Source organism: Dermacentor albipictus, chromosome 10 (assembly GCF_038994185.2).
Source record: "Dermacentor albipictus isolate Rhodes 1998 colony chromosome 10, USDA_Dalb.pri_finalv2, whole genome shotgun sequence".
Classification (NCBI taxonomy): domain Eukaryota; kingdom Metazoa; phylum Arthropoda; class Arachnida; order Ixodida; family Ixodidae; genus Dermacentor; species Dermacentor albipictus.
The window spans coordinates 97,419,664-97,708,021 of record NC_091830.1 but is presented as its reverse complement, the minus strand read 5'-3'; the positions used below and the strand labels follow the sequence as shown (position 1 = coordinate 97,708,021).

The window sequence follows — 288,358 nt, the reverse complement described above, 5'->3', positions numbered from 1 at the left end:
CCGCGGCACCTCTTCTTGTCAGGATTAGGACAGACGTCGACTCTGTGACCCAAGTCACCGCACCCGTAGCACACGTCGTTCTGCCGCTTGTAGAGCGTGCAGCCTATTAGGCTTACGCCACACATGACGTAGTTCGGCACTTTCATGCCGTTGAAGAGCACTACCACCGTCGAGGTGTTTTTGATCCGCTTGGCTTCCAAGGCCATGGGATTTCTTTGGTTCACGATCATGGCCTGAAGCTGGGCCGCGTTGATTTCGGGGTCCACTCCTCTGATGACCCCCTTGCACGTGTTGTCCGGCGCCGCGATGTATGCGGCCACATTGTATGCGCCTTCTCTTAGGTGAAGCTTTTGAACTCCGGCGTATGCGTTCGCGTTCTTCTCGGTTGGCGTGGACACGACGAGAATGTTTTGGGTTGCGTTCGGACAAACGATGTCTTCCTCGGTCTCGTTCGGCGGGAGTGAGGCCGCCATTGCTAGCGCTTGCGCCAGGCGAATCTGACTCACTTTTTTTACGTCGAGGCCGTCTCTCGGCCTCACTATGATGCGAATGTGGTCCCTCGGTAGCCGGGGGAGCCTCGATGCGGCGACGAGGCGCTTGACCGCGCTCTGCGGGCCGGCCGTGCGGCGGCCGCCCTTCGTCTCTGCTCGTCCCTCGTTGCCTCGGTCCGGAACGGTCGGTCCCGGTGTGGCCTTCTTTTTTCTGCCCATGGCCGTCGTCCAGCCAGGGCAATTCGCTTCTTCTTGGGAGATGTCCTCTCCCGGCACGACGGTCTCCATAGCGTGCATACTGCCGCGCACACGTACGAGCGAGGCCTGGGCCTGCTCGCTCCTCGCCCCCGACGATAGGCCTAGTCGGGTAAGGCTAGCTGAGCCGCGGCGTGGTCCGAACTAAAAAGCCTCGGAAATGGAAAAGAGTTCACTGACGGGAAGAAAAATCGGACATCGGCGTGTTCCTTAGAAGAAACTGCGTCGAATAGTGCACATTTCGTTGCTAGGAATCACAGAAATCAGTCCGAAAACGAGCACAGAAGCGGGAGCCGAACATTCCACATACGCACTGGTCGGCTTCTTCTTCTTCCTTCCAACAGTCGCTAGATTTTAATTTTTCTTTGAAATGCAACAAACCCTCATCAAATTTGGTGAAGTGGTTGCCGACAAAAACGAATTCCCCTTTTACATGTATTTAGATAGGAGTACCCAAGCTAAAGCTTCCTTATATGAAGGCTTGTTGGAGAGCAGTACACACCCATTGACGCAAATCGGTACACAAAAGATTCATTGAAGCGCAGCATGGACCGAGTGGCACACACCCAGTTGTACGATTCCGTGTTAAAGAATTTGAAGAGCGGCACGGAGCGAAGGTCACACATACAGTGCCGCATCCCCAGTGATCCAATTCGGCATCAAAGAGGTTCATCGAATAGTGGGCACGTAGGTACGCAATGCTACCTGCTCAGTGACTCAAGTCGGTCGAACAGTTGGTTTCGAACCATGTTCCCTTAGCACGGCATCTGTATGGGCTACCTATTCGATCATGGACTACCCTTGAGCCAGCTTGGTAAAAAAGCCGTAAGAGATGTAGATATTCAGTCCCCCGAAAACTGCGTGAAATTCCCGATGGTTCTTTATCAAATTTAAAACACAAGAAGTTCGCACAATATCTCATTGACACCTACGGCGTTTCGTCATCAGTAATCTTCTGCCACAGGGACACTTCCTGAGCATTAATTATCCGCCCAATACAGAGTAAAGAAACAAGTTTCTATTTTTTTATTTCAGGGTTTAAAATCGGGAAGAATGTTCTATGTCACGATCATCATAACTAGCCTATTTCTATGCCTACTGCCGTTCAAAAACATCAAGAAGCGATCGCCCATTACCCCTACCATGTGCTAGCTTGTTTCATGTTATGCCTCAAATTTCTTATTTTAATCACACGAGCGAATTTCTCTAGCGTAGTCGACGGCGCTTTGGTTGCTCTGTGGCACTCACTCTGTAACTTAAATGGGCCAACCGGTTATCTGTCCCTGCGCATTCTATGGCGTGCCCAGCTACTTTTTCTCTTGCTATTTATTGGCTTGCTATTTCTTGCTATAAAATTGCTGCAGAAGACATCTCACCATGACTGTCGACGATAATGCAATAGCATTAAAGCAGTGTATTGATAGACCATACTCATGAAGTCATGTTTGTATAATCCATGCAGTGGTAATCTTGAGACTTTGTTCCTTCGCTTATATATTTGCTTAGCAGCACTACAATTTAGAGAATTTAGACAATGAACAGCAAAGGTATTTCTTTCTCTTTTCTGTCCATTCGTTTCCTTCACACGTTGATCGTCACGCTTCTAAGATGCAACATTATAAACCTGTCCGTTTGTCCACCCTTGCTATTTACATTTTGGCGATGTCGTCCCACCACAATCCGTTACTCGCTTTCTAAGGTCGGCCATGCGCCTGGTGGCATGACGACGACTGTATGACGCTGACACAGTAACAATGGAACGATAAAAGTGATGTAAGGACGGCGTAATGACGACATTCCTGTACCCATTTTTATACGACCATGGGATAATGACGACAGCCTGACGACCACCCTGTGATGACGATGGCGAGAGGGCGACCATATGGCGACCGCTGGAAGAAGTTCAATGACGACTATAGCACGACCACAACGCAATGAAGACGACGGTATGAGAACAGATGCGGTAAAGCGTCTGGCTGACGACGGCGCAGTGACAACGAATACATAATGGTGGCTTAATCACCAATGAATGGCGACATTATGATTACTATATATGTCATAGAAGAGCGTCAGTGGATCGACGAATGTGGACAGTGACAGCGACAATGAGAAGACGTTACCGAAGTGAAGGCAATAGTGAAAAACTACTATGTGACAACGACGGCGTAACAACGATTGCTCACGACGACGATAAGACGAGTCGAATGTCGAAGATACAAAGAAGACGATGGAACTACTGCTAAGGCATCCCGACGAGAGTATGGCAACGAACGCATGGCGAAGACTGTAGGACGACGACGAAATCAATGACGGCCATGGCATGACAACGGCACGAAAACAATGGGACGAGGACGGGGGTACCATGAGAATAACGTGACGTTGACTGTATCATGAAACTTGCATGACCACAATCACATGACAATAGCATGACCGTGGTTAGATGACAAAGCTCAAGACCAAGATGGCATGACAAAAATAGTGTGACGACCACGGTCTCAGGAAGGGTGCATGATAGTGACTCTCTCCAATGAAGGTTTGACAAGGATGGTTTGCTCTCGATTGAATTACGACAGTATGATTACAATACGGCAACGAAGAAAATACAACCTCGATGGAAGGACGAAGGCACCAAGATGGCGATGCGATGACGTTAATGAATTGATAATAATGATGAAGCGACAGCGTAGCCATGACGACCTAATGACAACTATTTGATGACTATACCGGGATGGCGACAGCATTATTAGAGCTGGATCAGAAAGCTAGAATGAAGGCCACTATCTCCTGGGTGAGCTGGCACTTAGTTAAAGGTTAAGAACGCACGACACAAAATACACCGACATGAAGCGACGGGATGAGAATGAAGACAATGCAACGACCGCGACGCCATCAACACTCGGACACCTACCTAGTGGCCCAAGCTATTAGACAGCTTGCACCACTCTGTTAGAGTGGAATGCATTACCGCTGCATGACAACAGTCAGATCACGAAGTTGGATGACAACGACTGAACGACCACTACGGCACCACCACGGTAGCATGATAACGAATGCGTGACGGCTGTGTGATGACAATTGTGGGATGGCGACGGCATGACGATAGCCGCATAGCAGAATTGGAATGACGACGACGATGTAAGAACCAGGACGGAATTCACGATCACGCACCCACACCTAGTGACCCAAGTTATTACACAACTTCGGCAACTTGGTCGTGTTAGATGGCGTGGCAACGACGGCATGACGAAAGTGAGATGTCAAATCTGGAATGAAGGCGATGGAAAGGAACACGACGGCATCATGATCAGGAACGCGCGCCTATTCGCCCAACAGAGGGCCAATGTAGGTCAATTGGTGGGCGTGAGAGGACAGACAGACAGACAGACAGACAGACAGACAGACAGACAGACAGACAGACAGACAGACAGACAGACAGACAGACAGACAGACAGACAGACAGACAGACAGACAGACAGACAGACAGACAGACAGACAGACAGACAGACAGACAGACAGACAGACAGACAGACAGACAGACAGACAGACAGACAGACAGACAGACAGACAGACAGACAGACAGACAGACAGACAGACAGACAGACAGACAGACAGACAGACAGACAGACAGACAGACAGACAGACAGACAGACAGACAGACAGACAGACAGACAGACAGACAGACAGACAGACAGACAGACAGACAGACAGACAGACAGACAGACAGACAGACAGACAGACAGACAGACAGACAGACAGACAGACAGACAGACAGACAGACAGACAGACAGACAGACAGACAGACAGACAGACTGATTGATACACTGATTGATTCATAGATAGATAGATAGATAGATAGATAGATAGATAGATAGATAGATAGATAGATAGATAGATAGATAGATAGATAGATAGATAGATAGATAGATAGATAGATAGATAGATAGATAGATAGGCTCAAGGCGCCTGAAGATGGCAAAGAATAATATTCGCATTAATATTGCCTACACGCATTTGCTGTCTAATCCGCATTGCTGCCTTATTGTTTGTTAATGTTACGCCGAAGATTTTTGTCCGATTTCTGGTTATGCAGTCCCTAACCACTTTTCATGCTGCTCTGATAACCTCGGAGCTCTTCCCCATATGTTAGTACCGGATGAATGCAATCATTTAACGCTTATTTAGAACAATAGCGGTAATTAACAGGTCATCTCTGTGCAGTGCCGTATGCACTCCGATCTATTTTACTGCTCCAAACTGGCTTTCCTTGACTCTCCGCTCACTCCGTTAGTTCATTCTGTCAGGCTGACAACGACCACTGTGATCTTCACCGACACGTACATATCATTTTTTTTTGTAGTCGTCAATGCACATCGTCATCCTAAGCTTTCCATGACCGATTCGTAATTAAAAATAAAGCTCCTCACTGTCCCGCCACTAATATCTGGACCAATCCCCATGAATCAGTGCGCGTTTAGAAGTCGAATGCGTTAACAATTGAGCCATCGTGCAACAACAGTGATGGTCAATTAGTAGAAAAATTGTCGCTCCAGAAATACTCTGACGCTAGTAGCATCTGTGCGTGTATGTTGTGGACCGGAAAGAGCAATACTGTCGTTTCTACATCGCATAGAAATTTTTTTCCCATTTCTTTTTAACTTGGCTCTGGCACGACTACCTGACTACATCCCCAAGATGACAGCCCACGAAGTCCGCATGGCGATCTACGCCGATGACATTGCACTGTTCGCGTGCGGGCCCACGGCCCTCGGCTTTCAAGCGCGAGAATCCCTGCAGTCGGCGATCAACGCCGTCGATGAATATCTCGCCAGCATAGGGCTACAGCTCTCGGCGTCAAAAACTGAGGCGTTGTTAGTACACCCCCGTGCTCGTGCGCGCTTCGAAATGCCTTGTCTCACGCTGCGCGGAAGCCCACTCCCGTGGCAGAGAAAAGTGCGCTATCTCGGACTTGACATCGACTGCCGGGTCAACTTTAACGCCGCCGTCTCCCAGCTCTGCAATAATTTTAAGAAGGTGGCTGGCGCCGCACGCTCCCTGCTCGCCCGTGGTCGCGGTTGTACGCCACAGCTTGCGCTTCGAGTTTACAACTCTGTCGCAACAACGCGAGCACTCTATGCGCTTCCCCTCACGAACGCCAGAGCCACCAACTGGAACGCCATCGACATGGAGCACCGCACCGTAATTCGCCAACTTTACGGGCTTCCTCGCAACTCGCAAGTAGGAGCAACTCTCGCCGAAGCGGGAGACTGGCCGCCCTCACTTCGCGCACGGAAGCAAGCGATGAACCACATCGAGCGCCTTCAACGTTCGCCACAGGGACAACGCCTCGTTTGTAGCCTCCACACCCTCGAGGGCTCGGGCATGGGCCAGCGTGCCACCGAGTTCAGCGCACTCGTCGCGTCGACGCCGCAACTCCTACCTCTGCCGGTATCGCCGCACGCCTCCGCGCTACTCGATGTAAACACCACGTTGCCAGGCGTCAAGTCCAAGCGTCGAACAGCTGTTTGTGCTATGCAGCAGGAAACGGTCGCACTGCTGCACGAGCTGCCTAGGGGGCCGGCTGCTCGTTTACACCGACGGCTTCGTGGCGAGTGATGGTTCTGGTGCTGCAGCGTGCACGGCGCCGGATATTTGCGCTACACGGCAGTGCCGCCTTCGTGTTGTGTGGTTGTCGACGGTGGCTGAGCTTGCTGCGATCGACCTAGCAGCTGATCTCCTGCTTCAACAGCGCAGTGTTGTTTCTGCCGCGATCCTTTCGGACTCGCGCGCGGCACTGTGTTTGCTGGTAAAGGATTACCTTGGACCTCCGTTGGTGCAGCGCGTCGGCTCAAAGCTCCGCCATCTCGTCAGCCAGGGCTGCGATCTGGCGTTGCAATGGGTTCCAGCGCACATCGGCCTGCTAGGGAACGAAGCCGCGGACGCTCTCGCAAAGCAGGCTCACTCCCTGCGCTTCCCCCTCACTACTTCAGTCAGCGGCTTCGACGTGGCCAAAGCAAGCATTCTGCGAACGCTCCGTGCGCAGCACCCGGACCAGCGCGTCGCCGCGGGTACGTCACTTCGACTCCTCCCCCGTGTGGGCTTCTCCCGGGCGGACCGCTCTTTCCTGCTTCGCCTGCGCGTCGGCTGCTACAGGATGGCTGCTAGAACGCACAGGCTGCAGGGACTTGGCGACCCCGCCTGCAGCAACTGCGCCGATTTGGAGACGCTTGAGCACTTGCTACTTCGCTGCCCTGCCTTCGATGTGGAGCGCACGGACTTGTGTACAGTCTATCGGCGACTGGGACTGACTTACGATACGGCGACCGCGCTGCTATTCCCTGCAGCCCACTCGTCCATCGTGAAGCACGCTCTTTCGGCACTGCTAGACTACTGCAATGCGACGCACTTGAGAGCGGGGCTCTGAGCCCCGCACTCACATTTTTTCCTCCTTGCCACATTCGTCTCGTCTTTCTCTCCTTCATCCTTTTCTTCCCATTCCCCCTTCCCCGTGCAGTGCTGTTGAGGTGTCCTCCTGTGAGAGACAGTTACGGCGCTGCACTCATCTCTTCCTTTTCCTTTCCTAAAATCACTTCACACACACACACAAGCTAGAATAAAGCTTTTCGTGAAAACAACGTCGAAATTTGCGACGGCAATGCCAACAGCGACATCAGAATGACAATGCTGCGTACTTTTGACAGTAGTTCACATTGTTCACAGGCGTTGCTTGCGGTACATATTTATGCTACAAATGTACTTAGAAAAATGGCTGTGGCTTAGCTAAGGTTAAGCCCAGGATGCGAAGCATACTAGCCTTTATTTTAGTTGTTGAACCACTGTTTAGCCTGGTGAACTGCTGTTGCTTGGCTATATTTGGTTCGGCTAGACGAAGAAACAACTCATGCGTTACTCTGCTTCGCCTTCAAGAGTGGAACGCGACAGCGTTCCCGTCGACCCGCCAAGGGGTGTAAGACAATGGGCTACGGCGCAGCGACTACGCGCCCCGCATTGGACGCGGTGAGCGTCGAGCAACGCAGCGTTCGGCGCGGCAACGAAATGTGCGCCTGAGCAAGCGACGCACGCCTGAGGCAACACCGCATTCACTAGAGGCGCTTTTGTACCGCTTTAAAGCGTCGTACTCGTGGCTCAGTGGTAGCGTCTCCGTCTCACACTCCGAAGACCCTGGTTCGATTCCCACCCAGCCCATCTTGCAAGAGTTGAGCCAAAGCCACCTAGAAACAAGCGCAGCTGCTTGTATACCGCCGCGACGCCGTGAGCGACGGCGCGAGTTGGAGCCCCGTTTCTCCTATGTTGTGACGTCACGGTGTCACGTGGTATGGCAAGGGCTCAAAGGTCATTGAAGGCGACACCGCCGCGCCTGAGGAGCTGGGTTGAGCTCTCGTAACATGCTTCGCATAAAAATGAAATCGTTGAAATCTCGTACGCGGCACCGTATCATTTCGTTCATGGAATCAGTTGTAGTAAGCGTTTTAGCCTCGCAGTCTATCTGAAAGTGCCAGGCGAGATCTCGAAATTGAGTTATCTAGCTTTAAACTCAAGAAGCCTGTAACACAGCAGCTGCCTCCTCACGGAGGGCCTAAGTATTGAACACCCAAAAACAGAATTTTTATACTACGGCAGGGAGAGCGGAAATTTTGAATTTATCTCAACTGTCATGCGTCAGTCATGCGGGGCAGAAGTGCTGAATGTTATCATAATGAAGGACAGAAACAAGTAATTGTGTTTTACACAAAACGAAGAAATATAAACTTAACACTTCAATTTTATCTGAATCAATATATCTAAATAGTAAAATTTTGAGGGACCGAGAAAAACAATGACAGATCTGCAATTACACAGGCCGAACAGCGGCGAACAATAAGTTCCTTACAGTTCAGAAATTGAACTCTATAAAAACCGCCTACCTAAAGAGGAGGAATTTGAGAGTGCTAAGCCTATGGATGTAGTTTGACTTCCACCATATGCACTACTACGCCATACAAGAAGCAGTTGTCAACAGAAAAAAAAGGTCAGAATTTATCTAATTCCCACTGCGGGTTCAGTACTATCACACAATTGTATTTGTTTATGAAATTGTATATTAAATGAATTGAAATAGTATATTAAATGAAATAGTATTAAGCTATGAATTATGAATTTTCCTATGATGCCACGCTTTTCCCCTACCGAAGGCCTCTAGAACGGCTTGGTTCTTGTCCATTCGGGCGTAGTGCGGGAAGGCTGCTATTTCAGGAATAAGCAGGGAAGCATAAATGACTAAGCCTACAACCATCTATCCCACATTGTGTTTACATGCCATGTTTCCAAGGAGCCTCACCATCAACATTATAAGATAGTCTTCACTGTGCGAGTTATTGAGTTCAGAGCCGAAGTAATTGCAGAAGTCTGCTGTATTTTATACGTTAACAGCTTTGCTAACGTTAACAGGGTCCCGTTGAATTTGTCTATACCAAGTATCACAAAAGTCATGTGGGAGTTGCTCGATTTCGGATATTGAAAAAGCATTCCTACTTACGATATGTGGCTCTATGCAGTTGCAAGTTTGCATATAACGTAGGCAAAGTAGCAAAATAACAAGAAAGTAAATTGGTAAATACCAATTTATTCAAGTCCATCCAAAGGACAGTATTGCCTTTCGTGCAAAAGCGACGGCATCGTCGACGACTTGCATGTCAATAGAAGGGCCCCGATTTGTCCACATGCAAATCTGAAAAACCCAGGCGTAAAATACTGATTGGCACAGTGCAACAAAAGCAGGCAAAATCCTATCTCAGATATTACTTTCCTATTAAATATATTGAGCCTCGTTTGCCACAGGTGCTTATTTCGATTGCTAGGTTATTTGACCGATGTGCATATAATAATGTTGTTTTCATGGCTGACAGGGGAACTGGATAAGCAAGATTAATTGGGAGACATGGGAAGTGTCGCAGAGATTTTTCATACGACGCATGCCGCGTGCTCCAATTGGTGCGTCACTGAAGCGAAAGTTGCAGAATTGCGAAGGCACTAGTTTTTCTGAATGCATAAGCATAAAGTTCAATGTCTTCTCACCACAGCGTCTTCGTAAGCTTTCTTAAAATCAATGGACACATTGAACTTCACGAAGGTTGTTGCGCTCTGAAAGAAAGGTAATCCAAGAAATGCACTTTTGTGTGGTCTCCAAAGGTTAACAGCCCAGTACAAAAGCTATAATGCATGCATGAACTAATTTCTGCGTGTAGGGACTAATCAACCAAATGCACTAATGCATTCATGCCCAGCACAGATTTTCGTATTATCTGCAAACTTGCATCTGGCCTACGACATATATAAACATACGAAGGTCTGAAACGGTATTTTCACGCGAAAGTGTTTAAGGGAGGCCACCAACAAGAATACTCTCGTGTACGTAAGTAACAGAAAGAACGTGACGAAGAAAACATGCTTGTTTTTTGCATTCCCCGGGCAAGAGATCATTCCATTTAGCGTTGCTCTGAGATTTGTTGTCAGCGGGTCTCCGGTAGCGACGCAGTTTCACTGTATGGGCTGTTTTCAGCGTCGGATTAGCGTACGGCGCCAGTTGCCTTCCCTAACGCAAATTTTTAATGTCTCTCTTTCTAGAAATTCATTTGAATTTATTCTATACAACTCTATCGCGTTTATTTTGATTGCCTATTGAATTTTCCTACAGAGTTCCAAAAGTTACTTGCCCGCCGCTTCCTTAGAGGAACTCTAAAGACGCATTTCTATAGAATCGCTTGAAGGACTTGATTTTAGATGCTACAGACAAATTTCTATAGAACATTTCTATCCAGTTGCTTTAGAGATGCTGAAGACAAATTTCTATAGAATATTTCTATCGAGTTGTTTTAGAGATGCAAAAGAGAAATTTCTATACAATATTTCTATGCAGTTGCTTTCCAGTCCCTACAGGCAATTGCCCGTAGAAGCTGGGACGATGTGTATAAAGGGCGATGTGTATAAAGTTCTGAAAACTGTACTGTAGGCAATAAAGACTACAGCAGGTGCAGTGGCAAAAATGGTACTATAACCACATATTAATCAGTTTAAACTGTTTATTGCACTTCAGACTAGATACATGCTTCATATATGTCACATACACGCTTCAGACTAAAACTTGCGACACAAACTGTGCCTGCCAACATGTTTCTCGGGTCAAGCTGGTGGTGCTAACCCGCGAAACATGATGTTACAAAATCGGTGGCAGACATGCTTACAGATGATACCTGGCAATAACCGGCTTGACTAGGACAAGAAACCTTGCCATTAAAACTGCAAAAGGAGCGCCTGTTCCAGCAGTGCAGAATAAATGGTTGGATGCTGAAGCCTGCAAATACACTGATATGAATGTGCACTGCAATGTTGTGGCAGCCAGACGAAACCACAGAGTATTTTAGTCTACGTTTAAGCGCAAAAATAACACTGGCAGTCCATGCAAAAATGCGGCAAATAGCGGTCTTTATAGATAAGTGCACCATAAGTCGTACAAAGGTTAAAACCTTGAATTTCGTTGTAAGTAAAACAATTTTAAGATCATAGCCAATATTCTAAACTTAGGGTGACAGATACAAACCGGACCGACACACACAATGCCTCCCCCTCTTCAAAAAAAAAAAAAAAAACATTTACCTCGGGAGCTCCTATGTAATGCACATGAACCGTAATATCATTTTTCTCGGCAACGATGGGACCAAACTTGATGAGGTTGGATACATGAAAAATTTTAAAATCATATTTTTTTCATTAACGCCTTCAATTCCTACTAAAATTGCTGAAAGTAGGAAAACTTGAAGGGAAGAAACTTACTCACTTTGAAACCGCATACAGTAAAAGCTCGTTAATTCGAACCGCAAGGGGAAGCCGCTTCAGTTCGAATTAACGAAAGTTCGAACTAACGAAAGTGAAGGAGGGCAACAGTACACTGCGATTTGGAAGCAGTAGGGCATGTCAGAAATTTGGCGTGTCAGAAAGTGATGGCGTGTGCCGTGGGCACATGCCACTTTCAAGTCGAAGCTTTGGGTCCGACTGTGCCACACCGCCGATGTCCACCGAAACGAACGTTAGCCGAGGCTTAACACCATCACAATGAATCGCGACGGCCGATACCTCCTAAGCTGAAAACAGAGGTGCACAACCGATGAAGACTGCCGAGACAAAGACGCTGAACATGTCAAGGTGGCGAAGGCCCTGATTCGTTGGCTCTTGATTGCAAGCGCAGCTGCGACGTACTTGATTCGCTGTGTTTTGCAGCTTGCCGTGCCATCTCCGCACAACATTAGCAGCTGTACAAGATTTGCAAAGCCTCTGAGATTCGCAACGGGCAAGAAGTCTCGGAGGCCACGTAGAACGGAGAGGCGGCAGCCGCCGCTGCCTTCTGGCTGACCCCGCGTCGGTTAGATTTTTTTCCGATTTTGCCTTCTCTCGCCGTTCTCTCCGTTTCGGAGGCAATACAACCTTGTGTGTAGGCAGTAGACGCGTTTCTCTGGCTATGTGCCAGGCGAGCGTAGTTCGAATTATACGTGAGGGAACCTTCTCGCGTTCGAATTAACGGACTTTTTTATACATAGACTTCTGTGGAGCTTGGCCGGACCAAATCGTACAGTTCGAATTATCCATAAATTCGAATTATTGAAGTTCGAATTAACGAGCTTTCACTGTATTACAAAATAAAGAACTAGTACAATTCCGTTAATTCTGTCAATTTTCATACTCAAATATATCCAACATACAGAAATACTTCTGTGGCAACCACTGACTACTTTCAATGAAGTTTGCGGCATTTGATAAAGTGAAATTCTACTCGTGCAGGAAGAACTGTTTGATTTACAGCCTACAGATAAAAATTATTGAAAATTGGCAGATTTAAGAAAAATAACCCCACGAAGCTTAATAATCCACGTCTGTGTGCCGAAAACAGACATCGTAGTTCTGCAGACTCCATCTGCTATCTCGAAAGTCAACAAATTTGATATATGAATTTACAGCTCATATGTTAAATTGTTGCAAAGTTTGAGAGTGTTGCGCATCAACTCACAAATTAGTTATTCTATATTAGAGGAGCATACGATATCTCAAATTTGCCAGAATAAGTGATGGTATTAGGTTCAAAAGAAATGTGATCTCGTTTTTCTACTTGTGAATGGGGCTTGGTAACCTTACTGCTTTCTTTCTTCAAATTTTGCAGTTTTCATGAACTTGTGTCAAAAGCCGACTAGTTGCCTAAAAACGTTTAATCATGGTATTGTGCTACGTGAATTATGCTTTCCCGAATAACATGCTTACATTGATGTAACGATATTTCTTTATTTTACCGTATACCTTGCTGGCAACCCCTAAAGCATTCATGAGATACAAATAAATAAATATTGTTACGGGGATGTTGCGAGTATAGAAAGACTATATTTACAATATATACAGAGGATGAGTCATAGAAGTTAACATGGCTGACCACCAACAACGCGCAGCAGTCAGCGTCTTCAATCTTCTTCTTCCTCTCTCATATTTCCTCCTTCCGTAACAGGACCCCCGGGTGGCGAAGCGAAGTATGGCTTCAGCCGCGAAACATGCACGACGTCAACAGTCGTCGGACATGAGGATGCATCAAAGTTTAGCGGCGAAATCTCGTTATTTACGTTCTTAACTTGGTGTAGGACTTCATAAGGCGCTGTGTAGCGAGAGAGAAGCTTATGGGAGAGGCCAACTCGACGACATGGTGGCCAGAGGAGCACCCAAGCATCTGGCGCGAACTTAACATCGCGACAGCAATGGTCGTAACGCTCTTTTTCTATATGATGCGAGGCTAATCAACGAGATTGCGCGACTTGATGTGCCACGTTCGCGCGATCGATGGCTTTACGAGCGCACTCAGTTGCAACACGTGGCACAGAAGGGAGGATAGTGCCAAACGGCAACGTGGGGCCGCGACCATACAAAAGAAGTACGGGTGAATATCCTGTGGTGTAATGCTGGGACGAGTTATACGCGAGCGTCACTTCAGCCAGCGTCACGTCCCAGTCGCGGTAATCGTTGGAGACGTCCATCGACAGCATCTTTGTGATTGTTCGGTTGAGACGTTCCATAAGACCGTTCGTTTGAGGGTGGTAGGCGGTGGACAGCTTGTGCGCAGTGGCACAAGAGCGGAGGGATTGTCGAGAACTCGAGACAAGAACGAGCGGCCGTGGTCTGCCAGTAACTGTCGAAGTGCACCGTGGTGCATAATGACGTCGTGGAGGAGAAATTCGGCGACGTCTGTTGCGCAACTACTCGGCAACGCCTTTGTTATCGCGTAGCGTGCCACGTAGTCAGTAGCGACGGCGATCCACTTTTTCCCTGTAGTCGTCCTCGCGAAAGGGACGAACACATGGAGGCCCACGCGAAAGAACGGTTCAGAGGGAACTTCGATTGGTTGAAGTCGTCCGACCGGTGCCACGGGAGGTTTCTTCCGGCGCTGACCCAATTCATAACGGCGCACAGATTGGTAGAGATCCGGCCAGAAGAGCCGGCGTCGTACCCGGTCGTATGCACGCAAAACTCTAAGGTGTCCCGCCATCGCTGCATCGTGAAGTTGTTCGAGAACGACGCATCGCTGTTGACGAGGAAGGACAAGGAGGAACACAGGGCCGTCAGGATTGATATTGCGGCGGTAGAGGATGCTGTCATGCAGCACGAATATTCGGCATGTGCCGTCGGGGCGGCCAGATTGGACACAGGCGATGATGGACTGTAAGGATGCGTCGCGTTGCTGTTCAGCGCGCATGTCGGCCATGTCAGTCAAAGCCATCACGCAGGTCGCCAGATCATGCGCAACCGGATCGAATGGATCCGCGGGGTGACGCGAGAGGCAGTCAGCGTCCTTGTGGAGGCGTCCAGACTTCATCATCATCATCATCAGCCTAGTTACGCCCACTGCAGTGCGAAGGCCTCTCCCATACTTCTCCAACTACCCCGGTCCTGTACTAATTGTGGCCATGTTGTCCCTGCAAACGTCTTAATGTCATCCACCCACCTAACTTTCTGCCGCCCCCTGCTACGCTTCCCTTCCCTTGAAATCCAGTCCATAACCCTTAATGACCATCGGTTATCTTCCCTCCTCATTACATGTCCAGCCCACGCCCATTTCTTTTTCTTGATTTCAACTAAGACGTCATTTACCCGCGTTTGTTGCCTCGCACAATCTGCTCTTTTCTTATCCCTTAACGTTACACCCATCATTCTTCTTTCCATAGCTCGTTGCGTCGTCCTCAACTTAAGCAGAACCCTTTTCGTAAGCCTCCAGGTTTCTGCCCCGTACGTGAGTACTGGTAAGACACAGCTGTTACACCTTTCTCTTGACGGATAATGGCAACCTGCTGTTCATGATCTGAGAATGCCTGCCAAACGCAACCCAGCCCATTCTTATTCTTCTGGTTATTTCAGTATCATGATCCGGATCCGTGGTCACTACGTGCCCTAAGTAGATGTATTCCCTTACGTCTTCCAGTGCCTCGCTACCTATCGTAAACTGCTGTTCTCTTCCGAGACTGTTAAACATTACTTTAGTTTTCTGCAGAATAATTTTCAGACCCACCCTTCTGCTTTGCCTCTCCAGGTCAGTGAGCATGCATTGCAATTGGTCTCTTGAGTTACTAAGCAAGGCAATATCATCAGCGAATCGCAAGTTGCTAAGGTATTCTCCATCAACTTTTATCCCCAATTCTTCCCACTCCAGGTCTCTGAATACCTCCTGTAAACATGCTGTGAATAGCATTGGGAAGATCGTATGTCCCTGTCTGACGCCTTTCTTTATTGGGATTTGGTTGCTTTCTTTGTGGAGGACTATGGTGGCTGTGGAGCCGCTATAGATATCTTCCAGTATTTTTACATATTGCTCATCTACACCCTGGTTCCGTAATGCCTCCATGACTGCTGAGGTTTCGACTGAATCAAACGCTTTCTCGTAATCAATGAAAGCTATATATAAGGGTTGGTTATATTCTGCACATTTCTCTGTCACTTGATTGATAGTGTGAATAAAGTCTATTGTTGAGTAGCCTTTACGGAATCCTGCCTGGTCCTTTGGTTGACAGAAGTCTAAGGTGTTCCTGATTCTATTTGCGATTACCTTAGTAAATACTTTGTAGGCAACGGACAGTAAGCTGTTTGGTCTATAATTTTTCAAGTCTTTGGCGTCCCATTTCTTATGGATTAGGATTATGTTAGCGTTCTTCCAAGATTCCGGTACGCTCCAGGTTATGAGGCGTTGCGTATACAGGGTGGCCAGTTTCTCTAGAACAATCTGGCCACCATCCTTCAACAAATCTGCTGTTACCTGATCCTCCCGAACTGCCTTCCCCTTTTGCATAGCTCTTAAGGCTTTCTTTACTTCTCCTGGCGTTACCTGTGGGATTTGGAATTCCTGTAGGGAATTCCTCTCTTCCACTATCGTCATGGGTGCCACTGGTACTGTAAAAATCTGTATAGAACTCCTCAGCCACTTGAACTATCTCATCCATGTTAGTAACGATTTTGCCGGCTTTGTCTCTTAACGCGCACATCTGATTCTTGCCTATTCCTAGTTTCTTCTTCACTGTTTTTAGGCTTCCTCCGTTCCTGAGAGCCTGTTCAATACTATCCATATTATAGTTCCTGATGTCCGCTGTCTTACGCTTGTTGATTAACTTAGAAAGTTCTGCCAGTTCTATTCTAGCTGTAGGGTTAGAGGCTTTCATGCAATCGCGTTTCTTCATCAGATCTTTCGTCTCCTGCGATAGCTTACTAGTTTCCTGTCTAACGGCGTTACCACCGACTTCTATTGCACACTCCTTAATGATGCCCATGAGATTGTCGTTCATTGCTTCAACACTAAGGTCCTCTTCCTGAGTTAAAGCCGAATACCTGTTCTGTAGCTTGATCCGGAATTCCTCTAGTTTCCCTCTTACCGCTAACTCATTGATTGGCTTCTTGTGTACCAGTTTCTTCCGTTCCCTCCTCAAGTCTAGGCTAATTCGACTTCTTACCATCGCATGGTCACTGCAACGTACCTTGCCGAGCACGTCTGCATCTTGTATGATGCCAGGGTTCGCGCAGAGTACGAAGTCGATTTCATTTCTAGTCTCACCATTCGGGCTCCTCCACGTCCACTTTCGGCTAACCCGCTTGCGGAAAAAAGGCTTTTATTATCCGCATATTATTCTGTTCTTGCAAACTCTACTAATAACTCTCCCCTGCTATTCCTAGAGCCTATGCCATATTCCCCCACTGACTTGTCTCCAGCCTGCGTCTTGCCTACCCTGGCATTGAAGTCGCCCATCAGTATAGTGTATTTTGTTTTGACTTTACCTATCGCCGATTCCATGTCTTCATAAAAGCTTTTGACTTCCTGGTCATCATGACCGCATATAGGGGCATAGACTTGTACCACCTTCAATTTGTACCCCTTATTAAGTTTCACAACAAGACCTGCCACCCTCTCGTTAATGCTATAGAATTCCTGTATGTTACCAGCTATTTCCTTATTAATCAGGAATCCGACTCCTAGTTCTCGTCTCTCCGCTAATCCCCGGTAGCACAGGACGTGCCCGCTTTTTAGCACTGTATGTGCTTCTTTTGTCCTCCTAACCTCACTGAGCCCTATTATATCCCATTGACTACCCTCTAATTCCTCCAATAACACTGCTACACTCGCCTCACTAGATAACGGTTTGATTGTTGTATTCATATAGGAAGTTGTGGCCAAGTACTGCACCAGGGTGGCCAATCCTGCTCTGGTGAGAGAGTGTGTTACCGGTTCTTGTCACCGGGATCAGGCCGCACTCCAGGCCGGTTTGTGCAATTTTCTCGACACACGGTTTTTTTTTTATTTTCAGGTGGAGAATTGCTCGGCACCGGGATTTGAACCACGGTCCTCTCGCACGGTAGGCGGATACTCTACCGTCCCCGCAGGAGTTAAATTAAAAAAAATTGGAGGACGCTTAAGCTTCGCCTTCAAGAGTGGGACGCGACAGCGTTCCCGTCGACCCGCCAAGGGGTATAAGACAATGCGCTACGGCACAGCAATCACTTACGATGCGCCCCGCATCGGACTTAGCGCCCACCTATCACGCGGTGAGCGTCGAGCAACGCAGCGTTGGGCGCGGCAACGAAACGTGCGCCTGAGCGAACGAAACGAACCAAAGAACTCGGTGTCTCGGAGGGGAAACGATCTACGCTTCCAAACGTCGTGATCGGCACGGGCAGAGAGATAGATAGTAATCTAAACCGGAAGCACGGCGAAGCGTCGTCAGGGGAGAGGGAGTCCCGCGACGCGCCTGGCAGCGGTCCCAATGCGCGCGCGGCGCGCCTCCTGTCGGGGCAGCGCCGTACATTGAGAGGAGGGGGTCTTCTGTGTTTGCCGCAAGATGGCTCTGCGTGTGCGGAAAGCGCAGAAGAAATGCAGCGGAAACGCACTTCGCAACTCGTGTAATTGTGACTTCTGTACGTTACATGTTCATAATTACCGATATACACCGCAGTATAACTTTCCACGGCTCGTTTCGAAGGCAACACCGCATTCACTAGAGGCGCGTTTGCACCGCTTGGAAGCATCGAACTCGTGGCTGAGTGGTAGCGTCTCCGTCTCACACTCCGGAGACCTGGGTTCGATTCCCACCGGGCCAATCTTGGAAGTTGCTTTTTATTTATGAAGCGCCTGCCGTGATTTATCGCTCACGGTCAACGCCGCCGACGCCGACACCCGACGCCGACGACACCGGCTTTTCTGCGACACGAGCTCCTTAACGCTATCGCGTTAAAAATAAATTATGGGGTTTACGTGACAAAACCACTTTCAGAATATGAGGCACGCCGTAGTGGAGGACTCCGGAAATTTCGACCACCTGGGGTTCTTTAACCTGCACCTAATTCTAAGTACACGGGTGTTTTCGCATTTCGCCCCCATCAAAATGCGGCCGCCGTGGCCGTATTTCTAATGGGCACTAAATAAAAATCCTTGAGCCGCAAAGCCCAGCGATCAAGCCGTCTAGTCGGGACCCGAAGGGAAGACAGCCAGCAGTGTGAGTGGTTATCTGTGATGATCGAAAACGTGCGGCCGTACAAGTATGGCCGGAACTTGGTGACAGCCCAAACCAAGCCAAGCAGCCAAGCACGCCCGCTCGGTGATGGAGTAATTTATTTCGGCAGCTGACAGCACCTTCTCCTTGTGGGCACACTCAGAGAATTTGCTGCAGTAGTCAGCAATGCAGCAGCACCTCGCAGGGCTACATTTCCTAGTTTTCCGACAGGGTGCGGCCAAAATCAACAGCGGACGAAAAGTGACATGGCTGCGGCGAACGTGAAGATGGGCGACGTGTTTACGGTGAACGAGACTGGTGTACGCGCGGCGATGGTGAAGGACTATACCTCGTGTTCCTAGCAGAAATGTTGGCACTGTTGGACTCGGTGGTGGGCGAAACATTGCAGGCATTTCCGTCAAAACAGCTTAGGTTGGTCGCCGCGCGAGGTGATGACGGCCACGAGTTGCGACAGCATCGGGCGACATGAGTTGAAACATATCGGCTGGTCGTCCACCGTTCTCCACTCAGTCTGGTTGCGATAACGCGGAAGAGAAGCGTCTGGGTGGAGCGAAAGTAGTGGAAGGGCGTTCGTTAGCTTTGGGAATGGTGACAGCACATACAGAATTTAAACCAATGTTTTCAGGTTCCTGGCGAACGATGGCTCGTACGAGAGCAACGGAAAAAGTAGTAGCATCAGAGCTACGCGAACAGAAAGCTGCAGGAGCCATCGCATCCAGTTCACGTCAAATGATTCGCACCACGTCCTCTGATGGCGATGCATGCTGCTGTGGGTGTTGACCTTCACATGTCGATGTTGCGGCAGTATTGGAAAGTCTGGCAAATGGGTCCAAGAGGCGTTGACCTTTGGCCTGCTGGAACTGTCGGCACTCTTTAACGATATCATCAACTGTAGAGCAACTTTTGCACATGAGCAGATTGAAGGCGTCGTCGGCAATGCTCTTAAGCGCGTGCCTTAACTTCACTGCTTTTGTCATATCGTGATCAGCTTTGCGACAAAGTGCCAGCACGTACTAGATGCACGAGACATAGGACTCCGTGGGTGATTGGGCACGGGAGGTCAGTTCCTGCTTTGCGGCAATTTTACGGCCGGCTGGTTTGCCAAACAACTCTGTCAACTTCTCTTTGCATTGGTCCCAGCTGGTTAGCTCCTGTTCATGGGTTTCTTACAACACCTTTGCCGTACCGCTTAGGTAGAACAACAGGTTAGCTGGCATTAGCGTAGGGTCCCATCTATTGATTCCACTCACACGTTACTACATAGCCACCCACTCTTCTATGTCGGTGCCACCGGTCCCGCAGAAACTTCCAGGATCCTTGGGTTGCACATCCACAACCGAAGGTGACATCGACGTAGCTGGCGACGGTGACGTTGGAGCCGGCAGCGACGTCGACCCCGCGTGATCACCGTTAGTCATGGTGTGGGCGGTGATTGCGACGTCTACTCCGGAGCTCCGTTTCCAGCCGTGGTACCACGCACCTTCAACGAATATGTTACCTGGATGTTGCGAGTGCAGAAAGACTATAATTACGATACTGACACAATGATGTGAGGCTCCCGTACCGCGGGACTTCGCGCGCAAAGACCGGCGTCATGAAAGACGATGAAGCGCGTAAGCTGCACGCTCTTCTTCTGGCCTGTCATTAAAGAGAAGCGTCTATTTTGTGAGACTCCGTCTTCAATCTACATACATTTTTCTGATGGAGGTGCTGGATGCATGCTACCATTCCCACATCGAACACCGTCTACAAGCCCAGTACGAAGTCCGGTCGAGCAGACTCCTGTTCACGTACGGACAAGCCGTCGACTTCAAGGACTGCCACCTGAGCACGCGCCTGTACCCAATAGAGTCAGATGGATGAGTACTTCAGTTCTGTCTTCTTCCTCAAGGGTGCCGACTGAGGTCGTCCTTAACCAGCCGCGAATCCCGACATCCTTCCATGGGGACACCTTCGAGGATGTTGAGGACTGGCTCAATCATTTTGGGGGTGTCGCAGAATTCAACGGCTGGACTCCAGAGAGCAAGATAAGCAATGCTCACTTTGCCCTCGGGGACTATGCGTGGACATGGTTTGAGAACCGTGAGGCTCCCCTTTCGACATGGGCCGAATTCCGACGGCAGCTAATCAGCGCATATGCCAGCCTCGATCGCAAGGACCGAGGCGAATCTGCAATTCAGGCGAGAGTACAGCGGCTGAACGAAGGTGTCGCACTGTTTGTCGATGATATGTGCCGACTTTTCCGACGCGCGGATTCATCATTGCCGGAAGAAAAGAAGCTCAGGAATTTGTTGCGCGGTGACAAGGAAGATTTATTCGGTGGCCTAATATGCAATCCAGCAAAGACCGTGGCTGAGTTTCTCGCGGAAGACATATCAATCGAAAAAGGCACGGCAGCAGCGAACAAGACAGTACAACCACGACATGTCGACCATATCGCTGACCCTCTCGCTATACGCATGGACATAGCCAGCGCCTTGTGGGAGCTCATTAGGCTTGTTGTTCGAGAAGAGCTCCAAAAGCTTCAGGTGGCTCCGGTATCGTTACCGCTACTCGATCTGGCTGAGGTCGTCCGGGAGGAAATCAGGCAGGCGGTACAAGTCCCGGAGCGAAGCGATACATCACAGCACGAGGTACGGCAGCCAGAGCCTCGCATGTCGTATGCGGAAGCTGCACCAAGTTCATTGTCCCCGACTTTTCACGATGTGCGCGACGTCCCGGACTTTCATGGTGTGCGCGCCCTTGAACAAGCAACTGGCGACTTCAGGACTCGCCGCACGCCATTCATGACTGGAACACGACCAGGCCGCAAGAGCGACGTATGGCGCACTGCAGACCGGAGGCCCTTGTATTTTCATTGCGGTGAAGCCGATCACTTCTGGGCGCATCCTTACCGACGAGCTGGGCTGAGAAACGTCGGAGAAAAGCGTGCCCAGATGTCTCAAGGGTTACCTACCGCCGCAACAGGAACTTTAACGACGTGGTAGTGCAGGCACATGTCAGCCAACATCATTCCACCGTAATAAAAGCACGTCACCCCAGGTGAAAATCTGTGGGTGCCTTCAAAGTGACGTTATAATAAAAACACTCCGAACTGTTATGTACACGAAGTCAAATCCAGCTTTAATTGTACAAGTTTGAATTTGACTTATATGCTTGCATGTTCCTTCTGTAAGGAACAATATATCCGTGAAACGGGAGAATCTATGAACATCAAATTAAACGGACATCGCGCGGACACAGCTAACAAGCTTCACAAAGCCGTCACCGAACATTTCACCCAACCAGGTCATAATTTTGAAGAACTTAAACTCTACATCTTGCAGTCAGATTCCCGTTCCGAATGAGAAAGAAAATACAGAGAATCATACCTTATGCATAAGTTCAAGACATTGCAACCAATAGGCAGAAACGCTTCAAAGGGAGCTTTAGAATCAATTCGCCACGCTAGATTTCAAGCTATAGGTAACATCACTTAGTTTGGTTGCTTAGTGGTTTTTTTGTTTGCATTTTTATTCTTTTAAATATTTATTTCTTTATTTTAAATATTTTATTTTATATTTTTCATTCATTTTTTACGAGCACCTGTTTCTGCCGCTCCTTCTATTATCTCGTTCAGACACACGGCAGCCCACGTCCACCAGACAGGCCGGCTGAAACACGGCCCTTGACACGTTATTGAAAGACGGCCGTATCCCTGGCCTTGTGCACAGCAGTCCTTTATGCTCAATTCGGCACCTTCGCCGCTTACACACTTTCGCTCGTGTCCGCACCCACCCGCCTAACTCCCTCTCCGCTTTAGATGAACCCCACCTATATATACTGTGGCTAGGAAACCACATGTCGCCTTGAATAAGGCAAGTCCACTTGTCCAAACGTCAGTTCCTGCTTTCATCTTGTTTTCGTTTTGCTCATCGTCTTGACTTTCTATCTCCCGCCTTCACCCTGTCTTTTATCAAACAAAGGTGTAACTTACCTCGTTACGCAGTCTGTAAAGACCACATTCCAATAACTGAAAAAAAATGCATTAAGAAAAATTACTATAAATAATTATTTTTATGCAGTTCTGCTTCCACAAACATCTTAGCAAGGCCCAAATTCTGCTCGCCGTATTACCGGGCCGACGTCGTCGTGGCAAATTTATGGTATTCGTTCTGCAGACAAAATGTTCAAGCATTTATCCACACTATTCATAGGCGTTTAATGGAGTTAATATTTCTATATGACAGAAACATGCATCATATTTCCGTACACATAAGCAGGCACACGCACACACGGATAAACGACTACCTTTACATTATATATATATATATATATATATATATATATATATATATAGCGACGGTAGGGAAGCAATCAAGTCGTAGAGCAAATAAAATTTTCTTATTCTTGGAAATCCTACCCGCTTCCTCTGCACCTCCTGAGTATGACGGAAAAAGCAACATTCATACTCATTAAAACAGTAGTTTGGGCTTGTTCTAAGTAGAGTGAGCATTACTTAAACGCAAAACATTCCTGGAATTTCTGTCCAGTTATTGCACGTCCGTTATTAGGTGCATGATCTGCAAACCGTTTCGGGGTGGTTGGCACTACCTCGGATGGTTCTTCGCACTGTGTACTCTCGAAGGTAATTGTGCAAGATAGAACTCCGCAGACACCCATGATAACAATGGCATGACAACGACAGCGCGAGAATGACAGCGTGATAATGACGGTCTGACGAGGACCCGATGACGACACTCGTACGAAGGCGACGTCATGGTAATAATTAGATGATTATGCTTGAATGTCGACTACAAAATGACGAAGTCGGCGTCTCACCAATACTGTGACGACCACACACGGGCAGCCTCACGAGGGCCTTCCTCATCCTCACGTGGTTATGCCGGTGAGGATCGCCTTCGGGAAGATTGGTAACAATGACGTAAGGGAGGGCGCACCTTGTGAGGTGAGCGTGAGGGAGGGTACGGTGGCATTGCGAGGTTGAATGAGGAAAATGTGATTCATAATGAAGTATAGTAAGTAAGGTCACTCAGATCACACGTGTGGCGGGTAGAAAGTCTGATGATCTGAAGTGCACTGGTAGGAAGTCTCACTATGGCAGATGCACGTCGAAGCTGACTTAAATATGGCCAAAGTCATAAATGACTGAACCGAAACCAAAGCACAAAATCTAAACAAACATATACACAAATAAAAACACAGCTAAATTCGTGGCGGAGATGGCGGTATGTTAGAAGGTACATCATACGAGTGCACAAAAAATGATCAAGCACAGGAATACGCCGCTATGCGCTGGAACTCCAATTGCCCCCTCTCCTTGCCGAACGTGCGCCTCCACTTTCTCGCGCGTCTTTCGCGGAGCACCGGTAGCGAAAGTTGTCGCCGTTGCGTCCGGACTACCGGCGCCGACCTTCCGCCCCCTCCATGTTTTCATCTCCTTGGTATAAAGCAGGCTTGGAAGGGAACTGGCGAAGGCATCGCTGCAAAGCGCGAACTATTCATGTACCCGAGAGCATAGTGCGTGTGGTCTAAGCACCTCATTTCTCTCTTGCGGCCAAGGTGAAACGAGACGCGCAGTCGGCTGCGTTGTTGCGGAAAACGATAAAGTTCGACGCTGACACAGGTGCTCCAGTTCAGCATGTTTCGTCATCCCACTTACGATTGCCGTTCATCGTTCATTCCATGTTTTTGCTTGTTCCTGTTTTGCATGTCCCTGTTTTTGCTTGGCCACACGAGCCTTAGAGCGAAAGAAGCGGTGGCTGCCGTTCAGCGTGCCTTGACATCATGGCGCTGCGCATGCGCTGGTTGTGCTGCTAATTTGCGCTTGCGGCATTGCCTACGACGAGTGGTGCTACCATTGCCTCTGTGGTGCGACCGGTCATTCCAAATGCTCAGTTTCCAGCACAATCTTCGAGAACAACGAGGTGAGGCGAACTTTAGGCACCGCCTTCCTGAATAGTGGTTACGTTCAACGTCGCCCACCTTGCTTTCGCGCGCACGCTTGGTGCCTTGAGGGTCAAAAATGCAAATAATACGCAGGATGACGCCGAGTAGCTAGCGTCTGCAAGACAGTCTGCCTTGCTGTTATGTCCGACGGCTCAAATAGCATTACAGCGGGCTTATTCGACCGGTGAATGATCTTGAGTTCACAAGTAGGTGACTGAACTTGGAAGTTCACGGAATCCCTGTTGTGGAGGGTGAGAACTTCATGACATCTCTGAATGATGTTGCTCATAAGCGTAGAGTATCTTAGCTTACAAAGGCTGAAATCGCATCCGTGCATCGGCTGCTCGCTAAGCAAGGCAAAGTACCAGGAATTATTATGCGCTTCACAAAGCAAGAGATCAGATACGCCTGGCTCAAGGAAAAGTACACCATTACTGGCTACAACCCTCGAAAGTTTCTTTCAAGAAAATCTGATTCGGCACAGCAGTGATCTACGAATGGAGGAACTACGAAGGAAGGATACGAAGGAAGCGGCAAGGCAAGACGGTTATAAATTTCTTTGGCACGTCAACGGCAAGGTCCTTGTACGGAAGACCGTGGGAGCTCATGCAGTTCGCAATAAGGTTCAGGAGAAACTTGAGGAGCTCTATACAGTGCAGTGGGTTGCAATACCTGAGGGATGTGTGACGAAGTGGAGTTTTACTTACCAAATGATGTAAATAAAATTGTAGCGACATTTACTACAGCCTCCATAAAATGTATGCACCCTATTACGCGATCTGTGAGAAACAAAATGTCAGCTTGGAGGAGCTGCTTACCGCATTTTCCTTTCAATTTTCTGTTATCATGCGAACTGAAAATTGAGCACTTCTGAAAGTTATATATTTACGTGGCCTAATGATAATACTTACTATTTAAACAGGTCACATTCACGAGGGGGTGGATTAGCGTTGCTGGTTGCAGATGGCGTTGAATGTTAAATCCTTGATTTTTATACTGTGCTTTCACGTCACTATGGCATATTCTGGCTATGCACTGGTAAGCCTGTGTTTCCTGTGTGCTATAGACCACCGACTGGTGATATACCGGCGTTAATAAAGTTCTACGATCAATTTCTTGCATATGTGGTTCAAAATCATTAATCCAAAACTTTAATAGCTGGTGAAGATTTCAACGTTGACATGTGTTCGAATAGTCAGTCATCGAATTCTTTAAATACGGTTATATTACCGAATGGTTTTGCCAACCTCATCACCACGCCTTCTAGGGTTAGGCCTCAAGGCCAGTCAGCTGTGGATTTATTTATCACTAATTCCTTAGAGTCAAACATTAAATCTGGAGTCTCAGGTTGTTCTATCAGTGACCTTTTGCCGGTGTTTCTGTGTGCTGAAATAAGCGGATTAAGAGGAAAAAAGTAGCTACCACTGTCATACCAATTGTTTACAGACACAACTCAGAAATCTTTTTTCTGAAACCCTTTTGACTGTAGAGTGGGATGTGATAACTAACCTAACAGATGCCAATGAGGCTTACAATATGTTCATCGATATATTGCCCCGCCTATACCACCACAGCTTTCCTTCCCAGACACGTAGGAAAAGTAGAAAAAGCCGGAAACCATGCATTATACCTGATTTACGCGATGAAATGAAAATGAGGGACAAACTATACGAAGATTTCTTCCACACGTGATCAACAGATGACCTTGCCATATATAAAAAGTATCAAAACAAGTTGACTAAGAAGGTACGGTATGCAAGCACAGCATACTACTCATCTTTCCTGTACATCGAAAGCAGTAAACACAGTCTACTATGGTCGAGGTTGAACCGACTTTTAGATCGAGTGATTGCCACAAGCCTTTATCGCAGTTACAAATTAATGGCAAAGAATTATCAGGTAATGAACTATCTGATGCATTTAATAATTTTTTTTCACAGACATGCCTAATACTCACGCTACGACCTGCTATGCTAGTAAATACATTTGCACTAACAATGAGAACACAATATACCTTCAGTCCGTCATATCGGATGAAGTTGTGTCAGTTATAAAAACCTTAAACAATACCAGTAGTTGTGACATTGGCGGTTTTCAAGTGTGGCCAATTAAACATTTTAAATCATTGCCCCAATATTCACGCATATTTTTAACATGTGTTTGGAATCGGCAATTTTTCCAGTGAAAACGCAGTCTGCCAAAGTAACCGTTCTATACAAAAAAGGAGACTTTAATGATTTGGGAAACTACAGGCCGGTATCAATTCTACCGATCTTTTCAAAGGTGTTTCAAAAATTTTGCATTCGAGGACGACAAACTTTATTGAAAAGCATAACCTGTTAACACCACACGAACTTGGTTTTCGTAAGAAAAAATCAGTTGGGTTAGCATTAGTAGAGTAGAAAGAATATATATTAAGAACCCGCCGTGGTTGCTCTGTGGCTATGGTGTTGGGCAGCTGAGCACGAGGTCACGGCATCAAATTGCGGCCCCGGCGGCCACATTTCGATGGGGGCGAAATGCAAAAACATCCGTGTACTTTGATTTAGGTGCACGTTAAAGAACCCCCATGTGGTCGAAATTTCCGGAGTCCTCCACTACGGCGTGCCTCATAATCAGAAAGCGGTTTTGGCACGTAAAACCCCATAATTGAAATATATATTAACAAAGTTTGAAAATAAAGCTATAGTTGGTATTTTCATGGACATTTCTAAGGCCTTTGATTTAGTTGATCAGAACATTTTATTGGAGAAATTAATCTAATATGGAACATGAGGACATGCGTTATCTCTTGTCGAATATTACTTATCTAACAGAACACAAATTGTGAAAGTGAACACCTTTACTTATAAGGCTAGAGCTGTCCATTGTGAAGTACCACAGGGAACTATTTTAGGGTCTTTGCTGTTTAATATCTATCTGAATGATATCTTCAATATTGCTACGGAAGAGTGTTTACAATGACGAAGAGGCGAGCAGTGAGAAGGCGACGACGACGATTAGAGGCTAGCGCTGGCTGTTGCCTCTAGGCCAAACACGGCGTATTACCTTGTAAATATACTTGTATTTAGCTTTTGGTCTGCGTCTTCCTACGTAACATATAGGGTGGAGGTGGACGTTCCCTATACCTCGTCACGGAGCTTCGCAGTGGACGGTACGTCGAGCTTTTCTTCATGGCTTCGGGCGACGACAACTCGACTCCGCCGGCTCCGACACCTGCTGCCACTTCGACGACCTACATCACCCTCCCCGCTCCCCGTGATCCCGTCGTTTTATCGGGCAAAGTTGGGGAAGACATCGATGAATGGATCAGCCTGTACGAACACGTCAGCCGCAATAACCGGTGGGACCCTACTATCAAGCTCGCCAACGTAGCATTTTACCTTGACGGCACACCTCGAATTTGGTTTCGGACGCACGAAGATGAGCTAACCAGTTAGAATTTGCTTAAGCAAAAGCTCCGAAACTTGTTCGCCAACCCTCACGGTCACCAACTTGCCGCGCAGAAGGAGTTATCCGGCCGCGCGCAGACGTCAACGGAACCCTACGTCACGCACATTCAGGACGTCTTGGCACTGTGCCGCAAGGTGGACGCACACATGACTGAGTCCGACAAGGTCTCCCACATCCTCAAAGGCATTGCCGATGACGACTTCAAATTCCACGTTTTCAACAACGTGGCGACGGTGGATGCAGTTATAAAAATTGGAGGACGCTTAAGCTTCGCCTTCAAGAGTGGGACGCGACAGCGTTCCCGTCGACCCGCCAAGGGGTATAAGACAATGCGCTACGCACAGCAATCACTTACGATGCGCCCCGCATCGGACTTAGCGCCCACCTATCACGCGGTGAACGTCGAGCAACGCAGCGTTCGGCGCGACAAGGAAACGTGCGCCTGAGCGAACGAAACGAACCAAAGAACTCGGTGTCTCGGAGGGAAAACGATCTACGCGAACGATCACGCCAAACGTCGTGATCGGCACGGGCAGAGAGATAGTAATCTAAACCGGAAGCACGGCGAAGCGTCGTCAGGGGAGAGGGAGTCCCGCGACGCGCCTGGCAGCGGTCCCAATGCGCGAGCGGCGCGCCTCCTGTCGGGGCAGCGCCGTACATTGAGAGGAGGGGGTCTTCTGTGTTTGCCGCAAGATGGCTCTGCGTGTGCGGAAAGCGCAAAAGAAATGCAGCGGAAACGCACTTCGCAACTCGTGTAATTGTGACTTCTGTACGTTACATGTTCATAATTACCGATATACACCGCAGTATAACTTTCCACGGCTGGTTTCGAAGGCAACACCGCATTCACTAGAGGCGCGTTTGCACCGCTTGGAAGCATCGAACTCGTGGCTGAGTGGTAGCGTCTCTGTCTCACACTCCGGAGACCTGGGTTCGATTCCCACCGGGCCAATCTTGGAAGTTGCTTTTTATTTATGAAGAGCCTGCCGTGATTTATCGCTCACGGTCAACGCCGCCGACGCCGACACCCGACGCCGACGACACCGGCTTTTCTGCGACACGAGCTCCTTAACGCTATCGCGTTAAAAGAGTGCCGCCGCCTGGAACTCGCTAAACGCCGACTTATTGACCAGCAGTTTGCCCGTCTGCCCAACACTCCAGCCACATTTTCCTGTTTACCCACCACGTTTCCGCAACCCATCTGAATGGCGCACTGCTGGCGACAAGCCCATTTGTTTTCACTGCCGTCGAATCGGGCACATATCTCGGCACTGTCGTAGTCGCTGGAGTTCCCACACCAGGGCACTGGTGTGGGAACCCTGGGTGTGGAAACTGGTGTGGGACGAGAAGGTGGTCCTTCTCGTCCCTATGTCGCACGGTCCAATAATGCCGCCACTGATTCTCCTGCATCGAACCGCCCCTATCCTCGTTCGCCGTCGCCCCAAGGACAACAATCTCGCTCTCCCCAGCCCCGTCGGTCTTTTTCACCGACTCCATTCGGACGCCGCTCCCAGCGGGAAAACTAGACAATGCAGCACCTCGTGGTTGGTGACGCTTCATTGCTCCCTACGCCGCCAAATCCTCTACTGACGTTGCCCACTCATCTGTACGTTCTTGACGTGTAAGTCGACGGCATTTCTGTTTCTGCTATTATAGAAACTAGGGCGCATTTGTCGGTAATGAGTGCTCACCTTCGCAACCGCCTGAACAAAATATTCACGCCCGCCACGACGCCTGTTGTCCGTGTTGCCGATGGTGGAACAGCTCCTGTAATTGGTATGTGTGTCGCCCGCGTCTCCTTCACCGATCGCTCCACTATCGTGCTATTTACCGTCATCGCCCACTGTCCCCCCGACATCATCCTCGGATTAGAATTCCTCTCCGCACATTCTGCTCTCATTGATTGTTCCGCCTGTACTCTTCGCATTGACCTGCCCTTTCTGGATCCCGCTGAACCACACCCCAGTCGCCGCAGTTCCGTCAACTTCGTTCGCTTGCAACCTTCGGCACTGACTTACGTTCACTTAGTGTCATCCACACCAGTGCCCGATGGTCCCTACATCGCGGCTTCTATGCAAGACGTCCTACTTACACACGGGATCACTGTACCTCATAAAGTTCTATCTATCACGACGAGTTGCGTCTGCCCGCCAGTGGTCAATTTTGGCTTGACGATACAAGTGCTGCCACGCGGGATGTCTCTGGCCCAGCTTTGCTCATTCGAAGATCACTCAGTAGCTTCTATAACAGTAGATGACAATTCAGCTGATCCTCCTCTACCATCGCAGTCGGCAACTTCTACCATCGCCGACTTACACAAAATGATTGCGCCCGACATGCCGTCCGAGCGCGTGCTGGTGGCTGAGGTATACATGATTATAAAGAAGGCGCCAAATAAAACAACAGACGAAGGAAGGAGACACGAGACAACCACGCTCATGATCTCTACCCCATTCTGTTTTTCTACCACGGTATTTTTTGCTTTACCGATCGTTCTTTGGTCCAAACTACACCTGTTAAACATCGCATTAATACCGGCGATGCCCCTCCTATTCATCGCCGCCCGTATAGAGTGTCACCGGCTGAGCGCCAAGTTATTCACGCAGAAGTTCGCAAAGTGCTTGCCAAGAACATTATTGAACCGTCATGTAGTCCATGGGCGTCACCTGTTGTACTGGTAAAAAGAAGGATGGCTCATGGTGCTTCTGCGTGGATTATCGCCACCTTAACAGGGCTACCAAAAAGAACGTGTATCCTCTACCTCGCATTGATGACGCCCTTGACAGCTACCATGGTGCTCGCTACTTCTGCTCTATCGACCTTCTCTCCGGCTACTGGCAGATTTCCGTGGATGAACTCTACCGCGAGAAGACTGCTTTTGTAACACCAGACAGTCTTTATCAATTCAAAGTGATGCCGTTTCGTCTATGTAACGCACCTGCCACTTTTAACGCATGATGGACTCCATTCTTCACGGTTTCAAATGGTCCACGTGCCTGTGCTACTGGGATGAAGTTATAGTATTGGCCGCAACGTTCGCTACGCACCTTAGCAGTCCTGGACGTTTTTCGTCTAGCCGTTGGGCAACTCAACGCATCGGAGTGCCAATTCGGCCGTCGCAAGATTACCGTCCTTGGACATCTCCTTGACCCGAACGGAGTGCAACCGGACCCAGGCAAGATCCATGCTGCTAGCACTTCCCTATTCCGAAGTGTGTCAAGGATGTGCGCAGCTTCATAGGCATTTGTTCGTACTTCCGCCGTTTCGTGAAAAATTTTGCTGCCATAGCACGACCACTAACCGAGCTTTAGAAAAAAGACACCCCTTTCCAGTGGGGGAATAACGAGGCCTCTGTATTCTCGCATCTAATCGACCTTCTCACAACGCCTCCCGTCCTGGCCCAATTCCATCCTTCTGCGCCTACCGAAGTCCGTACTGATGCCAGCGGTCATGAAATTGGCGCAGTACTGGTCGAACGCCAGCGTGGTAACGACCGTGTTATCGCTTACGCCAGCAGGCTCCTCTCACCCTCGGAGCGGAACTATGCCATCACTGAGCGTGAGTGTCTGGCCCTAGTGCGGGCGACTGCGAAGTTCCGCCCATACTTATATGGCCGACTCTTTTCCGTTGTCACAGACCATCACGCGGTTTGCTGGTTATGCTCACTGAAAGATCCTGCAGGAAGACTTGGTCGCTGGGCCTTACGCCTCCATGAATATTCGTATACTGTCACCTACAAATCTGGCCGACTACGCAAGGACGCTCTCTGCCTGTCTCGCTACCCGGTAGACGAGCCTGACGACGCCAATAGTAATACTGCCAACGGCAGTTTCTCTGTGTCTGCTTTCGCTAACGTCGCCGATGAGCAGTACCGAGACCTATCGCTGCGAGCACTCATCGAGCGTCTGTGCTCTACACCTACCGACGCATCCCTTCGCCGATATGTTCTTTAGGGCGGCATTCTGTACCGAAGGAACTTCCTCCCTGGCGGATCTGATCCTCTTCATGTCATGCCAAAACATCTACGACAGACTATGCTGTTTGAGACGCATGAAGCACCCCCTGCATCACATCTTAGGGTAACCCGCACGTGCGACCGCGTCCGCCGCCGCTTCTATTGGCCTGGTCTCCCTCGCTCCGTCCGACGCTATGTTGCTTCCTGTGATCCCTGCCAGCGTGGGAAAGCACCTCAGGCGCTAGCTGCCGGTCATCTCCAGCCGATTACCGTCCTTGTGGAGCCCTTCTTTCAAGTTGGGTTAGACCTCCTCGGTCCCTTTCCCACGTCATCCTCTCGGAACAAATGGATAGCCGTCGCAACTGATTAGGCCACCTGATATGCTATCATGCGGGCTCTCCCTATCAGTTGCGCCACTGACGTTGCGGACTTTCTCTTGCGCGACATTATCTTACTTCATGGCGCCCCACGACAGCTGCTTGCTGACCGTGGTCGTAACTTCCTTTCGAAAGTAATCGGCGACATTGTGCGTTCCTGCTCCGCTCAAGAGAAGCTGACCACCTCATACCATCCTCAAACCAATGGCTTCATAGTGCCGTTAGACCGTACTCTTACTTATATGCTCTCGAAATACGTTTCCAAGGACCACCACGACTGGTAGATTGCCCTTCCTTAGTAACATTTGCGTACAATTCTTCCCGGCACGACACCGCCGGATTTTCTCCATTTTACCTAATGTATGGTCGCGAACCGACCTTGCCCCTTGACACGGCACTTCGTCCTGCTGCGATCTCAACAAGCGAGTATGCGCACGACGCCATCATCTTCGCCGACCATGCACGCCAGCTTGCCGGTGCTCGACTGACGGCCTTGCAAACCACCCAGCAGCGTCAGTACAACGCCCGCCACCGTGACGTACAGTTTTCGCCTGGTGCGCTCGTGCTCCTGTGGTCGCCCTCGCGTCACGTCGAACTTCCAGAAAAGCTCCTTTCGCGATACACTGGGCCGTATCGCGTCCTTCGCCAGGTGACGCCTGTGACGTACTAAATTGCTCCTGTGTGTTCAACCTCGTCCTCTACTCTGGCATCTTGGGATGTCGTGCACGTCAGTAGGCTCAAGGCCTACTACACTGCTTCTGAGTTCGGCCTTTAGTCGCTCCAGGATGGCGCTTTTGCCGCCGGGGGTGGTGCTACGGAACAGTATTTACGATGACAAAGGGGCTAGCAGGGTGAAGACGACGACGGCGATTAGACGCTAGCGCGGGCTGTTGCCTCTTGGCCAAGCGCGCCGTATTACTTTGTAAATATACTTGCATATAGGTTTTCGTCTGCGTCTTCCTACGTACCAATATTAACACTCAGGCAAGGTTTATTATATAAGTGGACGGCACGAATATTTTTTTCACTGGCAATAATATTCATGTTCCTATAATACAATGTAACACTGCAATGAATTCCTTAGAGGAATGGTCCAGAGGGAAATTTAATGAAGATAAATTAAAACATAACAAATGCAGTTACATTCAGACCGAAAAACAAGCACATACCTCCCCATCGAGATATTGTATTATACTCAAGGAGTATTAAAATATCAAGACGTTCAAATGTCGGGGTGTCATCTTTTCAGCGAACACGTCATGGGACAATCATGCCAAATACGTCCTAAGCAAAATAAGAATATAACTGGTGTAGTAAGCCGTGTGAGATATACATTATTTTTCACACGTATTAAACTCTTGCTGTACAATTCACTTTTCCAATCACATTTAAACTATTGCCAATTAATATCGGGTAAAAGAACATCCACCAGTCTAGAACATATTCACCTGTTACAGAAGAAATATGTCCGCCACGCATATAACGCTTCCTACGCTGCATCGACAATAACCCTCTTTAATAATTCTGCTGTGATCCCTGCTCACAGTCTCTTCAGATATCGTCTGAGTCATGTATATAAACTGGAAATCCGTCGTAATGTCAGCAATCTGCGTACACTAGCCCAACTTCAGGGAAAAGCTACAAATTACGTTACAAAATACTTTGGGAATTAGTTAGTACACACAGCACGTTCAAACAATGGTCAACAATGCCTTAAATACGTAATACCAGCACTGTTAAATTACTATGATTCGGTCCGGTTTGTTCTTTTCACCTCATCATCCAAGGAACTGAAACTTATGTGTACGGTTTCGACGTAATGTCTGGTAGCGTTATGTATCTGTGTTTTTGCATTTGTTTGTTGACACGAAGCGAAGTGTGATTGAGAAACATGTCAGTGAAGTTATGTATACAGCTATATATATGTATGTATATGTTTGTGCGCATACGATATGCTGCCTACCTGCAGAAACAGGGATCGTAGACACGTCAAGCTGTTGAAGGTTAGCTTTTTATCTACAGTCCCTCCATCTGCAGATGTACACGATGGCAAACAGACAATTTAATTTCATTTCACATCTTCATTTCATTATGTCATGCTGTCGTCATCATATCCCTTTGTTCTTTGAATTGACATTAGTACCTCTTCGTCACCCCATCCTTCTTACTGCGTCGTTGTCATACAGTCGTCATCGTGCCGTTATGATCATGCGCGACCTTGGTAATCGAGTTCCGCAGCAACGTCTTCCGCTAGCCCAGACACTGTACGTCGCATGCAGCCGAAGCCACGTCGGTCTTAGAATTACGGTAACATTAAAAAAAAAATACATGACTTTATCAAAACTGTGTTTTACATGGCATCACGACAGTGGAATGACGACTAGTGTATTATGATGATGGCTTGGCGAATGTGGAATGACGAGAGGGGAAGATGGATGCCGAAATGACAAATTCGGAAGTACCATGACGGTTTCAGAGCGACGATATGCGAATGAATACAGGATGCCAATGACGTGGCGACTACGGTATTGCGGTAGTCGGACGAGCAAACTGAAATAACGTCGATGCAAAAGAGCAGACACCTATGGCCTAAGCGATTAAACAACCTGGGGCCCTATAAGCAAAACTATTCTAATGTGTTTTTATTCCAATCTCCTGGCGTTAACTTTGCGTAACCGCCGACTCAAGCATCGGGCTGTGACCAGCAGCGTTGCCTCACATGGCCGTATAAAAGGCCTATTATCTTATAGGCGGTCACCCGCCGTGGTTGCTCAGTGGCTATGGTGTTGGGCTGCTGAGCACGAGGTCGCGGGATCGAATCCCGGCCACGGCGGCCGCATTTCGATGGGGGCGAAATGCGAAAACACCCGTGTGCTTAGATTTAGGTGCACGTTAAAGAACCCCAGGTGGTCAAAATTTCCGGAGTCCTCCACTACGGCGTGCCCCATAATCAGAAAGTGGTTTTGGCACGTAAAACCCCAAATATTATTATTATTATTATAGACGGTCAATTTGCTTTCAAAACGGATAGCATTGCCTACATTGAGCAGTTTTTCGGTTGTATTTGGCCATCAGGAAGCGAAGAGCACGCTGAAGTGGAGAGGGTTTCGACGGGGCTGATTCAGCGCACCAAATGTAGATGAGCGGATGAAGCAGGTGGTGCCGGCGTCTACGATTGGTCCAATTTCTCTTACTTCGCTTGCGGTGGCTGGTCGAAAATCGCGGTGGCGTGCAATGGAAGGTTAAGAATGTCGCTAAAACGGATCCTCAGCAAGGAGGAGCTTGCAGAGCTAGGTTGTAAACTTGCCGAAAGTGCTCGAGAACTACACGTCCGTGCAGAAAGCTCTATTATACGTAAATAAACGCATTCTCTCCGGCAGGTGCGAGTAGCCAGTGCCTGAGCGATCAGCGGCAGCCATCTTTTATTCCTTTCAAGACGGGGCAGCCTGCGGCTATTCGGAAAAAAAAAAGTTTTTTTCGGCATGTTTTCGGCATGTGCATCTTTAACGCGTACACGTCCCTTTGACGCATTTAGTTTTGGTGGTTTTGTGACATCGCGTGACGGGCAGGTGAAGTGGATGCAGCCTGAACACTTACGACCTATAGCAGTGCGCTAATGGCCAAAAGGCATTGAATGGGTAATAATTATTTTTCTTTTGTTCGGTCCAATAATGCATAATCAGTGTGTACACGTCGTATCCCATTGGGAACTATCGCGGTTTTTGTAACGTCGCGTGACAGACAGGCGAAGTGCGGGTGGCCCCAAAAAGTTTTTGACCAATCGCGGAGGGCTGATTGCAGAATTGGAAAAGATTGGAATGACCTTACGCTATAGCGGCCCTGCGTGCGCCACTCAGTCGGCGCACAAGGCGTGATGACGACGGTTTAACTAGCGTCAGACGAATTAGCTGAAATAACGACGATGAAACGAGCACCATGGGATCATGAGCACGAGCACTAACCTAGCGGCCCAAACTAGTAGAAAATTCTGGCCACCCAGTTGACGTAAGAGGATAGATAGATAGATAGATAGATAGATAGATAGATAGATAGATAGATAGATAGATAGATAGATAGATAGATAGATAGATAGATAGATAGATAGATAGATAGATAGATAGATAGATAGATAGATAGATAGATAGAGAGATAGATAGAGAGATAGATAGATAGATAGATAGATAGATAGATAGATAGATAGATAGACGTAGACAAACAGACAGACAGACAGACAGACAAATAAGTTTTACTGTGTCCTGTTTCTTCTGTTATACGTTGATTTTTTATTCACATGCCTTTACACAAAATTACCCAGTTGCGAATTCGCGCTTGTCTTTGTCCATCTTCTTGATGCTGGCAAGTGCTTGTTACGCCTTAAGCAGTGCCTCTCATTATGATAGTACACCGTTTTTGGAATTTTACTAATAATGTAGTATTCTCTCTTATTTTCTATTTACCATACAGCTTACTTAGATCTTGCACCATCACTTTTGTACAGAATAATACGTATGTAATAATATTACCGCTCTTCGAGCCATTCTTCTTATGATCCCTGATGGCATGGACCGTATTTAGTACAGTAAAAGCTCGTTAATTCGAACCGCAAGGGGAAGCCGCTTCAGTTCGAATTAACGAAAGTTCGAACTAACGAAAGTGAAGGAGAGCAACAGTACACTGCGATTTAGAAGCAGTAGGGCATGTCAGAAATTTGGCATGTCAGAAAGTGATGGCGTGTGCCGCGGGCACACGCCATCTTGAAGTCGAAGCTCTAGGTCCGACTGTGCCACACCACCGATGTCCACCGAAACGAACGTTAGCCGAGGCTTAACACCATCACAATGAATCGCGATCGCCGATACCTCCTAAGCTGAAAAGAGACGTGCACAACCGATGAACACTGCCGAGACAAAGACGCTGAACATGTGAAGGTGGCGAAGGCCCTGATTCGTTGGTTCTTCATTACAAGCGCAGCTGCGACGTACTTGATTCACTGTGTTACGATGGCGCTTGCCATGCCATCTCCGCACAACATTAGCAGCTGTAGAAGATTTGCAAAGCCTGCGAGATTCGCAACGGGCATGAGGTCTCGGAGGTTACGTAGAACGGAGAGGCGGCAGCCGCCGCTGCCTTCTGGCTGACCCCACGTCGGTTAGATTTTTTTACGATTTTGCCTTCTCTCGCCGTTCTCTCCGTTTCGGAGGCAATACAGCCTTGTGTGTAGGCAGTAGGCGCTTTTCTCTGGCCGTGTGCCAGGCGAGCGTAGTTCGAATTATCCGTGAGGGAACCTTCTCGCGTTCGAATTAACGGACTTTTTTATACATACATTTCTGTGGAGCTTGGCCGGACCAAATCGTACAGTTCGAATTATCCATAAATTCGAATTATTGAAGTTCGAATTATCGAGCTTTCACTGTATAATGACCAAAAAATTTGAACAAACAAAAGGTCGTAGCGGAAATCGTATTTATGTGCAACACAAATAACAGAAGTAATGAAATAAGTACTGTTTATATCAAATGAAAGAGACATACCAGTTCGGGCTCCTTTTCTGCTATAGCATCTTTGCACGTATTGTAGTAGCTGCATATGAGGATCATGACCTGCCCAGAAAGTTGTTAATAAATGTCAAGTTTACATCATGGCACTCACGCATCAACCGCATTTTTTTTGCAGGTGACCACCTTCGAAGCTACCATTTGTGAAGAGAATTAAAATAGCGGAATTTCACATATTCGAAGTTGGGCTGCGCAACATTTTGACGAGACACACACTATCTCTTCTGCGTGTGCCGTGAAAATCTTGCGCAATCCAACCTCTAATATACTATACCAACACGCCCAGACTTCAACCTCGGGAATTTTCCACCAATGTTGGCAGTAATACATCAATGTAACAGTGAAGTGCGCTTTTATTTGTGGCTCAAACAACAATGGGTACTCATGGCTATACGGTCAAGCACGTCGCAGATTGATCCATGACATGAAGCTATAGAAAAATCACCGGTGGTCAATGTGGTGATGTCGAAATATTAGCATTGATTTTGATAAGGTGCACCTTGGCCTATGACAAGCACCGTCACCAACCTATGTTTCATTTCCGCGCAGCCAAACTGCAGCATGCTAAGTTATTTAGTGCAGTTCGCCGCTGTTGGAGTACAGCTGCCTGAACCTGCAAAATCGGCTCTTGACTTGGTGAGAGCATCATGGTGTTTTATATCCTGTGTACATGTGAAGCAGCAACGGTGAACGCAGACAGGCCCTCAACGTGTGTTAGGTCATGAAACATGCCCGTACGGATGTTATGTAGCGAAGCTTTCTATTATGAATTTGCCTATGTCGGAGGCCGCCATTTCTTTCTGCACTTATTTCTCATGGCGGCCTTCATACATTTCCGTGCCCACAATACAGCTTCCTACGATAATTACTAGTGGGAAGTCTTGCGTTTATATCGTTCAGTTACCGTGGGAACAATTGACACCACTTTGACTTGTCTCATCTTCGTGGCTGCAGCTTCAGTTGTGCCTGTGGCTCTGTTAATTATACGCTTTGTATGCATTCATTAACAGAAATTTTGAAGCAATGTATGCATCTCGAAATACAGGGGTTCCGCATGTCGAAGAGCCCAAATGGAAACGCGCCAAGCATCTCGACGCATGAGCTCTCCATTGGTAAAACCTTAACGCTGTTCTGTGCCGCTTGTCGACACATGCGTCACTGGCGAAATGATTTTTGTATACGGGTTCTTTTCTACGAGCCCTGTGTTCGAATACATCCGAGGAACACTTTTAGGAATGTTTATATATATATATATATATATATATATATATATATATAAATAGTTATAACGCAATATTGAAAATGATCCGTTTGCAAAGTCACGAAGCCGTTCGAAGCATAGGGAAATCTATGTATTAACCATCACTTCCATGCAGGCTGAACCACCCTGCTTGCAGCTCGAGTAGACAGTAATGTAAATTTTTCCTCAAATATTTATTACATGAAACTCTACAGTGCCCACGACAGGGATTCTGTATAAAGGGCCCGCGAGGATTTGTCGTCGGTTGGCACTCCACGAAATTGTCGACAAGCACATTAGACGGTATACCGGACGCCAGGGCAACAGGTATTGAGCCTGTGCGTGACATTCAAACCGCATCTGGAACCGTCTGCATCGGGGCCACATACCTTCACGTTGGACGTGCGGGTTATGCTGGCCATGCCGCAACGCTATTGTGTCTTTTTTTCATTTCTCTCATTAGTATTCAAAATAAAGACATTTGTCCGCTTAGCAATGTAAACATTGGCATGCCTTTTTAGGAATGTCAATGTCAAACCTTGAAAACTGCTGCACCGAATGAGGATCGACGGAGTAGGTAACGTCCCAGTCACCAAGGTCTTCCGGGAACCCCAAGGCCCTAAAGCTGGCTGGCTTCCCGGAGGTACGCTTTACGAAGATGCGGCAGACCAGGTACTGTAGCCTACGAGTTGTGGAGGTCATGAATCAACTAGAAGGCCCTATACCATTCCCGGAGGCGCACCTGTTCCGGCCTTCCTTTTTGACCTCCTTCTAACGAGTGCACGCAGCTGGTAGCCAGAAGTAGCAGCCACCTTCTCGCTGCTTTCGCACCACACAAAGATCACACGATACCGCACAACAAAGTTAACAGGAGAGGCAAATCGCAGATTGCCCCTCCTGTTACTGTTGGCAAGTTACTTTAAGCGTGCATGAGGTGCTCGTTGTAGCTGTCATTGAACTCATCTTCTTTGGAATCGTTGCCATCGTCATCGTCGCTGCCACAGGCCGGCGCCGAGGAATCGCTGAGAAAGCCCCAGACTTTGCCCTCGTCACGCTCGGACGAGGATGACGCGCCGCTCTTGTTCTCGGCTTCGCTACGCGACGAGCAGTTATTCCGAGCCGTTTTCTTGAATGCCTTGGCGGCTTCCTTGCCGTGAACGGGCGAGTCGTCGTCGCTCTCCGACGTTTCTGAGTTGCTGAACGCTGCCGCGTCACTTAATTTGGGGCCACGCGTGGTCTCCGTGCTTTGACAGCTTGTCGCGTTCATCCAATAACCGAGCCGGCAAGTCTCTTGTCCAACGGTGGCGCCGGTAGCTTTAGCAGCGTGCTCGAGACCGCTCCGCCCTCGTCTCCCATGCTAGACCCTATGACGGCGACAGAGGAGGAGCCGGCGAAAAAACTCCTCAACGAACACCAGGGCTGCCACTCGCACCGTGGAGATGGTCAAGTACCAGGCCAGACAGGTGTCGCTACTGGCCGTGGAACGGGCGCCGCCAGACTTCCCCATGATCATGGTCCGTGCCAGAACGCAGTCGGGGCCCCACGTTGCGGGCACCAATGTGGCAACGACGCGGCCTCTTAGTCCACGTCAGTAGGCAGGCCTCAGTCTTGGATGGCGGCACCCCAAGGGCGCCCAGCCGAGCCTCGAACCACCGCTCATGCTCACGAGTCGCCTTATTGCCTACTTCTTCAATTGCTGGCTGCGATGCCGGAGTTCCGATGTTGTGGGTAGCGGATTTCCCGTAATATATATAATACAAAACAGAAGAAATTCATTCATAACGATATGGCCCCTAAGTTTTCTTTCTTATATATACGGGGTGTTTCAGCGAAAATTTTCAAAATATTTAGAGCTTGGCGTGGCAAATAGATCAATTCCAGTTGATGAGCCGGTCTACTCGAAGCGGCGTACACTACATGTACAAAAGATTGAAATGCAAAATCGACTAATTAACAAGAATTTACAAATTATCTTTTAAGCTGAGTATCTTATGATTCATATTGCAAATTATAAATTCTACCAGCGGACTTCGCAAGGCGAATCCACATGGAACGAATTGTCAGGACGACACCCGTTTCGAGTTATAAATTCCCGAACTTTGCGAGAAAATGCATTGGCGTTTGTATATTGTCACGTGGTGGTGACGTTAAGAACACAGTAGCACAACTGTGAAAGGCAAAACTAACTTTTATTGGGTGAACCTGTGCCCACAAAACAGGCTACACTTATAGCACAACGATAGCGGCAAACACGGTTGGCGATCGTCGAAAATCTGATCAGCGGGTCAAGTGCGTCGGCTTTTATAGAGCAGTCGTCGAATGTTCCAGACTAATCGTTCGGACCCGCGTGCCTACCACAAAGTTCTACACCATTCGCGTTACGCGATGAAATCAGATAACACAAGGTTCGGCGACAGCAGACAGCCGGGTAGAAGCATCGATAACTTTCCAGAAACGTCGGATACATGCAGGCGCGTCCCTCGCTGTGCGATTACAGTTGTTAAGCGGCGAAACGTGGTCGCCCGATAAAGATAAGTACACGTGTCAATACCCCCCTCTTCAAACGCATCGACCCGATGCTGCAAACAAACGAAGGTAATAAACAAAAGCACTCGTAGCAAAGTAAAGAACAAAAATGGCGAAGTTCGTCAGCGTCCGTAAAAGGGTTTAAGGCGCACCACGTGGACCACTTCAGATCGTGCGCGGCGCCGCTGTGAATGCGAAATGCCGTCTGGCACGACCTCATAGTCCATAGCGCCAATACGTCGGATGACCTTGTAGGGTCCGAAATAGCGTTGGAGTAGTTTCTCACTGAGTCTTCGTCGGCGTATCGGGGTCCAGACCCAAACACGGTCGCTAGGCTGGTACTCGACGAAGCGTCGTCGGAGGTTGTAGTGTCGGCTGTCGGTCCTCTGCTGGCTCTTGATTCGCAGGCGGGCGAGCTGTCGGGCTTCTTCGGCGCGCTAGAGATAGCTAGCGACGTCGACATTCTCTTCGTCAGTTCAGTGCGGCAGCATGGCGTCAAGCGTCGTCGTCGGGTTCCTGCCATAAACGAGCTTAAACGGCGTGATCTGTGTTGTTTCTTGCACCGCCGTGTTGTACGCAAAGGTTACGTACGGCAGGACGGCGTCCCACGTCTTGTGTTCGACGTCGACGTACAGTGCTAGCATGTCGGCGAGGGTCTTGCTCAGGCGCTCCGTGAGACCATTCGTCTGCGGATGGTAGGCACTTGTCCTCCTGTGGCTTGTCTGGCTGTACTGCAGAATGGCTTGGGTGAGCTCTGCTGTAAAAGCCGTTCCTCTGTCGGTGATGAGGACTTCTGGGGCACCATGTCGCAGCAGGATGTTCTCCACGAAAAATTTCGGCACTTCGGCTGCGCTGCCTTTTGGTAGAGCTTTAGTTTCAGCAAAACGGTTGAGATAGTCCGTCGCCGAGATGATCCACTTATTCCAGGATGTTGATATCGGAAACGGCCCCAACAAATCCATCCGAATCTGCTGGAATGGTCGGCGAGGAGGTTCGATCAGCTGTAGCAATCCTGCTGGCCTTGTCGGTGGTGTCTTGCGTCGTTGACAGTCTCGGCATGTCTTGAAGTAACGGGCGACGTCGGCGGTCAGACGCGGCCAGTAATACGTTTCCTGTATTCTCGACAGCGTCCGGGAGAATCCGAGGTGCCCAGCGGTTGGATCGTCGTGTAGGGCGTGCAGTATTTCTGGACGCAGCGCTGACGGTACAACAAGAAGGTAGCTGGCGTGGACTGGTGAGAAGTTCTTCTTCACGAGCAGGTTGTTTTGTAGCGTGAACGAAGACAACACGCGCTTAAATGCCCTAGGGACAACGTCGGTGTTCCCTTCCATATACTCGACGAGGCCTTTCAGCTCCGGGTCGGCTCGTTGCTGTTTAGTGAAGTCTTCCGCGCTTATTATCCCAAGGAAGGCGTCGTCGTCCTCGTCGTCTTGCGGCGGGGGATCGATGGGGGCACGCGATAAGCAGTCGGCGTCAGAGTGTTTTCTTCCGGACTTGTATATTACCGTGACGTCATATTCTTGTAGTCTGAGGCTCCACCACGCCAGCCGTCCTGAAGGGTCCTTTAAGTTAGCTAGCCAACACAATGCGTGATGGTCACTGACGACTTTGAATGGCCTGCCATAGAGATAAGGGCGGAATTTAGCTGTAGCCCAAATGATGGCGAGACATTCCTTTTCAGTCGTAGAATAGTTGCTTTGCGCTTTTGACAGCGACCGGCTAGCATACGATATCACCCTTTCAAGTTCTTCTTTCCTCTGGACTAGGACGGCACCGAGGCCTAGGCTACTGGCGTCAGTGTAGATTTCGGTATCGGCGTCCTCGTCGAAGTGTGCAAGTACCGGCGGCGACTGCATGCGTCGTTTGAGTTCTTGAAATGCCGTGGCCTGTGGCGTTTCCCACTTGAACGCGACGTCACATTTGGTTAGATGTGTTAGCGGCTCCGCGATGCGTGAAAAGTCCTTGACAAAGCGCCTGTAGTAGGCACACATGCCAAGGAATCTGCGCACTGCCTTTTTGTCGGTTGGCTGCGGGAACTTTGCGATGGCAGCTGTCTTCTGTGGGTCGGGGCGTACTCCTGATTTGCTGATCACGTGGCCTAAGAACAAAAGCTCACCGTAAGCGAAACGGCACTTTTCTGGCTTCACAGTGAGCCCTGATGACTTGATGGCTTCTAACACTGTCGCAAGCGGCCCAAGGTGATCGTCGAAATTTCCGGCGAAGACAACGACGTCATCCAGGTAAACAAGGCACGTCTGCCACTTCAGTCCGGCTAACACTGTGTCCATGACGCGCTGAAACGTTGCAGGCGCCGAGCAAAGTCCGAATGGCATGACCTTGAACTCGTAGTGGCCGTCTGGCGTGATGAAGGCAGTCTTTTCGCCATCTCTCTCGTCAACTTCTATTTGCCAGTAGCCAGACTTGAGGTCCATCGACGAGAAGTATTTAGCGTTGCAGAGCCGATCCAATGCGTCGTCTATCCGTGGAAGGGGGTACACATCCTTCTTCGTGATCTTGTTCAGTCGACGATAATCGACGCAGAAGCGTAGGGTTCCGTCCTTTTTCTTTACCAGGACTACAGGAGAGGCCCACGGGCTTTTCGACGGCTGGATGATGTCGTCGCGCAGCATTTCGTCGACTTGTTCTCCTATAGCTTCACGTTCTCGCGCCGAAACTCGGTAAGGGCTCTGACGGAGTGGTCGAGCGCTCTCTTCGGTTACTATGCGATGCTTTGCAACTGGTGTTTGTCGAATCCTCGATGACATCGAAAAGCAGTCTTTGTATCGTCGGAGAAGACTTCTGATCTGTTGCTGCTTTCTCAAAGGAAGACTTGGATTCACGTCGTAGTCTGGTTCGGGGACAATTCTCATCGGGGTAGGTGCGGCTGAATCCGAGAAGACAAAGGCATTGCTGGTTTCCACAATTTCCTCGATGTATGCGATTGTCGTGCCCTTGTTGATGTGCTTGAACTCTTGGCTGAAGTTGGTTAGCATAACTTCCACTTGCCCTCCGTGGAGTCGAGCGATCCCTCTTGCGACCCAGATTTCACGGTCGAGCAGTAGATGTTGGTCGCCCTCGATGACGCCATCTACGTCAGCGGGTGTTTCAGTGCCGACGGAAATAATAATGCTGGAGCGCGGCGGGATGCTCACTGCGTCTTCAAGCATTCTCAAGGCGTGGTGACTACGACAGCTCTCCGGCGGTATCGCTTGATCTGGTGACAGCGTTATCGATTTCGACTTCAGGTCAATGACTGCGCCATGTTGATTCAGGAAGTCCATGCCGAGTATGACGTCTCGTGAACACTGTTGGAGGACAACGAAGGTGGTAGGGTAAGTCCGGTCATGAACGGTAATTCTTGCCGTGCAGATTCCAGTCAGCGTAAAGATGTGTCCTCCAGCGGTCCGAATTTGGGGGCCCTCTCATGCAGTGTTAACCTTCTTTAACTGGGCGGCGATGTGTCCACTCATTACGGAGTAATCGGCCCCTGTGTCGACTAAGGCAGTGACTGCGTGGCCGTCGAGAAGTACGTCGAGGTCGGTGGTTCTTTGTCTGGCGTTGCAGTTGGGTCTTGGCATCGGATAACGGCTGCGTCGCGTTGAACTGAAGCTGGAACGTCGCGTCGTCAAGTCGTCTTTCACCGATGTAGTCTTGGCTTCCTGATTTCGTCGGGACGGCGGCGTGTCGTTATGTCGTCGAGGTAGTTTCTTCGGTGTCTTCGTCGGCGGCGTAGGATATTCGTCAGTTCGACGAACAGCAACCGCACCTCCATCGGTTGCTGCTTTTAGTTTTCCGGATATGGGCTCGCTGACCGGCCCTGGACTGGGCCAGTGTATGGTCGGCGCTGCGGCGACAGGTAGCGGCCTGGTGATGGCGAACGCGACGGTCGTCGAGAGCTCCACTGAGTAGCGGCGAGGTAATCGGCGATATCGCGGGGGCGTTCACCTTGCTGCGGGCGCGGAGCGTTCACGGCGAAACCTCGCAGTCGCATCTCCCGGTATGAACATCGTCGGTAAACGTGACCCGCTTCTCCGCAGTGGTAGCAGAGCGGGCGGTTGGCAGGAGCGCGCCAAATGTCCGTCTTCCTCGCGTAGGTGCGCTGGGCGATGGGTGGTCGTGCTGGCGGTGGCGGCGGCGGACGACGGAACTGCGGCGTGACAGGGCTCTGGCGCGGTCGCGGAGGGGGACCTTGACGACGTGCGACGGCGGCGTAGGTCATCGCTTGCGGCTCAGGCTGGGGCAATTCAGGGGCTACTCCAAGTTGTTGTTGGAGCTCCTCACGCACGGCATCGGCAATCGAAGCCACTTGTGGCTGTGATGGTGGGAACAGCTTTTGTAGCTCCTCCCACACGACCGCTCGGATAGTCTCGCGCAGGTCGTCGGTGGCCAGTGATTGAACTCCGGCGTAATTTGTCGAGTTCGTGCGGCGGTCGAATTGCCGGTTTCGCATCTCGAGTGTCTTCTCGATGCTGGTGGCCTCGCGAAGAAACTCGTCGACGGTCTGCGGTGGGCTTCGTACCATTCCGGCAAAGAGTTCCTCCTTCACACCACGCATCAGCAGGCGGACATTCTTCTCCTCGGGCATTTCAGGGTCGGCGTGGCGGAAGAGACGGCTCATTTCTTCCGTGTGGATCGCGGTCGTCTCATTAGGTAGCTACACCGGGTTTCTAGTAGCGCTTGGGCTCGTTCTCGGCGTACGACGCTTGCGAATGTCTGCAGGAAGCCGCTTCGGAAAAGTTCCCAGGTCGTTAAGGTGGCTTCTCGGTTCTCGAAGCACGTCCTGGCCGCGTCTTCCAAAGCGAAGAACACATATCGCGTTTGTCGTCGCTGTTCCAGTTGTTAAAGGTAGCGACTGTCTCGGACGTCTCAAGCCAGCTTTCCGGCTCCTCGAAAGTTGAACCGCGGAACGTCGGAGGCTCCCTGGGCTGCTGCAGCACGACGGGTGACGCTGGGGCTGCCATTGGGGTGGACTTGGTGGCCATCCTCCTAGTCGTCTCGGGCAAAAGTCCGTGCTCCAGGGGCAGTCCTTGCAGCCTGCCGCTACCTCGCTGGTTCTTGTCGACGTTGGTGTATTCCGAGTGAGGGCTTGGGTCACGGCTTTGTGGGGGCGTCCGGTACATGAACGCAAAGCACCTCCACCAGATGTCACGTGGTGGTGACGTTAAGAACACAGTAGCACAACTGCGAAAGGCAAAACTAACTTTTATTGGGCGAACCTGTGCCCACAAAACAGGCTACACTTATAGCACAACAATAACGGCGAACATGGTTGGCGATCGTCGAAAATCTGATCAGCGGGTCAAGTGCGTCGGCTTTTAGAGAGCAGTCGTCGAATGTTCCAGACTAATCGTTCGGACCCGCATGCCTTCCACAAAGTTCTACACCATTCGCGTTACGCGATGAAATCAGATAACACAAGGTTCGGCGACAGCAGACAGCCGGGTAGAAGCATCGATAACCTTCCAGAAACGTCGGATACATGCAGGCGCGTCCCTCGCTGTGCGATTACAGTTGTTAAGCGGCGAAACGTGGTCGCCCGATAAAGAGAGGTACACGTGTCAATATATATCCAGTGATATATCATATCACTGGATGCAGCAGTGAAACAGCTCCAGGAATAGAAGGACGCATGACAATTTGAAAACCTGAGGCACTACAAGACTATATTTTTGGGTTGCACACATAGTTACCTAGGAAAGTCGACAAATGCATGTATCGTTGGGAGAACACATCCAGAACTTAGGGTTAAAAATAAACTGGTAACGGAAAAAGCTAAGGTAAATCTTCGGTATTTCGCGTGTTGGTAGCTTCACGCTCACGTGGCTCATAAAAGAGTGTGCTGTGGCCATTTATGAAAAACATAGGAAGTGGGAAGATGAATATTCGAGGCGATGAGCAAAACGAGATGACGGTAAAAGCGTGAGCCAACGTTTCGACAAGTTGACTTCTCTTTTTCTAGGCGACATATGATTTCCTTGGCACACTATATATGCGTACGGTTCTTCTTAAGCGGAGATGGGGATAAGGATGGAGGGTGAGGCAACGAGCAAAGCTGTGTTAGCGGCGAGGATGTAGAAATTAAAAGAAAGGTGTGCTATTCAACGTCAGTGGAGGAATGTGAGGAAGCATCGTGTGTCAACCGGCGGCGTGTTTTTTTTCCTGGAAGGGGCGGGGACAACGTGGGGAGGGTGGTTTACCTTCTCCGCTCGAGGTCAATGAACCATCTTCTCTCTGAAAGCGAGAATAAAAGAAGCGGGTGCAAATTTTGTTCGTGGAAGAAAAATTACTCAAATGAAATAAATATATAAATAAAAACAGGAAAGAAAAACAAAACGCTAAGCAACACAATGAAAAATAAGTGCTGTTGCCTCTAGCTTGAAATTTAGCATAGCGACTAGATTCTAAAGCTCCCCCTGAAACGCTTGTGCCTATTGGTTGCCATGTCTTGTACTTATGGATGAGGTATGGTTGTCTGATTATCTTTCTCGCGCAGAACGGAAATTTAACTGCAGGATGTAGAGTTTAAGATTGTCAAAGTTATGACACCCTTGGTTGAAATGCTCGGCGACAGCTTTGGGAAGCTTTTAAGCTGTGTCCGCATGATGTTCGTTTAACCTCACGTTCATTTATTGTCCGTTTCACCGATATGTTGTTTGTTACAGAAGGAACATTCAAGCATATAAATAACCCCGGAACTAGTGCAAGTAAAGCTACCGTATTTATCACTTCCTGGATAGAACAACTTAATTTTTATGTTACATTGTAGGTGCCTGCAGGTTTTGCACATGGGGCGAAAGCATGATTTTATTACGTGGCATGATTATAACTGATTTTGCATGCACTAATATGTTTTTCAAGTTTCTGTTGTGCCGAGAGGTTATCCTTGGTACCATTGGGAACGCTTTTTTCTGTCGCTCGTTACTTGATAATATTGGGTGGTGTTTCCGTAGGATGTTTATGTTTGAGAGGGCATTCGAATGATTTGTTATACAGGCTCGTGGTCTCTCAGATTCTGTTTGAGGTTGATTCTTAGCTAGATCCGACTGGCTCTTTCCTCTTGACGAGAAGACGTAAGCTATGTCGAGAGGAATTGTGTATAGTTCCTTTCCGATAGTGTAGCTTTATGGTCATTTTAGGTGGAGGATATAATCGTGGTCTTCGGTGTAGAATCTTCTTGTTTGTTGCGCTTGTTCTACAAAAGTCCTGGCTTGCAGTGCTGCGGATTATGAAGGCTGTGGCATAAATATTGCTGGCTATCCGTAGGCTTCCGGCAAACTGTCGTTCCCAGTTTACATTTTCTATCTAGGTCGTCGTGTCGACGAAGCTGATTTGACTCGGAGAGTGATGAACAGTGAATTTATAACTTGGCTGAGCGCGGTTGAAGTGGCTAATTAGGTTGGTTAAACCGCTTGTGCCGTGATCCGATATATTAAATATGTCGTCAATGTAACGCAGATTGGTGTGCGGTTTGAAAGGGTGTGATTTTATCAGGTTTCCTTCAAGCTGTCCCGTGAAAATGTTGATACACGTGCGGGCGAATGATCTTCCCATGCTAGTGCCGAAAGTTTGCACGTAGTAAATAGGATCAAATTCGAAGTCCACTTGTCCAACCGTTGGCTCCGACTTTTACCTTGCTCTCGTTTTGCTCATTGTGCTGTGGCAAGAGTTTTAACCGGACAAGGGTGGTGCCCATCATACGGAGTGCCTCGGGGAAATATATGCACTAGTGGCACAATACATGCGTTTCTCTTTTCAATCATGCCACATCAAGCGATAAATCACAATTAAATCATTATTCCAAGGATTGCACAGTTTCAAATGCCGCAGGGAAGACACTACTGGTAAAAAGGTTAACTCCAGTGCTTGTCAAATGCTGCCACACTGCTACAGTTTACCTGCCGAAAGGGGGAGAGACGGTTAACCCCTTCCTGGCTTTAAGTTGTGCAAATAATGGTTCCACTTACCTTCTTTAGTTTGTTAGAGGGAATCATTTTGGCTGCTACCAACATTTCTTTTGAGCATGACCGCATTGCCTGGCCAAAGAAAGCCTTGGCTCGAAAGAGACGGGGTCCGAGTGCTGATCAGGAAGAGGGATAATGGAAGTCATCAGCAATGCAGCATCTAAAGAAATGCACACTGCGTACTGAAAAACCTCACTCTCGGTATAATATCATGTCTTCTAATACACACAGTCAAGACGTTCAGTAAACTACCTTAGAAAAACTTCCAAAAGTTCTCAATTTGATGTTTTAGTTAATTATCAAAGGTGCCTTTGAAAAAAATTCTTATCGCCCTTCGACGCATTGAATATAAAAAATTGAAATGGATCGTGTTCCCTGGGAAGTCTTATGAAATATATGCGTTATAATTGTAAAGAGAGAGAGAGAGAAATTTAGTTACAGAAAGGCAGAGAGGTCGGCCTGAGCTATAACTATAATTGTAAAGTGTACAAATAATCTCATCTGGGGAACCATCTCCGATGGCACCCCAGATGAGAGAAGTCGTGCATTCTAATTGTTAAGTATAGGAATAATGCATGACTTCTCTCATCTGGGGTGTCTATCGGAGATGGTTGTTCGGCGCATTCGTTCGGTTACCCGCGCGCGATTGGCCTGTTACGCGCCGACGTTGCTAGCCGTGGGTGGCGGCCACGTTTTTCGTGACGTCAAAAGGAGGACACGCTCCTGTCAATCATCGTGAAACCGAGCACGTCGTCTGCTAGGCGTCGATCCCGACGGGAATCGGGAATTAGAGCGATCATACGCGCTTTGCGAGACCGGCTTCGCATAGCGCGTCTGGTGGATTGGATTGGATCCAACCGGCGGCTGTGGCTGTGTGATGGCAGGTTTGGATGCAATCCATAGTTTAATTCTAGAAAACGGCGCTTGCGTTGGGAACTTAGGTCGTTGCGCTGGCGTTCCTCGACGAGGAAGAAGAGGGAGTGCAGCTGCGAAGCGCATTTGAGGGAAATGGCAGAAAGCGAATTTCGGTATCGCTTTCGTTTGTCGAAGGAAATAGTGGCTTCGTCGTACAGCGAAATCGATCCCATCATCGGGTGCCAGCGAGCCACAGGAATGTTGTTGCTGCCTCTTGAAAAGTGCGCCACTGTCTTATTCGTTTCTTTCTCCTTTTTTTTTCTCGCTGTGCGCGACACCACCTAGGGACAATACAAAGAAACTAATAGTTACAAATTGTAGTGGTCCAACCTGCTACTGTTTGAATACGTGTTTAAGCTTAGAAAAAAAATATCATTTTTAGATAAAGAGTTTATTCATTGGAACACGAGAAACATTTCCTTTAGTAGTATACTGTCTGCAAGCAGACAGCAAACGAGGGAAGTAAACTTCCAGGGAGTTGACCGCTTGCCCATTAGCTCCTCTCTCCATCCCGTTCTCGCAAATTTCGCATACTGCAACATTTTGACGTTGCAGCAACCGAGGAGAACCCGTACGGAACAAAAGTCTGGAATCCCGCCCCTGGCTCCATGTTCTTCGTTAAGAATATTATTAAACCTAAAGACCGGTTGCAGTTGCCACGGAGGCACATGAAAAAGATTCTTTCTTGACAAATGTGAAACCTGGGAAATGGTGACTGTACATTAGCAATTCGAAGTTTTGAGACAGCTATCGTCGTCATACCCCTTTCGTCGTTCCATCGATGTCAATAGTCCTTCGTCATTGTATTGTGATCCCAATGTCGTCATTCAAAAGTGATTATGAAGCTTTTTTCATGCCATCATCGGCAGCCGCTATCATGCGTCCATAGTCAGACCGTTGTGGTGATGCCATCGTGGTCGTGCCATAATCGTTATTCAAGATCCGTCATTCCACTGGGCTCGTGCCATGGCCATCATACAGGTTTCGTGATACAGTCATCGTCACATCATTGCCATCATACACTCGTCATCATCCAACTGCCCCCATGTCCTTGTCTTGCCATCGCCAGTATGCAATTCGTCGCCATAGTACTGTCATGTCACCGTAATCACGGTGTTGTTTCGCCACCGTCATCACTTCAGTATCGTCTTTCCGTGTGGTCATGCCTTCGTCATGATTCCACCTTCGCCGAACCAACGGCATCGTTCCTTCATCTGCATGTTATTGTAATTGTGCTGTTGTCATTCAATGGGGTTTATGCCATGGTTCTCCTGCCATCGCCGTTATTGCGTCATCGTCACAGAGACGCCATCCTGCATACGCTTTGATGCCTCCGTCATCACGGCGCCGTGGTCATGTGATCGCAGTCACTATCGCTTCTTTCATCCTGTTGCCGTCATACAATGCTCGTCACACCATCATCATGATGTCATTATGGTCATAGTAGTCCCGTTTTCGTTGCTATACCACTGTCATAAGTAAAAAATGGCTGTGGCTTAGGTAAGGTTAAGCCCAGGATGCGAAGCATACTAGCCTTTATTTTAGTTGTTGAACCACTGTTTAGCCTGGTAACTGCTGTTGCTTGGCTATATTTGGTTCGGCTAGACGAAGAAACAACTCATGCGTTACTCTGCTTCGCCTTCAAGAGTGGAACGCGACAGCGTTCCCGTCGACCCGCCAAGGGGTGTAATAGACTGGGCTACGGCGCAGCGAGTACGCGCCCCGCATTGGACGCGGTGAGCGTCGAGCAGCGCAGCGTTCGGCGCGGCAACGAAATGTGCGCCTGAGCATGCGATGCACGCCTGAGCCTTAGAAACGGCTCGTTTCTAAGGCAACACCGCATTCACTAGAGGCACTTTTGTACCGCTTTGAAGCATCGTACTCGTGGCTCAGGGGACGCGTCTTGGCTACCGAAGAGGAAGGACGTGTTACCATGTGCTCCGAAGGAGCGGTGTTGGCGGCCGCGAACGGCCGCGGTATCAGGAATGCTGTTTTTGATGACGAGGATTATCAGGTGATTTTGCCGCACTTGCCTACCGGTCGAATCGTCCTTAATACTGTTTTTTTTACACGCGGACGTCCGTGGAAGACCGTACAAGGTTGAGGATTTCCGTGACGCTCTGGTTCGTCTGGAACTGCTCCCCGAAGTAGTTGCTTTGGGGGCGTATCAGATGAATCACGTGTGGGCGGTCATGATGAAGACGACTGAAGCCACAAAGAAACTGCTTGCTATCCGAAGCATCATTGTCAAAGAACGGCGCTGTATTGTCGTTGACCCCACCAATCAAGGCGTGCGCTTGAAGTTACACTGGATGCTGCCAAACGTGTCAGATGAAGACATCAGACAAGCTCTTGCCCCATACGGAACGGTTGCGGACGCGGCGAAAGAACGGTGGCGTGTTCAAGGGATTTTGGACAAGGGCTCAACGACGCGGTCGGTGACCCTGCAGCTTAAGGCAAGTACTACAGTGGACGATATTCCGCACCAGCTACGCATAGCAGGGGAGCTCGTCCTTGCCGTCATTTCGGGCCGCGCCCCTCTTTGCCTGCGGTGCCATACAACCGGTCATATTCGCCGGGACTGTCGAGTTCCACGCTGCGAGGTCTGCCGCCGCTTCGGCCATGAACGATCTCAGTGCGTCAAGACATACGCTGTCGTCGCAGGACCAACGAGAAGAGAAGAAGAAGTATCTGAACACCTCATGGATGAGGCTGAAGTTGAAGATATCTCTCCGGTTAAGAGCGACAAGGTTGGCAACACGGTCACACAGAAGCAGCCTCTCCACCCCAAAAACTTGTGCCCAGACAAGAAAACCAACGACGAGGCTGATACTCGGAAAAAGACTGTAAACGAGGCGCCTAAAAACCAGAGTTCCGCGACAGAACAGAGTGATGTCCCCTCGAAGTCGTCGCCTGCCACTACGTGGGCGGAGGCGTCTACTACGACTGACGTCGACATTTCAGCACCCACTAGCATGCCTGCGAAGCGGGCACACGAGGAAACGATCGGCGTAACCGAGACCTCTGGAGCATCGACATGCAGCGAACCACCTACAAAGGCGACTCAGCTGCGACGTACGCCTTTCAAGCCGAGGCCCAACGTCCAAGTCGAGCGGAGACCCGAGACGGGGCCGCCCCCGTAGCGGCTTCGTTTCGGGTAGTGCAACCTAGATATGGCCACTACGTGTGATACCGCCAGCTTGACTGGCGGAGCCATGTACAACAGAATAGAGGACACCACTTTGTGCATAGTGCATGGGTCGCTCAAGGTAAGCGCTATGCGACCCGATTGTGCTTGCTCATAATGGGGGCCGCAATTAACACCGCGATTCTTATTGCCACGCTAAATGTCCGAGGACTAAGCACGAGGCGGCGGCAATATCAATTGAGTCGTATCTTTCTGGAAAACAGTCTCGACATAATCGCAGTTCAGGAAACCAAAATAGCGAGTCAGGAGCAAACGGATCGCATGGTGCAACAATTCGTTCCTCGTTACAATGTATGCGTCTGTCATGCGGCCGGCACATCGGGGGGCTGCGCTATTTTTTTGCGCAATAGCCTAAATATAAGTGTAGAAGCAGTCATAGTTTGTGAAACGGGACGCCTGGTTGTTGTCGATTTTACCTTGAATGAAGCTTTCTGGCGAGTTATCTGTATTTACGCCCCTAATAGAGAGAGCGAGAGACAGTCTTTTTTTGAACGAGATGAGGATTATTTAAAGACCGATAAGCTTTTCGTTTTACTTGGCGATTTCAACTGTGTTTGTTTTCCGGAGGATCGCGTGAAAAACCTTCCGCTGAATGACCGTAGTGCACTGATATTGAACAATCTTGTCAGTGAATACAACCTGGAAGACGTCGGCTATGTGTTGTACGACCACAGTGCTCCGCGTTTTACTCATTTTCAAGGACTTAGCCATGCTCGACTAGATAGAGCTTATGTGTCACTGGAACTGGTGCCGTTATGTAAAACGTACGAGAACAAGCATGTCTCTTTTAGTGACCACAGTTTGGTTGCCTTCACAATAGGAACAAAAGAACGAAAAACAAACTTCTCGTGGGATTTGTGGAAATTTAACGATAAGTTACTCAACGATGACTGTTTCGTAAATGACATTAAAGAAAAACTTGGACGATTGATTGTAGCTGAAGAGAAATATGTAGTAACCATGTGGGAAGATTTTAAAAATGAAGTGAAGATGAGTGCTATAGAAAGGGCAACTAAACTGAAACAAGAAGAAAAACGGAAAGAAAAAGCCCTGAGGAGTAAACTCGACTTTCTACTTAATGTAGAAAGCACAGAACCTGGCCAAGTCATGAAGGAAATCAAGAAAGTTAAAAGCCAGTTAGAAATCATTGATACAGAGAAGTACAGTGGTGCCATGATAAGATCCCGTGCAGAAAGATTGTGGCAAGGGGAAACACCGAATAAACGTGCGCTAAGTGACGAGAAAGCTTACGCTCGCCGCAGTGATATAAAACAGATAAGCTACAATGACGAAGAAATGAGTGACCGCAGGACCATTGAACGCGCCTTTGTTGAACACTATGGAGACTTATTTGGCGAAAGAAAAACTGATCTGGGTGGCTTCATAAGCCACTTCCTGCACTTTATGCCACGATTGGAAGAAAACGTTAAACAAGGCCTCGAAGCGTCTATAACTGTGCGTGAAGTTGAAGCTGCTATAGAAGAACTAGGCTCAGGAAAGGCACCTGGGCCGGATGGATTAAGCGCAGCTTTCTACAAAACATTTAAAGCAGAAATAGCACCAATTATGAAGGAATATTTAGAGCAGTCCTACAAAAACAACCGAATACCCGCGTCATTCCGAACAGCTCAGATGGTCCTGATACCAAAATCTGACGATCCTGTAAAGCGCTTGTCTGTTGCATCGTACCGCCCCATTAGCCTTGCGAACACTGACTATAAAATTTTTATGAAAATACTGGCGAAAAGGTTACAGAGCGTAATAAAAATTTTAGTTGGAACCCACCAAACGTGTGGGATTAAAGGGCGCACAATAACTACCAATGTACACGTCGCCAGGAGCATTCTAGAATGCGTCGATGCTTTCGAGGGTAAAGTTGCAATGTTGCAGCTGGACCTGGAGAAGGCATTTGACCCTGTGGCTCATGATATTCTCTTCGAGATTTTAGAATACACGAACATAGGATCAGTGGTTATTGATGGCTTAAAAATGGTGTACACAGATTGCAGCACACGGCTAATTATTAACAAGAGTCTCACAAGAAGCGTCAATGTCTGCTCATCTCTGAAACAGGGGTGCCCAATTTCGTCATTGCTTTTCGCAATATACCTGGAGCCTTTTTGCTTAGCCATTAAAGAGAACGAGAAAATAAGAGGCTTCAAATTACAGCAAAGTGAGGTAAAAGTGCTTCCCTATGCAGACGATCTCGCAGTGTTTTGCGATGACTATGACAGTGTCAGCGAAGTGGTAACTCTGGCGAAAACTTATTGTGAAAAAACAGGTAGTGCCATAAACTGGGATAAGTGCATCGGGTTTTGGCATAGCGCGTGGCAAAGCAAACCACGCAGTTTCGCAAACATACAGTGGGTGACCACGCCTGTGAGATGTCTTGGCGTGCCGCTTGAGCATTACAAAGACAGTAAGCAGTTCTGGGAACAGGAAACACAGACGGCGAAGGAACAAGCGCTGGCATGGCAAGGGCGCAATCTCTCAGTGTTCGCGCGCTCCACTGTGTGCAACATTTTCTGGTTGCGAAAATATGGTACATACTATAAGCGCTATTCATGTCGCGAGTGAATGTACAAAAACTGCATCGAGTGTTTGCTGTGTTCATTTGGAACTCAACCTGGGAACGCTGCAGCCGCTCTAATCTGTTCAGATCAGTTCGCAGTGGTGGTCTTGGACTATCACACCTATTTGTACGTCAGATTGTATCGCGGTTTATGTTCTTGCGGAACCACAGTGACCCATTTTTGCGCACCATGACACAAGTGCGATTAGGTAATCTGTTACCTGATTTCCTTGTTTCGTGTTCGACTGTTCACTCCCCTCAAGTGAAAGGCTTCCTTCAGGAAGTAGTGCTATCTTTCCGTATGCTTAGTGTTCGATTCTCGCTAGAATATTTAAGTTCCGTCAAAAGAAAGAAATTGTACCATGATATGATAGACTCATTAATGCCAGTTCCAATGTATAGGTTAGCATACTATGGAGGTTCAGGCGATGATGTCCTCAAAAGGGTCAAAAGAATGCCTGTGAAACCATCGGTAAAATCATTCTTCTTCAAACTCCACACAAATACCTTGCCTGTAAAGACTTGGCTGGCCGACAAGGGAATATCTGTGCCGTGGACCACCGATTGTATAAAGTGTAAAAAACCAGAGACTGTCGATCACGTCTTCATTGATTGTTGGGATCCCTTTTTTCATTGGGACATCTTACAACGAACATTAAAGAAAGCATTACCAATAACCCCACGTGGTATCAGATACTTAGACACAGGCAATAACGATATTCCATATGACCTTATTATGCTGCTGAGCCTCCATAGTATATGGTCCACAAGAATGTCGGTATGTCATGCTGATGTGAATGCCCATTCTGTGCGAGAAAATTTTATTGAAAGTGTCGTCTACATGCGTGAAGTGTACAAAGCCCAGGAAGAACCGCCCGATTGGTTGCCGCTGTTCAATGAGTTGGCGAAATTCAAGCGATATTAATTTCAGAGAGTCAGCATAAGCTAAGCTGATTCTCTTTTAACAATGTATTCGCATGGCATTTCTGTGACGAGGAAATAAAGAAAAAAAAATACTCGTGGCTCAGTGGTAGCATCTCCGTCTCACACTCCGGAGACCCTGGTTCGATTCCCACCCAGCCCATCTTGCAAGAGTTGAGCCAAAGGCACTTCTCCTCTGTCGTGACGTCACGGCGTCACGTGGTATTCAAGGCGACACCGCCGCGCCTGAGGAGCTGGGTTGAGCTCTCGTAATATGCTTCGCATAAAAATCAGTCTCATTGTCATTCTGCCGTCGTCGTTACGCGCCTTTGTCGTTCCATTGACATCATAGCTTCTCCCTCCTTTCGTCGTCAGTGCAGCAGTGTCATGGAGCCGGTGTCATGCCTCCATGCTCATGAGTGAGCTTGGCAATCGAGTTTCATCGGAAAGTGGGGTTACCTCGGAGAGGGTGGTCTTTGACCGAATCAACAAAAGCCTGAAAATTAGCTCAATACGTCTTAAAGAAGCTGGATATCTGGGATTTGGTTTGTCGAAACACTGCTGCATTGCTATTCGCGTTACCGTCGACAGTCATCGTGAGATGCGGTCAGCCGTAATTTTTTCAAGATTTATTGCATGCTCATTTTTCTTTTGGAGCATGTATCAGCCCCCATACTTAATTCGACATATGTCACAAACTTTCAAAGACTAAGCTTATACAAAAACGTTATTTCAACGCGTAAACTCATGAGTATATTTCGTGTCAAAGTAGTGTCATCTGTTAGACACACATAGCTGCCAGCACTCCTGCAGGTAATAGAAGTAAGCAGATATTTCGTTAAATATGCCCTTTGTCACTCACCGCAGGCCTAATTGCTGCGGTAACATCACGCCGCTTCTGCTTCAACGGAAATATTGCTCCAGTAAACCAAAACATACGACGACAGGTCCAGTACTTTCGGGGATGTGGTAAAGCAGCTTGTTCGTGGGCAGATTCATAAGGGCGAAGCCTCCTATTGTTATAAAACAAGAACCTACCTGCCACGTTGGCTCAGCGGCTATAAGGTGCACTAAGGCACAAGATGAAATCATGGCCGCGTCGGCCGCATTTCTAAGGGACCGAAATGGAAAAACAACGTCGTCCCATGCGTTGGGGACATGATTAATATCTCCTGGTGGACAAAAAAATAATATCTGTAGTCAAGCAATACTATGTGCCTTATAATTATATCCTACTTTTGGCACCTAAAACCACAGAATTCGCTTCAATTGAAAACTAGAACCACGGTCCACATGACAAAAAACCATGACGGCACCACGGAATTGTTTGGCGCAAACGTTTTAAAACATCAATGCGGAATATTTAGTTTATAATTTGTTGTTAACGCAGGTATGAATGGTTCGCCGACCCCTCTCCCACGGTCTGCCGAACAAGAAGTCGACCGGGAAAAGCTCTGCCGAACAAACAAAAAATGAAATCGATTCCATTCTCTATACCGATGCCAGCATAGTTCAGGTTCTAGAAGTGTTAGATAAGGTAAAGTGCAGTGGATTAGTAAGGGCTAGGATGTTCCTCAATACGAAGACAAAGAGTAAAATTGCCAAGAAGAAAAATGCCAACGCAGTCGCAGTAAGGGTAAAATCAGACCAATTCAGGCTGGTGCTTTCAAACAAATATGCAGCTTCACTTTCGCGTTGTTACCTCAAAGACCCCCAGGTTTGGGCGTATTACATAAGGGGTGGGTGGCAACTATAAAAGAAATAAATACATAAGGAAAAGATGTTTAAATACACGTTTGCTTGCTGTTAAATATGGTAATTATGCAGTTCAAAAACGTTGATCAGCAGTAGAATGCGGTGATGTCGCGTGGAAGGCCGTTCCAGTGCGAGGCTGAGCGTGGAAGGAGAAATGATCCAAAAGTATGGTGCGCGCATGTGGCCGGGTCACCTGAAGGGAATGACAGATGCGGAGTGAAATGCAATACAATAATGCTCGATAAGAGTGATGTAGGTATTCGTATAAAAAAGGGGCACTGGCTTAGCTCTGCTATGCCAGGATATACTTAGCAAAAGCTAAGCTCTAGCATGGTTAGCCTTGGTTAACCTTGATTGCAAGTCCAGGTTAGTCTGGTTGTCTAGCTATGTTGCGGCATTTAGCCAGTCGTTCGGCATGCTGTTCGTCTGTTTCCTGGTCGATTCGTTTGCTCTTCATCTCGTTCCGATGTCGATTCCAAGCCTCTTAATCGTCATCAGAATTGTCTCCGTCCATACTACATCCTCAACTTTGATTGCGGGGCACGCGAGCTCTCCTTTTCAATCCTGTTACACGTTATGAGGAATGCGACGCAGCTGCCGAAGCGAGCGGAGGCGAGCGCAACGACGAGGAACGCGCTGTGACGTCATTCCTAACGGCGGCAGCGGAGCACCTGTGGCTATGTGCTACTAGTGGCACATGCGCAGTAATGACTAGGGAGCGAGAGAGAGAAATATCAGCGGCGAGGTGCGCGTTGTGACGTCATGTGCCTCCTCGGAGCACCGCCACGGCGAAATCGCAAGTTCGCGGCCAGTAAAGCTTTCGCTTTATTAAATCCATAAATAACTTGGACGCAATGAGAGCAGCATTCCGGGCAAGTTGGTAATCCATTGCTTAAATGATATTGCGCGACATAGAAATCGACACGGACGTGAAAGAAGACGACACACCAAGCGCAAACTTTCAACTAAGTTTACTGTGCCACTGCGTCCTTTTATACATGGCAGGCAACGTAGATCGCGCATGCGCTTACAAGGAAATGAAGTGCGAAATCATGTAACATGGTTACGTGTCGTGTGATGCCGCGTCCAAGTAACGTAATTCTTTTTCTGTGAGAGCCAGAGACGGGAAGCTGACACACGCATCACCCAATTTTGCGATCATCTGCGCTTCAGATATCTCACGGATGAGCTGCGTACTGCCACGGGAAAGAATCGTACATTGATCCTCAAGAGGTTTGCACCCATGAACGCGACAGTGGATCGCCAAGAAACCGCCAGAGCCGTTTTTAACATTGTTGCTGTGCTCACGGAGCCGATCATTGAGGCAACGCCCAGAATGATCGGCTCCGTGAGCACAGCAACAATGTTAAAAACGGCTCTGGCGGTTTCTTGGCGATCCACTGTCGCGTTCATGGGTGCAAACCTCTTGAGGATCAATGTACGATTGTTTCCCGTGGCAGTACGCAGCTCATCCGTGAGATATCTGAAGCGCAGATGATCGCAAAATTGGGTGATGCGTGTGTCAGCTTCCCGTCTCTGGCTCTCACAGAAAAAGAATTACGTTACTTGGACGCGGCATCACACGACACGTAACCATGTTACATGATTTCGCACTTCATTTCCTTGTAAGCGCATGCGCGATCTACGTTGCCTGCCATGTATAAAATGACGCCGTGGCACAATAAACTTAGTTGAAAGTTTGCGCTTGGTGTGTCGTCTTCTTTCACGTCCATGTCATTTTTTATGTCGCGCAATATCATTTAAACTTGGACGCAGCAAGAAGTCAGTGAGAATAAAACTTGGCATAGGACAAACCAAGGTGTATGCACTGAAAGATAAGCACGGTAATATCGTCAGCAATTTCGAAGATATAGTAAAACTGCGGGAGGATTCTACACTGACCTGCACAGTACGCAGAGCAAGCAGCCACGCTACCTCCATTCGAAGAAGTAATGAACATGATGCAGGTGCTCCCTCTATAACTAGCGACGAAGTTAAAAAGGCCTTGCAAGACATGACCCGGGGAAAAGCGGTAGGAGAATACGCAATAACAGTGGACTTAATGAAAGATGCAGGAGATATAATGCTTCAAATTCTAGCGGCCCTTTATACGAAATGTCTCACAACTTCAATGGTTCGAGAGAACTGAAAAAATGCCAACATTATACTAATCCACAAAAAGGGAGATGGTAAACACTCTGAAAAATTATAGGCCCGTTGCTTATCTTCAGTAGTGTCCAAAATATTCACCAAAATTATTTGTAAGAGAATAAGGGCAACACTTCTGTCAACCAAGAAAACAAGTTGGCATTAAGAAGGGATACTCCACAATGGATGAAATCCATGTCATCAATCCGGTAATCGAGACATTAGCCGAGTAAAATCAGCCTCTCTATATATCTTTCATGGATTATAAAAAGGTATTTGATTGAGTAGAAATACTGAGAGTGATAGAGGCTTTACGTTATCAAGGACTACAGGAGGAATATAAGAATATCGAGGAATATATCTACAAAGATTGCACAGGTACCTTGAATCTCCACAAGCAAAGCAGAAAGATTCCTAGAAAGAAATGGGTCAGTGAAGGAGACACAATCTCTCCAATAGTATTCCTTGCGTGCTTCGAAGTATTCAAGGTAATATATTGGGAAAGCTCAGGAGTGTGGATAAACGGCGAATATCTCAACAACCTTCGCTTCGCAGATGACATTGTCTTATTCAGCAACACTGGGGACAAATTGCATTAAATTATTCAGGACCTTAACAGAGACAGTGTAAGGGTGAGGTTATTTACGTATTTATTATTATTTACTTATTTATACTTAGATTAGATGTTAATATGCAGAAGTCAAAAGAATGCTCAATTGCCTAACAAGCTAACAAAGTTCAGCATCGCCAGTCAGCCATTATAGTCTGTGGAGGCGAACGATTACCAAGGTCAATTACCCACAGAAAACACTAATAATGAGAAGAAAATTTGCAGAAGAATAAAAATGGATTGGTGTGCATACGGCTGATACCACCTGATCTTGACTTGAATCTTAAAACTAAAATTGAAAAGAAAGTTGTAGAATCAATCCATTCTACTCGTGCTAACATATGCGCCAGAAACTTTGAAATTGGCAAAGAAGCTCAAGAAAAAGCTATGGACCACACAAAGACCGATGGAATGAACAATGTTAGGCGTAATGTTAATAGTCATGATAAGAGTGTTGTGCATCAGAGAGCAAACGGCAATAGCCGACATTGTAATTTACAATGAGATAGCTATAAAACCACGCGGTTATTTCATTGTAGTCGCCAGGGGAAAGTTGGTGACGGATCAAGATCTCGCAGGGTCTGGAAGAACACCATCCTTGCAAACAACACGGCCTAGCTGGTGAGATGACGTGCTGCAATAAGGCACTTCTTCAAATTTAACTGCAGTCCAGCATCTTTAAGGCAAGTGAGCACACTTGCGAGGTGGGTGAGATGGGAATCTAAATCCATCGATAAAACTGTTAAGTCATCTAGAAGGTAACAAAGTCACGTGTGCGATTTGAGGCCTTAAACTATGTTGTCAAGGAGTAGTTCTAATGTAGCATGCACATTGCAACGGCCGAATGGCGTCATGTTGAACTCATACAACCCACCGGAAGTGACAGATGCAGTCTTGGGGAAGTCAGCTTCTATAATAGGTACACTCTAAGAAAAAAGAGAGTAAGAAGTGAGTCACGGCAACTTGACTCTCTTTTTTCTTTCGAAGATCCACTTTTCCGCAAGTAGAGTCACAAAACATTTGTGCATGGGTCAACAACATTTGTGCATGGGTCGTTTGACTCTCAATAACAGGCGAAGAGTCGTCATGGAAGATAACGACTCATCTGATATTCGAGATGAGTCTGGCGAGAGAAAGATTATAATGCAAGAGAAGAAATACCACATAACGTCTTCAGTTTTAGGCAGGTCCACGGGTTGTTGTCGTGGTTTTATTGCAGTTTATCATTCCTTAATCCTTCTCGTGTTCTGCAATTATTTCGAACTCTATATATTGCTTTTCCTTGACCATGTTTGTTAACCCTTCACACGCTTAAGCGATAGCTGGTTTCCTATGCTAAAGAAGACCTGGATTTGTCACACTGGATTCTGACCATAAGTAAATCTAAAAAAAAGTATTGGCTACTAAAAAAGCACAGCAACGAGATAGGTTCAGTAGGCGCACTAAACAGTGTCGATTGTAAATGTAATTCCACGACATAAAATTAAATATTGAAGATTTAATTTCCAGAATGAAGATCTTGTTATGAGGCGCAGGGTAATGGAAAACTGCAGATTTATTTTCAGCAGCTCGGGTTATTTAACGTGTACGGAATGGACGGTATACGCGCGTTTTCGTATTCTGCCCCTGTTGGAATGCGATTGCCGCGGTTGTAATTGGACCCGTCACCTCGAGCTCAGCAGCACAACACTAAAGCCACTGGGCTACCACAGTGCGTTGCGTTCCGCGACCAGAAACAAACATTAGCGTACGCAGCACTGCTTTTCAACCCCGTAGAAATATAAAAAACAATTTAGCAGTTTCACCCTAATGCTGCATGAACCACTGCACGAACAAGTGCACGAACCAAGGTTCGTAGTTTCATCGGCTGAATAAACTGCAGGAAACATTCGCTTACTCCTTAAGTTGGGAAGCACTGCATCACGCGCGCACGTGCAAACACGGACAAATCTCACTCAATGACCGCGAACACTCGCTATCACAGCGTCGGGGTGATGAAGGGCGCAAACAGAGCGGACCGAACGCTTGTGCTGCCTCTTCCTTCAAAGCGTCTCCGAAACTTGAAATTGCGCTATCTGTGCGCCCTGCAGCTTTGCGTCCATAGGGAATTATCTCCAAGACAGAGCGAGGGTGGCGCAAGACCGGGCTAGAGCAACGGCCAGAGGAGGAGAAGGGCGTTAAACTAGCGCCTCCCTTCACCGGCTTGCGCGCATTTTATCACGTGACCTCCTATAGATACTTGACTTGGGGCGCCCATTCAGCCCGGCTTAGCCTCGAATACTTCCTTCGACGCTCACAGCTAACGGCTCGGGATAGGATCTTATCGCACTTGACTTTATACGTAAGGTCACCGTAACACCGACAGATATATTTCGATGGTTTTGTCCATTTAACCGTTATCGCAAAATTCGCAATAAACAGGAAATTTTACTAAGGGCCAACAACTCTGCTTCTTCACGTCGTGATACAGCGGTGAATTATATTTCTAGAAAATGTGTTCCTAAATCTCCGCCAAACGACTACGCTCGCATTTGATGACAGTGGAGCACAGTCGCAAGAAATTGTGGAGGAAATACCGGAGTTCTGGCAGCTTTAGGTATACTAGATTATTCAGTAGCATCGGCGGTTTTATAGTTCTACCTTACATCTGAAAAAACTGGAGTCGACAGAGATGAATGGCAGCCGCACTGTTATAGCTAAGCAAATTAAGCACAATTACGCCGCGTCTTCACACTTCGAGCACGCTCCAATAGGCCAACGATAGATATTTCAAGAGTAACCACACTCGGACGAGCAAATTTTGCTTGTGTGAAGTGAACGTAGCGGGTATTTTAAGACGCGTGTTAAATTCATGGCTCTTTGATTCGTGAACATTGCTTATGTGACGCAAAATTATCAGTGAGAAAAGAGTTTTGATTTCAACGCGAGGAAAGAAAACGGAAACTAGGGCAACTGTTTTGCCAATGGGTTTCGCACAGTTGTGCGGGTACAAAATGATCCAAAGCCGAAGCCGTCAATAGCATGACGCCATTTTGCAGCAGCGTTGCATCACACGCGAGTACGTTATCATTGAGCGGTTCTAAAAGCGCTGCGTTAGGGCCGACTGCAACCAGGCACTGCGCAAGTTACGGTGGGAACTTCTGTCCGTGCTGTGTGATCGCGACGAGGAGGACCGCCGCCAGCAGCAGCGTGTCGCCGATTTCGTCTCTGCCGACATCGATCAAGTACCCAAAGTGTTGCAGCTTGCACTGCGTCTTTCATTGTGATATGAGAGATCACAAGGCAGAGACGGCTAGATGCATACGAAAGACTACCAGCTGGGAGTGACCTGTGCCATATTTCTCTTAATTTTTCAGGTAAGCATATCACCTTTTGTTCCGAGTTTAAAAACGGCGCGTACTCGGCCCTTCCGGTATGGCTACATCTTGCGCCACGTTTCGCTTGGCAGGAGGAGGAGGAGGAGGAGGAAAAAACGTTATTGTGGTCCTGTACAAGGTGTTGCCACCTGCTTGGCTAGTCCCATGTCGGGACCGGGAGGTCAAGCCTCCTAACCCTATCACGGGCGTACGGGACAGCCAGGACTTGAGGGATATGATCTGAAGATCTGATCATTCCTAAAAACCGTTTCCGGGAAATGCCAGGGCCGAGCGACCCACACACCCAGAGCAGATGTTCAAGCTTGCATATCCCCTTTTCGCATGCTTCGCATATAATATTCATGTCTGTAATGTCATACCATTCCTTTATTTGTGCAGGTGCATAATAAGAATGTGTTTGTAATTGTCTAAGTGTAACTGCTTGTGCTCTGTTTAGCCTGTAGTGAGGGGGTGGAAACTCCCTCCTTTCCATGTAGTAATGTTTTGTAATTTCATTGTATCTAATGAGCGTCTCTTCCTGTAGGTTCTCCAATCCAGCCGAATCAAAACCATATCTAAATGCGGCCCTTTCTGTAAGGTCGCGGGCGACGCTGCTGGCCGATTCATTTTGATTGACAGGAATGTCCTCAAGTGAACCAAGGTGTGCCGGGAACCAATAAATGTAGCGTGTAACATTTGTTTGCATTTGGTGAATTATTCTATCAGCCTGTGGGACAATCTTTCCCTATTGAAAGCTCTAATAGCTGTTTTCGAGTCACTGTATATTTCTGTGAATCTATCGTCTGTTAGTGCCAATGCAATGACAACTTGTTCAGCGACTTCAGGTTTGCTAGTGCAGACCGTGGCGCAGTTGGTGCATCCAGTGCTACCGACTCGGAAGATGCATATATCCCCCGCACACCGCCATCTAACAAGGCACGAGACCGTCCAATGGCGCAAACGTCAAACAGGCAGTTCTCACACCACCTCTTACACAGTAGAATCTTCCCGCAACCGATAGTGCCTAGTTCCAAACACGGCCCAGCTCCAGCCACTCCCATACACCTGACGCATGCATGTGTGCTTTACAAGACAGACAATGCAAATACATCACAGTCGTGAGAGTCCCTCTTGCATGCCTGCGAGCCAGCAGACCAACGCCAGCTCATCCAGCGTGCGGTGGAGGCCGGGGCTTCCGAAGCGATCCCCGCCGAGCTCCTCAAAGCCAGCGCAACCGGTCCTGGGATTCGTCCCCCTTTTAGGCGAAATGAAGCGTTCAAAACCACCTCCAGGTATTCCACTATTTTATCTTCGGGATTGGTGCCCGTATGATGAGTGTTTAACGCACGCAACACCTCCACCGTGGGCCGGCCCGGCATTGCTCTATTCTCGGGATAGGCTCACGTATTGGGGGTTTTTAACGCCGGCTTCGCTTACGGCGTGGGACGGCCCGTTATTGTACTATCTTCGGGATCAGCCCACGTATGGGGAGTGCTTAACGCTTGTGTCACCACCGCGGCGCGACGCCCCGCATTGTAATTTCTTCGGTATTTTTTTCTGCACGTGGATACAATAGTGGTAAAAGTAGCCCTGAACAACTTAGCTGTAAAACGTTACGCTTTTACGCAAAACTAAGAACAAACGGGGTGCACCAGTATTATTTGAGTCAATATGTTTAACCAGTGAAATTTTCAACCACTTAGAGTGAACAGAATGGAAAAGTTAGCCTAGGCTTGAGGCCAAACGGCGAATAAAACGTTCTATGTAGCTATGCAATTTAGTGCAATAAACAAAGTGTACTTAAACACTGCCAGTGTGAGAGTGCTAAAATCTCATATGGAAAGGAAGTTACACATACTATAACACTAATGATCAACCGGTTACCCAGTCTATGTATTACAGACCTGCCTAGCTCCATTTCTTTCTGTCTTTGTCAATTAGAATAAAGGCTATCCCCGTTTGCTCTCTGATCCACACCGCTCCCATGTGTCTTAATGTTACGCGTAAAATTCTTCGTTCCATCGCCCTTTGCGAAGTGCTTAACTTGTTATCGAGCTTCTTTGTCCGTCTTCAAGTTTCTACCCCATATGTTAGCACCGGTAAAATACACTGATTGTACGCCTTTCTTTTCAATGATAATGCTAAGCTTCCACTCAGAACCTGACGACGTCTGCCGTATCAGCTCTATCTCATTTTAATCTTCAGCAATTTTCGCTCTCATGATCAGGGTCCCCTGTGGGTAATTGACCTAGGTAAGCGTATTTTCTCACAGACTATTGCGTCTGATTGGCGATCTTGAATACTTGTGCCCCTGCAGGCGATTGATCATTATCTTTTTCTTCTCCATAATAATCTTCATCCCCACTGCTACACTCCCCAATCCTTTCTTGTAGCTCGTTCCCAGTGTTGCTGAACAAAACAATGTCACCTGCAAACCGAAGGTCGCTGAGATATTTACCGTTGATCCTCACTTGTAAGCTTCCCCAGTTTAATAGCTTGAATACTCCTTCCAAGCATGTATTTAATAGCATTCGAGAGATTGTGCCTCCTTGCCTGACCCCTTTCTTTATAATAACCTTTCTACTTTCGTCGTGGAGGATGAAGGTATCTGTACAATCTTTGTAGATATTTGCGAAGATGTTTGCGTAAGCCTCCTGCACTCCTCGATTAAGTAATGCCTCCCTGGCTGCTTGTGTTTTTACTGAATCAAATGGCTTTTTCGTAATCTATGAAAGCCATATGGAGATCCTGATTGTATTCGGCAGATTTCTCAATTACCTGATTTCTAAGATGGATGCGATTCATTGTACAGTATCCATTCCTGAAACCAACCTCTTCTATTGGTTGACTGAAGTCAAGCGTTTTTTCCTTTCCCTGTTGGAAATTATCTTGGTGAATAGTGTGCACAATACTGGAAGTAAGCTAATGGGTCTATAATTTTTTTTAATTCGTTTAGTGTCTTCCTTTTGTTCCTATTCTCAGAGGTGCTTGAAGTCATGGGGCATTCCGTATAAAGAATGGCAAGCTTTTCAAGTATGACGTCTCCTGCAGCCTTGCTGAATCGACTGTTATTCCATCATCTCCTGCCGTCTTTACCTGTGTCATGTGTAGCAAGGCGCTTCTAACTTCATCGCTAGTTATACAAGGAGCACCGTTAACTTCTTCATTACTACTTCGAATGGAGCTATCATGACTGTTCTAGGTACCGAACAGGTCAGTATAGAATTGTTCCACTGCTTTTACTATATCTTCTAACTTCCTGATGATCTTACCCTTCTTTTTTGTCAGTACATACATTTTTGTTTGTCCAGTAGGAAGTTTCCTTCTCCCTGATTTGATGCAGCGTCCGTTCCTTACTGCTTCCTATGTCTTTCTTACGTAATAATTTTGAATATCCCTTACTTTCTCCTTCTTGGTCACTTTTGACATTTCCGGGAATTCTATCTGGTCGCTTGAGTGGGACACTTTATTTCTTTGTCATTTCTTTATGAAGCCTTTCCCTAATTTAGAGGGCTTACCTACTAGTTGACCTGGTTTCTCCATTACTACTTTAATTGCTGCTTCTGAAGCTGGACTAGTTAGGGTTTCGTTCATAAACCTTTTGTCATCTTCATTCTCTATTCTAAGGCGGAATATTTGCAAGCATATGCATAAATTGTCAAAGTGTCAAACTTGGCCTGTTTCTTCTTGCCCAAGCTGACTATTTCTCCCTTCATATTGCACTGAATCCTAGAACTGAATAACCAGAGATCACTACGTTTTACCCTGTGTAACACTTCTACCTGCTGCAATATGGTGCGATCGGCGAAAAATATTAATTTTGCTCAGTCCATTTTCACCAATAGGGCTTTTCCAGGTCTGAATATTGCTACTCTTCCTGAAAAAGCTGTTGATTATTCGCAGCTTATTTCTTTCCGTGAATTCTGCCAACATGTCTCCTCTAGTGTTCCTAGAATAAATGTTGTAGTTGCCAATTGCTTGTTCACCAGCCTGAATTTTCCCCGCTTTTGCGTTGAAGTCGCACATGACTACGGTATTTTGACAAGTGCAGTTGTTTAAATTTTTCGGGTGAGCGCTCAGCGCGGGTCGCGCCTGCATGTATCGGAAGTTTATCGAATGTTATCGATGGTCCTGTTGTCACCGAAGCTTGTGTAATCTGACTGCATGTGCGACGCGAATCGTGTAGAACTTTCTGGAAGACTGGCGGGCTCAAAAGTACAAGACCTTCATTTGAGGGATCTCCAGTAGTTTGTGCACATGCGCGAGTAAGAGAGGGTGCGCGAGAGAAAATCTGGGGGCTTTGGCTCCTTGCATATATGACTCTGCCTAGGTATTACGGAGGCGGCTTCTTAGCGCGTGTTGTAGGCTTTTATCCCTATTCGCAGGGGCGTAGCCGGGGGGGGGGGGGGGAGGGGGTCTTGTGGGGCTGCAGCCCTTCCCCAGAAATTATTTCCTGCTGTCCATGCACCACCGACCAAAACAATCCCCGGCACCGGAAATAATTCTAGATTTCGTCTAGAATGTATTTCTCACGCTCAAAAACGACATTTTAGCACGCACATTGTGAACTCCGGCTGGAGTTTGAGGCCACGCCCATGCACCGGGAGTCACATAACTCTAGGTGCCCCATGTGAGCCCAAAGTTTCGAGGGCATTTTGATGGCGAGCGGGCTCGTCGCGGATCTCGTTGAGGCCGCGGAATCTACGGAGCGCATGGATTTAAATTCCCAGACTTTTGTGTATAAAGTTTTCATAAATTTTTCATGCGAAAGATGCACTGACATAATTGCAATCTTTGCGCAGAATTGCAAAGGTTGATGAGCTGATTAGACAAAATCGTGCCTTAGATTTTCAACTCCGGGACTCTGTGCTGTTATTGTTATTATAAACATTTGAGTACATTGACTTTTCTAAAGTCGTACATCGGAACGTACAATGCGACATGCCAAATCGACAAACTATCAGACAAGTTGACAAAGCACGCAGCCAGCTCCAATGGGAGGAAATGTTGTTGCGGTTCATTTGTGCCGTCATGTCACAGAAAAGAATATCAACATTTTCATTCACCTCCGCCAAAGCATCCATGTCACGACACTAAAGCCAGCAAAGGTAACGAAGTTCTTTTCTATTTTTTCAACTTTGACTTTCATTTGCGACGACACATTGAGCCTCTTCAAATTTCTTGTTCTCGCTACCCGCGGGCTGCCGGCGCCAGCCAAAGTGCATGCGTGTTTGTCGTGTTGCCCCGAACACCGTGCGGCATGTTCGATGCGCGTTTGTTTTTCGCTAGCCAAGTGTATTTTAGCCTGGCAAAGTTTTCGACGCTTTTTGGCTAGCAGACGAGAAAAAAAATAATAGTTGCTCACCGCCATCACTGTGTGGACTTGACGGATTGCAACGCGTTCGCTTGAGCGCGACCTCTTCGGGAAGACTTGTCTCGCCAGTGTAGGATACTGAGCATTATGCGTACGGTTCTCTGTGGACGAAGTGCCGCACGTTTTCGTCGATATTACTTGGGTAGCCACATTAGGGGCCCGAAGTAGGCCCATGCTTTCCCTTGCGTTTCTTTATTTAGGTTCCCCCGCCACACAAAAGAAAAAAAAAAGACTAAAGACCTTGCAGCACAGCCCATTGTCGCATGGTGAAGGTTCGAGTTTGTTGGTTCTTTATTTGGGAAAAGTAATGGTCCACGGGACGCTTCATTTGCCGCATACGCGTATTATATTATTGCAATAGCAATTATATGGCCACTTTGCTCGTCCTAGTGTGTTTGCGTTTGAAACGTATCGTTACGCTGTCCTAGCGTGCTCAAAGTGTGAAGACGCGGCGTAATTGTCCTTAATTTGCTTAGCTATAATGGTGCGGCTGCCCCTGATTTCTGTCGATTGCAGTTTGCTCTCATACAAGGTAGAACTATAAAGCCGCCCATGTCAATGCTCCTGAAGCTGCCAGAACTCCAGTATTTCCTCCACAAGTTCTTGCGACTGTGTGTCGCTGTGTTGTCACCAAATGCGGGCGTAGTCATTTGGCGGAGATTGAACAACGCATTTTCAGGAAATATTGTGCACCGCTTTATCACGACGTGGAGAAGCAGCGTGGTTGGTCTTAGTAAAAATTTCTGTTTATTGCGAATTTAGCAATAGCAATTATATGGAAACAACCCTCGAAATATATCTGTCGGTGTTGCCATGATCTTACGTATAAAGTCAATTGCGATAATATCTTATACCGCGCCATTGGCTGTGCGCGTTAAAGAAAGTGTCCGAGGGTGAGCCGAGATATATAGTGGCTGCACCGGTGCCCAAGTATATATAGGTGGTCACGTGATAAAACGCACGCAAGCCGGGGGAGGGAGCCGCTGGTTTAGCGCGCTTCTTCTCCTCTGGCCGTTGCTCTAGCCCGGTTTTGCGCCACCCTCGCTCTGTGTGGGAGGCGCTTCGAAGGAAGAAGCAGCAGAAGCGTTCGGTCCGCTCTGTTTGCGCCCTTCATCACCCCGACGCTGTGACAGCGAGTGTTCTCGATCATTAAGTGAGATCTGTTCATGTTTGCACGTGCGTGCGTGACCCCGTGCTTCCTAATTCAAAGAGTAACCGAATGTTTACTGCAGTTTATTCAGCCGATGAAACTACGAACCTTTGTTCGTGCAGTGGTTCATGCAGCATTGGGGTGAAAGTGCTACATTTTTGTTTTTATGTTTCTAGGGTGATGCAAAAGCAGTGCTGCGAACGCTAATGTTTGTTTCTGGTCGCGGAACGCAACGCACTGCGGTAGCCCAGTGGCTCTGGTGTTGCGCTGCTGAGCGGTCACGCATCCAATCACAATCACGGCAGTCGCATTTCAATGGCGGAAGATTGCGAACACGTGCGTATACCGTGCATTCTGCGCACGTTAAATAACCCGAGCTGCTGACAATAAATCTGCAGTTTTCCATTACCATGCGCCTCATAACAAGATATTGCTTTTAGAACTACAATCTTCAAAATTTAATTTTACGTCGCGAAATTACATTTACGATCGGCACTGATGACGGCGCCTACTGTACTAATCTGGTTGCTGTGCTATCTTTAGTAGCCAGTACAAATATTTAGATTTACTTATGGTCAGAAACCTGTGTGACAAATGCAGGCCTTCCTTAGCATAGCAAACCAGCGATCGCTTAAGCGTGTCAGATAATAACAAACATATTCAAGGAAAATCAATATTTAGAGTTCGAAGTAATTTGCAGAACAAGACAAGGACGAAATAATGATACACGTCATTACAGCCAGGACAGGAGCCCCGAGGACGTGCCTAAAACAGCAGACGCTGTCTGGTATTTCTTCTCCTGCATTATAATCTTTCTCTCGCCAAGACTCATCTCGAATATCAAAGGAGTCGCGATATTTCACGACGACTGTTCTTAAGTCATTGGGAGTCAATTACCTCATGCAGAAGAGTCGGTCATTATTTTGTGACTCTACTCGCGCAAAATGGCACCTTAGCAAGGAAAAAGAGAGTCAAGATGCTGTTACTCACTTTTTAGGCGTTTTTTTCTTGGAGTGTAATCTCTTTTACTTGGCTCAGAGGATCGACCGCCTATCACATTGTAAATTCTGTAGACGTCAGGCTCTAGCCCTAAGGCTTCTACAGACCTGGGCGTACCCAAACCCCTACTTATTCGCAGGATTTACCCCAAAATTCAGACAATTGCGTGTGAAATATGCAATGACTTAGCGAATTTAGAACACATGCTCTGGCGGTGTGCCGCGTTACGCGAAAATGAAAGCAGCACTTCTGCATGCCGGGATACAGTTCTACGCAGCCCCAACTTCGAAGAACAGTTATGGGCCCACGACGCCGCGAAGAGGCTCGGACTCTCTATCCCGATGTGATAGCAGCCCACTGCGCACTAACGCGTGCCCTAGAGGACCACAAGAAAGTTCATCGCTCCATCCATGTTCCAGTTTTGTCGCTGGCAATGTTCAACGTTCCTTAAGGTATTTGTTCAGTAGGCCCTGCAGTCAAGTCCCGCTGAACAAACCAGAAACAATGTGCCAATGGGCACCGTCTGTATGAGCCAGGTAGGCCCGCCACCAAACTGATAGCATGGAATGCAAGCCAGAGTGTAAGCAATAAGAACCATGGGAGATAGAATCGTGCAGTCACATCACTATAATGCCTACTCATATAACTACCAACCGGTGGCGCCAGTTGACAGTAGTCACTACTCTCGACACTAGTGTAGTCTAACACAAGTGCGTAAACACGCAATGAAAGGGCACTTATCCAATTTCAGGGATTTCTGCAGAGTCTCGCTAACATGTGCCATACTGACGGTCACCTTACTTGAACAACAATGTGCGCTCTGAACATGCTCAGAGCATTTCATTTATTATGCCGGCTATATGCTAAAATATTTTTTATTATAAATTGCGCACTTGCTACCCAAATTGGGTGAGCTTAGAAAATATTGCACTGCGCTCAAGATGTCTACGTTATGTTACATTACTATAACATAAGGGTCATCCGAGCATGAAAACACCGTAGATCGAAGTGGTATATAACCAAAAAAATTTCCTCCACAATATAAAATAAAAAAAATTTTTAACTTACGAAAATGTTAAGATACGAATGACATCGCACAACACTGTTTGCAATCGCGGGCGCTTAGCCATGCTATACGAGAAAATAAACACCTGTACATTTGTTTCATCAACATGAAATCCAGAAAAATGAAAAGTGAGCAATAAAAATGTTTTCCTCACGGGGTATTTGTGTGTTGCAGCTCATTGTTCGATGAAAAATGAGGCACGGCATGACGCATAATATGGCGATAAAACCAGCTGTCCACGTCGACCATCCCATCACATGCAGTTGCACGAGTCCAAGTTATTCGTTTATGTCCTGCACAGTCAATAAAAGCGGACATAATATTTTTACTAAGCATGAGGATGTTTCAAGTGTCACGAAACTGAGCGAAATTGCGCAGGTCAACTTCTCAAATTAAAATGTATGAGAACCAGGCGATAAATTGAATAATATCGCAAGCTATGTTTCGGCGAATTAGTATACTGAGTGCTGGAAACCAAGAAGGCAAATGCGCTCGGCGACCCGGAAGGGGCAGAAGGCGCTTGCTTACTCCATTGCTCTCAGATCAAGGAATCGATAAGACGCCTCAGTGCCCCGTGATCTCCGTCATTTCCCTACAGTGAGACCCACTTGAGCAATCAATACTATAAACTTCAATTGTCCGCTCATTACCTTGTAGTGTCTCCGAGCAAGTGGATCGGCAGAGTAAGCGGGCGAGCACAATAGATTTCCGGCCGAGCAAGTGCAAGTGCTGTCTCTCGTATGATCATGTGACATTTCAGAAACGCACTGATAAATTGTAGCTATCCCTAACACGCACCGCGTACGAAATCAACTGTATAAACAAGGAAAGTGTTGTCTGTAGCTCCTGTGTAGCTCCTGTGTATATGACCTCTCCGATGTGCATACGACTGGGTAAATAGAGAAATGCACAGAAACGGTCTCTCTTCGCCCATCATTTCTCATACAACAGCTCTAAGCCTTCAAGCACGTCTGTGTAGCTATCGCTGGCGTGATAACGAAATGTACAGAGCGTACGAGTTCTTTGCACATTTTTTTTCTGGACTATACAGTGCGAAATGAAGTTTTCCTGCTTAATGATGCGAGCGACACTATAAATATTTACGACTACTGGCCTTATCTAGAGGACAACCGAGGAGCGCGTACGTCCCGTCATGCACTCTTCATATACATTCAAGCTCATAGGACCACGTATAAACGTTCGAAGAGTTGTAATGACAATTGTTTTAATTCGGAGACCAGTATTGTAAGAAGTGTACATTCTTTTTCAAGGCGTAGTTGTTCAATCGTTTTTGTATATGTTATTTCGGAGCATACAGCTGCTTACGCAATTAATATAACATTTTACAATAACTTTCTAGCACTAGTCATGCAAAAACATTTATTCAACGTAAAAACTATTAACTACAGACATTGTCAATCTAGTACCGTTGGTTATCTGCGCATATTTCTCAGCGATTCTGCATGAAATAGAAGTAAACAGAGAATATTTTATTGGAGATCGTGTGTTAGTCACCGCAGATTTGATTGCTGCTGTACTACTGTGACGTTTCCAGTTCAGCAAAAATTTCACCCGGTTAAACAATAAGACGCGTGGACAGGTCTAGGGAATCTGGGGTTGGGGTGGAACAGGGTGCTTGTCAACATTTTCGTAGATGGATACCGCAGTGTGGAAACTCGCATTGTCATGAAACAAGAACCGCTGTTCATAAGGCAAAAAAGAAACAGAGCGGCGTCCCTGCATTCCTTGGCGCAGTCATGTTAAAACATAAGTGCAGAAGATTTGGTTTATTATTTGTCATAAAGGCAGGCCTACATGGTCCGCCGACCCCCTAACACCGAAAGTTGCGCTCAAGATTTTGTTTGTTTGTCATGGCTCAATTTTTTGAGAGCAAAGTGAACGGTGACCTCATTATTCGGTCCTCGGCTGGTTCGTTTGATATTGCACTGGTAAACGGTACTTTCATTTCGGCGATGTTACTTAACATAAATGTGGAACTACCTATAGTATTTTCCAAGTGTTGGACAACAATGGGTCGTCTGGTTTCATTGAGTACTCAGTCGCTGTGTTACAAATGATGCATTGTGTTTCTGCTTCCCTAAATGTTTCAAATGATCTGCCGATACAAAATCCAGTTCAATTTAGGAACTTTTTATAACATACACACCAAAACGGAACATTTCATGGGATAACTTTATCACACGTTTCCCGTTTGCATAGGAATGTGACGTTGATGGGTGGCCGTCTCTTCCGGTGTTCTTGAGCCCTATCTCAGCCCTTACAAAGCTTTGTTACCTTTCATAGTTATCAATTCTCCATAAGGCTTCGTCGTCACACACTTGCTCAGTCATGCTTGACGTCTCATTATGGCTCTTCTTAAATACCTAGCGCCGCATTTGCATTGAAATAAGTGAAAGTAAATGTGCTCAGTCAAGAGATAATTTATTTGAAAGATGGCATAGAGGTCGGTCTGAGCTAACGCACTATAGGCCACTGCTGCACACAGGGGGAGGGGGAACGCGGACATAGAAATGATGATAGGATGATGATAGGACATAGGATGATGACATAGAAAGAAGGATGCGCAATTGCGAAAGCAAGGTCAGCATTCTGATGATAAACATTCACAAATGTCATCCATGAAGCCACATCAGGTCCCCTTTCAAGTCTGTAGCCACCACTTCAAGTGAACCTAAAAGATCAAGGCGCTAGGACGAAGCTCCTGTGTGAGTCTCCACTGCGTGATCAGCACAAGCGCCAAACAAAAGCTTTATAGTATGTAAATAGCAGCGATAAGTGGCTCCAGCAGGGTGCACCTGCAGGGCACTTTAAGCGGCCGGATTCTCGAGACCACCGAGGATCACGCGCATTGAATCTACCAGGTGCTTTAACATTTTCCGTACGCTCTCCTTCTCATTGTGTCCACCTCCTTGCTTGCCCATAGTCTCACAAGTTTCATCGGCCCAGTCAAAAATTCCATCAAGCTATTGGCTAACCTGTCTGTTGGGTATAAGTAATTTCGGACCTTGAAAGTCTTCCACTCTATCGTCCTACCAGTCTATCGGTCCACCAGTCTATCCTTGGTCTACCAGTCTATTGGTCTACCAGTGTATTGGCCTACCAGTGTATTGGTCTACCAGTCTATGGGCCTACCAGTCTATCGGTCTACCAGTTTAGGAATCCGTGGCAAAATACTAAACTTTCTGGCTGATTTTATGTCCAACAGAACATTCCAAATCCGTCTAGGCACTGTGCTCTCGAGCACATTTATCCAAGAAAACGGCGTGCCACAAGGTTGCGTACTTAGCACAACACTCTTTATAGTAAAAATCAACTCCCTCAACAACGTCATTCCCACCTCTGTTATGCACTCCATATACGTCGATGATCTGCAAATAGCGTGCCGCGCCTCAAACTTACGAACATGTGAAAGGCAGCTCCAGATAACAATAAATAAACTAATGGAGTGGGCTGAGAAAAATGGTTTCCCCTTCTCTACTCAGAAAACTGTTACAGTGCTTTTTTTCGCAAAAACGAGGGTTGTATTTAGAGCCGGATTTAAAATTGAATGATGTCGCGCTGCCGGTGAAACAAGAATATAAATTCTTGGGAGTAACCTTTGACAAAAAACTAAACTTCCAATCCCACATTAAAGCACTAAAGATTAAGGCAAATAAAGCATTGAATATCCTCAAAGTTTTATCTCATAAGCACTGGGGTTCCGACCGAACCTGTCTTTTACGTATTTAGCGGTCTCTTGTGCGTAGCCTTTTATACTACGGCTCCGTGGCTTACGGTTCAGCCAGACAGTCCTACATCTAACGACTTGATCCGGTACATAACCTTGGACTGCGACTGGCAAGTGGTCCCTACAGAACTTTACCTATTCCAAGTTCATACGTCGAGTGTAATGAACCCTCCTTACAGCAGCGCAGAGCATTCCTCACATTTTCCTACGTACTCAAAATTCAGTCATCACCCCAACACATATGCTACAACATCCTCACGCAATGCACCACACGCTTACACTACACAAATAAACCAAACACGATTAGGCCACTTGTCCTGCGGTATGAGCAATACTGTCGGGATTATGACATTCCCCACGAAGTCCTCCAGGTTGCCAAGAAACCACAACGGTTGGCCCCATGGTACGATTTCACACACTTATGTGATTGGACGTTAACACATCTAAAGAAAAGAGACATCCCACACGAACACATTATACAAGAATTCCGTGCACTTCAGTACAAATATCAAAATAACATGTAACATTACAATGATGGCTCTAAAACAAAAGATCACGTGGGTGTTGGGGGCCGTAGCGGAAAATTGGGAAACAAACATTCGATTACCACAACACGCTTCTATTTTCACGGCTGAAGTTTACGCTATCTGGGTTGCTGTTAAAAAGATTATCACTGATAAACACAAACATGCAGTCATATACACTGACTCTTTAAGCTCACTGAAGGCTCTACAGTTGAAATCTGAGTGTGAACCCCTGATAGGAGACATTTTAAACATGTTGTCGCTTAACGAATACGGGAGGTCAATTCGTTTCTGTTGGGTCCCAAGCCATGTTGGGATACCAGGTGACGAAGCAGCTGATAGATGTGCATTGATGGCAGCGCACAAAGATATTACAAACACGAAACTCCCATATAATGATAGCATCCGTGCAATTAGAAAAGCCTTCACGGTAAAATGGCAACGCGAATGGGACCGTTGTGCCAACAACAAACTACATCTCACGAAACCCATAGTTGGCGAGTGGAAGTCATGCTATCATCAGGAGCGGTTCATCGAAGTAGTTTTATGCCGACTACGCATTAGGCACACACACCTCACGCACAATTACTTACTCACGAAAGAAGACACACCGACATGCGAGAAATGTCAACAGCCACTAACAGTTATGCACATATTACTCACATGTACGCAGACTGAAACACACAGAAGAATACTTTTGCACAAATTATATCCACTACACATACCTTTACACTCTGCTCTAATTTTAGGTGATGATCCGCTAGTCCCATTATGTGACGTCCGTAAATTTCTACACGACACTGGATTTTTACATAAAATATAGATTAACAAAGCCTTTTCCTGCATAAACTTGATTTCCAAACACCTCGTGTTTGGCGCAGCATAGCCTCAGCCGCTTTTGCGCCATTAAACCCTATTTAACTAACTAACTAACCAGTTTGTCGGTCTCTACCAGTTTGCTTCATAATGGCCCAGCAAAGTACAATTGATTAGATCAATTCTTAGAGGAGCTTGCACGGCTCCTATGCAGGCTGAATGATTAACATTTTTGTTCTGACTATCTCAACCAGCTTGCGCCGCAGTCAGTAGGCATGTGCACATTCTACACTCCATTTTTAACATGGCAAAAAATTGAGAAAAATCATGCTTTATCCGCAGTCGACGAGAGCAGTACAGTCTTGTTTGTACATTGGCGAAAGCAGTGGTGGGAAAAACCAACAATCTTCATGTGAATTCTGGAGCAGCTACCTGCTGTTTTGAATCAGATGGGAAGAGAAAAAGAAACATAAAAGGCAAAATGTACTGTCCTAATTAAAAATATACACCATTCATCTTACTACAGAAAGGGTTTCCAGGGAAAACACGGGGAATGCGGGAGATGCAACTTCAAAACGATGAGCAAAACTTGAACAAGCTGAAAGCAGGAGCCAACGTTTCGACAAGGAAACTTGTCTTCTTCAAGGAAAGGGAAGAACTGCAAGGAAGAAAACGATATTAGATGTGGGCAAGAATACAGGCTTACAGTCTTGGAGATAAGTATTATGACAGAAGGATAGTACTAAATGCTTCATTATAAATGCCTTGCAGTCATTCAATCACAACAAAGTGACATTAAAAACTGCCGCATTGATGACTGGTAAAGAAGCTTCCTGTACTAACTGGAAACTGCCAACACAACCAGCCAAAGAAAGATAATGCAAGAAGCGCTTTACAATGCTTAAACAGTCATGTTAGATTCTGCGGTAGATCTCAGCGCAGGCGAAAAACGGACCTTGCACAGCGATAGGCATATTTGCATACCTGCCAACCTGTGAACTTTAATTTCATAAAGGCCACGAGGACGCCAGAGGTTAGATAGCACGCATTTTTAAAAAAATTCTCTCAGCGCACACTTTTGTCGAATGCGTATGGACTTTATTACCAAAATTTTCACGTGGTCGTGACGTCAAAGGACACAGTAGCAATACTGTTAAACGCAAAAACTAGCTTTTATTGGGCGAACCTGTGCCCACAAAACAGGATACACTTATAGCACAACGAGAGCGGCGAACACAGTCGGCGATCGTCGAAAATCTGATCAGCGGATCAAGCGCGTCGGCTTTTATACAGATGTCGTCTAATGTTCCACACTAATTCTTCGGACCCGCGTGCCGTCCACAAAGTTCTACACTATTCGCGTCACGCGATGAAATCAGATAACACAAGGTTCGGCGATAACAGACAGCCGGGTAGAAGCAGTGATAACTTTCAAGAAACTTCGGATGCATGCAGGCGCGTTCCGCGCAGTGCGATTACATTTGTTAGACAGCGAAACGTGGTCGCCCGATAAAGATAACTACACGTGTCAATACCCCCCTCTTAAAAAGCATGGACCCGATACTGCATACAAATGAAAGTAATAAAGAAAAACACCCGTAGCAAAGAAAACAAAAATAAGGAAGTTCGTCAGCGTCCGTAAAAGGGTGTCAGACGCACCACGTCGACCACTTCAGATCGCACGCGGCGCCGCTGTGAATGCGAAATTCCGTCTGGCACGACCTCATAGTCCAGTGCAGCAATACGTCATTACGTTACTTGATGTTTTCATTCAAATTCATTATCAACATCAAAGGCAATGGTTTCGAATCTCGACCCTCACAATGTCAATTTGAATCCAACTTGGAGATATGGCCGACTCGCCCTTATCTCCATGTTGAGTCGTGGGCTCCAGTGTTAATTCACTTCGCCTTAATTACCACCAAATGACGAGGGTTCGACTCCCAACAAACATCGCGGGTTCGACTGTTTAATTTCTGGATGCCAATGGGAATCCAACTTTGACATGTGGTTGGTTCGCCCATATCTCCAAGTGGGTTTGACTGCCCCCAAAGGCCGTGGGTTCCAGTGCCTTACTTAACTCTATCTGAACTACATGGGCTTTACTTCACTTCGCCTTAATTAACAACAAATGTGGTGGCTTTCCCTCTCGGCCTTCACAATATCAGTTGGAACCCAACTTGTAGAGGCCGGTTCGCCGATATCACCATGTTGGGTCGTAGGTTTTAATGACCTAATTCGCATTAATTAACATGAAAGGTGGTGGGTTCGATTGCCACCAATGGTTGTGGGTTTGACTCTCCACCTTCAAGATGCCAAATTTATTCCAACTTGGAGATATGGCCGGTTCACCCATATTTTCATGTGGGTTCGACTCCGACCAAAGTCCGAGGGCGCGACTCCATTTAAATTTATCATCATCATCTTATTCTTCTTCTTCTTTTTCTTCATCAGCCTGGTTACACCCACAGCAGGGCAAAGGCCTCTCCCATACTTCTCCAACAACCCCGGTCATGTACTAATTGTGGCCATGTCGTCCCTGCAAACTTCTTAATCTCATCCGCCTACCTAACTTTCTGCCGCCCCCTGCTACGCTTCCCTTCCCTTGGAATCCACTCCGTAACCCTTAATGACCATCGGTTATCTTCCCTCCTCATTACATGTCCTGCCCATGCCCATTTATTTTTCTGGATTTCAACTAAGATGTCATTAACTCGCGTTTGTTCCCTCACCCAATCTGTTCTGTTCTTATCCCTTAACGTTACACCCATCATTCTTCTTTCCATAGGTCGTTGCGTCGTCCTCAATTTAAGTAGAACTCTTTTCGTAAGCCTCCAGGTTTCTGCCCCGTAAGTGAGTACTGGTAAGACACAGCTATTATGCACTTTTCTCTTGAGGGATAATGGCAACCTGCTGTTCATGATCCAGCAATGCCTGCCAAACGCACCCCAGCCCATTCTTATTCTTCTGATTATTGCCGTCTCATAATCCGGATCCGCCGTTACTACCTGCCCTAAGTAGATGCATTCCGTTACTACTTCCAGTGCCTCGCTACCTATTGTAAATTGCTGTTTTCTTCCGAGACTGTGTATTCCCTTTAAATTAGGTGCCATCAGTTCAGGTGCCGCAACGCCATACATCAGATTTTTTTACCCATGAGCCATCTAAGACATTCGCCTTAACAAATGATTTTGTAACCGGATGCTTTAGCTTAGCCCTAACTGTGACGCTTCCTGTTCATGATCATCACCACCATCATCATGATTATCATGATGATCAGCTTATTTGGCCCACTGCAGTACAAAAGCGATCTCGAATTACCCCTGTCCTGCGCCAACTGATTCCGACTTGTGCCTGCGAATTTCGTAATTTCATCATCCGAGCTAGTTTTCTGCCGTCCCATTCTGTAAATATAATGGTTCACCCGTTATCCATACTGCGCATTACATGGCCCGCCAAGTTCCATTTTTTTAAATCTTAGGGCCAATTGGAATACCGGCTTTCCCCATTTGCACTCTGATCTGCACAGCTATATTCCTATGCCTTAGCGTTACGCCTAACGTTTTCGTTCCATCGCTCTTTGCGCGGTTTTCTACTTCTTTTCGAGATTCTTTTGTCAACCTCCAAGTTTCCACTCAATATTTTAGTATGGGCGGAATACATTCATTGTACACCTTTTTTTTTTAATTACAGTGAGCTATTGCAACTCCGGGTTGAAGACGAGAGATGGACTCTTTGGAGCAGACGAAGTGGACACAAAAGCCTTTAAACAGGAAGTACATATAGCAGATAACAGCACACAGGTAACGGTACCTGATAGCGCACCAGACCGACGAGGCGGCTGGTGGCGACTTTCTTTCTCTAACAATGGGATGGTTCTGCCTTAAATCGCTTTGGCAGGGTCGAGGCAGGACCGGTACTGACGTCAACCGCGTGCATTTTCTTTTCCGAAGAAGCCTATGGTCCATACCACTAGTCTCCACGGCAAGGGGTGTGCAGTTTAGTGGAATTCTGAAGGCTGTCATTGGATTCGAGGTGGCCCGCTCTTCCCCCGGACTCCTCAGTTCCACCTTCGAAAAGGGTCCAGCAGTTTTCTGGAAATTTGCGGGTTGCCACAAGGGCAACTACTTCAAAAGAACGAAGCGAATGGTGGTGGAAGCGGGAGCGCCCGTTACCTTGTTGTAGGCACTCAGTGCAGCAAAACAGCGCCCCCACCGCCAGACAACGAAGCAAGAAGTCGAGCTGTCCGACGCAGCTCGGACTGGATGTGCTAGTTGTGCGACGTGGTTGATTGATTGGATGAACTGGCTTTGCCGCTTTTTCTGCCGGTGGTCTTCCGTGCTGCTCTGTTCTGAAAAGGCCCACTGCAACAACCCAGGATTAACAACACCAGACCACTCCAGCCAAAGCAAGCACCCTCAATAAATATAAATAAATAGATAATAAATAAATAAATAAATGAAGTAATTTTTGAAATCAGGCTAGGCTAACCGGAACACAATCAGAACAACACGAGACACATATCGGAGAGAAAATTCGACATATGCATCTTTCCTTAATTCTCAACGCGTGATAGAGTTGCTAATTCTATACTGTATGCAGGCAAGTTAGTAAATACCAAGATTTCTGAAGATCACATAATTTTGCCCCCAAAAGTGATGACGCCATGGCTGAGCGCTGCTAACCGGTGTACGGAATGACATCCGACAAGTGTAGCCGCCTACTTAAGTAGCCCTCACCTCAGTGCTGTGTAAATGAACCGGAAAAACGAGTACCGCCTTTTTAAAGCTGAACATCGTTGTAACCAATTAAGAGACAAATACTCAAATGCACGCGAACGACATAAAAACAAAGGTGTATGAAAATTTTACACTAACATTTACTACTAACGCTTATGATACCAAAACAGGTCAAAATCGATGATAAGCATTTGGGAGCCTGTCCCAAATGCTTATCATCGTATGCGTAACTATGCGTAGCAAGAACAGAATGAAAAACACTTCCTCTACTCAAGCGTTCAGCAAGCAGGCCTAAACAAAAAAATGAAGTAGAAACAATCAAAATTTCTGTTTATCGCAAACAGAAAAGACTAAGACACTGAACAATGCAATCTTCACATCTAAACTATTTCCAGCGTCATACGTGAGTCTACACACTGTCAAATAGCGAGACAAAAAATTTACCGACGATTACGTTACTTCCTAATGCGAAATTTGAGCGCAGCAAATAAGCTGTTTCACCTTTTCGATAGACTGAGGCAAAGAAATCGAGCAACACATGTATGCGCTATCACAGAATTTTTTTTTTTCACACGTATTCCTTTAACAAAGACTCCACTAACAGTTCTTGACAGTCATGAAGGAAGCTTTGTGGTCAGAGAAATAGACTGATATATGTTCGACTTGGTACACCAATGCTTGATTCTCAAAGACGACATCTATACAAGTGCCTCGCGAGGTTGTCACAGCCGTGGGACGCGTTACGAGCGAGAGGAACGGGATGTTCTCCCGCATAAGTGTTAGGAAATTGCTGTTTGTCTTTATGTCAACATTAAAGTCCCCCACTACTAACATCGGTGTGGATCGATGGACGGTTAATGCGAGTTGCAGGAAGTGCACGACGTCTTTCGTGAGTGCGGTAGCGGACTCACGAAAGCGGTATCAGTCGGTCGCTGCTAGCGCTGGGGGGATGAAAGGGGGGCGGAGCTGGTTACGAGGCCGACGATAACGCCGACGACGACGCGAAACCCAGGAACGGACGCCAAAGAGCCATTTGTGTAGCCAGCCCTCCTCCACAGTCTCTCCTCCTCCCTTCCATCATCCTCCCTCGCCCGGAGAGCCGACAGCGCGCATGCGCGGCGGCGGAGCAGATTCGTCGGCGAGCTGGTTACGAGGCCGACGACAACGCCGACGACGCGAAACCCAGGAACGGACGCCAAAGAGCCATTTGTGTAGCCAGCCCTCTTCCACAGTCTCTCCTCCTCCCTTCCATCATCCTCCCTCGCCCGGAGACCCGACAGCGCGCATGCGCGGCGGCGGAGCAGCAGATTCGTCGGCGAGCTGGTTACGAGGCCGACGACAACGCCGACGACGACGACAACGCCGACGACAACGCCGACGACGACGACGACGCGAAACCCAGGAACGGACGCCAAAGAGCTGCGCTCTAAAACACGACTGAGTTGCAGGAAGCACCCTCGACTTTCGCCCCACGGGCTCTGAATGCCGTGAGAGTGGCGCATTCACGGACCCGCGTACATGCTGTCCCTTTGTGTGCTGGCCAGTCGCCTTTCTTTCCCTCAAGAAAGGAGCGTCCATTGTAGCAGACTTTAGAGCATAGCCGACGTCTCGCTGTTTCATCTGTCTACAATTTCTTGACACCATTAAGAAATGGCGGCATTTGTGGCTTCGCAATTTCCGTGAAATCCTTCTTTTCCGACGGGCGTTACGCCTTTCCTAGCTTTAGACAACCGCCTAAGCTTCGGATTTAGCCCACTCGGCTTTTTCCTAACGTCTTGGCGATTGGTGCGCTTGACCCGGCTCGTATCGCTGCCCGAGTCCAACTTTCTCGTCTTGCGTCTGCGTCATTTGACCTCAGCGCGGCTGGCATAGCTTGCGGTCTCAGCACTCGTACTCCCAGGTGTGCCGCCTTCGCGTCGTAACGATATCCCTCGGGACGGCGAAACCAAGCTAGGCTCGTGTTAGTCGCTAGATGTCTCTGCCTCGGACAAAACATGACTGCACATAACGCCATCTGAGCTGGCAGGATTACCTTGTGGTCTCTCCTCGACAGAATCGGCTTGGTCGCTCTCATCTCAGTCCTCGCAGTCAGCCTGACTTGAAGTACCAAATGCCTGAACAAAGCCTTATTAGCCTGATTGTAGTGGCGATTCTCCTGATCAAGGTGTTCCTAAACACTCGCAAGATAACAAGACAGCAGCAGGATCAATGGCTCGGGCCTGAGGTGCCGGTTCACACCTCCTTTCTCCCAAACTTTTTCAAACTCTGCAAGAAAAGTAATCATACTCTAGCTGCCTTGAAATTGTAGAGAAAGTATCGCTCTTTCCACCATATCCATCCTTGACTTCCTGCTTTTTGCTTTTTTGCTTTTTGCTTTTTACTTTCTGCTTTGATTTATGCTTTTAGCTCTGGACTTTCATGCTGCTTTCCTTCTCGCTCGCACTCTCACAGCTCTCGCGTTTCTTTCTCTCCAGCTTTCGCTCAACAATCATTTCCCGAGCCTCATGAACGTCCTCTACCATCACGTACTCTGCCTGCATCACGTGGAGAATCGTTTTCCTTGCGTCTTGGAAGCCGGAGGAAATGCCCAAGTCCTCGTGAATTTGAATGACGCCGTAAACTTGGAATTCCTCCTCCATTGCGGTCTGCTTCCTCATACTGCTGGTCAACTAAATTTAGCTTAACTAAAAATAAAATCAACGGTTTAAATAACGTAAATTTTTAATTCATAGTCTAGCATACTTTCTCCTAACATCTGCCTGAGCTTGAGAGTCCTGGCGACATGAAAGCAAGCATTAGGCACTCTTCCAGCCAAAAGTGGACGCCGGTCGATCTCATAGCGGCCATCGAGCCGCGTAGCGGGGGTCTTCGGAACACGTATCTCGTAGCTGTTGAGACTGTTGAGATGACGGTTCGCGAATCCGACACTTGCCATCCACTATTGGGAATCAGGATCGAGAACGAGAGACGGACTCTTGAAGCCGACGAAGAGGAAATGGAAAGCCTTATACACTATGGATACATAAACGGTAATAGCATACAGGTAACGGTGCCTAAGTGTACAGCAGACAGACGGGGTGGCTAGTGGTGACTCTCTCTCTAACAATGGGCCTGTTCTGCCTTAAATATTTTCACGTGGTAGTGACTGTAACGAACACAGTTGCAAAACTGTAAATGGCGAAAATAAATCTTTGTTTGGCGAACCTGTGCCCTCAAAGGAAAGTTACGCTGAAAGCACAACGATAGCGGCGAACACAGTGGGCGATTGTCGGAAATCTGATCAGCGGGTCAAGCGCGTCGGCTTTAATACATCAGTCGTCTACACTAAGTCAAGCTCTACACACCTCGCGTCGCGCATACATGCAATCAGATTACACAAGGCTCGGTGACAACACACAGCTGATAGAACCATCGACAACTTTGGAGAAACATCTGATACATGCAGGCGCATCCTACGCTGTGCGATAACATTTGTTAGGTGGCGCAACGTGCTGGCCCGATAAAGATAAACAGGTACACGTGTCGATACCCTCCTCTTGAGACGCATTGTCCCGGAGCTACAAACCTAAGAGAGCGAAACACAACATGACACTTATTAAACGAATTTAACAAAACAACAAAAAAAAAGTCCAACGGTCAGCTACGCAAAGTGGCAAAGTTCGTTAACACTGGCAGAACGGGCTTGAGTCGCACAACGTGGACTATTTCACGTCGACCTCATAGTCGAGTGCACCAATGCGTCGAGTGATCTTGTGAGGTCCGAAATAGCGGCGTAAAAGCTTCTCGCTATGTCCTTGTCGGCGAATTGGGGTCTAAACCAAAACATGGTCGCCGGGCTAGTACCCGACGTAGCGCCGTCGAAGGTTGTATAGTGTCGGTTATCGGTACTCTGCTGGTTCTTGGTTCGCAGGCGGGTGAGCTGTCGGGCTTCTGCAGCGTGCCGGAGATAGGTGGCGGCCGAAAGCTTCTCTTTGTCGGTGACGTGCAAAAGCATGCCGTGGAGAGTCATCGTCGGGCTCCTGCGGTAAAGCAGCCTAAATGGCGTGATCTGTGTTGTTTCTTGCAATGTCGTGTTGTAAGCGAAGGTTACGTACGGCAGGATGCTATCTCGAGTCTTGTGTTCCACGTCGACGTAGATTGCTAGCATGTCGGCGATGGTCTTATGCAGGCACTCCATACAACCATTTGTCTGCGGGTGGTAGGCAGTTATCCTACTGTGGCTTGTGTGGCTGTATTGCAAAATGGCTTGGGGAAGCTCCGCTGTAGAGGCCGTTCCTCTGTCAGTGATGAGAACTTCTCGGTGGACATGTCACAGCAGGATTTTCTCGACGAAGAATTTCGACACTTCGGCTGCGCTACTTTGCGGCAGAGCTTTCGTTTCAGCGAAACAGGTGAGGTAGTCCGTCGCCACGATGATCCACTTATTTCGGGATGTTGACGTCGGAAAGGCTCCCAACAAATCCATCCTGATGTGCTGAAATGGTCTGAAGCAAGCTCGATCGGCTATAGCAATCCCGCTGGCTTTGTTGGCGCTGTTTTGAGTCGCTGACGTCTGGGCATCTCTTGACGTAACGGGCACAGTGTCGGCGGTCAGACGCTGCCAGTGATGCTTTTCCTGTATCCTCGATAGCGTCCGGGAGGATCCGAGGTGCCCAGTGGTCGGATCATGTAGGGGGCACAGTACTTCTGAAAGCAGCGCTGACGGAACAACAAGAAGGTAGTTGGCGCGGACTGGTGAGAAGTTCTTTTTTTACCAGTAGATTATTTTGAAGCAAGAACAAAGACAATCGTCGCCTTAATTCCCTAGGGACAACGTCGGTGGGCCCTTCAAAATAATCGGCGAGGCTTTTTTATCTCCATGTCTGCTTGTTGCTGTTCAGCGAAGTCTTCCGAACTTATTATTCCAAGGCAGGCGACGTCGAGATCTATCGAAGAGAAATATTTAGCGTTGCAGAGCCGATCGAATGCGTCGTCTATCTGTGGGAGGTGGTATACGTCCTTCTTCACTATCTTGTTCAGTCAACGGTAACCGACGCAGAAACATAGGGTTCCATCCTTTTTATTCACCAAGACTGCAGGAGATGCCAACGGGCTTTTCGACGGCTGGATGATGTCATCGCACTGCATTTCGTCGACTTGTTGCCTAATCGCTTAACGTTCACGCTTCGAAACTCGGTAAGGGCTCTGGCGGAGTGGTCAAGCGCACTCTTCCGTCATTATGCAGATGTCGAAACAGACATCTGAGCTGTTTCTGCTTAATCATGGGGAGACTTAATCATCGGGATATTTATGTCGAAGTCTGGTTCGGGAACGATGGTCGTCGGGACAGATGCGGCAGAATCTGAGAGGACAACCGCATTGCTGGTTACCATAATTTCCTCTATGTATGCAATCGTCGGTGCCTTGTTGATAGGCTTGAACTCTTGGCTTATGTTTGTCAGCAATACTTTCGCTTTTCCTCCGCGCAGTCGAGCGATCCCTCTTGCGACGCAAATTTCACGGTAGAGCAGAAGACATTGGCCACACTCAATCACGCCTTCTGTGTCTGCAGGTGTTATTCTGCATACTCAAATCACAATGCTGGAGCGGGGCGAGATGCTGACTTGATTTTCGAGCACGCCCAAGGCATGATGACTACGAGTTCTCTCTGGCGATATGGCTGGGCCTTCGGATAGCGTTATTGACTTAGACTTCAGGTCGATGATTGCGCCGTGATGGTTCACAAAATTCATACCGAGGTTTACGTCTTGTGAGCACTATTGAAACATAACGAAGGTGGAAGGGTAGGTGGGGTCGTAAACGGTAATTCTGGCCATGCAGATTTCAGTTGGTGTTATCAGGTGTGCCCCAGATGCCCGAATTTGAGGGCCTTGCCATGCAGTCTTAACTTTCTTCAACTAGACTGGACCGTGTTCACTCATGACGGAGTAATTGGCTCTTGTATCCACTAAGGCGGTGACCACGTGGCCAGCGAGAAGCACTTTGAGGTTGGCGATTCTTTTTTTGCGCTGCAGTTAGGTATTGGCGTCAGATCACGACTGCCTCTTGTTGATCTGAAGCTCGAACGTCGCGTCGCCTGGTCGTCTTTCGTCGGCGTATTCTTTGCTTCCAGGCTTCGTCACGATGGCGCTGTCTCATTTTGTATATTGTCGAGAAAGACTTTTCGGCGTCTTTGCAAGCGGCGGAGGATCTTCGTCAGTTAGACGAACAGCAACCGCACCTCCATCGGTTGCTACTTTTAGTTTTCCGGATATGGGCTCACAGATCGGCCCCGGGCTCGGCCGGTGAATGGTCGATGCTGCGGCGGCAGGTAGCGGCCTGGTGAAGGCGAACGGAATGGTCGTCGAGGTCTCAGGCGAGGTAATTCACAATATCGTGGACTGTGATGGCGGCGCTTTAACGGCCAGCCCTCACAGCCCCATCTCCCTCTATGAGCATCGGTGGTGGACATGACCCGCTTTTCTTAAGTGGTAATAGAGCGGGCAGTGGTCAGGAGCGCGCCAGATGTCTGACTTCCTTGGGTAGTTTCGCTGGACGACGGGTGGTGAGATGGCGGTGGTTGCGGTGGTGGCGGCGGCTGCGGACGGCGTCATTACAGCACCCTGGCGCAGGCGTGGACTGTTACTCTGTCGGCGGTCATCGGCGGCCTAGGTGATCTCTTCAGGCTGGGCTTGTGGCGATTTCGGCTGGCCTTCGGTAAGTACCAGTGACCGCTGGATTTATTCTCTCAAGACGTCTGCTGTCGAGGTTACCTGAGACTGGAATCTCGGGAACACCATTTGAAGTTACTGATTCAACTTCGGCGTAGTTTGCTGGGCTTGCGCGGTGGTTGAATCGCTGGTTCCGTATTTACAGAGCTTTCCGGATGCTTTTGGCCTCGTGAAGAAACTCTTCGACTGTCTTCGTTAGATTTCGTATCATTCCGGCGAAAAGTTATTGCTTGGCACCACGGAAGAGCAGGCGAAGCTTTTTCGTCTCTGGCATATCGGGGTCGACATTGCGGAACAGGCGCGTCATCTCCTCGGCGAAGATTACTGTGTTTTCTTTGGGTAGTCGTACTACGGGCTTGTAGCATAGCTTCGGCCGTGTCCTTGCGCACGACGCTCGTAATGGTCTGCAGGAAGCCGCTATGGAACTGGTCCCACGTTGTCAGGGTCGACTCCCGGTATCAAACCACGTTCTGGCGGCGTCTTCGAAGGCGAAGTATACATGCCGCAGCTTGTCTTCGGAGTCCCAATTGTCGATTGTTGCGATTCACTCATACGTGTCCAGCCAGGTTTCTCGGTCTTCAGATAATGATCCATGGAATTTTTGGTGGGTGCTGAGGGGAACGCAGGGGCAGCCATTGGGGTTGCTGACTTGGACTTTATCGTTCTGATCTTATTCGTATAGGCCCGCATTCATCTAGCAGTCCTTGCTGCCAACGGCCAGCTCGCTGGTCCTTGGTGACGGTGGTGTTGTGGTCGGGTTTCATGCTTGGATCGCGGCTTTGCGGAGTCGTTCGGTACATGAATCTAATAGCACCTACACCAGATGTCAAGAGGTAGGGACTGGGACGAACACAGTAGCAAAACCAAATCGTGAAACTAAAGCTTTGCTGGGTGAACTTGTGCTCTAAAACGCAAGCTGTACTTAAAACACAATGGTAGCGGCGAACACAGTTGGCGATCGTCGGGAATATGGTAAGCAGGTCAAGCACGTCGCCTTTTATACATCAGTTGTCGAACGCTCCAGAGTAATTGCTGGGACCGGCGTGTCTTCCACAAAGTTGTACACCATTCGCGTCCCGCATACATGCATCAGAAAACAGAAGATTCGGTGACAACAGACAGCGGATATAATCATGAACAACTTTCGAAAAACTTCGCATAAATGCAGGCGCGTTCTGCGCAGTGCGAGAGCATTTGTTAGGCGGTGAAACGTGGTCACTTGATAAAGATAAACAGGTATAGATGTCAATATCTATGGCAGGAACGAGACAGAACCTATGCTGACTTCAGCCACGTCATTTTTCTCATTCTTAGCAGGAGAAATCCGAGCTCCGCGCCAGCGGTCTACACGGCGAGGGGGCCGCAGTTCTGTGTACTTCTGAAGGTTGTAATTGTGATTCGTCGTAATGCTCTTTGTCACTGGGCTCCCCAGTTCTACCCACCAAAAGGTTGGCTAGTTTAAAGAAAATTTACAATGTGTCACAATGGCAACCACTTCAGAAGAACGAGGGAGGAGGGAGAGCACCCGCTGCCTCGATGTTGACACGCATTCTGGCACAACAGCTCCCAGTTAGGACCTGGTAATGCTTGCGGTATGCATTGCAAGTCATTTTTATTCACCTGTAAGCTCCGTTCTCGTGATAAGTGTCTCATGTGAGCAATTGACCTGGATAAACAAACTCCTTCACGGACTAAAGAGACTGACTGGCGATCATGAAGCCTTTTTCCCTTCCCAGTCTATTGGACATTATCTTTGTCTTGTGCATGTTAATCTTCAACCGCAGCTTCACACTTTCGATGCTAAGGTACTCAATAATTTGTTGTAATTCGTCCCCAGTGTTGACCGACAGGACAATGTCATCTGCAAACCGAAGGTGGCTGACAAATACGCCGTTGATCCTCACTCCTTAGCGTTGATAGTATAATAGCTTGAATACATCATCCAAGCATAAATTAACAGCATTGGAGAGATTGCGCCTCCTTGCCTGAGCCCTTTCTTTTTAGGTATCTTTCTACTTTTTTGCGGAGGAATAAACTAGCTGTGGAATCTCTGTAGATATTTTCAGAGATATTTAGGTGTGCCTCCTGTACACCTGGATTACCTAATGCCTCTATGACTGCTCATATCTCTACTGATGCAAATACCTTTTCATAATCTATGAAAGCCATATAGACAGGTTGATTGTACTCTGCTAATTTCTCGATTACCTGATTGATGACATCGATTTAATCCATTGTGATCCTAATGCCAGCTTGTTTCCTGGGTTGACAGAAGTGTTGCCCTTATTCTATTGGAAATTATCTCGGTGAATATTTTAAACAATACAAAAAATGAGCTAACAGGCCTATAATTTTTATAATCTTTAACGGCTCCCTTTTTGTGGATTAGTATAATATCGGCATTCTTTCACGTCTCTAGAACCCTTGAAGTTGTAAGACATTTCGTAGAATGAAAGCAAGTATTTGAAGCATATCTCCTCCATCTTTGATTAAGTCTACTGTTATTCCATCTTCTCCTACCGCTTTTTCCCGATTCAAGTGTTGCCAGGCCTTTCTAACTTCGTCGCTAGTTACGGAGGGAGCCTCTGCATCCTGTTCTTTACTACTTCGAATGGTGGTAGCGATGCTGCTCTGGGTACTGCAACAGTCAGTACAGAATTCTTCGGCAGTTTTACTATGTCTTCGAAATTGCTAATCATATTATCCAACTTATTTTTCAATGCACACATCTTGGCTAGTCCTATGCCAATGTTTGTTCACAGTGATTTGATACTGCATCAAATTTTACTTCTTCCTCAGTTTTCCTCATATTATAATTTCAAATATCCCTTCCTACCTCCTTCTTGATCACTTTGGATTGTCCCACTTATTCTGTCTTATTTCTTGAGTTGAACACTTTTATTCTTAGTCGTTTCTTTATTAGGTACTTCGTTAATCGGGTGAGCTTACCGATTAACGAAGTATTATAATTTCGAATATTCCTTCCTACCTCCTTCTTGATCACTTTGGATTGTCCCATTTATTCTGTCTTATTTCTTGAGTTGAACACTTTTATTCTTAGTCGTTTCTTTATTAGGTACTTCGATTAATCGGGAGTGTATTTGATGTCTGATTTGGTGCCTTATATCCTATTTCAACTGCTGCTTCGGAAGCCAGCGTATTTACAACTTTATTCATTACCTCTATGTCGCCTTCATGTCTCTGTTCTGAAGCGGCATATTTGTTTGCGAGCACCAGCCTGACTTTGTCTGCTTTTATCCTTACTGCCTCTAGGTTGACCTGTTTCTCCTTGACCAATTTTGCTCTTTCTGTCTTCGTATTGAGGAAAATCCTAGGTCTCACTAGCCTATGATCACTACACTTTACCTTACCTAACACTCCTAGAACCTGCAGGATGCTTGGATCGGCAGAGAGTATTAAATCTATTTTATTGCTTGTTTCATCGTTAGAGATTTTCCAGGTCCGCTTCCTGTTTGTAAGAGCATTCAAAAGGTGCCGGCGAACCTTGCATGCCGGCCTTAAGAACAAATAATGAAGCAAATATTCTACAGTGATGTTTTAAAACGTTTGCGTGAATCATTTCCTCGGCGCTGAGTTTTTGTCATCTGGCCAGTCATTCTTCTTTTGATTGGAAATGACTTGCCGTGGTTGCTCAGTGGCTATGGTGTTGGGCTGCTGAGCACGAGGTGGCGGGATCGAAGGCGGCCACGTTTCGATGGGGGCGAAATGCGAAAACTCCCATGTACTTAGATTAGGGTGCACGTTAAAGAACCCCAGGTGGTCAAAATTTTCGGAGTCCTCCACTATGGCATGCCTCGTAATCAGAAAGTCGTTTTGGCACGTAAAATCCGATACTTTTTATTGAAATGAATTATGGCATTCTACGTGCCAAAAGCTCGATTTAAATATGCGGCACTGCGTATTTTTGTTTGTCCGCCACGAGATCTTCAATGGCCCCCCAACGCAAGGAAGGAAGTAGTTTACGCACTTCGGTTCCTTAGAAATGCGGCCGCGGCGGCCGTGATTTGATCTTCTGAACTCGTGCTTAGTAGCACAAGAACATAGCCGCTGAGCTAATGCGGAGGGTGGGTTCTTGTTTTATAACAATGCGAAGCTCCGGCCTCCTGAATCACTCCCCGAGCAAGCTGCCCAACGGCATCCCCGAATTTATTGGACATGTCGCCAAAAATTTTTGTTTACCCGTGTGAAATTTCTACCGCAACGATGGCGTCATGATGTTACCGCAGCAATTAAACCTACGGTGATTGACAATGAGGATCCTCAATAAATGCTTACCTCCATAACCTGCAGGAGCGCTGGCAGCTATGTGTACATAATCGACGGTACTACATTGACAAAAGATGTACTCATTTGTTTAGGCGCCGAAATATGGTTTTGTATAAGCTTAGTGTTTGAATGTTTGTGACAAATGTAGTATTAAGTATGGAGGATGATACATGCTCCAAAAGAAATAGAAGCATGTACTAAGCTTTGAAGAAAAAATAGGGCTGTTCGTATCTTACCATGACTTTCGAGGTTAACGCGAATAACTTTTCAGCAATGTTGTGACAAAGAATATTCAAGAAGTCCAGCTTCTTTAACACGTGTAGTGCTAATTCTCAGGCTTTTGTTGATTCGTTTAAATGCGACGCTCTCCGATATCGCCCCACTTTGCTATGACACACGTTTGCCAAGTTCGCTCATGAGCATGGAGGCATGACGACGGCTGTATGACACTGCTGCAGCGACGACTGGAGAGAGAAGGTATGATGTCGATGGAAGGACAAAGGCGCGTAACGACGGCAGCAGAATGACAATGACAATTCGATTATGCGTTATGACGGTGGTATAACGACCATAACGTGAAGATGATGACCACAATGACATGGCGATGATGGTGTGACGACGACTGCATGTCGAAAACAAGATGAAGAAGCGATAATGACTGCGATCGCATGACCGAGACCCCATGAAAACAGCGGCATCACAGCGTATGTTGGATGGCGTCTCTGTAACGATGACGCAATAATGACGATGGCAGCACAACGATGACATAAGCACCATTGAATGACAACAGCACAATTACAAAACCATGCAGAACAAGGAATGACGTCGATGGCTCGACCAAGGTGGAATTTTGATGACGGCGTGGAGGCACGCTTGACGATAGTAAAGTAATGACGGTGGTGAAACAACAGAGTGAGGACGGTGACATAACAGTATGGCGACAAATGCGTATTGACGATGGCAAGTCAAGGACATAAGGACCGTGGGATGATGGCGAGTGTATGATGACAATGGTGTGACGATGACTGTATCGCGAAACCTGTATCATGATCATGGCACGAAGCCAGTGGGATGACGGATCACGAATGAAGATTATGGCACGACCACGACGACAACACGAGGGTGGTGCGACAATGGATGCATGAGAGCGGCTGCCGATGACGGCGTGAAAAGGGCCTCATAATCACGTTTGTATGACGGGATTATGATCACAATACAATGAAATAAAAATTGGAGGACGCTTAAGCTTCGCCTTCAAGAGTGGGACGCGACAGCGTTCCCGTCGACCCGCCAAGGGGTATAAGACAATGCGCTACGGCACAGCGATCACTTACGATGCGCCCCGCATCGGACTTAGCGCCCACCTATCACGCGGTGAGCGTCGAGCAACGCAGCGTTCGCCGCGGCAACGAAACGTGCGCCTGAGCGAAAGAAACGAACCAAAGAACTCGGTGTCTCGGAGGGGAAACGATCTACGCCAGCCAAACGTCGTGATCGGCACGGGCAGAGAGATAGATAGTAATCTAAACCGGGAGCACGGCGAAGCGTCGTCAGGGGAGAGGGAGTCCCGCGACGCGCCTGGCAGCGGTCCCAATGCGCGCGCGGCGCGCCTCCTGTCGGGGCAGCGCCGTACATTGAGAGGAGGGGGTCTTCTGTGTTTGCCGCAAGATGGCTCTGCGTGTGCGGAAAGCGCAGAAGAAATGCAGCGGAAACGCACTTCGCAACTCGTGTAATTGTGACTTCTGTACGTTACGTGTTCATAATTACCGATATACACCGCAGTATAACTTTCCACGGCTCGTTTCGAAGGCAACACCGCATTCACTAGAGGCGCGTTTGCACCGCTTGGAAGCATCGAACTCGTGGCTGAGTGGTAGCGTCTCCGTCTCACACTCTGGAGACCTGGGTTCGATTCCCACCGGGTCAATCTTGGAAGTTGCTTTTTATTTATGAAGCGCCTGCCGTGATTTATCGCTCACGGTCAACGCCGCCGACGCCGACACCCGACGCCGACGACACCGGCTTTTCTGCGACACGAGCTCCTTAACGCTATCGCGTTAAAAATATTGTCGTCGATGGAACGACGAAGGCGGTATGACGACGATGGCATGATGACAATGGTATGACGTTACTGAAGTAATGAGAATGATAGATGGACAGGGTGAATACGAAGGCAACACGTCAACGGCATGACGAGTCAGAGGACGACGATGCAGTGATACCAGCGTCACTATGGCGGTGTGTGAACGAGTACATGACGAGTGTATGCATACGATGGCGTGACGATGTCGGCCTGACGAGTGTTGGATGGCAAAACTGGAATAATCGCGGCGCAACGACTTCGATGGCATCACGACCACGAGGCCGCTCTCAATTACCTGAGCTAGTAGACAACTTCGTCGACTAGGTGAGAGTAGAAAGCGTCCTGGCGACCGCATGACGACAGTAAAATTATGTAGCTGGAATAACGCGAATGGAACGACCACGCAGGCATCACAAGCAGGGGCTCATACCTACCGTCTCAACAAGGCAGACAATTCGCGATACTGGAAGGGCGTAAGGAGATAGATAGATAGATAGATAGATAGATAGATAGATAGATAGAAAGAAAAATTAATTAAATAGCCAATGAGTACTATCCGCAATGATATCTACTTGACACAATACCGGCCTTTCAAATAAAATCAGCGTCAATGGACCTTTTTGATGGTGCATACTTGGTCTTCTAACCTCGGAACATGGTATTAAGAGTCCATAAGAGTACGTCTGTGCTCAGCGCCTGTCCTGCAGAGTAGACCATTAAGCTTAAAAAATATAGCATTACATTGTTTATTCAGCAAGTAGATTCCATTTCTTGCTCTGGAGTCTATAAGGAAAGTACGGAGAACTCCTTCCCAATGCTCATTTGTTGCAAAGCCAACGGCCGCTACCTAGAACCGCATGAAGGCTTATAGCTCATGTATGAGAAATGATGCGCGGTGAGCGTCGGTTTCGGTGAGATGGCATATTTACCCAGCCGCTTGCGCCTAGTACAGGTAATATAGTAACGGAGTTTTTTTTTACATCTCCCGTAGTTCAGACGACACTCTGCTTGCTTATAGAGTGTACTTTATTTGTGGCGCATGTTAGTGGCTGTCATACTTTCTCCGTGCGCTTGTGATGTGTCACATGAGTTGTTCAGAGAGAACTCTTGCAGTGATTTGACCAGAAATATTTTGTCCGTGCGCGCTTACTTTGCCTGATCCAGTTCCTCCGAGAAACTACAAGGTAAGCAGCGGATAGCTAATGTTTACAGCATTGACTCATGAAGTGGAACTCTCTATAAGAAAATGGTGGACATCCGATCATTCCCAGATGTTCCACAATTTCTTTTGTGTCAAAATCATTAACGAGCCAGCGCTCTTGGCCACATGCGATGTGCTGCGCGCACATGCCTTCTTTCTAAGACACACTGCATTAATTAAGAAATGTTGCGTGCGATAATATTGCATTTTTCGTCTAACTTTCATCCATTCTAGTTGTTGAAGTAAAACTCGGCACTCTCGTTCAGTGTTAGGGCCCGCGGAAATATGTTCATAATATTATGTCCTCTTTTATGACTACGCAGGAAAAACGAATAACTTGGATTCATGCAACCCAATGCAATTCGATGGCGGGCGTGGACACCTGGTTTTATCGGCATATTATACGTCATGTCGTGCCTACTTTTTCAACAAACAATGAGCTGCAACAGACAATTGCCCCGTGAGCAAACCTTTTCATTACTCACTTTGCATTTTTGTGGATTTCTTCACTTTGCAATTTTGTAATTTAGTTTTTGTGTTTTCGTGGCTGATAGCCCTGCGTGTGATGTTTGTGGATGCGAGGAGAATACTGACCACTTATTGTGCCACTGTCCTCAATTTCAAGCACAAACACAATCTTTGTCTAACACATTGAGTGAGACAAGTGAGAAATTGGACGCATTAGGAGAAAGAGACTGAGAGACGAAGAGGACAGGCAGGGAAGTTAACCAGATATCAGTCTCCGGTTTGCTACCCTAGACTAGGGATGTGAGATAGCGGTTAGAAAGAAGACTGATAGAAAAACGTTAAAAAAAAAACATGCACGCACGGAGACACATACACACACAAGAGGTGTTCCAGTTAAAGACGTTCACAAATGCCGGTAGATCGCAGAAAGCGCAATAGTGCTTGCACGGCCTTCTTCTGTGACGTTAGGTCCTTTCGATAGTGAGAAAATCTTTTTTCCGATAGCGGTTGGCCATCCAGCTGGTCAAATTCGTGGCGAAGGCATTCCCTCCAGGTACTGCGGGCAGGTGTACACAATATGGTGAATCGATTCTTGATGGCCGCAGCGCTCACCGCTTGCAGTGTTAGTCATCCCTATGCGGAATGCATAGGCTTTGGTAAAGGCAAGGCCCAAACACAGTCGATACAGAAGCGTGACGTCTCCACGGCGAAGCTGTGATGGCGCTCGAAGACTTAATGTCGGATCAAGGGGGTACAGTCGAGTATTTCTTATGTGTGGCACATTTGATTGCGACGTGGTGCACTGCCGAGCGAGTGGGCGGAGCTTCCGTGCTACGCTAATTCTAGAAAGGGAATTGTTACTTGCTGCTCCTCAATATGGGCTGAGCGGGCAGCTGGACAGGTCCGTTCATAGCCGATAATCCCGCAGTGACTTCGAAGCCACTGTAAGGTAATTGCATGGCCTGCATCACTTATATGGTGTAACATCTCTGTAATGTGAAATGTTGGCTCTTCCTGCGGTCCGCGTCATAAAGGTGACAATAGAGACTGCAGTTCCGCCTTCGAACCGCAGAATAGCGCCCACTCGTGTGCCGGTTCATCGCCAATGTATGGAAGGGCAGTAAAGAGGGCTGCGAGCTCTGCTGCCGTCGATGTTGTCGCGTGAGTCGTTTTGAATTTGATCGCTGTAACTTTCGCTGGTATCACGACTGCCGCCACAGAGCTGTTTGGCAGGACAGATCCATTAGTGTAGATATGCGTAGAGTTGCGGTAGGTATCGTAAAATATAGTAACGTGAGATGTTGAAGGGCTGGTGATAATAGATCAGCTTTTGTCGCGGTTTCATGTATTGTGAGGTTGAATTTCGGCTGAGCGAGGCAACAGTGAGGAATCGAAGGTCTCGCAGCCGGAGTGAAACAAGCTGCCAATGATTCATCATACGCGGTTATGGTTTGGCTGAAAGATGTGCGTGGTCTGTCCGCTGGTAGACAGGCTAAGTGGTGGTGAGGAGTCCTGGCTAGATGCCTTATATGGGTGCTCAGCACCTCAATTTCAATGTGGGTCTTGACAAGGTGATCTCTAGCGATTGCTATCGTGGCCACTGTTGAAGCACTCTGAGGCAGGCGTAGACAGATCCAGAGGGCTTGAGCCTGAAGACTTTGTATTGTGCGTAGATTCATTTTACCTGCGTTGGTTATTGCTGGCAAGCTCTATCGGAGAAAGCCAAGAAAACGCACCCTCTACTGTTTGTAATATGACACTTGTCCAAATTCCCCAGGGTTTGGCACTGAAAAACTTGAACAGGTGGCAGATGCCTGCCAACCGTTTTTTTCACGTATGATATGTGAGGGCTCCATGACAAGTCCCTCTCGATTATGACACCTAGAAAGTTGTACGATCGAACACACGGTATTATTTGGCCATTTATTATTACCCTGTAGTTTGTCATGGGTTTGCGCGTACGTGACACTAGCGCGCATTCCTCGGAGGAAATTTCCAGGTATCGATTACGGAGGTAGATAGTGGCTTGGGTGGCGGCTCTGAATTCTCGCTCGCACCTGTAAGCGTGTTACTGCAGACGTCCATATGCAGATGTCATCCGCATACATTGATAGCCTAACTGCGGTTGGCGCGTGCTCAATGAGAGCAATTAGGGATAGAATAAGTAACACAGGTCTAAGTACGCCGCCTATTGCTTAAACTCATCAGTAAGCGACAGCTTCTTTAATATACGTTATGGAAATTCATCTCATCAACTTCTTCGTATTAGCTTAATATTTTCTTTTTTTTCTTTTTTATTAGTTAAATACATGTACAAAAAATTGCGGACACAACGGTGAAATGTCATTGGTTAATGTTTAATAAGGTATTCGCCAATGATGGTGCGTTTCCAAGAGGTCCCAGCGGAAAGTGGTGAGACCTCCTGATTATTGGCTAATAAAGTTTTATTCCGAGTCGTTTGTGCCCCACCTGTTGAATGCCTCTCGAGGCGCCATTGAAACAGCATTGAAACCACGCTATGGTTTTGTTACGATAGCACTGAGATTTGTTCATACTGAGTCAGCTAAATATAGACGAGCGTCCATAGCACTACTACGCTTTTGTTGATTTCCTTATTAGCATACATTTATATTTCACCCTTCCATGCTCTGATGCTGACTAAAAGAAAGCATGAACAGTACCCATAACAGTACGTACACAACGCTTAAATACTGTTCTAGCTAGCAACATTTCGGGGCAAACAATCCCGGATGCTTGTTTCTGCTAAACATGGGTACGATTGGAGATCGATGTTCGGCGCGTTCATTTGGTTACCGGCGCGCACTATTGGCCTACTCCAAGCCGACGTCGCCAGCCGCGGGGCGCGGCCGCGGGGCGCGGTGACGTCAAAATGACAACATGCTCCTGTCAATCATAGTGCAACCGAGCACTGTCGTCTGCTACGCGCCGAACCCGATGGGAGTTGGGAAGTTTGGAGCGATCAGGCGCTGGTTAAGAGGAAACTTTAGCTCGGGTGCTCCTATCTAAATACATGTAAAAGGAGAATTCGTTTTTCTCGGCAACCACTGCACCACATTTACCGAGGTTTCTTGCATTTAAAAGAAAAACTTAAAATCTAGTGACTGTTGGTTTCGAATTTTCGATTTAGGTCATCAATTTCTTATTAAAAATTGGCAAAAACTCAAAATTTTGAGAAAACGAAACTATCAAGTTTACAACTCTGTAACTCAGCAAGAAAAAATTATATCGAAATTCCGTGAATTGTACTAATAGCACATCTAAAGCGGACAAATTTGATATCTTACACATGAATCTCAAAAAATTGATTATTATGTAGTTACAAATTTTGCAGAACCGTCATAAACAACGCAACAAATTCACGTAAGATGTAAAATAACATATAAAATTTGTCCGCTTTGAATGATCTAATGGATGCCCCTTAGAGAACCGCGATATCTGTTTTGGTGCAGAGCTATTTGTTTGTAAACTTCGTGCTTCTATTTTTTTCAAACTTCTGAATTTTTGAAAATCTTTTTTAACAAAATTCAAACCCTAAAGCAAAATTCTGCTTCCAACAGTCACTAGAATTTGACTTTATCTTTCAAATGCAACACATTTCATTAAAATCGGTCCAGGGGTTATCTCAGAAAAACGTTTTTGCGTTTTTACATGTATTTGAATAGGCCGCGTCGGAGTTGGGCCCGAGCTAAAGCTTCCTCTTAAGGCCGATCCACACGACGGACGAAATTGTTATTTTGGACCGCGGTCCGCGCATCACATGATAGGACGTCACCAGCTCGTGCGGACCGCCGCTGGCCCGCGCAAGACCGCGGCCCTCGCGGTCCAACATATCGCCGCGGCTTTTCCCGCTTCAGTTTTGGCGGCGTACCGCATCAAAACCGCAGCGATTTTGGTGTAGCTAACCAATGTTTTCCGGCAAAAGAGTGTCTTCAGCCTAATCCAATCTAGCTTTCGGCTCAGCAAGAGCCAGTCGTTTCATTTCCGCCGTTCCGCCTACCCGTGCGGGCAGCAGATGTATTTTTAAACACCATGTCTTCTTGGAGCGACGAGGAGTTTTTTTTTTCCATTCCTCGATGAGCAGTTCCCGGCTTTGTGGGACCCGAGCCTGAATGATAATGATAACACTCTGGCCGAGAGGGTAGCTGGTTTGTGTGCTCTGCCGTCTGCTATGGCGGTCCGCCCTGTGGATGTGCTCTGCGCCGGACCGTACCGCGGCGGGCCGTAACGTCGCATCACGTGACCGATCGGCCCGCAGACTTGGTCCGTCGTGTGGGTCGGCCTTTACGAGACCGGCTTCGCATGGCCTGTCTGGTGGATTGGATTGGATCCAACCGGCGGCTGCGACTGCGGAATGGGTGTTCGGATCCAATCCATAGTTTAATTCGGGAAACTGGCGCTTGCGTTGGGAACTTAGGTTGTTGCGCTGGCGTTGCTCGAGGACGAAGGAAAGAAGGTGGCGGTGCGAAACGCGTTTGAAGAACTGGCACAAAGCGAATGCCGGCGTCGTTTTCGGTTATCGAAACAAATAGTGCGTTGGTTGTACTGCGAAATCGACCCCATCATCGGTGCCAGTGAACCACTGGAATGTTGTCACTGCCTCTTGAACAGTGGGCCTCTGTTCCCGTCGTTTCTTTTTAGAGCGCAGCTCTTTGGCGTCCGTTCCTGGGTTTCGCGTCGTCGTCGGCGTTGTCGTCGGCCTCGTAACCAGCTCCGCCCCCCTTTCATCCCCCCAGCGCTAGCAGCGACCGACTGATACCGCTGGATGCCGCTGACGCCGCTAGAGAGTCAAGATAACGTGACTGCATAGAACACCGTCGCCGCCATGCAGAAAGAGGAGGAAAGGGTCCCCCCCCCCCTGTTCTTGTGTGGCGGATAGGGTGCTCTTCAGTTGCCGACGCGCCGGTTATTTCACGTAGGCCCCGGCACGTCGACGAATACGTGACCACCTTCCCACGGCTAGACCTGGTTCTTAGCGCTGCGGAAGCGAGGGTATCTATTGTTTGTGTCGGCATCGGCGGCGTTGTCCCTGAAACCAACTCCGCAGCTGGGGTTGACTCACTATCGGCGTCAGCGGCATCAGTCAGTCGCTGCTATCTCTTCCCTCCTCCCTTTATCGTGTTGTCCGCTTGCTGCGCGCGCTTCTGCCCCCATCGTTTGCCGCTGGGTGTACACGCCGCCCCCCTCCCCCCTCTTCCTGCGAGTCTCCGGTTGTCAAAGCGCCGGCTCGAACTTAATTCCTTTCTTCGCTCCTCCTCCAATGCAACCCCTGTGCGGTGGCAATCAGAGAGCCAGATCGGTGGCGGCGGATCTGTATATGTGCACCGCCCGAGCCGAAATTGCCGCTGCCGTTCGCCCTGTGCGGTGGCAATCAGAGAGCCAGATCGGTGGCGGCGGATCTGTATATGTGCACCGCCCGAGCCGAAATTGCCGCTGCCGTTCGCCACTGCGAAATTATCTGCCAGTTCTTTCTGAGCCATGAGCGAGACGACCGATGGAAGTCCTCCGTCTGCTGCTGCTGCTGCTGCTGCTGCTAAACGAGCTGCCAGAGCAGAGGCCCAGCGCCGTCGCCGTCAGAATTCAGAGGTGCGTGCCGCCGAAGCAGAAGCTTACCGCCGCCGCCGTCGAGATGATCCAGGAGTACGCGTCGCCGAAGCAGAGGCTAAGCGCCGCCGCCGAGAAGACCCTGCCGTTCACGCCGCCGAAGCGGAGGCTCATCGCCGCCGTCGAGAGCAACCAGCAGTAAGCGAGGCTGAAGCAGAAGCTCATCGCCGCCGCCGAGAAGACCCTGCAGTTCGCGCCGCCGAAGCGGAGGCTCATCGCCGCCGTCGAGAGCAACCAGCAGTAAGCGAGGCTGAAGCAGAAGCTCATCGCCGCCGCCGAGAACGTCTTTGAGAATCAAGCATTGGTGTACCAAGTCGAACATATATCAGTCTATTTCTCCGACCACAAAGCTTCCTTCATGACTGTCAAGAACTGTTAGTGGAGTCTTTGTTAAAGGAATACGTGTGAAAAATAAAAAAAAATTCTGTGATAGCGCATACATGTGTTGCTCGATTTCTTTGCCTCAATGTATCGAAAAGGTGAAACAGCTTATTTGCTGCGCTCAAATTTCGCATTAGGAAGTAACGTAATCGTCGGTAATTTTTTCTTCTCGCTGTGCGCGACACCACCTAGGGACGACACAGAGAAACTAATAGTTATAAATGGTAGTAGTCACACGTACTACTATTTGAAAACGTGTTTAAGCTTGGGAAGAAAGAAGTTAATCTTTAGATAATGATTTCATTCATTGAAAGACGAGAAACATTTCGTTTTGTAGTATACTGCCTGCAAGGAGACGGCAAACGAGGCAAGTAAACTTCCGGGGAGTTCATCGCTTGCCGATTGGCTGCTCTCTCCACCCCGTTCTCAGAAATTTTGCATACTGCCACTTTGTGACGTTGCAGCAAGCGAAAAGAACGCCTATCGAACAAAGATCTCCGATCGCGCACCATAAGAACCATTTTACTAGTAAGTAAATGGAAGAGAAACGATAAGGTCAGTGGGTATACAAGCCAAATAAAGCCTACACGGGCACAAACTGCTCTGTATATTGCTTGAAGGCTCTATTGAAGCTTGAGTGGAGGTATTTTGAGGTGAAACAAATCATCTTGCTTTGTTTTTCTTGCCTTCTTTCACTCGTCTAAAAGAAAGACGCAGATTACTGGATAATATCACTTTATTGCTACGAAACATTGAAAGAACGACAATGTCGGTAGAGAAAAGAAACCACGAAATAGCTCGCGCTGAGCTTGTTTCTGAATGCCTCGGGCGAGTTGTTCCTGCGGAAAAAAAATTGGATAAATGAATATTAGTCGCGTCCAAAAAATAACTATACAAGTATACAGCCTTTACAACCCGACTACTCGATAAGACGGTAGCCCGACAGGGGCTGGAAGTAGGCTGCGACTCAGCACGCACTTTCCTGTCTCGACGCTTATCATGCCTTGGAAAGATAAATCAGAAAAAAGAGGAAAGCGCACCCACCGGGCCGTGGTATCCTTCTAGAACGCGGCGATACCTGAGCATCAGTCAGCACAAAGAGAAGCAACAGAATGACACATCGTAGACTTGGGAGATGGAAAAATGCGAAACTGCTCGTTGCAAAACTGAACTTTACTCGCATCCTGAGAAAATATTCGGAAGTATTAGAAGAACGGCCGATGCGCAGCATCGTCCATGCACGCTTGCCGATTTTGTGAGAGCCTACAGTTCGAGCACCAAGGGGTGGGAGTCATATTGTTGGCAATGCTTCGGTTACAAGTTGTACTATGCAGTGTGCCACTTACCAATTATCTGCCGTTATAATGATTTCATCATTCAGTCACTTCCTCTCATGCAACCCGCATGATATGGCCAACGTGTAGGTTAAGAAAGAAAACGCACGTTAAGCAAAAAGGTATAATTGTGTTCGAATATAATGCAAAGCGGAAATGATAAACAGACCTTCAAAGGCAGAACAGACGTGTACCGCACTGTTTCAGCAAAGCGAGAGCAATGCAATCACACATCAATCTGACTGTGTCCATCCCCCCTCCTACAAAGTGGCAGAAAATATAGTTCAAAGCTGGTCCTGCAGTAAAAGCGCCATCATAGCGCTAATGCCCGCGCTGTTCTGCTTCTGGGCCTAAATTCACGGCGCCTGTCCAAAAGCTCCACAATAACGTACACACACATTGATAGATAATTGAAGCACGTGCAGCATAGCAGTTTTATAAGAGCCGCGTCCATCGTCTCAATGAATGATGGCATGCTTGGAAATGCTAAAGAAAAACCAGTACAACAAGAAAAAAAAAGAAAAAAATGTGCGCGTGCGAAACAGGTGTGTATCTGTTGGCTGTCACTAAATAGCACGAGCTGCGTGGATTAATTAAAATTGTGTTCGAAGTCTGTGGGAAATTTCCGCAATGTATGTAGCAGTTAGTTATATCAAACTTAGTGGCTAAGCTTCTTTCAGGCTTCCATGAGGATTTACGGAAAATTCAGGGCTCGTAAATTTATTTCTTAGCGTGGTATTTTTAGCCCGCACAAAGGAACGTGCAACAGGAAGTTCGCAGATTCATTTTAACACATGGAGAATGGTGTGCGCATAGTATACGTTCGAAATCATGAGAGAGAGAGGCAGAGTAAAATTCTTATTCACAATCCGACGCTCCTTAACTTGTTCTCAAGCTTCTTGGCAAACCTCCAGTTTCTATCGCATATGTTAGTGCCAGTAGAATGCATTGAGGGCACATTATTTGTTTCAATAATAGTGGCAAGCTCCTGGCCATGATTTGGTAGAGCCTGTCCTATGTGCTCCAAGCCACTTCAATTCTTTATGCATTTTCTTCGCGTGATAAGGATGCCTTCTGGGCAATAGAGCTCCATAAACCTATTGCTGCACACACTCTAGATGTTTAATGATGGCTACGAACCCCTGTTCTCTTACAACGCCAATGAACATCACTTTTGTCTTCCGAATATTATTCTTCAACCATGACTGTCCGCTTTTGTAGTTAGGGTCCTTAATCATTTGTCGGAATGTATCCCTATCATTTCTTAACCGGACAAGCTAATCCGCGTAGCCTAGGTTGTTGACAAATTCATCATTGATCCTCAATCCGAATCATCCGTTGTCTTACAGCTCGAATACTTCTTAGCATGCAGGGAATAGCATTGAAGAAAATGTGCTCCCTTGTCTGACCCTTTTCTCGATAGGTACTTTTCCTTTTTCTTCTGGGAAAATACCGATCATACAATCAATAACTACACAACAACAAAATAACATAACGTCGTTAATAAATTTTTATTGGAACATGCTTATTGGTGATATTGCTGATTACACCTTGTGTGGGGTCGATAACTGTTGAGGCATAAAACGCATTCATTCAACCGTATATGAACGATATGTCAAGAAAAATGGTCATGCTAATCTGTTGTAAATAAATCTTTGTGTACACCAATTCAATACAACTTCACTGCTACGTGTGCATACATTTTCACGAATGCACGTAATCCGCAATAACAAAAAAATTCAAATAAGCAAGGGAAAATAAATCATGTGTGCTTACTCCACATAGGAAAATATGAGATTCTCATTTATCGACAACCAATTAGCGAGGCTGACCGTCTGCTAAGCTAATCGAGGAACTGAAAGAGTAAAAGACTGGTGTGAGCTCCACTGGTGCGATCTGCAACAAAAAAAGTTTCTTTCCCTTGTTCAGCGAATGATTGCTTGTTTTTTGCTAAATCTGAGTTAAATTTATCATTGTGTAGCATGGAGTTTTAGCATTTTAAAAGCGTCGCACTGAGTCGTACATAATACCCCTAGACGCAAAGCTGAATATTTATTATTTTGGGCAGTGCATAGAGTGACGCTGGTGTACTCCGTTATTATGATGTCCACTATTACTATGCTTGAAACAAAGATGTATGTTGCAAGATGTCAAGGAAGCCTTGCCAACACTGTTTTTGTTTACGTCTGTTTGTAACATCTGTTAGATGTTGTTTACATCTTTACAACAACTGTTGTATACTTGAAAGATGCAGTTTTAACGAAAGCCCACTGTAGCGAGCCGCATCCGTCGACTCATGCCAGTCTGGTGAAACGCCTCGGGACATTCCGATACTATCGTTAATATACCTCTTGACATAATAGTCCGGCTTGTATTGCCTTCGCTGAAAGCGAGAAATTATGTTCTCGTTACTAACCCTGCATTTTTAGCGCATGCAGGGCGCTACTGGAATCTTGATTTGGCAATTTCTTGAATTGCTCAAGAACGAAAACTTCCATGAGACCTGGGCACTTATGTGTAGTGAATGTGAAAGCATTAATATCCCATAGAATGCCCGCGAGGGGTCCTCCTACTAATCAGTCCCTCGCGGGCAAGCGAGCGCACTAAGACTCTTGGCCAGATAGCACAAGGTCGGTGCACTTCGATACGTTACGCTACGCTACCTTGCTCGATTGCCAGAGAATGTAATGGGCACGGTCGCTAGTAAGCCGGGGTTTTTTTGGCGTCACCGCGTTTGTCATCCGCTGCTCGGCAATGCAAATTTCTATCCAAGAAGCGTGATGTCACAAAGCAGAGTGCCCAGGCTCGCGATCTAGGAGGCGCTAGTTTAGCCTAGTGGATAAGACACCAGGATTCTTAGCTGGGCCGTCCAGCAGGTCCTTGAGGCGCTCGAAAGGCACGGACCCAGCGAGCCGGCAACGGTGAGCGGAGACCCGCGCCGAGTAACGGCAACTTCGAGGATGACGTAGGCCCTCGTCGGGGCGCGCGAGCGCCCATCTGCAGGCATAAATAAAGTTTCTCCAATCCAATTCATTCCAGGATTCTTAGCGTGGCGTCGTAGGTTCAAAACTTTCTGCTGTCCACTCGTTTCCTTTGGAATTTATTGATTTCATGCATTAAATTTTATAGCGATTACCCAGGTGAAGTTAGCGATTACCCAGGCGAGAGCTTGAGCGTACAAGGTAGGCGCGAATAACATAGGCCTTCAAGAGTGAGGCTGATGTGGCGTCGCGGCGAATCCCTCACGTAACGAATGGCGCGCCGTTGCGTCAATACGTGTTCTCATTCGCCCTGCTCTGCTCCGTTGAGGCGCCCGCTGACGTGGCGCGGCAGCCAACGGAAATTTAGATGCCGTTTCGGTGCTGCAGACTGCGGCTTTTTCGCTCAACGGGCCATTTGATGCTTTAGCCTCAAAACTACGAATTGCTAACGTCCGGTCACCATGTCCCAGCTTTCACTTTCTCTCAAAGAAGAATCTTACTTCATATGCTTTGGACGCAAGTGCAGCAGGTCTTCACGTTTAAAATGTTCTTAACGAACAACATTCAGCCAGATGAGACAAGTGACGCATTACTCGTATATTTCACAATCATAACTCATATTTCATAATATCGCCAAGGAAACATACAGCGTTTAATTTTTTTGTATTCACTGCGTGAAATGGCGATAAGACATTTTCTCTAAGGCACCTTTGATAATTACCTGAAGCGGAAAACTGAGAACTTTTAAAAATTCTTGTAATGTTGTTTACCAAACGTCTCGACTGTGTGTACCAGAAGAAAAGAACAAATACGATGAATGCTGTTTTTTGTGCGCAGTGTGCATTTCTTTATATTTATGCCGCATTGCCGATGACTCCCATTATCCTTATTCCTGATCAGCATTTGGGCCTCGTCTCTTTCGAGCAAAGGCTCTCTTTGGCCAAGCAATGCGGTCATGCTCAAAAGAAATATTGGCAGCTGCCAAAATGATTCCCTCTGAGAAACTTGGCAAGGTAAGTGGAACCCTTCACAACTTAAAGCCAGGGAGGGGTAAGCCACCTCCCTCCTTTGCGCAGGTAAACTTGGCAGTGCGGCAACATTTGACAAGCATTCGAGTTCACTTCATTTCAAGTAGTGTCTTCTCTGAGGCAATTACACCTGTCAAATTTTCGATAAAATTTAATTGCAATTTATTGCTTGATGTGGTATGGTCAAAAAGAGAAAATCGGATATTGTCGTACGGCAGCATGCATTTTCCCGAGGCATTGCATATGATGGTCGCCACCCTTCTACGGTTAAAATTCTTGCCACAGTAGAATGAGCAAAACGAGAGCAAGGTAAAAGTGGGAGCCAACGGTTCCACAAGTGTACTTCGAATTTGATACTACTCATTACCTGCAAACTTTCGGCGCTATCATTGGAAGATCATTCGCTGCCACGTTACCAACATTTTCAAGGGACAGCTTGAAGGAAACCAGATAAACTCACATCCTTTAAAACCGCACACCTATCTGCGTTACATTGACAACATATTTAAAATATCGGAGCACAACACAAGCGCTTTAACTGACCTAATTAACCATTTCAACTGCTTTCAACCAAGTAATCAATTGATTGCTCACCACTCTTCTAGACAAGTCAGCTTCGCCGACACGATGGTCTAGATAGAAAATGGAAAACTGAAGACGACATTTACTGGAATCCTACGGATAGCCAGCAATATCTATGCTAAATTTCAAGCTATAGGCCATCGCACTTAGTTATCATTGAGTTGCTTAATGTTTCGTTTTCTTTCCTCCCTTTATATATTTATTTATATCTTTATTTTATTTGAGTAATTTTTCTTCCACGAACACCATTTTCTGCGCTTCTTTTTTCCTCGCTTTCAGAGACGCGATAGGTCACTGACCTCCAGCGGAGCAGATAACCCCCTCCCCCAATTGTCTCGCCCCCTTCAAGGAAAAAACCTCGCGGTCGGCTCACACGGCGCTTCCTCACATTCCTCCACCGAAGTTGAATAGCGCACCTGTATTTCAATTTCTACACACTCGCCGCTAACACACCTTCGGTCGTTGCCTTATACACCAGCCTTATCCCCACCTTCCTTTTAGAAGAACCCTGCGCATATATACTGGGCCGAGGAACTCATATGTCGCCTGGAAAAAAAAATGTCCATTTATCAAAACATTACCTGTGCTTTTACCGTCTTCTCCTTTTGCTCACTGCCTTGAATTTCCATCTCTCGTCTTCCACGTTTTTTCCCTAGATTGCCATAGCAAACTGTTTTATGAGCCAGCTGAGCGTGAAGCTACCTATTCGCGAAACATTGAAGACTTGTCTTAGTTTTTTTGTGTGTTACGAGTTTATCGTTATTTCGTAATTCTGCTTGTGTTATCCCAAAGATGCATGCATTTTGCCCACTTTTGTAGGTAACTATGTGTGAAACCAGAAAATATAGTGTTGTAGTGTTTCAGGTTGCCAAATTATCATACGTCCTTCTATTACTTTTCGTGATTCACTACAGCATCCAGTGATTCGACGCTTTGCTTATATTTGTTTATATATATATATATATATATATATATATATATATATATATATATATATATATATATATATATATAAACAAATGTGCGTGTGTGTGTGTGTGTGTGTGTGTGTGTGTGTGTGCGTGTGTGTGCACGTTATTCTTGTTGTGGCCCTAAGATCGGCTAATCTCCCGTTGGCGGGAGACTATGGGCCCTGCTTATTTGCTCATATAACAGAGAGATAGCGAGCACTACAGCACAAGCTGTAGCTAATATAAGGTAAAACGCACCTTTCTTTTGTGCCAGTAATATATTCGCAAAAGCACACTACGGCGGAGTTCTTCCTGAAGTTGTGGCGGACCTGTTATTATAGTGTTTACATAGGGCACCGTCCAGTGTGCGAGTGTGTTTTTGTTCGCGCGTGAAACCTTGAGAACAGCAAAGGTATGTAGGCGCCCCCAATACAAACTTACATTCTCACAAGGACGCCAACCATTGAGGCAAGACAATATAGACCAGGGGTGGAATTCCCTCAGCTGTGCCGGCCGCGCGCGACTTCTCACTCGAAAAGATCTTACAATTAGGTAAGGGTGCAACCGAGGTAGCAGCGAACCTAGCTCACGGCGTCGTATGATAGTGAAAATGAAGCAAGGCTTGGAATAAACTACAATGAAAGCAAGAAGTGTGATCAATTGTTAGCGTGATTACACATCATGCGTCTGTAGTTGAGGGTATGTCCTGACGACCAATCATGGCACAGTCTTCTTCGAAAGCTGTCATTTTCGGGAGTCTGCTACATTGCCGGCAAGCACAACTGCACTAGGCCCTTCACTGCACTTTCAAAGGAATGGCAATGTTAATATTACTAAGCGGCCAAATGTTTCTATTTGGGATACTAATCAGTGAAATGAAAAAAAAAGACGGAATGGCGTCACGGCAAGGCCAGCATAAGCCGCTCGTCCATCGGGATGGTGTGTGGCCCCGCTGCAGACGGTTACAGATGCGGTTTCAATGTCAGGCATAGGCTCCCTACCTGTTGCCATGGCATCCGGTATACCGTCTTATGTGCTAGTCAACAATTTCGTGGCGCGCCATACTGATGACAAATCCTCGCGGTACCTTTGTGCAGAATCCCTGTCGTGGGCACCATAGTGTTTCATGTAATAAACACTAGAAGAAAAATTCGCCTTACTGTCTGCTGGAGCTGCAAGCAGGGCGGTTCAGCCTGCATTCGAGTGATGGTTAGTGCATGGATTTGCCTATACTTCGTCCTGGCTTCGAATGGCTTCGTGACTTTGCAAACGGATCATTGTGAAGTGAATATTGCATTAGAACAATATAAGTAAACATTCCTAAATTCTCCCTCGTATGGATTCAAATGCAGGACTCTTAAAACAGAGCTTGTACACAGAAGCAATTTTTGCCACTGACGCATGTGTCGACAAGCGGCATAGCACGGCGTTAAGAGTGTACTGAGGGTAAGCTAACGCGTCGAAATGATTGGCGCGTTTCCATTTGAATACTTATAGAGGGGGGACCCGTGCGTTTAGAGATGTATACTTTGCTTCTAAATTTCTGCCAAGGAATGCATTTAGAGTGCATAATTAACAGAGCGACAGGAACATCTGAAGCTGCAGCCACGAAGGTGAGACAAATAGAAGTGCTATCCATTGTTCCCATGGCAGCTGAACGATCAAAACGTCTGACATCCCACTAGTAATTATTGTAGGAAACTGTATTGAGGGCACAGAAAGGTATGAAGGCCGCCACGAAAAATAAATGCAGAAAGAAACGGTGGCCTCCAACATAGCCCAATTCATAATTGAAAACTTCGCTACGGAAGATTCGTACATGCGAATTTCGTGGCCTATCCCACGTTAAGGCCGCATCTGCGTTCACCGTTTCACCCTGGCGTCTACTCAGCTTACCAAACACGATGATGATCTCACCAAGCCAAGTGCCGGTTTTGCAAGTTCAGGCAGCCGCACTCCAGCAGAGGTGAAATGCACAAAAGCCCGTAGTTCGCTTGAATTTGGCTGCGAGGAAATGAAACATAGGTTGGTGACGGTAGGTATCATAGCCCAAGGTGAACCTTATGGAAGTCAATGCTAATTAACCAACATCACCACATTGATCAACGGTGACGTTTCTGTAGCTTGATATCATAGGCCAAACGGTGAAGTGCTTGTCCGTCAAGTCATGAGTACCGTATATTCTTTGAACTAAAAATTAAAGCACACTCTCCTGTTACATTTATGGATTACAGCCAACATTGGTGCAATATTTTGCCACTTTTATACTATGAACAAATGATGGCTGCGAAAGCGGTCAAAAGTAAAAAAAAGTGTGCTGTCGATGTGTGTGTGTCATAAAAGAAAACTTGCGATTTTTAACCACTCTCTTCGCAGCTCCTGTTTTTCGCATGCAGGCTCTACAACACGTGCAAAGACTCTATACCAGAAAAAGAACCAGAACAGGTATGTCTCTTTCTTTTGACGTAAACAATACTTATCTTATTTCTTGTGTTATTCGGTGAAAGCGGGCTCCCGCTCTCAACTTGTTCTCATTTTGCTCATCGTCTGGAATTTCGATTTCCCGCCTTCCCACGGTTATTCCTAGTTTTATTCAGGTATCATATGAGTAATATTTATTCTACGTCGTTTTATTACTAATTAATTTATTTGTCATTATTTCACATACTCTCCCTGCCATCGGGCATCATAACAGGGAGGGCTCGAAGATAGGTAACACTATAACATTAATACTGTCACGAGAGGAAAAGCCAGTCAGTCAGTTCTAAGCGAACGGCCGTTTTCAGTTCGTTTTCGCAGCAGCTACCACGCACGCTTCTTCTTCCTCGACATCTAGCGTAACTAGCGCGTGCCATTACCCCTCCCTCCAAAAAAGAACAAAAAAAATAAAGTTGGGGAGATGTTAAATGCCACAAGGAAAAAATAAAAGAAATGAGAAAGACAACGGACGAGACGACAGGGGCCGCATCACTAAGTTTGTGGATGAGAGTCAGCTCGAATGGTAGGGCTTCATCCTGGTAACGTGAACAATGTCAGAGGAACGTGGTCTACGGGAGTGGTGCGCACTGTCGGCTGGAATAATTTCGTAGTTGACAGGACTTAGACGACGCAAAACTATGTAGGGTCCAAAGTATCGGCGCAATAATTTTTCTGACCGGCCTCTTTGACGTATAGGGGTCCAAACCCATACAAGATCTCCCGGGTTGCATGTGACGTCTCGATGGCATATGTTGTATCGACGAGCATCTTGACTTTGTCGGGATAGAATTCGTTGCCGCGCAAGGTGCCGCGCTGCTTCGGCACGCTGAACAAAGGAGTCTGTATCTGGTGCGGTAGGCTGCGACGAAGTTGGTAGGAGCATCACGTCGAGCATAGTGGTGACGTCGCGTCCGTGGACCAGACGAAAAGGAGCAAACCCAGTGGTTTCTTGTAGGGCAGTGTTGTACGCGAATGTCACATACGGGAGCAGTTCGTCCCAATTTTTATGGTCCGTGGCAACATACATGGAAAGCATATCCGCAATCGTTTTGTTGAGACGCTCAGTTAAACCGTTAGTCTGCGGTTGATACGCAGTTGCCGTACGGTGCGTTGTCCCGCTCAGCTGCAGGATATCTCGGACCAACTGGGCAGTGAAGGCCGTACCACGGTCTGTGATGACGACAGCGGGAGCACCATGACGAAGGACGATATTTTTGATGAAGAAGTTAGCAACATCTGAAGCAGTTGAAGCATCTGAAGCATCTGAAGCAACATCTGGAGAGGCAAAGCAGAAGAGTGGGTCTAAAACTTAATCTGCAGAAAACTAAAGTAATGCTTAACAGTCTCGGTAGAGAACAGCAATTTACAATAGGCAGCGAGGCACTGGAAGTCGTAAGGGAATACATCTACTTAGGGCAGGTTGTGACGGCGGATCCGGATCATGAGAAGGAAATAATCAGAAGAATAAGAACGGGCTGGGGAGCATTTGGCAGGCATTCTCAGATCATGAACAGCAGGTTGCCATTATCCCTCAAGAGAAAAGTATATAATAGCTGTGTCTTACCAGTACTCACCTACGGGGCAGAAACCTGGAGGCTTACGAAAAGGGTTCTACTCAAATTGAGGACGACGCAACGAGCTATGGAAAGAAGAATGATAGGTGTAACGTTAAGGGATAAGAAAAGAGCAGATTGGGTGAGGGAACAAACGCGAGTTAATGACATCTTAGTTGAAATCAAGAAGAAGAAATGGGCATGGGCAGGACATGTAATGAGGAGGGAAGATAACCGATGGTCATTAAGGGTTACGGACTGGATCCCAAGGGAAGGGAAGCGTAGCAGGGGGCGGCAGAAAGTTAGGTGGGCGGATGAGATTAAGAAGTTTGCAGGCACGGCATGGCCACAATTAGTACATGACCAGGGTTGTTGGAGAAGTATGGGAGAGGCCTTTGCCCTGCAGTGGGCGTAACCAGGCTGATGATGATGATGATGATGATGATGATGAAGCAGTAGCTCGCTGAACGGCTTGTGTTTCGCAGTATCGAGTGAGGTAATCGGTGGCGACGACGATCCAGCGGTTATCAGCCGAAGACTTGGGAAATGGGCCGAGTAAATCCATCCCTACTTGTTCAAAAGGAGAGCAAGGAGGTCGGGCAGGCTGAAGCAGACCGGCTGGTTTCTTTGGTGGAACTTTGCGACGCTGGCAATCTCGACAACTTCTGACGTACTGCTTCACGGTTTTTGTGAGTTTTCGCCCATAGTACTTCTGCTTGAACCTCGCGAGAGTACGCATGAAACCGAGATACCCGGACGTTGGTTCGTCGTGGCATGCACGTATAACGTCGTCGAGGAGAGTAGCGGGAACAACGAGCAGGAAAGCGGTTGCCGTAGGGTGAAAGTTCCGCTTGTATAGGATGTCGCCACGTAGGCAGAAAGATGACAAGAGACGCGCGAACTGCCGTGGGGCTTGTGGGCGGCTTCCTTCAAGGTATGCAATCAAGGGCTGGAGCTCGGAATCTTGGCGTTGCTGTTGAGCAAGGTTTAAAGACGGAAGAGTACAAAGAAAACCCGAATCGTCGTCAGTATCTAGTGGTGCGGGTTCGACGGGGGCGCGGGAGAGACAGTCGGCGTCAGTGTGTTTCTGGCCAGACTTATAGACGATGGTCACATCAAATTCCTGCAACCGAAGGCTCCATCTTGCGAGACGGCCTGAAGGATCTTTGAGATTCGCCAGCCAGCAGAGAGAGTGGTGGTCGCTGACGACACGGAAGGGGCGTCCGTACAGGTATGGGCGGAACTTCTGGATAGCCCATATGACTGTCAGACATTCTTTTTCAGTTGCTGAGCAGTTTTTTTCAGCAGCAGACAATGTGCGGCTGGCATACGCAATAACGCGCTCAACACCAGCTTGAAAATGTACGAGTGTCGCTCCGAGACCAACGTTACTAGCATCAGTATGCACTTCTGTGTCAGCCTCGGTGTCAAATTGACCAAGGATCGGTGGTGTCTATAGACGTTGCTGAAGGTCGTGGAAGGCGTCGGATTGTGCCGGGCCCCAAACAAATGTGACGTCGTTCTTGATGAGTCGTTGCAAAGGTTCGGCAATTTCACAAAAATTGGGTACAAAACGGCGGTAATACGCACAAAGTCCTAAAAATCGGTGGACATCGTGTTTAGTCTTCGGTATCGGGAACAGAGCGACTGCCATGGCTTTGTCAGGGTCAGGGCGCACACCGGTGCTGCTGACAATATGACCTAGAAATTTGAGCTCCTCGTAGCCAAAGTGACATTTTTCGGGCTTCAGGGAGAGTCCGGCGGTGCGGATAGCTTGAAGAACCGCCTCAAGCCGCTGGATGTGTTGTTCAAACGTGGTGGAAAAAACAACTACATCGTCTAAGTAGACTAAACACGAGTTCCACTTGAGGTCAGATAAAACTGTGTCCATCATGCGTTGAAATGTGGCCGGAGCGGAACACAATCCAAAAGGGAGGACCTTAAATTGATAGAGACCGTCGGGTGTTGTAAACGCCGTTTTTTCCTGGTCCCGTTCGTCAACTTCAATTTGCCAGTACCCACTACGCAGATCCATTGAAGAAAAGTAACGGGCATGTCGCAGGCGATCCAAGGAGTCGTCAATTCGAGAAAGTGGGTAAACGTATTTTTTCGTGACCTTGTTCAGTTTGCGGTAATCGACACAGAATCGTAGTGAACCGTCTTTCTATTTAACTAATACAACAGGTGAAGTCCAAGGACTTGTCGATGGTTGAATGACATCATCGTCGAGCATTTGTTTAACTTGATGACGAATAGCATCCTGTTCTCTTTGCGACACGCGATAAGCGTGTTGGCGAACAGGTTGGACGGTCGGTTCAGTGATGATTCTGTGTTTGATTAAAGGAGTCTGGATAACCTTCGACGTGGTGGCGAAACAGTCGCTAAATGACGATAGCAGACTGAGGAGCCTCTGCTTCTCATTTTGGTCTAGCTGTGGGTTGACGTTGATGTGACTGCTCAAGTCCACATCGCTGGGTTCCGGAATCGAGATTGTCGTTACCGAAGCACAGGCGTTGTAATCGGCCACCGTTTCAAAGTAAGCCATGGTGGTATGCCTCGCAAAGTGCTTGTATTCGCCACTGAAGTTGGTAACTAGAATCGTGGTTTGCCTATGTTGGAGCTCTATACGAGACCTCGAGCGACGCCGACTTCGCGATCCAGCCATATGGTGAGGTTACCTTCGGCAATGCCTATTCCTAGTTGTTCTTGGGGGCATTCAACGAGGACGAAGATGCTACTTCGAGGCGGTAACGTCACGCAGTCATCGACCACGCGTAAAGCCGCGCGGTGATGTTCATCCTCCACACTCGAATCCGAAGAAACGTAGTTAGAAAAAGTCACGAACAAGTCACGAAGGTTAATGATCGCCCCATACTCCTGGAGAAAATCCATGCCCAGTATAACTAGCCGAGAACACTTGGACACCACAAGGAAAGACGCTACGAAACTCGAAGTAGAAATTGCAAGTCTGGCGGTGCATCGTCGAATGGCTGATACGAGGTGTCCTCCGGCCGTAATCAGAAGTGGGCCGTCCCTCGCTGTCAGCACCTTGCGTAGCCGAGTGGCCAGTGAGGCACTCATAACCGAGTAGTCAGCTCCCGTATCGACAAGTGCCGTTACCGGATAACCATCGATTGAAGCAGTAATAGCAGCAGAAGTTCGTTTTGCAGTTTCGAATGAAGGCGTCAGCGGTACGTCGCTAGGGGATGGCGTCGGCGGAGGGTATTTGACGGTTCGCATGACAGCGGCCTCACCCCTGGAGGTCGCCGTTTTCAGTTTCCCCGGCGCGGGCTTCCACCGTTGACTCCAGCGGAATCAAAGGCGGATCGAGCACGGTTTGGTGACGCGTACCGTCGAGGTGAAGGCGACCGTGACTGTCTTCGCTGTTGGGCAGGAGGAAGCCGATTACTTTCTAAGTATTGTTCGATGTCGTGCGGGCGTTCGCCATAGCGCGGGCAACGGGCGTCCGGATGGTATCCCCGCAGACCAATCCGTCGTTACTGGCAGTCGCGATACATGTGACCAGCCTCCCTGCAGTGATAGCACAACGGACTGTTGTCGCGGGCGCACCATACTGTAGATTTGCGCGGACCAGGATGAAAAGGTGCTTGCGGATTCGTGCGGTGGATCGGACTTGGGGAGCGTCGAGAAATCCCAGCAGGCGGCTGCGAAAAACGGCCCGTCGACGGCGCGGAAGCCCGAAGAGCATCCGCGTACGAGAACGTGGGAGGTTCGGGTCGTGTTGATGGCGAGGGATGAACCACTTTGCCGATTTCTTCCCGAATGACATCCGTAAGAACCGCGGCACTGGGAGGTGCCAGAGCTGATGCATAGGACTTCTGCAGTTCTTCTCGAACGATTTGTCGTATTAACTCGGTAAGGGACTCCCTGTCATCATTTGCAGGTACGAGAGAGCATGCAGCAGTCATGCTGGTCTGGCGTTCATACTGCGAGAGCCGCTGCCGAAGCATACGTTCCATGACTGTTGCCTCACGAACGAACTGAGAGACTGTTGTAGGAGGATTGCGCACGAGGCCCGCGAAAAGCTGTTCTTTTACGCCTCGCATTAACAGACGCACCTTCTTGTCTTCTGGCATTAGTGAATCGGCCCAACGGAACAATCACGTCATGTCTTCGACGAACATGGCGACGGTTTCGTTTGGCATTTGGAACCTCGAAGACAGTGCCTGTTCGGCTCTTTCTTTCCTTTCGGGAGTGCAGAAGGCTTCGCAAAGCAGTCGGTAAAACTCCTGCCAGTTGGTAAATGAGGCTTCGTGGTTCTCGTACCATACTCTCGCCGCGTCTAAAAGGGAAAAGTAGACGTTCTTCAACTTACGGCGATCGTCCCAGTCGTTAAAGGCGGCGACCCGGTTGAAATGGTCCAACCAGTCTTCAACGTCCTCAAAGGCGTCGCCATGGACCGGGTTAGGCGTGCGAGGCACGTTGAGAATGCATGGCACGGCAGCATTTGGGATCCCCTCGGTTTGGCTTGCGGTAGTTGTTGACATCTTCCTCGCGGAGTTGCCAGGGGGCTGTATTGCGGTGGAAGACCTTGGAGGCGACGGCTGCTTCGATAGATTTCTGCCGTCCCCGAGGCACTGGCGTCGGAAGCTTCTGGTTGAGGACCCGTAGGCGTACGATGGAGGCGTACCCAGCACGTCCACCAGTTTGTCACGAGAGGAAAAGCCAGTCAGCCAGTTTTATTACTAATTAATTTATTTGTCATTATTGTATATACTCTCCCTGCCATCGGGTATCATAACAGGGAGGGCTCGAAGATAGGTAACACTATAACATAAATATTATGCTATACAAACATGAGTATGCAAAGATGTTAGCAGTATGGTAAGAAGAGAAAATATCGCACTATAATAAACTTAAAAATAACAATGCAGTATCATAACGACAGACATTGCTTAAGGCGTAACAAGCACTCGTTAGCGTCAAGAAGATAGACAAGGGGAAGCGCGAATTTGCAACTGGGTGATTTTCTGTAACAGCCTGCGAATTATTTGCAGAACAAAAAAACTACGTATAACAGAAGAAGGATACAATAAAACTATTTGTTTGGTCTCTATCTATCTATCTATCTATCTATCTATCTATCTATCTATCTATCTATCTATCTATCTATCTATCTATCTATCTATCTATCTATCTATCTATCTATCTATCTATCTATCTATCTATCTATCTATCTATCTATCTATCTATCTATCTATCTATCTATCTATCTATCTATCTATCTATCTATCTATCTATCTATCTATCTATCTATCTATCTATCTATCTATCTATCTATCTATCTATCTGTCTATCTATCTATCTATCTATCTAGCTAGCTATCTATCTATCTATCTGTCTATCGTCTTGCGCCTACTGGGTAACCGAAATTTTTAGCTAGCTTTGACCACTAGGATAGTGCTCGTGGTCGTGATTCCATGGTGGTCGGCTCATTCTCATTATATCAGCTAAGACTTCTGACGCTGGTCAAACCGTCGTCGTCACGACATCTGCGCCGACTCAGTGGCGCATGCAGGCTGTTTAATAGCCTAGGCCATAGGTGTGTGCCCTTTTGCATCGACGTCATTTCAGCTTTGTCGTCCAACTATCGTGATAGCGTAGTCATCGCGTCATGGAGGTCTTGTATTCATTCCCTATCGTCGTCCTGAAACCGTCGTGATCTTTCCGAACTTGTAATTTCGGCATCGTTCTTTACCTCTCGTCATGCCTTCATCGTCAAGCTATCATTAGAGTACACTCGTCGTCATTCTACTGTCCTCATGCAATGTGGGAACACGCTGTTTTGACAAAGTCATGTAAAGAAAAAAAATGTAACCATCATTATAGGATCAACGTTGCTTCGGCTGTATGCGATATACAGTGTCTGCGGTAGCGGATCACTTTGCTATGGGTCTGGATTACTAAGCTTGCCCATGATCATAAGGGCATATGGACGACTGTACGACAAAGGCGCAATAACGACTATGGGGTGAAGAAGAAGGACTAATCTCAATTGAAAGACGACGGGGTTATGATGAGGACAGCACGACGTAATGAGATGGCGATTCTGAAATTTTGAAGATGGTATAGCGAGAGCTGCGTGAATACAGCGGTATGAATGGCACTGAATGGCGACAAGCGTAGGACGATACGCTCGTATCATCCACATGTGCCCTCCGATAATGAGGGCACATGTTTGCGGTTATGTGTGCACAAAGGTATTTGTACAATTGTTCCTAGAACAACGTTGTTCAGGTGGTAGCCATATTGGTGGTGATTCAGCCGGGACACATGTGTATTTTACACTTGTTAATATTCACTTACAGTAACGAAGAGTTAAGCCATTAGGTATTCAGCCAAGATCAAGCACTTGTTACTTGTTAAGAAATAGAGTACAAACGGAAAGCGCATCTTAGAGGACGGAGTAGTCGGCAGGTCGCTAATCGTTAATATACATGAGAAAAATCAGAGGGCCCAGAACCGAACCTTTCGTTAGGCCAGAATGAAGATCACTGAAAGGACAACTGTAGCCATTAGCTATAAGACGATGAGCGCGATTTACAAAAAACGCTCATCAAGCGTAGCCTTTTAGGATCGATATTTAGGTTGCTTGTTTTTGCAACAATGTTTGCGACAAACTGTGTCAAACGTCTGACGAAAGAAATACATTCGACAAACGAAGGACAATCTGAAATTTGATCTAACTTATGGGCGAAAGAATCTCTAGTTACGCATCACATGCAACACTTTTAGGATATTTATGCTGTGCTGAGGTGAACAATAATTTATACTCAAGGAACCGTGTACCAGCCATGAAAGTGCGACTGTAAGTCGGGGTGGGATTGTTACCTGACTTATGTGGAAAGATCACCTTCTCGATCATTTACTCATAGATAGTGTGGATATGCCTAGAAATTGATTAAAAAGTTTTGAGAATATAATTATCCTGTGGCACCAGTGCATAAACCCCGTTTCACATACTCGACCACCTGTGTGGCATCTTAAAAACGCCATCAATAGAAATGACTCACGAAAGCGGTGAGATATTCTGACGTACCACAAGGATCTGACACCCCATATTGGTGAGGTAACACACCTGACCGCATGCCTACCCGCCTGCAATAAAGTGGTTGCACTTGGAGAAAAGTGATTCACGTTAAAATAAACCAGCTGTGAGTTCGCGCTTCACCTCGTTCTTGTTCCAAATCAGCGCTTCGCTAAATATTAAGCAGGGTGTCTAGTCAGTGATGTTTGACCAATTAGCCCCCCATCCCAGCCTTTCTAATAGATTGTATTTATGTGTAAGGCTCCGATAAGGTATCAGTTATCGAAATTCAAGATCATGTGCACATTAGGCAGTGCAGGAAATCAAAATAATAGAGGCAGTTCATCATCGTAAAACGTGCTTTTTTAAGTATTCATAGAAATTTTGGTAATGTGTAGCTGTTGGTTCTCTAGGCGATATTTTTATTCCGATACGAAAATTAAATTTGTTTCTTTTCTTGAATGTAAAAGAAGTACGACATCGTACCTTCTAAAATTAAACGTAAATTGTTGCGATCACGTGATTTTATCAATGAGCAGAAACAATTTTTATGGTATAATAAAGAATGCTGCTAGTGTGAATAGAATCTCTCATGATCCTGAACAGAAACAGTGATAGTGCGACATTTGAACGTGTTGATAGTTTTTTTTTAAACCTGTAGCATACATGAAACGTCCCGAGATGTAGGGGATGGGGGATGACTGACGTACAGCGAAATCGAAAAACGTCGCACTGACAATCCGATTCCGCCAATTTTGATCGTATTCTCGCCTTCGCTGCCACAAATCCATTCTTAACAATGCACAGTAAGTCTACAATCAGCCAAGCGATTCCGTGGCTCAACATTGTTAAACTGGAGCTTCCTTCGCGAACCACACCAAGTACGCTTCCCAACAATTCTGAATTTAGCAGAAGAGTTACAAGTTTTGAGTAAACATTCCGACTTACAGCTTGACGCCATAGGGAAAGCGAAATGTCCGTACTGTTTATTTTTTTTTACCGAATAACTATGAATAAACCAGGTTTTCTTTCTATAAAGAATGCTCCACTAACTCTAACATTAGGTCACTACGTATTCACAACGTCGAAAAAAGTTACGTATGAGGAGTGGGCTGCAGAAGGACACGTCTTTCGCGCCTCAAGAATACTCGATTCCTGTTAGCGACGCCTTCAGGACCCCGCCGTGATGCCTGGCCATGCTCTCCGAAATACATGGAGCTCCATAGCGTGCGAACGCTGAGAAACGAGTCATGCGGCAAACAGGCTCCTCTATCGTGCTTCTCTGTGCACGGGCTGCACCATCTGGTGGCGCGTCCGGGAACTTCTCGTGTGCTTCTCGAACTCCTCTAATTCCTCCTGTGACGAATGCCGAGAATTGTTCCCTTGCTTTCCACACACCTATTGGCAGCTGAAGAGTGACTCAAGTTGTCAAGAGGTTCTGTAATGGTCGGCACGCACGCAGTGCATTCATGGCGCAGCTGGCTAAACTAATGGCCTGAAATACGCTCATTGAAAAGCTACACATATCCCAAGCACTTATGGCATCGAGTTGGTGTCCTTTAGAAGCGTCTGGAACGTCGTTTCCATTGCGCCAAACATCGGCAAATTTAAAGGATCTTTTTTCTCATGGTAGAGCGACTCATTCCCAGTGGCACATACCTTGCTACCCAAATTGGCATCACAGCGATTCATTGAAGACTAGTGCACACCAATAAAAATATTATTTGGGGTTTTACGTGCCAAAACCACTTTCTGATTATGAGGCACGCCGTAGTGGAGGACTCCGGAAATTTTGACCACCTGGGGTTCTTTAACGTGTACCTAAATCTAAGCACACGGGTGTTTTCGCATTTCGCCCCCATCGAAATGCGGCCGCCGTCGCCGGGATTCGATCCCGCGACCTCGTGCTCAGCAGCCCAACACCATAGCCACTGAGCAACCACGGCGGGTGAGTGCACACCAAGTGGGAAGTACTCAATGCTCCAAGTCGGCGTCAAAGAGTTTCATTTCTAAATTGTACCAACCCAGTCTCGCATTTGCAGTGACTTTTCACTGATTGAAATAGGTTCGTTAGAGAGCCCCTCACCAGGCCACATAGTAAATTTCGGTTATGCACTGGAAGTTGTTACATGCCCTCTAGGGAACGTTTTTTCAGCATGAATTTTTCATATTAGTTGAATAATAACCGATATAAAAATATTGCAGTGCCGCGAACACATGATATCAGGAGGCTAGGGCAACTGCTAAGAGAGAAGCGCGCTCCACTTGCGCCACCTAGGCTCCGCAAGCAAAATACGTTCCCCGCGTTCTCCCATACCGGAGCTCGATGATCGCGAGACACATACGCCACTGGCCCCTTCTTAATTTTTTTCCCTCTCGTCTTTTTCCTCGCTTCATTTTTTTTTTCTCTTGCTGATGGCGCCACGAGCGAGCTGTTGCGTTATGTCTCATTTCGCGCAGCGCAGCACTTTGCTCACTGTGCACGAGAACACCTGACTAGCGGTAGAAGTCATTGATATACTTAGGCAGACACAAGCTGTTCATAGACAATGATCGCGCACGGGAAGACGGTTGAAAATCACATACTTTCGTTGTCTGCGCGCGCGACTCCGTGACATGGGAACAAGCAGACACAATGGGAGCGCATGTCTCTTGCTGCACTGCAAAGTAAAACAAGAACACGCAGATTTTCGGTTTGTGTGTCATATTATTTCTTTAAACTTTTATTAGTTTATTGAAGCAATAGGTTACGCAAGTAACAGATGTCGCCTTGAATAATTCTCGAAGCCACCTGTCACTACGAGCGACGTCACAGCAGTGCGATGTACGTAGGCGCAGCTGTGCGATATACGTGGACTCTCCGGCTGGGAGCGCGGCGCCTGCGACGAGAAAGGCAAGCGGCGTTCGGTTTTAAATTTCAGATCTTTCCGCGGCGCGTAGCGATGTAATACATAGCAGACACGATCGTTAGGGCGCATTGTCTGGACGGCGCTTGTCAGCTCACAACGGCAGACCTGGCGAGGGCCCTTTATAGAGTGGCGCAGATGTGCACATTGATGCATGCGCACTGACCCAAGTTTGTCCGTTGTTTTGTTCCGAACACGTTTCTCTCGGCACAGCAGCCCGGTGCGCTACGCATTCGGCCATGGGCTACACTGTTTCTCCGGTAGGCGGGGAAACAGACAGATTTACACAGAACCATGCTTTGTCAGAGGGATAGTTAGCCCCCGGAATATGCGGCAAGTACACTAACAATGCTAACGCATTAATACCTGAAGGATCGGTTAGTAGTTATTTTGCCTTCTCTAGCATTGTCATAATATAAGCGCAGTTTCGTTTGTGTCGGGTTTATAGGTATTAACCCTGAACAGTAGCTTTTTTGTGGATTTGTTGCCGTGTTAGCCAGTCAAATACTGTAGCATTCAGGTGACATGGTAGGGCTCTATAGAGAATTTGGGGTTGCCACGAACAATGCAGAATCGGTCTGTGTGCACTTTTTATTAATATTTGTTGGAGAGAATAATCAAGGTTTAACGACGCTGGAGTGACGACAATGTTACGATATTCACAATGTTTCCATGCGCGATACGATGGCAGCGTCGCAGCAATGACGTGAAGATAACGTGATGCCTACACCGGAATGATGGCGATAATATTACAACGGAGGAATAAAACCGGTGGAACGCACTCAGAGGCTTTGCGACGCTACAATGAAGACAGTAACATAATGACACTGATGGTAAACGGCATGATGATCATATACTAAAGTCTCTTGAATAACGACGGTGGTGTGAAAATGACCGATTTATGACTTCTCGAAGTCCAACTCATTGGCATGACGACAATTAAATCAATTCTTGGTTTTTACCTGCGAATACCACGATGTCGTTTTGAGGCACACCTCAGGAGGGGATATTTACCGTACCCCCAGGGCACAAAGGACGGGCTTTCTTGCACTTCGCCCCCATCAAAATTCGCCCGCCGCGGCCGTGATTTGGTACTGCGACCTCGTGGTTAGCAGTGCAACGACATAGCAGCTAAGCCACCGCGGCGGCTGACAATATAATAATAGAGGTATTACTAAGAGAGAGCGAGGACCATAGAACGACCTTGACTACATGGAAACGCCGGATTAATCACATGCGGAGCTTTCACGATCAGAGTGCCGTGTCTCTAATCGTGATTATGTAGCAAGAAAACAGCAAGCCAGCAGCAACGCGAAAGTAGGAGGCCACGAAAAGCTTCGCTTTGAGGAAAACGACGGAAACATTGCCGCGTGGAAAAAAAAAAAAATTGGAGAGCGCTTAAGCTTAGCCTTTAAGAGTGTAATGCGAGAGCATTCAAAGATCCCTAACAGCTTTTCAGGATTACCGGCAAAGGCAGCGTATGTAACCTTAATGTTTAGCGGGAAACGCTGGCAGCGAAATGTGTGCACGAAGGTGGGCTTTCTGGCAGAAACACGGCCTCTTGCGTCCGCCGATCTATTATTGTTTCGCACTTTTCATATTTTAGTCTGAGAAGATTTAACATTAAAGGCATGTGCTGTCGGTGGTTTTTTTCATGGTATTTTTTTCTGGGCTAGGAGAGTGTTTTTACTCAACACCGCGAAACTGATACAAAATATATGGAGGAAGCTTAAGCTTCGCCTTGAAGAGCTGAACGAGATAGCATTGACAGATCCCTGACTGCTTCTGGCGCTTGCTGGGAACTGCAGCGCACGTAACCGTACTGTGTACCGGGAACTGCAGCGCATGTAACCGTACTGTGTACCGGGAAACGCTTACAGCGAACTCTCTGCATGAAGGCGGGCTTTCTGGTAGATACGCGGCCTATTGCGTGGGCCGGGATGCGGTAAAGCCCCTTGATAATTTGAAAGTAGCGCCATTCTGTGAACTTTGCCGCCGCGCCGCCAACCCTCGCACATCCTCCTCCCCCGCCTCTCCACTCAGCGCTTTTCTGACCGATGATTGGCCGCTGCGGCCTGCCCCAGCCGTCGCCTTGGAAACGCGCGCGAAAGCGTCGCTTTGCTTGTGTTGTTGTTTTTCTTCAGCGCCATGGGCAGGCCGTGTTCCTCTGTCGCGGGTCGAGCTTTATTCATCTAATTCGAACTCTGCATTTCGTGAGCGCCGGACGCTGGCGCAAACATAAAAGTTTTCTCTCTCTCTCTCTGCATTTCGCACCGCGTTATGCCGGGCTGCTGCGCATTTCAGTGCACAAGCCGGCGTGAAAATGGCTTCATGCTTTTCACGATTCCTCGAGGGAAGAACGACATCAGTCGCAGAAAAAAGTGGATTCACAACATCGGACGTAAGGAGTTCACTCCGACGAATCACAGCGTCCTCTGCGAGGTACTGTGCATTGATTGGTACATAAACTAGTCTGTATACTTGAAACTTCTTGCGAGCTCGTCAAGAGGCTGACAATCTTGCTTAATTCGCTCGTCATTGTGTGTCGTTTCGAATGTTATCATTTCCACTTGATGGCATTGCTGTGTGTTGCGCCTTAATTTCCGAGTCTCGGTGTGGGTTTCCCGCTAAAATGTTTCCATGGCGTACGTATTTTTTTTTTCCAGTATATACACGTGCTTCTAACGGTGGCGCAGAATAGGAAGCATGTCGATTTTCGTAGCGTGTAAGGCAGACTATCTCCCGTGTGCCCAAGAGCTTTGGTGGGGTCGAAAAAAACAATGCCGTTGGGCACTATATACGGCAGCGTTAGAAGTTTCTTAGCGCGCGTACACATGACCTCAAATATTAATTTAGGCTTATCAGTTTGGTTTATTTGATCACTAAAAACCCTGAAACCCTTCTTTATCACGCGTCTGTTCGAGTGGGCCTTAATAAATTACGCAGCCGAGTATTAGCTACGCTTTAAAAATTGATTCAAGCGAAAGTCTCCCTGAGGTGCATTGGAATTAACTTTATAGCGTTTTGTGAATTTTTCTGTGCGAGTATATTTTGCTAGCACGGGTTTTCTTAACAATATTGCATAACATTGCAGCTACATTTCGATACTGAGTGTGTGCTATCCTGGATGTTTTGTGCGTTTTCCGTGTAACGTTTCAAGAGTCACCTGCAATAAAAATTGCGTCTGACCAGATATGTGCTGGTGTGTCACAGCGGCTGTGTATTCTATGCTCCAGACCTGTACTCTGCGTCTGAAATTTGTGTTGGGGTGGCGCGATGTTTTCAGTAAGTAGCTGAAAAAACTGGCAAAACCCTGCCCCCCTCTCAGATCTATGGTAATGGCTGCGGCTGGCAGCTTTTCCAGCTCTTACGAAACAGCTTTATTGGCAAATTGCAAAAGGAATGACATCTGGGAGAGTCATTAATGCCACAGATTGGAAGAATAATGTGCAAAGGAGGACCAAAACTTCGCGCAAATAAGCTTTGAGCATCTTCTTGCCTGCTTTGGATCTTTAGAGCGTTGAAGGCCTTCGTCTGACCGCCGCGACTGCGAAAGTCTACCGCGATACCGAGGTCTAGCGGCACGGGAGGAGCGCGTCAGCAGATATGCCTTTTAAGGCTGACTTTCATTCGCCATAGGTGCAATCTTTACAATTTATATTTAGTTATGCTATCAAAATAACGTCAGATTCTTAAGCTCTGTTTCTAAAATAGTACGAATTGTTTCCTTGAAACCGACCCAGCCACAGAATGGCTAAATCCTTTCTTATCGTCCTTTACAGCGCTGAATATTGCATCACCACGGGAGTCTGAGGCACTAACTGAATGCATTCGATGGGCTACACCGAATAAGTCACAAAGACAGCACCACCTTCCCATCTCTTAATCTAGTCGTCCGTTGCCGTCAGCAATCATTCATAAATTTCAAGCCAACCCTTGGCTACGCTCACTTCTACAGTAGTCAATAAAAATATATCTCTCTTGAGAGCACGAAAAACTAGAAAAAAAATGGTTCTCTTTCAAGCAGGAATGAAATTTCTATAGCCCAGGTATTAAATGCGCGGCATATGCATTACACCGAGGCCCCAAGCCTTTTAGGACTGAACCCCTCCCCCCATGCCCCCCCCCCCCTAAAAAATCCATAATCACGTTAAAGCAAATTTCGCATCATTTTTGCGGCCACTGCCCTGCTTCTGAAGCTTCACGCACGCAATGACGCCCAACTAAATTACCGCAATCTCTGCCTGGCTCGACTGCAAAAAGATAGTGTCATAAAAAGTACTTCCGCGAAAATGCAGCGCTAGTTGAAATTGGATTTAACGGAGCGCAACTGCGTCGAAAAATATTAAAGAATGTACAAATTTAAATTAAATACTGTGCTAATTAAAGCTCTGGCCTGTTGAAGTGACCAGTATAAAGATATCAAAGCCAATGTGGGCTATATACAGTACGCTGCGATTGTTAATTCATGCCGCAAACGCGCACGTTTAGCGCTCTCATTGTTCAAACGAGAAGGTGATAAATGTGGGTCATGGTAGAGTCAAGCACACTGCATCCCTTTCTAGTGCTTTCGTTTAATAATAGAGCGAGAAAAAAATCCCGAAGTTAGGTGCGATCACGGGTGCCAGCTAATGCATCGGGCTGGCGAGCGCGCGATGGCCTGCGAAGCGTGCCGTGCGCAGCGCGCACAGCCGGCGGGCGAGGAGAATCGAGGAGGAAAGCGCGGGAGTGGAGGAGAGTGTCGCTACTTTCAAATTATCAAGGGGCTTTAGGATGCGGCAGAGGCGAGCGCCATCTGGAAGTGTTTCAAGAAAGCGGGCGCGCCGCTACGTGGACTCCGGGATATTCACGCGCCGGCGCTGCGTAAATGTGGGGTGCTAGCGGCGGTCTTTGTATTGTACAAACACTGCAAACGGGGTTGATTTAACTTTTGAGTTTTCGCGTAACAGATTTATGTTTCCTCTTATAGTCAAATTATAATCCGAGAGAAATCACGCCTGTACGTATTGTGTAAGTCGTAGTTTACGATTTATACACGTATTTTAGCTTTAGAAATTCAATTAGTTCAATAAATTTCTTGCCTCACCTGGAGGGCCTGGGTACGCGTGGTTTAAAGATATTTTTGCGGAAGCTACGTCCGATGCCGATATCAAATTTTCTGCGACAAGGGATTCTTAACGTTATTGCGTTGATATATATATAGTGCTGTAGCAAAATTCCTAAGGAAGGTATGGAGGACTGATACGTAAGTAACAATATGTCAGCTCTTGTCAAACTGGTGTACTATCAACTTGGGAGTTTTAAGGGTTAGCGCAACGGATAAAAGTTCTATATACCTATATTATGGGAACTCGGGAATCGGTGCCAGCTGTCGAAAAAGTGGAGGACAAAGTGACTCGTGAGCGCGAGCGGTGGTTCGAGGCTCGGTTGGACGCTTTTTGGCGCGGCTGGCCAGGTCTGGGGTCTGCTGACGTGGACTGAGGGACCGCGCCGTTCCCACTATATATATGGGGAGCATGTTATTATCCGTGAGTGCTCAATCCATTTTGATGGTCTTCTTGCATAGAGTAAGTACCCTTGTCGAATGTTTATGTTGGTTTCCTTCAATGATAGTTATTAACCACCCTGGTTGATCAGTGCCTATGGCTTTGGACCACTGAGCACGAGGTCGCGCGATCGACTGCCGGCCATGTCGGCCGCATTTCGATGGGGGCCAAATGCGAAAACTCTCGTTTACTTAGGTTTAGGTGCACGTTAAGTAACGCCAGATGGTCGAAATTTCCGGAATCCTCCACTACGGCGTGCCTCATATTCAGAATTTGGCTTTGACATGTAAAACCCCATAATTTAATTTTTTTCAATAATACGCATTCTATCGCATTCAAATTGCCACATTATCAAAATCAACGCTTCTCACCACGGACCAAAGAAATTGACAGCTTCTTTCACTATTTCACTTGGAAAGAATGTCCACATGCAGACGGTGTAGCAAACATGAAAAAATAATTCACACTTTATTGGGAGTGATCTGTTTAATGTCTCCATGCACAGTCTTGCCAGGTACCTACACGATTCCCGGGTCCCCGCCGGTACATCTTCCCTCCCTGAGAGGACTGTTCAAGGCAGAGCTCTTATATGCCCGCAGGTTCATTGCATGTCTTCGTACGCTTGCAGATCATCGAATAGCCGGGGTCGCATGTTCGGAGTTTGGTGGCGCAGTAGAGATGTGGTTTTACTCTTCCGTAGTTTTCACACAGTGTGTGCCTGACGGTGCAGACGTAGGTGAAGCATGGCTGCTGCTAGGCTTAACGCTACGACTGGTGGGCTTGAAGTGGTCATGAGATAAAATTTATCGATCGCTACAGGCTCAAAGCGGTCATTTGTTTTAAACTGTGCTGTGGGTTTCTTTAATAGTGATGACCTTCTTCCGTGCGAACCCTGCATGCACATGGGATCAGGGAGCTGTATACTTCAGCCCTAGGTCCCCACCAACCCACTTGCTGTATCTTCACGCACCTTGTTCATGTAGCATTAGCATGTGGCCTTCAAAGGCGCGATGAAAACTTTTCTGCGTTGGTAGCTTCAACACGTCAGCTTATCTTTACTTTGAAGGCTTTTTTATTGCGAAAGCAATACTACGCCACGTATAACCGCTCGTCGCGCATGCCATGCCCCCCTCCCACCCCCCACCCCGAAGCCGGCGCTGTGCTTAGCAGGCGGTGTGACGTCAGCTCTCTCCGTTGTTATGACGACGCGTGACGTCACCTTGCTCCATGCCGCATCTAGAAGGAAGCCGCTCGTCGCGTGTACTGTGGCCCCCTTAGCCGGCGCCGCACCTAACAGGTGGTATCTCCGTTGATATGACGACCTCCTCGCCTTGCGCTCACTCCGTGGCGGCTTCACTGGGATATATAGCGGTGCGCTACGCGTTGGTTGATCAGTCTCGCCATGGAAGTTACCGACGAAGAGTCTATATCTGGGTCTAGTTGCTCTACTGCTTCGGAACATTTAAATTCTAAGGCGCAAGCAAAGCAAGCTAGGAGGAATGAGAGAAAGAGGTTGCAACATGCCCAGGAAACAGAGGAACAGCGAGAAGAACGATTGCGAAAACGCCGAGACGCCGAAGCAGCTAAGCGAGCCGCTTTAGAAGGTGACCGAATTAAACAAAGCAAGTCCAAGTTAAATCAAGTCCAATCCAACATCAAGTTACACCGCAGGCAGAACTACTAGCGGTGTTGAATTGCAAAAGCAATTCAACAAGGTTTAACCAGAGCTAAGCCACAGCCAATTTTTTAAGTCCTGCACAGTGTCCTTTCTGATTGCGTGTGCTTTGTTTTTCTGTTTTTTTTCTTGATTTCATCCGCAACTTTAGATTCTCTTCAACCATGTACCCACCCCCTTTGCGACGCCCCAAAGGCCCTGAGAGTAAATAAATAAATAAATAAATAAATAAAATAAGAAGTCGGCATTGTCTATAGTTCTGTGGGAGCTTCCAAACGAAGCCTCTCATGCTGGCGGGAAGGTCCAGCAGTATACTGAGAAGCCAATTTTCTTTGAGCAGCTCTGTAGTGCACGCCCTTCTTTCAGTGTGACTGTTAGCTAGTTCAGTTGTCCCAACCACAAGTCTTTACTAGCGTGCTCACTCTTCTTCAACAGGCGTTTAACCACTTGAACGCCTTTTGCATCCAAGCTACTGGATGAGAAAAACCGCGGTCTGAGAATGGTACGAATAAAATCACGCTTATTGTGGACACCTTGAAACCAGGAGGCACAAACTAGGGGCGCTCATCCGTGGACACACCGAGAGCAATATCATGGTAGGCGACTATGTTCGAAAGTCTGGCCACTTCAGCTGCAAGTGTTGTCCGAGACGGACACTCAATTTCTGGGCAGTTCCAGCAAGATAAATATAGTGGGCAAATAGGTATTTGCGGTTTCCGTGCTCACGCAGGTCGACTTCCGGGTGCTACCATGGTTACTCCAAGATTTCGCTTAATATGGTGGGCCCCACTGTTTGTCGGTACTCAAATTGACGACTCAAAATGATGTCCAATTGATTAACCAGTGCCGCAATGTCAGCATTCTTTCCTCGTAACTACAGCAGCAGTCTTGCATGGTCCTTGCATTTGGCGATCTTTTTGTGTCTCTCATGTTTACAGACAACTTGAAAGGACTGTGAAGTGATGAAGGTTTCACAGGAGCAAGGACAGATGCAAAGGCAGAGAGGGCAGAGAATTTGACTATAATGTCAGAACGGGGACAATGCGTGTGGGCTATATGCGCCTTATCGCGTTTAAAAAAAATTTGTCCTCATGGCGTCACCGACAACAGGCGCGCAGAGTGCACAGCAAATGACGCAGGTAGTGTTTAAAATATCTGAATACTGCCGCGTTTTGGAGCACACATGTACTGCATTACGCCTTGCATGTTGACAACATGTTTGCAATTGAGGTTTTGGAATTGGCTGCATCGTTTGTAAGGTCATTGCACTGAAATATACCGACGAAGTCACTTCATAAATGAGATGCTGGTTGGTGCCGACCGAAAGCATTAACTATGTCGGTTAACTTGCAGTGAAGGACTGTACCTGAATAACATATGCAGGATAATTCAGAAGAACTGCAACAAAAGCTATCGCTGATTGAGAGTATTCAACTCAACAATTATTTCGACGACAATATCTTTAGCAGGTTTTTTAAAAATAAAATTGAGAAGTAAAATCACCAGCCGAACGACTGGTTAAGAAGGCACACTGTTTTTTGGTGGATAGCACACTTCGAAAAATTATTTGCGAGTAGACATTTCGTTGGACTAAACTGTCATTATTGACTGTATATTTAGTTTAGCTTGTGCTTAGGAAGTGGTACGCAAAAAAAATTGAAATAAATCGGTGTAGTGTGAAAAACTAAATATTCAGTATATGAACCACGAACATTGTAATAGTCAAGATGCGTGCTGCGCGTATACTATTACGAATTTTAGAAGGGAAGGAAACTTGACCAAGACGCGTTTGCCTTTCGGCCGTGTTCTGTCGAGCAGCTCGCAGCATGGCAAAGAGACGTAGTAACTTTCTGTGCTTTTTTTCGCAAAGTTCTTTAACACCTACTTCTTGACAGAGATGATGCAGACTGCAGCTAATATTGATGCCCTAAACAGTACTCACTTCTGAGCGTGCTAGCCAAGCTAATTTTTCCTTCAGGTGCCGTACAATGTTTAAAACATAACGCCGGAATATTTAGGAGGAAGCATTAGCTGGAGCGCAACACCGTTGCTGCCATTAAAATACAGGTAAAACGCACAAATGCTTTTGTTGGATATCCTCTTGACCTATCTTAATAAAGAATATTGTATTTAAGGGGGGGAAACTAAATGTCAGTGATTGCAGCAAGCGGAATTTTGATTTCGGGCATGTAAAGTATTCGAAAATGGGGCGTAAATGGGTAACTTTCAATAGGTGAAGCGCCAATAGTGACGGCACACAAGAAGAAATACAGACAGGACAAGGCGCTTCCTGTCTCTATTTCTTCTTGTGTGCCATCACTATAGGCGCTTCTCCTATTGAAAGCTATGCGCCAACTAGCCCCCCACAACGTGTTTTACTGTAAATTGGTAAGTTCTGTAATCCTTTCTCCATGAAAAGAAAGCTGCAACTCGGCACCTAAACCAGGTATTGCAGTTTTTTGAAAGGGAGCCTTTCGGGCACCTACAGCAAGAACAAATTCTGATATATTTTTTTACAGTTTACTTTATTTGTTACAATATTTTCAACGATTTTGCTGAAGCCTGGCTTACTTAATCATCGTACTTTCGAGAGAAGTGTGTAATACACAAATTTCTTCCGCCTAAACACCTGTTACAAGGTTCAGTTTATAGAATTCTGTTAATATATGTATTTGCGGAGTTACAGGATCGTAAACGTGACACTTTTGTAAAGTCCACAGTATTACATAATTATAAACGTATGTGCCGATTCCACGCACTCTTTGAAACGAAGTTATGCGAAGCATGTTCCAGGTAGCCGGCAATGGCATCGATCCGGCGCCTCGACCGGCTCGTTCACGCTCTCAGTGACTTAGATCAGGCGCTAATTCTGGAGTTCGGACGAGTAGAGGTCCAGAAAGAATGTGAACTAGCCTAGCTGCTTGATCAGTTCGAGCATGTGGCGTCTCCCTATGCCCCCACTAGTACCTCAGGAGTACGCCATTATCAAGCTGCTCAAGTAAAACTCTGACGAAAGCAATGTCCTAGTTGACGCACTCCTTGGCAAAGCTGAGGACTCCCAAGAACTTCGTTGTAAACGTCAGGAGTGGATTAGTTTGAATTGATTTTGAACCGCTCTTCCTACGGATCCAGCAACCACCCTGTGTCCGGCAGCTGACCGTTCCCGATATTCTTACTACTTGGCTCGGCGCAGATAATACGCAGGAATCGGGTGGCAGGGTAGGATGACGGAACTCAAATGACGACTGCGCCACGACCACGCCGGCAGCGCAAACATGAGCATAAACCCATGCGGCTCAAGTTGGTAGAGACCACAAACTTCGCGGCGTACGAGGCCAGATAGAGATATATACTCAAAGCGCCTGAAGTTCGGAAACAACTTGTGCTTATAGAAAAAAATACAGCGCAAACTTTACCTCTGCGTGTTGCAGAGGCTAGAATTTAACTTTTGTATTGAAAGGCAAAAATCTCATCAAATTCAGCGTCGCGTTTTGCTGAGATCAATTATTTCTCCCTTCACATATGTTTAGACCGGAGACTTCGAACTTACGCTTTCTCTTTAGGCCGGAAATGTATAAATTTGCCTGGCTGCGCGCAAATACCGCCTGCAGACTTCACCAGTTTGATATACGTGAATGATTATCGACGTTGTTTTCTATATGTTTTGGTACCTAATCATTCTTGAATGTACGCTTAATAATTTCGGTTTTGGATGCTTGCTCTCTGTTGGCGGCTATCCTTCACGGTTGGCTGTTGCCGGACCTCGTGGAAACAAGCATCGGTCATTGTGCAAACTGAGGGTGCCCAAGGCGGCATTGACGTATGTAAACACGGACGCGAGCTCCAGCATTATTACACCGTCGTCGACATACCGTCATCGTCATTTATCGCCTTAATGCCATTGTCGTCATTCCTTTGTTGGCATGTCGACGTCAGCATTTCTTCATCTTCACACAATCGTCGTGGCTACGTTGACGTATTGTCCTCATGAGGCTGCCACCGTCGAGGTGTCGTCCTAATTTCTTCGTCCCCATGCCATTGTCTTGTGTCGTTGTCTTAGAGTCGTCGTCACGCCGTCGTGGTCTCTCCATTGTCGTTATCCGATTGTAGCGATTGCAGTGTCGTCACCAGAGGTGGGCAAATGCGCTCATTCCTTGTTTTCCTCCTGCGTTCTCATAATGCAAGTAGTGGCCTCACCTCACACTCACCGGCACTTTCAACAAATTGAACACCCTCCCTCACCGTCGTTCTAACTTTTTGAAAAAATTACTCGCTTTCGCGCAGTCGAGAGTAGATGTAAGGATGAAATGGCAACCGGTAAAACGTATTGTTGAAGATGTCACAATCCACAATCTTCAAGTGGATGTAGTGCATTTTTGCGACGGCAAACCGCACCGCGCCATTCTGTGCACTCGTCGATATGGACGCAGCCCAGCTAGAATAAGGAAGCCGGCTGGAAGCGGCACGATAGCCAGCGAAAGGCGCCAGGAATACAGAGCATGCTGTCCAGTTAGAAGAAGAAAATGGCCTAAATGAGGCACCACGCCGCGTGGTGCCATCTATCGAGGCGACGCAGACCCTGAGCCCGGAACTCATGGACCGCTGGCATTCAATGGAGCACAGGCAACCTGCGACACAATAGTGGCACTCATATAGCAGGCTCAGGCGGAGGAATTGCCGGCTATGTGTGCCAGGCTAACCCCGCCTGCTGCAGCCCCACCACCATTACCACAAGCAACCTTTTCTCAACACAAAAAAATAACAATGAAGTATATGGTACCTTGTATCTGCCTTTTCAACGTCGCTATTGGAATTTACAAATGGTTGTCAATATTTGTCGGAACAAATACCTACAAAGTTTCCTTCTCTCCAAGAACCCGGTCTGAGTGGCAGTATCGACCCGCGATGTATTAAAACACTCCTAAAGAAGTGCGTTACAAATACGTTCCCTGTTACGCATATATATATATATATATATATATATATATATATATATATATATATATATATATATATATGTATATATGTATATATACAGTGAAAGCTCGTTAATTCGAACTTCAATAATTCGAATTTATGGATAATTCGAACTACGCTCGCCTGGCACACGGCCAGAGAACCGCGCCTACTGCCTACACACAAGGCTGTATTGCATCCGAAACAGAGAGAACGGCGAGAGAAGGCAAACTCGGAAAAAAAATCTAACCGACGCGGGGTCAGCCAGAAGGCAGCGGCGGCTGCCGCCTCTCCGTTCTACGTAACCTCCGAGACTTCTTGCCCGTTGCGAATCTCGGAGGCTTTGTAAATCTTGTACAGCTGCTAATGTTGTGCGGAGATGGCACGGCAAGCTCCAAAACACAGCGAATCAAGTACGTCGCAGCTGCGCTTGCAATCAAGAACCAACGAATCAGGGCCTTCGCCACCTTCACATGTTCAGCGTCTTTGTCTCGGCAGTCTTCATCGGTTGTGCACCTCTGTTCTCAGCTTAGGAGGTATCGGCCGTCGCGATTCATTGTGATGGTGTTAAGCCTCGGATAACGTTCGTTTCGGTGGACATCGGTGGTGTGGCACAGTCGAACACAGAGCTTCGAGTTCAAGATGGCGTGTGCTCGCGGCACACGCCATCACTTTCTGACATGCCCTACTGCTTCCAAATCGCAGTGTACTGTTGCCCTCCTTCACTTTCGTTAGTCCGAACTTTCGTTAATTCGAACTGAAGCGGCTTCCCCTTGCGGTTCGAATTAACGAGCTTTTATTGTATATATATATATATATATATATATATATATATATATATATATATATAGTATTGATATTGCTATATTTGCGTTTCTTTCTTGTATTAAAACCGTATTTGTTATTTGCTTTGTATGCTTGAGGGTCCTTCCTGCTAGGACCGATGTGTGGTCTGCAGTATGTTATATAAAAAAATAAAGCTTCAGTGTACTTTAAGTTTACAGCTTGAGTGATATTGCGAACAAACATTAGAAAGAACTCGGAATATTTATGTAAATTCTTTGGGCAGTAACTACCGTATGTAATGCGGTTCTGTACAAAAGGTTGGGCGCCAGAGACCAGGTTTTCTGAAGTTTTTACTGGTTGCTCAAATGATGTCGTTTTGTTCTCGCAACTTGCCCGAATGTTCTCGTTTTAGTGCTAGGATAACGGCTCTGGCTTTTGGCTCAAATTCATTTGAAGGTCGCCGACATCGGGAGGTAGAAGCATTTCATGCTGAAAATTAACCGTTATACCTAACCCTCACTCTGAAAACGCTATCATCCTTCCCTTACCTTCCTTTCTCTACAACTGAAAATAAACCATTTCATTGATCACTGAGATTAATTTCCAGCACTGATTACATTGTGGTATCAATAATGTCAATGTGAGCCACATGGTTTTGCTTTTAGGCGCTTGACGATAGGTCGACAAAATAATGGGAGCTCACCCAGGCTCACTCACAAATTATACATAAATATGTTTTTTTATTGCGTGCAGCTGATAGGACTCGGACTCATCACAACTCTACTCAGGCAGGCTCACTCGAATTTAGGCTCACCAGACCTATACTAAGTTGGGCTCGCTCGAACTCAGACTCACCACCACAATTCTTTCTACTCAGCCGTGTTCTGGCGGACTCAGACTCACGAAAATTCAGCTCAGCCGAGCTCATTCGCACTGAAGCTCAGCACAATTCTACCCAGCCGGGATTACTCCGACTCACTCAGTTAGACCGAGAAAGGATTCCTTGGCCCGCAGATCACACGGAATCAGACTTTCTGTGGAGTTTAACGTATCCATAACAAAAATAGTTTCCTACCAGTCTCATATATACGGAATGCAGAGGGATTACAAAAGGCAATAATAGAGTATACAAGAAATACGTTACCATATAATAAATTGACTTATTTCTACTTGATCACGATATCTTCTAAGATGCAAAACACTATTGCGCTGTACTGCGGGAGTGCTGGATTTATTTCGCCTAAAGGTAAAATGTACAAAATGTATCAATAAAAAATGTACAAATTCTTATTTGTTTCTGCATGCGTGCTCGAGGTGCGCACACGATTTTGTTTCTGTAGCGCATGCGAATTTTTGGCAGTTCGTGATAGGCTACAGTGCTTTGTTCCTAGTAGCGTACTAAATGAAGGCTTGCATCGTAAGAACAAGTTTTCCATGCTGGAATTGTGCGCAATTAAACTTGACCATACGTAATGCCTCTTGTCTGCGATTTCCTTTAAAACCACAAGGGGTACAGCTCGCTGTAATGCTATTTGAGGTGTCGAACAAAACGCAAGGCAGACTGTATTGCGGACGCTAGCTATTCGGCGTCATGCTGCCTGCAATTTACATTTTTTGTCCGTCAAGCACCAAGCGTGCGCGCGAAAGCTAGGTCACCGACGTTGAATGGAACCACAATTCAGAAGGGTAATGCCTAAAGTTAGCCTCACTTCGTTGTCCTCGAAGATTGTGTCGGACACTGGGCATTTGGAATGACCGGTCGCACCACAGTGGCAATGGTAGCACCACTCATCATAGGCAATGCCGCCAGCATAGTTTAGCAGCACGACCAGCGAATGACCAGTGCCATGATGTCAAGGCACGCCGAACGGCAGCCACCAATTATTTCGCTCGAAGGCTCGTGTGGCGAAACACAAGGAAGGGTTCGAATGAACGATGAACTGGAATGGTAATTGTGATGATGAAACATGCTAAACAAGAGCACCTGTGACAGCGTCGGACCTTATTGCTTCTTGCAACAACCTAGCCCACTGCGTGATTCGTTTCACCTTGGCCGCAAGAGAGAATTGGAACGCTTAGACGACATGCACTATGCCCTCGGGTACACGAATAGTTCGCGCTTTGCAGCGATTCCTTCCGCACTTTCCTTCCAAGCCTGCTTTATACCAAGCGGATGAAAAACATGGAGGGGCGGAAGTTTGGCACCAGTATTCCGGACGAAGCAGCGACAACTTTCGTTACAGGTGCTCCGCCAAAGACGCGCGAAAAAGTGGAGGCGCGCGTTCGTGAAGGAGGGAGGGAAATTTTAGTTGTAGCGCAGAGCCGCGTATTTTCGTGCTTGATATTTTGACGCGACAGCGTTAAGGAGCTCGTGTCGCAGAAAAGCCGGTGTCGTCGGCGTCGGTGTCGGCGTCGTCGGCGTTGGCCATGAGCGATAAATCCCAGCAGGCACTTCATGAATAAAAACCAACTTACAACATGGGCTTGGTGGGAATCGAACCAGGGTCTCCGGAGTGTGAGACGGAGACTCTACCACTCAGCCACCAGTTCGATGCTTCAAAGCGGTACAAAAGCGTCTCTAGTGAATGCGGTGTTGCCTTAGAAACGAGCTGTTTCTAAGGCTCAGGCGTGCGTCGCTTGCTCAGGCGCACATTTCGTTGCCGCGCCGAACGCGGCGCTGCTCGACGCTCACCGCGTCCGATACGGGGCGCGTAGTCGCTGCGCCGTAGCCCACTATCTTACACCCCTTGGCGGGTCGACGGGAACGCTGTCGCGTTCCACTCTTGAAGGCGAAGCTTAAGCGTCCTCCAATTTTTTTCATGCTCTCCTGCGATGTACCCCGTACCGTACCGCCATGCCCGCCACAAATTTAGCTATGTTTTTCATTGTGTAAGTTTGTTTAGCTTTTGTGCTTTGGTTTCGGTTTAGCCATTTGTGACTTTAGTCATTTCTCACTGGGCTTCGACGTGCATAGCGACACTTCCTAGCAGTGCACTTGAAAACTTGAGACTTTAAACGCGCAACGCATACGATCTGAGTGACTTTACTGTACTTCGTTGTGAATCGCATTTTCCTCATTCAACCTCACAATGCCACCGCACCCTCCCTCACGCTCACCTACCAAGGTCCGCCCTCCCTTACGTCATCGTCACCGATCTTCCCGAAAGCGATCCTCACCGGCATAACCAGGTCAGGACGAGGAAGGCCCTCGTGAGGCTGCCCATGTGTGGTCGTCACACTATCGGGGAGACGCCGTCTTCGTCATATCGTAGTCGACATTCTAGCATCATCATCTCATCATGGTCATGACGTCGTCGTCAGACGTGTGTCGTCATGGGGTCGTCGTCACACATTCATTAGCACGCTGTCAATGTGGCGCTATCGTCGTCATACAATTGTCATCCTAGGGGTCTGCTGAGCGATGCCTTGCACAATTAGCTGCTTGAGTACACAGTGAAAAGATTGTACACAGTACGCAGTGAAAAGTGCATCATCCGGGTTCCGGATGATGCACTGAAGAACAGACGTGCAATCACAGGACAGAAGTTCCAGGGAGGCTTTGCGCTGCAGTAATGCTCAATCTACTTGGAACGTGCCCTAATTAATGCTCTATTCCGTATGAATGTTGCTTTTTGCTTCGTATTCATGCCGTGCAGAGGAAGCGTGTACGACATCCAATAAAAGCATTTTATTTCCTCTACGAGTTCAGTGTGCGTGCTTGTACTCTGCATCCCTACAGCTACTATATATATATATATATATATATATATATATATATATATATATATATATATATATATATATATATAACTTGTAAAGGAATTCTCAGCCGTAAAGGCAGCCGTTTGTCTTCTTATGCGTACGGAAATGTAATGGATGTTTATGTCATATGAAAATAGGAACCTCAGTAAACGCCTATGAATTGTGTAGATGAATGCGCGCACGATTTGTCTGCAGAATGAATACCATAAATTTGTCACGAGAACGTGGGCGCGGTTACACGGCGAGTACTATTTCGACCTTGCTAAAATGTTTGTGGAAGTAGTACTACACGAAAAAAAATAATTATACTAATTTTCCTTAATATATATTCTTTTCAGTTAGTGGAATGTTTCCTTTCCGGAGTGCGTAACGAGGTAAGTTACACCTTTTTTTGATGTTACGCTGTTGCTTAAAATGTTAGTGTGAACCTTCTTTGTCTTGAAACTGCGAGGAAACAACATAGGAAGATGCTGCTTTGAATACTAAGACATAGTGCATTATTGCAGACTACGCTACATTTTTCGATGAGTACAAGGCGATGTGAAAGTGCGAAAGAAACTTAATTGAATAAGATTTTCCAATGAGCTCTTAGTTAAAGAGTAACTACTGAAAGTGCGTCAGTGAAAGTGTACGTTTCCAGGGTGAAGCATATCTAAAGCAGTATGTGTTTTTTCGCATATGCATTCGTTAGATATCTGATATATATTGTTTAAATAAACATATAAATGTATTTATATAGTACGTCACCACAAATCTGCGTGTAAAGGAGGTCCTGTTCTCTGCAAGGAGAAACAAACTTATCATGATGTGGCACCACCTTTCAATGCAGCTACGCTGTCCTAAACTGCTGTAAGAAAACCTGCAGAGCACTAGTTTTGTTTCAGTTTCGCTCTAGATCCTACTCAAATTCAAGTAATAACAAAATGTATGATATATGTGCGGTGATATGCAGCAAAATCTGAAAGCGGTTCCTTTAATATGGCGACTGAAATGACTAAGGTAGTTGCTGGTGCCTGATCATGTTCATCGCTCCATACATCACTCTAGCAAGGCGCGGATATTACACTCCTAAATGCAACGGTGCCTTATATCATGGTCTCGGCAAATGGTGGCTCTCACCTTGAACAGCTCAGTGTACATCTTTGGTTCTCTTTCTCTAGGTTTTAAAATTTCTTGCTTAAATCCAAAGCGGCGCAAGCATAACTGATACAAACCTGAGCATACACAGCGCATGACCTTCTATGACAAGTAAATTCAGGCATGACATTGTGTCATACGTGACTGGTATAGAATATACGTCTCAAAAAAAGCTCTTCACCATAGACTTCATAAATAAATTTTGAAAAGTAGGTATAGTTTGCTTTGGCAAGTGAAATTTGATTTTTCGATAGACTGATGCTAGTTATCGAGATACAATTAGGTTATGCGCATTGTGGCGTAAAGAGTCCTGTAAGTAAATCCTTGTAGACGCATACTCACTCGGAATTTTTTTTCCGCAGGTTTACATAAATCTGATTAGATCGAGCTACCACTTTCCAGGAGAAATGCAATTTTTTTTCTGATAGGCCAACATGAAGAACACTGTATCTCATCTGCACCCACTGTGCACGAACCTACATATTTCCTCCAATAATGCAATTCTTGCTTTGTCAGAACCGTACGAGAATATATTTGTTACGTTTTCAGAGCAGCTATTTACAAAAGTCCAAAATACCTTATATATAGAAATGTATGTCTTATACCAAAGACCAGCTTTTGTCAGCATTGTTTGTTATATCGAAACACTGACTTTAGCATATCGATCTTTCTGAGAGCTATAAAAATAATAATATGTGAGGACGTGATTTTAGATTTGTTGATAATTGCAAACAGGAAGGTACTCTTTGCCTTTTTAAAACGCATGAACAAGTTAGTATCAAGTTAACAAGTAGCGAATAAAGCGGCAGAATCGAAGAAGGTGCGTATATTTATTCACAATACTTCACAGATCTAGGACAACAACATCTTTAGGAAATACTAAACAGAAGAGATGAATATGCATTAACGCAAAATGTGCTGCCGTTAAAAAATTGCGCCAGAAGGTGGTTGTGCAGCCAGTGATATTTCTCAAAACCTGCATATACATGAATGAGGCTGACCCAGTTGTTGCAGACCTGCCAGCTATTAGTGCAGGAATCGATACCTGAAATTATTTGCATGCCTTCTAAACATAAACCCTAGCGCGACATAGACTGAAGTTGTACTTTATTGCACAAGGACTAATGAGCTACCCGGGCTTATGTTATTTCAACAATGCGAAATGGAACAACGGACTTTTTCGTTGCTGAACGTATTAAAAATGAAACTTAAAGCTTGGTAAGTGTACTTACTAGGATATATTAACATAGGTGAGCCGGCTAATCGGTATAAAATATCGCCGTGCATTGAATCAAAAGAATAATTTATAGCCAAAAAATTACTTTCGGCTCCCCCTGGAAGTCTATCCAGTTAACAGCTCTCAAATCTATTCAGGATAAAATTGTGTTTCGACCGAATGCGAAATGAGCTCCAAATACATGACTCATCGTAGAAATTTTGCTCCATCTCTCGCGTTCTCTATTCAAACTATGCTGTTAGGAGCAAGATGCTTTAATATGTTGCAATGCAGTAACTGGTAAAGCCTAGTGAAAAATCTACAGGGTCTCTTAAGATCTGTCTTAAGAGATGAACCGCGAAAGCCTACTCTTCCTCCTCTTATCATTCGCCTCTTTCACTTTGCCTCTGCTCTTTCTCTTCTTTCTTTTAGTCATTACCGCCCACTACTAAGCATTTTTAGTCATTTGTAATCAACTGTGGTCATTAAAAGCCGTCGTTAGACATCTTGGTCATATCACAGTCATCACTAGTCATTACAAGTCATTTCAGTCATTGTTAGTCATTACTGCTCATTACTAAGCATTTATAGCCATTTCTAATGAATAGTAATCGTTACAAGTTGTCATTAGACATATTGGTCATTTCCGAGTCATTACTAGACATTACTGGTCATTACGAAGCATTTATTGTCATTTCTAATAAATTTATTATTAAATTATTATTATTAATAAATTATTATTATTATTAAATTATTATTATTAAATTATATTATTATCGTTGCCTCATGGTTAGAGCGTCGGGCTGTTGTGCTGCGGGAGAGAGGTTCAAGCTGACCAGTACGATCTATTTGTCAGGACAGCATCAGCACTAAGCAGCCATGTTGAGGAATGTCGGGGAACGTTCGCAAAGAACTATTGCTTTAAAATGTCACAGCCTACCGTTTTACAAGCCGCAATGCTATGTGCACGTGGAAAATATGAAATCCGAACCATGATCACTTTGATCACAAACCGAAAGCTCTACAATGTTTTTCTGGAATATATAATCTCCATAAAAAATGTTTAGCCCTTTTGAAGACTCCAGTGTAATCGCTACAAGCCTATTTCATGAGCTCATTTAATTATCGCAGGGCACTTATTACTAGTTTAAGCGCGAGAGCGGTAAAGTGCAACTCCGGCGATTTTTCTACCATGTCTAGGTAGTAGAATAAGAATAACAGCCGTGGTTGCTCAGTGGCTATGGTGTTGGGCTGCTGAGCACGAGGTCGCAGGATCGAATCCCGGCCACGGAGGCCGCATTTCGATGGGGGCGAAATGCGAAAACACCCGTGTACTTAGATTTAGGTGCACGTTAAAGAACCCCAGGTGGTCGAAATTTCCGGAGTCCTCCACTACGGCGTGCCTCATAATCAGCAAGTGGTTTTGGCACGCAAAACCCCATAACTTTAACTTTTTACGTAATAGAATATTTAGGTCCCCGAGACCCGCCTGTCACCTGTCTGATAGTATAATTGATTCGTAAATTCCAAAATTATTTTAAATTAGCAAAAAAGCACGCAAACGAGACCGAAACCTGACTAAGCTGGTAAGCGAACATCTTCGTGTGACGTCACCTGTGTCTCCACCGGGTAATTCGCGCAAGGGATGTCGGTCTCACCCGTTAAACCGCTGGCAGCGAAAAGCAAACGATCGGCTGAATGGCGACCGCACCGCATCTTCGGGTGACAATGTCAGCTGCACCGGCTCTTCGGATCTACAAAATATTCACAAGTATCTGATGAATTCGATAGCCATTAATCGCCGTTCCCATTAGAACCCGCTACACAAGAGCCAGCACCTATGCGCTACATATCGTGCGGCAACATGTAGACCAAGGGACCCAAACCACTGATTTTATACGTGCTGCTTGCTATTTTAGATGTTATACCGCTTCTTATAGAAACACTTCGCATGGTCACTGTAAGATGCGGAGCACGACTTTCCACGCTTGTACCTCGCAAAAACGCCCTGGCAGTCCAAAGCGCCGAACGGTGCATTTGTTTACATCGATCGGCACGTGCAGCGACTACTCGTCGTTCGCTTGAAATATAATGCTAGCCGCTCATCGGTGACATCAAATGATGTTAGATGATATCAAACTAGTTGTATTTTGTGCATGTCAGTACCGTTGCATTCTTCTTAATCGCGCTGTTGTGAGGGACCACGCACACTCGAAAACAGTGAGTGGGCGAGGGCGTTACAGGAGCGTTATACTGCCTATTGATCATTATTGGTATTTTTTTCATCCACACAATATGCTTCGTAAAGTGGACATAGATGTGGACTTTGCGCGTTTGATCGTTCATTTAGAGAACGCGTAGTTTTCTCGCGGTAACGCCTATGCCAGTATAGACATCGTTGGCAGCTAAACGAAGCGGTTGTTTACACTGCTGTATCGAAGGGGCCTACGATCTCTGCCAATTTGGGATACGAAGCAAGCAGTGCACCTCGGAAGATAAATAGTGACTCGGCATGACAATACGTAAAAATAAACCAATCTTAGTAGTCGAAATTAATTTAGAGATGTGCCGGTGAGTGCGGCTGGCAGGTTTCTGTCGAAAACGGCAAAGTGCCAGTGTAGATACTGCTTCGTGTTGTCAATTCTAGATTTTTGTGCATGCACTGTACGAAATGAGGAATGGTTTATTTCAAATCCGTGTGGGCAAAACTGAACCACAGAAGTGGTTTTCTTCATCCTGATGGCTTAATTAGCTTTAGGTAAATCGCGCAGGTCCGCCAGCTGAAGACACATGAACCACGTGACTTTGACATAACCTCGGCTGAACGCGATCGTCATCGGCTCAAACTGTGTGTGCGCATCGCGAGGGCTGAAGTTCGTGCAGCGAACAACGCAACACCAATTGCCCCCCCCCCCCTCCGCATCACCTGCACATCCATAGGGACTGAAAATTCCCGTGACCGCAACTTCTCACGTCACGATCGTCGAATCCTTCGTGCTCTCGTCTCCCAGAGCATGATCCCGGCATGATCCGTGTGGAACTCCCTTGACGTCATATAGATTGCGGCCTGTAACTGAGGAGCACGTAACGAGGGGTGTTCGAGGCAATTTATTAAATTAACTTATAAAAAACCTGTGCAACTCTCAAACCTGAATTTTTGAGGACATAACGGGGGTGCGCAGAGGAACGTACCCAGCGAATTTCATCGACATCCATTGAAATCGAAAAATCGCCGGAGTTGCCCTTAAAGCCCGGCGCCGAATTACGCTTAGGCAAAAAGATTTAATCTATCTACAAAAAAGAGGTGGTAATAACAGTCACCCTTTTCTTACTTAGCGCTGCACTGGTATGTACTCACAAACTTATTTATTTATTAGCAACCTCGTCGTGCATCCAGGGTAAGCCATCCGCACACCTTCACTGATCGCATTGCCTATATTCACATATTCAAGTATAGATAGAAGCAGATCGTGCGGCACGCGGTCGAATGCTTTGTCAAGCTCAACTTGCTGCATGGCGACACTGAGTTGCATTGCGTCACAGCATTCAAAGATTGATCGTGCTATGTGTTACGATGTGACATTAAGTAATCTGATTGGGTCTTCAGTTTTTGGTATTAGGACCGTGTTTGCTGACACAAAGGTAGGCGGTAGACGTTTGTTCTTGTAAGTCTTGTTGTGTACTTCAGAAAAAACAGGTGCGATAACACCCTTAGACGTTTTGTACAATGCCGCGGCTAAGCCATCCGGCCCCGATGACTTGCTATTATTTAAATTATCAACTTCCTCCACTGTTACGGGTACTTCTAATATTTCCTTGGTTTCTTCGTCTAATGTTGGCATTGATCAAATGAAGTCATTTCTAAATCTATCAGTGTCAACGTGGCTACGAGAAAAGAATGCTTTGCAATATTCAAAAAAAGGACTAGCTATTGTTTCTTTGTTGGCGGATGGTGACCCATTATGTGCGGTTTCTGTTACTGAATTTTGGGAAGCATATTTCTTTTCGCCTCCCAAGGCGTGTTTTATTGGCATTTCCCCTGTGCACGATTTCTGAGCGCTGGCTAGAATCAATGGTCCCTTGTTTCGCTCTTGGTCTATCAGCTCAAGTTCTTGCTTTATGCTTTTATGTCTTCCAATAATTGCTTCAGATTCCATCAAAGACGGGACTCGAGTTCAATTTTTGCATGACTTAACACACATTTCAAGTGCTTTCAATTTAATTGTTTGAGAGGTACTTGTGTATGCGGGCGTAGACTAATCCTAGCGGGAGATTTCAATGGTGTCTGTGCGGAATGGCACAAAACCAGTGGGAAACACAATGATGCGAGTACTGCTGTTTTAAACGATATGATTGCAGAACGTCATCTAGGAGACACGAATTAATGTCTTCGTGGCGGAAAAGCGGTCATCTTTACCCACTTTGAGGGCACGAGCCGTGCTAGACTTGACAAAGTGCACGTGTCGGCTGAACTAATTCATTCGTGTCGAGATTACCGAGTCACACCTGTTGCGTTTATTGATCATTCTTTGGTTTCTTTCTGTGTTGGAAAGGAAAGAAGGAATAAGAAAGAATTTTCTAGGGATCTCTGGAAATGTAATGCAAACTTGCTGAAAGATGAGTTTTCTAAGCAGTTTCTCAAGGCTATTGATAAAACAACAACTCTAGCTGGAGACATAAATGGGAAGTTTATTACGCCATGGACTCATGCATAGACAAGTGACATAGAACGCCCCTACGAATTTCTTGCGGGCAAGCCAGCCTCATGAGACGCTTCGCACATTTCAATTTGGACTCATCGACAGGTTCAGCCGCTATCAGTAGCGATTGTGCATCTTCGCAGGGCATTCTACAGGGGCGGAATGGAAAAGTCCCAAAATAACTAAACTTTTACACTCAGTAGTGTACTCGTGTCTTTTTTACAGTGTGGAAAGGCTGCGAATTTTTATTCGTGAGCTTCGACAGTGGTCGGTGTTGCTATCTGCCTGCGTGTACATAAGTACCGGGTTTTCAGGACCGTTGAATAAAAATTTAAAAAAATTCATGCAGCAGCTCGACAACAGTCTCATAACGGTTTATGACGAAATTCTTTCTAGGTTTCATTCTATCATGATTTACAATACTTTCCCTCCTAATTGAAGGGACGCCATTTTTGTTTGCTTCTGTCAAACATTTTGCCATTCTAGGTAAATTTTTGATAAATTCTGAGATGCCGGCAGCAAGTCAAGCAAATTCTGAGACTGAAAGTAGGTTCTCTATAACCTTGTAGCTTTTCTGTTTCTTCTGCATCTCTCTTTCTCCTAGACTGTACTGTAAGCGATGCTTCGAAATTTATTTAGCCGACTGCGGTCTAGTGTATTGTGAAATCAAGAACAATTACCTGGAAGGATGCTTAGGCCTCGAAGAAATCAAATTTTTTCTTTGCTTTTGAGATGCCTATTTTTATATGCTATCGGAATAATCAAGTGCTGAGATTAATGTACTTTCTATCGACTGTCAAAACAAGCACACAGACTTATTTATTCTTCAATGTCCTCTACCTTGCATGCACACTGACTGAAAATAACAATTAAGAATGATTTGGGTGCTTTTTCCTGTGTGAATATTCTGCTACTGCAGTTTAGTTGTTCAATGTTTTTTACCTTAATAATGATCCAAAAACATCTTCTGTAGAGTAATTACGTTTATCTAAACTTATTGCCTAAGTTATTGCAAATTACTCAATAATATGCCAACTTCTCACTAGTGATGCCTTCATCTTTTTGCGTATATAGCTGTATTTCATGGGAGCAGAGAGATTTACTACAAAAATATAAAAAATACGTGAATAATAAGTGCACAAACAAAGGGAATATGTATTTAAAAATCCCGCCTCCATTCCACCCTGTGAAGGTGCATATGCAGCAAAGCTGTAGACGAAATGTACCGTCCTAGCACGGGGGTTGGTGTGCATGTTAGCGGCGTCGCTTTGCATGTGTCGCAACTCTTGGAGTACGCTTAAGCTTCGTCTTTAAAATCTATGCAGGTCCCACGATCTCTAGGAATCAATGTAAGCGAAGCTTTCTGTGCCGGTTCCTTCGATTAACGATAATGAAGGTGATGTCCACGGCGAAAGCTTAATTTCTTCAATGTGTAATTTAACACGAAAGTGGCGAGTTGATATTAACTGTTACCTTGGGCGCACCATTTCTGTTTCTCTGCGTAGTACAGAGAAAACAAAGGGAGAGGTGTTTCCTTGAGACGTTGTTTTGTGCCATATTTGATAACCATATTTGAGAGGCTTGAGTATTCTCATTGCCTCACATGTCATATGGCATCGTGCAGAATTAGTAAACTTGAATTATGATAAGCGGCTGGTACGTGGGAAAATCACAATCGGATCATGAGAGACGCTGTAGGGGTGGACTCCGAATTAATTTCGACACAATTGTGTTCCTTACGTTTCCCAAAGTATAAGTGCACGTGCCTTTTCTGTTTCACCCCCATCGAAATGTGGCTGCCGCGGTCGGGATCAAATCGACGGCCTCTAGCAACGCCATAGCCGCAAAGCTACCGCGGCGGCCACAGAAGTGTTGATTTCATAGTCAACCGCTTCCCTGGTGTTCCCTGTACTCTGCGGTTCGTTTGAATTAATGCGGCTGTGCATCTGCAGCCCTGCGTAACTTGTCCACTTGACGTATTTCCATGGTGCTCATTTTTCAGAAATAGAAGGAATGTACTGTGCCGTACTTTAAACTTAAGTGTAACCAGTTTCCCCCGCTACCACTGTCGTATAAGGCTTCTATGCTTTCACATGTCACCCCCGTCCCCTTGATTGGGAACTGCCACTTGTCCGTCCTCTCTACAGTTCTATCTACGTCCCCTCTGGACTCACACGTTGTCGCAAGGAAAGGCTGCAGTTTCTGCAATTCCTTAGAGGGTGGTACCCGACAAACACAGCTGTCAATAGGCTTATGTGGCGATGCCCAGGGAGCTCCAGAGGATATGGGCGTCTTGCGCTGGAGTTTGAGGTATAGTAGCGGCGCCTGGTGGTGGCGCGGAAAACGACATCTGGGGCGTACCAGCTTGGGTCGTATTAAGCCCTAGCAGTGTCGAAGCACGTTTCTAGGCCGAGTTTTGCGACTATTCGCACTTTTTTATGCCCTTTTGCGAGTGCGAAAACGCTCGTCACTTCTTACAGACCACGCCGACCACGCTGAGAGCTCGCCGCAGCCTATAGTGTAAGGAAAACGGACTCTCCGTGTGCCGTGGGACGTAATGCTGGGAGCAGAAGGAATCGGTGACGCCGATCCGGAGAGACCTAGCCCAGCCTCGAAAAGGCGTCACCGTCATTACGTCTGCGTCGTCGGCTGCCAACACCAAGAAGGCCTGAATCCCAACATCACATTGTACCGGTTTCCTTCAAGGCCTCACGAAATGGAGCGACGGGCGCGCTGCATAGCTGCAGTTCGTCGCGCTGAGTAAGCGAAACTTCGCGCCATGCTGACTGCTTCGCCTGTCTTGAAGCTTGCTTGATTATCTGCGTTCTAAATTTCGGTCTTTTGCACCTACAGTCTCGACAGGAGACCGACATAGCAGCAGGCATGGCTGATAATTCACGATTCGAGACCCGGCCACAGTGACAGTTAATTCGACCGATGCGAAGTGTTGAAGTGACCAGGTGTGTGCAAATGAGCACAAATGGTCGGGCTCATTCGATCACAATTCACTACTCCACTACGAGCAGCACAGGTTAAGAGAGTTAAATGCGCTCATCCTTGATCTCAAGCCAGCATGTTGATGTAGCACAGCAAGGAAGTATTGATTGCAGCACGTCGATGTTCGAGCGCTGTCATTAAAAGCTACATCAAGCGAGCAGCGCACGAGCTCGCGCTGCAGCGCGATTCGCATGTACGTGTGAACTGATATGCATTGCATCAGTTATTACCAGTTACTAAAACGGACGGATGGCCGCTACTACAACGCAGGCATAACTACTTGTTTAGCGGCATGCAGTGAACAAAGATTGCTGGAGGCCGCGCCGTTTCGCGGCATGTCGAAAGACCGCTGCCGTCGCGGCGCGTACGATCGTGCGCTCGAGCAGTTCGTACATCGTGGCGTGTACCGTCGTGTGCTCGAGCAGTTCCGTACACATGTCTGCTTATCGTTGCTGTGGATTCATATATAGCAAGCATTTCCTCGCGTCTGTGCGCCTGAATCTGGCAGCTAGCGTGCAAACCTTACCTGTAGTTCCACTTCGTACGCGACTCGCTTCACTTGCGATTGACACCGTGCTAAAACTCCGCCGCCTAATTCTTGCACGGCGTACACGTATTCGGCACTGCATAATTTCTTGCCTTTAGGCAGCGCGCCACCCCTGAAAAAAATCTTCGGCGTCCGATATTCGCTGCAGGCCGTGATACAACACAACCGAAAGTGGGGGGTCAATATTGTAAATGCGCTTTCCGAAGCAGACGACCGAGCTTGGTGCGACCCCTTTTAGGATACAGGGCGCTGTTTAGCACCCTTTTAGCAGCGCCCCCTGGGCAAGGCAAGAGCCCCATAGTGCAAATTAGATGCGGTAGGCTTCAAACGAGTTGCTCGCGTCGCGTTTCCTCTCTTCCGCGCTCCAATCATGTAGACACACGCCCTGAACCACCCCCTGACGCGGTATGCCGAAGAGCAGCAGCCACAGCAGCAGCAGCAGTGGGTAAGTCGGACGAAGCGGCAAAGAATGCTTGGCTTTAAAAGTGCAACGCGATAGAATTCAAATTTACTTCAGTGCTTCTCACGCTTCGTGGAAACTGAAGCTTACGTAACTGTAATGTTTACCATAAAACACTAGCGGTGAACGCTATGCATGAAGGCGAGCTTTGGGGTTCTCTTTTTGATGGTGTCCTCGGAATCGAAGGGGCTGCGCCGCTTCTACTAAGACCGACCTCAAACGGCAGCTGCAAAAATTGGAGGACGCTTAAGCTTCGCCTTCAAGAGTGGGACGCGACAGCGTTCCCGTCGACCCGCCAAGGGGTATAAGACAATGCGCTACGGCACAGCAATCACTTACGATGCGCCCCGCATCGGACTTAGCGCCCACCTATCACGCGGTGAACGTCGAGCAACGCAGCGTTCGGCGCGACAACGAAACGTGCGCCTGAGCGAACGAAACGAACCAAAGAACTCGGTGTCTCGGAGGGGAAACGATCTACGCCAGCCAAACGTCGTGATCGGCACGGGCAGAGAGATAGATAGTAATCTAAACCGGAAGCACGGCGAAGCGTCGTCAGGGGAGAGGGAGTCCCGCGACGCGCCTGGCAGCGGTCCCAATGCACGCGCGGCGCGCCTCCTGTCGGGGCAGCGCCGTACATTGAGAGGAGGGGGTCTTCTGTGTTTGCCGCAAGATGGCTCTGCGTGTGCGGAAAGCGCAAAAGAAATGCGGCGGAAACGCACTTCGCAACTCGTGTAATTGTGACTTCTGTACGTTACATGTTCATAATTACCGATATACACCGCAGTATAACTTTCCACGGCTGGTTTCGAAGGCAACACCGCATTCACTAGAGGCGCGTTTGCACCGCTTGGAAGCATCGAACTCGTGGCTGAGTGGTAGCGTCTCTGTCTCACACTCCGGAGACCCGGGTTCGATTCCCACCGGGCCAATCTTGGAAGTTGCTTTTTATTTATGAAGCGCCTGCCGTGATTTATCGCTCACGGTCAACGCCGCCGACGCCGACACCCGACGCCGACGACACCGGCTTTTCTGCGACACGAGCTCCTTAACGCTATCGCGTTAAAAAGCTAGAGCGTCAAAAGGGGGGGGGGGTGTTTGAGTATCTGCGTAGCAGAATTATGTTCTCTCGTATTTTCAAATTACTCTACGACGCTATCATATATGTAGGTTGTGTGTAAGTCGTACTTGAAAATTTTTCTGAGGCATGTTAGCTTGAGAAATTCAATTATTTCAGTAACTTCCTTGCGCTACACGGAGGGCCTGCGTGGTTTGCTTTGAATGGTTGGGTATGCGTGGTTCACAATAATTATTCTCAAAACAACGGTACACGCCACACGCCGACGCCGGATATTCCGCGACACGGGGCCCCTGACGCTATCGTGGTACTATGCGCGTTCCGGAAACTAAGGCCCACGAGGCACCGCACCATCGAGATTATTGTAGCGCCCGCGACCGCGTTCGCACCCTTTCCGTTTGTGCTTGGACGCTGTTGTACATGTTTGTGCTGTCCAAACGCTTGCGCTTAGGTCGCGCTCCTTAAGCGAAACCTCACAGTAACTTTCTGAACAGTTTCACAAGGGCACAGCGCAGCAGACGCTGTACTATACAGACGCAACGAGCAGAGTGCTCACGCATCAAGGACAGATGCATCGTGTGGACACGGGCGCATGCACGTGTGCGTAACTGCAGCATACATGTTCATCCTAGTAGGCCCTCCGTCTGGTGCATGTCCGTTATTGTACTGATGCATTTTATCAAAATAAAATGCGTTACAACATTTCCCAAGTACAATTTAGACACAACCTGCAGACATGATAGCATCGGACGGGGATTCGAATAAATGAGAAAACATAATTCTGTTACACTAATGCAAAAGGATAGACAGTGGGGCGAGTTGGTACGGTAACATGATTTTGGCTTCTAGTGCGAATTGAAACACGGACACAGAAAAAAGCAGACAGGACGAGCGCTAGCGCTCGTCCTGTCTATTTCATGCACTCTATTTCCGAGTCTGCAGCTTTCTGTGCCTTCGCCTGGCGCGGCCTTCTATCGCCGAGTGGCTTCACTGAAGGTAGGAGAATTTCGATCCGGCCCCGAAGTGTCTTAGGCTGCGCGGTAACTGCGAAGCGCTCCTCCACGAATGCGAGTGAATCAGTACGTAGCGCACACATCGAAGGCGCGAATGCATTATGCTTCCCCGCCGGCGAGTCTCTCTCTCGCTCGTCGAACTTGGTCAGCTTCATGACATTCCCCAGTAGACGTCACTGCCTTTCTGCGGCACTTAACACACCAGCATGGTTAGGCTTTGTGAGTGAAGCAGCACGCGCTGGGCAACACTGCTCCAGCGTAGTTAATATGCACTCCCAAGGCAACCGCCGGTGTATGCTAATTCGACGCTGAAGACAGCCCATGCTGTGAAACTGCGTCGCTACCGGAGGCTCGTTGAAAACAAACTCAGGGAATGGCTAAATGGCGTCATCTCTTGCCCGGAGATGGCAAAAAACAAGTGTACTCTTTTTGTCAGGTCATTTCTGTGAAGTACGTAAACAAGAAAAGTTTTGGTGGTGCCGGGCATAAATTTTTGAAATACCGTTTGAGAGCATCGTTATTTTACCTACACCTGTCGTGGGCTAGATACAAGTTTGGCTAAAATACTGAAATGTGTGCCGCGCGTCAATTCATTAGTCTCTTTGCTTGATTAGTGTCCACACGCAGGAATTGGTTCCTGAATGCTTTGTAGCTTTTTTACTTGCCTGTTGACTTTCGGAGACCAGACGAAACTTTATTTGCTGGATTGCCTTTCTTTCAGAGCGCAAGAACTTACACGAAGTTATATATTCCCATTGCTTTTATGAAAGCTTCCGAAGAGGGCCTGGTGAGAAGATATCGAACTTTGTACCTATGCATTAACAAAGAAACGAGTGTCCTTGCAATTATGCAACTTTCATTTTAGTAAGGTACTAATTGGTGCACGCGACATACGGCGCATGAAAGGTCTTTGCTATATTTCGCACCAGTATGCCAATTTATCTGGCTTATCCGGTTCCCCTGTCAGCCACGAAAATAACATTATGATATGACATCGATCAAATAACCTCGCTATCGAAATAAGCCATTGAAGCAAGCGCCACTCAATAGATGCAATAGGAAACTAAGGTCCGAGTTAGATTGTTGCCTGCTCTTGTTGCATTGTGCCAATCATTATTTTACGCCTCACTTTTCCAGTCTTGCCTGTGGGCAGATCTTGGCCCTTCTCTTGACATGCAAGCCATCGACGATAGCGTCGCTTTTGCACGAAAAGCAATACTGACCTTTGGATGGACTTGAATAAAATGTTATTGGTCAATTTTCCTTCTTATTGGGCTACTTTGCCTACGTATTATGCAAACTGGCAACTGTGTGGAGCCACAGACCATAAGTAGGAACGCTTTTTGAATGTCCCAAATCGAGCGGCTCCCGCATGACGTTTATTGGTAATCGAGTGGTATATACTAATAGAACGTGACCCTGTGAGAGCTATTAAAGCTGTTAGCATATCAAATACTGCAGACTTCCGCAATTCCTTCGGCTCCGAACTCATTAACTCGCACAGTGAAGACCACAACTTTATGATGATGATGCCCTTTGGATACATGGCCCGTAACCGCAATGTAGGATGTGCCATGGTTCAGGTGGTTGTACTCTTTATTTTTGCATGCCTCTTTTCAATAAAATAATAGCGTTCCCCACTACGGACAAATGAACAAGAACCAAGCCGTTCTAGTGCACTTAGGTAGGGGTTAAACGCGGGATCATACGAAAATTCATAATTTATAGCTAGAATTAAAATATATATTCAATAAACTATTTCATAAATAAATGTAATTTTGCGTTAGTATTAAACGCATAGTGGGGATTAGATAATTTCTTACCTTTTCATTTTTCCTGATGCAGCCAACTGCCTTTCTTTATGGTGCACTAATGCATGTGGTGGAAGTCAAACTACACACATAGGCTTAGCACTCCTACACTCTTCTTCAGGTGGGTGTTTTTTATTGAGTTCACTTTCGTTTCTGCAAACAACCTATTGTTCGCCGCTGTTTGGCCTGCGTATTGAAAACCTTCCATTCTTTCTTTTTCTCGGTGGTTCAAGACTTTACGATTTAAATATATTAATTAGGATAACATTGGCGCAGTATGTTTACTTTTCTTCATTTTGTGTAAAACAGTCACAATCATTTCTTCCTGTCATTCTGTAGGATAACGTCCAGCACTTCTGCCCTGCGTGCCTGCACCATGGTATTTCAGATGAATTCTACATTGCAACGCTTCTTGCCGTATTATGAAAAGTCAGTTTTCGCATCCTTAATATTTAGGCCGTCGATGAAGAGGCAGCTGGAGTGTTAAAGGTCTCTTGAGTTTAAAGCTAGCTAACTCAGTTACGAGGTCTCATCTAGCACTTTCAAATAGACTCCGACGCTAAAACACCCGCTACAGCTGATTCCGTGATAGAAATGACACAGTGCCTGTACGATACTTAAATGATTTCATTTTTCTCTGTACAGTTGCAGCTTCATTATCTACTGCCCGCAGCGCCTCTGAATATTGTGAGCCATTGCCAAAAGTACGCGGCGTTGTCATTGTGACGTCGCTGTTGGCATTGTCGTTGTCGCCAATTTGGAAGTTCTTTCCCACTAACAGCGTTATTCTAGGTGCATCCTATATCGTTCGCACGTGACATGTTTGTTTCCTACTATCGTGAGTGACGTGTACGCCTCATGTGTGCTGCCGGCGCCGTTTTCGCGAGCGTGACAACGACAGACTGTACAAATACAGACCATCATTTTGTCAAAAAAATTCCTATGCCATATACAAACGACATCAGCGCTTTTTCCGGACCCCAAAATACATGCACAGGTGCTACTGGCGTCAGAGTATTTCCGGAGCGACAACCTTCCCACTAATTGACCACCACTGTTGTTGCGCGATGGCTCAATTGTGAACGCACTCGACTTTTAAGCGCAGATTGCTTCATGGGAATGAGTCCAGATATTAGTGGCGGGGATAGTGAGGAGCTTTATTCTTTTCACGCTGTAGTGATGGCAAGCTTAGGTTGACGATGTGCCTTGACGACTACAAAAGAAAATGATGGATGGGTGTCAGTGAAGGTCACAGTGGTCGTTGTCAGCCTGACAGAAATAACTAACGGAGGGGCGGACAGTTAAGGAAACCCTGTTTGGAGCAGCAAAATGGATCGGAGTGCATACGGCATCGCACACAGATGACCTGTAAATTATTATTATTGTTGTAAATAAGCGTTAAATCACTGCGCTCATCCGGTACTAAGATATGGGGGAGAAACTGCGAGGTTATCAAAGCAGTCTGAGAAGCAGTTAGGGATTGCGCAACCAGCAATGGAATGAAAAATACTAGGCGTAACATTAACAAACAGGAAGGCAACGATGTGGATTAGACAGCAAATAGCTGTAGCAGATATTAATGCGATTATCATTCTTTGCCATCTTCCGGCGTTTGGATCTATCTATCTATCTATCTATCTATCTATCTATCTATCTATCTATCTATCTATCTATCTATCTATCTATCTATCTATCTATCTATCTATCTATCTATCTATCTATCTATCTATCTATCTATCTATCTATCTATCTATCTATCTATCTATCTATCTATCTATCTATCTATCTATCTATCTATCCTTTTGCGCGAACCAAGTGGCTCAAGTTGGCCTTCTGTTGGGCGAATAGGCACGCGTTCCTGGTCACGATGCCGTCGTGTTCCTTTCCATGGTCTTCGTTCCAGATTTGAGATCTTAGTCTCGTCATGACGTCGTTGCCACGCTATCTAAAACGACCAAGTTGCCGGTGTTGTGCAAAAGCTTGGATCGCTAGGTGTGAGTGCGTGATGCCGTCGTGGTCTTTACATCGTCGTAGTAACTAGTTTTGTAATGCGGCCCCCATCATGCCGTCGCCTTCCACGAATCGTCGTCTCATAGTAATGCATTCGTTATCACACCACCGTCGTGATGCTGTAGTAGTCGTTCAAGCCTCGTAATGCAGCTTCGTGATCTGACTGTCGTCATGCAGTTGTCACGCATTCTACTCCGACACAGCGGTCCAAGTTATCTAATAGCTTGGGCCACTAGGTAGGTGTACGGGTGTTGATGGCGTCGTGGTCGTTGCATCCTTTTCCTTCTAATCCCGTCGCTTCATGTCTGTATTCTGCGTCGTGCCATTCTTAACCAAGTGCCAGCTGGCCCAGAAGGGAGTGGATTCATTTTAGCTTTGTCATCCGGCTCTCGTCATGCTGTTGTCATCTCAGTATAACCGTCAAATAGCCGTCATTACGTCGTCATGATTACGCTGCTGTTTTATCATTGTTATCTTTTCAATAGGTCATCGCATCGCCGTCTTGCTGCCTTCGTCTTTCCAGCGATATCAACCTTTCTTCGTCGATGTATTGAAATCATACTGTCGTAATTCAATGGAGCTTGTACCACCCTTGTCAATCATTCAATGTCAGAGAGTCGCTAGTATGAAACCGTTGTCAGACAGTCTTCATCACGCTGTTGTGGTCGTGCTACCTTGGTCTGGAGCTTCGCCATCCTAATCTGACCATGCCACTGTCATGAAATCTTCGTCATACAAGTTTCCCGATACCACCATCGTACACTCGTCTTCAACCAACTGCCTTCGTACCGTTGTCGTAGCATCACCGTCATTGATTTGGTCGTCGTGCTACAGTCGTGGTCATGAAGTCATTGTCATACTGCCGTCTAGATGGCTTAGCGGTAGTTCCATGGTCGTCTATGTATCCTCGACATTCGACTCATCTGATAGCCGTGGTGAGCGATAGTCGGCACACAGTCGTCGTCACGGTGCAGTATTTGACTATTGCCATCACTTCTGTAGCGCCTTCGCGTTGTCGTCCTCTTGCCGTCACTGTACCAGCTTCGTCGATTCATTTACGCTCTCATTTCTCTGTCATCTATCGTAATGATAATGTCGATCTTCAGTCGCCATGATACCATCATTATCATACAATCGTCATCGATGCGTCGTTCTCAGATGGAGGATATCTTGCATCAGTTGTCATACCGTTTTCTTCATTCCATTGTGCTCGTGCTTGCGTCTTCATTACAACTTCTTCCGCCTCTCGTCATACCACCGTCTTCAAGCCATCCTCGTCATACAGTGGTCGTCACGCTGTCGCCGTTATACAACCATCCCATAAAAAATGGGCACATCCATGTCTTCATTCCGCCGTCCTTACACCACTTTTATTGTTCCATTGTTACAGCGTCAGGGGCATACAGTCACCGTCATGCCGCTAGGCGCATGGGCGGCCTTGAAAGGCGACTGCCGAGCGTAGTGGGATGACATAACCGAAATATAAATCTCAAGGGTGAAAAATTGGAGGACGCTTAAGCTTCGCCTTCAAGAGTGGGACGCGACAGCGTTCCCGTCGACCCGCCAAGGGGTATAAGACAATGCGCTACGGCACAGCAATCACTTACGATGCGCCCCGCATCGGACTTAGCGCCCACCTATCACGCGGTGAGCGTCGAGCAACGCAGCGTTTGGCGCGGCAACGAAACGTGCGCCTGAGCGAACGAAACGAACCAAAGAACTCGGTGTCTCGGAGGGGAAACGATCTACGCCAGCCAAACGTCGTGATCGGCACGGGCAGAGAGATAGATAGTAATCTAAACCGGAAGCACGGCGAAGCGTCGTCAGGGGAGAGGGAGTCCCGCGACGCGCCTGGCAGCGGTCCCAATGCGCGCGCGGCGCGCCTCCTGTCGGGGCAGCGCCGTACATTGAGAGGAGGGGGTCTTCTGTGTTTGCCGCAAGATGGCTCTGCGTGTGCGGAAAGCGCAGAAGAAATGCAGCGGAAACGCACTTCGCAACTCGTGTAATTGTGACTTCTGTACGTTACATGTTCATAATTACCGATATACACCGCAGTATAACTTTCCACGGCTCGTTTCGAAGGCAACACCGCATTCACTAGAGGCGCGTTTGCACCGCTTGGAAGCATCGAACTCGTGGCTGAGTGGTAGCGTCTCCGTCTCACACTCCGGAGACCTGGGTTCGATTCCCACCGGGCCAATCTTGGAAGTTGCTTTTTATTTATGAAGCGCCTGCCGTGATTTATCGCTCACGGTCAACGCCGCCGACGCCGACACCCGACGCCGACGACACCGGCTTTTCTGCGACACGAGCTCCTTAACGCTATCGCGTTAATAAACGGGCAGCTTTATAATGTTGCATCTTAGCAGTGCGACAACCCATGTGTGAAGGAAACGAACGGACAGGAAAACAAAGAGCTCATGGCTGTTCATTCTTCAATTTCTTTCTCTGGTTGTCGCACTGCTAGCCAAAGATATAAGCAAAGCAACAGAAGTATCAGGATTACCATTACACAGATTATACAAACTTTACTTCAGGGGTAAGGTCTGTCACTACACTGCTTGAATGTTATTCACATCTCCGTCGACAGTAATCGTGAGATCAGTTCTGCCACAATTTTTCGAGCAACACTTAGCAACACAATAACAAAACAAAGATACGTAGGTGCAGACCAGGTGGCCCATTTTACTTACAGAGTCGGCACCACAAAGGAACGATAGCAACGTCGACTACGCTAGAGCATTCGGTAGTGTGAGGAAAATAGCAAATTTGGAGGCATAACATGGGATAAGCTTGCATATGATAGGGGTGTATGGAGAGCGCTGCTTGATGCTTCCGAACTGTAGTAGGAATAAAAATAGGCTAATTATTATACGGTGATGTAAGCGTTTATTCCGGAGCTGAAGCACTCAAGTAAAAAAATATAGAAACTTATTTCTCTACTCTGTATCGTATGGATAATTAGACTCAAGAAGTATCCCTGTGGCAGAAGAATACTGACGACGAAACACGATAAGTCTGATAATAGGATATTGTAGGAGCTATCTTTTTTTTTAATTATGCTAAAAAATCGTTAGTATTTCACACAACTTTCGGGGGACTAACTATCTAGGTCTCTAACCATTTTCCCACCAAGATGAGTGACGGGTAGTTCATGATCGAATAGGCAGCCCACAAGGCTGCTGTGCTGAGGCAAAAGGATTCGGAACAAATTGTTCGATCAACTTCGGTCACTGAGTAGGCTGCATTGTGTATCCATGTGCCGCTATTCAACGAACCTATTTCACGCCGAAATGGGTCACTTGATATGCGGCACTGATTGTGTGACACAAGGTGTTACCGCTTTTTATTTTTATTTTTTTGACAGCGCATTGTACCACTAGGTCTAGGCCACTCGGTCCGTGCTATATTTCAGTGAATCATTTTGGTACCATCTTGAGTCACTGGATGTGTGCCACTCTCGAATAGACCGTTTTAACGCCAACTTGGATAACTAAGCATGTGCCACTATGTTTGTCCCATTTCACAATGACAAAAATGATCCTTGAACTTTCTCCGATGCTCAGCAGGGGTGCGATGTTGTAGGAATTCGATTACTTTTTTATGCCTTTTGCCGCCATCACCCCGCACCCATTGGTCAAAAATGGCGTGGCCATGCCCATTTTGTCTGTCAATCACTCGACGTCAGGAACCTGCAAAAACCATAAACGTCAAAGTAACGTTTACGGACTCATTATGGGGAGCATAAGGCTTAGATTTTTGGTATGGCCACAGGCAGGGTTGTTTCCATAGGAATAAAAAGTGGCTGCCCATCTCATCGCTTATCCGTGGCTCTTCGCCGTCGCGCACGTGAACACGGAGAGCCAGAAGATGCGCTTGACATGCCCCATGATTATTTTCGATGGCATTTTCGCCTCTTGAAGGAAACGGTGCGGTTGTGCGAGGAACTGGCGGGGGAACTAGAAGCAGAACGAGACGGGGCTGTCGGTGGAACGGAATGTGTTGTGTGCGCTGCTTCTTCACCACCGGGAGCTTTCAAGCATCCTTAGGAAGCGAGGAGACGACCCGTGTGTCGCAGTCGACGGTGAGCAAGTGCGTCCGACGCGCGACAGAGGCAGTCGTGGACGCAGGGGCCCGCAACAAGTGGGTTCATTTTCCGAAGACGGCTGAGGTAAAGACAGCCGTGAAGGAGGGTTTCCTTCAGCTCGGTGCTAGCCCCGGGGTCATCGGTTGTATCGACGGCAGTCTCTTAGCCATTATCGTACCCAAGGGTGAGCACAAGGCTATAATCATGTGCCGGAAGAAATATTACGTCCTCAGTGCAAGATAATGCCACGTTATCTGATGGTGCCGATTCTTTTTGACATGTATGTTGCTAATGTCAACGGGTACCTCCTCTGTTCACACTTTACCTCAGATCTGCGAAGCGGACATGAAGATCCTGGCCGTGGACCCTCTGCGGCCGGGGTGGGACGACGATGCGTTTGTCTGGCGTACGACATGGCTGCACCGGCGGTTCCAAGCGGGGCGCATCACGAATCCCGGAGAATATCTCCTCGATGAGACGAAGCATCTTTTTTTGCGCAATCACGCTTCAGTAGCGAACACAACGCCGCGTCCACTCCAAAACAATCTTTTCACCAAATTACATTATCAGCTGCAAGTTACAAGCACGTCGTGCCTGCCAGGAGAAGACAAAGCCACCACGTATTACTCCTGCTACTTCACCCAGTGCCTGCCAGAAGGAGAAGAAATGAACACGCATTTACGCTACTACTACTATTCTCATTGATAGCACCAACAAGTGTTGATTTCCTCCGCTTCTGGCAGGCGCCGAGTAGTGGACTTGTAAATTGGTCAACAGTTTGTGTCGGGTATGGACATGCTCAGCTCATGCTTTTTCGGGACTCGCAACCTCTGAAGTCTACATTGTTGAATGATGCTGTAGCTTTCCTCAGTTGGCAACTCGCCTATCGTCACAGGAGTACTCAGTGTAATATTTCCATCTTCGTGCAGGTGAAAGTGGCTACCCCTTTGGGCCGTGGCTCCTGACACCAGTACTTGGCCATCCTCCCGTGTAGACAGTCAAGGGGCAGTACATGCACATGCCGCCAGGTATCCCTAGTGCAGAGGTGCATCGGGCTCTTAAACAACCGTCTCCGCCATCTTCAGCGATAGGGCACCCTCCGCTACGAGCCGGAACGTGCGGCCAACGTTGTCGTGGCATGTGCTGTGTTGCACAACCTTCGCCTTTCTAAGGGTGACATAGAATCGGGCGATCGCAGCGATGACGGCAGCAGCAGCAGCAATGAGCTGCTGGGTCTGCCCCGAAACGCATCTCGAGTGTCTTCTCGATGCTTGTGGCCTCGCGAAGAAACTCGTCGACAGTCTTCGGTGGGCTTCGTAACATACCGGCGAAAAGTTGCTCCTTTACAACACGCATCAGTAGCCGGACATTCTTTTGCTCGGACATTTCCGGGTCGGCGTGGCGGAATAGGCGGCTAATTTCTTCTGTAAAAATTGCGGTGGTCTCATTAGGCAGCTGCACTCGGCTTTTTATTAGTGCTTGGGCTCGTTCTCGGCGTACGATGCTTGTTAATGTCTGCAGGAAGCCGCTTCGGAAAAGGTCCCAGGTCGTTAAGGTGGCTTCTCTGTTCTCGAACCACGTCCTGGCAGCGTCTTCCAATGCGAAGAAGACATGTCGCAGTTTGTCGTCGCTGTTCCAGCTGTTAAATGCAGCGACCTTCTCATACGTCTCGAGCCAGGTTTCCGGATGCTCGAATGTTGAACCGCGGAACGTCGGGGGCTCCCTGGGCTGCTGCAGCACGACGGGGGACGCTAAGGCTGCCATTGGGGTGGACTTGGTGGCAATCTTCCTGCTCGTCTCAGGTAGAAGTCCATGCTCTGGGGGCAGTCCTTGCAATCGGCGGCTAGCACGCTGGCCTTGGGCGATGTTGGTTTTGTCCTCGGCCATCGGGCTTGGATCGCGGCTTTGCGGGGGCGTTCGGTACATGAACGCACAAGCACCTCCACCAGATGTCACGTGGTAGCGACGGTGAAGAAAGCAGCAATACGGTGGAATACAAAACTAGCTTTTATTGGGCGAACCTGTGCCCACAAAAACAGGCTACACTTATAGCACAATGATAGCGGCGAACACGGTCGGCGATCGTCGGAAATCTCATCAGCGGGTCAAGCGCGTCGGCTTTTATACAGCAGTCGTCGAATGTTCCACAGTAATCGTTCGGAACCGCGTGCCTTACACAAATTTCTAGACCATTCGCGTCACGCGATGAAATCAGATAACACAACGTTCGGCGACAACAGACAGCCGGGTAGAAGCATCAATAAATCTCCAGGAACTTCGGATACATGCAGGCGCGTCCCGCGCTGTGCGATTACATTTGTTAGGCGGCGAAACGTGGTCGCCCGATAAAGATAAGTACACGTGTCAATATCATAGTCCGCATGCTGAAATGGACGATATTTCGTGATGTCAACAGCTACATGTACAGAGTATCCTGTGTGCGCACTCAAGACAGTCGAAAGTCTAAGCATACGCGCCGCCCCGAAGAGCGCAGTACGAATATCCATGTTGTTCTCAGAGGCGACATACTAAGTTTCAGGCAGTTCTTTGTGAGGCCCATTATTGCCGAAAGCAACCACAAAACACACCTGAGTGTTAAATGCGCGTCCCACACCATGCTGCCTGAGGTGTCCAGCTTGCTTTCAAGTACTGAAAACCAAATGGCGCTTTATATGCAATATAAAGTCCAGCTGCAAGAAAAGTTAGCTTCGGCTAAGTTGCTTATGAATGAGTAGCGTATACGCTCTGGCAATTTTCTGAACAGCCCGCTAGTATCACTAAAGGTGACTGCGCGTGCACACCATACTTTGCAAATTTCATTAAAGACGTTAATTTGTTCTCAAGGTTTTGAGGTAGCTAATCGTCGGAGTTTTGAATTTCGTGTCGCTTCAGCGAGCGAGTGGTGTTTTGTCAGTTTCGGCGTTGATACGTATATTTTTCTAGATTATCCATTTTGTTCCCAGCCTCGTATTTTGCACGAAATTAATTCTTGTCTACGTTTTCTGAAACATGGCCACTAATGTTGCCCGTAATTGTGATGTAGCTGGTCTTATACGAGATGAAGCACAATTTAAGCGGCAAGGCACAATGATGTTTTTTTTTCGCCTATAAGACATAAAAATTGTGTTGGGCGTTATAATTAAAGTAAAATATGCGCTGTCTGCTGCACCTAAGTATTGCAGGCTGCCTAATTCGAAAAAGAAATAAAAAGCAGCTACTACCATAACAAAACCGCAGCCAGAGAAATGGCGGCAGCGGGATTTATTGAAAAATTGTGTGTACTTGATCATACGTGATACGGCTTCATATCTTGGCTCACAGGATTTCTTCTTTGAGCTTCGTGCAAACTTATAGAAAGGATATTACTCCATGTGGACTTTTCTTGACGTACATTATCCGGATAAGCCTTCTGTTGACGATGCTTCTGTTGTCTTCTCTGTTGACTCTTGTCTGTATTGTGTTGCAATGCGTTTTGCTACTGATGTCTTCTGTCTTGTGTTGTTATAATTTCTTGCTTCGCGCAAATTGCCCCGTTTTTTTACAATATTCCCCCCCCCCCATTTTACCAGTTTGCACAGCCTGCAGAGGCTCTTACAATGAAATGTATGATTTAACATACATTAACCTAAGAATGGGAAAACAATGTTATAAGATTTCATTTGTTTTGTTCTAGTTTGTCTTTTCTTTTTTCTGTTCCGTTCTTTCTTCTCGTTGTTTTCTTGAAGGATTAATATTGCATGTATATTGTATTTTGTTAATGGTGTTGTTTCATTTTTTATACATTGTTTTTCTTTCATTGTTTCGTGATTTTTCCTCTGTTGTGTTTTTTTCTTTACAACACTCATATAACTTGTTTTGCTTTTACTGCCTTTGTATATTAATAATTTTATTCAAGTATGAGGTTTAAATGGCTACCACTCTTCATACAGATATCCGTTTTATTTTATAAAGAACTGCATCGATTGGAGATGATAGAATTTTTTAGATTGTGTTACAATTTATTTTTAAAGCTAGTTTGAAGATGTCACTACGTTGTAAGATTTTGTGATGACACCATTTTTTTATATTTCAAGATCGAATGGAATAGGCAGTTTCAGTTTGAATTTCGTGTTGATCTTTACGGTGATGGTCCAGCCGTCTTACCGCAGAATAACGTATAATGATACTATGAATAATTATTTGACTTCAGTGGCAGCCGTAGTTGTCATACAAAATCTTTCAAAGAATTAATACATGGTAATACTGTTCTGTCTTCGGTGATAGCCGTAGCCATCATGCTGAATCTGTCAGAGAATTCACAGATAAGACTCGTGTTCTGACTTCGGTGGTAGCCGTGGTCATCATAGCGTTATCTCAGATATTTATCCATTGTACTGCCTAATAATTGCTGATGAAAGAGATTATACAAATTTTAGTCGTCAATCTTTCTCAAGAATGATATATTAATATTTCACGATGAATGCCGTATATATTGGGCCATTGTCCAAGAGTGAAATAGACGTAATGAGCCGTAATGATTTATCAGCTATTTGATTTCTCAATCCATGCCCTACATTGACATATGCTCAGATTTTCACCCCCTTTATGCAAAAGAGAGTCAAAGCAAGTTTTATCTTTATTTTCTTTTTTCTTTTGCTTTATATCTATAGAATTTTGTATTTCTTTACCAAATATTTTTATTACGTAATCTATCATCTCCTCCAAAATACAAAGTGCAATTTTTGCCCTTTATGAGTTCAGTTGTTTTCGTACTGCACGTATGCCGGAATTTAATTTTTTATTAGTCTCGGCACATCCTAGTTCTCACGCAATTTTCAAAATGATGATCATACGAGTTTGCATCGTTCCCAGAAATATAACACTGCTATCTCCAATTCTGAATCTCCGCAGGTAGTGCGGAAACCGGCCGTCGCCTGCCGGCGATCCGTCTTGAAACTCCAGCGAGTCCTGTAGAGAAAGGAATGCAGAGCACTTATTTGACATTTCTGCCTGTTGCTTACATTCGCCACATTGCTCTTCTCCTACTAAAGAACTGCCGCAAATAAAGAGGCCTCTGTAAGCAAGATCAGATCACTATATCTTCCGGTTTTCAGATACCTGCTCAAAGTTTGCGTTTTAGGTGCATTGTATGCTACAAGGCACGCAAGATGTTTGTTTTTGTTTTTACGTTGCACGAAGGCATGCGTATGCTTGTAGTTATGTTGTCCATGGAATAAAACCTGATTATAAGAGGGCTGAGCAACACACTGCTGCGTTCTTCAAATGAAAAATTTTTAATACTTGAAAGCACCACTGAACAACCAAAAGCGAAACCAAATCTTGAGTTTTGTGTTTCTGCCATCTGGTGGGAGACTGGAACAAAGTGCTACGTGGCTTAAAAAAGCGCTACGAAGCAGGTTATTGAACCACTGCCAACTCGACGTGGAACAATAGGGGTGCGTTATTAAACCTCCAGGCCACGGCCTCCACCGATTCCGCACTAATATACGCTTCAGTCAATCAAGAAACCACGTGAACTTTCACGATGGTGCTTCAAAAATTGCTTTTGGAAAGAGTTTTATGCCACGTGTAGAGAGTTAAGATCAGAATAAATCCAAAGCTGAGCCTCCGGCCTACATACGCTGTAGCGGCTATCACATTAGCAGCCATAGTTTTATTACAGCAACCGTTTCTGTCTCAAAAATTGAGTACAAATTTTCGTCGTTCCAATAAGCTTCCATTGCTCAATGTTTACCCGCTTTGGGAACAAAACCCTAGCTTTCCACAGCATTGTCAGCGAATTTGTCTCGTGTGGCTTGTCTTCTAGAACCTGTCTGTCCCCTGCATTTTCCACAAATGGTCTTGTGTTTTTAATTAATGGTGAAACACACGTTCGTTCCATTCAAAACGCTTTATCTCCAAGCCGCGGCCTCTTGGGGCGCTACTTGGTACGTGTCCGTAAAACCTGGATAAGCCGAACAGGTAAAATGTCTTCGTGCCATGGCGGCCGCATTTCGATGGGGGCGAAATGCGAAAACACGCGAATACTTAGATTTAGGTGCACGTTAAAGATCCCCAGGTGGTCGAAATTTCCCGAGTCCTCCACTTCGGCGTGCCTCATAATTAGAAAATGGTTTTGGTACGTAAAACCCCATAATTTAGTCCAACTTTAAAATGTCTGCGTGCCTTCGTCATGCGGCTGATGCCTGTTACGGGCAGCATACGGACGCGTTTGACGCCGAGAGCCACTGCGCGTTTTTCATTCTGATTAGCGATGTTGCATTGTACTCATGAAAGCTTTCCTGCACAAATTCGCCTCGGTACGTGGGATCTGCAATTTATATTCGGTAATTCACGCCAACTGTCCGAACCGTGGCGCTCGAGAAATATTCATTTCTTTAGAAATGTTACAAAACATTACGCATATAAAAAAAACACCTTGAACAGTATTTTCTCAAAATATTTTGAGCGAAAAGTTTTTGCGCCCGTGAGGGCCATGGAATTTTTTTTAATTTTTCTGTGAGAAATGCATATTCCTCGAGTGCCACGGCTGGACAGGTGGTATGGAATGATGGCATTGCTATTAGCAATCTTAACTCAGTTTGTGTTATCTCTATATCTGTCTGTCTGTCTGCCTGTCTGTCTGTCTGTCGATCTAGCCTCTTCTCTAGAGCCAGTGATCCAGGATGTCTAATGGCTCGGACAACTGGGTATGTACTCGTTGCCGTGGTGCCACCATTGTCGTTCCAGTTTCATCATCCGACTCTCCTCATGCCGTTATCGTCACGCCTTTCCACTGCTCCAGTCGCGCAAGTTGTCTAATCGCTTCTGCCACTATAGGTATGCGCTCGTGGTGACTGCATCGTCATAATTCAAGGTTCATCACCTGACTGTCGTAATGCTTCGTGGTCACGCCATTATCGTCGCATCCTTGTTTCGCGTTCGTTGTCACACCGTTATCTATCGTCGTCAACCCAACCTTATAGGACCCTCTTTAATATGCGAGAGGGAACGTTTTCCGGAAACGCCAAAATCAGTTTAAAAAATCACGAAAAATAAATTAAGTTTGTTTCATTTCCTTACATATAAAGAATGTGAATGACTTTTTTTTTTCGGAAAACCATGAAATCAGAGATATAGAGCGTTCGAGCGCTTCTAGTCGTATTAGCAGCTTCACCCGTAAAATAGATCCTTAATGCAGTCATTGTTTTATGCAACTGTGCGTTACTCACATTAATGTCGTCGTATGTAGCAGTAACACCGATGTGGTGGGTTTCGGCCACAAACTGCATGATAGGCCCTGTGTGATGTGAGACAAGCAATGGCACAGCCGGCCAATTTTGGACAGCCGTGTGTGCCTGTGAAGAGAAAAGAAAACATTTTAAATGCACATCCCCATTATAATTTAAGAATGACGATAGCAGTATTGTAGCCACATAAAATATCGCAGTTTCGCCTTAATGGCGAATCACCGATTGCAATAGTAAATCACTGATACGAAGTAAATATAGTAGTTTTATCAACCGTACAAACTTGGCCACATTCACCTACTAACTAAATCAACAATGATGTAATGTGTAAGCGCGACTGAACCAGGACGTAGTAAGAAACAGACACACAGAGACAGTATATATTTCTTAGTTTTCCTCGCTTGCTGTATATTTCCTCGTTCAGTCGTGCTTACACATAGTATCATGGATTCAAAACAACTAGCCGGTCAACGTTTTTTAACTAAATTAACAAGCACAGTGTCTCGCACGCACAGGCAAACACGAACACATGACGCTCGATGAGCGCGGAAACTTGCTGTCAAAATGCTGGAGTGAGGAATCGCGGCAATAAAAGCGATCGAATTGGCGTTCGTGCATCTCTGGCTTCAACGCGAAGGAAACGTTGAAAGCATATGTCTCATACGAATCTACCGGTACTACGCGCACTCTGCAAACACGCACATCGCTTTGAAGATTAAGCCCGCGCGGGCGCGCACTACGGGCACGTCGGAAATCGTTTTCACACTGTAAAAAAAATTTGCCTTACTTTACAGAAAATTTGCTGGTAATTTGTGACCGAACACTCTTCCGTAAATTAAGAACGGTCATTTCCGTAGAACGGACAACTGTAAAAAAAGAGACCGTAATACAAGATACGAGTGCTTCTGTATCTAGAAAACGGAAGACTCTGTATTCTGAATCTGTACTATAACCGTTAAAGTACGGTGCTTCTCGTATTCAGAAAACGGAACACACCGTATGCTGAATCTGTACTATAACCGTTAAAAAACAGGTGCTTGCCGTATTCAGAAAACGAAAGACTCCGTATGCTAAATCTGTACTATATCCGTTAAAGTACAGGTGCTTCCCGTATTTCATCTTGCAGAGCATATCCATTCGAAGAATGTGCCATCGGGGACAAAATTGCCCAGGACGTGCGAGAGTCGACCGAATTTCATTGGTGTGCTATTTGCTGGGATCAGCCGTGCCACCATCTGCGTTCGGAATGTGCATACGTGACCCACTGTTTTCAGCGGTCTTGAGCCGAAATGCAATTTGGTCAACGCTCGCACTTCCAGGGTACTTTTGTCCACGATAGTACATCTCCTTTAATGCAAATGTCATGAAGGCAGCTCATAGTCAAAGCAGCAGGTCACCATTGAGAAAATTGTCTTGCCAACACACTGACATGGCTGCAGAGATAAAACACTTTGCACTTTGTGATATGAATGCACTGCATAGCATATATACAAAAAGGTGCAACATTTCAGTCCTCAAGTTCTTAGATCACAGAAGCAACTTTATTTTCTTCAATCACTCGTCTCGCACTTCTTCCTGGTGAAAGTTGTTCTTGACTCCAAACGCTTGCAAGGATAAACTTGCTGCTGTTAGGAGAAACAAATAGTATTCGTGAATATCCATCCTAAAGAAAGCGGCAGAAAAGTATAATCACAGAACACGACAAAGCAGTAACTTCGGTGTTAGAAAAACATGTAAGTAGATCAACATTGTTGGAACAAGGGATGTTGCTGTAGCCAACATTTCGACATAGGTGCTTGTTATTAGGGTAGCAAATGTTTTCCTTGGCTGTGTTGTGGGATTGTGCATATCTCACTGGCCCCTAGCCTCATTGGGGGAGAAGTAACTGGTGCATATAATAGGTCAAGAGAAGCCAAAGTGTTAAAATAAAGGAAGGAAGGGTGTGCTTAGCAGTGGTGATGGTGATGGAGCGGGTATGAGCAATGCTGTCAGTACTTGCCAAGAGTAGGGGTGACCAAAACAGAAAACGATGTACACATGTATGCAGTCATTAATCCAGTAGAACCAATCTTCCAAGACAAAATAGGTATCAAGATAAACAGTTTGCACTTTTGGAAAAGGAAAACGAAGAATTAAGGAAAATAAATTTTGTATCAAGATGCATCTGGTTAAGATCACTGCAAATGGTAAATGAAGGCACATTATGAATATATATTTTGTTGAAAGCCGATGAAGAAAATATATATTAACCAAATATTAAAAAATAGGGACATTAAAATTAAACTGGATATGACCATAAAACAGTAAAGAACAGCCTGTGGAAAAAAATGAGATGGATAATATAACCAGGTGCAAGATTGCAAAACGTCGAGTGCTGTTTATATTCATGCTGCTGTTGACGACTTCAAGTTTCTGTCTTCCTGTGGAACCTTTCTCTTACTTGAACAAGGAAATGGGTCATTTTTTAAACAAGCCAGTTCAAATGCAGTTCAAAGCTTCAGCGGTGTTATAATGAAAGAAAATATTATGGTCAGTTCTCCTGCTCATCTTGAAACTTATTGTGCGCAACAAACAGGGATGAAGAATAGAAGAAACACGATGTTAAGCGCTCGTCCTTGTGTTTCTTCTATTCTTCGTCCCTGTTTGCTGCGCACAATAAGTTTCAAGATGAATTTGTTCCAACTAGGCCGACTCGCAGTCTTGCTTCAGTTCTCCTGGGTGTGCTTTCATTCACCGGTTATTTCCACCGGTGTAAGTTCAAAATTTAATGGTCTAAATGGACCTTAGCTCCTGGCAAACCATTAGCTGGTCTTTTTTTCAACACAGATGCCTGCACATTATATGTGTTGGCAGGAGTGCTAGTGAACTACATTATACTTGTTGCCATAACCAAAGTGAAACTTGGTAACAGTGATTGCAAAAAAAAACATCATTCCACAATACTGATTCAAGTCGTCTGGAAAAGTTGCTTAAGTTAACGTACACCCCCGACTCCACCAGACACAATTATTCACCACACTGACTCTCATGGTGTCAACCATGCTATTACAACACTAGGCATCAAGTGAGGAGAATTAGGGGATAAGAGGGCACAATGCTTTTTGTTAGAACATCAAATGTGTTTTACATAAATGCTACATTCCAACTAACAAAGGAGCAACCGGTTTGTGAGATAGTGACCAATGCATACGAAAGCTAATCACATTCTGTGCAGCAGAATGTTGACGATGAGGTGTTTGCGCACAAGTGTACTCTTTCACACAAAATGACATCCTGCACTCAAACCTTGTGCCAACATTAGAGTTTGAAAAACACCATAGTGGAAAGCAAAGAGTGCTAAATTTGTTGAAAATTACTAAAAATTATTCGATTATTCATTATCCTTACTGTTCGTTAAAGATTCACAGATTGTTCCCTATGGGTGCTGTAAACAGGCACCCTTCTTTTACAGTGGTAGCAACAATGATCTGTGGCACAGACAAGAATAAATGCTCATGAAGTTTATGCAAGAGTATATCCTACAAATTACACCCCATTTCACATTCCAATATGGTAGAAGAGGAAGACGAAAAAAACTACTTTCTGGTGGAGGATGCATACCCCAGAATAGAAGAAACAAGTGTACCCTAACCATTGCTGCTGCTGATACCTGTGCACTAGTAGTTACATATGATATGGCAGTTACAATTGTTTTTCCACAAGCACTGCAAGCTGCGGCCAGTTTACCAGTACACAGCTGCAATAAATTTAGGGCAAGCTAAAGCTCTCTAATGGATTTATCTCATATGACACAATTGGAATGCAATATTCTGCAAATAAGTGAAGCGCAATGTGCCATCCCATACAAAGAAACACCTTTGAAGAATCTGAATCACCACCTGCACTCTTAGACAAAGTTACACCCTTTGGAGTGCCCCTTCTGCCACACAACAATAATCGTTATTTGCCTTGATGCGTTTCCTTTCTTGAAGACGCCACGCCCGCTACTTTGTTGTCGGGAATGCTATCATGCTGATAACGCGCACGCCGTTCGTTACTGGGAAGCACAGGGCTCGCAGCGTTAAAGAAAGGAAATGCATAAAGGCAGATGACAATTATCGTTGTGTGGAAGAAGGGGCACTTCAAAGGGTGTAACTTTGCCTAAGAGTGTGAGCCGTGACGAGGGAAAAGAGTGTGTTCTGTGTAAAGTAGTGCACCTGTATAACCTAAAGCTTTGGAGAATGCATTTAGTATGAGCTGGGAAGGTTCCTAATTTTAATTGCACACAGTGAAAACCTCCATGCAGTTTTGCAAAATGCAAACCCCCTACCTTTTTGTTGTTCAAACGTAATGACACGTAGGGCCATAACATGTACAGTGCTCACGGAATGAAACGCTTCAATTTAGGGCTATGTAATGTGCACACTTTCGTTTCAACCGGCTGTAGTTCATGTCACATCGACGTAATTTTGGCGCGTACGCTTACATCGGAGTCCTCGTCACGTTTGGTGACCAAGTTCCTAGCGACATGACATGGTGCTCTCGCGTACTTTGCCCTACTAAATGGGTTCTACTAAATGCTCCGTGTCCTATTTCATTCCGTGAGCACTGTACATTATGGGTTTCGTTCCCAAACAATCAAAGTGAATAGCACCACCCTAAGTGTTATGTGCCTTCTTGTTAGTGTCGAATGCTGCAATGGGCAGAGAAACGGATTTCTGGAGCAATATAAAGTATTAGGTACTGTGATCTCAGTTCTTTCACTGCTGTTTAAGCATTATTGGGTCCTAAAGTAAAGAAACGAGGAATAAATACATGCATATTTTACGTTACAACCCTCATAAGTATTTAGTAGTCTGGATTATGAAGGATTCCAGATTTACAATGCAGGACAGATTTTATTCCACTGAAAGAATGGCATATGCCAATGATTCTGCATTCGGTGCTATATTTATTTGTATTTAGTTCAGTTGGAATGTGTGTGTATCGTCAGCGATATCGCTTGACATGTTTTATATTGACTGTTTTCTAAATTTAGGCAAATTCGTATTCGCAAATAACCTTGTATGACACCAAGAACTTGCTTAGCAGGAGTATTTCTAACATTTGCAAGATATGAGGCTCTTGAATGCATATCTCAGCCTGGGGTACACGCCGCCCCCTAATCTCATCCGCAAGTTTCTGGAACTCATCTACGAGGTTTCTTATGATGAATGTAAAGTTGCTTGAATGGAAGAAATAGGAATTTATAACAGGTGAATATGCAGCCTAAGAATGATGTCAGCAAGAAGCAAGCATCAAGAACTATAAAATGAAGACTATAAAATGCAAGAATTATTTGGGATGATTTAAAATTCTGGCATTGGAACGAAATGTCTTTCAATCTATATATAAACTCTGATTATTCACTCTAATACCACTACCTTCATTAGAAACATTCATAATCATTATCCTATCTATGCCACATCATCCTAGCTAATATTCAAGCCTTCATAAGCTGCTTTTTTACTGCTAATTCTCTGTGGGAAAGAGGTGTCCGTATGAAGACCATATCATATACTTATTACCCGTTTTTTGATAAATGATAAGGGAAAAACTTCACACGAAAAATGCATTGAGCTTGAGCAAGTTCTGCGTTTGATGCTGTTTATTCTTTTTTCCCTTTGCCATCATTAACCCACCTGGTTAGCTAAGTAGACAGAAAAGCTGCAGGAGAAAGGTGGGGGTGCCAAACCAGACTTCTGCCCCAGGGGACCTTTTCACGGTCACTGGAGGAACTGCCTGTGGCCTCGGCATCTTCCTTGAGGGCCACGGCCATGTCTAAGAAACCTTGTCTCCACAGGCTGCACAAAAAAAGATAATTTGCTAAGCTAAGTCTTTTTCTTAAAAGAACCCATTTAAGTTGTATTCGTGGCTTTGCACCACAAAACTGACACATGACTGGCCACTCAAGACACTTTATGTGTATTCGCAGGCTTATTCCTTGGAAAAACACTTTTATGTAGCACACAATGAGTAACAGTAACAAAAAAGTGTATCAGGAGGCTTTCATATTGCTCTACAACTTTTCATTGACACATTTCATTTAATTATTTGAGATATTAAATAACTAATTAAGAATTATGTCATTAGGCAGAATGCACAATATAATCAGAGTATCTCCAAGCGATGGCAAACATTACCTTCATTTTGTCTAGTTACATCACATTTACATATTTCTAAATCTTGGTGCATGATAGTCAAGACACCCTGTAGATCAAAAAACAATATTAAAATTTTCATAATCATCTCTTGCGTGTTATTGGTGGCTATGGCTGCTTCAAGTTATTCTTTCAGTATGGTACAAGCAGTTTTGAAGTGAAATTGTTTTGCATCGAGGGCATGTAATCTAGGCAATCAAGCAAAAGGTCAAGTTGTGTTCACTATTCAGATGTTTAACTAAGAAGCTGCAGGAAAAGGAAACAAGACACAACACCTAATAAACAATGCAAAATTTGAAAATTTAAACTGAACAAGAAACCAGTTTTTGAAAACACAGAAAGAAAGCCAGCAGCTTACATCGAATACACCCTTGCTATGTACTCCAAGTGAAGTTCTTACCGCAATGCTTGGGCACCATATGAACGTAACAATCAACAACTTCGAGCAGAATATTAATACCACTAAATGAACTGGCCTTTGAAGATTCTTGATCTGAAATCCTCAACGACTTGTTCTGGTATTTAATCTGTCAAGCTCAATCTGTATTCTCAAAAGCTGGCTCTCGGCCATAATTTCTCTAAGCGCAACATCAGCTTAAATCTCAAGATAGGGTTGACCTGTAAATAAAGTGGATAATGCATGGCAAGCATCATGAACTCTCTTACATGTTAACCAGAGGGTTCACTCATGCAGCCATGAAATTGTGATGCAGACACGATATATTGAAGCTGGTTTTGTGAAGTGTTTCATGCTTCCAAGGCTTCTTCAGTTGTGAAAGCTGTCTCCGTTAGCTAAATAAGCGATGAGAATAAAAAAAGAACTTCAACATGCTCACAATATGTTGGCCATTTGCAAGTAAACAGCAGCCTTTTTGGGCACCCAGGTTGCCTGGTGCAAATCTAATATGCCACAGTACTTGCGTTACCCAGTACCAGCCACTTTAAAATGCAATGTGTTCAGAACCCTTTCCCTCTGTTTGTCTGCTTTGGAAACAGTTTAACGTGTGTTCAGTAGGCGTCGAGAAAGGGGACAGAAAACACTGTGCACCACTGATTTCTAACATGTTTCGCTGGATGCAGCACACCGCACCGGATGCAGGTGAAGCCAGTGGAAATGCGATGTCATGCAGTCGCTTGTCCTGGAAGCAGGGCATATGGTGGACTAACTAGTGCGTGCGATCAGATAATATTGCTGCCGAAAAACTTTTCTTTGTGGTTTTTCACATTTTAGGAGGTCTCTACATGTCTGGTAAGCACTTTTATGACAATCTGAACCCGTATACGATAGTGTTCTCTTACATCGTTTTTTCTGATTTACCAGTGTTTCCATTGCACGCCACTTATGTTAGCGACACTGTAGACACTACAATGGAAAAATTCTGGACACCTCGAAACACTGCTTGGGTAGTTTATGGCACATCAGGCAGGCATGTTAGGGGAAGAAATGCTACACACCCGTGCAACAAAGTGCTGCCGCAAAGTTGTGAAGCACCAACTTCCGGGACAAGGCCAGCTTCAGTCGAGGGCGCTCGATGTGCTGTTCATCCCCTGTAGTAGAGATCAGTGGCGTGGACCCTTTTATACTGGCTGTCTTTTCTGGTCGGAACCTTGGCAACAGCTTCCACCATACTTTTTTGAACCTGCAACATGTGCAGAGAAAGTCACATCACTGTGCATTGATTGTATGGCTTTATTGTGCTACACATTCTATCAAATCATTAAAAAATACAGTTCACACATTTTTACTACTGTATATAGACAGTCTAGTTGCTATACACGCGAAACATTACCATTCCTCTGACAGAATGCAACAATAGAAGCGTACACTGTAAAGCTACACTAAAATTTAAATTGATGTGACACCGTATGAGCATACAGTATGCTTACTGTATGCTTTAGCCCTGTGTCAAGTAAAAGTTAATTGTCAATCATTTATGGTGTATTTCTACTTATTCTGGGTCATCAAACTGTACAATCAATGTTCCAAGTTTACACAATGTTGGCTTTTGATTGCCTATGTGATCCGTTTCCTACTTACGCATGCAGTAATCCCACTGTAATAAGGAAAAAGAGAATAGGAAATGCCGTGATAATCTTCTACATTTGATGAGGGCAGGAGCAATGACCAATAGCATGTGGTTGAAGCTACATAATTACTCAGTTTTCACACAGCTTAATTATTCAGCAAGTAATAAAGAGCTATCCTGTGCACCTCTGCATGACCAATAAAATCTGACTACTTGACACTGCACTAAGGCTGCCGCTTGGTACTGTTCGGCAGTTCAGCTTTGGTTTTCTGACATACAGAACTGTTTAGGTACCAGTAGTTTACTTTGCGATAAAATGGAGCTTGGAGCACTGGTCATTTGCACATAAATAATGCGACAGCAAATATAACACAAGGATAGGATTATGGGTCTCTTGGAAAAAGTACATACACATTATGATTATAATGTGATGTGATGCCACAATGAAACAGAAAGCAACGCATAGAAGTGGACGGCACTTTCATGCCACCAAGGTTATTGGACAGACAGTACTTCAGAAGTGCCCGCAACACAATGTGTTGGCGGGCTAGTTGGTGTGAATCCATAAATACTTTGTTAAGCGCAAAACAATGGACACAAGAAAGACGACCAGCACAAGGCGCTACACTCAACTGACATCACTTTATTGCGTCGCTCCTTTATAAATAGTAGAATCTAGAAGAACAACCGCAGTGAGCACCATATGCAGAGACCACCAACAACCAATCACAAGAGCGTACTCATGCGACGGGATCCAAAAAACCATATTGAGCACTGCACAAGGTTAAAGAAGGCACACTAATGCACTGTGACCCCAATGACTGTATGAAGAAAGCTTCCGATAACTCTCAGGCGGTGGTATCACAGCACTTTTTCAAAATCGTAGTATCACGAAACATGGCTTTGCACTTCCATATTTTACAATGTTGAGCCAAATGGGAACCTGTGCCTGTTGGTATGGATCGCTTAGGTTCGCAATGTTTCGTGATGCTACGATTTTGAAAAAAGAGCCGTGATACCACCGCCAGAGAGTTATCGGAGGTTTTCTTCATACAGTCATTGGGGTCACAGTGCATTAGTGTGCTTTCTTTAACATTGTAAAGTGCTCAATATAGTTTTTTTTATTCTGTCGCATGAGTGTGCTTTCTTGATCAGATGTTAGTGGTTCCTGCACATGGTGTTCACAGCCCATGTTCTTCTAGATTCTGCTGTCTACAAAGGAGGGACGAAATAAAGTGATGTCAGTTGAGAGTAGCGCCTTGTTCTGTCGTCTTTCTTGTGTCCGTTGTTTTGTGCTAAAAAAGCAATGATGTATTCCTTGTGTGTGTTTGAAGACAGCTCCACACGCAGTAGCGTATCCAGTATTGCTGCCCAGTGGTTTAGCTTGCCGCAGTTTGAAGTGCCACAAAACATAAGGAGAGAAACCTGCATTATAGTCTTGTTGCAAACAAGAATATAACGTGAAGTGCATTCTGAGGCCAGAAACTATAAAAAAAATTTCATGATGCACCGCTGTGCAAGGTTTTATAGCAAAGTCAAATACATTTAGTGTAAATATGACACTATGATGATCCACAATGGTGGTAATCTGCAATAATATAAAAGGTGCCTTAATGTTACAACAAAAGCTGACATTACTTAATAATAGCCCTGCAAAATTTAACATGCAGGGGCACCGCTTGGTTAAACAATAGTGATGTATTGTCTATGTACATAAGTATTACCCACGCATTTCTGCCATTGTCTAAATGGCATAAATGAATGGGTAATACTTGTATACATAGATATTACATCTCTATTGTTTAACCAAGTGGGTAAACTATGTCTGCCTGACACAAGATTAGAATTAAACCATAAATTATATATAGTCACCCTAACAGTAACACCTCACTTGAACTTCACAGTAGGTAGACGCCTGTTGATGCCAGCCTCCCCCAATGCTAAACTGTGCTGCATGCTCTACAGAGAAATTATAGTGGTATCACTCAACTCTGAAGCAATTCAGGACTGCAGCACTGTAGAAGACATCTACAAATGTCCCATTTCATGTATAACAGCCTGAATTGCTTGCACATCTTACCAAGTGCAAATTAAAATTTCTTTTTGTTTAGCATTTTCGCCTGCTAGACCACAATCCAATGTCATCAATATATTAACATATTACCTCAAAGAACCTAATTTGGCTTATAGATTAACACCTTTGCATACTGCCACAGCTGCACTCTGTCATATGCGTTGCAATCATAAAGGAGAGCTGGTACACCAGCACTCCTATGTCACTAACAGTGATCACCTACACAGCTAAGTAAACGGTCATGATTCAGGTGGCAAATAGCTATGAGAAAAAAAAATCCACTCACCTTGAGAGCTATAATACTGCAATAACTTGAGAGAGATGGACCCATTGCAGGCAGCAGACCTCTTCTCAGCTCCAGCACAACAGCAACTTGCCTTTCAGTAAAAGAAAAGGATTGATTAGTAATGATAAGTTACCTTGTTTTTGCTGAGTATCAATACAATCTGACTTTCATGCATATCCACACTCCGCTTTAGTAATACAACTGAATTATTCGTCAAATAAAGGAGTCTATGATGATACCATTCGCTTCTCTTGTATGTCCAAATTTTTTCGCACTGATACCCCGTTTACTGCTTGCTTAGTGGCACGAATGCCTTGACTGCCCAGACATCATTCGAAGGAACACGTCTTGCTGCACCGCAAACGGTGCAGCAAGACGTTTTTTTCTGGTCACAATTAAAACGTGCACCCAAACAAGAAAGTAACGATCACAGGTAGTGAGCGACTGCTATTGCCTCGAACGTTTATTTCCGTATTTTAACAGAAGTTCTTGTATCGGATACACTATGCTCTCAAGCCAATACAAGCGTCAATACAAGAGCTCAACGGAACGCAGTTTTATTCTACGCTTTTAACGCGAGTGAACAAAAGGTTAGAAGTACCTCACGGAAATTGCGATCGAGCCAATCGCGCTACGACTGGAATCGATCTGAAAAGATAGGTTGATCCCTTTCCCCATTCATGCGTCATTTTTGCCCTAAGACGTTGCATAGTGGTCTTTTGAAACAATATTTCTGTTCGCGACACCGGCTTACCACACATCATTTTAACACCTACGTTATGCAAACCAAATAAGATTAAAATGGGCTTACCTCATGAGCAAGTTACGAGCGCGCGTAGACTGTTGAACACCCGTTGAGAGCAAGCAGGCTATCCGTGTCCAAGCGCATACGTGCACCCAAACACAGGACAACTTCTTCGATGCCGCAGCGAGCAGAGTTTTGTACACGAAGTGAAAGACATCCAGCGCAAATATCTCCGCGCGATGACGGCAAATAACGAGCACACAAGCGTACACAACACAGCAACAAATTCGGAACTTTGCCAATTCGAACGTGCCGAGACCCAAGCAGCGTAACCATCCATCGTTTCTGTTCTTCGCTCCCGATGCGTCAATCTCTCTTGCTTGGGGTCTTGCCCCACCCTTGAGTACAAATCAAGAGATATTTACGGCGAATTAACAACATTTACAACACGACTCGAAAATTGCCGGCTGACTACACATGTGCGTCTCCGTCTGCCACTTCTAACGGATGCGCAGCGCGCGCTGCCCCCTGGTGCCGCACTCTGAGCGCGGAGAACCGAACAGAATCGGTTTCGTTTTCGCATTTGGGCTCTAGTTACTGGAACTGGAATATAATTGCTTGACAATTAATTGAATTCTAAAAGAGGAGAACGCTTTCTCTCCCACAAGTTAGTGCGTTTTATACAAAGGGAGAGAGAATTCAAAAGGCAGAAAGGCAGGGAGGTCAACCAAAGCATTCGCTACTGGCGATAGCAAACCCCTGTGCTATAATGAAGTGCAAAGCAGTGCACTGCGATGCGTCCATAAGCTCTAGTACAGTGATAATTTGGGCTGGTTGGTGCATGTAATGAACGGGTAAATAATGAGTTGTCTCATAACATTGCCCATGCATAAAGCCCGTGGAACTAATAGTATTGCATTCTAGGTCAAAAAGAAATAAAGCTTGAATCGTTACATCTCGACACTGGGCATTCTTTCTTTCCGAAATATTTTTTTTCTTCTTTTTGACAGTATACAAAGTACTAGCACGGTAATAGGTCCTTCATCTTCAGTCACCTTCCAGTAGTTTACACACATGTCGGTGCATGTTCGCGTTCTTTATTCTACCGTGCAAGAACGAGCGCGCTTACCGGTCTTGTTTCAAGATGCAGCGCCAAATGTTTGCGATTACATCTTACCGCAAGAATTAACACATGAACAGTGAAGATTATGCGTAATCGATTTGTCTCAATGAATGGGCAGTTATTGTCAGAGACGAGATATTTTGTAAATATCATGGGAATGAGTTCAACCAACTACATTACAGTTCAGCAGTGCCCTTTGACACTTGGGTTAATTGCTTGCCGCATTCGAAAATTTCCTCCGACCGTTGTACTTGGATCTATAGGTCGCCAGTCCCCTTCGAGACCATTTATTGCCAAATGTAAACGCAGTTACGGTCATTATACCACTCCCTGCGTTTCGGTACTGATTTAGAGTGCGCACAATTTTTGGCATATAGAGCACCAATGTCATTCCCAGTGCACCAGCACCTGAGTGCCGCAAGCTTGTTTACGTATGCACGTATGTCCCCGGCTCTTCATTCACTTAAACATATATGCTGCGTTATTAACTACAAAGCGCTTAATTTGAGAACATTGCGAGAACACGCATATATTTGCGCATATGATCAGCGGTACAAAGCCCATATGCGCGGCAAACTGCGACCGGAATAGAAGATGCTTATATATATTTATACGATCTGTTATTGCAGCTTTTGGTAGAAGGCTAGCTCTCACATTTTGTACGCAACTTCATAATGCGTACAGTTTGCGTGTTCAATAAAGTATGGTTAGCTGAAACTTTATTAGTACGAGCGCTCATTCAGACAGCTTAAATTTTCTCACAATATACGGATGTTCACATAACAAAAATACGGAATTCTCTCTGTTTCGTCCAAAACAGTGTATAGCCGTTATATGATTACAGTGAAAATGTCCGTAAAGCTGAATACGGAGAGCACTTTCCGTATATTAACGGCAGATTTTGCTGTATTTTTGAAATATGACATACTTTCCGTATTTTTATCTGCAGTTCTCCGTATAATGACAGAAATCCCCCGTAAAATTACGGAAATTTTTTACAGTGCAAGATACCGCGACCGCATGGCCGCGCCGTAACCAGCAGCCGCCAGAGAAGAAGTTAACCCCTCTCCCTCGCCGCCTTCCGCCCCCCCCCCTTCCATGCTCGTTCTCAAACAAGAGACTCAGCCGCGTTCTCTGGTTCACGCTCGCACGCATTCACTTCCACACGCAGGATACGGCGGACAGCAACAATATTATCGCGCTTGGACTTTATACGGAACATCACTGCGATGGCGATGACAACGCCGACGGCAGAAATGTGCCTGGAGTGTCCATATAATTGATATCGCAAGAAAGCTGTGTAGAAGTTTCGTCCCAAGGCCAAAGCATTGACAGCAACAGCAAGCTTTAGCGTTGCGCTTTCCTGCCTCGAACGGTGTTCTAACAATACGTGGGTGGAGCATTTTAGCGTGAAGCAGCACGCAAAAGAAATTCGGCGGAGCCGAAGGCTTATCCGGATGGATGTATGGATGGAGGTTATGAGCGTCCCCTGTGGAACGGGGCGGTGGCTTTCGCCACCAACCTCTTGCTATTATACTGCCTAATGTCCTACCTAACTTAAACGATAAAAAATAAAAAAATAAACACTGCTAACTCCCACACCAAATTTTCTGATCCCCTATTCCTAACTGTGCTTTTGTACGTCTCCGTTTCTTGTAGTTTCCCTACTTTTCGTCCACCAATCCTCCAATCGCCTCTTACTAATCCCTATTACGGACATGTTTACTCCCGCTGAACCCAGATAGGGTGCCTCGATGTCCTCCTCGCCCGCCGGTCCGTTCAGGGTGGAGACATTCTTTGACGGCGCGGGTGCCGCCAGAACCGGTTCGTTCTAGACAACGCCGCCATGTTCATGCCCGCCGCGCGCGCTGCACGGTGCAGGTGGTAGGACGTTGCTGCGGCGAGTTCGCTGGGTGTCGTCGGCACAATATGCCCGGCTGATGCGTGCCATTGTGCAGTAATCACTCAAGGTGTTTGTGTCAGCCAATTCTTCCACACACCGTCAACGACTAGCTACGATGTCGATAACGCACTGTACCTGATCAACCTGCTGTCGGTAGGTATGCAAGAAGAAGCGGAAGCCGAGATTGAAGCTATCGACGACGCGGAGATTCCGTTTATCGAAGAGCTAACATCAGCTGAGTGCGAGATTTTGTTTCATAGCGGTGGGTTTCTTATAAAAGGGACCCTCAAATCTATTGGCCACTGGGAGCAGTGCAAGCCTGCATTGTTAGGGCACATTCACACCGGCGACTGACAGTGGTCGCGCGACCAAGTTGGTCGCAAAGCGACCAGTCGCGAATGGTCGCAAACGGTCGCCTTTCTTGAAAAGCGACGATTTTGGGCCAGTCGCTCTCTGCGCGATTTTTCAGTCGCGCGACCGTGGTCGCAAAACTGATAAACCAATCAGCGGCGCACCGGAAGTGATCTTTCGTGTGTCTACATCCGGCCTCCTCCGGCGTCGCGTTCAAATTCCGCGTAGATTCCGAGAGTTCTCGCTGAGAACGATAATCTCCGGGATTGCGACTTGCGGGTCGCGCTCAGCCGGGCTTTCCGGTGTGAACATCAGTCGCCTTCGGTCGCTTTTTGATTGCGAGTCGCAAATGGTCGCGCGACCTCCTCAAGTTGCCGGTGTGAATGAGCCCTTAGGCTCAAGCAGCAGTGAGCATGAGTACTTGACGTCCGTCAAGGAATACGTCTCTGAAGGCAGCAACCTTCATTACCCAATCGATGCAGTCATGCTAGTTCTCAAATCTTGCGAGAAACATTTTAATGGTATCACCACCTGGACGGAAAGCGTTTTCACCATGAAATCTCATTTGAAGGCTGTAACCGCATACTTGACAAAGTTGTTGCGGTGGAGCGTAACGGGTGCCTGTCAGGAACACAAAGAAACAGTGGAAAAGCTGCTCCTCATGTCAAACTACGCGAGACTGAGGCTGCGTGTGCGCCTGTGTCAAGCCGCGGCAACAGGACTTGACGGACATGCAAGCAAGACGTGTGCAGGAGTGAGCCTACAGTGAACACTGAAATTAAATTTTAATGCATATCGCGAGAATTCAAAAACTTCCGTTTTATTGTGTTACTCTTTTAATATTGTTTTCGTTCATGTGTTTATTTTTACTTTGCTGTGCATGCTGATTTTTCACCTTGTGTCTGTACAAGTTTTCCACTTTTTTTCTAACTGATCGAGCTGAGTTGCAAGCTGACATTCTAATTTATTTTGTTCAGGTTAATTCAAGGCTTCTTTGTAGTTTCTGGTCGTTTGTCTGAGATCTACGAAAGGCCTGTGGCAATTGACACCTCCTGACAGCTAACATAATAAAAACCTGCATGGCGATACAAACGTCGTGACCGAAATCACGTATCTACTCGTCACTTATTGACCTCTTTTCTTTACCACCGGCATGTTCTTATGCAATAGGAATTTCCAGGGCTGCATACCAACATGCTCACAAGCAACACAGGTTCACGGCGTAACTCTTCACGAAGAACAGAAATGCTGGCAGCGTAGCAATTCTTGCATTCCTCTATGAACGCTTGTGTTAAACGCATCATTTCCCACTGCGAAACAAAGTGATTGCTTCGCAACCTAATTTCTGTATTTACAGTTCGCAAACAAAACCCGCCAGGCCGCTGATCAGTGGTTGCAAAGCGTTTTACGAGGGTACATTCACACGACAGCATTAAAACGACACTAAATTAAAACAGGAAGTTGAGCTGGCATAAAAGAGGGTCCTTAGGGAATGCGCACATATTTTTTTGGTGCAAAAATATTTCTTAATAGTAGAGAAATTCGTAATCGAAGTAATCAAAAAAGCGCATTGCTTCCGTCAAACCGCTCATCCACACGCGCGCCAACAACGCGCCGCTCGAAGCGGGCAAGAACATGGCGGACGCCGTAGCAGACGACGCACTTGTCGCCGCCCTGAACGGAGCGGCAAGCGAGGAGGACATCAAGGCACCCTAAACCCTGAAGCTACAAAGCGCCTCACAACGGTGGTGTGTTGAGGAACACCGCCAGTGGCATTCCACGTGTCGCACTATGTTGCACCTAATGAAGCGAGAAGCCTTCAAAGTTGGTGAGCGCCCTGTGAGCTAGAATTTCATTGCGCGTTCGGGTGAGATCACTGCATGCACGTAGAAACTCAGCATAGACGCCTATAGTTTGCGTGTGCACAACGCCCATGTCAGCAGCAGGAGGAAGAGCGCTGCCCTGGCGTCGCCATCGAGTAGAATGTGTGGAGCATGACAATGAGTCCACTGTGTTTTAGAGCGCAGCTCTTTGGCGTCCGTTCCTGGGTTTCGCGTCGTCGTCGTCGTCGGCGTTGTTGTCGTCGGCCTCGTAACCAGCTCGCCGACGAATCTGCTGCTCCGCCGCCGCGCATGCGCGCTGTCGGCTCTCCGGGTGAGGGAGGATGATGGAAGGGAGGAGGAGAGACTGTGGAGGAGGGCTGGCTACACAAATGGCTCTTTGGCGTCCGTTCCTGGGTTTCGCGTCGTCGTCGGCGTCGTCGTCGGCGTTGTCGTCGGCCTCGTAACTAGCTCGCCGACGAATCTGCTCCGCCGCCGCGCATGCGCGCTGTCGGCTCTCCGGGCGAGGGAGGATGATGGAAGGGAGAAGGAGAGACTGTGGAGGAGGGCTGGCTACACAAATGGCTCTTTGGCGTCCGTTCCTGGGTTTCGCGTCGTCGTCGGCGTTGTCGTCGGCCTCGTAACCAGCTCCGCCCCCCTTTCATCCCCCCAGCGCTAGCAGTGACCGACTGATACCGCTTTCGTGAGTCCCCTACCGCACTCACGAAAGACGTCGTGCACTTCCTGCAACTCGCATTAACCGTCCATCGATCCACACCGATGTTAGTAGTGGGGGACTTTAATGTTGACATAAAGACAAACAGCTATTTCCTAACACTTATGCGGGAGAACATCCCGTTCCTCTCGCTCGTAACGCGTCCCACGGCTGTGACAACCTCGCGAGGCACTTGTATAGATCTCGTCTTTGAGAATCAAGCATTGGTGTACCAAGTCGAACATATATCAGTCTATTTCTCCGACCACAAAGCTTCCTTCATGACTGTCAAGAACTGTTAGTGGAGTCTTTGTTAAAGGAATACGTGTGAAAAATTAAAAAAAAAAAATCTGTGATAGCGCATACATGTGTTGCTCGATTTCTTTGCCTCAATCTATCGAAAAGGTGAAACAGCTTATTTGCTGCGCTCAAATTTCGCATTAGGAAGTAACGTAATCGTCGGTAATTTTTTAAAGCGAAATCTTTACTGGCCGCGAACTTGCGATTTCGCCATGGCCGGGCTCCAAGGAGGCACATGACGTCACACCGTGTTACCACACCGCGTTCCTCGTCGTTGTGCTCGTCTCCGCTCGCTTCGCCAGCTGCGTCGCCCGCCAACATATCGGAGGATTGAAAAGGAGAGCGCGCCTGCGCCGCAAACACAGTTGAGGCAACAATTCTGCTAAGCAGGAGGAGGCCTGGAATCTATATCGGAACGAGAAGAACAGGAAACGAATCGCCCAGGAAACAGACGAACAGTGCGCCGATCGACTGGCCAAACGCCACAACATAGCTAGACAACCACACTAATCTCTACTTACAATCAAGATTAACCAAGGCGAACCATGCTATGCCCCACAAAAACTAAAACGCATGTGCAAGAGGGCGAACGCAGGATCCAAAGAGGCCAACCCTAGTGCTACAGTCTGTCAGACTGTATATCCTACAGTCTGGCACAGTATATCCCCCACAAGCCCATACCGTTAGTTTTCAGCAATCATTTTTTTCTGCGCACAACACGAGACTGGAATGGCCTCCCCGCTGAAGTTGCCACTATCATCGACCCACTTGCATTCAAGCGACTCATCGGAAATATCCCTTTGTAATTTGTAGTATCTATCTTTTTCACTAACTCCCCACTCCCTCATGTAATGTCCTAACAGAGACCTTTGAGGAAATAAATAAATAGGTAAATAAATAAATAGATAAATAAATAAATGAATTTGTGGACCGGGAGAAATTGCACAGAGAAGAATAGAGTTAGTGGAGTACATAAGCGCTGATATAATGGTTTTTGAATGGTGCTGAAATTGTTCGATTAGGTGACATGAATGCCCACATACAGGATTTAGATGGCTACACCGACAATAACGGGAAGGGAATGCTAGACCATTGTGGGCAACATAACCCCGTTATCGTGAATATAGGGCGTAAATGTGAAGGACACATCACGTGGGAAGTGGGATACCGGCAATCGACCATTGATTACTCTCTGATGACAGAAGAAATTCATGATAAGTTGACAGAAATGGTCATCGATGAGGAAGGGTTTAGCAGCATAGGGGGTCACCATAAACGCATCACTTAGAAAATGGGATATGTAGTTGGGAAAGGGAGCAAAGCGAGCAAAATGGCCAGTCCAGATTTGAACGCTGCATAAATAGCAAATATAGTCACTAGAGTTGGGGAATAACTTGGCAAATGGCCAGGTATAGATGGGGAATATAGTGAGCTTCTAAGTGTAATAACGACAGAAACACGGAAAGAGAAACAATATGCTCGTTGGAAAGGAAGAAACCAAAACCTGATGGAATAGGTAGATCCGAAAAGCAATCGCTGAACGACGGAAAGCATCCCGAGGGCACAGGCAGGCAAAAAAAGGCGCAGTTGTCGAAGGATGAAATAGCCAGTAAATGGGAACTATACCAGCAGAAAAAGTCTATGGTTCAAATACTGGTGCAAGCAAAGATAAAATTTTAAAGTGAACGTTGGTTATCAGAAAAAGGTGAGAATATGAAGGCCGCACATAGAACATTTTGGAACCACATAAAGTTATTAGGCAGGAAGTCAACAGCAATACAACAACATATCCTAGAAGAAGATGAAAACAGACTGGATGGAGAAGCGGCAATAAATTACATCCGAAAAGTAACAACCGAATCTTTCCAAGGCAATGGCGAGGTTGTACTTGAAGAAAAAAAGAGCTTGGAAAAAGACCCCAGTGGAAAAGGAGCTGGTGCTGACAAATTTAAACTGAAAGAAAGCGGAAGAGAAAATTCCTAAGCGCACAGGCACATGGCTAGACGAGGTTCCCGCTAGGCTGATACATGAACTAGGACCTAATAGCTAGGAACTACGAATGTAAGGAAGCTCTGGTGAAAGCAATGGAAAAAAAAAACGTTAAAATATAGACGAATACCAGACAGTTGGCGACAAAGTAGAATGAATTTAATTTGTAAAGGCAAGGGGGAGAAAGACACAATTCACTCGTATAGACCGTTGACAATTACATCGGTGATATACACGCTAGTAATGCAGGCAAACAAATTAAAGCTTCAAGCATGCATGGGCGAAAAATTGTGGCATTTTGGGAGAGCTTCAGAATGGCTGCAGAATAGGTAGGCGTTTGGATGATAACTTGTTTGTTCTTACTCACTGTATTGAAATATCAAAAGCAGAAAGTAGACCGTTGTATGTGGACTTTTTAGAGATAACAGGAGCCTGCGACAACGTAGACCGCAACATTTTGTGAGATATTCAGGAAGGGGAAGGCTCAGGTAACGATTGTCTACAGCTTTTGAGTGATATTGACCAAGAAAATACCGTTTGCGTTGAATGGGAAGGGATGAGGATCGAGGAGAAAGTTCATATCAACAAGGGACAGAGGTAGGGGTGCCCTTTATCCCCGCTGCTCTTTGTGAAATTCATGGTGAGGATGAGAGGACGCTAGAAAGAAGTAATATCGGGTTTATACTCATACAAACAGGAGGGTACAGTAGTAGAGCAGCAACTCCCAGGTTTCCTTTATGCGGACGACATTGTGTTGCTAGCTAACAAGCAAAGTGATTTGCAACGTCTGGGTAATATCTGTGGACAGGAAGGCAACAACTTAGGTTTGAAATTTAGTGTTAGAAAATCATGTGTTATGGAATTCAATGAAAACAGTGAACAGACACTGGAGATACAGGGCCAAGAAATACCTCGGGTGACAGAACATAAATACCTTGGTATATGGAAGGCAGGGGTGCCCTTTATCCCCAGTGCTCTTTATGAAATTCATGGTGGGGATGAGAGGGCGCTAGAAAGAACTAATATCGGGTTTAATCTCATACAAACAGGCGAGTACTGTAGTAGAGCAGCAACTCCCACGTTTCTTTTATGCGGACGACATTGTGTTGCTAGCTAACAAGCAAAGTGATTTGCAACGTCTGGGTAATATCTGTGGACAGGAAGGCAACAACTTAGGTTTGAAATTTAGTGTTAGAAAATCATGTGTTATGGAATTCAATGAAAACAGTGAACAGACACTGGAGATATAGGGCCAAGAAATACCTCGGGTGACAGAATATAAATACCTTGGTATATAGATAATTGAAGGCAATAGATATACCGAAACGCAGAAAAAAAACATAACAATAAAGCAGAAGAGAAATGCAGCAATAATGAAGCACAGAGTGCTATGGGGATACTACAGGTACGAGGTCCTCCGAGGTATGTGGAAAGGTGTAATGGTTACAGGACTTACTTTTGGAAATGCCGTTGTTCGCTTTAAATCAGGGGTACAATCAGGACTCGACGGGAACCACAGGTCAGTAGGTCGCCTCGCATTGGGCGCTCACGGGAAGACTACAAATGAAGCTGTGCAGGGTGATATGGGCTGGACTAGTTTTGAAGTGAGGGAAGCTCGCAGTAAAATTGAGTATGAAGAACGGCTGACGAATATGGAAGAAAGTAAATGGGCTGGGAGAGTGTTCGCGTATCTGTACAGGAAAAACATTGATTCACAGTGGAGGAAAAGAACTAGGAAGCATACCAGCAAGTATGCGGCCTGTAGGGTGTACAACGCAGTGACAAAGAAGGTCAAGCGGAAAGTCAGAGAGCCTGAAATAATCTCATGGCTGGTGGCAATAGAAAAACCTGCCATGAGTAACTACTTAAGAGGAAAAAACGAAATCAGGAAACAAACCATTTATGATAACTCAAAGGGAAGCTCATTACATTTCGAAGCGAGATCGGGATGCCTCAGAACACGCACCTATAAAGCGAGATATAAGAAAGAAGAAGAAGCATGTGCTTGCTGCGGTAAAGCTAGGGAAACGACGGAGCATGTTTTGTTAGAATATGAAGATGTCTAGCCAGTGGTCGATTTAGGCACCACTGGCCCGCCTGAAGCCCTTGGGCTCAGCGGGAGCAGTGGTGCCAAACATGTCCAAACATGTCCGCAATAGGCATTAGTAAGAGGCGATTAGAGCATTGGTGGAAGAAAAGTAGGGAAACGAGAAAAGACGGAGACGTACAAAAGCACAGTTCGCAACACGGTATCAGAAAATTTGGACGTGGTAGTTCACAGTGTTCTGTTTTCTTTTTTCATTGTTTAACCTAGGTAGGACAATAGGCAGTATAATAGCAAGAGCTTGGTAACGCAACCCACTGGTCCGTTCCAAAGTGACGCTCATAACTTCCGTCCATCTAAGTGTCGGTCTATCGAAATGACGCCGTGTGAGCAAAGCGCGACAACCATACGATGGAAGCCGGCGTTTAATTTTACAGTGGAAGCTTTAGAATCTCCATGGATTTCGCCTTGCGTTTGCACCTTCGCCGTGTTGGTGGAGGGGGAACTGAGAGAGAGGGAAATCTGAGTGTAAATATAGCATCCCGCAGCATAGCGACGCAGGGAGGGTGGGTGAGGCCTAGTGGAAGGGGGGGGGAGGATTCATTATGCAAAAAATTACCGACGATTACGTTACTTCCTAATGCGAAATTTGAGCGCAGCAAATAAGCTGTTTCACCTTTTCGATAGATTGAGGCAAAGAAATCGAGCAACACATGTATGCGCTATCACAGAATTTTTTTTTTATTTTTCACACGTATTCCTTTAACAAAGACTCCACTAACAGTTCTTGACAGTCATGAAGGAAGCTTTGTGGTCGGAGAAATAGACTGATATATGTTCGACTTGGTACACCAATGCTTGATTCTCAAAGACGAGATCTATACAAGTGCCTCGCGAGGTTGTCACAGCCGTGGGACGCGTTACGAGCGAGAGGAACGGGATGTTCTCCCGCATAAGTGTTAGGAAATTGCTGTTTGTCTTTATGTCAACATTAAAGTCCCCCAATACTAACATCGGTGTGGATCGATGGACGGTTAATGCGAGTTGCAGGAAGTGCACGACGTCTTTCGTGAGTGCGGTAGCGGACTCACGAAAGCGGTATCAGTCGGTCGCTGCTAGCGCTGGGGGGATGAAAGGGGGGCGGAGCTGGTTACGAGGCCGACGATAACGCCGACGACGACGCGAAACCCAGGAACGGACGCCAAAGAGCCATTTGTGTAGCCAGCCCTCCTCCACAGTCTCTCCTCCTCCCTTCCATCATCCTCCCTCGCCCGGAGAGCCGACAGCGCGCATGCGCGGCGGCGGAGCAGATTCGTCGGCGAGCTGGTTACGAGGCCGACGACAACGCCGACGACGACGCGAAACCCAGGAACGGACGCCAAAGAGCCATTTGTGTAGCCAGCCCTCCTCCACAGTCTCTCCTCCTCCCTTCCATCATCCTCCCTCACCCGGAGAGCCGACAGCGCGCATGCGCGGCGGCGGAGCAGCAGATTCGTCGGCGAGCTGGTTACGAGGCCGACGACAACGCCGACGACGACGACGACGCGAAACCCAGGAACGGACGCCAAAGAGCTGCGCTCTAAAAAGAAGTGAGGCGTGCAAACAGGACACAAGAGTAGAGAAGTGGACAACACGAACGCCGACTATCCGTGTCTTTTTTGCATAATGAATCCTTACCAACTAGCTCAGCTTTCTGTCGTTGTAAGGGGGGGGGGCGAGGAGTGGGGCGCACGCGAGCGGTATCCGCGGCGCCGATCCGTGCCCTCTCCTGTTGCGCGCGAGGCAAGGGGGTCAGCCGAGACCGAAGGGGCGTTCCTCTCCTGGGGCTCCTAGGATGCCTGAATGTCCTCCTCGCCTGCCGCTGTATATAGAGCGGAGCCAACCGCGTGCCAACTACTGCGTTAACCACGCGAATCGCGAACGCGGTATTCGACGCCTTTCGGCTGTTTCACATGGCGCGATTGGGGAAAAAAAATTTGTTCTTCCGCGCACGTCGCAGAGTGATTTTCGCTGACAGCTTTCACGTGTGTTTGCACCAGCGCGATTTCCGTCGCAGCGATGCGCAAGGTTACCTGCTGCTCACGAAGTATCCATGTCTGCATCGTTAAATGAAAACAACATGGAAAGTAGTGAAATATTGGATTTTTCCTATTACTGAATAACAGAATAGGTACACAATTTTTTAACGTTTAAAAGCATTGAATTTTAACGACGTCTTGCAGATACGGTGAGTGAGGCACTGCACAACACCGCAAGTATGAGCGTTCCGTTTAGTACACTCTAATTTCATTGTTACTACGGAAGCCACATTTTTTTTTCCTGGATGAGTATTTGTTTTTGCAGAAGAACAAGTTACTATTGAAGGTGCATGTACAAGCAGCTAGCGCAATTTCTAGCGATGAAGAGGTTGACGACAGTGGCGATAAAGTGAAGACGTGCATTATGTTGAAGCAGCATCCTTTTCCCGGCCGCGATAGCGTGAAGTTTCTCGTTTTAAACGAATTGCGTAAGGGGAAGAAAATAAAAATGTTTATGAAGCTCCTAAGCCACAAACGCTGGTAGGTACGCCCTATTGAAACATAGCTACAACTGGCGCGCGACATTGCTCCGCAGAGCTACCAAGGCGCGGTAAAACAGGAAAGCTCCTATTTTGACGGCACTTCGTTTCGTCACACATTCCCCCTCCCACATCGTGCCGATTGCTGCGACTCGGCGACTGCGCGACCAAATTGTTGGAATTTAGTCGCGGAGAGCCCACGACGTCACGGCGGTCGCTAAGCGAGGGAATTCGCTGAGTGCAAGTCGCGCAATCTGAAACAACCTTTTGGCGGACGTCATGGGGACGCGTTGCCGGCGCTCTTGTGTCTTGTGTGGGGTTTGGCACCACTTAATTAACCTTTCCCCAGCTCCATTGCTCTCTGGTATTTGGGATAGCAGAGCCACTCATATCTTTTGCGTTTTCTGGTTGTTCGAGCAGCCCTCAAAAATGTAACTTGTGAAGATGTGCTGAAACTGTGAAATGCGCAAATTATTCGCAACCTCCGATATCAAACATAGAACGATAGTGGAGACTCACCTTTCAATTCTTTAACGTAGCTTCCATTGTCATAGTAGTACTTGTACGATTTATCGGCACCAGGACCAACTGCGCAAGATTTGTGCATAAGTTCCTTGTTGTGTATTCCCGTTACTTATATTCATTTGATACTTGTTTTAAATCGAAGCTTTCTCTGCGAGGTTATCCGGAGTTTCCTGAAAGTGGCTGCTTGCTAATGATGCTGTCTGTCCAAATAGGTCATAACTAGGGTCACTAGCTTTGCCGCGGTTTATCGAGTTGCTGTGCTGAGAGAATTGTGTTGGAAACCAGCCGTCGAACCAAGATAGGTAACAGCACTTGTAGAAACGATGGAAGGATCGAGCCTGGATCCACCAGAAAAGGAGGCCGATGTTCTTACCTTTTTTTTCTTTCTTTGGAGGAACACTTTTGGGCGCCGCTTCCTGCGGCGTCGGTGGCGGCGTAACGGAGCGAACGAGCACAGCGAAAGACGAAAAAGCGAGTGGAGCGCAGCAAGAGATGAAAGACGGGAGCAGGAAAGCGGAGGAGGAGGGTCCAGTGGGACATCAGGCGGAAAGTGGAGGAAGAGGGTGTGGAAAGGGTGAGAAGTAAAGCGTAGTGTGTCGACAATGCTACCAGACGGCGCCAGAGTAGCATGTGTTGCCTGCGCCGGCCTGTCGGTGGCGGTTGCTGTGAATCGCGCCCACGCGTCACCCACGAGCTGGCTCTCGCGATCTCAAGATCAGCGATGCATTCGCGCTGCACTTCGCTCCGTTTTCAACGTGCCGCACGAGACATTGTCCACACCAGCCAATGTACCGCGAAATGAAAGGACGTGTAGAACTGCGCTCTAATTTTGCATTAAGGAGCGCCATAATCGCCGGTGAATTTTTTTAGAGCGCAGCTTTTAGTGCCCGTTCATGCAGTGAGGGTCGGCGGCGGCGTAAGGGAGCGAACGTACACAGCGGAAGATGAAAAAGCTAAAGCGAAGCGCAGCAGGATGTGCCGCTGTGAAGCAAGGGTTATGTAATTCTTAAGTTTAGGTAGGTGTTTGCCGTACAAACATCATCACTTCATTTTGCCATCGTTACACCGTTGCATACAGTAGACATCTCAGGCTGTGTATCTGAACCTGTCTGGTTCTGCGGAGCCTGTGAACAGTACAAAATTGCACGAGATCTGCTGTTCGCATAAGCTTACAATGAATGAACACAAATATTGCATAGTCAAAGTTACACGTCAACATTACTTGTATAGAAATTGATTAGGCATGTCCCTAAAGATTTGCTTTACGTTGGTTCCAATGGGCGTTGAATCCGTAAAAATATTTTTTTAATGTTCTGCATGGTTTGCAACACTTACTGAGTATCGTAACCGTCGGTGAATTCACTGACGATTACGCTACTCCCTAATGCTAAATTATAGTGCAGCTGTATACGTGTTTTCTTAACGCAACATATTGGAGGGCGAAGATAATCTCTACCGTGCGATAGGCTGCAAACGGAGCGAAGTGTGGCGCGACTGCATCGCTAATCTGGAGATCGCGAGAACACGCGCATGGGTGACGCGTGGGCACGATTCACAGTCGCCGCCGCAGAGAGACCTCTCCGTCGGTGCGCGCTAATCTGGCTCCATCTCTTAGTCCTTGTAGCCGCACTAGGCTTTTCCTCTCAGGCTTTGGGCATATCTTCCTCCTCCGATTTCCGCCTCGTGGTGTCGCTGCACCATCCTCCTCCTCCTTCCTCCTCGCGACTTTCATGCCCCGCTGAACTCCACGTTCGCCCTTTACTCGTTCACTGTGCTTGTTCGCTCGGGTTTTTTTTCCCATCAATGCTTTATCTTAAAACTGCGCGTGCTGGGTCACACATGCCTCACTTTCGGCCGCAATGGCATGTATACAATTAAACACTAAATTATCGAGTCTTACGCGCGAAAGCCACGATCTGATTATGAGGCACGCTGTACTTGGGGACTCCGGAAATTTGGACCACGTGGGTTTCTTTAACGTGCACCTAAATCTAAATACAGGGGTGTGGTCACACTTCTGCCCATTCGAAATGCGGCCGCTGTGACCGGGATCGCACGTACATTTCTATATCAACGACAACGAGCTCTCTCATATGATAGCCACGTGTATCACTTTACGCAGCACGGCTACGTGAGGGCACATGAGAGCACACCTGCTTTCTTTTAACCGCATACATGCTCAAGAATGAAATAGGCGAATTTCTAGCATTTGGTTAGTCACATTACAAAAGCTTCGCATCAATTTCAAAAGGTACATGGTATGTGGAATAATTACTGTCCCTTTTAGACAACAAGCTGCACAAATAGGTCACACATATACATGAAGAGGAACACATTGTAAGTCAGGGCGAGAAACGAAGTGCGGCTAAAATATAGCAAAATGAGAGTACACCCGGCGACAAACTATTGCAGGACACAATATCATTAAAAAGAGTTAATATCTTCGCAACCTCAGGACGCAGTTTGGTATCAGTATTTGAGCCCTTGACTAGAATATGCTAACAATATTGGCATATACAGCTTTACTGGCTACTGTTACAGGCTGCTCGAGAACTGAACGTTACCGGAGATCACGTGATCCGTAAACTTTTGTCGCCGGGTGTATAAATTCAAAATTAGCTAAGTGTACAGGCATCCCACACTAACAACATAATCATCGTCAATAAAACTGTAAGAAAAACGTAGCAAGGACATTGCTTGCGGAATAAATGGCAACGAAGTGACGGGTTCCTCATAGAAGCTGAACGCACAGTAGAGCGAAGCGCAGATTGCGTAAGGAAAACATCGATTGCCATTTGCGAAACTACCGCGTTTCCGCACAAATAGAGCATTCTGGCCATGGGCTGTTATGATTTATGATGGGGGCGCGTGATCACACAAAACTATAGAGTTTTGTTTTCTTTGAGTAAAAATCAATATAGGTGCCATCACCTGCCACATCAGGAAATATATTTTTTTTCTGTCACCCTAAAGGCCAAATCGATTACAAAGGGCAGTGGGTAAAAAATGCAAACGACAGCAAGGAACATGCAGTGAGTAATAATAACAATGAAAAAAAGAGCATTCAATATTAGTATAGAATGCTGCCTAGTGCATTGTAAACTATCATTAACGCTCTTGAAGCGGGAAGGTGGTTGTAGGAGTAAGGAGACTAGCTCTCCTTTTACTCTTAGTATTGGTCAACACGATTGTATCACCTGAATGAATCACCTTCCAACTTCAAATGTAATTCCTGTGCGAGGTAGAATACTAGAAAATGTTTTTGTTTCACACAATACTGTCGCGCGGTAGTGATTGTGACGAACACAGTAGCAAAACTGTAAATGGAGAAACCAAATCTTTATTGGGCGAACTTGTGCCCTCAAAAACAGGCAGCACCCAAAGAACGGCGTCAATGGTTAACACAGTCGGTGATCGAAAATCTGATCAGCGGGTCAAGAGCGTCGGGTTTTATAAGTCCGTTATACAAGGTTACAGAATAAGCGCTGCTGCCCGCATGTGTTCCAGGAAGTTCTAAACCGTTCGCGACGCACATGCATGGAATCAGAGCACACAAGGTTAGGTGACACAGACAGCGGATAAAACCATGGATAAGATGTAAGAAATTTCTGATGAATGCAGGCTCGTCCTGCACTGTGCGATAACATTTGTTAGGCGGTGAAACGTGGTCACCCGATATCAATGAACAAGTACACATGCCAAGACCCCCCTATTAAAAAGCATCGTCCCGGTGCTGTAAAAAACGAAAGCGATAAAAAAAACACCCGTAGTAAAGAAACTACAAAATAGCGAAGTTCGTCAGCGTGCGTAAAATGGCTTAAGACGCACCAAGTGGACCACTTCATATCATGCGCGGCGCCGCCATGATTGCGAATTGTCCTTTGCCTCCACCTGATATTCCAGTGCACCAATACGTCGGATGATACTGTAGGGACCGAAGTAGCCTCGCAATAGTTTCTCACTCAGTCCTCGTCGGCGTATCGGGGTCCCAACCCAAACACGGTCGCCTGGCTGGTATTCCACGTCACGTTTTCGAAGGTTGTAGGGTAAGCTGTCGGTATGCTGCTGGTTCTTGATCCGTAGGCGGGCGAGCGGACCGCCTTCTTACGCGCACTGTAGATAGGGGGCGATGTCGCCATTTTCTTCGTCGGTGACGTGCGGCAGCATGCCGTCGAGAGTCGTCGTCGGGCTCCTTTCGTAAACCAGCTTAAACCAGCTTGAACGGCGTGATCTGTTTTGTTTCTTGCACGGCCGTGTTGTAAGCGAGGCTTACGTACGACAGAACGTCATCCCACGCCTTGTGCTCACGACGTAGGTTACTGGCATCTCGGTGAGAGTCTCCGTAAGACCATTCGTCTGCAGGCGGCCGGCAGTAGTCGTCCTGTGGCTTGTATGGCTGTATTGCAGAATAGCTTGGGTGAGCTCTGCTCTAAACGCCTTTCCTCTGTCGGTGATGAGGACTTCTGGGGTTTGCGTCGTAGCAGGATATTCTCGATGAACAATTTTGCCACTTCTGCTGCATACGTTTGGGTATAGCTTTGCTTTCAGCGAAGCAGGTAAGGTAGTCCATCGTCACGACGGTCCACTTGTTTCCAGGTGTTTACATCGGAAAGGGTTCCCACAAATCCATCCCGATCTGCTGAAACTGTCAGAGAGATGGCTCCGTCGGCTGTAGTAAACCCGCGGGCCTCGTTGGCGCTGTCTTGCGTTGTTGGCAGTCACGGCAAGTCTTGACGTAATGGGCAACGTCAGCGGTCAGGCGCGGCCAGTAGTACTTCTCTAGCATTCTTGCAAGTGTACGGAAAAACCCGAAGTGCCCAGCCTCCTGGTCGTCGTGCAGGGAGTGGAGGACTTCTCACCGTAGTGCTGCAGGCACAACGATGAGGTAGTTTGCACGAGCTGTGGAAAACTTGCTCACCATCATCATCATCATCATCTCGCCAAAAGAACGAAGACAATACGTGCCTGAATATCCTCGGGACAAAGTAGGTCTTGCCTTCCGAGTAATCAGTAAGGCTTCTTAGGCCGAGGTTCGCTCGCTGCTGATCGGCAAGTTCGTCTGTACTAATTGTTGCTAAAAAGGCGGCGGCGGCGTCTTGGTCATTTTTGGTTGGCGGGTCCACGGGAACGCGAGACAGGGAGTCAGCATCAGTGTGTTTTTGTCTGGGCTGGTAAATTACAGTGATGTGTATTCTGGCAGTCCGAGGCTCCACCGTGACATGCTTCCTGAAGGGTCCTTTAAAGGCACACTAAAGTGAAAAATGATTTCTTCTACATCAGTAAATTACTGTTCTACAACACCAAAAACACCACTCTTACAACGATAAGACGTTTAGTAAGCCAGAAAAAGCGCAAGAACGAAATACGGGTGGCGACGCCTACTTAGGTTCCCGCACCTGGGGGCTGTGACGTTTTGGATTTTGATTGCATCTTCTAGGGCGTACTGAATATATATAGTGGTACAGATGGACTACATTGTGTTCTACAGGAGCCAAATATTAAACAAGGCAAGTTTCGGGAACCTTTATTGAGCCAACGCGGCCCAAATGCGAAACATAATCTGTAATCCCTGACGTCACGCTGACGTACCGACGTTCGGGTTTTGGCGCGAAATTCAAATACTGATAATTGGACCTCCATTTTCTCATCTAATAATCAAACTATTTTTTTCAGATGACAGCCTGCAGGGCTCTCAAACAATGCTTCATTAGTCTAAACTGATTGATTGTTTCGCTTTAGTGTCCCTTTAAGGTTGCTAACCAACACAAGGTGTGATGATCGCTTACGACTTCGAATGATCTGCCATATAGGTAAGCGAGAAATGTTGCAGTAGCCCATATGGTGCCAAGGCATTCTTTTCGGTTGTGGAATAATTTCCTTCCGCTTTTCCCAACGATCGGCTAGCATAAGCTATCACCCGTTCAAGTCCATCTTTCCTCTGGACTAGGACGGCGCCGGGGCCCATGCAACTGGCGTCAGTATGGATTTCCGTATCGGCGTCTTCGTCGAAGTGCGCAAGTACCGGTGGTGACTGCATGCGTCGTTTGACTTCTTGAAATGCGTCGGCCATCGGCGTTTCCCACTTGAACTTCACATCAGATTTAGTAAGATGCGCCAGCTGCGCAGTGATGCGTGAAAGTGTTTGACAAAGCGCTTGCGGTAAGCGGAAATGCTACGAAATCTACGCACTGCCTTCTTGTCGACGGGCTGCTGGAACTTTGCGATGGCAGCTGTCTTCTGTAGGTCGGGGAGTTCTCCAGATTCGCTAATGATGTGTCCCAGGAATAGCAGCTCTTCGCGTGCAATGTGACACTTCCAATTTCGAACTGAGTCCGCAGACTTGATTGTCCTTAGTACTGTTTCAAGGCGTCTCAAGTGCATGTTGATACTTGCAGATGAAACAACGACATAATCCAAGTAGACGAGGTAGGTCTCCTTCGTTAACCCTGAAAACAATGTCTCCATCACACGCTGGAACATTGCAGGAGCAGATAACAGTCCAAGTGGCATGACCTTGAACTCGTAGAGGCCGTATGGCGTGGTGAAGGCAGTCTTTTCGCGATCCCGCTCGTCGACTTTAGCAGTTTTGAGATCCATCGACGAGAAGTATTTAGCGTCGCAGAGCCCAGCCAATGCGTCGTCAATCCGTGGAAGCGGGTATACGTCTTTCTTCGTAAGTTTGTTCAATTGACCATAAATGATGCAGAAACGTACGCTCCCTCCTTTTTATTTAACAAGACTAGAGGAAATGCCCACAGGCTTTTCGACCGCTGGATAATATCGTCGCGCAGCGTTTCGTCGACTTGTAGCCAAATAGCTTCACGTACTCATGTCGAAACTTGGTATGGGCTGTGGCGGAGTGGTCGAGCACACTCTTCGATTATTATGCGACGCTGTGCAACAGGTGTTTGTCGGATTCTCGATGACGTTGAAAAACAGTCTTTCTGTCGTCGGCGAAGACCTTTGGGCTGTTCCTACTTACTGATGGGGAGACTTCGATTTATGTCGAAGTCTGACTCGAGAACTGTGGTCGTCGAGGTAGATGCTGCAGAATACGAGAGGAGAAATGCATTGCTGGTTTCCAGCATGTCCTCGGTGTCTGCGATCGCTTTGCCCTTGTTGATATGCTTGAACTCCTGGCTGCAATTTGTCGGCAACACTCGTTTTTCCTCCGTGCAGTCGAGAGATCCCTCTTGCGACGCAAATTTCACGGTCCAGCAGTAGACTCTGGACACCCTCGATGACGTCTCCTACGTCTGCACACGTTTTGATGAGGACTTATATAACAATGCACACTCAAGCACACTCAAGGCAAGGTGACCACGAGAGCTCTGTGGCAATATCGCTTGGTCTTCGGATAGCGGTATACACTTCGACTTCAGGTCGATGATTGGGCCGTGTCGGTTCGAAAAGTTCATCCCGATCATTACGTCTCGTGAGCACTGTTCGAGGATAACGAATGTGGCATGGTAGATGCGGTCATTACGGGAATTCTGGCAGTGCAGACTCTAGGTGGTGTTATCAGGTGTCTCCCAGCTGTCCGGATTTCAGGGCATTCCCATGCCGACTTAACATTATTCAACTGGGTGGCAAGGGGTCTACTCGTCATGGAGTAGTGGGCTCCTGTTTCCACTAAGGCGGTGACGGCGTAACCATCGTGGAGCACATCGAGGTCGGTGGTTCATTGTCTAACGTTGCAGTTGGGTCTTAAGGTCGGATCACGGCAGCGTCGCGTTGACGTGTGGCGTCTTCAGGTATTGTGTCGGCGTATTCTTTGCTTTTCGGCTTCGTCGGGATGGCGGCGTCTTGTTTATATATCGTCAAGAAAGACTTTTCGGTATTGATCGGCGGATGAGGATCACCCATTCGACGAATAGCAACCGCAATTGCATCGCTTGCTTCTTTTAGTTTTCCGGATATGGGCACGCAGAACGGCTCCGGGATGGGCCAGTGTATATTCTGCTTTGCGGCGACTGGTAGCAGCCTGGTGACGGTGAACAGAACGGTGGTCGAGGGTTCCACTGAGTGGTGGTGCTGAAGTCGGCGATATCGTGAGGTCGTCCACCAAGCTGTGGTCAAGGCACCTTAACGGCGAACCATGGCAGTCCCATCTGCGGGTGTGGCTTTCGGCGGTAGACATGACCAGCTTATCCACAGTGGTAACAGAGCGGGCGGTGTTCAGGAGCGCGCCAGACGTCTGTCTATTTTGGGTAGTTTCGCTGGACAATGGGTGGGCGAGTTGGCGGCGGCGCCGCCGCATGGCGCAGCTGAGTCGTTACAGCGTCCTGTCCTGTCCTGACGTGAGCGAACGAGGTAACCTGAGGCTGGGATCTTGGGAACATCCTCTGAAGATCTTCTGATACCACCACTCTGATGGTCTCGCGTAGGTCTTTCATGCCTAGTGATTGAACTTCTGTGTAGTTTGCTTTTCCTTGCGCATGACGCTCGTAAAGGTCCGCACGAAGCCGTTACGGAACAGGTCCCGCGTTGTCATGGCCCACTCCCGGTTCTTAAACCACCTTCTGGCGGCGTCTTCTAAGGCGAAGTATACATGCCGCACCTTGTCGCCGGAGTCCGAGTTGTTGAAAGTCGCGATTTGTTCATCGGTCTCCAGCCTGTTTTCTGGGTCTTCAGGCGATGATCCGTGGATGGTTGGTGAGTCCCAAGGTTGTTGCAGCGGAATGGGGGACGCGGGGGCAGCCATTGGGGTTGCTGACTTGGACTTTATTTTTCTGGTCTTCTCGAGAAGAGGTCCGTATTCAGGTAGCAGTCCTTGCTGCCCATGCCTAGCTCGCTGGTCCTTGGAGACGTTGGCGTTGTCATCGGGCTCCGGGCTTGGATCGCGGCTTTGCGGGGGCGTTCGGTACATGTACGCACTAGCACCTCGAACAGATGTCACGTGGTAGTGATTATGATGAACGCATCAGCAAGACTGCAAATTACGAAACTAAATCTTTATTGGGCGAACTTTTGCCCTCCAAACCGGGTTACACTCAAAGAGCGGTGACAGCAGCGAACACAGTCGATGATCGTTGAAAATGAGATCAGTGGGTGGAGAGCGTCGACTTTTAAAGGTCAGTCACGAAGGTTCCAAAATGAGCGCTGGTGCCCGCGTGTGTTCCACGAAGTTCTACCCTACTTGCGTCACGCATGCTTGAAATCAGATTACACAAGGTTTGGTGGCACAGACAGCGTATTCGAGAAATTTCCTAGACATGCAGACGTGTCCTGCTCTGTGAAAAAAACTTTTCTTAGGCGAAGAAAAATGGTCACCCGATAAAGATAAGTGAGTATACTTCTCAGTAGGACGCCTACCTTATGATGATGAACAATGTGATGCGATATGTACGGCGACGATAGAATCAGTTTGTTGTGAACAACAGCAAGACGATATACAGGGTCCATTATGAAAGTAATGCGCATGATTGTATTATGGCGCGGCTATCCATGGCAGCGCGGTAAAACCAGTTGGAAAATGCGGTGTGTTCTGCCCTGCAAACGCTGGCGGTCGCCAGTTTACTCCAAGCGTTGTACAAATACACAAGGTCTGCACGAAGCTTGTGCTGAAACTGTTGACGGAAGACCACAAAGAACTTCGAGTTTTGCGCTGTCAAGAATTGTTGGATTTGATTCAAAATAAGCCGGACTTTCTTAACTCTGTGGTAACCGGAGAAGAATCTTGGATGTTCGAGTACGACCCAGAATGCAAAACACAGAGCAGCGAGTGGCAGACGAAATCATCCCCCGCCCCAAGAAAGCGCGAATGAGCAAGTCTGGCATCAAGACGATGCTCGCTGTCTTCTTTGACACCAAAGGAATCGTCAATTTTGAGTTTGTATCGCAGGGAGAAACTGTTAGCACTGCCTTTTACTTGGAGGTGCTCAAGATATTGGAACGCCGGTTCATGCGCGTGGGGGCTGAGTCAAAGAAACGGTCAAGCACCACCATGACAATGCCTCTAGCCACACGTCCTTCGTCGCTACCAAGTTCCTGGCGTGAAGCAACACCCCCGATCCCCCATCCCCCGTCCCCCATCCCCCTTACAGTCCCGACTTGGCTCCGTGAGACTTTCTTTTTGTTTCCCCGACTGAAGAGAGCTCTGATAGGAGAGCATTGGGAGACCGTGGAAAACATAGAAAACCACGTTACAGCGCTCCTGAAAGACGTTGTTGTAGAGGGCATTTATGGCGCCTTCCAGGCGTGGTAGACACGCTCTGCAAGTGTATTGATGCAGGAGGAGAGTATTTTGAAGAAATTTAATCGTTTTACAGGTTCGGTCAATAAATGAATTTTGACCAGGAAATCCGTATAAATTTCGTAATAGACCCTGTATATTATGCGAAGCATATTACGAGAGCTCAACCCAGCTCCTCAGGCGCGGCGGTGTCGCCTTCAATACCACGTGACACCGTGACGTCACGACAGAGGAGAAGTGGCTTTGGCTCAACTGTTGCAAGATGGGCTGGGTGGGAATCGAACCACGGTCTCCGGAGTGTGAGACGGAGACGCTACCACTGAGCCACGAGTACGATGCTTCAAAGCGGTACAAAAGCGCCTCTAGTGAATGCGGTGTTGCCTTAGAAACGAGCTGTTTCTAGGCTCAGGCGTGCGTCGCTTGCTCAGGCGCACATTTCGTTGCCGCGCCGAACGCTGCGTTGCTCGACGCTCACCGCGTCCAATGCGGGGCGCGTAGTCGCTGCGCCGTAGCCCACTGTCTTACACCCCTTGGCGGGTCGACGGGAACGCTGTCGCGTTCCACTCTTGAAGGCGAAGCAGAGTAACGCATGAGTTGTTTCTTCGTCTAGCCGAACCAAATATAGCCAAGCAACAGCAGTTCACCAGGCTAAACAGTGGTTCAAGAACTAAAATAAAGGCTAGTGTGCTTCGCATCCTGGGCTTAACCTTACCTAAGCCACAGCCATTTTATGGAATATATTCAGGCGGCAAATGTTTGCACGAACTGCTAAAAACATGAAGCAAAAGATGGTATTCAGAGGTTAGCATTATGAAACATCGTTCCAGCGCACAACTGAACACGGACGAGAAGAGAAATACAACACGAACGCCGGTGTTGTGGGTGCACTGGTATTGCAGCAGAGAGAATCAAAGAAACCGAGTTGTTTGTAGAGAAAGACGAGGTCTCCCTTATCGAGTTACCTGCAGTTTTCCGTATCAGGTACATAAATCTGACCCCTTTCGCGGGCAGATCCAGGATATTGTGCACATCAAAAGTGCGTGATGATTTGTGCCCTAAATATCGCTGGGCGTAGTGATTTTCCAGATATATAGCTTAAAAGAAAATTGTACGAAGGAAGGATCCGAACAGATGACGTAGCCCCCTGATACAGTAATCATTATTCCCTGGGTGCATGCCTCTTCAGTAGGTGAATAGAACAACATTAAAAATTTGTCGAGTGGAAGCCAGCTCGTTGAGACGTTTTGCGCATTTAATTGAAATATAAAAATTTCGAACACTCCATGCGATTTTTTGCCGTCGTCAACAATTACGTATAAGGAATGCTGATATCTTTAGCGTTATTACATTTGTAACGAACACAACTTACATAAATATGCCATATTTAGTGTCTTTGCACTTCGAGTTGTTTAATAATTCACCTTCGAGCAGCCGCCGGCTAGGCTTCAAGTTTGTAATATGGCAGAGCGACCGCCCCTAGAACGTGTATGTCTCCGGATGAATTTCCGGCACATAACGATTTTTTCCTCAACTACGGAGCTTTGTTCATAAGAAACATGTGTGGGCTTCCTCTGGAGCCTCATGATAGATACGGGTGGATGACATGTTTTACTTTCTTTATTCACATTAACTGTACGATATCCCTTTGCGTGAGAATTTGAACGCCAGGTGACGTAAGATGTATAGGAAAAGTCGTGTTCCAGTCAAAAAGAACGGTGCACGGAACTAGCTCTATTCCAAGAGCTCAGGCTGGGCTACTTTGCTTGCTGGAACAAACTGTAACGCAACCTATACAGATCACGCACACCCTTCTGGCTTTGGCCACCATTCGCGCACACGTATTAGGCATGGTAAGGTGGCTAGAATAGCACCTGCCAGTGCGGGGTTCTGCAGTGAAGCACCCTGGCCCTCACACGACGCAAAAATGCCCCGTTTGTTATAAGAACAACGGTCGACGAGCCCCAGCGAAGTCGTTATCGCATTCAAGCTTAGCGGGCCCGGATGCGCGCCAAGAGCAATTCGACGGTCCAAATGGCAACAATGTGCTCGACGCTGAGAAGATCTCAAGCCCTGTCTGACCCACGAACTCAAACGTAGCTTCGGCTATTGCACTGTATAGTACCATAAGTGCAGATACGCAATTCAAGCCATAGCACTACTGAAAACTATGCTTCCTCTCAGTTGCGCTGAACGCGAGGATCAACCACGGAGGATGAAAAAGAACTAATAGCGAGCGTCGCGTAATGGTCTTGAAGCATATTCCCAAAAATATAAATAAATGCTCTGGGTAAATAAGCCCTCCCTACGTGATGAGAAAGAATTAACTTTCGTTCTCTAAGAGCGTGGAATGGAGAGCTCGTGACGAGGACGCCACTAAAGCCTACTGTCAACCATAGAGTGTGTAAAAAAGCCCAATAACCGTGCAGGGACTACTCCTGCAGACTCGTTGCACAGACTGGCTCTGGAATGTCGTAGGGCGGCATCATAGGAGGGTGGCTGGTTTGCCGACGGGAGCTGCTCGGTTTCATGCTCTTTGCTATTTCCATTTTGCATTCGTGAAGGCACCAAACGCGCACGAAAAAGCTGCATCGACGACGTTTAATCAAACTGCGATTCACGAGAGCAATGCTGAAAGTCCATCCCATGCCATTCCTCTGGAAGTTTGCATTGGACACTGAGCGTTTGGACTGATCGGTCGCTCCATAAAGGCAACACTAGTACTGCTCTTGATAGGCAGTCCCACAATGGCAGCACGACTAGCGAATGAAGGGGGTCATGAAATCAAGTCAGGCTGAACAGCAGTCACCACTGCTTCCACACGAAGGCTCGAGCGCCCAAGATAAACAGGGGAAGATTGGGTTGCAACAACTCTGAATGGGAATGGTAACTGCGCTGATGAAACGAACTAAGCTGGAGAAATTCTGACAGCATCGAACTTGGTCGGTTCTCGCAGTGAGATAAATATAGACACCCTAGAAGGTGAATGGGAAAACGGCGCGGTGGTTGCTCAATGGGTAAGACCGTCACACGCGTAATGCGAAAACGTGGGTTCGTTTCCCACCTGCGTACAGTTGTGTTTTCTTCCGTTTGTGTTAATCTATCATTTCTTTACTTCATTTAATATGTACAAGCAATTTCTCCTCTGCCGTGCTTGGTGTCATTTGGCTCCTTATGATATAGTTGTGCTTAGTTCTGTTTTTCTAAATACCATTCTTTAGTTTTTGCCGTTGATTTCGGGATGAGTGTCTTTGTTTGAAGAACTAATTATGAATAATTTTCCTCGTGACATAGGGATTTGTGCGATTTGTTCGCACACCTCTGGAGGAAATTGTGTGCTCAGCAGAAAACTTGACAGCATTCTTAATATGCGTCCACATGCGACCAACATCCCCAACCGACTCAGATTTAAAATAACTAGCAAGATAATCAATAATATTGTTGTCATGGGTGCAAGTAAAATCATTAACATTAAAATTGACTCGTCATCCCTGCTCTGTGTAAGGGGATTTCTAGTGAAGTTGTTGAAAACCACCCTTACAACTCCTGAGGGTGGGTATGTAATGCTTTATGCTATACCCACAAGTTAAGACTCAACCAAGGGCGGAAAAAAAGCTCTCAAAGAAAAAAAAGCAACGATGACGGGCCTTCCTGCTCAGGGGATGTCAAAGAGTTGTTTTACTCAGTACCACATGCAGCACTGTTTCCGATAGTTCGGGACTGCATTGAACAAAATGGCGTTCTCTCTTTTGAGAGCGGAGAAGGCATATGTGTTAATTGCTTCGTGATTAGGCTGAAATTTTATGTTTGTTTGGCTCTTGTTTCGTATGATTATCGTGTTCGCACTCAGCCTAAGAGTATTTGCACCGGTTCCTGTGTCAAGCCAGTTTCATTTAACATATCTTTAGCTACTATTGACCGAGATTTGTCTTTTGCCTTTACGGCGTGAAATTGCAGTATGTTTTTAGGCATGCGGATGATTTTTTGGTGATTTTAAAATCTACTATTTCTGCAGCCATCACTGATACAGTGTAAGAAGTCCTACCACTAATTGGACAACAAGGCCAATTAGCCAACAAGGCTTTCCTTTACACGTGAGCTGCCTTTACATGACAAGCTGCACTTTTTAGATTTATTCCTTTCTGAACGACACATTTGTTATAAGTACTGCCCACACTCACGCATAGCGCTTTCCTTTACCATTTGACTGGGCGCATACTAAACCTGGGCAATATGGGCAATAGCCTCCATGTGTCTTCAGGCGGCGTTGGTGAGGTGTTGTCCTCACAAAATGCAGGAATGCTTTAACTGTCAGGTTGCACGGCTACAAGGAGCCTGACACCCTTGCTCTATCATGGTTGCAGTGGCGGAAACCTACCTACAAATATTGAAAGGTAAGTGGAGAGCCAACCCGCTAGTGGAAGAAAGGCCGCAGGTTGTCCCGTGCATGCATCAAGTGGCCCACAGTTCAAAGGAAGTGGCGAGCAGGTACAAAGCATCTATTCTTTTTTGGCTCCATGGAAGTTTCTGGCTTGTCCCGACGCATCTCAGACCCTTTGTGGTAAAAAAAAACATATAAGGCCGTATATGACCTGAGCAGTTGGTGTGGTGTACGAAATTCTCCTTAATTGCGGCAGGGTGCATGTCGGCCAGACACGCCGTTGCATCAACGATAGGGCAAGATAACGCGAGCTGTCTGTTAGGAATAAGATTAATGCACATTTCACTATGCACTGCTATTTGTGCACGTATGAGCCAGATCTTTTTCATATCGGCATAATTGGCAAAAGCAAAGATTGCCAGCCACGGGAATTAACGCCTATTTCGCCAACACGAGACGTGACGTCTGTGCCAGCGATACATCTGTGGCTTTACGTAGCAATGAACGAGAGTTTTTGCACTCTATGATTGGATAATGATGGAAAACTTTCTTCAATATTGCGCGCAAGCGTACGTTCACACTTGGCAGCCTTCGCCTGCAAATATGATCATGTCTGTTTTCAATAAACTCGTTGCAAGTCACGCGCTTTCTTGTCCCAAAGGTTTCTTTTTCCGCACCTGCCATTGTTGCTTAGCGGCTTCGGGTGTTGGTTCGCGGCATCGAATCCCAACCATGGCGGCCGCATTTCGATGGGGTCGAAACACGAGAACAGCAGTCTACTTAGATTTAGGTGCCCGTTACAGAGCCCCAGATTGTCCAAATTCCTGGAGTCCCCCACTACGGCGTGTCTCACAATCAGGTCATGGTTTTGGTACATAAAACCCACTAATGTAATTTTTTTCATTTTTTTTCGGCCCTTGGTAGCGTATTAAGCTCGCGGTGTAGGATGAACCAACAAACCCAGCAACAATTTGTATTGAAGGTTATAATGCTTAATACTTTAGTGTAATGGTAGTAATGACAATTAAAACAATCGTAGTAATGGTAACTTCGACAGCACACCGTCGCCTTTAGCGGTGCTGTAACAACATCGAAATCAGTTGTTAGGCTGGTTCTCTTATATGGGAAGCCGCATTTCGATGGGGGCGAAATGCGAAAACACCCGTGTGCTTAGATTTAGGTGCACGTTAAAGAACCCCAGGTGGTCGAAATTTCCGGAGTCCTCCACTACGGCGTGCCTCATAATCAGAAAGTGGTTTTGGCACGTAAAACCCCAAATATTATTATTATATGGGAAAGGCAAGGGATGTCACTTCCTACGTCACAAGCTGCCGCTAACGCGGCTGGTTGGGCAACAGTAATCTTTACCGGGAAGCATATGCGGGGAGCGCTACATGCTTCGCATTGTTATCAGGACCCGTTACTCCTTGCACTGCAGCCGGGTTGGCCCACATTCTTGCTAATGAACGCGAACAAAAAAAAAAATGCCGACCGCCGAGAGGTTAGCAGTCTCTCTGTAAAATACATTTCTATGGCTAGTAGAAACGTCTGTTCCAGTGGACGAATCATAATTATAATTTACCCAAATATGTGTGCTTTCACCACGTAATACGCACGAAACAAAGTATTTGGCATATACCACTTACCTTGCAATTGCGGGCTAACGCAGCGACAGTATTTTTCTCCAGGAAGGCAGTAACCAAAGGGGCTTCCTTCAAGCTGGCAATATAGTTCGCATATAGGTCCGCCCTTGGGGCACGCGCGATCTAACATAAGTGAAATAAAGGATTAGGCTGATCCAACGCACATTTTGGAATCTATGAGAACTGTAGCTTTTGTCAGACTGGTAATGAAATGCTGCACACTTGCCTATTTCATACTTTTGTCCTTCGTGTAAAGGTGGGCTCGCATGTGTTCTAGGACATGCGAGCCAATTTGGCAGCTGTTACCTTGTCTTGTATTTGTTAATTTTTTTTGATTTAAAAAAGTATAGCGCCCGGGATTCTTTGCAGATTCCTATCTTCCAATTTCACTTTCAAATATCTTTATTTACCGGTATAGTTCTGGCGGTATAACTGAGCTAAAAGCTTTATGAACAGTTATGTGGCTTGTGCGATAAAAACTCTTCTTCGAACTTTATAGTGTGAGCACTAGTATAGAAAATATGGTCAACACGCGGCGTTAATATCAAATAGGTAAAATATTTCGAGTACTAGATATATTCGGGCATTCCAGTGACTCTCTTGACTGGTTCCACCCCTGTTATTGTTTGTATGTTTGCTCGATTATTGAACATAATGCGTTTATGCAAGCGTTACGGTTTTGCTTCCCTGTAATTAACACCAAGAAAATCTGAATGTGTCATACTGGTTGCAGCAGCGAGGTGCTGTACAGAAGTGGGGGGATGTTCTATCCCACCATTCGGTAAAATAGTAAAAAAAAGTATGAACGATTCCTCAAAGCAGCACCAGCACCCGGCCAGCCAGTAGTTTTGGTAAGGAAAGCGGGGAAGGGTTAGCAAAGAATGTCTCGCTTTAAAATATGCAAGATTAGATAAGTGCGGGCATTTTTGTTTATTTTATATTGTTTTTCTTAATTTGTGTGCTATTGCCTGCGTAAAGCGGATAAATTACCCGCCTCCAATGACATATTTCTCAAGAACAATGTTCATATAGGCGCCACAATAACTGCCACGATTACCCACTCAACCTCACTTCCCAGCGGGTGCGCAGCCCGCCACATACGCGGCGCTCATTTATGATGTAGTTGGGGGACCCGTACCCGACAGCATTTTAACCTTCCATAAGACATTGAGTCACAGAACCTTGCAACGTGAATAGTTGAATACTGGGCTATGGGTGAATATTCACAGTGAAGATTAGGTTGAGCTGCCGGCTAGCTAGGGTCCACATACTTGCTGTCGGCAGTGCCTGCAGGAGCTGCCAACCCCTCCACGCGTCGCGGTGATGGCAGTTTTCGAGCTAGGGGCTTTGTTAGTAGGGTTAACAGTATGAGTGTAACAACAATGAAATAACAAATATGCGTGAAGAGTGCGAAGTCTGTTACGATGTAGAGAACAGGTGGGATAGTGTATAGAAGAGTAATATATATATATTTGTATATATGGAATCTATATGCGAAGTCTCCACTTGATCAATTAGCGGGGAGCAACGTCTCTTCCAGTGGACGCATCATAAATATAATTTACCCAATTATGTGGGCTCTGACTGGTGCAGCTTGCTCAGCAGCCGAAGCCGAGTTTTCATTTTTGGCTATCACCCACTATTCGATAGACAATCAAAGCAGCAATTGCCGACACTGTGCCAGCGTCCCATCAGCCCCTTTCTGTAGATCCTCCATTCTTGATCATCATGCCTCCTTCAACCAACGCTTTCTGTCACCTCGTCGGCGCTCTTTCTCCCCAATACGTCGTCGACCCCTGCCTACAAAAGAGGAAAGCTAAACGCCGCATTTCATGAGGCACAAGCTTCGTCGCCGCCTCAGCACTGAACTCCTCACTTTTCTCGGTCAAACTTCATAGCTGTTTCTGTTGAAGGGGTCTCAAGCCTTCCCCTTGTGAACACTACAGCTCCTGTTTGTGCTATGAATGAAATACTGGATAGCCCTCCGTACCGCAACAGCGCAGCATGTTCAGCCGTTAGCAGCCTATACGGGCTGAGTTCTAATTTAGGACGTTTTGCACATCAAGGAATTCATAGTGCTGCCATCTTTCTCTCAAGACGTAATTTTTGGATAGGATTTCTTATGACACAAAGCCATCATCGACTGCGAGCGGGCAGAAGCTGAACCTTCTCCTTCATGCGACCTTCGTTTACACGATTCTCTGAAAGATCACCCTAAGTTAGTGGTCGCTGAAGGGACCGACATTCCTCCTCACGCCGCTGTGGTTGTACTATCCCCTTTGGAAACATTTCTGATGCCACTGTTCCGTCCCCTCCTCCTGAGACATTCATCACGCAAATAGTGTACTGCTCCCCATTGCGTCCTCCACTTTCTCGGCTGGTTCCATCCTTATTTTTGTATGCAACCTTTTGTCGGCTCCGATCACATTGGTTCGTGGCCAATGTCCCGGCTATGACCAAGCCAGTCAGTCCCTGCAAATTGTTGACGCGCCACATGCTACTTCTCTGGGCGACCTTACCGCCATCGGCGCTCTTTCTGACAAATTTTTCACCCACACATTTAGCCCGTGCATGGCTGAAGGCCTTACACCTCTCCAAGGCGGTGGTACTGGCACTCTCAGTTGACGTAACCCGCCTCATCACAGTGGTAACAGAGCGGTCATTGGTCGGGCATGCGGCAAATGTCCAAAGTACGCGCGGCTGGTCGAGCTTCTCCAAACTAAGAAACCACCTGTGCAGAATGAAGCATCGCATACGGGGTGATGGCGTTTAGCAGCGTTGGTGCAGGGATAGGGTGCCGCGATGCGTCGGCATTGTCACACGCTGCTGTTCGCCCACAGTAGGAAGTGTTTGCGGCGACGGGACGGTGCCTCTTAATACGTCCGCGTAAGTTGTGCGTCGGGGTTCACATGAAGTCGTGAACGCCTGAAATGGTGGAGCGGCCGGAACTGCTGCTTTGTAACGTGGTGTACCGAGCGCATGCTGCACTTCGTCACGCACGACGCTAGCTATGAAGTTCGCTGAAGGCTGCTGTACCTGATGCAGCTGTCAGCTCGTCGCAGACTACCGATCGAATCAGCTTGCGAAACGACTTAACGACAGTCGTGAGAGCTCCGAGGCCACTGGTAGCAGAGGACACATTCACTTACCGATCGTACTGGTGCGAGTGCTGGTACAGAGCCTTCTCCATAGTGACGGCTTTAGCGAGAAACTCCAAAACCGTTTCGGGTGAGCTACCAACGAGTCCACCAAAAAGCTGCTATTTCACGCCTCGCGTCATGTGACGCAGCTTGTCTTCCGTCATGGTAGCGTTAGCTCGCCTGAAGAAACGCACCATGTCTTCCACGTACATAGCCTCACTCTCAATAGGTTTCTGAATACGAGGCTGGATGGCCCATTCCGCTCATTCCGGCGATCGGAGATGGCGTAGGTGTCCAACAGGCTCCGCCAAAACTCACGCCATCATGTCAGAACGTCTTCACCGTTATGGAACCACGTGCGAGCACCATTCATAAGTAGATACATCAGAGCTACGATTCGTCATCCCATCCACTGAACTCCGCTACGCCCTCGAAGTCCACCAGCCAGTCTTCCACACATTCAAGAAGGTCACCATGGAAGGGATTTGGCACGCGCGGGTTTGCAGCGTGTAATGAGGAGGTACCGAAGCAGCCGTCGCATGGTTAGTTATGGTAGTATCGGATGTAGCATCAATACATGCCTACGTTGTCGTTGTTTTTGCAGAAAAAGGCTGGAACTCAGGGGCCAAAACACGGATTCTCCGACTGGCGCGGTGTACTGGCGTGGGCTCTGGTATCAGTTTAGCGTGCCTGCTACTCTGCGGGTTGTGTTGCATAGGTCGGGAATACCTTGCGCATCGACCAGACAAATGTCACCTTTAATTGACAGGCTACTTCCAAAGGAGGCCATTCAAATCATTGAAGGGGCAGCGCATTAGCGGCAAAAGACAAAGGCGCGAGCTCTTGAGCGTGCCCGTCCTCATCTTCTGAGAGCAAATGGTGCAAGCTCCTTGCACAAGACCGTATTAATATATGTGTTTATCTCTATATATTGCTTTGAATGAATACGCATGAACATATTGCCTGCCGGCAGGATTTGAGCGAAGGACCCTTAAGCACAGCAGCCCGGTGATGTAATCATTAGACCGTTGCCGCAAACTCCAGCAGGCGGAATAGAACATCCATAAGCATTTCTAGTGTAGAAGCCAGCGCGTTGATACACATGCAATGTTTCACCGTAATCAATAATTGCTCAAAAATACTGATTTCTTCAGTTTTATGACCTTTTCTAGAGAACACTACTCACATCCGTATACTTTAGATCCGTTTCAGAATTTCAATTTCAAGCGGCTAAACGTGTCTATGTGGGCTTTTGTTGCAATAGCACAGACTGGTGCGCAGAAGCAGCTGAAGGTTGCCCGTGTAGCAGGGGCGTGAGACCTATGGTTTGAGAGCCATGCAAGCTTGTGCCATGGTTTTCCCACGCGTAATAACATGGCTGTAGTGGTCGGAGCAGGCTTTTTGTAGTGAAGCACCGCCTTCCTCGCATCGGGCAAACATTCATCCATGTGTTAATTGTCAAAATGCTAGCCAAGAAGCTGTTGTGAAACAATATCCTCACTGACTCACTGAGGGTCATCATATGCACCAAGACCTCTGTAGTCCAGGCGTAAGAACTACGTGCTCCTGGGTGCGCTAGCTACGCACACTGCAGCTCAAGGCGGCGCCCCCCCCCCCCCCGCACGCAACGCTGGAGAAACAGGGCCACACTTTCCAAACCCTGCAGGGCGGAAACTGCAATAGCGCGGAGGGAACGGTCGCACACCGTATCGGATTCAGCTTCTACCAGCACTTTCAGCGCAACAGGCCCCATCTGTCTACTTGCTGTGGGAGTGCGTGCATGAAGGTGCAAGGAACCCGTGTACACCACCATCTACGGAAAGCAAATCCTCATTCTCCTAGTAGAGTGATACCCACATCGAACCACGCTGCTCGCCGCACTAAGCCTGACAGGCTTTGCACGAGCACAGCTCAGTTATGCCTCCCGCGACTGCAGCCGTTGCTCCGCCGTAGTCCTGACACCCTCGGTCATGGAGCACGAAATTGAAGGACACCAATCCTTGAGGAGGACGGATGGCACGGCTCTTGGCAGTCATCTGGCCTGCAAGCCCTACAGCATCACCGCCGAGCCCACATAACTCCCATTAACGAAAAACCCGGCACGAGTGTGATGGGAGACGGTTCCCCTGGCTACATGCGAAGCATGACAACCCCAAGCCACACTCGCCACCACAGTGCTAGCGCGCGCCACTGCCACGCATGCAGCATAATGAACTGTGTATTGCCGTCGCGCCAAGAACCCCCATCGAGATGCCGAGGGCAAACACAAAAGATCTGCCTGCCACTCTACTGCAGTGCTCCAAGCTTCTACACCAGCTCCCAGAGAACCACGACACCATCTGGCTGCACCCGGGAAATACTCTCACCATCAGCAACGCGGATGTCCGGAGGGCTGAGGCATAGTTTCACATCAAAGTAATCAGCGTGGACAATCACACTTACGATTGACACGTGTACGCCCCACCACTAGTGATATAAAGTGTCAGCTTTCATGCGTGCAACGGCAGAAGTTCTGTAACTTCTGAAGTTAAAACTTCCGATCTAAAACATATAGAAGCATGAGTAATGTGTTTGCACAATATAACAAAGTGGTTCGTGTATCGGAAGGCGCCGGAATTGGTGTCTACAAACCTGTACGATTTCGTCCTTTATGAAAACATGCTAATGTGTATGTGTTTGCCTTTAGCTTTGCTTTGATGTCATCTGGATTACTGTACTGCCTATGGGCCAGTTTACTGAACCATTGCTATAAAGCTGTTTAAAGGAATTCTCCAGCTATTGGGTCTCATCCTATACACATATTGCAATGAGTGTTTATGTGAAACTTAATGGTACTTACGTCGAACATAGTCGGAAGGCCGAACTCTCGAAGGGCGTGCAGTCGTTGTAGACGTTGCTGTGGGTGGCGCAGCTGTGGTAGGAAGGACGGTGTCATTGGTTCCCTTCTCACCTTCGGTTTATACACATATTTCATGAATTACAACTGCGACAATAATTGCTTTGCTTCGTAATTGGTCAATAGGTGACAGGACCAGAACTGATTTGTTATCTAAAACTCCGCATATGCGCTGCTGATCAGAAATATTTGCATTGCGTTTCTTTTATTTTACAATGATGGCGTATTTTTATTAGATTTCGTAGTATACTAATCATACGCTTTCGCAATTTTAGTTTCATAAATTCTGTTTTAATATAATATTGATACAATGGTACCAATCTCGTGAGTTGGAAGTATCGCGTCGGTTTCTAACATATGGAAGCTCACGAGGTGTCTCGTTTGAGACAGGCGCAAATTTTGCCAACATTTACATTGTCTTACAGGTGCACAAAAAAGAAAACCTGTAGCAGCTCTTTATTTCATGACTTCTCTTGCACACCTGATAGCGAGCATGGTAACGATCCGGTGTTTTCCCCCTGTGCGGCACGTACTAACTTAGGCCTAAGCTGACATTGATATTTGATGTTGAGAAAAAATTATCAGTTCCAGAAAAGATGTCCCGTGTAAACATGTGCTTGTCGCTAGGAACCTGCAGCCAAGCTTCTTTGTAAAATAATGTCGTTTCTTTATGTTAGTAACAGCCACTCCAGCATATCGTTTGATTTGCTTTCAAACGGATTCTACTCAGCCTAGACAGACAGATTTCCTATTTGGCTACCCAAATCATTCTCCATATAATAAGGAACTGACCTGACATTTTAAATTATGACATTAAAATGTATTGAAGCCCCGACGAACTGGAATCGTAAAATTTTGGCTTCAGAAGGTGGTGTGGTATCCAATCCCAGTATTTTAAATACGCTGCTAGACAATATATTTGACTCTGATCTTTAATTATGTGATGACACGTATATTGGACAGATTAGGCGTTAGAAGCAATAACTCACCTGTCCCGAGTTTCAGGTAACAATAGCAGTGATATGGAATGTTTCTACCGCATAAAGCGAACTCCCCACCGCTTAGAAGGCAAATAATAGCACAGTCGAAAATCTTCGGGCATCCGTGACCTTTGCGAGTGAAACACAACGACGGTCAATATGAATGTATATAGTGGCCTTTTCAGGCCTAGGCCTTCTACTGACTCAAGAAAAATTGGTAAACACCAAGAGAAACGAAGTGACACAAACATCGCACAAATTGATTGGCCCAGACAAATTATAATGCGAAGTATTATTTAGGAAGCTCAAAGCAAGATCACGTAAGGTCATATTGAGTTTTCGGTCCACCATAAAAAATCTGTTTCAAATGTACAACCCTGGCAAAATGGTGCTGCAATCTAAACTAGGCATAAAATTTTCTATAATGTGCAAAATTTGGGAGGATATAAGCAATAGGTAATAACAAAAATTTAAGCGATACCTAATACTGATACTGATAATCTGATACTGTTCTAATGTATGTCAAGTTTTAATCGTTCAGTGTATTTTCAATCAACCTTTTTTATTTTGTCCTCGCTTTCTTTTTTTTCTGATCATTGCATAAGTTGCATTGCATTTGTGTACGTTTTTCATGTTTATGTGTGTGCACACAAGTATTCATGTGTTCTGCCCCTCCTGCTTAGGCGGCCATTTGGGTCTGCCTTATTGAACAAATAAAATATAAAGAATAATTATTCACTAATTTGAGAATAGTTTTATCTATTAACATACCTTTTCTTAAATATTATCTATGAAGTGGAGGTACAGTTAAGGGGAGTGTCGTTGTAATACCATTATTGAAGTGTCCCGGAACCTTTCTTTCTTTCTTTATTACACACACATACATTTTATTATACAAGATAGGCACAATCTGTATGCTCCCATAGACAATGAATAGTACGGGGCCCATTTGAATATATACGAAATCATTACAAAATAATGGTAGTAAAGAGTTTCAAATATAGTAACAAAGAATACAAACAATACAACATTTCGCAATAAATACAGAAATATTGAGTAATGGTAGTGCATGGATTTGCAAAATGAAAACATATTGTACAGGTATTATTATTAGTCCTTTCGGAAAGTTAGCAACGAGAGCAGGGAAATTGCAACACTTCGTAATAAAAACAAGAAAAGCCTGATGAAATAATACTTGTACATGGTTTAACAAAAAGAGAACAGAAGAATTAGTTTGAGAAGCAGGGGTAATAACTTTGAAATAATACTTTTTCATTGCTTTCGGCAAGTTCGTCGAATTCTTTATGTAACGCTGAATACCATTCCATGCCTTCGCTCCAGCATCCTGTAGATGTTGTTTACCATAGGCGTTTTTTATTCGCGGGATATTTAAGTTACCAAAAGTATGGTTCCGAGTGTGCCGTTGTGGTGCGCTGAGTAACTAAATAGGGAATGGTTCGTTGTATCTTATAACATTGTTAATACATGTGGCTAATCGTAATTCCCGTACGAAATCAAAAGGCAAGATTTTTAGCATAGACAGCAGGGGTTTGCTTGATTCACAGTATTGCGAGAAAGTTATCGTACGTATAGCTCGTTTTTGCAACCATCGTACTGGTTCAAGGTAGGAGTTACTGTCGAACCCCAGGATTCCACATCGTGCACATGGCGGCAGTTCACTAGAATAAAGTATGAAATAAGGAGTATTGAAACGTCAAAGTATACACGACCTTGCACGAGGGCATAACAACTTGAAACTAATTTAGAGCACACAGCGTCTAGCTGGAACTGCCAATTTAAGCAGCTGTCTAGAAGCACACCAAGGTATGAGAGCGAGTTAGTACTATCGAGGGGGCAGTTTTTGATACGTAGTATTATATCATTAGGCGGAGTAGTAATATTTCTGGAATGGAATACCGTGCATATAATGTTCTTGACATTATAGGTAAGTTTGTTAGCAGTAAACCAATCAACAATTTTGGCTAGTTCAGTGCTCCTTTTTTCTTCTATATCTGAAATATTTTCACCAGGAATAATAATGGCGGTGTCGTCAGCATACATGGGCATTTCGGCAGTGGTTTTGTGGCAAGTCATTTATGCATAGCAAGTAAAGCATCGGACCTAGTACCGAACCTTGTGACACACCTGTGTGCATGGACTGAAAAGAAGAAGTTATGTTGTTAATTATTACCATTTGCTGACTACTTCTAAGGTAACTGTCTAAAAAGTGCAATGTTGTGCTGCGGAAGCCATATTTACGTAATTTGTAAACTAAGATATTGTGGTCTACGGTATCATATGCTTTTTTGAGGTTAAGAAAAGCTGCTACAGCGAATTTCTTATTTTGAAGGGCAGCAATTAATGTTTGACTTAGTGTGAGCACTGCTCTGTTTGTATAACGCACTGGTCAGAACTAATTGTTGATGTGGACATAACACGAGATATTTGTCAAAAAATAAATGCGTGTGTTTTCCGATTATTTTTTCGTAAGTATTGTTAGGAACACTCAGTACAGATATAGGGCGGTAGCTAGAAGGGTCAGACCCGTCCCCCTCTTTATAAGCACGGGTAACTTCGGTAATCTAAAATGTCGATGGATATTTTCCACTACGTTCTAAGTGGTTGAATAGATCGCATATTATGTTTCGCAAAATATCAATATTATCTTTTTAAACACGCGTTGCGATCTCGTGCGGGCCCGGCGCTTTAGTGATTACCAGCGAACTCACAATAGACATAATTTCATAAGGCTCTATAATATTATTGCGAAAGCAATACTACTCCAGGTGTACCCACTCGTCGCGTATGCTGTGACCCCACCAGCGCCAGCGCTGCGCTTAGCAGGTGGTGTGACGTCAGCTCTCTCGTTTGCTATGACGACGCATGACGTCAGCCGCCGCAGCTAGAAGAGAGCCGCTCGTCACTTGTGCCATGGCTGCGGAGCCGGCGCGTGCCTAAAGGCCGATCCACATTACAGACCAAGTCTGCGGGCCGATCGGTCACGTGATGCGACATCACGGCCCGCCGCGGTCCGGTCCGGCGCAGAGCACATCCACACGGCGGACCGCCATAGCAGACGGCAGAGCAGACCAACCAGCTACACTCTCGCCCAGAATGTTATCATTGTTATCATTCCGGCTCGAGTCCCAAAAAGCCGGGAGCTGCTCAACGAGAGACACAAAATAAAAAACCTCCTCGCCACTCCAAGAGGAAACGGTGTTTGATATATCTGCTGCACGCACGTGTGCGCGGAACGGCGGGTGTGAAACGACTGGCTTGCCTGGCTTTTGCTGAGCCGAAAACCAGATTGGATTTGGCTGAAGACACTCTGTTGCAGGGCAACATTCCTTGGCGACGCCAAAATCGCTGCGGTTTGCATGCGGTCCGACGCCAAAACTGAAGCAGGCAAAGCCTCGGCGATTTGTTGGACCGCGAGGGCTGCGGTCTTGCACGGGCCAACGGCGGTACGCACCAACTGGTGCCGTCCTATCACGTGAGGCGCGGACCGTGGTCCAAAAGAGCAATTTGGTCCGTCGTGTGGATCGGCCTTAAGAGCTGGTCTGCTCTTAAGGCCGATCGGGATATATCGGGATCGGGATCGGGCTTCACTGGGATATATAGCGGTGCGCTACGCGTTAGTTGATCAGTCTCGCCATGGAAGTTACCGACGAAGACTATATATCTGAATCTAGTTGCTCTACTGCTTCGGACCAGTTAAATTCTATTATAGCGTCTTCTTTCGAGTCAATAAAAATTGATTTCATGAGTGAAACAAGTATTTGTCTTTAATTGGTCCAAGCTTGGTCCAAGCTAAACCTCAAGTTACACCACAGGCAGAACTACAATCGTAGCCATGCAGATATTGTTTTCGCGATTCAACCAGGTTTAAAGAGAGGTAAACCACAGCCAATCTTTATATCGAAACTATTGGTCGTGGAAATAGGTTCATAAGAAGCTTTTCTACGACATTTCAGTGTTTTAGCCAGTGGGCGACCAACATTTGTAAAGGAAGTGTTAAAGTCATTGACAGTTTTCTTAGTAACATTATCAGGTACAATTTTTCATTGCGAGTACGTCCAGTTGTTTCGTTGATTATTTGCAATGTTTTCCGAGAATAACCAGCAGCATGTTCAATAACGTTGGAGTAACAGTATTTTTTTTACATTTACGCGACAGTGCAATAGATTTATTACGGGCAGCCTTGTACACAATTAGAAGATGGGCATTATGCTTATCACATTTCCATTTATGATACCAAAAGTTCTTTGCCTCAAGCGCATTTAATAAATTCATGGTCATCCATATGTATCATTCGTACCATCCATTGGTATCTAATATGTACGCATATTGATGATAGTTTCGAAGTTTTTAACGGAGTCTGTAATAACTATAATTACATTATTAAATTCTTCGTCTAGCAGGAGGTCATGATAAACCTCCTGCTAACTCATTGAAAGTAAAAAGTTATGAAACTTTGAATAATCAATTCGGCCAATTGTTCTGTGGCCAGTATGGCGTACCATAGGCGCGTTTTCTAACGTGACAAAGCTTTGTATGTTATCGGTGACAGGCTCGTCAAAAACGCCTGCTGATGTGTCAGTAGGAATATTAGTGAGCACATGATCTAGAATTGTCTCTGATGTGCCAGTCACCCGCGTACGCATAGAGATTAAATTGCGAAATTTTATGGTTTTATTATGTAAATAAATTCTTTGCTGCTAGCGTTCAAGGCATCAATATTTATATTGCCAAGAATTACAACCTGAGTACGGCCACTCCCTGTCAGGGCTGGAAGAATTTCCTCAAGTTTGTCAAGAAAACAGCTAGTGGCTGTGTTTTGTGGCTCACAAATGACACCGACAACAACAGAGGATTGGATCTGTAGAAATAGTGCTTCAATATACCTTATGCTAAATGTGACTTAAGATAGTATTGTTAAGGGGAGTCCGTTCTTGACGAAAAGGGCTACCCCTCCGCCGCGCGAATGAGATGCGCGTGGCTGAAATATCCCTTTATAGCCAGGTACGGGAACTGTTTCTTCCTTTCTCAGCCACGTTTCACCGGCTGGAATAACGTCATAATGTTTATCATGCTGTGAAATAAACGGTGGAAGAAGGTTAAGGTTTTTTCTTATACTGCGGACGTTGTAGTGCAAGAACGTTAAATTTCTTTTCGCGTTAGATTTGCGAACTTCAGCCGTTGCAACCTTAACTTATTTTTTTAAGGTCCTCGATAGATGACACATGTAGTACTCGAGAGTTTTCCCTTGTACGCATACCTTTTTATCGGCCACCTAAGCAAACTTCCAGTTCTCTCGTCCTGCTGACATGGCCTTACCCAGAAAAACTTTGTTCCCAGCATATAAATGTTCGTTCACGTATATCGGCGTGTTATTTTGAAAAGCAAGCATTGAACTATTGAGTTGGTGATTTTTGACTGCTCTTAAGAAGATATCTCTGGAGGTCGTTGGCACAAATCTTACGACAATATTAGGGGGAGGGCTGCCTTTTGTGGGAACACGATGGGCAGCGTGTTCAATCGTGTTCGAGTTGTGGCACAGCAGAAACCGACAACTCTGGCAACAAAGGCCACATCATCCGTAGTAAAGTTCTAGGCTCCGGCTCCTTAAGGTAGAACGCCACATTCAAAACTCAATTTTCTCGCACAAGAATGATTTTTTGCTTTGTACATCTTATGTATGCCCAAACGTTCTGTTACAAACAAAGTTATTTTCCTATCACCCTTAGTTTGGGAGTTAGAGTGAGGTTTCCTGCCCATACCCTCGTATTGCTCAACCGAAACCTCACTGCATTAGTTCCGAAAAGCAGTGCTATTATTTTATTGCAATGGTATTGAAAACGATTTTTTATTTTATGTTGTCTCTAACATACAAGGGTGTCTGTACTAAGTTGTGCACTTGTCTGTCTTTAAAAGTCTAGAAACTGCCACAATTGCTATATGACCTCAGTGTGTTGTTCTGGAGATCTTTCGCAGGGTTTGGAACATTTTTTTACAGCGGAACTCTATGTGGCTAGTGTTCCGTGCATTTTTTGTGTGCGTCCACAAAACTGTCATCATCAGTGGTTCATATGCCCGTAGGCACTTATACTCCAGCAAGCAAGCAAAAAATTGCAATGGCTCATGACATCATAGGACAGAGGCTACAAGCACTCAGCAAAGTGAAACCGACGGTGTTTACATTCTTTCCAATCACGCAAAAAGCATAGAGAACAGCACATCGAAGAACGTTATCCTCAATGGATCATACCCGGGAAGCAATGGCTCATACCTCCGTAAGCAAGCAAGAAATGCAATGGCTCATAGCCACGTTAGGTTCGTGGCTACTCACTTTGCGTGGGTTAGTTGTGATCACTGTCCCTGTGGTCGTTGTCGGTGATTTCAGTCTGGATGTGTCGGGACCGAAAAGGGAGTGATTTACACTTATCGTGTTGCAGGCATGTCACTTTCGATGCCACATCGATCCGGCCCAACCGACAATTCAGCCGCGTACGTGCATCGATTACACTACCAAATAATCTGTTTTCTGTTGCTAGTATGCAGAAAATAACACAGAAAATAACCGCGATGTATCAATGTAGCTAATACTAAGATTCTCTGTAAGGTTGTAGCCAAACCAACCAGTGTATATCATAGTAATCACATAGCTTTTGTCACTGTCATTAAGAAATGATGAAAATAAATACATTTACCTTTGTCTAATTTTCTGTAATGTGCTACAGCCTCACTGGTCATCCACTTTCACAGAGTGAAATGGCTCCTCAATTTTTTAGGTTTATCCCAAAACAATATTTTGCGCTAACTTCTGTTACACAAACCCTGATAACATTTTTCTGAAGAAATATCCTGAAATAAAACTTTGGCCCCATTCCTTGCCTAGACATGTGTGCAACGTATAGAATGAAAGCAATTAATGGAATATTTTTGAATTTAGATGCCATTTTGCAATAAATTGGCCTGAATGGGCTATTTATTTCACTTTGCTTAGTTTTCCGAACACTACTTCCTTAATAATGGCCACATTAAATTTATCCTAGTTCATTGCATAAGTCTCGCTCTTCACTACATAAAGGCTAACTCTTTGTTCCAGCAATTGAGTAATTACACACCGCTGCTGGCGCGACTATTACTTTAACACATTTTGTGGGACAAAAACCTACCAAGAATAAAATAAAACATTTTGCACTTTAAATGGTTGCCCAAGTTAAATAAGACATTCTTATTCGGGAACAAAAGTTATTTCGATCCTGGCTTCTGATTAAAGAAATTTTTTGTGTGTGTCTATGTGGTCTCCCGACTTAAGAAGGAGCTTTAGATCGGGGTCTCCAATCTAAATACATGGGAAAGCAGAAATCGTGTTTCTCGGTAATCACTCCACCGAATTTGATGAGGTCTGTCGCATTCAAATGAAAACTCTAATATCTAGTGACTCTTACTGGGTAATTTGAATATTAGGCCGTCAATGTCTTAATAAATATTGTTGAAATTCTCAGAAAACGAAACTGCCTTGTTTAGAACTCTGTATCTGAGCAAATAAAAGCGATAATCTAAAAAGTGCGTCTAATAGTAAATATAAAGCGGACATAATTGATGCAATAAACATGACTCTCAAACAGATCAAAATTTATTAGTTGGGCTTATACAAAGCCCTTGTAAACAATGTAGCGTATTTACGAAAGGTGTAAATTGACATATCAAATTTGTCCACTTTGGGTGCTCTAATGGACGCAGCCTACAGAACAGCGCCATTTGTTATTTTCCACAGATAAATATGTAAATTTCTTGCTTCTATTTTGCTAACCTTACCAATTTTTAATAACAAGTTTCATGAAATTCAGCACCTTAATGAAAACTCCACTTCCAGCCGTCACTATAATTCAACTTTCTCTCTCAAATGCAACAGGTTTCATTAAAATCGACCCAACTATTTCTCAGAATATCCTTTCCGCGCTTCACATATATTCGAATAGACTTCATATAGGAGGTTGTGGCCAAGTACTGCACCAGGATGTCCAATCCTGCTCTGGTGAGGGAGTGCGTTACCGGTTCTGGTCACCGGGATCAGTCCGCACTCCTGGCCTGTTTATGCAATTTTTTAAACCAGCGGACTTTTTTTAATCTGGTGGAAAATTGCCGGCACCGGGATTCCAACCACGGACCCCCTGCACGCGAGGCGTGTGTTCCACCTCTACGCCACCGCTGCACACAGGACAGGCTGCCATTGGAATATGAACCTGGCAATGTTTAACGCTAGAATGTTATCTAGTGAGGCGAGTCTAGCAGTGCTATTGGAGGAATTAGAGGGCAGTAAATAGGATATAATAAGGCTCAGTGAAGTCACGTGTCCAAAATAAGCATATACAGTGCTAAAAAGCGGGCACGTCCTGTGCTACCGGGGCTTAGCGGAGAGACGAGAACTAGGAGACGGATTCCTGATTAATAAAAACATAGCTGGTAATATACAGGAATTCTATAGCATTAACGAGAGGGTGGCAGGTCTTGTTGTGAAACTTAATAAGAGGTACGAAATGACGGTTGTACAGGTATACGCCCCCTACATGCAGTCATGATGACCAGGAAGTCAAAAGCTTCTATGAAGACGTGGAATCGGCGATGAGTAGAGTGAAAACAAAATACACTATATTAATGGGCGACTTTAATGCCAAGGTAGGCAAGAAGCAGGCTGGAGACAAGGCAGTGGGGGAATATGGTATAGGCACTAGGAATAGCAGGGAGAGTTATTAGTAGAGTTTGCGGAACAGAATAATATGCGGATAATGACTACCTTCTCCCGCAAGCGGTATGGCCAAAGATGGACGTGGAGGAGCCCGAACGGCGTAACTAGATATGAAATAGACCTCATACTCTGCGCTAATCCTGACATCATACAGGATGTGGACGTGCTCGGCAAGGTGCGCTGCAGTGACCACAGAATGGTAAGAACTCGAACTAGCCAAGACCTTATGAGGGAAGGGAAGAAACTGGTGCATAAGAAGCCGATTAATGAGTTAGAGGTAAGAGGGAAAATAGGGGAATTCCAGATCAAGCTACAGAACAGGTATTCGACTTTAACTCAGGAAGAGGACCTTAGTGTTGCAGCAATGAATGACAATCTTGTGGGCATCATTAAGGAGTGTGCAATGGAAGTCGGTGGTAACTCCGTTAGGTAGGATAGCAGTAAACTATCGCAGGAGGCGAAAGATCTGATGAAGAAACGCCAATGTATGAAAGCCTCTAACCCTACAGCTAGAATAGAACTGGCAGAACTTTCGAAGTTAATCAACAAGCGTAAGACAGCTGACATAAGCAAGTATAATGTGGATAGAATTGAGCATGCTGTCAGGAACGGATCAAGCCTAAAAGCAGTGAAAAAAAAATTAGTAATTGGCAAGAATCAGATATATGCGTTAAGAAACAAAGCCGGCAATATCATTACTAATTTGGATGAGATCGTTCATATGGCTGAGGAGTTCCACAGAGATTTATACAGTACAAGTGGCACTCGCGACAATTATGGAAGAGAGAATAGTCTAGAGGAACTTGAAATTCCACAAGTAATGCCGGAACAAGTAAAGAAAGCCTTGGCAGCTATGCAAAGGGGTAAGGCAGCTGGAGAGGATCAGGTAACAGCAGATTTGTTGAAGGATGGGGGGCAGATTGTTCCAGAGAAACTGGCCACCCTGTATACGCAATGCCTCATGAGCTCGAGCGTACCGGAATCTTGGGAGAACGCTAACATATCCTAATCCATAAGAAAGGGGACGCCAAAGACTTGAAAAATTATAGACCGATCAGCTTACCGTCAGTTGCCTACATACTATTTACTATTTACTATGGTAATCGCAAATAGAATCAGGAACACCTTAGACTTCTGTCAAGCAAAGGACCAGGCAGGATTCCGTAAAGGCTACTCAACAATAGACCATATTCACACTATCAAACAGGTGATAGAGAAATGTGCGGAATATAACCAACCCCTATATATAGCTTTCATTGATTACGAGAAAGCGTTTGATTCGGTAGAAACCTCAGCAGTCATGGAGGCATTAAGGAATCAGGGTGTAGATGAGCCGTATGTAAAAATACTGTAAGATATCTGTAGCGGCTCCACAGCCACTGTAGTCCTCCATAAAGAAATCAACAAAATACCAATAGAGAAAGGCGTCAGGCAGGGAGATGCGATCTCTCCAATGCTATTCACAGCGTGTTTAGAGGAGGTATTCAGAGTCCTGGATTGGGAAGAATTGGGGATAAAAGTTAATGGAGAATACCTTAGTAACTTGCGATTCGCTAATGATATTGCCTTGCTTAGTAACTCGGGGACCAATTGCAATGCACGCTCACTGACCTCGAGAGGCAAAGCAGAATAGTGGGTCTAAAAATTAATGTGCAGAAAACTAAAGTAATGTTTAACAGTCTCAGAAGAGAACAGCAATTTACAATAGGTAGCGAGGCATTGGAAGTGGTAAGGGAATATATCTACTTAGGGCAGGTAGTGACGGCGTATCCGGATCAAGAGACGGAAATAATCGGAAGAATAAGAATGGGCTGGGGTGCGTTTGGCAGGCATTCTCAGATCGTGAACAGCAAGTTGCCATTATCCCTCAAGACAAAAGTGCCTAATAGCTGTGTCTTACCAGTACTCACCTACGGGGCAGAAATATGGAGGCTTACGAAAAGGGTTCTGCTCAAATTGAGGACGACGCAACGAGCTATGGAAAGAAGAATGATGGGTGTAACGTTCAGGGATAAGAAAAGAGCAGTTTTGGTGAGGGAACAAACGCGAGTTGATGACATCTTAGTTGAAATCGAGAAAAAATTGGGCATGGGCAGGACGTGTAATGAGAAGGGAAGATAACCGATGGTCATTAAGGGTTACGGACTGGATTCCAAGGGAAGGGAGGCATAGCCGGAGGCGGAAGAAAGTTAGGTCGGCGGATGAGATTAGGATGTTGGCAGGAACAACATGGCCACAATGACCGGGGTAGTTGCAGAAGTATGGGAGAGGCCTTCGCCCTGCATCGGCTGTAACCAGGCAGATGATGATGATGATGATGAATAGACGGCAGCGGTGTTGGGCCGGAGCTAAACTTTCGTCTTAAGGCGTTAAGATGCAGCTACCGCACAGCTCGCGAGCCCATTGGGCGAATGCACGCGTTTATTGGTGCAGTGATTGGACAGTAGGGAAGGAGGAGGGCAGCACAGGTTTATATCTACCTGGGCGCCGCTGACCATTCTAGAACGCCGCTTCCGCTCTCGCACTACAATAGAGCCTCTTCCTTTTCACCCTCTCTCTCTTCGTCCAACAAAGAATGTTACGTATTTACTTAGATAAATATGTATTGCCTTAATATAGGCGACACCATTGACTCTTACATATATTGTTTTGTCATTTAAATAAGCAGCCACTGTGTAATGGCCCACACCTCGATAGTTGCCCTAGTGAAGTGCGAGCTGTATATTGAAAAGCGAAGCTTTTTGCGGACCTTCCTGGCCTTCCCGAGCGTCGCTTCAGCCTGGCTGTTCTCTTGCCGAATAGGTCAGACAATCGCAACGCAGTACACGCGCCGCTGGATTCTTTGTATGATCACAAGATGGCGCTCGCCTCCGTGCATACGCGATTAAGAGGTGACTTGAGGATTGGTGGAAGAAAAGTAGGGAAATGACGAAAAAACGGAAACGAACACACAGTTCGCAATAGGGGATCAGAAAATTTGGGTGTGAGAGTTCGTAGCGTTTGTTTTTTTTAACCTAGGTAAGACATTAGGGAGGATAACAGCTTTAGCTTGGTGGCGCAACCCACCGCCCCGATCCAAAGGGGACGCTCATAGCATCCATCCATCCATTCGTCCAACCATCCACGCACATCCAGAGGGCTAGACGAGGTTCCCGTTAGGCTGATTAATGAACTAGGACCAAAAAGTAAGGAAGCTCTCGTGGAAGCAGTGGAAAAAACTTTAAAAGATAGACGAATACGAGACAGTTGGCGACAAAGCAGAATGAATTTGATTTATAAAGGTAAGGGGGAGAAACCTAGAATTCACTTGTATAGGCCGTTGACCATTACATCGGTAATATACAGACTAGCAATGTAGGCAATCAAATTAAAGCTTCATGCATGGTCATAGAATAATAGCATTTTGGGAGAGCTTCAGAATGGCTCCAGAAGAGGTAGGCGTTTGGATGATAACTCGTTTGTTCTTGCTCAGTGTATTGAGGAGGGGAGGAGTAGATTTTAATGAAGAGAAAGGAGGAGAGGTCGGCCTGGAGAGCGTGTCTCTAGCCTGCTACTCCTCACTGGGGAATGGGTAAGTGGGAAATACAGGGAAAGGTAGGTGGCGGATGATTATGATATGGTACAATGAGATACTATATACACGTTGTCCAATATGCGGATGCGCACTGGAGACGCAATACACTAAGATTAATCTTGTGCATACAAAAAGTCTTGCCACAAAAAGTTTTTGCGCAAACACATTTCGCAGTGACTACACGTCTCACAGCTTCTAGAGGCGATCGTCTAAACCAGTCTCACTTAAAAAAGTTCACAAGTGCTTTTATGGCACGTTGGGCACAGTCAACACTCCTCCACGCGCCCAAAAGCTTTTCTTCTGAAAAGGGGCGGGAGTCCAAGCTGTCAACAGTAGATTTGAGTTTTCTTCGTTCGGCCGAATATTGAGGGCACACTCAAATTACGTGGGCTATTGTCTCGTGAGTGTGACAGACGCTACATTCAGGGTCCCGTGCTTGTCCAATCTTGTGAAGGTATCGGTGAGTGTATGCCACACCCAGCCGTAATCGATGAATGACTGTTTCCTGGATTCTCCGCAACCGATGTGGAAGCCGGAATTGTAATCCAGCGTCAAGTCTATATAGGCGCTCTTGTCGATGTTCGGGGTTGTCCCAATGTTGCGCCGTAGAAGTTTTAATGCTGGTATGGAGCAAGGTGTTAATGTCATACCGGGAAAAATGAATTTTTATAATGGTTCCGTGAGTGTGCGCCTTTTTTGCTTCCGCGTCAGCCAGTTCGTTTCCAGCTATTCCACAATGACCAGGAATCCACTGCAGCACAATGGTGTGCCCGGAATGAGACGCCTCAGCAAGCAGAGACATGATGTCATAAATCAGAGGACTATATGCGGTTCTGTCATTCATATAATTGCTGATGAGTTGCAGTGCTGGTTTTGAATCACAGAACACTGTCCACTTCTCGAGACTCTGTTGCAGTATGCAGCGAACTGCTTCTCGAATGCCGGTCAACTCAGCTGCTGTAGATGACGTCCTGTGTCCTGTCTTGAACCGTTGTGCGATCCCCATTCCTGGCACCGTGTAGGCCGCCGCGGAAGAGGTCTGTGTCACGGAACCATCTGTAAAAACATGTTCATAATGTCCATACATGCAAGCAATGTATGATAGCGCGAAATGCTTGAGACCAGCAAGCGGCATTTCGACTTCTTCGTTATTCCAGGGATTGAGAGTCTCACCGTTGGCTTTGCCATCGTCCAGAGTGGAACTTTGGGTATGTCATACGGTTCGAAGTCCGACGGCAATAAGTCTTGCTGCGACAACACGGCTTCTGAGTAAGCGGACGCAGGCCATACGCTTGTGATGTTCGCGAGGGGGTGATTCCTGTGTCTAGTCAGTAGCCTTAGATGCACTCGCAATGGCTCATGTTGCAGATAAACTCGAGCTGGGCACGCACGAGCCTCTGCAATAGTGCCCCAAGTAGACGCACATCGTAGTAGACCTAGGCAAATTCTCAGTGCGCGAGCCTGAGCACTTTCAAGCGTGCGTACAGCAGTGTATTGAAATATCAAAAGTAGAAACCGGACAGTTGTATGTGTCCATAGTATGTAGCCTATGACAACGTAGACCGCTACATTTCGTGGGATATTCTGGATGGGGAAGGCTTAGGTGACGATTGTCTCGAGTTTTCTAGAGAGATTTACCTATAAAATACCGTTTGCGTTGAATGGGAAAGGATGAGGAGCGAGGAGAAAGTTCATATCAACAAGGAATTGAGACAGGGGAACCCTTTATCCCCGCAGCTGTTTATGATGTACATGGTGAGGATGGAGAGGGCGCTAGAAGGAAGTAATATCGGGTTTAATCTCTCATAAAAACAGTCGGGTACGATAGTAGAGCAGAAACTCCCAGGTTTATTTTATGCGGACGACACTGTGTTGGTAGCTAACAAGCAAAGTGATTTGCAACGTCTGGCTGATATATGTGGACAGAAAGGCAACAATTTGGCTTGAAATTTAGCGTTAGAAAATCAGGTGTTACGGTATCCAATGAAAATAGTGAACAGACAGTGGAGATACAGGGCCAATAAATACCTCGGGTAACAGAATATAAATACGTTGGTATATAGATAAACGAAGGCAATAGATATATGGAAACACAGGAAAAAACAATAACAGTGAAGTGGAAGAGAAATTCAGCCATAATGAAGCACAGAGCCCTATGGGGATACAATAGGTGCGAGGTCGTCCTAAATATGTGGAAAGGTGTGATGGTTCCAGGACTTACTTTTGGAAATGCGGTTGTTTGTTTCAATTAAGGGGTACACTCAGGACTCAGGAACCAAAGGTCAGTGGGTCGCCTCGCATTGGGCGCTCATGGGAAGACTACAAGTGAAGCTGTACAGGGTGATATGGGCTGGAATAGTTTTGAAGTGAGGGAAGCTCGCACTAATATTGAGTATGAAGAACGGCTGTTGAATATGGAAGAAAGTAAATGGGCTGGGAGAGTGTTTAGGTATCTCTACAGGAAAAACATTGATTCACGGTGGAGGAAAAGGACTAGGAAGCTTACCAGCAAGTATGCGGCCTGTAGGGTGAGCAACACAGCAGCAAAGAAGGTCAAGCGGAAAGTCAGAGAGGCTGAAATAATCTCATGGGCGGCGGCAATGGAAAAGAAACCTCCCATGAGTAACTATTTAAGAGGAAAAAAACGAAATCAAGAAACAAACTATTTATGATAACTCAAAGGGAAGTTCATTACTTTTCGAAGCGAGATCGAGATGCCTTAGAACACGCACCTATAAAGCGAGATATAAGAATGAAGAAGAAGAAGCATGTGCTTGCTGCGGTAAAGCTAGGGAAACTATGGAGCATGTTTTATTGGAATGTGAAGACGTCTACCCAGCGGTCGAATTAGGCACCACTGGCCTCCTAGAAGCCCTTAGGTTCAGCGGGAGCAGTGGTAAAGTAAACATGTCCGCAATAGGCATTAGTAAGAGGCGATTGGAGGATTGGTGGAAGAAAAGTTGGGAAACAAGAAAAGACGGAGACGTACAAAAGCGCAGTTCGCAATAGGGGATCAGAAAATTTGAGTGTGGTAGTTCATAGTGCTCTTTTTCCATTTTTATTGTTTATCCTAGGTAGGACATAAGGCAGTATAATAGCAAGAGCTTGGTGGCGCAATCCCAACGCCCCGGTCCAAAGGGGACTCTCATAACATCCATCCATACATCCATCCTCGCGGGCAGGGGCCGTTCGGGTAAAAAAAAGTTGGCTGAAGGCTTAGCTTTGCTAAGCCTGGAAGATTGCGAAGGCAATCTTCCCTTGGCTGCGTATTGGTTCCCTTGGCTGCGCCTTGGTTCGGCTGATGGTGTGGACATGGTTGCCCTTTGTTATACTTATGGCTATACATTGTTTTGCTTGGTTTCTGCTAATGACATCCTTGGTACACTGATGACTCATCTATGTTATGCATGGCTATACATGGATTCACAGCGGCGCGCAAGGCTTCGCCTCCACCATCGATGCCGCGAGCTGGGGCCCCACCTGTCGGTCTGGCGTGACGTCACGCCAGCGAGCGCCCTCTCTCGGTAGCGCCGCAGCAGCGGCGCGCAACGCTTCGCCTCCACCATCGATGCCGCGAGCTGGTGCGTCTATTTGTCGTACAAAAATCCCTCACGCGACCTGATCCTAGGTGCCTAGGGTCATCGTCGTTTAGGGATTTTTGAGGAGGCGCGATGCCGGTTCCGAGAGACGCCGTGGCGTGTTCGTCCTCGGCGTGATCGTTCTCGGGACATCAAGGGATGTGCTGCTCGCTGCAGGTCATGTAAATCCAACTGCGTCGACCGCCCACTGTTCAGCACTGAATGTGTGTTTGGTGTGCTGTGCTTGAAACGAGTGGTGCAGCCGTGCAGATGGGGTGGCGGAGGAGCAGAGTGGCTTAGGGGGTCCGTTTGCGTGTTCACAGACATGTGCTCCCTTCTTGGTCTCATTAGCGGCTGTCGCGGGATTGTGGTGTGCTAGCTCTTTGCCTGGTATGAATTTTACGACTCTAACAGACAGCAGGTTCATGTTTTTCCGCGCTATATGTTATTTGCATGACGGCCGAGTTGAAAACGAGACGTATGTCTGTGTTCTTTGCGTTTGTGTGTTGTAAATTACTTTCTATTGTGGAAGTTCTTGGAGTCTTATTACGCAAGGAATGCGAACGTAACCATAAACACATATGTGTCTCTGAAATTTTGAATTACCCATAATACCCTTTACGACTGATAAGTGGGCTACACGGCCTGTGTGAATCAGGTACCGTATATTGAGATGCTCTTCCGTGTGGTAGACTGATGCATGGTGCGCGTTTATTGCTGTACTGTTGTAAAAGCCATTTGTTTATTCACTCAATACAAGTGTACGGCTTCTTCGCCGCAGTACATTTTAGTTACGCGGTGAAGCATACTAAAAGTGGGAGGGGGCCGCTATTAGCCAGCATTGTATATCCATTTAGATGACCTGAGAGGCGGCGGATGCTCAAGTGTATAATTAAAGAACTCTTATTATGTCCAGTGACAGTGGCCCATATTCACATTTAGTATGCTTCACCGCAGTACCTTGCTTAGGCTTCACCACGAAATAATAGTCTATTGCGAGAAAGATAATCGTAAAAAGCCAGCCAGCTAGCTTGTCTTTGCCCACTGTTAATAAGTTGTTCCTTCTCCAGTGCTCCTGTGAAGTGCCTACTTTTTGGACTCAATGTGCTCTCCATGCATGCATGCAGGTTTAGCTTGTAAAGGCGTCTATTGCCCCTTGTCTTTCTTCTTCAATGTCTTTCTTCTTTCAAGTCGTGAAAATATAGCCAATTATTCATTCGAGTCACTAAAATTGTTGCTTATTGATAAGTAGAAAACTTTGTCATAAGCAGACAAAGTGTCGCTAAATCTAAGGTCATGGTCGCTGAAATGGCAACGGTGATTAATTACAGGTAAATTATTAAAAGAAAATCTTATTTTATTTTTCCAAAGGTTAGACCGCCCCAACATGTACTGGATGATGCAACGATTGGCAGAGTAAACTTGTTTCGAACTGTCCATTTGCAAGGCGCATCCCGCGAGCGGCTCGCACCGCGATGTACCGTAACCCTCAATTGCTCTGTTCGCCTGGCTGTGCGTAATCTGCAAGAGCACGTGACGGCGCGGCCCGAAAGACAATTCTAGCTGACTCGCCAAAATTGATTCGGCATTCGAACAGTGCGAAAGCTGATGGCCAGCGAAGCTGTTAGAGAACCACTCAAATGCCGTCGATGGGGATATGAAATGTTTTTGTGTTCTGCCCAGTCTTAGCACGACACCGTTGTTGAGCATTACGATTTTGCACTCTTCGACGCTCATCCTATTCACGCTGCTCTTCGTGAGACTTAACTTTCTGTGGTCTGCCCATAGCGGTCTAGCCATGAAATGAATGAGTAGCTAGGCAGGTCTTCTCATATATGAAGTTTTGTGACGTCACACACAGTGGGCGGCCGACTCAAAGTTGCGAATGTTTCGTCGAACGGCAGCGGGTGCCACCAAGATTTAGGTTGGCGCTCTTCCTGTCGCTTTCTCGTTGCTTCCGCTTCCCTCTTGCGCGAAAACGTTGGCAGCCTTGCTGTAACTAGTCCAATATTGTACTTTGCTCGGTGTAGGCTGTGAAGAGCTTGAATCTCGGGACCGGAAGGCGGAAAGACAGCGGTGTTGATTAGAGAAGCAAACGGGCTTAACCGATATTCTACCATAGATTGAGAGCAAGAAATGCCGTCGGTGCGGCGGTGCCGTCGGAGCAGCTTGGGCAACCATAATCATTACCTGAAAACATACGTGGGTAGAAGGAACTTGCCTCGCATTGTTCACAGGCGCCTTATTGTCCATCATGCAGTTTTGACGCTTGTTCTGTGCTTTTCTTTATTAAAATGAATACTGATCTGGGTGTTGTATCCCTGATTACAAAGCAGACATGCACTCTTCTTTGTTCAACGTTTTCTTTTGCTGACGGACACGAAAAAACCCGACCAACTGGAGGCCAACAGCCTGGCTGGAAAAAATTGTACTCATGTGGGCGCAGTTTGCAAAATCTTGGTCGGGACTCCAGATACCGTACTTCCTGTTTTGAAAAGGGGGTTGGGTAGCCTACTTTGCCCCAACCCCACTTCTCAAAGTGGAAGGCAAGCCCTCCCCCCCCCCCCCTCTCGCGTAGATACGCATATGGCTGCATATAGATTCCAACTCGTTGGATGTGCTGTAGCTTTATTTATTCAAGAATTGCATGCTAAGGTGAATGTTAGTGCTGTAAGAGCAGAAACATACTATCTGCAATAGAAGCAGCAACTAAAGTAGTTTCCTCACCTGCTAAAACTTTCACATATCTTCCAGCATCGTGTAAGTACTCCTGCGAAAGCTCACCGTCTTGGAGTTCTGTCATAGAAATAAATGCGCATAGCTTCAGTGCACACAATTCTAGTGATTGCTGTTTTAATTCCATGCATAAAACTTTGTTACATCTTTGGGGATGATGTAATGCTGTATATTTGATATTTGATTTTCTTATGATGACAAGTAGTAACTAAAGCGTAATATGATGAAAGCGTAGATAACTATGAGTAACTGCAGCTGGCCGCAAGATGTTGCACTATCATTCCATACTAATTCACTTAATGTCTGCGCTAGATTAAAATAGAGTAGTCGCATTGCTCCAATCTTCCCTCATAATTGCAACACTTCATAATAGTTGAACACCATTAGGTAATCTGATTGTTATATAGCGACAGCAACCGTATGGACACTCCAGGTGCATGCCGTCGCCATTGGCGTCGCCGTGAGGTTTCGTATAATGTTAAAGGGCGATAAAATCGCTGCCGTGCGCCGTATTCTGCATGTGCGAGTGGAAGCGTGCGAGGGTGAGCCCGCGAACGCGGGTCAATTCGCTTGCACGTGCTAAGAAGGCGGAGCGGAAGCGCTTCCTCTTCTGCCGCGCGCGAGGCGCTGGCGTAAGGCGAGGAAGGGAGGCGGGGGGTTCTGCTGCATACGGCACGGCCGTGCGGGCGCCGCAAGTTGTAAGCGACCTGTGACGTGGCCAAATGGCACGCCCGCGCGGAGCTCGTACTTCAAAGCAATCTGCGATGTTTGGAGAGTTCGCATAGTGCCGGTAGCTTCACACGCACTGTTGTTTCGACATTTTATTCTCGGTGAAGCGAGACATGCATGACGATCAGTTCGCTCTCTGCTGCAACCGCGATTCCTCACTCCAGCGTTTTGACAGCGAGTTTCCGCGGTCACCGAGCGAGATGTGTTCATGTTTACCTGGGCGGGCCGACACCGTGCTTGTTAATTTACTTAGTAAGCAAAGATTTACACGTTTACACGGCCGAGAAAGCTAATATCCTTAGTTCGTATAGCTGTCTACTAATTTGCTATCACAACCAGTGCTTCGCCTTTCGGATGAAACTCCGAATTTTCGGTATGGCGGCAAGCTTCAGCAGCCTTTCGTTAACGCAAATATCCAACCTCATACGGAAATAGAAGGGACCACTGCTAAATACATGATAAATATCACGGTGAGTAAGGACCTACTTCACAGTGCTATGCAAATATGAATGTTTTGACCAGAAATAAAGGCGGAAGAAAAAGAAAACCAGAAATGTTGCCTTCGAGCATCCGCGGCTGCACGGAAATGAGGAAGTAAACGCGTCTTGCGGATGGGATGCATTCTAACGGCGCAACGTACGTATGCTTCCTTGGAAACCATGACGCTTTCAATGCTTTCGTCGTACACGGTAGCAGTCAACTACTGCGCACAACAAAAGTTTCGGGATAATTTGTGCGCGCCCTCACTTGCGTGTTTATGTGTGTGTGCGCATGAACGCCTGCAGGCGTCTTGTTTCGACTCTTTAAGCACTCGTACGAAGCTTTAGTGTATATAGAAAGATTCCAAGTTCTTGCATCTGCTGCAGTTTGATGTGGAGACGTTGTTCGCTACGCGCTCCTTCGGTTGAACCACTCACTACAAGACAGCGCATGCTCCGTGCAATCAAGATGGCGACCGTCCAGTGTTCTATCGACGCTTTCGAAGATTTGGGTGATGCAGCCGGACTCAAGACCTTCAGGTCAATTGTGTCTGAAGCAAGCGCCCTGAAGACCGAAGTTAAAGGAGCTCCTCCGCGAACTGGAGGCACTCTAAAGAATGTTTTCTCAGGAAAAGGAGGCTGCTAAAGAAGTGGAAGCTCTAAAGCCACACCCTGACCTGGAGCTGCAAGCAACTCAAAACGTCTTTCGCAACCTACTCCAATCGTTGAAAGCACCGAGCGCTTGCATGTGAAAACTCGTGAAGGCTCCGACGCTGCCGGATCAGGTGCGAATACAGTCAAATATCCCACCGATGATCTCTAATCACAGTTCAGAAAAGAATATTGCACGCTAGCAACGAGGTTACTACACACACTTCGAACAGCTTTTCTAAAGGCGCTGGAGAGGGAATTGAGCGAGTTTCATCGCCATTTCTGTATCGCACCTGAGAAAATATATTACAGCCTCATTTTACCCAGTTGATTTTCGTTCCAACAGCTTCAAAGTTACAGAAGTAGTTCTACTCATCTTTACCTTCAGCATCCAAGCGAAATATTTCCTATAGATGCACCATCACAAAAAGGAGGCAATCATAAGTAGGTGGGTTGATGTTAAAATCGTTTTCTGCCGATGTAACTAGGACGGCGAGATGACTAGGACTAGGACATGACTAGGCCTCCACATGACTGCAACATGACTAATCAGCACATGTTGAAAGCTACACAAAGAGCTGGGAAGACTTGTGCCGACGTCGCGTACCGCAAGTTAGACCTTATGGAACAACGGAATTACCCCGTAAAGCAATCGGAAATGTATGAGGCCATAACGACTACAGTTTCACCCGAAGCCAAGAACTACGTCTTTGACAAGACATTTAGGCTTATGGATGGCATGATTAACTCCTTGAGCATTAACCCAAAAACAGATTAACCCAGATTAACATCTTGCTTTTTAACCAGAAAGCCAGCGGAAAAAATAGAAATTATGGTTGTTGAAGAATGCGAGGCGCCCGCACCAAAAACCGTCAAACGTTCCGTCTTGGTAAGTAGGCCAAATAATCCGTGCGCGGAGTGCATGCAATCGCAATCTTCTAAAAATGAGTTGCAGAAAAGAAGTCTGCCTCAACGTAAAAAAAAAAATGCGAAGGTGAGGTTGTCTTCGTCACAGCATCAAAATAATTTTTCGCCATGAGTTTTCAACAGATCCCGAGAAGACACCTCAGAAATTCGTAAACTGCGCTTGAACTCCCCGCGAAGTGGACATTTTGCCACCCAGTATCGTCTGCCACTAACTCTGTCATTTTTTTACGTTTCAGAAGGAATTTGAAGCTTTCAGTCTAAAGCAACTGGTAAACGACCAACTGGTGACGCCAAAGCTCACAAACATACGCTATTGATGGACAGCGGATTTTGCGCTACAGAAATGCGTACCTTTTCTTTTCCGGTCGCCATCAACAAACTGATGAATAAAGGCATCCTCGACGCAGGCGCTCTGAAAAGTGTTCACTGCACCACTGGTTCAGGAACTCACACTTTCAAGGTGGCTCTGTTGCTCTCCCTCGGTTCCTTACTTCTTACAAGCCTCAAGAGCAATCATCGACTAGGGTTCGCAAATAATCACTTTTTCTTTTACTCGCAGGCAACAAAAGGTCTACCTGATTAAACAACCAGCAATTCCCGCTTTGTGATGTTGACTAGTTCCGGTGAATTGGCCTCGCATCTCGGGGGACAATATCGAATGGTGGTCATCACAGGGACAAAGCTCTTGTACGACCGTTTATGCAGTTATCTTGGAGCCGATGCTTCCGCACGCTTCAGAAAAAGCGGCCAAGATTTTCCTTAGCAGCAGTTTCTCTCAACTAGTCATGCTTCCATGGCCGTCGGCCTCGTCGAAGAAGCAAGCAGCATACAGGGCATTAAACTTTCTGCTCACGAATGTCCACCGATCCTCGAGGTTGGACGTCAGCCTTCCCCAAAGGCCTTTCATGCACCACAGCATTTGAAGTCGTTCGCCCGCAACCTGGTGCCATTAAAGTTTGGGACGTTAACTATAACATTGGGACGGCATTAGCCTTGAGTGAGCTGCAAGTTCCGAAGGAATTGTTGGCGCAGCATACCACTTGCTTTCCAAAGTCTACTACCGACATAGGTTCCTGCAAGGTTGACTAGCATTCTATTCCAACAGGAAATGCGAATCCTATGTGCAAGATCCTCGTAGAGTGTCTCCTACGCCACGCGCCCTCGACAAAAGTATGATGAAGGATATAATTGACGCCAATATAGTGTGACCATCCAGAAGTTCAAAGGCAATTCCGCGGGTTCTAGTAGCGAAGGAAGTCGGGTTGATACACATGTGTGTTGATTATCGACATCTCAACGTGCACAACGATGCATAAACAAGATGGATGTCGAGAACGATTGCAACTTTACACGTCAAATCTTGTTCTGACTGGTGCCACTCTTGCTTGCTCCGTAACAATATTACTCCACGCCCTACCACGACGGTTAAATGCAGACAAAAGCAAGCGCCGATAATAACAGGCGACTCGTTAAAAGCGATGAAACAATCTAAAAAAAAAGTTAAACATACCTAATGCTACGAAGCATTGGCAGAGAAGAAGCTGAGGGAAGCACAGAGGAGGACGACGCTCGCTATTTTGCACGCACTGTTTTTCATTTTGTACGCCTCTGAACAACTTGTACATGTATTTTGCACCCCTTCCCAGCCCTCCCCGTAACATTTTGGTGCACGTGTGGAGTATGCATCCACCTATGCATCGCAAACACGCTAATTGTTATGTACAGTGCGTTTCCGGCACATGACGAACTCTTGCGAATAAATTCCGCTTGTACACACCAACACGAAAGCAGTAGGAGTAGGTGTGAAGAAAAAAGGCATTAAGGAGCAAACAGGCCCCAGCATGCACTTTGCCCCGCGTAGACCGTGAGCCGTCATTGTCAAATCAGTAAGGGATGACATATCAGTGCAAAAGCATTGTTTTCTCTCTAGATCCAAGTCAAAGCAGAGTACCAGAGCGTCCGAAAGCCTCCCCGACCCATGAAATGCCCTGAGTTGCGAACGCAACTGAGGGCACTGGGCAGCTTACGCTCTCTCAGTGCGAATGACAAAGCCGGGGCATATCGTCACAGCCGACAAAGCCGGGCGCGCAGTATCGGAGGCCATGGCCACACTTATCTACTTGGTGATCTAGTGTTGACACAAGACGGCACTGGCAACGTTCTGGAAGTCAGCAGAGAGCTGTATTTATTGGCACGAAAAAGAAATGGCGTCTTGCACGCCTACTGCTGGGGTTCCGTGCAAAAACTGTATGTCCGGGAAGCATCTCGTTCAGAAAAGTGGCTGAAACGCAGGAACGAAAAGCATGCCCCCACCGTTCGACCAAGACGTGCTCTGGTGGCATCGGGGCTTGACAGTACGCACACGTGCCGGGATCAAGCAGTTCGCTTCAATACTGGCAGAACAAACGGACGTCCGGCATTCATGTCTACGGCACCATTGCGTTCTCGATATTTATTGACTGCGAAAGCTGGGAATGAAGCAGCGGCTGCTACAGAATTAGTGACGTACAAAAAATTACATCTGCTACCAAATTTTTCTTCGACATCCCGCGCACTTCTTCAGGTGACAAAAATGCCAGTCTAAATATAGCATGTTCTCTGCACTTACCATATGTTGTTGCATTAACACAATGGCAACCATCGCGTTCTTGCTCGTTATCGCAGTAGCCAAATGCATATAGTCTTACTTTGCAAAGGAAATCACAAATGGTGGGGTAATCAGGGCATCCCCATCCTGAAAAAGAGGAAAAGAGGCTTATAACCGACAATGATTACATGATAGAATTGCCTCTCGACCTCCTCCGGGCTCTATTCTTTATGCTTAAATTTTATATGTACATGTACGCAAGTATTGCGTACATTATCGATATTTTGCACACGGCATGTCCACCCCAAGGCGGAACCGCCAGTATATTAAGTCCCGCCGATGCGTACTTTATTACGATGTGTATATTGTTAGCCGAATCCTATAAGTTCTCATTAACCGACCATTGCTTGGAATACTAGAAGTATGATGTCCTTCTATGTTTAATTATGCTGTGCTATTCTTCTTTGTGTACCATAGGAGAACGACGTTCCCTGGACTCTTGTTTATGGCAAAAAGACTTTGCTGCATAACAACCATGAGTTACCCTAGAAAGTGTATTTCAGTGTTAGGCATGTTTAATCAGAAAAAATATTGACACATCAAGGGCAACGTACACTAGCTTCCCAGACAGCACACCACAAGGGTCTGATGTTGCCAGTGAGTCTCGAGTGACTGCGCCAAGGAAGGCCTAACATAGCTTCGGTACCAATGTTGGTTACACTGATGCACGAGATCTCCAGCAGTGACCCATTCCAGCAGCCCAACACCCACCATAGGCAGCAGCCGAAATATTACCGCATGGTGTGGCACAGCAAGGGGACTGAGTAAGAAGAGAACGAGGTTCGTCTTGGCATCGCGCGTCAACGGTTACGTTTCGTGAAGTACAAACGCCTTGATCTCCATTCAGCGTGTACACTTCGGCAGGGTATACGCGACAATTTGGTGAAGCTTGCTGGGTACACCCAAATTATGCAGGAGACCCCCTGGGCAGGAAGAACTACGCACAATTGGAGTTGACTCCAGTTCGCCGCACAAGCGAACGAATCCGAGGCCTCGCCGCAGAATTTGGAAACCTCCTGGAAAAAGTGCTGACTACGACCACTGCCACTTCTACGGAAAGGCTTACACAGACTTACCTAACGCTGCTGAACCCACAAGTGCCGAGGGCTTTTAATGGCGGCACATTTGAAGACGTGGAAGACGGGCTGGCGGAGTTCGGGCGCGTGGCTGCGTTTAACGAGTGGGACAACAACGCCAAACTGAGAACGTCTACTTGAGCCTCCAGGATGGTGCTCGCACGTAGTTTATGAACCGCGATAGTGCCCTGTCATCCTGGCCTGAATTCCAGCGCAAGCTACTGGAGACTTACTCCAGCCCTGATCGCCGGAAAAAAGCGGAGCGAGCCCTTCAATTAAGCGTCCAAAAGCCCAACGAAAGCGTCAGGTTGTACATGGAGGACATGACGCGTCTCTTTCAGCGTGCCGATCCGAGCGTGTTGAAAGAGAAGAAGGTGCGTCATCTGATGAGAGGCGTAAAGGAACAGCTCTTTGGCGGTCTTGTTCGGATACGCCCAAGACAGTCGCGGAGTTCCTCACCGAAGCCACCGCAATGGAGAAGACGCTTCAGAAACGGTCGAACATGTACAACCGGCAAGTAAATTCAGCCTGCACTCCGAATACGCCAGTAGGCATCGGGAGCGACGTCGCCTTGCTTTGCGAGCTGATTCGCTCAGTGGTTCGCGACGAGCTGCAGAAGCCCCATGGTACGTAGCCACCGCCATTCAGCTTCCTCGCCAGCGTCGTACGCAATGAAGTACAGCAAGCACTGCAGGCATCTCTTTCCAGCACTGAAGCACCACCTCTGCCAAGTGAGTCCGGGCGCAAGACTTACGCAGAAACATTACTGAGCCTCGCCCAAGCTTTCGCACCTACTTATGTTGCATAGCCAGTCGCGCTGCAATCGGCGCAAGCTGCTTCGACAACTCCGCTACCGTACTTCGACGACCACCGAACACTCGCGAGGAAATCAGAGGTTTGGCGAACACCCGAACGACGACCGCTATGCTACCACTCCGGCGAAGGTGGTCATGTGTATCGGGAGTGGCCCTATCGACGACTCGGCCTGCGGGGTTTTCCCATCGATTTGCTTCGACCTAGGTTTGGTCAGAAGCCTCCCGACATCGCAGAGTTCATTGAACAGTAGTACTGGCCAGGTACATCGCAGCGGCAGTCACGCTCACCCTCACCGCGGCGATATTTCCCTGCTCGTGATACCACCTCGAGGACGACGCATGGGAGATCACCAAGTCCACGTCGGGAAAACGGACGTCAGCGACCTTCCGAGACGGGGCCGCTGATACTCGACTCGCTGATGACCTCGTATCGTGCCGACCGCAGAACAACTAAAACACGACGACGCCAGAACCTGTTCCCGCGAACAAGATTTCACTGGACATACGTGTGTCTATCGATGGCAGAAAAATGAGTGCACCTGTAGATACCGGCGTCGATTACTCTATTCTTAGTGGAAAACTGGCGAGCGTTCTTAAAAAAGTTACGTTGGCCTGGAACGGGGCACCAGTTCGCATGGCAGGTGGCCACGTCGTCACACCGCTTGGCTTATGCACGGCGAGAGTAGAAATTCGCGGTGCTGCTTTTCTCACCACTTGTCTGGTTCTACGCGAGTGTTCTCGCGACCTAATTCTTGGGATGGACTTTCATCGTGAATATGGCGCTATTATTGACCTCCGCGAGCTCTGCATCACTTTGTCGACACAAAGGGCAACAACCCAGACCGACACCATTGGACACAGATCCGCACTTCGCGTTTCGGACGAGAGTATCACGATACCGCCGCGTGCTAGTGTTATGGTTCCGGTCAAGTCCGATGAGCTACAAGACGGTGAAGCCATTGTGGAAGGCAACATTTCTATGTTGCTGACCCAAGGTATTTGTGTAGCGCGACGCCTTGGGGAACTTCTTGATAGCCCGACAGCGGTCCTCGTTACCAGCTTTACCTTTGAGCATCGGCACATTTTTCGTGGCACTGCCGTCACCTACGCCGAACCATCAACGGACATCGTCCAGTGCTGTGCTTCTGAAGTGGACACAGACGATGGTTCGCTCAGGGACATCGATGTAAACTCCTAGCTTACGGACGACCAAAAGAGCACACTGCAGGAACTCTTGAAGGAATTCCGCGCGTGCTTCGCTCGGTCTACAAAGGTGGGCCAAACGCTAATCACGAAGAACCGAATAACGACATCCGCCGACGCACGCCCCATCAAACAACAGCCTTATCGTGTCTGGCCGAAAGAACGTGAGGCAGTTCAAGCCCAAGTCAAGGAAATGCTAGATGATGGAGCCATTCAGCCTTAGCACACTCTGTGGTCTTCCCCGGTCGTTCTGGTCAAGCAAAAAGACGGAACGCTTCGTTTCTGTGTTGATTATCGACACCTCAACGATGTCACCAAGAAGGACGTGTACCCACTGCCACGTATCGATGATTCTTTAGACAAGTTGTGGAGAGCTAAGTATTTTTCATTTCTCGATCTAAAGAACGCTTACTAGCAAATTGAGGTAGAAGAACGAGGCCGCGAAAATACTTTCGTCACTCCAGATGGTTTTTACGAATTCAGGGTCCTTCCTTTCGGCCTCTGTTTGGCACTAGCAACTTTCCACCGAATGATGGACACCATTCTTGCTGGTCTGAAGAGGCCAATCTGCCTCGTCTACCTCGACGACGTGGTTATTTTTTCAGCAACATTTGACAACCACCTCAAACTTCTGCGGCAAGTTTTCGAAGCCATCCGATCGGCTAACATCACCCTTAAGCCTCAAAAGTGTCACTTCAGCTACAAGGAGCTCATGTTTCTGGGACACGTGATGAGCGCGGAAGGCGTCAGCCCCGATCCTGCGAAAACTGCCGCTGTAGCCACGTTTCCAACAATCGACAAGAAAGCTGTCCGACGCTTCCTGGACCATTGCGCATAGTACCGGCGTTTCATTGAAAATTTTTCGAAGATGGCGGAGCCGCTGACTCGACTCACGAGGGACGATGTATCGTTCGTCTGGGCCTCACAGAAAGAGACGGCTTTTACTGAGCTTCGACAGCGTTTGCTGTCAGCACCAGTTCTGGCCCACTTTGACGATGAGGCGGACACGGAAGTTCATACAGACTCCAGTAGCGTTGGTCTTGGTGCGGTGCTTTAACAATGGCAGGAAGGAATTGAAAGAGGGATTACCTACGCAAGTCGCACACTATCGCGTGCAGAGACCAACTACACCACTACGGAGAAAGAGTGTCTTGCAGTCGTATGGGCGGTGGCTAAATTTCGACCTTACCTCTACGGCCACCCATTCAAAGGTGTAGCCGATGATCACTCGTTATGCTGGCTTGCAAATCTGCGGGACCCTTCTCGACAACTGGCACGGTGGAGTCTACGTTTGCAGGAGTACTACGTGACCATCATGTACAAATCGGGACACACACACGAAGACGCTGACGCACTCTCACGCGCCCCTATTGACACTACCGACCAAGACGTTGAGGACGACGGCGTTTTCCTTGGGGCGTAAGCGTTACTGATGTGTCCACATGACAGTGCGCAGAAGACTCACTATGGCCTGTATTCGTACATCTGGAAGGACGAAACCCATCAATACCCCGGCACATCGCTCGAGGATTGTCGTCTTTTTGTTTACGACATGGCGTCTTGTGTACGAACTCCGCTGCTACCAACAAGACATACCTTTTGGTCGATCCAGCAGACCTCCTTGCCGAAGTTTTATTCGCCTGTCATGACGAGCCTTCTTCTGGCCATTTGGGTTTTACGCGAACGCTTGACAGAGTGTGCAAATCCTACTACTGGCCCGGTTTGCTGGTTTTTCACCGCTACTGGAATTCTGTTGTTTATGGACCACTTTGGCGGTTCATAATTACTCCTGGCGCCTATATACAAGGTCCGTCGGCATCTACACCCTCCTCCTGCGTCGTCCAGCTCGAGTGCTTGCGCGGCTTCGCGAGTGCGAGTGACGCCGCGGCACTCGCCGTCGGCGCGGAGCATTCAAGCTGCTGTCCGCTGAGTCGAGGGAGTGGGACATTACCGATGCAATTGCCATCCAAGTCATGAGCGTCTCCTTCATGGGGACAAGTACAACATGCGAAGGCGGTGCTCTGGGGATGGACACCACCAACATGGAGCAGAACAGCCGTGCTGTCATGGCGCACACCTCGGCCAAGAGAACGAAAGAAGCTACTGGCCTTCCATTGGATGAATATGTAGCTCCAGCAGCCCCTAAAAAACCTCGATCAACACAAGGCCTGCCCGCACGACCGACACGTACGTCCCCGGTGTCACCAAAAGCGTCGTGGTAAAAAGTGCTCATCAAACCTCATGGGACATATGACATTGCCACTCGGCACAACCGTATAATGCAAGCGGCCCTGGACGCCTGCCTCGAGACGTCCCGTTTTCGAGGTTTCGCTGTACACAAACCTACTAATGCGATCTCAGTATAGGTGTCTGCTGTGGAACTAGTTTATAAACTCGAAGAACTCGAAGTCTCGGAACTCGAAGTCTCGAGGAATGTGTCGTTCCAGTGCAGGCGTACCTCGCCAGTGGCACTGATTTAGGACACTACGTGGTTAATGGCATTAGCCTTGACGAAGAACCCGAGAGGCTCCTGCAGGAACTATCGTGTCTCACACACAAGGTCGTGGCGGCTCGCTATCTAGGAAGCGCTCGTACGTGGCTAATTGTGCTTCGAGGTCCTGTTTATCCACCTCAACGTATCCTGTATTATGCCAGCGTACTGCGCCCGCGTCCGTTCAAGCATTCCATTGTGTACTGCTACTCTTGATTTAGACAGGGACACATGAAATCATCCTGTCCCTACCCACCCAAGGACGACACCATGGAGCCTGAACCATCAGCATCCTTTAGATGCGGCCTATGCCAAACAAACGATCATGACATCACTTCCATGACGTGTCCTACCAAGTTGAAGGCCTCTAAGAAGGCTCGACAACGCCATTCTGGACAGCCAGCAAGGACCCCTCTAGATCCTTTAATAAAACAAGTCCCTGTGTACAACGGTTATGCCGTTCTGGCCTCGCTGGAAGAGGACGCTAGCCAGGTGACAATAGCAAGTAAAGCGACAAGTGACGCTTCCACTCCTACATTTAGTGCAGCTGTTAGGTCGTCCACTTCACGACGACAACGGGCATGACAATCGATAGAAGACACGACGTTTCCTTTGACAAACGAAGAGTTTGAGATCGACGCTCGCCTCGCAACCCCTGAAAAGGAAATCCAATGTCTCAAGGAACGCCATACAAGGAACGCCAACGCGTCGTCATGGCGGAGCGCGGTCGTCGCAGTCGTCGTCCACGTCTAGTCCTGCTCATATGGCAACCCGGCATCTGTGTTGAAACCACTTTCACACAAAGAACTCTTGCGCTTCGTTGCGCAACCGCTCCAGCATGTCAGCTCGGTTCTACTGGCCAATCTTATCCTATGACAGCTGGTACGTCTTCAAGTGCGCCAGATGGCATCTTACAGTGGAACAGTCGCGGCATCGCGGAGAAGGTAGGAGAGGTGCGTCAGCGTCTAAGATGTGGGAAGCTCCATCTTTGGGCTCTACTGCTTCAAGAATCAAACGGCCTGCCACCCATTTCAGTATTTTTTGTCATACTCATCGCCTTCACTGTTAGACCGTAGGAATGCTATGCCCGATGTCCCTCCAGGAAAGGCTGGAGATTATGTAAAATGCACTCTTCATCAGACCCGCATTGATATTTCATGGTAGTGCACTTTATGGCAAGATGTCGTGGGCGTATTGGTTGGTCTCTGACGCGCGGACGGTAACATCGTTTCGCACTATGCCCGGCCCATCAGCGGTCGTGCGGCTCGGTTGTGTGTCGGCTGGTTGGCGCACCTACGACAGAAACATCCTGGTTTCCCCATTATGGTAGATTTTAATGCGCCCCACATCACATGGGGATGCGCCATTTCCAGAGCGCGTGGTACGTGTGTGCTGGACACATTATTGGACAGCCAATTCACTCTGCTTAATAATGTGTCAGGGCCTACTCGTGGGCGTGCCACCCTCGCGCGCCGCCACACTCACCGGACTTATCTTGGTGCCTGGGAAGGACGACCGTCCCGTGGTCATGTGAACCCGACTGCTGGGGTAGCGACCATCATCCGATTCACCTTGGCTCATCTTTGGACGGAACAGGCCGCCTCCGCCGACAATGTCGAGTGGTGGACTAGGATCAATTCAGGGCGGTATCAGAAAGCAATGTATCCAACTCCACGCGGGACCTGTCCCATTGTCTTAAGGCGGCATTAGTTAAAGCAACACCTGCGTCGTGGGTTGATGAATGGCGAAGCACTCCTGATTTCCAACTTCTGCGTCTCTGGGCGTCGCGCCTCCCAGCAGAACTTGCATGAGAACGTGACCCTGAATCCAATGCACTTCGGTTAGATGCCCAACGCCTTCCTGCAGTAGCTCTGCGCCATGAACACCGCTTATAACGTAGTCACTTGATGGACTGGTGCTATTCTCTCGGACCTTCGTCGTCCTATGCCTCTATTAGGCGCACCTTGCGTGGTCGGCGCCCTCCAGAACCCGCAGCCTGGGCCCTGTTAGCATCAGGCCGGGCATCAGCAGTATTTGCAGAAACTGTTGCCCACACTCTTTTTCCGGCATTAGACAAAGCAACTTCTCCTTTCGTTGATCACAACTGCCATCCCGCGGACGCAGGAACGCCGCCTACACTTTTCGACATTGCGGTTATACAAGCTCTTTCACTATGGCGGAATTTTTGCGGCAATAGACCTGTCGAAGCCATGTAAGGCACCAGGACCTGATGGCATGCCGTATGAACTTTATAGAAACACGGAAGGCAAGGTTCACAAAGTGCTGTTGGGGGTCATAAACGAAGCTTGGGCTGCAGCAGTCATCCCGGATTCTTGGTGGCATGCAGAAAGGTCCCTATTCCCGAACCAAGAAAGCCCCAGGATAATATCGCTCATTTGCGCCGAATAGCACTAACCTAAACATTAGGCATGCTGATGAAGCGTTTGCTCGCGACACGTATTACATGGTGGCTCGAGCGGTACTCATGGTATCACCCTGGCTAAATAGCGTTCCGTGCTGGGGATGCGGCGACTCGACCAGCCCTTCACTAACTTCCATTGACTCGTTCTATTTTACTTACATGCACATTTTATTCCACGAATATAGAAAATATTATTGAAGTACGTCCTTCGCCGCGTCAGTGATCAAAGTCACCTAAGGATGCGACAAAGGGAACGTCTTGCGCAGTTCTTCGCGCTCGATGGCCCTAATGGTCTCTCGCACATCGTCGAAGCTATGTTTTGGTTTTCGCACTGCGGCATGAGCACTTGCCGGTGATATCGCCTAGTGCGCATTTCTAGCCTTCTGAATTGTCGTCGCCTCTCCAGAAATTCTACAGTGGTCTTCGATGGATGTCGAAGTAGTTCGATGAACAGTTCTTGTTTTACGCCCCGCATAAGGAACGGTTCTTGATGGGCCGTGTGGTCCATGCGGAAAACTGAAATTTGAAATTGAGACGAAAACACGACGGAAAAAATAGAGATCACAACGTATGAGGAAGCGGTCGTTTTTCTCGTCTAACATTTCCGACTTCCCGTGACCATCCTTCCGTGGAGATGGCGATGGTCTGATTGGACAGTTGCAGTAGCGCTTCTAGTAGTAGTTCGGCTCTCACTCTTGAGATGAAGCTGGTAAACGTCTTCAGGAAGTTGCTTCTAAAGAGATCTCATGATGTTTATTTATTTATTTAGAGTACACCCTGCAGCGCCGAAGCATTATAGCAGGGGAGTGGGTACAAAATGAAGTGACTAGCACGAGAATATAATCACACAAAAGGGAGGGATGACAACGGAGCAATGCATCAAGATAAAAATAAGTACATCAAAAAAGTACATCAAAAAAGTACATGAAAAAAGTACATGAGAAAAGTACATCAAAAAAGTACAAGAAAAACAGTACAAGAAAAACAGTGCAAGAAAAAGTTCATTCATCCTGCAGTCATTAGTTTGGAAGACGATTGCAATTACAAATCATTGATTAGTCTTAAAAATGCATCCCGAGGAGCACTCACAACTTCAACTGGCAACTTATTCCATTCCGAAATACTGCGGGGAAAAAAAGAAAACTTCAGATAGTTAGTTTTGCAGGAAATTTCACGTATTTTGAAACTGTTGTCTCTTCTGTTTGATATGTAGTGGGGTGCTTTAAGGTATTTTAGCTTGTCAATGCCAGTCGCGTCAGTGTATATTGCGTGCAGAAGTTTCAGTCGGTGCTTCTGACGTCTTATCTGTAAGGGCTCTAGTTCGAAGTGTTTCTTTATTGCTGTTATGCTTGTGTGTCTGGAGTACTGCTTTGATATAAACCTGGCAGCGCGGTTTTGTATGCCTTCTAACTTATCAATCAGGTACCGCTGGTGGGGATCCCACAAGGCGGTGGCATATTCTAATTGCGGCCTTACCAGCGACTTGTATGCTATGGTTTTAAGAATCTGAGGGGCAGTTTTAAGGGTTCGTATAAGTAGGCTGAGCATTTTCCCGGCTTTCCTGACGGTCATAGCAATATGGCTGGAAAAGAACAGATCAGCAGTTAGATGAACACCTAAGTATTTAATTTCGTTAACCTTCCTGAGCATGGAATCTCCCAGTTTTTAAGTAGGTTCATTAGTGATTTTAGATTTAGTGAATGTTACCTGGTAACATTTATCAGTATTCAGGCTAAGTTCGCAGTTTTGACACCAGGAGGCTATGCTGTTGAGGTCCTGCTGGAGTACGTCTATATCATGTTGATTGCGAATGGATCTGTAAACAACGCAGTCATCTGCGAAAAGTCTAATTTGTGAGAAAATGTATGAAGCGATGTCATTGATGTAAATTAAGAACAGCAGTGGCCCCAGCACCGAGCCTTGCGGCACTCCAGAAGTGACTTGGGCAAAACTAGAATTCTTGCCTCCTATAACTACGCATTGAATTCTGTCGTTCAGGTAATCTTCAATAACTTTCATGACTTTCGCATCCAAATTAAGAGTGCTCATTTTATGTATTAACAGATCAACAGTTAGGGTGGTTTCCCGGTTTTCAAACAATGTTTTCGCAGCATCCTCCAAGGAGAAGTAAACATGGCGAAGCTTGCTATCACAGTTCCAGTTGTCGAGTTCGAAACTCTCATGAATGTTTCGACACAGCTTTCTGCGTCATCGGACGAAGCTACGCTGAAGATAGGTGGTGTTCTGTGTTTCGCGGCACGATGCCTGCAGGCGGTTCTCGGTCTGTCATGATGGTATTTGACTTGGCTTCGCTCTTTCATATGTTCTCAGGTATAAACCCGCGCGCTGGCGCCAAATTTTTTTGCCTGCGGCGAGCCCGACGGTCCGGGCTGGCTTTGGCGTCCTCTTCACGCTTTTGGCTAAGCTGGCAGTTGGAAGGGGACAGCTAGTATATGGACACAAAAGCACTTGTGCAACTCGTCGTGGCTGCTTAGTGGCTGTGGCATTGGGCTGCTGAGAATGAGGTCGCGCGATTTAATCCCCACCACGCTGGACGCATTTCGAGGGGGTGAAACGCGAAAACACGAGTGTAGTCAGACACAGGTGCAAGTTAAAGAACCCCATGTCCTCCATATTTCCAGGGTTCCCTACCTTGGTGTGCCTCATAATCAGATCGTGGTTTTAGCATGTAAAACACCATAACTTATTTCAACATCACCTTTGCCAGGGGGCGGGGGGGTAGCCAAGTTGTAGTGACGGTGAAGAATACATTTGCTGCTAGTGTGAATCACACACCTATCTCTTTATTTGGCGAACTTGTGCCCAGCAAAACACGTAACACTCATGCACAAAGATAGCGGCCAGCAAACACGGCGATCAAAAAAAATTTGATCTGCGGGACAAGCGCGTCGGCTTTGGTGTATTACTCGTCAAAGGTGACAGCGTAATCGCTTTTGCCCGCGTGCTTTTCTATTCGTGTCATAGATACATTCTTATTAGACAAGGTTGGGCGAGAACATACATAACAGATAAAATCAAGAGTACCACTTAGGTAAGTTCCGAATAATACAAGCGCGGCTTGCGCTGAGTGATAACAGTAGGTCTGAAGAAAGGTGTGAAGCCGGGCCAGTTGGTATTTTATGAAAATATGACATTCCATGATGAAGCGCTTCTCCTTGTCGCTTCTTTTTGCATTCTGTGTCAACTCTCGCGCTCGTTATATCAACATTAAGTCGTTAGCAGGTGAAATATAGTCCCGGAAGCAGGACAAATAAATATACGTATAAATATCATCTGAAGTTTTTTCGACAACATGGTTCGGTAGCCACTTCCATGTTGATGTTGTATTAGAGAAAGAAGACGTACTAAACACGCTATAATAAAGAAAGTGTCTTTAAGTTCATGATTCACTCTCAAGGACACGTAGGCAGGTATATCTAAATACTTGATGCTCTTCTTGCCTGTTCGTCAAGGAAAATCTCGTGGAACAGTTTTAATTTACATATTTTACGTTATCCTTGCAGGATGCCCCACCCATTTGTTATTTTTGGCATCTGTTACATTAACACTTATTGTGTAATTTTTAAGCACAAAACCCATAGCCCTATATATATTCTTTACAGTTTTTCTATCTGCGTACTTATCTGATATATTCAAGCCAGAGCATCGTAGTAAACATTCTATAGTAATTGCAGAAAGCAGGAGCCAACCCGGTGGTTATTATTATTACACATTATTTTACAGCACCTTACAGTTTGTTTAACCTAATATTGTTCTGCCGTTCATTTAGGAGGAAAATGAAAAATATTGTCATGGCTAAAGAAGCTAACTGCCGCAGAGAACCTAGTGAGCGACATGAGAGCAAGCACGCCCAGAATAAAATTGGGGTGGCCGATTATTTTTGAGTCTCTGATATAGAGCTTCTGTTTGTTCTTTGCACCGTCATCCTGTATACTGTTATTCGCATCTTGCGACACTGGTGGAGGTGCTGGGTAAATTGGGGGGGGGGGGGGTTCCAAGAGAATTTCCTCCGGGCTGAGGCCTTGCAGTCGGCGACTGTAGCCGTGGAAAGGAGTGTCCACTTTAGGTGGTTTCGGATATGAACTGGACGCTGCACTCCACACTTTTATTCCGGGCATGAGGGCATACCAAGCACCTCCACCTTTGTCGCCAGACAAAGACAGTACACAGGACGACTACTGTATGAGGAGCCCAGGAAGAAAAGAAAGTTACTCACCTCCAGAATTGCCCCGCGTGCAGCACGCTGAAAGAAGAAAAAGTGCTGCGAACACCAATTTCATTCTTCGACTCTTTTAGACAAAAAAGGCCTGCAGGAGATAGGACAGGGTTTATGAATGTTCAGTAACAACGGAGAGCGATGCCTAATATACATACGTGCTATGTTCGCTTCAGTTATAAGAAATAGTTGTCGTAATTCTGTAGACCATGCTCCTACATCAAGAAAGTGCACCAATAAACGTCAGACGGTGAGGTATTTCATTTTACTGATATTTCTAAAGTTTAGTTTTATGGCTTCTGCTTTATATAATTATATAATTATGCATTTTTTGCACCAGCTCCTCTTTTTTTGCAGGGCAAACAAAACTTAAAGCAAGATAGTGATAAGTACTGGAGACACTACAGCAGCAGGAACAGCTGCGATGTTCTGCCAACTCAAGAGAATAAGAAAAAAAACAAAAGTTTGTAAACAAGTGCACTACGCAATATAGTATGAAAACACGCACTTAAGTTATGTTTTAAGATGAGGCGACTGACATACCTACAAACATCTATTTCACAATAGCATATAATAGAGCCAGGCGTGACTACCGCACGTAAGACATCCAAACCTTGTTAGTAAAAGGAAAGTGTGCAGTGGGGTCAAGAACATACGTTTAACATTTTACAGCTAACATTTTACAGCGAAGCTGTCTAAGGCTAGGACAAACCGTTTGCTAGGAGCAAGGCGCGCGAGTGAGCCCAAAACGGAGTGAAGACGCGAAAAAAAAAGAAACAGCAATAGAGAGAGGATGTCCGTTTCCTCGGCATCGAAGCCTTGTTTTAGCGGCCACGTGGGTCTGAAACCACGTGTCTGTGACGTAGTACCTGTACGATAAGGGGATAGAGGCTAATTTTCCCGCAGACGTTGGCATAGAACAGCCGCGAGTGGTTCGTACGCCCGCAGAACAGTGAATATAGGAGAAAAGATACCGAGGGGACCAGCAGGAATGTGACTGTCGGCGTCGTGCCGCCGACTCGGCGGCGAGAGAATAAGAACGCGCCTGCTCCGGCCAATGCTACCTTCGACGTCGGGCTGATCGGGCTACCCGAGATGAAGAGCGACGCCGAGCGCAAGAGATGGCGTCGTCACGGCAACGACGCCACCGATGACCGCAACACCGACTTCGCCGGTGCCAACGCGAGCTTCGGGAGATACTTTCTGGACCGTCACCTTGGATTGAGCTGCTGTGTGTGCGACTTTAGGCTAAAAAGAGTGGTCAAAACAACTAGATTCGTGTCCTATTTCAGTCGTACGGATTTCCGGTGGGGGGGGGGGGGGCGCTGAGGCGTGAGAAAAAGAAATCGCACCCACCAGGGTGCTTTCGCTCGGCATAAAGAGGGTGCCGAAAGGGCACGCGCCGCGATTCTACCCGTAGCACGTGCGCATGTGTTGGTGCAAAACATTTCTTTATAACACTGTTGCACGTGCAGTCGTACCTCCCTGCGGCCCAACATTGCTGCGCTCGTCCATCACCTTAAGAGGGTGGAATGGAGTTTCAATTTTACAGCGAGGCTGGTAAGGGCTAGTTCTCCCAGTATCGTGTCCATGTGTAGGCAACACAAATCTAACATCATCAGGAATGGCTCCAGCGTCGTCATCTTCCAGAGCCGGATCGTCGGCGCCCCTCGGCGGTAGCGCGCGAACGCGCTCGTCGCACTGCTCTCGCGTTCGTAATTGTCATTAATAAATTAAATGATTAATTAAGAAACACTATGACGTATCCAATTTTACAGCGGAGCTGTTAAGGGCTAGTTCCCCCAGTACCGTGTCCATGTGTACACACAAAACTCCTACACGTGGAGCGATCCCGAGGACAGTGCAACACCGGGCCGACCGGCCGCGGTGGTGACACAGCGTTAAGCGCTTTCGATACGTGGGCCGCAGTGGCGTAGCCAGAAATTTTGTTCGGGGGGGGCTACGCCACTGGCCCAATATATATATATATATATATATATATATATATATATATATATGTGTGTGTGTGTGTGTGTGTGTGTGTGTGTGTGTGTGTGTGTGTGTGTGTGTGTGTGTGTGTGTGTGTGTGTGTAGCTGCACGTTGCAGCTCAGCCTCCTCCTTAAGAGGAAGCTTTAGCTCGGGTGCTCCTATTTAAGTACGTGTAGAAGGGGAATTCGTTTTTCCCTGCAACCACTTCACCAAATTTGAGGAGGTTTGTGGCATTTAAAAGAAAAAGTTTAATTCTAGTGACTACTGGCTTCGAATTTTTCATTTAGGAGGTCAATTATTTATTAAAAATTGGCCAAAATTGAAAATTTTCAGGAAACGAAACTATCAAGTTTAAAGCTCCGTGACTAAACAAAGAAAAATGATATCACAATTCTGTGAATTGCATCTAATAGTACATCTACAGCGGACAAAATAAATATGTTACACAGGAATCTCAAAAAAATTTAGTATTGTGGAAATACGGCTTTTGCAGAACCCTTCTACACAACGTAACCAATTAACGTAAGATACAAATTGACCCAGCAAACTTGTCCGCTTTGACTGTTATAATAAATGCCGTTTACAGAACCACAATATCTGTTCTTCATGCATAGCTATTAGTTTGTAAACGCCATGTTTCTATTTTTTCAAACTTTTGAATTTTCCAAAATATTTTAAACAAAATTCAGGCCCTAAATCGAAGTTCTGTTTCCAACAGACACTAGGATTTAACTTTCTCTCTCAAATGCAACCAATTTCAATAAAAGCGATTAGCAGGATTATCTCAGAAAAGCGTTTCTGTGTTTTACAAGTATTTGAATAGGCCGCGTCGGATTGGGCCCGAGCTAAAGCTTCCTCTTAAACAATTTATCGAGGGATCAAATACATGAATAATAACTGCATTGTCATTGCCAAAGATGCTGCAAACGAATTCTTGAAAGCTACGCTCTGTAAATACAAGTAAAATATGTATTTTTTTCATAAAATATTATACTCGTATGTGCCAAAAATTGTGCCCAACAAAACTGACGTCAATGCTTCCATGTTTTTTTGTCTATTTATTAAGTAAAGGAAATATCACACAAACTTTAGAACTATATCAGTTCGAAACCAGGAAAGCAGTGCATGCCGCTTATATGAAAAATTAAAAGGCAATGAACTGAACAAGTTGACGACAAATATTTTAATAAAACTTTGTCATTCAAGAACCGTGCTTACATTCTTGTATATATGCAATGGCCAGTGAAAAATCTCAATGACGCTGTCGTTTGTTCCATTGTATTACGCAGGAGTAGCTGTCCCTTGTCGTGTATCGTGAGTAATTGCACCGAAGTTATAGTCGCGACAGAGAGCACGTATAAAAAGCAGGTGTTCTGCAAGATATATGAGGGCAAGTCAAATGAATGAGCCAACAACGGGGTACTTTATTTAAAAGTAGTCTTCATGAGAATTTAGACATTTGTAATATTGACTAACGAGTTGCATGATTCTCGTCTTATAAAACTCCTTGGGTTGCTGCTTCAAGAAGTCTGTATCTGGTTCCCTTGAGCTATTTTTTCGGTTGCCCCAAAATGTAGAAGTCGCAAGGTGACAGGTCTGACAGGTTGGCCCGGTCTTGGAATGTCTTTGCAACGTCCTTTGAACCGTTTGCTCCAACGATTCACAGTGGTCAATGAAATGCAGTGTTCAACGTACACGGCAGTCATATGGTGATTAATTTCTGTTTTGGAAACACCTTCAGCTGTCAAAAACTTCGCGACACCGAGTTGTTCAACTTTTGAAGTGTCCATTATGTGACGCAACCATATTCAACCCAGTGTATGAGAGCATTAAAGAACATTTATCTTCACACCTGCGTGTCACTTTTGTAAATGAGACATGCCGTTCTCCTACGCGTATGCCTCGCAGATAATGAACCGAACCATTATTGCGCGGTTAGGGTAGGCTCACTTTCATTTGACTCGGCCTCGTACATTAGAAATGCAAAGGTACAATGGGATATGCAAATGCGAAAATACGGCTTGATAAAGGACAAAAAAGTGTTACTGAAAAAAGTTCACTGCATGTATACACAAAACCTCGCAACAAGATATTTAAGTATACGTATAAGTCTCCAATGAGTCTATGTATGTAACTGTATAAGTTAAGTGTATATAATGCGTATATAATACTGTAATAAAGAAGTAACTGTATATAATGCGTCAAACAAGGCAAATAAACATGTTGCACAATCATAGATTCACAGAATCCTAGATTCCGCCCCCATTCCATCCACTCCGCCGATGTATTGCCCGCGACGGAAGGCGGCGCGCTTGCTCCCCGCTTTTCTCCTTTGCGCACACAAGACTGAGCCACCATCGTCGGCTCACCCATTCCACCTCCCCTCCTTCGCTTTCACTCGCACATACAGCATGTAGCGCGTGGTCACAATGTTATCACCCTTGGACTTTATACGAAACATGAGGGCGATGGCAGGAATGCGCCTGGAGTGTCCATATAATTGCTTTCGCAATAATATGATAAACTTATCCGGCAACTGAAGCGTCCCGTCGCCCATTACTTTCCGCAAAAGAAGTATCAAAATCGAACTTTCACCCTGCGACAATTCGCTGCGCCGCAACAATGTATTTTTTTTTCTGTGAGGCGGAGGCACCGAAAGGAAAAAGAAACGCATAGGAAAGTATCTTGGCCAGAATCTAATGCCTACTTCGGGCACCTAATGGGGCTACGGAAGGAATACCGAAGATAACATGAGACGCTTGGTCAACTGAGAACCATACGCATACTGCTCAGTATCCTACAGCGGCGAAAGAAGACTTTCCGGAAAGGTTCCGCTCAAGGAATGCGGTGCAATCCTTCGAGTCCCCACAGTGATGGCGGCGAGCGACCATTGTTTTTTTTTTTTCTCGTCTGCTAGCCAGAAAGCGTCCAAAACTCTGTCCGGTGAAAATCCACTCGGCCAGAGCAAACCGAAAGCGCACCGAAGTGTACCGCATGGTGGTCGGGGCCATACGAGAAAAACGTATGCGCTCTGGTTGGCTCTGGCAGCCCGCGGTTAGGTTAGCGAGAACAAAAAAAAAAAAAAATTGAAGAGGCTCAATGTGTCCTCGCGAATAAAAGTCAAAGTAGAAAAAATAAATAAGAACGTATTTACTTTGGCTGGCTTTAGTGTCTTGACATGGATGTTCTGGCGTAGGTTAAAAAAAAATGTTTATATTTTTTATGTGACATGACGGCACAAATGAACCACCCCAACGCTTCGTCTCATTGAACCTCGCTGCCTGCTTTGTCAACTCGTCTGCTAGTGTGTTGATTTGGCTTGTCTCGTTGTATGTTCCGATGTAAGGCTTTAGCAAAGTCAATAGACATTTGGCGTCAAATGTTTATAACAACATTAAACCCACAAAGTTCCGCAATTGAAAATCTAAAGCACAACTTTGGAAATGTCAATGCAGCTTTCACATCAAGAGCTTATGAGAATTATACCCATAAAGTTTCGCAATTGATATCCATGCGCTCCATAGATTCCGTGGCCTCAGTGAGATGCCGCGGTGAGCCCGCTCACCATCAAAGCGCCCTTGAAACTTGGTGCTCGGATGGGACTGCTTGGCGTTATGTGACTCCCGGTGTATGGGCGTTGCCACGAAATCCAGCCCGAGTTTGCAATCTTCGCGGTTAAATGTCTTTTCGACCGTCAAAAAGACATTCTAGACAAAATCCAGAGTGATTTCCGGCGCCGGAGGTCACTTTGGTCGGCGGTGCATGAACAGCACGAAAAAATTTCGGGGGGGGCTGAAGCCCCATAAGCCCCCCCCCCCTGGCTACGCCCCTGGTGGGCCGATCCTGAAGATTGTGCAATACCGGGCAGACTTGTGGTGGAGGGGAAGCAGGCGTTAAGCACTTCCCAAGCGTGTGCCGATCCGCAATTAGTGCAATGCCAGGCTGACCAATGGCGGAGGTGCAGTTCGCCATTAAAGAGGCCCACATGAACAGCTTCGCTAGTCATCCTTCACTGAGTGGAAGGGCAGTTATTTTTTGGTTTTATCTCAAAAGATTTTAAATTCCAGAAGTGTAGATGATTGAGCTAGGTCGAGCATCATCAAAAAGTGCACACTATTTCATAAACGCATAACACACGGTGCGGAAATAAGGCCTGAGAAACACGAACGCTCACTTACAAATGAAATTATGAGGAAGCCCTCTGTACACCGGCGTACCATTGCGCATCGATAAAGAAATTGCAGTTTCGCCTGAATTGATTCATAGCAAATTGATTCGATAGCATTGATTCGGATAGCAAATTGTTGGACAGTTATACGAATTAAGGATAGTAGCTTTGTCGGCCGCATAAACTGGTAAACATTCGCCAACTAAATTGACCAGCATGGTGTCACGTGCGCATGGGTAAACACAGACATCTCGATGAGCGCAGACCCTCATTATCAAAACAATGGCGCGGGGAAGTGCAGCAGCAGAATCGAACGAATCGACGTTCGTGCAGCCTGCCCCCTTTAACGCAAATTGAGCGGCGAGAACACAGCGCGCCTGAAGCTTCAAGCCAACGGCGAACCTAGACTCTGTACTCACTGAAGAAAGCTTTCACGATAGCGGCCGCGCGTGGCGGCGCCATACGCAGCAGCCGACGAAGTAGAACGCCCCCCCCCCCCCCTCCCCCACACACACATACTTCTCGTGCATTGCGCGCGACGGAAGGCGGCGTGTGAGATTGAGCCGTGATCGTCGGATCACCCTTGCACGCTTTCACTCGCACATGCACCATAATGCGTGCGACGACGATATATTCGCCCTTGGACTTTATACGGAACATTACAGCGGCGCCGACGGCAGAGATCCAACTGGAGTGTCCGTATAATTCCTGTCGCGATAAAACGGCAATAATTAAAATTTTCGACGGGAAGTGCTGAGAAAATACGTGCGCGAGGTAAGCGTTTGTGAGCCAAAACACAATCCTTCTGCATTCTGGCGGCTGGATTTTACGTTGTTTCGATGTTAATCTTTTTGCGACTTGAGGCTCGTGTTTTTTTTTTCAGCCTATACGTTGAAAGAGTTCAGAAATTGTGGTTCCACTCGCTTCCGCAAGAATACGGCAGCCGGCGGAGGGCTTCCTTCTAGGCTCAGTGATTTCAGTTTAAGTTAGCAGTCATGTTGCTCGTCTTCTTGTCATCCCATGTGTTTTGAATTAGTTTGTCTTTTGAACATTTTAAAACCGCAAGTGCTCTTTTCAATTGCAATGCAAGCAAGAGGCAGCGCGATTCCACGCTCTTAGGATAAATGCGCTTGATGGGGAACTTCAAGAGGTTAAATCAAGAGCTTCAAAGCTCCAACGCATACAAGGTGTTTTTCAAGCGAACACGGGTGTTGCGCAAATTCAGTGCTCAGAAAACCCGAGATACTTTTAAAGCATTTTGTATCTCTAATGAAAAACAGCACTCCGTCAGTGCTCCTTCTGGGACGCCTTGGAAACCAATAGGTCACGGCAAACGTGGGTGCCGCGTTAGCTAGGAAGGGCGAGAGATTTGCAAGATTGCTCATTAGTGTTGTGAAACTCCTGCCTTCTTTTGGTTATTTTGCCATCTTCGATCATTGTGGCCTGGTTCAAAGAAATATCTGGTGCACCAACAGAGCCTCCCTATCTACATAAAGCCCTACTTATCGTGAATAATATACGTTGAGGTCCGGCGTCCTTGTTGTTCCTCTCTGCTCGTCCGTATTTAATTGTGCGCTCCAGCGATGTTTCACAATAAAATTGAAAGCTCCTTCTTGCCTCTCAGAGTTTCACAAACCGTTTTCAGGCTTCATTGTTGCCTCGCAGTTTTGATATGATGCGATCTAGAAAGTGGGAACCTGGAATGAATGTCGTTTTAAATACGCAAGGAGAAAACCGGTGCGTCCGTCACATGATATGAATCGCTATAATGAAATTAACGTTCAAAAAAACTAAATTCCAATGGAAAGAATCGTTAAGGTTTGGAACCTACGTCCCCACAAAGAGAATCCAGGTCTCCTAGCCACTGGGCTAAACAGCCACGCTTGCAGCAGATGTATATAGCTGCACCATATGAATGTTTCGTATCGATTGGCGGTAGAAAATTAATGTCGAATGAGAGCAGTATTTATGAAGGCGTTTTTGCAAGTTTAGGTGATGGTAGAATCAAAGCTATCTCTAAGACCACATGTAGTATAAGTTACTTGGGGCATCGCAGACTGAAAAAAAATTCTGATTTTGCGAAAATTTATTCGTAACAAAGCCACATCCCCGCTGCATTTCGGTGCTCGCGTGATGGGCCTTCCGTTGGAGCGTTCCTTCACCGGCCGAAATGGAACCGATCTGCGAAGGCGCATGCGCTTCACGTCCCGGCGCCCACACGGGTGAGCTTATGAAGCATTTTACTTCGTCGGGGCGACATTGAAAACATTCCTGGCCTTAATACTGCCCAATCTGTCGTTCCGGTCGTTCATTTTCGAAGCCGACATATTGCATAGTTGCGTTACCTGAAACTTCCGACAAGCTGCCTAACCAAAGATCAAGATGCCCTACTTAGCATTGTCAAGGATGTCAAGGGGGAACCGCAGTTTTGCGAGAACAAAATTATAGCAGGCGCATGGGGGGAAATGAGATGTGTGCGCCCTAGGACTTGAGGGGGGAAAGGGGGGACAGGGTCGCGCGCGTCTCCAGCCGCCGCTGTGCATGCCACGGCTGAGTGCGGCAGCATGCGTCCTCTGTTGGATGTGGATTCGACGGCTAGCCGATGCGATATAGCTGATGGCTTCGTGTGCACTGTGTTGTCGCGCGACTGGTTCGCATTGATCTGAGACGCTGCTCCCAGGGAAGTCGCTCGCGGCTCCTGCCCCACTTCCTCACGCCAGCATTCTGGCAGCAAATGTCCGCGGTGATCGTGTGATATATGTTCATGCTAGCCTTGGCGGCGCGTGACACCGTGCCTGTTAACTTGGTTGGTAAGCCAATGTTTATGCCACTGTGTGCATCTAATTGGAATACTACCCTTAGCGCGTATAGCTATCTTATAATTTCCTCTCCTAACCCATGCTTCGCATTTCGTTAGGAACTGCAACTTAAAAAAAATTACACTGTTGGTAACAAGCTCCACTAGAAAGCCCTTATATTAAAAACGAGCTACACCTACTATCGAAGGGATGCCCAGAATACCTATCCGAAATTACATAACTGGAAGGTTTAAGCGACCATTCACTGCTTCATCTAGGAGTTAAACTATATTTCATCCCTGAAACACTGAAAACGAAGCGCAGTTTTGTTTATTGGAGTTACAATTATTAAATTCGATGTCTTTCTTCGCTTGTTACAACCACTTTTCCGCATCGGGTACGTTTCTAGCCTCTTTCGTGTACCGATCCTGCAGATAGTTCATCGTGGACCGATATGTCCAACTGGACATAGGCCTCAGGAAGCACAGCTAGCCGTAATGCATACTTATATTTATTATTTGTTTATTTCCCATACTCTCAATCCCTCATGGGATTATAACCGGAAATTAAAGTACGAAAGGTAGTATTTGCGAAAAAAGAATATTAATATACTGCTACCTGCATGGCGCAGCAACCAGCACAGCACGTTGGGCTATGTGAGAAGCTGATTTTGCCCTATTCAGGCCCATAACGTGTCTCCCGTCAAGTGACGGACGTGACCTACGAGTTACAGCCTCTCGGTACCTCTATACTTCGATCCTCGTCTGATATCCTTCAGGTCGCTGGACAGAAATGATATCACTCTAAGCTGCCAAGCACCGGGACAGCGCCTTCGCCACCGGGGGTCATGCTACGAGCCGCTGCAGTAGCGAATGATGATCAGAGGAATTACGAAGACGACGATCGCCCATAGTCGCGCGCACCGGCTCCGTCTTGTGTGCATGTCTTCTCTGCCCGTTGTATATATCTTGTAAATATATTGTGAAGCGTATTTTCTCCCCGTAACAATATTATATAAGCACGAATGTGTATTTGCAAAGGTTATTGCAAAAAAAATTACCGACGATTACGTTACTTCCTAATGCGAAATTTGAGCGCAGCAAATAAGCTGTGTCACCTTTTCGATAGATTGAGGCAAAGAAATCGAGCAACACATGTATGCGCTATCACAGAATTTTTTTTTTATTTTTCACACGTATTCCTTTAACAAAGACTCCACTAACAGTTCTTGACAGTCATGAAGGAAGCTTTGTGGTCGGAGAAATAGACTGATATATGTTCGACTTGGTACACCAATGCTTGATTCTCAAAGACGAGATCTATACAAGTGCCTCGCGAGGTTGTCACAGCCGTGGCACGCGTTACGAGCGAGAGGAACGGGATGTTCTCCCGCATAAGTGTTAGGAAATTGCTGTTTGTCTTTATGTCAACATTAAAGTCCCCCACTACTAACATCGGTGTGGATCGATGGACGGTTAATGCGGGTTGCAGGAAGTGCACGACGTCTTTCGTGAGTGCGGTAGCGGACTCACGAAAGCGGTATCAGTCGGTCGCTGCTAGCGCTGGGGGGATGAAAGGGGGGCGGAGCTGGTTACGAGGCCGACGACAACGCCGACGCGAAACCCAGGAACGGACGCCAAAGAGCCATTTGTGTAGCCAGCCCTCCTCCACAGTCTCTCCTCCTCCCTTCCATCATCCTCCCTCGCCCGGAGAGCCGACAGCGCGCATGCGCGGCGGCGGAGCAGCTTCGTCGGCGAGCTGGTTACGAGGCCGACGACAACGCCGACGACAACGCCGACGCGAAACCCAGGAACGGACGCCAAAGAGCTGCGCTCTAAAATGAAGCCAATTTAAAAAGAAGACCACATATACAAACATCTGATATAAAACACTAATTGAACTTGATAAACAGGATGCATTCATGCATATAAAAAGAACACTTATAGATTAAAGTGTTAGCCTGTGAAGATTAGTAACAAACCAACGAACCGGAGTAAGTAAATGAGAGCTGTAAGGCGAGGAGAAGTTTATCCACCGAAACAGCAAATGTATCTAATGTGGGGTTGTTACTAATGGATTACACTCACTTTATTCTACTCTTTTATCGCGAAAGGAAAGGGCGAATTCTTGAAGGAGTTAGTACTAGAAGAATACTCATTAAGTGTTTGTGTGTGTTTATGTCGCGTTCGCCATGTTTCATTTCAGGAGATGCATTTAGAGGTGTTACTAGTAAGGTTGCTGTGTAGGAGTTGGCACATAAGCTTAGAACGGGCTAATACTGCTCGGTTTTGTACTGTTAAGATTCCGGCTTTGCTAAGTATTTTGGTGGGCGATACGTTATGTTTATTGTATATATACCATAGAGCTTTCCTTTGTACACCTTCTAGCTTTTTTATGAGTTTAGTGTATGGGAACTAGATGTGTGCTGAAAGACTGACCTGATGAATGTTTTCGGAGCCAGAATATTTGCATCGGTTGGTGCGAGTCCGAGGTGTCTTCCAAGAAATAAAAGGCGTTTCATTGCACTGGCGTTAAAGTGGTTTATATGGGAGCCGCATCTGAAGTCATGCGTTAATGTTAATCCGAGGTATTTGTTCTCATGAAAAAATACCCTATCAGGGGCACGCCGTTCACGGTATACATAAAGCTCGAGTTACTTTTCTTTCTAGTGGTTGACAGAACAGCTGATTTCTTAGTATTGATGGTTATCTTCCAGTCGGCACACCAGCTAGTCAAAGATTTGAAGTCGTTGTGTAATGACATGTGGTTATCATGCAAGCTATATTTCGACAAAGAATGCAGTTTTCGGCGAATAGCCTTGTGTTTCCTGCGAGTTTAGCTGATAGGTCATTATTAAAAATTCGGAATAAAAAGGGGCCAGAACGCTTCCTTGTAGGACTTGCTATGTTACGCGGGCTGTCTGCGCAATCTTACTGTTCACTTCCACAAATTGGGTATGGTTAGTAAGATAGTCGCAAATCCAGTCAATAACAGGGCCTGTTCCTAATGTGGTCTCGAGTTTCCTTGTGAGCTTTATGTGTGCTACCCGATCAAATGCCTGCGAGAAATCGAATAGGATGAGTTCTGTTTGTCTGTGCTGGTCCAAATTAAATATGTCGTGGATAGTTGAATGATAGAGATAGAGGGCTCTGTTAAAGATATGTTGATATGATTATGTGACACTCCTTTAAAAAAAGAACAGGCTATATGCTTTAGTGTGATGTGTTCAAGAATTTTACAAACTGTGCTCGTAAGCGAAATTGGCCGAATGTTCATCGGGTCGTTTTCGCTGGCTGTTTTATGTATTGAGAGAACTTTTGCAGGTTTGCAATCCTTTCGAACAACAAATGATGATAATATTGTGTTAAATATATTACAAAGGTACTACTACGTCGTCCATTCTGCGTATCGTTTCAAAAAGGCGTGTTTTGTCCGGGGCTCAGCCCTTTTTTCGTGTGCAGGTTTAGGAGAAGGTTTAGTACTGCGGCCTCTGTCATGGTAAGAGGGCTTAGCCTGCTAATAACAGGGATGTCAATTTGAGGCAGTTTAACATAGTCAGTTGCGAAGATAGACAGATAGAGTATATGCATATCATATTGACCGCAAATAACGACGGGGACAACGTCTTTATTTGCGCTCAATATGATATGCAGAAAACACCAACTAGGCCATACTGAAGTCCTGAAGATAGAGAGAGGTACCTGAAACTTTGTCAGGGCAGAAGAGGCCCCACAAAGTCTAAATGCATGTGATCGAAGCGGCTCTCGAGTGTTTGAAACGGCTGCACCGTTGAAGGCGTGTGCCGGGTCACTTTCACGTCTTGACAGGCATGGTAGCTTCCTGCCCAGCTTCAAGTGTCTTTGTTGATCCCTGCTTTGACGAAGTGGTCTGTGATGAGACTCTGTGTCGCTTTGATGGTAGGATGTAGTAGCCCCTAGAGGGAACGGAATATTGGCCGCCTACTAATGGGGCACGAAAGAGTGAGTCGCTCCTGCGATGTTTCTCACGGACCCACCATGGTTGCTCAGTGGCTATGGTACTGGGCTGCTGAGCACGAGGTCGCAGGATCGAATCCCGGCCACGGCGGCCGCATTTCGATGGGGGCGAAAACACCCGTGTACTTAGATTTAGGTGCACGCTAAAGAACCCTAGATGGTAGAAATTTTCGGAGTCCTCCACTACGACGAGCCTCATAATCAGAAAATGGTTTTGGCACATAAATCCCCATAGTTTATATTTTTAATGTGTCTCACGTGACCATTGTTGTGTAGAAGAGAGGCACCTCGGCAAAATGAGTGACAAGTCTTTTCCCTGCAAATGGCGCAGCTCAGGGTCGTTTTTTTGGGTTCAGGAAAGAGCTTGGAAATCCACAGGGCCAGCAGGTACAACGCTGATCCGCGACAGTGCGTAAGCAGCCTGATTTGCGGTCGCAGAGATATCGTGGATGTCCGATGAAAATTCCGAGATAAAGAACAGTTGCCGAAGCTCCCGTTCTGCGTACGCGGCACTGTTGTTCTTGAAAACGAAAGTTAAGGGCTAATGGTTGGCCAATATATAAAAGCATTCGAGAAAAAATAAGGGAAATGCTTGACAGCGCAACAGATGGCCAACGTCTCCCTGCGAATGTGCTATAGCGAGCTTCTGTAGGTTTTAGACGTTTCCGGAAGAAGCGCTGCGACCTCCAGTCTGTGCCATCGTGCTGCTGCATTACTGCATCCACTTCCGTTGTCAACACGTATACCATAAGGCGAGTTGGCGCGTCGGGAAACGAACGAATCAGCAGAATTGCGGTTGCCAACCGCGTTTTCGCTTCCTGCAAGGGGTGTTCCGGCTCCGAGGTCCAGTGGAAGGTAAGTATTCTTTTTTTTTTGTTAATCGCGACGCAGCAAGCTCGTAAGCGGCTGAAGAACGTGTGCGCTGGATGGTATTTATGAGCTCATGAAACCAGCGCAACTTTTGATAAGGAGGTTGGAGAGGGCAAGTCCTCGATTTTCCGCACCCGTAATTCCAGTGGCTTGATACTTTGGGTTGAATTGCGATGGCGGAAAAAAATCGAGGGCTTCAACTAGGAAAATACATTTCTGGGTTTTAGGACGAGGCCGTGCACATCCACTCACTCATTTAGAAGTTGTAAGTGGTCTTTGTGCACTTCGTCTGTGCGACTTGCACAGAGAATGTCGTCAAGGTAGACGAGAATGAACGAGAGTCCACCCGTAACCTCGTTGATGAACTTCTGAAAAGTTTGCGCCGCATTCTTCAAGCCGTACGCCATACGAACGAACTCAAATCGGTCAAATGAAGTAGTGATTGCTGCCTTCGGAGTGTCGCTGGGTTTGACAGGAATTTCGTGTCACGCGCTCATCAAATCGGTGTAGCTATATGTTTTGGTTCCTGCGAAAGGAGCGCTGATGTCGTGCAGGTGTGTAAGGTGATATTGATCCGAAGTAGTGGCGGGATTCAAAGCTCGGTAATCGCCACAAAGCCACCAGTCGCCACTGTCCTGCTTTGAAACCGGATGGAGAGGGGAAGATCAATTGCTGGAGGAAGGACGAACAGCGCCGAGCTGAAGTATTTGTTCCAACGCACGGCGGGCGACTCCCAAACTCCGTCCAGCAAGCCTGCATGGCCAGGCGGTGACAGAGGGGCTGGTGGTGGCGATACGATGCGTCAGCTTGTGCGTTACGGGCAGGTATTTTTCCAGCGCTTCCTGAGTTGCGGGTATTTAGCAAGTATCTTGCCGTACGTAAAGACGGGCTGAAACGGATGCCAAATGAATTGAGGTTCGACTGCAGGCCAAGTACATTGAGGGATGTGACATCATCCTTTAGGCACCAATCGGGCACACTCACATCGTGGTTGAAATGGCTGAGGAAGCAGTCCACTCTCAGTATGGAAAAGCCTGATGTCGGCGATGAAAAACACCCATCTGTGCAAGCACTCGAGTCCGATGTCTAGCGTTATTGAACGGAGCCCATACGACGCGATGGCAGTGTCGTTCACTGCGTGGAGCGTGGGTGTGGACTTGCCGCGTTGGCGACCTGCGGTGGGCGCGAGAACGATAAACAGCTCGGCTCCGGTGTTCACGAGGAGGCGCGTACTCGTGGTACGATCGGCTACGAAGAATAGGTGGCTTGAGTGAAGGCAGTTGTCGCATGCCGTGGTTAGCGACCGGCCAGTGTGTTTCCCGTCAAGGAACATGGCCGAGTGCAGGGACTTGTTTGTTCACGAATGCGACAGCGGTACCAGCACGACTACCGCGCCGAGTCTCTAGGTGCGCTGCCAGACTGCGAAGGTGAATGGTTGTGCCAAATTTGGTCGCCATGTTGCCCCCTGCCATCAGCTTCTCTAATGCACTGGTAAGGCGGTCGACTGTTTCCTCCAGGCGCGAGAGTGAGTCTCCGGGCTCTGAGATTCTCGTACTGGCGATAGCTAACTGTGCCGCAGACGAGCAGTCGCATATGGTGTCTCCCTGACTCCATATGCGACTGCTCCATATGCGACTGCGGGCAGCTGGCCTATCGAGACTCGTCTCGTCAGAACCCGGCAGTGTCATGCGTGCAGACTGTGGAAGGGGTTGCAAGAAGAGCTCGCCCAAAATTGAAGGCTTGACTCTCATGTGTGGAGTGTTCACGTAGTACCTAGCGAAACCGCTGCAGAATTTGCGACGACTGTTGGTCGCCAAGATCCTCGAAGAGGAGCTGTTAGATCTTACTATGTTGCCATGGCTCCAGCCGCTGCAGGACCATAGGTTTCAGGTCGTCGTATGCTGTTGCCAAAGGCACACCGGCTAGCAAGTCATCTGTCGCATCGGCGATGCTGGAGGGTAGCGCGGCGACGAAGTGCAGGTATTTTCTGTTTGCTAAGTGACGCGCCGGGAGTTGAAAACGTGCCTGTACTTGTATAAACGGAACTCGGGGATTCTTTGGACAAAATCTGGGAAGCTAAAGTTCCGCGGCGATGACAGGAGACGTAATGGTGGCGTCGTATCTGCCAGCAGGAGTTCGATTTGGCGGAGGCAACGAGTGCAGGTTTTGACAGCTTGAGAAGGGAGAGTCGACTGGATTGATTCAAAAGTAACAGCAGGTGTGCCGAGTGGTCGTGGTGGCGCCCCAATGGGACAGCCGCTTTCCTTCCAAGACAGAGCAGGGCGCAATGGCTCCCACGGCGAGGAAAAATGCATTTCCTGAGCAAGGGGCAATGACCACCTCGGTGGGAACAATAAAGTGACGAACTGTCGCTGTATATCTATCTGGCCGCCTACGTCTTGGTACTGCTTTTACGGTGGTTTCGTTAACTTGGTGTGTACCAAAATTGGCATAGTAGGGCAAGAGTCTATGAGTGGTCGGTCATGACATTAATATTGTTACGCCCACAAATGGCGTTACTTTGAAGCCGGGTACAGTTAGATGCGATGGCCTTGATCAGCTAAGCGCCTGTCGAGATTCGGCTAGCCAGCCACACGTCATCTTCTTCGTTCACCACTCTTCGGTGCCCCCGCATACTGTTTGTTGAGGCGTGAAGCCACTATGCTCGTAAGAGCGTCACATTTGCCTCCGCGCAGACGAAGCCCGCCGCGCAAGTCAAACAGGCTGTCGAGAAATAAAGGGCTTTAAACGGGCGACACGCGAAAGTTCAGTCTTTGCTGACCGTCGGCCATTTGATGTGAGACTTGCTATGCGGTAGGTATGCCCCCGCATACTGTTTGTTGAGGCGTGAACCCACTATGTACGTAAGAGCGTCACAATATCATTACATGTCTGTAATGTTGGTCATGAAACAGCCGCCCGCGTCTTGGTGCTTTCATGGTCGTTTTGTTAACTTGGTAGGTACCACAATTGGCGTAGTGTGACAAGAGTGTATGACAAACACAAATGATAGGCCATGACAGGAATGTCATGATATGCAGGTCATATAGGTCATGAAACGGCCACCTAAATCTTCATATGCACCAAAACTGGCATAGTATGACGAGAATGCAGACGAATAAGGACGTTCAAAAAAGGCTAAAGACATACAGCCGATAAAAATGGCGGATTTCATTATCAAGATTCTCAATATTAAAATCCCTGTACAGCACCGATGCCATTGTCTTCAACTTCGATACCTTTTCTGAGAGGGAGTTCTCATACAACACCTGGAAAGATTTCTTAATGAAACTATCCTACTTGATCATCACAAATCCGCCATTTTTATCGGCTGTATGTCTTTATCCTTTTTTGAACGTCTTTATTCGCTCTCTATAAATGAACGTATATGGCAAAACTCCCGTGTGGCAAAAGTAGCTCCCATTGCAAAAATGCATTCGATTATCTTCTGACTCATTACTGACCAACTGTTCATTCGTAGTAATGCATTGCTTTAAAAAGGTACTCTGGTAGTTTGAAGATGTATATGAAATATTTGAACAAACGTTAATATGCGCACAAATTATTTCAGACGCCAAATATGTACGCGTCCTCGGATGTTCGTGGACCTGCACAACTAATACCCCGTTACAAAATCGTGAAAGTACCGTCATCACTTTTTGATAGAAGTGAAGCGTTTGACGTTGTCTCATCATGAAATAATACTGCAACAAACATATACGTATGTCGCCATTTTTCCCATCAGTATTCTTGTGACCGAAGAAAATGTGTTATTATTATTTCTACACTTTATTTATTAGAGAGGTCTGCACTTCGCGCTTGGAGGTCTGCACTAGGGCCACTGTTTCGCAATGGTACGGTAATTTCACTCCTAAGCTGCTAGATAAAGAAGGCCTGCTATACGCTGTTGACTTCGCAATATCTTTCTCGAGGGCAGATTGGAGGAGTTTATTAGTGCCAAGTGCTACTTGGCTTGTTCGACATTATGCCGGGAGATACGCTAAAATGTAAGTATAGTTGTATAGGTGGTTATTTGTGGGATCGATGCAGAGTGTAGAAATGGTCGTAATTTAGGAAAGCGGTTATGCAGACATTCCTAGGTATAAAACATTATAGACTTGAAAAGAAAATTTGCAATGCGCTTCGCGGTAGGCGGAGTTTAAGCCATGCCACCACGAGGAAGCTTTATAGTGAAAGCTACAGGCTCTACACCAGCAGATGTCATTCGCGAGACGAAGAAACCCCTAGTTCGCGCGGCGCGCCTAGCGCTTCGTGAACTCACGGGAAAAGGCTCGCCACTTGTATATAAAAGAACGCGCGCTTTGGCTTACCTCCATTGCGTGTTGCAAAAAATTGGAGGACGCTTAAGCTTCGCCTTCAAGAGTGGGACGCGACAGCGTTCCCGTCGACCCGCCAAGGGGTGTTAGACAATGCGCTACGGCACAACGATCACTTACGACGCGCCCCGCATCGGACTTAGCGCCCACCTATCACGCGGTGAGCGTCGAGCAACGGAGCGTTCGGCGCGGCAACGAAACGTGCGCCTGAGCGAACGGAACGAACCAAAGAACTCGGTGTCTCGGAGGGGAAACGATCTACGCCAGCCAAACGTCGTGATCGGCACGGGCAGAGAGATAGATAGTAATCTAAACCGGGAGCACGGCGAAGCGTCGTCAGGGGAGAGGGAGTCCCGCGACGCGCCTGGCAGTGGTCCCAATGCGCGCGCGGCGCGCCTCCTGTCGGGGCAGCGCCGTACATTGAGAGGAGGGGGTCTTCTGTGTTTGCCGCAAGATGGCTCTGCGTGTGCGGAAAGCGCAGAAGAAATGCAGCGGAAACGCACTTCGCAACTCGTGTAATTGTGACTTCTGTACGTTACATGTTCATAATTACCGATATACACCGCAGTATAACTTTCCACGGCTCGTTTCGAAGGCAACACCGCATTCACTAGAGGCGCGTTTGCACCGCTTTGAAGCATCGAACTCGTGGCTGAGTGGTAGCGTCTCCGTCTCACACTCCGGAGACCCTGGTTCGATTCCCACCGGGCCAATCTTGGAAGTTGCTTTTTATTTATGAAGCGCCTGCCATGATTTATCGCTCACGGTCAACGCCGCAAACGCCGACACCGACGCTGACGCCGACACCCGACGCCGACACCGACGCCGACGACACCGGCTTTTCTGCGACACGAGCTCCTTAACGCTATCGCGTTAAAATGGATCCAGGAGCATCTAGCTCGGCGGCGCCTGCGAAACCACGTGGTCGACCGCGAAAGTATGCCACGGGAGAAAAAGCACCGGCACAGCGCAATGCGGCTCGGCTTGCAATGCATTGTAATGCAATGACATCTCTCCAGAATGCATCTAAGTACATTACGGGCCATAAGATAAGGACCGTTGGCATTGAACTTGCACTACCAGCAAGGACACCGTCGCCTTGTTTGTAAACGGAGTAAATTAAGAAGAGATTGTGGTGGTTGTAAATGCGTTTCCTATAACTAATTTGGGAGACCACAACACTTCCAGGGGCTCTTGCGAAAGCACTACAGGGAACACACTGGAGGACTATATTGACGATTACTTTAGGAAACCACACTAGGAAAAAAGTGCGTCTTAGTAATTTGCCATGTAGAACCCCATGTAAATCCCCCAATTAGTTCTCTTTACTGATATTGTTGTATTATTGACGCGATTATGAATAATCGTCTCACTAGTAACATTCAGAGAATCTAGTTAGGTAGTATCATAAACAAAAATTTACTGACGACACAAATGTAGTTTTGTGTGTAACCAAGATGCCATTGCTAATTGTCTTTTTATAGGTGCCTGGACATGCCATTAATACTTTTCCTTTTCTCTTAGGTTACTAATAAGCCCTAATTATGCTTATCACTCGCCAAACACACCGCAGTGGCTTTGTGACATTTTTTAAAGGTTTATGTGCATACGCCGGCCTATAGATATTTAAAACAGAGTTTGAGAATTATCGCTCTAAATGCAAAGTTATTCTTCCTTGAAATTCACTTGCATGACCGTATTATACATGATTTCTACGACTGTGCTGGTGAACACACCTGGGCATTTCCTACAGAACATACCTCGACAGAAGAGCTCGAATTATTATTTCTAAAAGGCCATCATGTCACGGGTGTCGCATTTGACCTAAATCTCCTAAATGTTTCAAATTAGACATTTTACGATAGCTTTACTCTGCGTTATTCCACAAATTCGTGTACTTCGGTTTGCAGGGCTGTGGTGCTACATAAGGATATTGCCTTTAATTTACCATTATTGCTATTTGTTCGGATGAGAATGATTTCATTTTCTAGTATAAATCCCAATTACAATCTACAGCAATTCCTTCGTATTTAGCCTAGAAAGACCTTATATGTATGTTCGAACAATAGGGTTGCATAATTACTAACTGCCCCTTACCTTACAAACACACCAGAGGCGTACCCGCCTGGTTGTTGCAATGTAAGCGCTTGCTAATTGCAATTTACAAGCAGTAGTGGGTGATTGTATGAGGCATATAAACTGAGAACTCGCAAGTATCACACATGTCTCGAAATATGAGCTGAGAAGCTGGCGGCAAAAAAGGCGCTGTTGTGCCACTTACTTTTTAAGAATTCCACATTTTATGCGTGAAATGAAGAACTTGACTGCAATGCTTACGTATTTTTCCACTCATTTTGGGAATGAACTTCTCGAAACAAGTGCCATCCACAAAATTCCTTCTTAGTGTATGCGCCTTGCAAAGACGCCGGTAACAATTTGGAAATGGCGATATGCGCTGGTACGTACTTCATTAGAAAGGTAATTTGTGAATTTTTCTTATTTCTCGATTACGCATGTCCATTTTTCCTGCAATTATTGTGCGCCTCAGTGGATTATCGAGATGAATGGGTGCAATTATGCTATCAACCAGAGCTCATTATATAAAAATTATTGGTGATATAAAAACGCCCCCAGTATATTGTTACGCAGGCAGTTTTAGCAAAATCCCCGTGTGACTTACTATACTATAGGAAATGCTTTTTTAGAATATCTCGTCTCATTTACCCATGTAAAATGGATGAGGTGCTAGCAAAATGATCCACTCCGAAGCGCCACTTCTTTATAAGCTTCTGGAGAATATTGACATCATATTGACGGCACTTGACATCTTCCGCAAGTGGAAGTAAAAAGATTTCAGTAATCTATGTCCGATATCTAAAATATGCGCATGATTCGTGTATTTCAACTATAGCAAAATAGTAATTTGCGTCTCAAATCAAATTCTGCTCTGAAGAAACCGCTTAGGAAAACAGAAGTCTTGGGCGGAGTTCTTGTAGTGCCGTCGGCAGTCATTGGGAGCTTTCTACTGAATGCTTGATCAAGCGCCCTTCTCATTTTCACCAGGAAATTTTGTCACGTACAACAATCCAACTTATTCTATGCATGAACCGGTTTGAAGAAAATGAGTTGTAAAACATGTAATAACCAATTTGAATATCTTACCGGAAAAACGGCGCTGATACAAAGTTTGCGTTATCGCAGTGTCCTCGTGATTGCCTATTCCAAGCGCTATTTTCACCAGTTCTAAGAAAACTTCTTATTGTACACGGACCTAAGGACTACAATGGAGTGCGATCTATCATTTTTCCCAAATGCGCACGAAAAATGTGCTCCCACCTTTTTTTTTACCTCGTGGCAAGTGCAGGTACCGCTACGAAGAGCAGCCACGTTAAAGTCTTTTTTTCAGTTTTACCAGCTTGTATTTTCATGTTAGGCGCTCTGCATGAAAATTGCACACTTGTGTGCATGCTCCATTACCATCAGCCGCATTTACATACAATCTTCACTTTTCGCTGTTTTATTGTGCGCACAAAGTGAAATATTGTGCGTGCGTGAACGTTCCTGCATTTCTGACACTGCTGTGATCCATCGAATCCGTATTCGCAGGCCTCTGTAAATCTCTTACATTTTGCACTAGCACGAGTACGTCTTCCGCATACATTAAATCAAGGACCTTCGGTTGCATGGTTAGAGAATAGTGGATGTAAGATAAGTAAACCTATTTCAATGCTTTCCAGTCGTCTTTCCAGGCTCTTAATATATGCATGAACAATGTAGACAAAAAGAACCATTGCTTCGATTGAATTTCGATGAATTTCCAAAAGTTCAATGCACTTCGCGCATCCTGATGATATTCGTGCACGGTTGTCTCTATATATGTCCTTCGGCAGCTCCGCGAAATAATAATCCATGGCTCCGTGCTTGAGAACATCCCATGGTGATTCGTTGTCTACGTTGTCTTAATCTGGCTTTACTACAAATGCTTTCAATGTACATCTATTCTGGCTTATTTAAATCTCTGTACTCTGAGTTAAGTACATACATACTATACTGTAAACATAATGTACTTCCCCCAGTGCATCATTTTTCTCATCCCGCTCGACAGTTCTTGTTTTATGATTTGCATTGCCACAATATATATCACCGACCTTTCTCTGACTGCCCTTTACCTGCTAGTCCTATCCTTTTCATCTTTGCCTTTGTAAACGAAATGCACCTTGCTACCACGTCTATTCGGAATTTTCTTCGCTTAATTACTTGCTCAGTGGGATGAGTCAGCAATGCCTTGCTGTTTTGGACCATTGTTACTGATTACCTGTATTGGGATATGACTTGTTCAGTTGCCGTGTTATTACGGACATTTTCGCCTGCTTTTTCTCCCTGTAAAATCTTTCCACAATAAGTTTGGACCTCTCAGAGTTTCCTGTACAACCAGAACCGCATAGGAAACGCCACCTTGCGGGAAGTCCCAGACAAAGCAATGGCTACTATAGCCCTCTGCTCTCCCCTAATTGCTTTTAGCAGACGTAAATATCTTCTCATAACTTCAAGGAAGCCTTCAACCACGTGTTGTAGAAGGCCGGGGCAAGCAGCAGGGATGAAGAGCCTGCAGACTAATTGCGAATTTTGACGAAGCACGAAATTGGGGCATTCGAGCGGCTTCCCTCCATACTACTTTATAATGCAAATACTAGAGAGGTGTCTAAAAATAATCTGCTTCCCCCCATGCTTCTTTATAATACAAATAATAGAGAGGTTTCTAAAAATAATAACTAAAATAAATCACAGCCTTGTTTTCTGCGATTACATCTTGCAATTCTCTGCCATGAAATATAAATCATGCTATGCACTATCTTGTTACCGTCGGCTTCTAAAACAGCTTTTACAAACAACATACGTTACCTGATAAATATGTGTGCATACCTTACTGCATATCGATGCTTCATTTTTCTCTCTTGGTTTATGTTCCTAGATTATTAGCTGTTTATACAGTCATTTAGTTTCCGTGTTGAATTGCGCGCTCGTAATGTTACATAATCATTACATTGCTCTTCAACTACTTTTATGTTTGTACTTGTATTGTCAGGATTGGGGGCTCAATCCCATCGCTCGTGGTCCTTTGCCAAGATTGGAGTACGATAAGAATTCGAAGGTAGCTGGCCCATGCCGTCGTCCAACTTATTTACGCTGAGGACGTCGATGAAGTGAAGAACTGCTTCTCATCGAGAACGAGGAATATGGGTTTATTTACAGAAATTAAATCAGTCTAACATGACTGCATGAGAGAAGTGTATCAGTCTAACATGACTGCTCAAGAGAAGTGTGTCCAGCATTCGCACAACAACAGTTTTTATACACTCGGTCCACCGGCCTTACGAGGCGGCGACTGTTCGTTGACTCATCGCCAACTTGCTGCCGCTCCGCAGAACAGTTTACGTACACAAAGGCACACACATTCCGATGCCCAAACGACGGTGTTGGAGGGGTGCCGTTCCGGGAAGTATCGGTGCCAATCGTGGGTAGCTCGTTGTCTTGCGTCACGCCGAGGCATGGGAAGCACCAAAAGACGGCTTTCCCGCGGCAGCTTGTCCATGCGTATCAGATCAGGTTCACGCTGGAGAACTCCGGAACCATTGTTCGTACACCGAATTCGTTCCGTCACAATGTCGATGGGGCTGGTGGAAGGAGGCGGTTTTCAGCACAAAGGCCGCTTCTTCGAACGCCTCCTAGCTGCAGCGACGGTGAGTGGGGATGGGCGTCGTGTCGCCCAGTCGTAACTGGGTGGCAATCTTGCCTTGCAGCTCGCCATTCTTAACAGTCGGGGATGCGCGTCGTGTCACCCAGTCGTAACTGGGTGGCAATCTTGCCTTGCAGCTCGCCATTCTTAACAACGCCTCCATGGCCCGAAAAATCTCGATTCTCTAGCGCTGACAACCGCTAGGCAGGAAGAGAACGGCTGGTGGTCCGGGGGGGATTGATGTCTTGGCTCACAGTGACCACTTGTGTATTGATGTAACCACCCGAAAACATCCAACAAGGACAGGCAACTGCAAAATGAACCACACAACACGGCTCTGCGCCGAGATGACGCGCATTGGCTCTCACTTTACACTCGCTAGGCTTCAAAAAAAAAACAAAAGTGCAGAAACAAAAAAATGCTACATTTCGCTACGCCAATTTCTGAAGCAAATTTCTGCTGCCAAATTCAGCAATCATGGAGGGAATTCTGCTAAATGAGAGGGGATCTTCTTCGCTTAAAGAAAAGTTAACACTAGTAACCCTAAAATTTAGGCGGGACCCTAAAACGCAGAATTCAAATTAGCCTGCTCAAACCATCCGCATTGCTATGTAACTTTCCCTTCTTATATCTAACGGCGAAGTTGTACTCTTGGAGAGTGAAGCTCCATCGGAGCAAGCGACCATTTTTGTGTGACATTTGATTGAGCCACGTCAGAGGACAGTGGTCGGTCTCGAAGATGAACTTCGCTCCGTACAAGTAACACGACAACTTCTGGGCGGCCCAAACCAAACAAGCGCATTCCTTCTCTGAAGCGCTGTAGGCTTCCCCCCTTACAATTAGTTTACGGCTGGCATAGAGGATAGGATGCTCCTCGTTATCGTCGCCGACCTGACTAAGTACCACTCCCATACCTTTGTCGCTTGCGTCGCATTGAACTATGAATTCCTTTGTGTAGTCTGGCGCGCGAAGCACAGGGCGAGAAACCAATAGCGTTTTCAAACTTTGGAAGGCGTTCTCTTTGTCCTTATCCCAGTGTACGTTACTCGGTGCTCCCTTTCGGAGGGCGTCTGTTAATGGAATTGCCAATTGCGAGTAATTCGGAATGTACCGTTGATAGTACCCCACAAGTCCCAAAAATGAACGAAGGTCCGTTTTCGTGCGCGGCTGAGAAAATTCTCCAATCGTAGCTATTTTCAGCTCAGCCGGCCGTCTCATGTCCTGACCGACAACATGGCCCAGATAAGTAACCTGCGAACTACCAAACCTACACTTTTCCCCTTTCATCGATAAGCCGGCTTTAAACGTACGAAGCCTCGCATGCTTGTCGTAATAGACTTTGGCGTTCTTTTGAGCTATTGCCATGTTCTTTCCGACTAGTTGTTGGTTTGCGCTTAGCCGTTCCAGTAAATTTAGCACGTATTCAACCACTGTTGGACTCTCCCCTCTTTCCTCCCACCTCTCTCTTAACATTCTCAGTGGAGAACGGAGTGTCCTCCCATACACTAGTTCTGCTGGTGAGAACCCGGTCGCTTCATGTGGAACCGCTCGCAAAGCAAACAAAGTTGCCGGCAGACAGTTCTCCCAGTCCTCCTTGTGCTCGTAACGGAGCGCACGCAAAACTCGCTTAAGCACCGAATGCCACCTCTCTACACTGTTTGACTGAGGGTGATAGACAGAACTGTGTATTAACTTTACCCCGCACTTTTGCAAGAATGTGGAAGTCCGTGCGCTCGTGAATACTGACCCTTGATCTGCCTGAATTTCGGCTGGCAACCCAACTCGTGCAAACACTGTCAAAAGCGCGTCTACTACTTCGGTGGAGCTGAGCTCTTTCAAAGGGATTGCTTCTTGGAAACTTGGTAGCCGGACAGAGCATGGTAAACAAGTACCTGTAGCCCGATTTTGTTTTTGGAAGAGGCCCTACCGTGTCTATTACAAGTCGTCTGAAAGGCTCTGTTATTAAGGGCACTACCTTCAGTGGAGCTTTCCATGTCTCTCCTGGTTTACCAGAACGCTAGCAGGCGTCGCATGATCTTACAAAGTTTTCTACATCTTTGAAACAGCCAGGCCAGTAGTATTCCATAAGCAATCTTTCCTTTGATTTGTTTATGCCTAGGTGGCCAGACCACCCATTTCCATGACAAAGACTCAAATGGTCCTCCCTATACTTAGTACGTATGACTAACTGATCTAAAATCCTACCCTTTCGATCTCTGTAATGCCGATACAATAATCCTCCTCTCTCATGTGTCGTTACGTTGCGCCTAGCAATGCCTTCTTTAGCTGTGTCATGTAATTTAGCTAAGCTCTCATCATTCTTTTGCTCAGCTGCCAGTGACTCTCTATCCACGCGTAAGAGTTGATCAAAGTTCTTTGAGGCCGGTGATAATAACGACCCTGTCTCGCTTGTGAGCGCGTCTACTGGCTCTTCCTGCAGGCTAGAACTCTGACACTCTAGTGCTACGCTCTCATTGAGCTGGTCAGCTGGCAGGCTCTCCTCAACTGTTCTTTTGTCCCTCGGGCCTAGCTCGGATTCGGGTATTGAAGTTATCCCCTTTTCTGCTTCCGCTGGAGGAGCTTGAGCATTTTCCGCCGAAAGCGCCGCGATCTTACGAGCTTGGCCTGGGGTCAATGCCTGTACTATGCCCTCTGCCAGTTTCAGCCTTCTGTCACGCAGTAACTGATCCGACCTATTCGAAAAAAATGTAAGGGTACTGCTGCGACAAAAATTTGGAAACTGCAGCTTCGGTCACGAGCTCCCCGAATGATCCACTGATTTTCACTTTGGCCATGGGCAGGCACACGCTGTTTTCTTCTACAACATGTTTTATCCATGCTACTTCTCCGGTGAAGTCATCTACCATCACGCAAGACGGATGGACAATGTCCAGCGTGGTGGCACTGTCTCTTAGCACTCGGCATGGTTTTCCATTAACTTGCAGGTCGTGGAGATATGGACTTAAAAGTTCCATATTCTCATCTTTTTCCTCCACGTAGGAAAAAACTACGTTAGACTTCTCGCAGTTTACAGCTATATGTCCCAGTTTGTGGCATTTGTAACAGCGAATTGGCCTAACACATTCGAATTTTGTTTTCTGTTCTTTTTTTGCGGTTTCTCCGTTAAGTTTCTCGCTCTTATCTGCGGGCTTTTCCGCCATGTCTACAGGCTCTGATCGTCTACTTTGCGCACCCTTTTTGAACGGAAATGGTTTCCGCGGTCAATTTCGACCATCCCAGTTTCCCTCCTCGGCGTTCAACTTTCTTCAGGTTGCGTACTCTTCGGCTAATTAAGCCGCCCTTTCCACAGTGTTTACATTACCTCTGTCTTGCACCCACAGTTTCACAGCTTGGGGGATGGTTTTGTAAAACTGCTCTAGACACATGCATTCAATGATCATGTCTCTGCTGTCGTACGCTTCCGCGCTTTCAAGCCACTCGACTAGGTTGGCCTTTAAGCTATATGCAAACTCTGGATAGCCCTCGCGATCTTTCTTGCCTGTGCTCCTAAACCTTTGCCGAAAAGCTTCGGCTGAAAGGCGGTATTTCTTCAAGAGACTAACCTTAACTTTTGCATAATCATATGCATCCTGCGCACACAATCTGGCGATTACTTCCGCCGCCTCACACGGCAACATAGACAGCAACCGCTGTGGCCATGTACTCGGACCGAAGTTCATCTTCTCGCAAGTCCTTTCAAAATAGCTTAGGAACAAGCCTATGTCGGTCCCGACCTCAAATGGCTTTAATAGCCTGTCCATGCGGTACGATTCTGCCTCACTTGATCGTCCCAGAGCGCCTTCACTTCCTTGAGACAACTCTAAACGTTGGCTTTCAAGTTCAAGTTGCATTTTCCTTAACTGAAACGCGCGATCTTTATCGCGTTCCTCTCTCTCTCGTTTTTCCCTGTCCTGTTCTTCTCTTTCTCTTTCCCGTTTTTCTCTCATTTTGAGAAGTTCCATTCCCATTTCAATATCTTCCTCACTGGCCTGATTGGAAATTAGCTCCAATAATTCCGATTTGAGCATTTCCTTGCGTACATCAAGGCCCAGTTCCTCACCAACGCTCAACAACTCGTCTCTCAGCAGTGTCCTTAACTCCATGACTGCTGCTTTACTGCCTTGATTCTGCTCTCTAAATCTAGCTAGGAAAACACAACCTAGCTAACACACAACAATCTAGCTTCCCTACTGTTCTAAACAGAACAACCACAAAATGAAGCCTAGAGAGTCAAAGCAAAAACCAAGCACTCACCGTAGATACAGCACCATGTCGCAAAGTCCATCTCACCGCTGTCAGCCAGTTGTCAGGATTGGGGCCTCAATCCCATCGCTCGTGGTCCTTTGCCAAGATTGGAGTACGACATGAATTCGCAGGTAGCTGGCCCATGCCGTCGTCCAACTTATTTACGCTGAGGACGTCGATGAAGTGAAGAACTGCTTCTCATCGAGAACGAGGAATATGGGTTTATTTACAGAAATTAAATCAGTCTAACATGACTGCTTGAAAAAGAAGAGTGTCAGTCCAACATGACTGCATGAGAGAAGTGTATCAGTCTAACATGACTGCTCAGGAGAAGTGTGTCCAGCATTCGCACAACAACAGTTTTTATTCACTCGGTCCGCTGGCCATACGAGGCGGGGACTGTTCGTTTACTCATCGCCAACTTGCTGCTGCTCCGCAGAACAGTTTACGTACACAAAGGCACACACATTCCGATGTCCAAACGACGGCGTTGGAGGGGTGCCGTTCCGGGAAGTATCGGTGCCAATCGTGAGTAGCTCGTTGTCTTGCGTCACGCCGAGGCACGGGAAGCACCAAAATACGGCTTTCCCGCGGCAGCTTGTCCATGCGTATCAGATCAGGTCCGCGCTGGAGAACTCCGGAACCATTGTTCGGACACCGAACTCGTTCCGTCACAATGTCGATGGGGCTGGTGGAAGGAGGCGGTTTTCAGCACAAAGGCCGCTTCTTCGAACGCCTCCTAGCTGCAGCGACGGTGAGTGGGGATGCGCGTCGTGTCGCCCAGTCGTAACTGGGTGGCAATCTTGCCTTGCAGCTCGCCATTCTTAACAGTATGCGTATTTCAACGTAGAATTATTTGAAGGAAAAAAAACTGTCAAAAAACACAAAGGACAAGAGGAGACGTTCACACACAGCGACCAGTCGTTGGGGTGTGAACCTCTCCTCTTGTCCTTTTTTTTTACTGGCTTTTTTTCCTTCAAGGACGTACCAACTGGCCCAGTCTTCAACACTTCTGCATAGAATTATTCTTGATGATTTTCTTCATGTTCAACTACCAGAGTTTTGGTTAAATACTTCGAACATATCGGTTTCTATTTACCCGCTATTTCTGCGTTTTTTGCTAACCATGTGTTCTACATTTTTTTACATGTACTAATAGGAGATCCCTCTGACAGTTCTTACTTGCTACATACTTCTGTAGTACATTTAGTTTGTTTTTGTATATATGTCTCATAATATTTTATTATCGACTGCAGCTGTGCTGTGCTTCCCTCCCGGATCTGGCTGCTAAACAACGGTAAACCTGGTTACCACAACTTCGATCAGAGTCCTACAGTTCGTCGACGTATGCAGAAGAAAATAAGTGGCTTAATTCAATGTCTCCTAAATTCATGTTATATTAATAGTTAACCTTGCTGAATATAATTTTCCTGCTCTAGAGCCTGCGTTATGGTCCGCGCTCGTTACGATTCTTTCGTGAAACGGTTGGTAAGGAGACGGTAGAAACCGAAGCTTTGAAAAACAGAGTTTCAAAACAGGTATATATTGACTTTCACATTGGCTGCATGACGTTACCTGCGTCTGCCAAGGACCTGAAACATCAGAACAGGAAGCTCATCATTAAGATTACCGGTATTCTCAAATGCAGTGACATGGGTTTTTTGACAGAAGTCAGGCCTATTGCCTCAAAGCCTCAGCTTTACGTCACTTAACTGCCGATATCCGCAACCCACAAACTGCACGCAAAACAGGATAGAATCCCCCGCGCCCCGGTGATTGACACCATTCCCCATGAATCTATGGGAGACAAATAGTTTTCTAAACAAAAGGTTTTCCCAGCATTCCTGCCTGATGCGTATATGACTGAAATTCTATCAAAACCGAGCTGTACAAAACCGCGTACCAAACTGATCTGTACTAGCCCGTTCTAAACTTATGTACCAGCTCTTACACAACAAGTTCAATATTGATACCTCTAGATACATCTCCAGAAATGAAGTACAGCCAACGTGGCATAAAAGCACACAAACACTCAATGAGCATTCTTTTCATACCGATTGCTTTAAGAATTCATTCTTTCCTTTAGTGATAAGAGAGCGGAATAAACTGAGAATCCATTAGTAACAGCCCCTCATTAGATACATTTGTTAATTCAGTGGAAAAACATCTCCTTGCCTTACAGCTCTGAATTACATACTCAGGTTTATTACCGATCTTCATAGCCTAGCAGTTTAATCTATTAGTGTTCTTTTTGTATGATGCATCATACGCATGACTGCATCCTGTTTGTAAAGTTCATTAGATATCTTATATCACATGTGTTTTTCAGGTGTATTTTTTCGTTTTCTTGTTTTGTTTCTTGTTTTCTCAGGTTCTTCTTTGTTATAATATATTGTACCCAATTATTGCATTTTTGATGAACTACTTAATCTTTTTGTTTAGCGAAGCCAAAACCTTTGCAACAACACACTTACGATTATATAATGTATTTATATTCTCTGTTCGTAAATACTACCATATGTATTTGCCCTTCCTGTTATAATCCCAAGAGGGATTGACAGTATGTGAAATAAATAAATAAGTAAATAAATAAATGAAAGCAGAACTTTATTAAAACTTGCTATACATTGGGCACGTGATAATGTCTTGTTTGTCAAAGCACCGCAGTGGACACGTTTCTCACCGCAGAAGTACGGGCTACTGTGTGCACCTGATGAAACGCGTCGGCTATCTTGTTGCATGCAGAGGCTTAGAAGGAAAATTTTGTTCTATACTGCATAATGGCATGTGTTGCGCTTTGTGGGATGCTCAGACTGGGTACTTCCCTATGACATTGTCACACGTTCAGGAAGTGAGCATTAAAAAGTCAATAACATGTTTCATGCACAGCTGCAGTCCTTATAGGGAAGAAAAATTATATGCGTGATACCCTATTTTAAAACTTATTATTTCGCTTTCACTTTGTTATTTTATTCAATACATGGTGAAATAAATAGTAATTTATGCGGCAGCTCGTACATTATCAAGTATTACCATGTATAGGGTGATATCGCGTGGCCTTTGTGTTAGTCTGCTTCCCCAAAACGAAATTGCTGCGAAACAAATCGAGGATTTCACTTGCATAACAGCTGATTATGAGGTTGCCTGCTTTAAGTTCAAAAACAATTTACCGACAAGTATACTGGTCCCCTGGCAGATATACTGAGCGCCCCTTTAGGTTCCCCAGCACTTTCTTCAATACGCCAGCATATGAAGCACTCCCACATTGTACAGGGTGTCCAACGTAACATGAGCCAAATAATAAAAATATGCAAATGTCAAGAAGCTGGACAGAACGCAGGCAAAAGTGGTTCCAGTAGCTTGGAGGTGCTCATAATATTTATTTCGTATTGCCTAATTAGCCAATTAGTCCTCATTAATTATTCTGCTTCACCATATCACCATAAAATGAAAAGTGTAAATGAGAAAATTGTACAGTAACATGAAAACTCTCAATGTAGCTTGCTGTTGCTCTACAGTGGCTACATAAAGGTGTTTCGCGAACGTGAAAGAAGCTCTCAAGTGCACGCAAAATTACTCCACGAATGGCCGCTCGAGGTACTTTGCCTGCATTCAAGCTCGGAAAAACACTTTTTTGTAGCACGTATCGAGCAGTAGCAAGCTGCATTGGGAGATTTTCATGTTGCTGTAGAGTTATTTATTGACACTATTATTATAGTAATACTGTTTTGAAATGCGATAAATTAAAAGTATAATTATCTAATTATCTGGCGTGAAAAAAATAATTTGAGTATCTCCAAGCGACGGCAAACAGCAGTAATATCATTGTGGCCAGCTACTTGACATTCGGATATTTTTGTTACCTGGATCAATTTATGCAGGATACCCTCATCATCATCATCATCATCATCATCATTAAAATCATCAGCGTTGCTACGTGCACTGAAGCCCAAAGACCTCTCCAATACTTCTCCGACTACGCCGGTCTTGTGCTGATTGTGAGCATGTCGTCCCTGCAAACTTCTTAGTCTCATCCACCCACCTAACTTTCTGCCACCCCCTGTTACGCTTCCCTTCTCTTGGAATCTAGTCCGTAACCCCCAATGACCATCGGTTATCTTCCATCCTCATTACCTGTTTTGTCCATGCCCATAATTTTCCCTGATTTCAACTAAGATGTCACTAACTCGCGTTTCTTCCCCCACCCAATCTGCTCTCTTCTTATCCCCCGCTTAACGTTACACCCATCATTCTTCTTTCCTTACCTGGTTGCGTCGTCCTCAATTTAAGTAGAACCCTTTTCGTAAGCCTCCAGGTTTGTGCCCCGTACGTGCGTACTGGTAAGACACAGCTGTTATACACTTTTCTTTTGAGGGAGAATGGCAACCTGCTGTTATTGCTATGAGAAACGCACCCCAGCACACTCTTATTCTCCTGATTATTTCAGTCTCATGATCTGGATCTGCAGTCACTACCTTCCCTAATTAAATGTATTCCCTTACCACTTCCAGTGCCTCGCTACCTATCATAAACTACTGTTCTCTTCCGAGACTGTAAAACGTTACTTTCGCTTTCTAGAGATCAATCTTTAGACCCACCCTTCTGCTTTGCCTGTACAGGTCCGTGAGCATGCATTGCAATTGGTCCCCTGAATTACTAAGCAGGGCAATATCATAAGCGAATCGCAGGTTAACAAGGTATTCTCCATTAACTCTTATCCCAAATTCTTCCCTGTCCAGGTCTCTGAATACTTCCTGTAAACACGCCTTGAGTAGCATTGGAGAGATCGTATCTCCCTGCCTGACGTCCTTCTTCATTGGAATTTTGTTGCTTTCTTTATGGAGGAGTACGGTGGCTGTGGAGCCACTGTCGATATCTTTCAGTATTTTTTACATAAGGCTCATCTACACCCTAATTCCGTAATGCCTTCATGACCACTCGCGTTTTGACTGAATCAAATGCTTTCTCGTAATCAATGAAAGCTCTATATAAAAGGAGTGGTTATATTTCGCACATTTTTCTATCACCTGATTCATAGTGAGGATATCGTCTATTGTTGAGTAGCCTTTACGAAATCCTGCCTGTCCCTTTGGTTGACAGTAGTCTAAAATGTTCCGGATTCTATTTGCGATTACCTTAATAAATACTTTGTAGGCAACGGACAGTAAGCTGATCGGTTTATAATTTTTCAAGTCTTTTGCGTCCCCTTTCTTATGGATTAGGAATATGTTGGTGTTCTTCGAAGATTTCGGTAGGCTCGATGTCATGAGGAATTGCGTATACATGGTGGCCAGTACTTCTAGAACAATCTGCCCACCATCCTTCAACAAATTTGCTGTTATTGATCCTCCTCAGCTTCCGTCCCCCTTTGCATAGTTCCCAAGGCTTTTCTCACTTCTTCGGACGTTACTTGTGGGATGTCAAATTCCTCTAAACTATTCCGTCCTCCATTATCGTCTTGGATGCCACAGGTAGTATATAAATATCTATAGAACTCCTCAGCCACTTGAACTATTTTATCGATAATTGTAATGAGATTGCCGGCTTTGTCCCTTAACCCTTTCGGCCCTGGCGGTGTCAATTGACACCACAAGAGAAATGGTACCTCCACGCAAAGAAAACAAAACAAGAACTTGCAATTTTTCGCCCGAAAAGAAGTCAGGGTCCACCTACTG

At 46.6% G+C, this 288,358-nt stretch overlaps 2 protein-coding genes and 2 long non-coding RNA genes across 5 annotated transcripts; 1 reads left to right on the top strand and 3 right to left on the bottom strand.

Moving 5' to 3' along the window:
• Nucleotides 1–38,081: 38,081 nt before the first annotated feature.
• On the bottom strand, nt 38,082–74,193 carry LOC135897306 (uncharacterized). Its single transcript, XR_010563003.2, has 3 exons — nt 74,059–74,193; nt 49,834–49,946; nt 38,082–38,148 (listed from the first exon to the last, which is right to left on the bottom strand). It is a non-coding gene; the product is annotated as an uncharacterized lncRNA (long non-coding RNA).
• A 23,676-nt stretch (nt 74,194–97,869) lies between these two features.
• Nucleotides 97,870–168,230, top strand: LOC135897305 (uncharacterized). 2 transcript variants are annotated; one of them, XM_070527218.1, is made up of 7 exons: nt 97,870–97,995; nt 98,336–98,472; nt 109,699–109,811; nt 113,735–113,803; nt 142,407–142,442; nt 164,054–164,152; nt 168,015–168,230. In XM_070527218.1, the coding sequence occupies exons 2-6, from the start codon at nt 98,358–98,360 to the stop codon at nt 164,087–164,089; spliced, it is 369 nt and encodes a 122-aa protein (XP_070383319.1). In that variant the 5' UTR covers nt 97,870–97,995; nt 98,336–98,357; the 3' UTR covers nt 164,090–164,152; nt 168,015–168,230. The 2 variants fall into 2 exon arrangements, 1 of the variants encoding a protein (XP_070383319.1); XR_010563002.1 differs by lacking the exons at nt 97,870–97,995; nt 98,336–98,472; nt 109,699–109,811; ... (1 more) ...; nt 164,054–164,152; nt 168,015–168,230 and adding exons at nt 130,772–130,910; nt 155,938–156,003; nt 156,354–156,456.
• Nucleotides 167,824–272,701, bottom strand: LOC135897303 (uncharacterized). Its single transcript, XM_070526598.1, has 11 exons — nt 272,696–272,701; nt 262,222–262,276; nt 254,544–254,570; nt 242,261–242,386; nt 236,858–236,926; nt 218,233–218,352; nt 217,187–217,258; nt 211,211–211,330; nt 194,986–195,054; nt 170,336–170,461; nt 167,824–168,071 (listed from the first exon to the last, which is right to left on the bottom strand). Exons 1-10 carry the CDS (start codon nt 272,699–272,701, stop codon nt 170,337–170,339), a joined length of 789 nt encoding a protein of 262 aa, XP_070382699.1. The 3' UTR covers nt 167,824–168,071; nt 170,336.
• On the bottom strand, nt 178,019–181,897 carry LOC135897298 (uncharacterized). Its single transcript, XR_010562996.2, has 3 exons — nt 181,731–181,897; nt 180,920–181,010; nt 178,019–178,172 (listed from the first exon to the last, which is right to left on the bottom strand). It is a non-coding gene; the product is annotated as an uncharacterized lncRNA (long non-coding RNA).
• Nucleotides 272,702–288,358: the final 15,657 nt, after the last annotated feature.

Coding starts and splice junctions, on each gene's coding strand:
- LOC135897305 (XM_070527218.1), top strand. CDS start 98,358: ATGCAACCCAATGCAATTCGATGGCGGGCGTGGACACCTGGTTTTATC. Junction 109,812..113,734: donor CCTCTGAGAAACTTGGCAAG/GTAAGTGGAACC, acceptor CTCTCTTCGCAG/CTCCTGTTTTTCGCATGCAG. Junction 113,804..142,406: donor CAGAAAAAGAACCAGAACAG/GTATGTCTCTTT, acceptor TATTCTTTTCAG/TTAGTGGAATGTTTCCTTTC.
- LOC135897303 (XM_070526598.1), bottom strand. Junction 195,055..211,210: donor CGTTAGCCCGCAATTGCAAG/GTAAGTGGTATA, acceptor AATCTTGCGCAG/TTGGTCCTGGTGCCGATAAA. Junction 170,462..194,985: donor CTACGTTAAAGAATTGAAAG/GTGAGTCTCCAC, acceptor TTCTCTTCACAG/GCACACACGGCTGTCCAAAA.